This window comes from Mobula birostris, chromosome 3 (genome assembly GCF_030028105.1).
Source record: "Mobula birostris isolate sMobBir1 chromosome 3, sMobBir1.hap1, whole genome shotgun sequence".
Taxonomy (NCBI): Eukaryota; Metazoa; Chordata; class Chondrichthyes; order Myliobatiformes; family Myliobatidae; genus Mobula; species Mobula birostris.
The window spans coordinates 129,305,319-129,593,676 of NC_092372.1; the positions used below are offsets into that span (position 1 = coordinate 129,305,319).

Below are 288,358 nucleotides of genomic sequence, written 5' to 3' on the forward strand. Positions count from 1 at the left end.
AATGAGGCAACTTTAGAAGCTTAGAAAATTAAGAGGGGTGGGGTTAAGGCAGGCATCATAATCTGTTCACAGGGTTAAGAAGTTCAAATAAAGGGCTCATATACAAGAGTGGAGGGATTTAAGAGACCTGAGACATAACACACACCTGTATATAGGGGGGAGGGGGAGGGGGAGGGGGAGGGGGCGAGGGGGAGAGGGGGAGAGGGGGAGAGGGGGGTAGAGGGGGAAAACATGAGCCTGAAGTTAACTGCCAGCTGATGTGGACGAGGTGGGAACAATCATAACATTTCAGAGACACAGGTACATGGATGGAGGGGAGGGAGTGTTATGGGCTGAATGTGAGCAATTGTGATTAATAGAGAGGATGCTGTGGCTGGCATGGACCAGTCAGGCTGAAGGGCCTCTTTCCAGACTGTATTACTCCATTCACAACACGCTGGAGGAACTCAGCAGGTCGGGCAGCATCTGTGGAAAAGATCGGTCGACGTTTCAGGCTGGAACCCTTCGTCAGGACTGTAGAGGTCCTCCGCCCCTCCCCTCTACAGTCCTGACGAAAGGTTCCGGCAGGTACCTCCGTTTCATTGACCGCTGCTCCCGCCGGATTCTCCGCGCCACACTCGCTGCCATGTGGAGATACCTACGGGCCCTGTCCCTCTCTCCGCCACCACTCCGGGCCGCGCTCTCCACCGTCTGCCATGGACCTCTCCTACACTTCATTCTCCGCCAGATTCACGCCTCCAACCGCCATTTCTTCTCCTTCCTCGTGTCCAAGAAGGACCACAAGCTTGCCCGCCTGGAGCCCACGACGCCGACTGGCTCCAGCTCGGACCTCGACTTCTCAGGCCTTCGGCAGGCTGAAGACCCATCCGCCTCTGACTCTGAACCCAACTGGAACCACGGCCTCCCGGACATGGGCACCAGCCCCCGGCGGGCCATGGACTCACTCGCCTCCGACTCCGACCTCAGTTTTGGGGCCCTGCAGGCTACAGGCTCCGCCACCCCCAGCTCCAGATCCAGCTCGGACTAAGGTCCCGACCCTCTCCAGACCGGGGCCTCTGTTACTGCCACTAGGTCTTACCGCCCACCTTATTCTCCCACTACCCTCTTTCCTCCCCGCAACTCCCAACCTTCCCTCTACTCCTCATCACCCCTCCATTCCTCTGATCCCTCATCCTCCCCTAATCCCACTCTCCCTGAATATCCCAACCCCCTCTCCCTCCTGAGACCTCCCACTCTTTACCCTCCTCCGACCCCAGCCCCAACCCTTGCCGTGTCTTCACCATCCCCTCTGACCTTCCCCTCTCTGAGGCAGAATGTTCTGTCCTTAGCAAGGGCCTCACTTTTGTCCCCCTCAGTCCGCACCTCAGTGAGTTCCGTGCCCACCATGACGCTGAATTCTTCTTCCGTCGCCTACGTCTCCGAGCCTACTTCTTTGGCAAGGATTCCCCTCCCCCTACTGAGGACCCCTTCTCCCGACTTCACCCTCCTCCTCCTCCTGGAGACCTCGCCCGGGCCTTCTACCTGCACTCGATCTCTTCATCTCCAACTGTCGCTGAGACATCAACCGTCTCAACTTCACCACTCCTCTCTCCTGTTCCAACCTCACTCCCTCTGAACACACTGCACTCCACTCTCTCCGCACTAATCCCAAACTCACCATCAAACCCGATGACAAAGGTGGTGCCGTAGTAGTCTGGCGGATGGACCTCTACCTCACTGAGGCCAAACGGCAGCTCTCTGACACCTCCTCTTACTTACCCCTGGAACAGGACCCCACCAAAAAACATCAAACCATTGTCTCCCGTACCATCACCACCCTTATCAACTCTGGAGACCTTCCATCCTCAGCCACTAAACTCATAATTCCCACACCCTGTACCACTCAGTTTTACCTCCTCCCCAAGATCCACAGGCCTGACTGTCCCGGTAGACCCATAGTTTCTGTCTGCTCCTGTCCCACCAAACTTGTATCTGCCTACCTGGACTCCATTTTGTCACCCATAGTTCAGTCCCTCCCCACCTACATCCGCGATACATCCCATGCCCTCCACCTCTTCAATAACTTCCAGTTCCCCGGTCCCAACCACTTCATTTTCACTATGGATGTCCAATCCCTAAACACCTCCATTCCCCATCAGGAAGGCCTCAAAGCTCTCCGCTACTTTCTGGATAATAGACCTCACCAGTTCCCCACCACCACTACCCTCCTCCAGTTGGTGGAACTGGTTCTCACACTCAATAACTTCTCTTTTGGCTTTTCCCACTTTCTTCTGACTAAGGGTGTAGCTATGGGAACTTGCATGGGCCCTAGCTATGCCTGCCTCTTCGTTGGTTATGTGGAACAGTCTGTGCTCCAAACCTATTCTGGTACTACTCCCCAACTTTTCTAAAAATAGGGCTTCTGTCCCTTCCCTCTACAGTCCTGACGAAGGGTTCCGGCCGGAAACGTCGACCAATCTTTTCCACAGATGCTGCCGACCTGCTGAGTTCCTCCAGCGTGTTGTGAGTGTTGCTTTGACCCCAGCATCTGCAGCAGCAGACTGATCACACAACTCTGGGGACACTAGTGCTCAGCGTGATGGAGCTTGAGATGTTAACCAGCTGATAACTACAAGAGTTACTTTAAAGTCATGATGCTAATGCACATATTAATTCAGCTAGTTATCATATACACCGAGTACTCACCATTAAACCATGAGTACTGTTAAAGAAATACCTTTGCTGTCAATGATACAGCATTCTGCTACAAGTTGCATTATTCTTGCATTCAAGAACTGTTTCTACCCCAAAATACCAAGCTTTGAAATTTTAAATGCACTAAAGTAATACAACACTGCTAAACAAACTATATCGCCCAAGATGCAACATGAGTGATCGCAATTCTTCAAATAGCTATTCCTATATTATGAAATATTTTTAAACCAACTATTTAGCTTCTAAATCTCAAGCTTGGGTAAACTTTGTGTACAAACTAAATGCATGCCTGTTGACACTAATTATTCAGAGTAATTCATGCTTTAGCACAAACTCAAAGCAAAGGGTTAAATCCACTGACTGCAAACAAAATTATACCACCTAGAAATTATAACAAAACTAAACCAAACAGCTCTCGCCATATGGTTGGGTCAGCAAACGGCATTGACTGAAGTACTTCTAAGCCAAGTTCTAAAATTGACAGCATGTATCTCACAACGAATGTGAGGAGCCCAGGCTTTGGCTTGGTCGCTAATTTTACACCCAAAGTAGAGCTCATAGGCTTTCTTATTAAGAGGAGTCAAGACATTTCAGCCACTGACCCTGGACGAGCTGACAGGCTCCATCCGTTCCTTTGGGTCGGGTAAGACTCCCGGAAGCGACAGCTTACCGGCTGAGTTGTACTCGGCTCTGTGGAACTGGATGGGCCCAGACCTGCTGGAAGTGTACAACGCTATGCTTCTGGCGGGTAGCATGTCTGAGTCCATGAGGAAGGGCATCATCACCCTCATCTACAAGCAGAAGGGGGAAAGGGAGGACATTAGGAATTGGAGACCTATCTCTCTCCTGAATGTGGATTACAAGATCCTGTCCAAGGCTATTGCCAACAGGGTCAGGTCTGCTCTGGGACAGGTGATCCACCCGGACCAAACCTGTGCTGTACCGGGCAGGAAGATCTCAGACAGCCTCGTGCTGCTGAAGGACACCATCGCCTACGTGCAGGACAGGGGGGTGGACGCCTGCCTGGTCAGCTTGGACCAGGAGAAAGCCTTCGACAGGATATCGTACACGTACATGGCGGACGTGCTCTCCAAAATGGGATTTGGGGAGGGAATCCGGAATTGGATCAGACTGCTCTACGCAGACATCCGTAGTGCAGTCCAGGTCAACGGGTGGGAAACAGACAGCTTCCCCATCAGGTCTGGAGTCAGGCAGGGCTGTCCCCTCTCCCCTGTCCTGTTTGTCTGCTGTATAGAGCCCTTTGCCGAGGCCATCAGGAGGGATGAGGGCATAAGAGGGGTGACGCTGCCAGGCAGTGGAGGGACCCAAGTGAAAACCTCCCTGTACATGGACGACGTCACCGTCTTCTGCTCTGATCCGAGGTCAGTTCGCAGGTTGATCAGCATCTGCGAACAGTTCGAGCTAGCGACGGGGGCCAGGCTCAACCGCACGAAGAGCGAAGCCATGCTCTTCGGCAACTGGCCCGACCGATCCAGCGTCCCCTTCACCATCAGGTCTGACCACGTGAAGGTGTTGGGGATCTGGTTCGGTGGGGCTGAGGCGTGCAAGAAGAACTGGCAGGAGCGGACTGCCAAGGTGAAACAGAAACTGGGACTGTGGGGAGCGCGCTCCCTGTCGATAACGGGCAAGAACCTGGTCATCAGGTGTGAAGAGCTCTCAGGGCTGCTGTACTTGGCGCAGGTCTGGCCCGTCCCCCGCTCCTACAGCTCGGAAATCACCCGGGCTGTCTTCAGATTCGTCTGGGGATCCAAGATGGAGCGGGTGAGACGGACCGCCATGCACAAGTCCCTGGACAATGGGGGCAAGAACGTCCCCGATGTCGCCCTCACCCTGATAGCCAGCTTCGTGTGTGGCTGCATCAGGTTGTGCGTGGATCCCAGATACGTGGGGACAAAGTACTACTATGTGCCCAGGTTCTACCTGTCGCCCTAGCTACGAAGGATGGGTCTGGCCCCACTCCCGCGCAACGCCCCCGTCAGCTGGTCGTTGCCCCCTTACCTGTCCTTCGTAGAAAAATTCTTCAAGACCAACGCATTTGACCACAGGGCCATCAGGCAGTGGTCGGCACGTAGTGTCCTGCAGGCACTGCAGGAGAAGGTCGTGATGGACACAGTGGGGTGGTTCCCTGAGCAGACCGTCCAGTTCATCTGGCAAAATGCCTCATCGCCAGATCTCACCAACAGGCACAAAGACCTCGCCTGGCTGGCGGTGAGAGGGGCCCTCCCAGTCAGATCCCTCCTGTACGCCCGGAACAGTTCCTCCACACCCCACTGCCCACGGGAGGACTGTAATGGGGTGGAGTCGGTGGCTCACCTCTTTGCACACTGTGGGTTCGCAAAGAAGGTGTGGAAGAGAATGGAAGGGACAGTACTAAGATTCATGCCCAGCAGCTGCGTTACCGAGGACTCCGTGATCTACGGGCTGTTCCCGGGGATGCACACGGAGACCAACATCCGGTGCTGCTGGCAGATCATCAATTCGGTGAAAGACGCTCTTTGGTCGGCCCGAAACTTGATGGTCTGCCAGCTGACGGAGATGTCCGTGACTGAATGCTGCCGACTGGCACACTCTCGTCTGCAGGAGTACGTGCTGAGGGATGCACTCAAACTTGGTGCAGCCACCGCGAAGGCCCGGTGGGGAAGGACCACAGTTTAACGTTCATCACCCGTAGGAGGGGGAGAGGTTGGGTGGGGAGGAGACCTACCCTCACCAGCGGTGTGGACAGATAATCAACATGGTGCCCAAGGAGTGGGTGCAATTGTTAATTTGGGAAAGTATTAGTGCCATTGCCTGCCTTTATTGTTGAAAACTTTGATTGTTATTAAGTCTTAACTCTTGACCAAGGGTTGAGAGTAAACGCATGATTTACTTTAAACATCTTTCATTTATAAATGAACAGAGTCAACGCAAAATTTTATTGTTAATAACTATTGAATAAGGACTCACAGTCAACGAATGGTTTTCTTTTCCTGTATGTAATTATTTTTATTTTGTAATATTTCTGAATAAAGTATTTTTGGAAAAAAAAATTTAAGTGTATACGAGCCACAAATATAACAAAGTATCGCAGCGATTGCAACACCGGCGAGACATTTTGTTATTACACAAAAAAATCCTTAAAATACAGTTACTTTGTGAGCACACGCGTAGAGCATGCACATCAATGTGATTGCAAAACTATATACATATAAACGTTATGCATAGAACGTTGTGCGCGTGGTGCTGTCATAGTCTTTCCGAAACCTGCCCTGCCTCTGCATGCCTGGACATGATGGAGAACTTTTCAGCTTACTATCATTGTGGACAACATTTTAAATCGGCCGGAAATTATGATTTGAAATAGTAAATATAAGCGTTTTCAAAAAATATTGCGTGATAGGGAAAATTCTCGTTCACTTTATTAACTTTGCTTCCAATTTCACCCTGCCCTCAAGTTTACCTGGTCCGACACCTCCCTCCCCTTTCTAGATCTTTCTGTCTCTGTCTCTGGAGACAGATCCACTGACGTCTACTATAAGCCTACTGACTCTCACAGCTATCTGGACTATTCCTCTTCTCACCCTGTCTCTTGCAAAAATGCCATCCCCTTCTCGCAATTCCTCCGTCTCCGCCGCATCCGCTCTCAGGATGAGGCTTTTCATTCCAGGACGAGGGAGATGTCCTCCTTTTTTGAAGAAAGGGGCTTCCCTTCCTCCACCATCAACTCTGCTCTCAAAGACATCTCCCCCATTCAACGCATAGCTGCTCTCACTCCATCCTCCCGCCACCCCACTAGGAATAGGGTTCCCCTGGTCCTCACCTACCACCCCACCAGCCTCCGGGTCCAACATATTATTCTCCGTAACTTCCGCCACCTCCAATGGGATCTCACCACCGAGCACATCTTTTCCTCCCCCCCCCCAACTTCTGCTTTCCGCAGGGATCGCTCCCTACGCGACTCCCTTGTCCATTCGTCCCCCTCATCCCTCCCCACTGATCTCCCTCCTGGCACTTATCCTTGTAAACGGAACAAGTGCTACACATGCCCTTACACTTACTCCCTTACCACCATTCAGGGCCCCAAACAGTCCTTCCAGGTGAGGCAACACTTCACCTGTGAGTCGACTGGGGTGATATACTGCGTCCGGTGCTCCCGACGTGGCCTTCTATATATTGGCGAGATCTGACGCAGACTGGGAGACCGCTTTGCTGAAGACCTACGCTCTGTCCGCCAGAGAGAAAGCAGGATCTCCCAATCGCCACGCATTTTAATTCCACATCCCATTCCCATTCTGACATGTCTATCCACGGCCTCCTCTACTGTAAAGATAAAGCCACACTCAGGTTGGAGGAACAACACCTTATATTCCGCCTGGGTAGCCTCCAACCTGATGGCATGAACATTGACTTCTCTAACTTCCACTAATGCCCCACCTCCCCCTCGTACCCCATCCGTTATTTTTATACACACATTCTTTCTCTCTCCTTTTTCTCCCTGACTGTAACCCTTGCCCATCCTCTGGGCTCCCCCAACCCCCCGTCTTTCTCCCTTGGCCTCCCGTCCCATGATCCTCTCGTATCCCTTTTGCCAATCACCTGTCCAGCTCTTGGCTCCATCCCTCTCCCTACTGTCTTCTCCTATCATTTTGGATCTTCCCCTCCCCCCCACTTTCAAATCTCTAACTCTTCCTTCAGTTAGTCCTGACGAAGGGCCTCGGCCTGAAACGTCGACTGTACCTCTTCCTAGAGATGCTGCCTGCGTTCACCAGCAACTTTGATGTGTGTTGCTTGAATTTCCAGCATCTGCAGAATTCGTTGTTTGATTGTGATTTTCCTGATCAGCAGACCAAAATCCATTAAACACACACAAAAGTATTCAAGAAGCAGAATCTTTGTTGTCCAGTGTAAATTGCTAGTTATTAATACAGGTTTTGCTGTATGCAAAAATAGGTTTTAGTTTGTGGGATTTGGATGTTGTATGTTAAAGCCAACAAGCCAGTCTTGTATTGGGTCCAAGCTCAGAGCTGTGCTCGCCGTTTCTCCTCCCCACTAATTCAATATAGCGTCAACAAATCATTGCTGAGGAAGAATTAATGATAATCAGGTTTGCTTATACGACAGATGTACATTTTCATTTTTGGAGTCAATACAGACCCTGATGCCCATCACCTCTCTGGGCCTGATATTGGATAGATGCTACCCAAAGGCTGTGAATGAATTTAAACAACAGGAATTCTGCAGATGCTGGAAATTCAAGCAACACACATCAAAGTTGCTGGTGAACGCAGCAGGCCAGGCAGCATCTTTGATGTGTGTTGCTGTGAATGAATTTGCTAACTTTGGACACCAGACCTATTATTCACGTGGACTTTGCAGATGGGCTGAATGCAACTTAGGCATGTTTAAATTTGGCATCTTGTTCGATGTCAAGTTGCATATCTAGTGTTAATGTTTTTGATTGAAGACCAGGTGGTTTGTCAAGCTGTTTGAGCCTGTAACAGTCTGCGGTCACTAAGGTCACATCTGATAAGACACAAGACTATGTAATGTTATTACAATCCAATTGCTTTCCCGATCAATCATTAAATTTTAATGCCAATCAACTTTATTTATTTAGAGATACAGCGCAGAGCAAGCCCTTCTGGTCCAAAGAGCCACACCGTCCAGCAACCCCTCTATTTCACACTGGCTTACCGCATGACAATTTACAAAAATCAGTTAACCTATTAACCTGTACGTCCTTGCTCTGCAAGGAAACCGGAGCACCCGGAAGCCTAAGTACTCACAAGGAGAACATATAGACAATGTCCAATTTGAACTCGAATTCCTGAACACCACAAGCTTTAATAGCGCCATGCTAACCGCAGTGCTACTGTGGTGTCCAAGGTTAATATTAACCTTCAACCAGATAAATGACAACATGCAGCAGAATACCAGTTCAACCCATGAGATTTTGCTGGTCCAACATCGTTTCAAAACGGGCAGAAGAATTAAAGGTTCTCAGCCACTTTGTAAAAATTGCTGCAGGTTCTTTTAGATGGCTTAAAAATCTAGTATCTTTTATTAATAGAACAAACAATATTCATCTCAACAGAAATAACACCTTGAGTTTTATTTGAGTGAAGCCTGCGCTGAATTGAAGGCCACATCTGCTTTTAAGCACAAGGAAAACACTCCTCACTACATGGCCCTTGCCACTGTACAATTTAATAGAAATGACCAGGGAGAATATTTCCAATTAAAGCTTTTCTTCTGTTCTAATGCAACAATTTTTATCATCTACAACACAACATTCCATAATATTTTAAACAATTAATATTTACAAACTGTTGACAGGCTTTTAAATAACTCATTTTGACAAAAATACTGTAAACTTTAAGTTACAAAACTAGCAAAAACACAGCGGGTGCAACAGTCATAACTGGCAATCATTAAAAAAAGACAGCTTAAGTCGTTTAAAATTCATCCATAGGACGATTGACTCAAGTTTATGATCAGTAGCTAATAAGGCTGTATACTTCTATGGCATACACAAACAGCATATGAATACAAAGTAATGTTTGTTGTATGATCGCGTCCAAGTTTCTTCAACCTGCTCCAATTCATAACATCAATATCATGTCATACAATCAATTTAAATTTCAGATAATCCACAAATCATAATGTAGTGAAGCACAATTTATAAATATGCTATTATTGCAACTTCACAATTCATCTTACATTGGTTCTGTTGCTTTCAAGACACTGCATATATGAATGGTCCACTCCCTCTTTTCAACCAGATAAAACATCAGCACCAATATTTTCTGGTGCTTGACAGAATTACAGTAAGCATCGATTGTTTATAATTAATGCAATTTTGTTCCAAATTCACCATGATCAAATTATAATATGGTCTACTGAAGTACATGAAAAGCATAAATTCTGGGTTCAAAAGACCTTACCCAAACATTGTATTTGCTCTTTGGAGTTAAGTAGTTGATTTGCAACTTTAATGGGTACCATCATCACTACCTACAGTCGATGGAAAGCCTCTTACAAATTTGTTAATCACCAGCTAACGTGTCATTTTTTTGTCAAATCCAAGTTCAAAGAAATATCAGAACAGAAAACAATACACAACTAGAACTAAGATTGATCAACACATGAGACACTGTCCAGAAATGGGTTGAAAGATGAATTGGATTCATGTAGATTTCAGAAGTAAATTTTACTGTCAGCAGCAACTAGCATTATGAAATTTTAGTTGAAGGGCTATATGAAAATCAGCTACATGCCACTTAAAACCTTCACTGTAAAATACCATATGCAGCACATCAATTATAAGGACAGCAAGCTCCCAGCATATATATTCAAGATATAGAAATCAACCTTCCCTCTTATTTACCAGTTCTGATGTAGACAGAAAACCGGTTGCACAGCAGTACCAGGGAAACATATCCCAACTAGCTTTATAAAATTTAGCATTGCCTAAATTAAATAGCCTTGTATGGGGATCCTTGGACATTAAAACAGGATTTATTAATGCCCATAATTCTAATCCTCCAGGAATTTCTTCGACACTTCATAATTCATGGTTCAAACTATTTATTACCGTTCAATTTGTGCTGTAAAACACCAAGTTGTGGGTGCCATGATACCATACTCACCTTTGTCCAGATATTCAGATTTTACAAGTCATACAGTAATCACTCAATGCATATTCCATTATCTAACAGGTTGCCTTGGTCTCAGTGCCCATCCCATTCATAAACTTCATATTTTGTACAATATTACTGACAGAAAAATCATTTAGATGGATTTAATTGTTTAGTTTCAGCTCTGTGCTTGTACATTTTAAATGAATTTGCACTAATTTCTTTTTAATTTAGTTCAGATTTCATGTTATAAAATTAAGTTGCTATACCAATTCCAAATGTATCTGTTAGAACTAATTTCAAATTTGAAGTGAATAGCTCATTGTTAGCAGAGCAAACTCCTGTGGTTCCATTCCTGACTGTTCGCATTCCATTTTTAGCTCTCAGCATGAATGGCACGAAGTTCCAAAGTGAAGCAGAACAGTATGATGTAGACCAGTCTGCAATGTCTCATCATTCTCATCTCCAATAATCCTCCACTGTAAATAAAAACTCAAATGTACAGTTGGTACATTAGCTCCTGAATTAGAAATGAAGCCAAAGCTGACAAATCTGATAGCATCCTCCGAGTATATATTTCAAATCTTTACCCAGCAAACCCCAATGACTAAATACACAGTTTGTCTGTTGTTGCTGATCACATTCTGATATTCAACGTACTCAAAAAAGGCACTGAACATAAAATTTGGAAATATCATGTTGTGCTAGATACACTATCGTGACTCATTTCCAGGTCAACCACTCTTAGGACAGACATCACAAGTTGGCATCAAGTTCTGGGCATTATGGAGATACAGTATTTGCTTTTTTGGACTAAACTCTGAGTTGAAACTAGCTAAATTAACTTCACTTTGCACCATCTCAACCAGCATGGAGGAATATCAGTAGCTCCTGCCAAATTTATGGAAAGATTCCAAAGGGCAGGAGATATGATACACCCACTAAATCAACAACTTGTCGAATCCACTTAATGGTTAATGAACTAGAGAAATAGTTCCACTTGATTAATAATCAAGTATATACACCTTTCAATTAAGAAAGCAACTCAAGATTCTGTTCTCAATTTATGTGGTACCAAATTATGAAGACTCAGGAACAAGCATTTAAGTACTCTGCCATTGCCTTGAATTCTGCAATAACTTTGAAAACATGGAAACAAAAGCCCATGGGAGGAAGTGCTGGAAAATCATCCAGATGGTGCGGAATAGAAGTGGTAAGATAGATTGCTGAAACATGTTGGGACCGTATCATAGACCATGATATTATTCACATTTGTCTGTCCTTTCTTTCTAAACACATAAGATTCACTAAGTATAATTGTTTGAAAACAAGTAAGTTTTGTTTTTTGAAGATACAAAAAGGTATGTTAACTGTGATCCTTAAACAGTTTATGGTGTAATAGCAACTATTATAGTGCACATGTACACCACATTGGACTCAAGAAAACTGATATGGATAGCACAGAATATTTAATCTGTTCTGAAGGCTCAATTACTGAAACAAGATAATTATTCAGGACAGCCACTTGAAAGGCAAGATCAAATATATGTATCCAAAGTGATAATTGGGCTGGTTTCATTTTATACAAATAAAACTTTTAATTCTAAATATGCAAATTAAAGGTGTGTAGAATTAATAAATATTCTGTTGTGCATGCCAATAAAATACAAGCCTTCTACAACATTTACCACAAAGAATCATATAATTACATCAGTAAAGGCAAGGATTTTTTTTTAAAAAGCAGAGTCTGGAAAAACTCCTGGTATTCAGGAAATGAACAAATGCAACAAAGTCTTATTTATCTGTACAAAAACATTTTAAAACTCTAATAAATACTGTTTGGTGGGCATCAGCTTTTACAATCAACAAGCAGATAGCCACAGGTGTATTGGCTCACTTCGAGCGAGAAGGGCAAAACAGATCTAACAAGTTCATCTTCCCCACAAGAAGGAGAAAATTATTTAATGTGCACTGGTCTGTCATCTGACTTTAGCCGCTTTCGCCTAGGTTGAACAAAGTCATCATCTGAATCCTCACTTATACGAGTTTCTTCTTCATGATCAGAATCTGATTCCATTAGAGGTGTAAAGGTTCTGTCTGGATAAACTTCCTGTAGCTTTGTTTCAAAATAACTTTCAAGAGCCTTTCCAGCTTGAGCCACTTCGGAATCTACCTAGAAAGTGAAACAGACAAATTAGTTATTCTTACTAATACAACAGTTTCCCCATAAGGCTTTGTTTAAGGTGGGTTCATCAGAAGATAGATCAGTATAGCAAACACATTCTCAATATGGTCTAAGAATACTGCTCTCATTTGGGAGAGGGATTAAAATCTTAATTATGCTTCAGACTCTTTCAGTCTAAGTGAGCGAGAAATCAGTTAAGTTTAGGCTCAGCAGTCAAATGGTAACTGCTGGCAACTTTCCTTCTGTGGACTTCTGCAAGGATAGGATTACCTGTGAAGGCCTCCATGCTTTTAGGTTCACCTACGAGAACTCAATGCCTACAATCAAAATTTTCCACTTTAAGGGAGCAGGGAGCCACTAGCCCTCATTAGACTACACAGGCAAATCAACAGCTCCAAATAAGGAGTACATCCTGGTATGAATTTTGTGAAGCTTAGAATATGCATACAAAATCACCCCATATTTGAATTAGCTCTGAAAATATGTTTGGTGTATAAAATCTTCAAAATAAAGTGCACCCGGATTTAAACTTTTGTTTTTACATAATTTGCATTTGGAGACAATAGCCATACCCCATGTTAAGGAATATCTATAGATTTTAGAAGTCTCAAAATTAAGGAAAGATTTTCATCATTAACCTCTTATAAAAGAACTCCCGTAACCATATTTGTTAATGTGGCAAGTCCACTTACTGTACTAACATACTGACATAAGATGTTAACACGTCACATGGTCACTAAACATTTAGACAGTTGTACAAATTAGGCAAAACATTTTAAGAGGCAAGTTCTGCATTATTTACACTAAGACCATAGCACAAGTCAGAAATGCATCTAGGATGTAAACCACATCTCAAAAACAAATTACACTTAAATGGCCTTTCATTCAAGTGCATACCAATGCTTCCTATCCAGCTACTGAGATAATGACATTGCGAGTAAATGGAGTCAACATGCACATAAGGTTCTATTAACCAGGAGATGAATTCCCAGATTATGTTGTGAAATTGATTTTGGGATAAATGTTATTCAGGACAGTGCTTCTTTACTGAATAGTTATGGATACATATTTAGAATAAATAACTAGTAGAACTGCTGTCTCACTACAACAACCTCGATTCAAACCCAATCTTGGGTGCTGTGTGTAGTCTGAATATTCCCCCGTGATTGCATGGGTTTCCTCCCAGTGCTTTGGATTTCTCCCACATCCCAAAGGTGTGCTGGTTGGTAAATTAATTGGCAACTGTAAATAACCCCTTCATGTGTAGCTGAGTGCCAGACTCTGGGAGTTGATGAGAATGACAGAAAAATAAAAGGGATTAAGGGAAAATAAAATGTGAACTCAGTAGGCTCCATTTCTATACTGAATAGCTTTATAACTCCCCAATACTGTCATGAGATCTTGGGGGTCTACTGAAACAAGGACCCAGTGCTGAAAATTAACTTAGCACACCACCACTGCATTGTCACCTTAGACAAGATGATCAGTCTCTGGAGCAGAACTTAAATCTATAACTTTAGATGTAGTTACTACCGGCCAAAAATAACATTAAATGGCTAACTTTTATAGAAATACATAACAATAAAGATACAGATGCATATTTCTTTTCCCAAACTGCTTTTAACTTCGGGGAAATAATACTCTCAATGCCAGCAACGATATAAGTATTATAGTTAGGAGTTTGTATCAAGCAACGAATGGTCAGGATACATCCATGGAGGGAGTGGACTACCAATACTTCAGATTGAGACCTGGACTGAAAGAGTAGAGGGAAGATTTGGTCAAGATGGTGCCAAGCTACAACCTTCATTGACATTGTGGCTCAGTTTCAGGTTTTTTTTTTTTTTTTTTAAGTGTTCTATGGGTTGATGAGGATGTTTTTCAGAACAGAGAGGGGAGCAAGGGGTCAGGTTATGGTGTTAGGGACAGGAATGTGGGGGAATGAGAGGACAGGCCAGAGTCTCCGTTTCTGCTCTGCATTTGAAGTACAGCGATGCTGATGTCGGACATCTGCTGAGAAGGCAGGATGTCTAGCTGACAAACCAGTGTTGACAAAGACTGCTGGCTCCAAGGATCAGTGAGTTGCCAGTGGGTTCTGGAATCGAAGTTCTATGTGGGCAGAAGGGAGGAGGTCTAATGAACTCCTGGGTTCGTGAATCAGTGAGACCAGAGTTCGAGGCCCAGTCTTCAAGATCCCATTATCGGGGAGACTAGAATTTAACACCAACTGAAAAGTGATCAGCTTGTCCTGTGGTCAATGCTGAGGGTTGAATCTGAAGTCCTGGGTCTATAAATCTCTGAATTTGCTGGAGTAGCTGAAGGCCCACTGTCTGTGTCCAAATCACAGTCGACTGGAGGCTAAAAAATATAGAGTGTCCTGGTGTTAGGAGACTGTGTAGGTATGGAGATAGTAGGAAAGAACAGGGCTTGTTTTGCTGTTGGCTTTGTTGCTTGTTATTGTTCTGTGTTGTTCTGCTGAGCTTTGTGGGCATGTAATGTTGATGCCAGAATGTGCGGTAACACTTGCAGCTGCCCCCAGTACACGCTTGAGTGCATTGGTTGTAAACGCAAACGGCAAAATAAACTTGAATCTAGCCAGTATACAGGTGAGGGCGAGAAGTGGGGCAAGAGCTGGCAAGTGCTTCATGGATACAGGTGGGTTGTTGATTGGAGGGTGGAGTTAGCAACAGACACTAGGAGGTGATACGTGAAGAATGGTGCGCAGATGTGAACAGTGATAGGGCAGGGAAAAGGATATTTGAATGAGTGGATTGTTAATAAGAAACTGAGTTCAGTAAAATCTTCAGAACAACTGGCAGGTAATTTATTTTTCCCAAGTCTAGGAAGTAAATGTTGAAATATTCAAAGAACACAAAGCATTAACTTTCTGCTAAGCGGCTCTAACAGATATAGGAATTAAAAATTGGAAAAGGTTTGTTCCCTGTTCCATCATGTAAAAGAAATCTCTCCATGGGAAAACAGATGTTAATACTAATTACTCCAATTTCAAGGCTAAGGTACATAGTGATTTAATAATTGTTTCAGGTAAACTGAATGTTTTCCTTTGAAGACACCCAACAAAAACTAATTCCCGATCATGCAAAAAAGTACATGTGAACAGTGAAGCTTGCTTAACTCCCCAAATATACTTAAGATGAATGAACAAGCCAATACTATATCATAACGTTCAGTTTTTCATGCCATTCCAATGAGAATGCCAATTAATGCAAAAAATAGTCCAAGTCCATAGGTGTAAGGTGCAAAGAGGACACAAACCTTGACTTATTAGTCTTACGTGTGCTCCCTGAATCTGACTCAAAGTGAAAGCCTTGTGTTACACCACAGTGAATTTGATCCAATTCAAGTGCAGTGGCTATTGCTAGATTTTCAGCCATGCCTTAGTGAAGTACTCAGTCTATTTCTCATTATCATGTGTAATATTTTATATCAACAACAAAATTCAACTGATTACAGGCTGCAGAGAAAGGAACAGGTCGGTCAAAAGCAGGGGTTATGTTTTACCTTGGTTCTCATTTCCCTTTCTTTGGTCCCCATGAAGGCTTGAGGACCATTTTGAACCCCAGGTAATAGGGTAACCTTTATGAGACAACAAAATTCATAACATAAATTTGTTTTATGTTGCATGGATATAGATAAACATCAAAAAAGCTTCCTTAATATCTGTACCATTTACCCTGTTCTGTGCATACTGTATCTGCACCACAGAGAAAATGCATTTTTCAAAGGACCAAAAAGTTAAGAATATAAAATTGCCTGGTGTTTAACAATGGTCAATAACTGAATGTAGTTTAGCTCACTTTCTAAGCACTTAGCTTTGCAAGCAACCAAAATCAGAGTACCTGTAACATGTACAAAGGGGAGGGGGGAGAAAATTGTCTGTAGAGAATGGTAGTGGCAGTGGTGATTTTGTGGGCAGGGGATGATAGGAAAGAAAAATGCTGGGCAAGGGAAAAAAAGATCTTCACAGCTTATTGGATCTGTAAAACTGGTATCCATATTTGCAATATTCTACAGAAATCTTTGTAGATCATATATGGCACTATACCAAACCACCAGAAAATCTACCCATGGATATTAATCAGGCTACCTATCACATTTACAAACATCCCCTGCAAATGACTAATCTTGTCTCCATGGCTGTAGGTTACTAAGAATGAACAAAATCAGTATAAACTATCAACGAATACATGTGCACATAGCCGTAACAGTGACATGAATAAACGACTGCCTATCCAAGAGTACAATTGAGTAGGCATTAATTACTGACAAGATGCAATGACTAGGATACTATGGGAATCGGTATTTCACAACTCTTACCATATATAGTAACTGAGAAAAGGGCAAAGATTTGGTGCTAAGTTTGCTGGACCAAAGTATCCAAGAAAATGAGTCAAGAAGAGAACATATAGGGTCAAAAAGGTTATAAGCAGATTAGGTGAAAAGAAGATCTGGTGAATGGAGTATATTGCAGAAAATGTAACAATGCCCACTTTGGCAGTAAAAGTATTTATCTGAACGATGACTAAATGCAGAACTTGAACAGAATTATCTGGATGATTTCCACAATGCTTGTACTGCAGGTACCAGAAGGAATTAGAAAACCTAACAATGTTTTCATTACTTGTGGGAAAAATTAAATATATAGGGGACCAGTGAGATAGATAGATAGATATATATATATATATATATATATATATATATATATATATATATATACACACATACACACACACACACACACACACATATATACACATACACACACATATATATATACACACACACACACACACATTATATATATATATATATATATATATATATATATATATATATATATATATATATACTTTTTAAAATATTACATTGAGAGTTGCATGTGCATAAGCAAAGAGACCCTGAGCTTTGATCTGTCAAAATAATCACACTGTGGTCTTAAATAAACATGTACCCAAGCTCAAATAAATTTGGTGAGGCCTCTATCAAATCACATCTAATCAAGATAACTTAAAACCACAGGAGTACATCACTTCCGCTGCAAACACAAGACCTGATGTGGTTGAATTTACCACACAAAGCAAATAACCAGCAAATCTAACTTTAAAACTACTTCTGGAATAATTCCAGTTAAGTAATAAATTAAGTAGTTAATGCAGCACTGAGGCATCCCAGATTGTGGGAAGGAATTTAAATGCATTTTGCCAAAAGCATATCTTGGCATTGATCCTACAATGCCAATTTTAAAATTTCATTATACACTCTTGAACTTTTTATCACATGAAAAGCTTGGTTACCGCTATTTGTCTTATTTTAGATAAATAATGCACCTTATGAAAAGTTATTACTTCTAAGGTCAGCTGAATTGAAAGAACTTAGCCAAATTGAAAGAACAACCAAAAAAGGATGATAAAACAAAGTTTGCTGAAGTATTTTATGTCAGGACACAGGATACAAGTTTGTTTTGGAGCTGAAAGTTCATACACACAAAATTACCTGTAAAATTGTCACTATAAACTCAATAACTATACACCAACATAACACTCAATATCTCCTCTCCATATCTAATATCCTTTAATTCTTTTCAACTTCAGTAATTGTCTAGCTTTACCGAAATACAGGCGTTATTGGCTATAGTTACATAGCATGAGTTCCCCTGAGAACCTTGGTACTCTTGTTAATTAATTAATTAATCCAAATATATGGTTTTCAACTTCAATGAGTGATAAATATATTATAGTAGTATATATTACTGCTAATAGAACCCTCTCAATTTAGTTAGCATTCCTGAAAATTATTGAACCTCCCAGTGCTTCTATTTTTTTGTATCATGGACACCCAAATGCAGTCCAAACCCAGTTCTACTTTGCAAATTACAGGATTTCTACCCGTTTAATCCTTTGACTGCAGTGTATAAACACCAAGGCACATGATTTCTGCCTCTACAGAGGACAAAGACAACAGGCACAAGGATCACTACAATCTGCAAGGACTCTTTCAAGTTATATCATATTGACCTGTAAGAACAATTCATCCTTTAGTTCTGTGTCTAAATCTTGAAATTCTGTATCTAAAAGCACTGTGGAACTGTGTTCACCAGATAAACTACAAAGCTAGCAGTTGAACATCTTTCACCACACTCCCATGTTCTCAAGCGAAATTAGGGATGAACAATAAATGCTAACTTTGCCAGCAGAATCCTTAATACGTGAAATAATACACGAATTTTCCCACATTTTAGAAGGCCTCCATTTTTAAAAACTAAGTTGTACTCTTATTAAGTCTAGCAACTTTGCCAATTTCCTTTTTATTACATTACTGCTGTTTGCTTTGAATGAGGCTATGAAATTACCGATGAATGTCATTTAACACAGAACTTTTGCACATGCAAATGTCATTACCCTCAAATACCGTTATTTTTGCTGAAGTCTTCAATAATGTTGAAAATGCATCAAATTATACTAATGTTTTACATATTTTGTTTCCAAATGAAATTTGTTTTTACACAGTTTATCATAGCAACGGAACTCGGAAATGTTGGTGTGTTTCAAGAACTTACATGTGCAAATTCACAAGAAATACTTACTTCATTGAACTTTTCACAGTTTTTGAAAATGAGCCTTACATCAGCCACAAAGGTCTCTGGTGTTTGGTAATGCTGAGAGTGTTTTTTCTGCAATTTTGTTTTCACTCTGGATAAATCCATTGGATTTTTAATAATTCTGTAGTAATCAGGAACCTAGAGAGGCAAAGGAAGATTGATTTCTCTTCAACACACATTCAAAGCCTAAATAACATTTTGACAAAGTGGAATAAAATGTAGTTCTACAATAGACTCACTGATATAAAAGAGTGCTTTTCATTTGCATCGATTTTTAAAAATAATTGCTTCACGTCATTGTATCTCTAATTTTTAATAAATAAAAGCAGTGCATTTCAGAACATAAATGATGCTGAAGCAAAGCTGATTTCCGAAAGAAGAACAAAGCTTGATTTAAGTAAGTAGTGAAGCTTAAAGGGGATCATGGAGAAGGTGGTCATAACTTGATGTAGCTTAAGGGGAAAATATCAGAGCTCTGTCTTTAATCAACTTTGGTTGGAGTCAATGACATCCATCTTCCACAGTTCAGCTGGAGAAGATAACCCTTCATCCCAAAACAAGTTAGTTTTTAGGAACATTGAAAATGAATGTATCATAGGTGATAAAACAAAGGGATACTGAGCTCCACATCTGGAAATATTGTCACTATGAATAACAATTAAAGTTCTAAGGAAATCTTGGGCAAAAATTCAAATGCTAGAAGGCTGTGATCTAAATCTTTCTGCATAATCCAATAGGTACGAGTGGATCTTAGTGAAGGCAGTTGTACTGAGTTGACAATGAAAGATGTGTAGTCAATTAAGAGGAGGTAAGTATGAAGCATAAAAACTGCAATTTTTAAAAGTAGATACTGTAGTGTTGCATGGGAAAGGTAACAAACTGTGGGAGAACTGTTGTTACTTCCAAAACCACACACAAAGACTCAAGAACAAGAAGGTTGAATGTGGTGTGATAGTTCGCAGAGGTGGATGTTTAAGGGGATATGATGCTGCTGCTGTTTTAAAATAGCACCTGAACAACTTCAGCCAGCATGGAGGCAGAGGGAGAGGGAAAGGGAATAAGTCATGTGGTCATAATTTACTGGAAAGTGGGATAATAAGGAGTAGTGAACATCATGGATGCCACAAGCTCAGAAGGAGAACATGGGAAGATAAAAAACATTGGTACAAGTAGTGAATTGCTAGTTTCTACCCCTATTCATTATTTATTCTTGGCATTGCAGAACATTTAACACCAAGGCTGGTAATGGACTTAAAAAGCTGAGATCTGGTGTTGGGGGGGGCGGGGTTTGCGAATATTGGGGATCCTTCAGTTCCTTTCCTTTCTAGGTTTCTAGAGTTAATGCATACCATAACACCATATGGGGGACATGGAAACTTTAAGAGGTAATACATGCGCTAGTTGTGCACCAAAACTCTGAAATCTAGATATACTGGGTTTGTCAAAGGGCAAAGACGATGTCAGAGGATTCTGATTAGGTTGCAAAGTAGTCAATGTTTTGAGGGAAAAGAGCATCCAAGGTGAAAGAAGAGTAAATATACAAATGATTAAATAGCTGTAGGCTACGCAGCCTCTGCTCTACTTTCCCATTAAAGAAAATCATAGCAGATCCAATTAAAATTTCAACTCCAAAATTTTCATCTTCCAAATAACTTTTCACAAACCTTTATCAAGTATTTTACCTACCATTACCCTTAAAAATATAAAAACTTTTATAAAAAAGTCAGAAGGCATCTCTTCATCTTAATGACCTTCCTGGAAAGCACAAATTGTTGGGTAGGACTGATACAACTGGCAATGCAGCCTGTCAAATTTCCCCTAGTAGGCATGTGGAAAATGGCCACTTGAGGGTGAAATGACATGTACCAACGAGTAGTGAATGTTTCCTACAACAGGGTAGTAGGGTCATCACTGAAAGTGCATTGAAGCTGACTAAATTCTCAACTACAAGATTTACCATGCACACACTGTCCCGTTAATATTTTAGTACAACATGCAGTAGCTACTGCAGTGAGTACACATCTCAGTATTCAAACATTAAGGATAAATATGTAATTAAGTGTCACAAAATGGGCACTAAATTTGGAAGTAAAATGCGATCTATAAACCTACAGATCTGACGATGGAACTGCAAGCTGATCTCCAAATTTAGTCATGTGAAGGTCAATACACAAGACTCAATTCAGACATCTCAACTGAGAGAGAATGTGAATAGTGTCAAACCAGCCACTAAGAGTACTGTAGGAGCAATTCATTATTACTTTCAGTCAATGCACTTTGAGTGATGATCCTGCTACCCTGCCGGCATGCACTTGACAGTTGTTGGTAAAGTTACTTCATCCTCCAGTAACACACATCAAAGTTGCTGGTGAACGCAGCAGGTCAGGCAGCATCTCTAGGAAAAGGTACGGTCAACCTTTCGGGCCGAAACCCATCGTCAGGACTAACTGAAAGGAGAGCTAGTAAGAGATTTGAAAGTGGGAGGGGGAGGGGGAGATCCAAAATGATAGAAGACAGGAGGGGGAAGGATGGAGCAAGAGCTGGACAGGTGATTGGCAAAAAGAATACGAGAGGACCATGGGACAGGAGGCCCAGGGAGAAAGAAAAGTGGGGGGGGGGGGGGAGCCCAGAGGATGGGCAAGGGGTACAGTGAGAGGGACAGAGGGAGAAAAAGGAGAGAGGGAAAAAGAATGTGTGTATATAAATAAATAATGGATGGGGTACGAGGGGGAGGTGGGGCATTAGCGGAAGTTTGAGAAGTCAGTGTTCATGCCATCAGGTTGGAGGCTACTCAGACGGAATATAAGGTGTTATTCCTCCAACCTGAGTGTGGCTTCATCTTTACAGTAGAGGAGGCTGTGTATAGACATATCAGAATGGGAATGGGACATGGAATTAAAATATGTGGCCACTGGGAGATCCTGCTTTCTCTGGCGGACAGAGTGTAGATGTTCAGCAAAACGATCTCCCAGTCTGCGTCGGCTCTCGCCAATATATAGAAGGCCACATCGGGAGCACCAGACGCAGTATATCACCCCAGCCGACTCACAAGTGAAGTGTCGCCTCAACTGGAAGGACTGTCTGGGGCCCTGAATGGTGATGAGGGAGGAAGTCTAAGGGCAAGTGTAGCACTTGTTCCGCTTGCAAGGATAAGTGCCAGGGGGGATATCGGTGAGGAGGGATGGGGGGGACAAATGGACAAGGGAGTCGCGTAGGGAGCGATCCCTGCGGAAAGCAGAGAGAGTGGGGGAGGGAAAGATGTGCTTAGTGGTGGGATCCCGTTGGAGGTGGCGGAAGTTACGGAGAATAATATGTTGGACCCGGAGGCTGGTGGGGTGGTAGGTGAGGACAAGGGGAACCTTATTCCTAGTGGGGTGGCGGGAGGATGGAGTGAGAGCAAATGTGCGTGAAATGGGGGAGATGCGTTTGAGAGCAGAGTTGATGGTGGAGGAAGGGAAGCCCCTTTCTTTAAAAAAGGAGGACATCTCCCTCGTCCTGGAATGAAAAGCCTCATCCTGAGAGCAGATGCGGCGGAGACAGAGGAATTGCGAGAAGGGGATGGCATTTTTGCAAGAGACAGGGTGAGAAGAGGAATAGTCCAGATAGCTGTGAGAGTCATTAGGCTTATCGTAGACATCAGTAGATAAGCTGTCTCCAGAGACAGAGACAGAAAGATCTAGAAAGGGGAGGGAGGTGTCGGAAATGGACCAGGTAAACTTGAGGGCAGGGTGAAAGTTGCAGGCAAAGTTAATGAAGTCAACAAGCTCAGCATGCATGCAGGAAGCAGCGCCAATGCAGTCATTGATATAGCGAAGGAAAGGTGGGGGACAGATACCAGAATAGGTTTGGAACATAGATTGTTCCACAAAGCCAACAAAAAGGCAGGCATAGCTGGGACCTATACGGGTGCCCAAGGCTACACCTTTAGTTTGGAGGAAGTGGGAGGAGCCAAAGGAGAAATTATTAAGAGTAAGGACTAATTCCGCTAGATGGAGCAGAGTGGTGGTAGAGGGGAACTGGTTACGTCTGGAATCCAAAATGAAGCAGAGAGCTTTGAGACCTTCCTGTTGGGGATGGAAGTATATAGGGACTGGACGTCCATGGTGAAAATAAAGCGGTAGGGGCCAGGGAATTTAACATCAGCGAAAAGTTTGAGAGCGTGAAACCTCACCTGTGAGTCGGCTGGGTGATATACTGCGTCCGGTGCTCCTGATGTGGCCTGCTATATATTGGTGAGACCCGACACAGACAGGGAGATCATTTCGCTGAACATCTATGCTCAGAGAAAGCAGGATCTCCCAGTGGCCACACATTTTAATTCCACGTCCCATTCCCATTCTGATTATGTCAATCCATGGCCTCCTCTACTGTAAAGATGAGGCCACATTCAGGTTGGAGAAACACCGCCTTATATTCCGTCTGGGTAGCCTCCAACCTGATGGCATGAACATTGACTTCTCAAACTTCCGCTAATGCCCCACCTCCCCCTCGTTCCCCATCCGTTATTTCTTTATATACACACATTCTTTTTCTCTCTCTCCTTTTTCTCCCTCTGTCCCTCTCACTATACCCTTTGCCCATCCTCTGGGTTTCCCCCCCTCCCCCTTTTCTTTCTCCCTAGGCCTCCTGTCCCATGATCCTCTCATGTCCCTTTTGCCAATCAACTGTCCAGTTCTTGGCTCCATCCTTCCCCGTCCAGTCTTCTCCTATCATTTCGATTTCGCCCCCCCCCCACTTGCAAATCTCTTACTAGCTCTTCTTTCAGTTAGTCCTGACGAAGGGTCTCGGCCCGAAACGTCAACTGTACCTCCTCCTAGAGATGCTACCTGGCCTGCTGTGTTCACCAGCAACTTTTATGTGTGTTGCTTGAAATTGCAGCATCTGCAGATTTCCTCATGTTCACCCTCCAGTGGTCATTTTCTATGTGCTTACAAGCGGAAATTTGCCAGGAAATGTACAGTACTGTGCAAAAGTGCTAGGCACATATACAGTGCCTACAAAAAGTATTCAACCACCTCCCTCCCCTTGGAAGTTTTCGTGTTTTACAACAATGAATGACAGTGAATTTAATTTGGTTTTTTGACACTGATCAATAGAAAAAGACTCTTTTTCAAAGTGAAAGCAGATCTCAAAGTGAATTAAAATAATTACAAATATTTATATTTAATATTTCTGTTTATGATTTATAATTTAAATTTTTAATATTTACTAATTTTAACTATTGTAAATATTTAATATTTGTAATCCAGGGAGTATGAAGCGCAGAATCAAATACCGCTGTGATGATTGTACGTTCTAATACCAATTGTTTGGCGACAATAAAATATAAGGTAATTGATCATATAAGTATTCACTCCTTTAATATTAAACACTGGTGGAGCCAATTGGTTTTAGATGTTACATAATTAGTTAAATGGGGATCTGTTTTTGGAGACCTGTATGCAGTCAAGGTGTTTCAATTGACTGTAGTAAAAATACATCTGTATCTGGAAGGTTCAACTGCTGGTGAGTCAGCAACAATATGTCATGAAGGCAAAAGAACACTCCAAGTAGCTTTGCGAAAAGGTTATTGAAAAGCACAAGTCAAGAGATAGATACAATTTTCCAAGTCACTGAATATTCCTTGGAGTACAGTTAAGTCAATCATCAAGAAATGGAAAGAATATGGCACAGCTGTAAATCTGCCTAGAGCAGGCTGTCCTCAAAAACTGAGTGTCTGTGCAAGAAGGGGACTAATGAGGGAGGCCACCAAGAGACCTACGACAACTCTGGAGGAGTTACAAGCTTCAGTGGCTGAGATGGGAGAGACTGCACATACAACTATTGCCTGGGTGCTTCATCAGTCGTAGCTTTATGGGAGAGTGGCAAAGAGAAAGCCACTGTTGAAAAAAAAACTCACATGAAATCTTGGCTACAGTTTGCCAGAAGGCATGTGGGAGAATCTGAAGTCAGCTGGAAGAAGATCTCATGGGCTGATGAAACCAAAATTGAGCTATTTGGCCAGACTAAATGCTATGTTTTGCGTAAGCCAAACACCACACATCAAAAACACACAATCCATACCATGAGGCATGGTGGTGGCTGCATCATGCTGTGGGGATGTTTCACTGCAGCAGGCCCTGAAAGGCTTGTGAGGGTAGAGGGTAAAATGAATGCAGCAAAATACAAGGAAATCCTGGAGGAAAGCCTGATGCAGTCTCTGCAAGAGAACTGCTACTTGGGAGAAAATTTATTTTCCAGCAAGACACTGAGCTCAAGAATAAAGCCAAAGTGACACAGGAGTGGCTTGAAAACAACAAAGTTAATGTCCTGGAGTGGCTAAGTCAGAGTCCAGACATCAATCCAATTGAGAATTTGTGGCTGGACTTGAAAAAGGCTGTTCACTCATGATCTCCATGCATTCTGACAGTTTGAGCAGTTCTGTGAAGAATGGGGAAAAATTGCAGTGTCCAGATGTGCAAGCTGATAAGAGCCTATCCACACAGACTCAAGGCTGTAATTGCCGCTAAAGGTGCATCTACTAAATACTAACTTGAAAGGGGTGAACAGTTATGCAATCAGATATTTTATATTTGTATTTAATTCAGATTAATTTGTAGAAGTTTGTTTTCACTTTGACGAGTCTTTTCTGTTGGTAAGTATCAAAAAAAAAGCCAAATTAAATCCACTGTGATTCAATATTGTAAAGCAATAAAACACGAAATCTTCTGGGGTGGGGAGTAAATACCTTTTATAAGCACTGTATATAGCTAGGGTGCTTAAGACTTTTGCACAGTACTGTATTTGTCAACAGGGAGTGGAGAGCAAGTTTGTAAATCTGGCAGGAGCAAAGAATGTTGGAATTGGCAAGAATGGAAAACCACAGGAGGGGTGTGGGACAGGTGGCAGAGATTGAGTGCCAGGAGCAGTTGGTGGTGCAGGTGCAGACACACAACCCCAAGATGCCTGACAAAGACATTTGATTCCAAACGACTGGTTTATAGATCATTACAGAATGTAGCTCTGGTGCTTCCCGCTCCATTCCCTCTCTCTTTCTCCTTTTCCAACCATGATTCCCCTCTCCTTGCCCCATTCCTACTCTCAGTCCACAAATAAAGAGCCATATCAGAATCAGGTTTATCAGTCACATGTTATGAATTTTTTTTGCAGCCACAGTACAACTCAATACATGAAATAACTATATTACTGTGCAAAGGTTTTAGGTACCCTTGCTATCTATATGTCCATATCTATCTATATACTACTAAAACTCGCATGCTCTGTCTGCCTGTTTGTCTGTTTGTGACCTCCAATTAGCACAAACGGTGCATTACAGCGGTACTTTTTTTTGGCTAAATCAAATTAAAATGCGCTAACTTACAGAATGCAGGCAAAATTCAGGGTTATATATTCGTATAAAATTGCTCTTTCGCCAAAATAAACAGGCTCCCTTTTAACCCAAGACCTGATTGGCCATCATGGAAATCGGGACGCGACAGCCCGACACATACGCACAGCCAGTCTCAGCAGCAACACCCACCAGAGCAAAAGGGCAGGGCAGCTCTATTTCACAGGGTCACATTCTGCTAATCCCTACCATCAGCATGTGCAGGATTGGGACAGATCTAACTGCCACCTATCAATAAGAGATAATTAAATCTTATTGTAATGACATACTTTGAGGCACTCATAAGACCCTTTGCTGCAGTCAAAAGACAGCGGTGACTATATCACGTCCATTTAGGAGAGCGCCAACCACATCATCAAGAATAATCAGCATCCTTTGGTGTTACTGCTTCGTAACTTCTATCCAGCATTAGGGTAAAAAAAAGTCAGCCTAATTATGCCGCGTGGAAAGGGAAGGTGGACATTATGGTCAAGAGATGATGCCAAATGTCGTTGGGAAGCAGCAAGGAGAGAGAGAGAGAGAGAACAAGAATCGGATGAGGCCAGGGCCACACGACTCCAGGATCAAAGAGTTAGGACAAAAAAAGATGAGAGAAGAAGAGACAGAGGAGGAGAGGCATGCACATCTCCAGGATCAGAGACAAACAAATGGCAGAAGAGATGAACAGATGGGGGATGAAAGGACTGCACGTCTCCAGAATGACAACCAGAGGCACAAGGGTGGCAGATAAACCAGAAATGATGCCATCACAAGTGTCCTTCGTTAATTGAGGAGCAGCTATATTTGGTTTGCTACGCATCATTCTTCTTTAATAAACTGAGGATTTCTACTTCAGTTTCCAAAGCAAAGCGATACCAATAGCATTCAGGAAAATCTTATGTTCAGTCTGGTCACATCAGGCTGCACTACCCTTCTCTCAAAGGGTGCCTCAACAGGTCACCCCATTGTCTAGTTTATATATAAAGACTTTTGCACAGTATTGTAGTTATTACATTTATTCCAAATAAGTAATGTAGATTCTAACAAGAAATCATGTAAAATCTGTTCCACTCTCTCCATATGCTCCCTAACCTTTCAAGTTGTTTCCAAAATATTCTGTTGCTTTCTCGTGCTTTTATCTCAAACGCAGATGTGGCACAATGATGACTCTAAGTGACATTTAACATAAGAGTCCCAAAATGTGTAAACACTTCAGAAACTGAATAAAGCTCCAAAACAGATATACTTACAGATGAAGGAACAGGTTCTTGGAATGCAATGCTCATTTCATGACAGTACAGATATAACAAGAGGCGTTCTGATTTCTAAAATACAAGGGGAAAGCGGTATTGAAGCAATAAAAATCTGGTTTTGTATTGGTCTGTGCACCATGCGATACCATATTACAGTAATTGCAGACTTAGATTGCAATTGAATTTAATAAATATTACAAGCTGTTACTGCCCATTTCAATGGTAAATTTGAGAAACAAACTGAAACACAAGGACTAATACACTAGGTACCCTGAGCATGTTCTGCCAGTGAAATCATGAGTAATAGAGTCAGAGAGATACAACATACCCATCAAGTCTGCATTGACCATCAACCACAGAAATCCTAATTCTACATTAATCTCACCCTCCCTGCGTTTCATGAACTCTCCTCCACTCCTCTACACACTAAGGGGCAACTTAATGGTAAAGCAATCTAGCAACCCACATATCTTGAGATATGGCAATAAACTGGAGCACCCAGGGGGTCAAAGGGAGAATGTGCAAATTCCACACATACAGCACTAGATGTGAGAATAGAACCCAAATTACTGACACTATGAGGCAGTGGTTTTACCTGCTGCACAACTGTACCTTTTTCTCACAATTCCACTTGTCCCATTCTTTCTCTGTATCTATTAGTGTCCTTAAAATCCCATTTAACAGACTGAGATAACATGGGGTAGAGATCTGGGTGGAACAACATTTCCAAATCAATTAGCTGGCCAATTTACTTGTCTTCCAGAGTATGAACTAAAAAGCCATTAAGACTTGCTTTCCATATGATATAATTTTATATAATTTATAAACAATGAGGTTCAAGTTCCATCTACAATGTATTCCCTAAAGAGCCCAGATTCTCATGCCACTTCTGTGATATTATACCTTAAGTGCCCTCTCTTCCCCAAAGGCAATTGTTATCTGCCTAATTGTCTACTCATGATCCTGGTGGTCTTCATTTAGTTACCAATCACATGATATGAGGTTCCTTGAGGGAAAAAAAAACACTTAATGATCAAAGTTAATCCCACCTCCAGAAATCTTCGTCCACTCATCACAATTTTGCTGCAACAAGCCCTGGGTACAGAAAGGTAAAAGCAGAAGAAACAGAAAGACTTCATAATTAATTGAAACTCACCCTTTGGTCAACTGGGGACAAGCTTGGGCCAGATTTTCCCTTCTTAATGTGATGCAAATTGTCACAATCATACTCTACTTCTGGTTTTGACAGGTCACGACAAAATGTGCAGATCCACTCCCCGCTTAATAAAGGAAAAAAAAAATGGCATCAATTAGCAAGATCAATTTATTGGTAATTACAACAGATATTACTACTGTATCTTCCATCTCACTAAACAGCCTAACTTGTCAATGGGATCAAAATTAGGAGCCTTTGATCATAAAGGTGCCATGTCATTCAGTAAAATTACTTTTATTTCTCTCTGGTTTTAAAGCACTGTGTTTCTAGTTTGTTTTCATGAAGACATGTACTGCATGCTTTCCATTCTGTTTGCTCTTCTGATACTTACAAAAGAAAAAAGTTGAAGTCTGATTTTACTTTGTTTTACCCACATTTTGCTAAATTTTCTTCATATTTCCACCTGATTTAACACCCAAATTTCCTTACACTATAGAAAGGCAACACTGCTGCACATCATGTATAACAACAGTTTAACCCTATTTCCTACATTCCCAGCAACTACCCCCTCCCCAACTTGATTCTACCATTCAATCTCCACACTAGGACCGATTTACAGAGGCCAATTAACCTATCAATCCACATCTTTCAGGGACACGTGAGGAAACATGGTCACAGAAAGAAAATGCACACTCCATACACACAGCACTGAAGGTAGGGTTGAACCCAGGTCAGTGGAGATAAGGGGTAGCAGCTCTATTTGCTGTTTCATCATGCTACCTTACCCCTGTATTTAAAAAAAATTCTGCAGTTTGTAAAAGCACTAGAAACATATAGTATACACAGTAGCCTTATGTCTACAAAAAAATGTAGGCAAGTAAACCAATGCTCATATTGGTCTACAGCAGGGGTTCTCCACCCGAGGTCCACAAGCCCCTCTTAATGTAGGGGTCTATGGTATTAAAAAATGGCTGGAAACTCCTGCTCTCGGGTCAGTTATCTACCAGTTCAATAATTAGCAGAGTCTGTATAAAAATGGAGAAACATTTTGAACACTAGCTTAAGTAAATATTTTAACATTTTGAGAATAAGTGCATGCTTTCCTGTAGTAAATTAACAAATGTCATGAGCAATGGCAAAGTTTGTATATTTATGAAGTTTGATAGGAAGTTATTCAGTTAATGATACCTGAATCAGAGAGAAACAGGTGCGCATTAAATGTGGGAGCACAAGCTTTGCAATCAGTGTACTTCATCTGGTGCTCATTTAACTTCAGACAGGTTAATATCCGAATGGTTTCCAAGGTGTGAAAAAGATCGCATGGAATAAAACTAGGTTTGCACGAACACCAAAGAACTGCATTTTTCAGCCATCAATGTGACCTTCAAACACCCAGCTTTGTGGATCAAATACCACATTGATTTGGGATGTTTGCACCTAGCATGAAACAAATGCAATTTTGTTTTTGCAGACTTCGAATTCCTTAATGCATCTTCTGCCCGAGACTTCGAAACATTTACAATTCACTAATATCCACTATACCCACAACATCTTAGAACATCCTATAAGTTTTTTTTCCAAAAAAGGTGCGTCGGAAAAGAGAAAGTAGCAACAAGCCATCCAAATTCCATGTGATAATCTGTTGTTTCTGACGTAAGTGATCCGTTTCTCAGGTTCAGGAGAATCTAGCAATAAGGCCGATCTGATTCAGATCCTGCATCCCATTTGGTGACTCTTCTATGATAGCAACATTTGCAACTTGTACGCTACCATAGAATGTTGCTCTCCAGCTTCACATCATGTTCAAACAAAACATATTTGTCATGAGAATTATCAACGGCATGAATTTATTAAGGATTGAGCCAAGCCTGCCTATGCTCATAAATACTGCCACAGCACACTGACAAGACATGTATAAAATCTTCAATGTAACTGTAAAATAAGCAGATCAACTGCCTACAATATACTTTGAAGATTCAATATATACCTTATTCTTTAAGGATATTCAATTGCACAACCTGAAAAAAAATCAACCTTGAACGACTGTTTGCTATAATAGGAAGAATTGATTGACTCAGACTCACCTGGGAAAGTTGAGAAGCGTAGGTACATGACAAGCTAGATGGAAGACCTTTGGACACTTATCACAACACAACAAATCTCCTCCATTCTGACACACTGCACACCAATCTTCATTGGGGTCTTCCTCTTTATTGTTGTTGTTGTCACCTCCAACACGTGGTGAACGATGTGTAAAGTTGCGGATCGGAGACTTTCCATTAAAGGTATTACCCAATTGTCTGCAGCTTCCAGTCCTGTCTGAAGCCTCTACCTTAACGTGGTTTTCAATGTTTCGAAGCCCTTCTATATCAGTCTCACTCTCGGAATGCAGGTTGTTGGAAAGAGGTGGTGTCAAACTGCTTTCAGGACTGCTCATCTAAATTTGAACGAAGTTTGTACATGGATTAGTCCTTAATCAAATGCTATAAAACTTTTACGTCAAAATATATTCTATATCTCATGCCCAAGCTGAGTTATAAAGGCTTCACACATTCCACGAGAATGAAGGAAATGAACCTGATTCCAGGACTTCATTCGCCATTCTTGAGAAGCCCCAACTCTGACTGTGTCAGGCATGGTTATAAGCAGCACTACAGCCCCACAGGGGACAGTATTGGCTCCCTTCTTGTTTACCCTGTATACCTCAGACACGTCATCTACAGAAATTCTCTAATGACTCAGCAATAGTTGGGTGTATAAGCGGAGGAAAGGAGGATGAATCCAGGTCCCTAGTGGAGGACTTTGTCAAATGGTGCAAGCTGAATCATCTACAGCTCAACATTAGTAAGACAAAGGAAATGGTGATGAACTTTAGGAAGACTAAGCCTGCACTGCTCCATTACTGTTGATTGTGAGGACATACAAGTACCTAAGGGTGCACCTGGATGAGACTTTAGTGGAGCACCAGCGGCTGTGTACAAGAAGGGTCAGCCACTTCTACTTCCTAAGGAGACTGAGGTCCTATGGAGTATGCAAGCCTCTTCTTCACATGTTCTACCAGTCTGTTGTTGCCAGTTCAATCTTCTATGCGGTGGTGTAGTATCAACAGAGGTGATGCAAATAGGCTCAATAAACTGATTAGAAAGGCTGGCTCTGTTATAGAAGTCAAACTGGACACCCTGGAGGATGTTGTAGAACAAAGGACCCTATGGAAAATTCTAGCAATTCTGGACAAGGTTTCTCACTCTCCTGCATGCCACCTTGGCTGAACAAAGAACTTATAGTAATAGACAAAGACAACATCGCTGTTCCAAAGAGCGGCTATACGTGGTCATTCTTACCCTCAGCCATTAGGTTCTATAATGAGTCAACTTCTACCTGGGGAAGTGATGACCCCCCCTCCTGTTAGACTGTTTGAAGTAATTTTTTTTTATTCTTTCTCACTTCTCTTCTAATATTTGTATATCTGTGTACTTGTACTGCTATTGTGACACTGTAATTTCCTTTGGGATCTATAATGTATCTATCTAACACTTCTGAATCCCCTTCTTGGGGGAAGCACTTGGCCTCTTTGGTCAAAAGTTTATGATGGGAAAATTAACAAGTAATCTTTCTTAAATTTAAAAAATTCAACAAGATTTGATAAACAGTTATATCCAAGGTTTTGAAAATAATTTACTATCTTTAAGATAGTCGCAAATATAGTACTAAAGTGTATGAACACCTGCGATGTAAATAAGACAGTAAAACTGACCATATTCAAGAATCATCCAGCAAAGCAGAGCAAGTTGTGTGCAGTGACCAGGCCTCTCCGGAGACATACAATTAGATGTCACCTTAGCATCACCCCAATGACCTTCTTGACAGCTTATTGTACCATGGGTATCTGAACCTATTCCGCAATGTTCAAGGCAGTACAAGGGTCAGATGTGCTGGCATCTAACATCCAACTCATATCCAATGTCTGCATTCCACACATGAATATAAATTAGAGATAAACTGAATTAAGAACTGAAAAGCCAGTGGTAGTAGCTTATTAGAGAACTGTTGGCTAGGGGCAAGTATGATGTCTTTTGGTTTATTTGCAAAAGTTAAACTTCTGCTGGGTTTCTTCAAAACAAAACTACTTAGATTCTTAAAACACTTTTATTTAAAGTATCATGTGAAACACACTCAACAGTTTACTCAAAATAGCTTTAAACTGTCCCTGAAAAGAAAGAACAAGCACAAAGTATCATTCATAGTTTAAAGTCACCATTCAAGGCCACAGTTCTATTTTTCACTTTAAATCCATCTGTTTCAGTGGAAATTTATATCTTTCACACAGATCGGGAACCTACAATACATTGTTTTGCTTGGAAAATTTAAATACTTTTGGTAGAGGGCTGTCAAAGTGAAAATGAATAAATATAGTTCTGCATCGTGCACCCAAGCTGTTGAATTAATTACAAAGTACTTTAAATGATAAAATGTAATCCCAAAAATGTTGCACACACCCAAACCTGATTAGATTACTGTCTTACATTCATCTACTTTTGTATTTTTTAAAAAAGGGACAAGTCTTATTCAAAAGACCTAAGTAGTCAATTTGTTGGTTGTCTATTTTTCACCAAAACTGAATCAGGGAGACATGTGACAAAAGGAATCCCAGTAATATTCATGCATTGTGTATGTGCTTATGAATAAATGCAGTGCAAGTGAGACAGTAAGTTTGCTATTATATATCAGAATACATCCAGCTGCCTGAGAAAAATTCCAGGCACTCAATAACTCTTCTACAGAAGTAAAATTTCCAGCAAAATTCTATGTAGTAGGCTATCAAACTCAACAATTACCCTCTTCCCTGAGTAACCTAACCCTTTATGTCAATTTCCAGTTGCTTCTTACTTCTTAGACAGTCCCTCAGAATTAACAACAACTGGCTTCCAATTTCTTTTTTCGTGGGTAATGAAACCAATGCAAGACCATACTCTTCCACAGAAGATGCAGGGAGGTAGCTGACAGGACAGGTTCATGGTTAGTTAGAGATCTGCTGCCTACATAAGACTTCAGTGTATCTCCGATGCATGACCTCAAGATTCTTAACGATCTCCCTCTTTCAGCTGTCATGGGCCAGAGGTTCTGAATCAGTGAGAAAGTGGGGATGTTGCACATTGAATATTTTTCTCTGTATATCTGCTAATCTCCCCCCATAAATGAGCTTAAAATAGATCAGCTGTTTTGAGAGTCTGTTGTTGGGCATGTGAAGAACAGGATCAATTCAACAGATCAAGAGTAATTAGCGACTGAATGCCTGGAGAGGACACTGAATTTCATTTGCTTCCAGTAAACTGTGGCATTCTTTTTTCCCAATGCCTTGAGATGGCCCATGTCTCAGAAGCACATCAGAGGGTAGGGATCATTGCTGCCTAGTGGACTATGAGTTTTGTGACATATTTGAGGTTTTTCAAATTTTCATATACCCTTTTTTCTCCTCAATTAAACAACGGTGAACTGAATGTGGTGCCAAATTTCATTACATCTACCATTGCTAAAACACACCTCAAGGTATGAAATGTGATTCCCATTTCCTAAGGCCTTATTTAAGAATCATTATTGGAGGCAAGTGTGGTGCAGTGAAGGCAGGTTAGTAGGGCTAGGGCACACAACTCCTTGTATGCTTTAAGTCAATTATAGCTTAGAGCTCAGCCTCTAAGTGTGCACAAGTTCAAGCATCATCTGCACAAGGATATTGACCACTGAGGTTTAGTGACTGCTTCTGGAGTGTAATTGCCATAGCCTGTCACTAATTCTGAAGATTAGCTTCACTTCCCCAAGGAAGTTTGTTTGAAGATACATCTATTTTGATAATTCCACTTGGGGTAGAACAAATACTGTAAATGATAATATACTAAGTAGAGTCCAAATCTATTGTTCTCTAAAGTGGCAACCAAGCCGATAGGATGGCAATGGCAACACTGGCTTCATACAGATAACATACATGATGCTATATCCTAACTCTGGTTCAGCCACGCTTGAGAGTATTGTGCAGACTTCAGGTCACTTCGCAATAGAAGGATGTGATGGCATTGGGGAGAGCACAGAAGAGATTCACCAGGATACTGTCTGAATAAGAGAACTTTGGTTATTGGTAGAAGTTCGATAGCTTGGGCTGGTTATCTCAAAATGAGGCTCAGGCATATTATTGAGGCAGAGACAGAAAGTAAAAATCTTTTCCCCACGGAACGGGTAACAAAAAGGAGGACACAAATTTAAGGTGAGAGATGGAAATTTTTAAAGGGGATTCCAGAGGTGAAGCATATTTAATATCTGGAATGCATTACAAGAGATGGTAGTTGAATCTGATGCACTTAGAAACTTAAAAAATCGGCAAGGCATAGAAGAATATGATCGTAATGAAGCAAGAAGAATTAATACCAACAGGCAAAGAGGGCCTGCTGTATGACCATGACTAAGATGGCGAGAGGATTGGGGACAATGACATTGATCTTTACAGAGTTTGGTTCTGCAGAACATTGTTGGTTAGTACAATGACTGCCACAAGCTGAAGACAAAGCTGAGGATAGTCCACAATCCCTCCCAATGGAGTCAAAGCTTTCATGAGATAAGAAAGCCGTCGTGCACAACAGATGGCCATTCCCTGTATTCCACTGACCTGCACAGGGACCATATCCCTCCATACATCTCCCATCTATGTATCTGTCCAATTTATTCTTAAATGTTAAAAAAGAACCCGCATTTACCACCTCGTCTGGCAGCTCATTCCATACACCCACCACTCTCTGTGTGAAGAAGCCCCCCCCCCCAATGTTCCCTTTAAACCTTTCCCCCCTCACCCTTAACCCATGTCCTCTGGTTTTTTTCTCCCCTTGCCTCAGTGGAAAAAGCCTGCTTGTATTCACTCTATTTATACCCATGATAATTTTATATACCTCTATCAAATCTCCCCTCATTCTTCTACGCTCCAGGGAATAAAGTCCCAACCTATTCAACCTTTCTCCGTAACTGAGTTTCTCAAGTCCCGGCAACATCCTTGTAAACCTTCTCTGCACTCCTTCAACCTTATTAATATCCCTCCTGTAATTTGGTGACCAAAACTGTACACAATACTCTAGATTCGGCCTCACCAATGCCTTATACAACCTCATCATAACATTCCAGCTCTTAAACTCAATACTTTGATTAATAAAGGCCAATGTACCAAAAGCTCTCTTTACAACCCTAACTACCTGTGACGCCACTTTTAGGGAATTTTGTAACTGTATTCCCAGATCTCTCTGTTCTACTGCACTCCTCAGTGCCTTACCATTAACCCTGTATGCTCTACCTTGGTTTGTCCTTCCAACGTGCAATACCTCACGCTTGTCTGTATTAAACTCCATCTGCCATTTTTCAGCCCATTTTTCCAGCTGGTCCAAGTCCCTCTGCAAGCTTTGAAAACCTTCCTCACTGTCCACTACACCTCCAATCTTTGTATCAGCAGCAAATTTGCTGATCCAATTTACCACATTATCATCCAGATCATTGATATAGATGACAAGTAACAATGGACCCAGCACTGATCCCTATGGCACACCACTAGACACAGGCCTCCACTCTGAGAAGCAATTCTCTACTACCACTCTTTGGCTTCTTCCATTGAGCCAATATCTAATCCAATTTACCACCTCTCCATGTATACCTAGCAACTGAATTTTCCTAACTAACCTCCCATGCAAGACCTTACTGAAGTCCATGTAGACAACATCCATTGCCTTCCCTTCATCCACTTTCCTGGTAACCTCCTCGAAAAACTCCAATAGATTGGTCAAAAATGACCTACCACGCACAAAGCCATGTTGACTCTCCCTAATAAGTCCCTGTCTATCCAAATGCTTGTAGATTCTGTCCCTTAGTACTCCCTCCAATAACTTACCCACTACCGACATCAAACTTACCGGCCAACAATTTCCTGGATTACTTTTTGATCCTTTTTTAAACAACAGAACAACATGAGCCATTCTCCAATCCTCCAGCACCTCACCCGTCGACACCGACATTTTAAGTATATCTGCCAGGGCCCCTGCAATTTCAACACTAGTCTCCTTCAAGGTCCAAGGGAATACCCTGTCAGGTCCTGGGGATTTATCCACTTTAATTAGCCTCAAGATAGCAAGCACCTCCTCCTTTTCAATCTGTCGTTTTCATGATCTCACTACTTATTTCCCTTAATTCCATAGACTTCATGCCAGTTTCCTTAGTAAATACAGACGCAAAAAACCCATTTGAGATCTCCCCCATTTCTTTTGGTTCCGCACATAGCCGACCACTCTGACCTTCAAGAGGGCCAAATTTATCCCTTACAATCTTTTTACTCTTAATATACCTGTAAAAGCTCTTTGGAGTATCCTTCATTTTGACTGCCAAGGCAACCTCATGTCTTCTTTTAGCCCTCCTGATTTCCTCCTTAAGTATTTTCTTGCACTTTTTATACTCAAGCATCTTATTTACTCCGTTTCCTTTACATGTCATACAACTCTCTCTTCTTCTTTATCAGAGTTGCAATAACCCTTGAGATCCAAGGTTCCTTATTCCTATTCACTTTGCCTTTAATCCTGACAGGAACATACAAGCTCTGCACTCTCAAAATTTCTTCTTTGAAGGCTTCCCACTTACCGATCACATCCTTGCCAGAGAACAACCTGTCCCAATCCACGCTTTTTAGATCCTTTCTCATTTCTTCAAATTTGGCCTTCTTCAAGTTCAGAACCTCAACCCTAGGACCAGATCTACCCTTGTCCATGATCAAGTTGAAACTAATGGTGTTATGATCACTGGAACCAAACTGCACCCCTACACACACTTCCATCACTTGTCCTAACTCATTTCCTAACAGGAGATCCAAAATTGCATCCCCTCTAGTTGGTAACTCTATATATTGATTTAGAAAACTTTCCTGAACACATTTTACAAACTCTAAACCATCTAGACCCCTAACAGTATGGGAGTCTCAATCAATATGCGGAAAATTAAAATCCCCTACCACCACAACTTTATGTTTCCTGCAGTTGCCTGCTATCTCTCTGCAGATTTGCTCCTCCAATTCTCGCTGACTATCGGGTGGTCTATAATACAACCCCACTAATGTAATATATGAAAATACAAAAATAGTTTTGGTACTCTGGAAAAGCCAACAGCAAACCAGAACTTTTTATTTAATATTATAATATTTTTCAGTCGAATCCTCAAAGTTAATGATTTCTCAACATTGCCAACTTATTTAATGCTGCTGCCTTAACCTTCATCCTAATTATCAAGCAAATTCTTTTCACTATAAAAAGGTAAGATCTTGATTATATTATAATCATTTAATGTTTACCATGCAAGCGCTTCTCCGTCCATCTTCCAAATGCTCATGTTTTACAGAAGCACCAGTGAAACTACACACATCATCCTCAGTACCTGGCTCTTGTTTCACTTTGACCTGATCTGTTCGAAAGACTGAGATCCCTTTCTCTGTTCCGTGAGCTCTACCAGAAGAGCTGCAACTGTGAAGTATTAACAATCAGAAATTAATATTAACCACATCACAGTAACATAAATTGACAGATCTACAGTGCAAAGTATTCAGCCCCTAACCAGTTGTTCACATAGATGAGCATTACAACCAAAAATTTTGATCATTTTAACTGAGAGTTTTTATTTGTGAATCATATGCTTCACTTTTCCAGTGTAAAGCCCAAGAAAACAAGGAAAATTGATAAGCATGAAATAAAAAATTCAAAAACTGAAATGTCAGCAGTTCAAAAAAGTATTCATCCCCCTTTGCTCAGTACTTAGCTGAACCACCTGACAACTATTACAGTCAGCAGTCTTTTAGACAAGTTTCTATTAGTTTTGCACAATGTGATAGAGCAAGATTTGCCCATTCCTCTTTGCAAAATTGCTTAAACTGTGCCAAGTTAGTTGGGAAGCAGTGGTAGACAGCAATCTTGAGGTCTTGCTAGAAACATTCGATTGGGTTAAAGTCAGGGCTCTGACTGAGCCACTCAAGGACATCAACTTTCTTCATTTGAAGCACTCCACGGTTTTTCCAGCAGTATGCTTTGGGCCGAAGTAATGTTGAAAGATGAACCAGTTTAAGCTTACTAGCAAAGGCTAGCAGATTTTTATCCAGAATCTCTCTTTAGCAGGATTCATCTGCCCATCAATCATGATCAGTTTCCGGTCTCTGCTACTTAAAGCATTTCCACAGCACTTCATCATACTTCACAGAATAGATGGTGTTAGCTGGTTGATGCATAGTATTAAATTTACGCCACCTGTACCGTTTACTGTTGAGGCCGAAAAGTTCCACTTTAGTCACATCCAACCACAAAACCTCCTTCCACATCTTTACAGTATCTTCTAAGTGATGCTTTGCAAAGGATATGTGTTTTTTTAAAGCCAAGGCTTCTTCCTTGCCACTCTTTCATAAATATCCTTTTTGTGCAAGGCCTTTGAGATTGTGGACCCATGAACTTCATCTTCAGTTGCAACCACTGATTTCTGCAGTTCACTGAAAGTTGATGTCTGTTGGTGTCACAGTAGCCTCTCTTACAAGTGCCACTCTTCTCTGGCGGTTAAGTTTAGAGGGGTGGCCTGAAATTGGCAGTGTGGCTGTGGTTTCATATATTTTTCCACTTTTTCCATGGTGAACTGCACTGAGCTCCAAGGTATGTTCAACTGCTTTTGAGATTGTCTCATACCCTTCCCCAACTTCTCTATTATTACAAAGTAGTAATTACAAGGAAGATGAATACTTATTCATCATCACAATTTTGTTCTTTAATGTTTAGTAAATTGCTGACAGGGTTTGTAATTTTCTTTTGATTTGACACGATGCACAATGTTTTGTAAATTAGCTCAAAAAATCCTACTTTGATATATTTCAATTTTAGGAAATGACACAGTAAAATGTGAAATTAGTTGTGGCAGCTGAATACTTTGTCAAGGCACTACATAGGATGCATACTATGATATTAATAAGCTATGGTCTGTAATATTACAACTACCAATGAGCACTTCTCTGCAGTAACGGGAAATCAATGCCTCAACATAGATCTATTAAACACTTAAATCAAACCAATTCCAAGTCTGCCTTTGACAAAAACTAAAGTACTGCAAACAGGATAGAGGGAAATAAATTTGCCAAGAATTAATAGCAGAGAATGGATTTCAGTTTGGACAAACACATCATCAGTTCGGGACCCATAAGGATATAACGAAGCATATTGTATATGGTGAAAAGCTAGGACCAAAGAAACTTAAAGGTCCATGCACATGCATTCAATTGACAGGCAGATATGCAGAATAATTGACAGGTTAACATAATAATGTGCTATAAAAGTAGAATTCAACAGTGTAAATATACTGGCTCATTATGCAAATTTCTATATTTGATCACACCTTAGAATGATATACTGCCCTTGGAGAGAATGCTGAATATAAAGGGAGATATCCAATTATAAAGAGATTAAACAAACTTCTCAAATCTTCTGGTATTTACATTAAATGTGTATTTTAATAACGCTGAAATCTTTCTTTAGCAATTCAAACCAGAAAATATTTTAGTCTACTACTGAAGTTTTAGTCTACTTCAGTCTCCAAATAGACATTAGCCCTATAGCTGAAATAATTCTGTAATCCAATTTACACAGTACAATGACTGACCCTTTGGTTATTGACCAAAAAAATAATTTGCTTCTGTCACCATTGATATTGGCCTAACGCTTATTTATAGTCATATTTCATCTATTAACCTTACCCACACACTCCACTGTCTAGGGCCATTGTCTTAAAATTAAACCTGAACATTCATAAGTGAAAACAGAAAACAAAATTCACATGTGTAAGTTTGGAATAATTATTAATTTTAATTACAATTTTTGTCCATTGATGATTTTGTGAACATGGCAGTTAACTGGCATCGAGTCACAAATCTGCCAAGCTATGAACCAAGTCAAACGGGCATAAAAGATCACTTCCGTTTCTAGTTTCTTGAGCTAAATTGGTACTAAGCGCCCTAGATTTTGAAATTTTCTCTGCCTTAATCTGATCCAAATTTAAAACAAGGAGCAATACTGCCGTGTCTCAAGCTAATCCTTCATTGCCTTTACTTGTAACAAAGATTGCTCTAGAGGGCTAAAAAGCACTTCAGTTAATTTCAATACGCATGAGGCAATGATAAAATGTTGCTTTAGCTCATTTATACTGACAATTTTTATACCAGTAGTCATTTGATACATTATAGCAGTCTGGAAAAGTTAACACAATTCAAACCCTAAAACAGCATTGACAAGTTTGAAACCTTTAAAGCAATTACCTGCCTCTGCTACCAGTACTAGAGGTACTTGAAGGTCTGACTGGAGTATGGGAGTTAACCATCGCTAAGGCTGCAACTGAAAAAAAAATAAAACATTTTAAATATTAACAGAATTTAGTGAGTTGCAAATATTGCTAATCAAGAATCCGGGCGGCATGCACTCTGCACAGAAGGCCTTGAGATCGCTTTGCCAAAATGAATGGCAGAGCTGCAATAAAAGATTTCCTTTTGGCTGTGTTACATCAAGGTTGGGTAAATATAGGCCTTGATATTATCCAATGCTTTCCATCTTAGCTTTGCTGCTGATCACAAGTTGGTGGGACTTCGACCACAAACTATAAAGGACCCTTGATAATTCTTAACCATTCTTACAGGCCAAAAATAAAAATTAAAAGTTTCATATATTTGAAACTTTTATTAAAGTTACAGCATTCAAAGTGATCAGTACCATTAACTTAAAATGTTAAATTATGACCTCAGTTTGTTCTTTAATGGTCTATATTTCACTAACTCAACATTTAACTTAGTAACTGTTTTAGATCACCTCAGTCTCCAAATAAGACATTTGCCCTAAACAACAAATGGCTGAAACGATTCTGTAATCCAATTTATGTAGTACAATGACTGACCCTCTGATTACCAAAATTTAAACTGTTTTTAGATACACAATGAACGTCTAAGAGACAATTGAAGATAAAAAGGTGGAATTAAGTATACACCATACTGCCACCATAGGCAAAATCAAGCCGAGTCAAATTCAATGGCAAGGACAAAAAGGGACCTTCAGAACAATAGCAGTAAGATGTGCTGCTATGGTTTTAAACAGAAGTCAACCCCAATATTTGATAACCTTCCTTTTAACATCATATGCATAAATTGACACATGGTATAACTTCAAGTTTAAAAGGCTAATCTGAAGCTATACCATGTGTCAATACATGCAGACATCCCACCTCTCCCGGAAGTTCTGGGAGTCTCGTGCATATCGATAATGGCTCCCTGATGCCCGGAAATTATATACAATATCCCGGAAATAAATTTTTTTGAGAGGGACAGCGAGCATCCTGATTGGTCTCTCTTCATGCTATGAGTGGCCCCCAACCACCGGGCCGCGAGGGAACAATATAATTTGGCGATATGAAACACTATGAGTCAGCTGCGCCTTTCCTCATTCCCTGTCATGTGCACTGTTGAATTTTAACACGTGAGGTCATCAGTGACCCAAGATGCGCAAAGGAATGGGTCCGTGACCCATTTGCGAATGTCCCCAGTGAACCACCCATGTCAGTGCAGGAAAAAGATCAACTCCTCGAGCTTGCAAACGACGGTGGGCTGAAAAGTATGTTTGACATAACATCTCCGCCGGCATTCTGGATCAAAGTCAAGGCTGGATATCCTGAGATAGCCACGAAAGCACTGAAAATGTTGCTTCCATTTCCAACATATTTCTGCGAAGCAGAGTTTTCTCCAATGAAAACTACATTGCAGAATAGACTGGACATAAGGAACCCCATTCGAGTATCGCTGTCTCCCATCACCCCTCGATAGGACCGTGTTGTTGCAGGAAAACAAGCCCAGGGCTCCCACTGATTCAGCGATAATTGGTGTGTTGCAATGATTTTATATGTTCATACGGGGAAAATATGCGCTGTGTGTTTAATTCCAAACGTTACATAAAATGTTATGATGCTATTGACTTATAAGTGACTTATAATTCAGTGGTCCCCAACCTCTGGGCCGCGAAGAATACAGCGGTGGCCGGAACACACCCAGCACATCTTTTAAGAAAAAAGCCAAAATAAACAAGCTAATTAACTTGTAAATGTTGGCCCAGATCAGAGGCAATTGCCGATTGCGTCGTCTCTGATCTGGGCCGACGTTTACGTGCCGGGCAGCACCTAATCAATTAGCTCGTTTATTTCGGCTTTTTTCTTAAAAGATGTGCTGGGTGCGTTCTAGTTACCGCTGTATTCTTCGCGGCCCGGAGGTTTGGGACCACTGCTATAATTGATGCGAGGAAAGTATGCGCTGTGTGTTTAATATTAAATTCTTTAGATAAACCCCTTTAGAAACGAAATTGAGTGTATTAGCCACTTACAAGTGACTTATAGTTGACTTATCACCTATATTCCAGTCGTGCTTAACACCCCCCACCCCCCCCGGGTTGGCCGGTCCGCAAGAATATTGTCAATATTAAACCGGTTCGTGGTGCAAAAAAGGTTGGGGACTCCTGATTCAAACTAGCTGGCTACTAGCTGCCAAGGAGCTACGCTATTCATGTCCTACGTGATGAGGCCAAACTCCCTGTAGACTTGCTTAAAGTTGTAATAGAATAAGCATAATATAATATAAGTACATATTTTAATGTCACATTTGCTGCATATACCCAACTTGGTTTACAGATGAGACAAAATCACTAAACAAAGTATTACATACACCAGGTCGGCTGGGGGTTGCTACCTCCCTGAAATGGTGGGAGTTTTTGCAGGGTGGGATGTCTGTACATCCGTATGATATTAGAAAGGTTCGTATAGAATTAGCCACTCCGAGATACCACACTTTGCAAACTATGCTATATCAGTTTCAACATTCAGTACCAAAAGTCATATGCATAAAAAGCAAGCAGCTTTTAACGACAGCCAGAGTGGTGAATCTGTGGAATTCATTGCCAAGGCAGTCGTGGAGGTCAAGTCATTGGGCATATTTAAGGCACAGGATGACAGATTTTTGATTAGTCAGAGCATGAAGGGATACAGGGAGAAGGCAGAGTTTGGGACTGAGACAGAAATGGATCAACCTACTGAAATAGCAAAGCAGATGCAATGGGTCAAATGCCTAATTCTACTCCTATATCTTATGGTTTTATGATAAACAGGACTTTTTTGTATAAGAGCTCATGAAGAAGGTACTAAAATATTAAATGAAACAACAGATCAATATAATTAATATTGAAAAGAGCATGTTGTATGAAAATCCTATTGAACAGAAAACCACAATTTGTTTTCAATATACAGGGACTTAAAATGCTTACTTTAAACATTCTTTAACTATGAATGTCAGAAAATTATCTGCACCAAGTATTTTTAAAAGTTAAAAAAAAATGCATAATAACAGAATAGAATAGGCAGGAAAGTTCCTTATTTTTGAGACTTTTTGACTTCTTTATTGAACAGGCAACCCGGCTGGTGGCGTAGTGGCGTCAGTGCCGGACTTCAGGACGATAGGTCCCAAGTTCGAATCCAGGCCCTGCGCGCATCTGTGCTGGGTTATGAGCTGGTGATCTCTTAGGAAACTCACCCGTCAGAAGGCAATGGCAAACTACTGCTGTAACTTGCCTTGTACGCGGTTCCCCACTACGTCAGAGAGCCGTAGAGGGAAATCATCTGCTAACCGGAGAAACTCCGGATGCGACGTATCTTTCCTTTATTGAACAGGAAATTCCATTCCATTACAAAGCTGAGTATTGATTTAACCCCAAACTATAATTTTAGGGTTATACCAACAAAACCCCAAGAGAAATATGTATGAATGACAACATTTTAACTGTATTACAAACTTTAGGAACCAAACATGTTAGACATTACAGAATCAGACTATAACATTGAGCCTATCCATGCATTCCAGGCTTGCCAGTGGAACTACCCAACTAGTCCCAATCACTTTCTTCCCATATCCTAAAAACATAATTTTCAGTTCTCAAATTATTACCTAAATCTCTTCCATCACCATTTTTGTAGGCAGAATTTTCCAGTATAGATGCAAATTTGATAACAAAGTATTAAATAAGTACTCATTTCAATATATCCAAAATATTAAGTTGCACTCTATTATAAAAGTACAAAAATGGTTATTTCTTTTCACTATCAGAATACTTAGGGGGCCATTTCAAGCTTTCTGTTTACTTACTTGCTGGTCCAGGAGATGGTGCAGAAGGCCCAGGCGATGGATTTGAACTGGAGGAAGATGGAGGTGGTAATGGAGGATGGTGGTGACTCTCCGAGATAAATCTGCTCAAAAGATTATCCAAGGTACTAGAGCCTGCATCATCCAGCTGGGAACAGAATTACGAATGAAATAAGCAAAGGAGAAACATTTTTTTGCAATACAAATAGAACATAAATCAAGCTGCCTAGCTACAGGTGTTGTATTAAAAAGTGTGCATACATCAGCCAGTCTTTTTACTGAGATGGAATTAAACATTTCCAGTAACATTAGGATTTCTACTGACAACAATGGATGATTAGATTCTATAACCTTGTTAATAGATTAGATGATCAGTAGGTTCATCCATTTTAATTGTGGGCCTATATAGAGATTAATAAACATCAGGGATGAGTGAATAAATTCAAACTACTAGAATAGCCTTATTTATACTTAACTGGAAAAAGGGTGGAATTATGCTGTTATTCAAAACCATAATAGACCAGAAGACCAAATTCAGAATACTGTAAACTGTTCTAGGAACCTTTCTTTCCATACTAGCTTAAAGTGGATTGCTTCACTTTGATTAAATTTATCTTGATCACCTAATCTATAACGAGCAAAAAATAAGCTTAGAACAGTGGAACATTTACTGCATGACATCATGAATGAAAATAAATCTCAAACTGCACCTAACTTCAGGGATACCACCAGAAACATTTCATGTAAAGGAATCATAAGATCATAGGACAACTGGGAAAGTTCATCAAGAATAAATCTGAATTCTAGATAATCTAATTAGACACACGTCTTAACTGAAAACTCCATAACATTCTCAAACCGGACCTCAACGTACCGCCACTCTTCACATACAGCAGCCTAGCATTATAGGTTCACATCAAGGTGTCAAATGGATCTACGGCTATTACAATTGAAAATGTTTCTATTTGTCCTTAGCCCTCATCCCATCAGGGCCTTTCTCTTAAATACAAACAAAAACAGCCAGCAAATGGCTACATAGAATTTAATTACAGGTTGAGCAAAATTGTTACAGCTTTCCCAGTTTTACAGCTTAATAGGTTAAAGGCAAAATTAAGTGTATTCTAATGGAGCAAAGCCTTGGTGGGAAGTTAGGCAAGGGTGGCAAATAGAAGAGAAAATGACAACAAAAGGTTATGTGTATTTGATCAGTAGTATACAAACATAGAACACAGAATATTACAGCAAGGTACAGGCCCTTTGGTCCATATTGTGTTGACCTTTGAACCTACTCTAAGATCAATCTAACCCTTCCCTCTATTTTTCTATCATCCATGTGCCTATCTAATAGCTTCCTAAATGTCCTTATTATATCTGCCTGCCACCACTCCCGTAGGGTGTTCCACACACTATCACTCTGTAAAAATCCTATGTCTGACATCCACCCCCCACCTGGAAACATTCCTCCAGTCACCTTAAAATTATGCCTCCTCCCTGGGGAAAGAAGTTTCTGGCTATCCACTCAATCCATGTCTCTTATCTGGTACAACTCTATCAAGTTACCTCTCATCTTCCTTCGCTCCAAAAAGAAAAGCCCTAGCTCACTCAACCTATCCTCATAACATACTCTCTAACCCAGGCAACATCCGGGTTTGCATCCTCTCTAAAGATTCCATATCCCTCCTATAATGAGGCGACCAGAAATGAATGCAATATTCCAAGTATGGTCTAACCACAGTTTTATAGAGCTACAACATTACCCCGTGGCTCTTGAACGCAATCGCCTAACTAAATGAAGGTTCACACATCATACACCTTCATCATAATCCTATCAACTGAACAGCAACTTTGAGGGATCTATGGCATAGATCCCAAGATCCCTCCATTCCTCGATAATGTTAAGAATTCTCTTCATCGTCTTTAAATTCAACCTTCCAAAGTAAATTACTTCACACTTTCCAGCCCAGCTCTGCATCCTGTCAAATGCCCTGTTGGAACCTACGACAACTCTCCACACTATCCACAACTCCATTAACCTTTGTGTCATCAGCAAACTAACCCTAACTTACCAAACAGTAATTACTGATCACAACATTTCAAATGATAACCGAAGGAGCAGAAAAAGCCACCAATTTTAAAGAACCTCATATTACTGACCTGTATGGGTGGAATATCTGGAAGTGATGGAAGATTCTCCGGGTTTGTGACTGAAGGAATCAGCTCTATTGTGGCAACGGTGGGACTGGTGGGTCCACGATTTGCACCAGCCAGAGTAGCTGTTGTTGGACTGTTTGGATTTGGAATGCTGTTGTGCACAGAAGATGCAGAAAACTGCCCTGCCTGGCCAGGATTCGTATGCTGGCAAAAAATAAATAACCAATTATGTTACAAATATTCGCTGTTATCATTCACTTCGGTCCGCTAAAATTGTTAGCATGTTAATCACCAGTAAGGAATGACAGCAAGACAGAAAATTAAAATAAAATATGCACAACTTACACTTGAATATCTGTACAATACAATCTTATGATGTTTACACTGTCTTAGATATTTCAATTAACCTTTTGAATATTATTCAAAACATACACCCTAAGAGTACATAGCTTTGAATCGCTATGCATACTTCAGTTGTTTGGGTATCAACTGATTTCTAAATATGACTTCAAAAACACGGGAAGATGTGCTGATTTTGCTAATATGACCAGTATTATTAAATTGCAGATGGTTTGATCTCTTAGGCAATAAAATAACTCTAAATAGTGAATACAAAAGACGGAATGCAAGCATGCCGTTCAAAAGTATTCAGGATTATTCAATGAAAAAGCTCTCTGATCTGTTACAGTTTAATAGAAAGGACTGTACTGTCCTGGATCTACCATGCTGAACGTTAGCTGGGCAACTTACAGGCAAACACATTCTCATTTGATTGGCTATAAAAATCTAATGTAGATGCCATGACCCTGCTACCCTCAATGTTCTCCAGTTCAGAGCAAGGGCAAGGTCTGAATTTTGACTGGTTACAACAGGCAGCGCAGTCACTGTCTTTGAACCACACAACAGAAAGCAATGCTGAAACACTGCTTTTACTTCTACTAAAGCTGTCACTGATGTAATAAAAATAGTAAGACTTAAAATAAGGTTTAAAAATTGAACTTTTAGTATTATTTTCCAAAGCAATAAACAGCATGGACACTCAAATTAGGAACATTGAGCTATTACACACAAAATGGGAGTACGTCACCTGACCCCAAAAGCCTGCCCCACCATTCAAAATGGCCGTGGCTGATTTGCCCTTTCTGTGCCAGTTTCTCGTAGCCTTCAATTGGATGATTCTTCAGAACTGTGTGACCTCCAATTTAATTATCTTCAGTAATCTAGCCTGCACAACCCGAGAGGATAGAGTTCCAGAAATTCACCATCCCCCACAAAGAAATTCCTAAAGATGGTTGCAAAGTTAAATACTCAGGAAAGACAAGTGGTCATAGTTCTGAATCTTTGTAAGGACTTACATAGGAGTCCACAAGTGGAAGAGATTCAAACAAGGGGCAAGTGGGAATTTCCCCTTCTTGGAGACTCTCCTACTTGAGGGAACACTTCACCTTCTATGCTGCCATACCCTCCTTCAGATTTTCTGTTTCAAAAATATTAATGATATCGAACAGTATTCTCCCTTGCCTCCTATCTGCAAGTAGGGAATCCAAGGAAGTTCAGACATCTTCAGCAAGATCTGGTCATTTACTTTATCCATGCAATCACAGTACTTCAGTTTAAAGGGCATTTCATCTGTTCAAAACTGTCCATGTTATCAATAATTTTCCCAAAATATTCAGTGAGCTGAAATCTTTACTCCTGGTGAGGGTGCTAACTTTGTAGGCCACTTTTGACATCTTTACATTACCCATTTTGGAAAGCAAGCCCAACTCAATTGAAAGGATTATGCCCACTTTATGATTAACTGAATAAAAGGTCTTAAATTACATAATGTTAATTTGTTTCAATGTGTCAAAGTTAATCAAACAATTTTCTGTTGTTCGTATTGCTATGAATAGGAATAAAGGCAAATGGGATGCAAAGAAATAGGGCAATATACATTTACCCAAAAGAGTAAATCAAGTCTCATTAAAACCTCAGCTGAGAAATACCAACTCTATTTCCTTGATACCGCAGAGAACTATCAGCTCTGATTACATTTTTAGTTTCGAATGGGGCTTGATACTAAATACCTGAAAACCTAGAAAATGGGATTAATTTAAATACATCTTCAGTTGCTAATCTTTTAAAACGGTGGCTCTCACAATAACCAGTCTGACAAAATTGAAAATTGGCTGGCTGACAGAAAAACTACTGGGAAGACAAAGGATTGGGAAATTTTTAAAACCTTACAAAAAGAAACCAAGAAGGGCATCAAAGGTTATGGTGAGAAGGCGGGGCAGTGGGACTAAATAGGATAAAATGGATCAGCTCATGATAAAATGGCGGAGCAGACTCGATGGGCCAAATGGCCTACTTCTGCTCCTTTGTCTTATGGTCTAAAACAAAGAGTAGCGATTAACGGGTCCCTTTCGGAATGGCAGGCGGTGACCAGTGGGGTACCGCAGGGTTCAGTGCTGGGACCGCAGCTGTTTACAATATATGTTAATGATTTAGATGAGGGAATTGAAAGTAACATTAGCAAATTTGCTGATGACACAAAGCTGGGAGGCAGTGTGAAATGTGAGGAGGATGTTATGAGAATGCAGGGTGACTTGGACAGGCTGGGTGAGTGGGCAGATGCATGGCATATGCAGTTTAATGCGGATAAGTGTGAGGTTATCCACTTTGGTGGTAAGAACGGGAAGGCAGATTATTATCTAAATGGAGTCAAGTTAGGAAAAGGGGAAGCACAACGAGATCTAGGTGTTCTTGTACATCAGTCACTGAAAGCAAACAGGCAAGTACAGCAGGCAGTGAAAAAAGCTAATGGCATGCTGGCCTTCATAACAAGGGGAATTGAGTATAAGAGCAAAGAGATCCTTCTGCAGCTGTACAGGGCCCTGGTGAGACCACACCTGGAATACTATGTGCAGTTTTGGTCTCCAAATTTGAGGAAGGACATTCTTGCTATTGAGGGAGTGCAGCATAGGTTCACAAGGTTAATTCCTGGGATGGCGGGACTGTCATATGTCGAAAGATTGGAGCGACTGGGCTTGTATACACTGGAATTTAGAAGGCTGAGAGGGGATCTTATTGAAACATGTAAGATTATTAAGGGATTCGACACACTGCAGGCAGGAAGCATGTTCCCGCTGATGGGTGAGTCCAGAACCAGAGGCCACAGTTTAAGAATTAGGGGTAGGCCATTTAGAACGGAGTTGAGGAAAAACTTTTTCACCCAGAGAGTGGTGGATACATGGAATGCTCTGCCCCAGAAGGCTTTGGAGGCCAAGTCTCTGGATGCTTTCAAAAAAGAGATGGATAGAGCTCTTAGAGTTAGTGGAATCAAAGGTTATGAGGATAAGGCAGGAACTGGATACTGATAGTGGATGATCAGCCATGATCACAGTGAATGGCAGTGCTGACTCGAAGGGCCGAATGGCCTACTCCTGCACCTATTGTCAACTGTCTATTAAAACTTGCATTTTCATTGAGCAACACATTTTAAAACTGTAGCTTTCATTTAACAGTGTTAGCATGCTAATAACTATCACAAAAATCACAAGGGATAATTCAGTCATTAACAAATAAAGGTATATTTTAACATTATTGAAATAAACAAAGCTTATTATACCTGACGTGATATCTGAGGCATCATTTGGTACTGGTGGCCATTGTGTCGAGACATCCCAGCCATGCGAGCAGCATTTTGTGCCATTCTCATCTGATGGGCTTGATGAGCCTGGTGGGCTTGAAGTGCTGCACCATTCAAATTTCCCCTCTGCATGGTCTGCATGCTAATCAAACGTGGAGGCTGAAAGGATAATGCAGATCAGTCTACTCGGGATTTAAAACGTGTGCAAATCTCTCATTTTGATCTTCCATAGATAATTCCGTTGACCTGAATTAGTAGTAAAGATCAGCTTTGATGTCAAGTATGCGTGTGAGATTGGGAAATGAAACAAAAACTGTAATACACTTTTATGCCTGAAATATAATTACCTGGTACTTTACTAGGCTTGCATTATTTATATTTTGCTGCTGTGGGTTTAATGAAACCCTTAAATAGGAAGAGGCCTAAAAGTATAAATTCAAGGCACATTATGGTCAAATAGTATTAACATTATGATCTTTATTTTGTGTATTCAATGAATATCAAATAGCCTTTTCTCCCTCAGCAGAATTTTGTTTCACAACACTGGTCAATCAGATGAGTATTCTATGATTACATCATTGTGGATACACCAACAATAGACATCTTGTACAGCACCAAACTGCAATAATTCACATTTTTTGTTACAACCTTCAACGTTCACAAGTTTACCTTCTCCCTTTTATGAAGGAAGTTAGTTTTCAGTCATATAATAGCATACCTGCTGTTGCACCATCTGTGGTCCTGTAGTCCTGGGGTGCTGTCCTACCGGGTGGTTCATTCTCATCTGTTGCATCTGTTGCTGCTTCTGTGCAAATTGTTGCTGCATATGTTGGAGGCGTAGCTGTGCAAGGTTAATCTGGCCCTGAGGTTTTCCCCCAGCTGGTCCTTGAGCTTGGGAACTGTGCCCAATAACCACATTGGGAGTATAACCTGGAGGGTTTGGCTTGTTTTCAATCACAAGATTACCTAGTTTAGAAAATAAAAATAAACCCATGTGTTAAATTTTATTTGCAGTTGATAGCAGTGGATCATTAAAATTATAATGCATTGATTTCCCAAGACCCTTCAAACATATTTTGCATTGTGGTGCAACAACCATAACAAAAGTTGATTTTAAAACTTGGAGTGTAGCCTTTTCAATGGGCTACTACCTAGGAAAACAAAAGGGATGACAGGTTGTTTTATTAAGATCCTTCAATGTTAGAGATTTAAGCTTTTTTAATTAATTTTTTTTTGAGTTTCTACAACAAAAAAAAACAAAAAGGAGACTTAAGACAGTGCAAAACCAACGTGTCTGATGTACAATTCATAACAGTAAAGGAAAAGCACCCAAAATAAAATCATGTAGTTAGTTTCCTCCCTACCCACTACGCTACTCCAAGCCGACCATTACGATATATAACGAAAAGTTAATCAGACCTTTTGTCACCACAGAGCTGTGAATATAAAAAAAAGTGTACTGCCTACTACCTAAACTATAATGTATTTCACATCATAAAAAACTGTAAAAGTTAACCAGAAAAGAAAGCTGGATGTAAGGGATTAAAGTACTGAAAGAAAAAAGATAAACATTTAATCTAAAGAGGAGTTATGAAAATATTCAAGAAAAGGTCCCCATACCTTATCGAACTCTATGTCTGAATTAAGAAGTGAATAATGAATCTTTTCATGGTCTAAGCAGGACATAATGTCTCTAAGCCAATGAGCATGAGTGGGTGGGGCAACATCTCTCCACCTAAGAACTAAATGTCTAGCCAAAAGAGAGGCAAAAGACAATGTTCGTTTAGTCGGACTCAAACGCGTGTCAGCATCACCCAAAATGCCAAAAAGAGCGATCAAAGGGTTAGGTTCCAAGTGGCAATTAAGGATATGGGATAAAGTTAAAAAGACATCTCTCCAAAATTTCTCCAAACTAGGACAAGCCCAATACATATGGATAAGAGAAGTCTTGCCCACTTTACACTTGTCACAAAAGGGGCTAATATCAGAAATGAACCGCGATAATTTAGTTTCAGACATATGAGCCTTATGTACAACCTTGAACTGCAAGAGGCAGCGGCGAGCACATAGAGAGGTTGAGTTAACTAGCTTAAGAATTGAATCCCAAACCTCGTCCGACAGAGAAATATTTAAACCATGCTCCCAGGCAGATCAAATTTTATCAAAGGGGGCATACCTCAAGGTCGCTAACTTATCACAAATAGTACAAACCCCATTTCCAGAAAAGTTGGGATAGTTTCCAAAATGCAATAAAAACAAAAATCTGTGATATGTTAATTCATGTGAACCATTATTTAACTGACAAAAGTGCAAAGAAAAGATTTTCAATAGTTTTACTGACCAACTTAATTGTATTTTGTAAATATACACAAATTTAGAATTTGATGGCTGCAACACACTCAACAAAAGTTGGGACAGAGTTAAAATAAGATTGAAAAAGTGCACAGAATATTCAAGTAACACTGGTTTGGAAGACTCCACATTAAGCAGGCTAATTGGTAGCAGGTGAGGTATCATGACTGGGTATAAAAGTAGCGTCCATCAAAGGCTCAGTCTTCGCAAGCAAGGATGGGTCGTGGCTCACCCCTTTGTGCCAAAATTCGTGAGAGAATTGTTAGTCAGTTCAAAAGGAACATTTCTCAACGCAAGATCGGGAGTACTTCGAAAAACCATTGTCACTCAACACAGTCCGTCGCTGCATCCAGAAATGCAATTTGAAACTGTATTATGCAAGGAGGAAGCCATACATCAACTCTATGCAGAAACGCTGGCAAGTTCTCTGGGCCCGGGTTCATCTCAGATGGACTGAAAGACTGTGGAACTGTGTGCTGTGGTCAGATGAGTCCACATTTCAGCTAGTTTTCGGAAAAAAACATGCCTCAAGTTCTCCGAGCCAAAGATGAAAACAACCATCCAGATTGTTATCAGCGAAAGGTGCAAAAGCCACCATCTGTGATGGTATGGGGGTGCATCAGTGCCCACTGCATGGGTGAGTTGCATGTACGTGAAGGTACCATTGACTCTGAGGCGTATATTAGGATTTTAGAGAGACATATGTTGCCATCAAGGCGACGTCTCTTCCCGGGACGTCCATGCTTATTTCAGCAGGACAATGCCAGACCACATTCTGCACGGGCTACAACAGCGTGGCTTTGTAGACACAGAGTGCGTGTGCTTGACTGGCCTGCTGCCAGTCCAGATCTATCTCTTATTGAAAATGTATGGCGCATCATGAAGAGGAGAATCAGACAATGGAGACCGCAGACTGTTGAGCAGCTGAAGCCTTATATCAAGCAAGAATGGACAAAATTTCCAATTGCAAATCTACTACAATTAGTATCCTCAGTTCCAAAACGATTAAAAAGTGTTATTAAAAGGAAAGGTGATGTAACACAATGGTAAACATGCCTCTGTCCCAACTTTTGTTGAGTGTGTTGCAGCCATCAAATTCTAAATTTGTGTATGTTTCCAAATTAAAATAAGTTGGTCAGTAAAGCTATCGAAAATCTTTTCTTTGTACTTTTGTCAGTTCAATAAAGGTTCACGTGAATTAACATATCACAGATTTTTGTTTTTATTGCATTTTGGAAACTATCCCAACTTTTCTGGAAATGGGGTTTGTAGATATTAAACGGTGTTGGCAAATGGCCAAGTGGTTAAGGCATTCATCAAGTGATCTGAAGGTCACTAGTTCAAGCCTTTGCTGAGGCAGCTTGTTGTGTCCTTGAGCAAGGCACTTAACCACACATTACTCTGCGACAACACTGGTGCCAAGCTGTATTGGCCCTAGTGCCCTTCCTTTAGACAACATCGGTGGCATGGAGAGGGAAGACTTGCAGCATGGGTAACTGCTGGTCTTCCATACAAACTTGCCCAGGCCTGTGCCCTGGAAACCTTCCAAGGCGCAAATCCATGGTCTCATGAGACTAACGGATGCCTATAAAAGATATTAAACTTTTACCCAGTGGGTTTATACAAAGAAACAATCCACAACATTTTTTTCTGGGCATCTCAGGAAAATTTGGTATTAAAGGGTTAATAAAATGTCTAATTTGAAGATATCTAAAGAAATGAGTATTAGTAGATTAAACTTTGCATACAGTTGTTCAAAAGTTGCAAAACAATTGCCTATGAAAAGATCTTCAAAATGCCTGATGCCCTTTTCTGTACCAATTAGGAAATGTTAAGTCTTGCATAGAAGGTCGGAAAAAACCATGAAGACCATAATGTTTTCTGAACTGAGCCCATATTCTCAGAGTATGTCTAATGAGAGGATTAACAATTAGTTTAGGCAAATGACAAGGAAGTGCGGATCCAAGAAGTGCGGAAATGGAGAATCCTTATGAGAGTTCAACTCCATTGCCAACCATTTCGGGCAGTCAGACTGATTATGAAAGAAAGACCAAAAAGTAAGGCAACGTATACTGGCTGCCCAGTAATAAAAACGAAAATTGGGCAAGGCCATACCACCTCCCCTTTTAGGTTTTTGAAGGTGAACTTTATTAAGTCTGGGACATTTGCCTTTCCATAGATAGGACGAAATAATAGAATCTGACGAATCAAAAAAAGCTTTAGAAATAAAAATTGGTAAAGATCGGAATAAGTATAAAAATTTAGGAAGGATAAACATTTTAACAACACTAATTCGACCTACCAGAGACATGGACGGGGTGACCAATGTGCCAAACTCTGATTTATATGATTTAAAAGATTAGTAAAATTTTCTCAAAAAAGATGGCTTAAAGTTCCTTGTTACAGTAATACCGAGGTAAGTGAATTGATTATATACTACTTTAAAAGGGAGGTTTTGAAATTCTATTGGTCTGGGCATATAGTTGGTCTGTTGCTTTAATTTGAATAACCATATCTAACCGCTTTGTATGGGTCTTTTGAGTTTTACGCTTTTAGACTCATTTTAAAAGATTTACACTCTAATCTCTGAAAAGGATTACATGTTACACAAGCTGACATACATGTTTGAAGGGAAAAAAAAGTCAAGGAAAAGTGATCAACATTCTCAAAGCCAACAGTACATACAGTACCTAGATTCACCACATTTTTTGCCCAAAATGTAGGATCACAGTGAAAGCGCATGCCACCATTAGCAGCTGGAACCGGATCACAACGTGCTCGAAGAATATGGCGCAACTGAAAAGTAATCTGAAAAATAAAAATTGTAACAGTTTGCTATTTTCATTCCTTCTGGATTGGCTCACCTTACTCAGCAAATTCAGTCTTTCTTAACAGTCAAGCAAAACTGAAATTCTGCTTAAAAAATGTGTAATTTTAAATATTTCAAATGAAATTTCTTTCCCTTGATCCAAGTGAATAGGTGATCTATATGGCTTACTCAGAAATCACATTTATCATCTATTCTGGATCTACCCTGCTTGCTTTACGGATTAAGCCATTTCCAGAATGTATCATGCACAACGGGTAATAAAACCATAGATCATGTCTACACAAAGGTGGTGTACAGCTTAGCCAGGGCCAACCTGAGGCGGGGAATCTCTCAGGCTAAACACATATACAAACAGAGAATCGAGGAGCATTTCAACTCCTCGGACCCCCAGTGCATGTGGCATGGCATACAGGTCATTACAGACTTCAAACCACCTAGTACTGTGCCCCCTTCCAGCTCTGCTTCCCTCCCGGATGAGCTCAATTACTTCTACACTCACTTGACGGAGAGAACAAGGAGGTCACTCTCAAAGAGGATCCCCCACCTGGTGAACTGCCTCTCTCACTTTGCACCTCCTGAGCAGGGTGAATGTAGAGAAGGCAGCTGGTCAGGATGGAATACCTGGCCGTGTGCTCAGAGTCTGTGCAGGGCAGTTGGCCAGGGTCTTCATGGACATTTTTAATCTGACGCTAGCCCAGGCAGTTATCCTCACAAGCTTCAAGATCGCCACCATTGTGCCAGTGGCAAAGCATCCAACTGCCATGGGCTTGAATGACTTCCGTCCAGTTGCACTCACCCCCATCATTGCAAAGTGCTTTGAGAGACTGATTCTATCACATCTGAAATCCTGTCTGCCCACTACCCTGGACCCCCATCAATTTGCCTATCGCACCAACAGGTCAACAGAGGACACCATCTCCACAGCACTTCACTCTGTCCTGACCCACCTAGACAGCCCCAACTCTTGCATAAGAATGCTGTTCATTGACTTTAGTTCGGCATTCAATACCGTGATTCCCTCCAAGCTGATCGCCAAACTTCGCCAGCTTGGTATCAGCTCATCCCTCTGCAATTGGGCCTTGGACCTCCTGACTAAAAGACCCCAGTTATGTTAGACAACCTCTCCTCCTCCACTCTCACCCTGAACACCGGCATGCTTCAAAGCTGTGTGCTGAGCCCTCTTCTGTACTCCCTTTTCACCTATGACTGCGTTCTTGTACACAGCTCTAACTCTATAAACAAGTTCACAGGCCACACCACAGTGGTTGGCCTGATCAGCGGGGATGACGAGACGGCCTACAGGGACAAGGTCCAGCACCCGGCCGCGTGATGTGCCGACAACAACCTGGCCCTTAACACCCAGGGGGCCAAGGAGATCATTGTGGACTTCACAGTCATAGTCATACTTTATTGATGCCAGAGGGAAACTGGTTTTCATTACAGTTGCACCATAATAATTAGTTATAGAATGATAAATAGTTAAATAGTAATATGTAAATTATGCCAGTAAATTATGAAATAAATCCAGGACCAGCCTATCGGCTCAGGGTGTCTGACCCTCCAAGGGAGAAGTTGTAAAGTTTGATGGCCACAGGCAGGAATGACTTCCTATGACGCTCTGTGCTGCATCTCAGTGGAATGAGTCTCTGGCTGAATGTACTGCTGTGCCCAACCAGTACATTATGTAATGGATGGGAGACATTGACCAAGATGGCATGCAACTTAGAACAATTCAGGCATGGTAGGAGCCACACACACACACGTCCCCACCTACATCAACGGAGCTGTAGTGGAGCGTGTATTAAGCTTCAAATTCCTTGGTGTCCACATTTCCGAAGATCTTATCTGGTCCCTGAACTCCTCCACCCTGATCAAAGAGACTTATCCCAAAGAACTACTGGCTGTAATAGCTACAAGGCATGGTTCAACTAAGTACTGGGCAAAGGGGCAAGAATACTTTTGAACTGCTCACATTTCAGTTGTTGAATTTTTAGTTCTCCGTGATTTACAATTTTCCCTGTTTTTGGGCTGTACTCTTGGGGGAAAAAAAGGAACACGTGATTCACAAATAAAAATTCTCAGTTAAATTGATTAAAGTCCCTGGTTGTAATACTCACTTATGTGAGCAAAGGGTTGGATGCTGAATACTTTTTCAAGAAATTGTATCATTTAAAACACACTTGGGCAGGTACATGGAAGGGCAGGACTTGGAGAGACAAGAGCTAAAATTAGAAAATTCAATCGAGCTGGGTGGGAACCATGGTGAGCATGGACTTGTTTGGCCTTAATATACGCTGTATTGCTCCATTTCACTCTATGTACTGAGTTTTGTTTGAAGAAGCTCCTATAAAGTACCTTTGAATGTTTTACCATGTTGATGGCACCACATTAAATGTCTGAAAGAACTGCATTATGGCCAGTCTTGTTATGTGAAACTTGGTAAAAATCAGTTACTCTCTGGATTAATTAATTACGTCACCTGGAAGGGTTATCAATTTAATTTATGCCAGTTCCATAATGCCAAGAATAAATGACAAAGATTCAGCTCCCACAAGCCACTTGGGATGTTGAAGACTTTAGATAAGATACCAAACAAATCACGTACTTGCATGTGCCAGATGATCTGAGAACAAAACCCATCTAACACAGTTTCCACCTTAAAAGGATTGTCTCAATCTGGTATACAGCTCTGAATGTATCGCTCAAGCCAACACTCTACACACAAAACTGGAAATGGATCTACATCCCCTTTTGTTCCATGAAACTGTTGAAAATGATCTGTGAATATTATAAACAATCTTATCGCAATTGTTTTCCAAGATTTGGGGCAGGTGACACAGTAGTTTAATATATTAAAGTATCAAACAGTAATATGCAGATTTTACTATGGCAAATACAATATGACTATTCAATTACTTCACGCAAAATAAAGCAGCCCATAGATCTAAAACAAATTTCATTGTATGACCTCTTTTCAATTACCTTTCCATAAATAGTATAAAAATTAGTATGCGAGATAACAGTTCCTGATAGAAAGATCCTCTGTTGGGAGTTAATAAATTGTGCATATTTTAAAAAATATAGCGAACTGCTCTACAATAATGTAAATTATAAAAACATTGAATAAGAATGCTTGCAATGAAGTTGCAGGCTCATTTCTAAAATTTCATGCTTAAAAGGGTGGTTATAGAATAATAATCAAATTTTTAAATCATGAAGTGCATTGGAAGATCAAAAACATGGGTCAAGGTTAAGAAGGAACATAGCAAATATTGGTCTCATGTCTTCTCCTTGCCTGCCTATCACCTCCTCCTTCCTTTTCTCCTATAGTCCACTCTCCTCCCCTATCAGAATCCTTCTCCAGCCTTTGTCTTTTCCAATTATCACCTCCTAACTTCTTACTTTATTCCCTTCCCTACCCACCCACTTAGCTTCACCTATCTCCTTCTGTTCTTCTTGCCCTCTCCCCACCTTATTCTGGTATCTTCCCCCCTTCCCTTCCAGTCCTGATGAAGGGTCTTAGCCCAAAACATCGACTGTTGGTTCATTTCCACAGATGCTGCCTGACCTGCTGAGATCCTGCAGCATTTTGCTTATATTCCTCTGGATTTCCAACAAAATATTGTGTCAACATTTCCAAAAGTATAAAGGATGCAGAAGTGACATTTGGCAGGTAGAAGGGATATTAAAAAAAATCTTAGCGAGCAAAATTAAAGAAAATTCTAAGATACTTTATACATACAAGAGGCAATAGTGGCAGAAGGTAGATACTGTTAGAAAGGAAAACAGACTCCCAATCCAAATGAGTACTTAGTGATTAATTCTAACGTTAAAGTGAGAAAGGAAATGTAGCTCTTAAATGGGCAAAATTAGCACACTCTGATGATCAATACCCTAGCTACAGGTTTGGTGTGTGGGACTGTAAAACAGTTATTTGACAACTGTTGAAATTATAATAAAAGGATACACTTATTCCTTTCACAGGCACCCCATTAATCAGTCTGTGGCTGGCAAATTATTTTTTAAAAACGCAGCAACATACTTAAAGGGGAAAGTTAAACATGGACAATTAACGGGGACAAGGACAAGTTATGCTTAGAAAAATGGAATCTGATCAACCTGATTGCATTTTATGAAGAGGTAGCAAGAAGAGTAAATAATAATGGTATATTTGATGAAATATACACAGATATTAGCAAGGAATTCGGAAGATAGAAAAGTAAAAGCACATAAGATGCAAGGTAACATAACAAGCTGAAAGAAAACAGCAAATTGAGAAATCAAAAGCTAGTGATTAGAAATGCAGTTTCAGTGACCAGAAGATCGTATGCACTTGCAGTGAGATTCAGCATATCATCTTCGCTACTGGTTCTACCCTAACATCAAGGTCTGAACTTACAATCCCAAGTATATTTCTCAAGGTTGCACAAAAAATTCATACAGTTTTCTCAAAGTTCAAAGTAAATTTATTATCAAGGTACATTTATGTCACCATTTACAACCCTGTAATTCATTTTCTTGTGGGCATACTCAATAAATCTAAAGAATAATAATCGTAACAGAATCAATGAAAGACTGGCCAACTTGGGTGTTCAACTAGAGTGCAGAAGGAAAAAAACTGTGCAAGTACAAAAAGAAAGAAAGAAATGAGCATAAATATCAAGAATATGAAATGAAGAGTCCTTGAAAGTAAGTCCATTGGTTGTGGGCAAGTAAAGTTATCCCCTTTGATTCAAGAGCCCGATGATTGACGGGTAGTAACTACTCCAGAAGCTGGTGGTGTGAGTCCTGAGGCTCCTGTACCTACTTCCTGATGACAACAGTGAGAAGGGAGCATTTCCTGGGTGGTGAGTGGTGGGGAGGTCCCCTGATGATGGATGCTGCATTCCTGTGTCAGCATTTCATGTAAATGGGTTCAACAATTGGGAGGGCTTTACCTGTGATAGACAGGGCTGTATCCACTACTTTCTGTAGGATGTTCTGTTCAAGGGCATTGGTGTTTCCATATCCGGCTGCAATGCCAGTCAACATACTCTGCAGTACATATCTATTGAGGTTTGTCAGTTTTAAATGTCATTCTGAATCTCAGCAACTCCCAAGGAAGTAGAGGTGCTGCTGTGCTTTCTTCATAATTAGAGTTGGGTCCAAGACAAATCCTTCGAAATAACACAGAGGAATTTAAAGTTTGCTGACCCTCTCCACCTCCGATTAGAATTGGCTCATGGACCTCAGGTTTTCTTCTTCTGAAGTCAATAATCAGGTCGAGTAAGAGGTTATTGTTATGGCAACACTCAGCCAGATTTTCAATCTCCCTCCTATATGCTGATTCATCAGCACTATTGACAGTGGTGTCATCAGCAGACTTTAATGTGGCATTGGAGCTGTGTTTAGTCACACAGGCATAAGCGTAAAGCAAGTAGAGGAGGGGGATAAGCACACATCTTTGTAGTGCACCTGTACTGATGGAGATCGTAGAGGTGTTTTTGCTAATCCAAACTGACCGGGGTCTGCAGGTAAATGGTCCCATTGCACAAGGAGGCAGTTGAGACCAAGATTAACAGCAAATGTAGCAGGAATTTATCGCTTTCATTCTGTATCCCTCATGCACAACTGCACACAAAAAGCACAAACAGAAGATGCTAGAAATACTCAGCTAGTTGGGCTGCACTTATGGGAAGAGAAACTAAGTTATTGTTTCAGCTAGAGATCTTTCATCAGAAGATAAAGCCCTGGGGGAGAAAGGTGCTAGCTGCCCACTTTATCAATGCTTCTTATCTTACACAACTCCACTGAGTCACCTCTCATCCTCCTTCGCTCCAATGAGAAAAGCCCTAGCTCACTCAATCTTTCCTTGTAAGACATGTTCTCTAATGCAGGTTCAATGACCTGCTGAGCATTTCCAGCATTTTGTTTGTGTTTTAGATTTCCACAATCAGCTGATATTTTTTTTTTAAAAAAAGGATTTTCACTATGGTATATACTTGGTGAATCCTCAGCCAGTATACATCAGAAAAGGAGATCGAACTTAACTGATTCATTCAATTGCTATTGCACAACCATCACTCCACTGGTGGGGGAAAAAAGCATGGTGTGAGAGTTCTGAATAATCAAGATACTCTGATGCCATAATTACTTTCAAAGAGTAAAAATTGATCTAAAATATTTCTGATGAAACATTTTTACCTACCCCATGTGCTAATAATTCCATATTAGCATTCAGTCTTTACATAAGGTCACAATGACAGAGCACCTTTGTAAAGAATTTGAACGAGAATGTCAGTAGGACTTTAAAACTGATCTATGGTACAAAATGGACTGTCAATCATTTTCTATCCCTGGTCCTGTAGGTGGTGACAGTGAGATATTTTCTTGGAACTGCTGTGGATCTTCTTGTTGAAGTACTCCCCTAATGGCGAGCCAGGGATTCTCAGGAATTAAGTCTAGCAGCAAAGGAAATGCAATATGGTTCTAGGTCTGGGTGGTGAGAGACTTAGAGGACAACCTTCATATGATGGTGATATTTTAAGCTTTCCTCTTCTCTTTGACAAGAGTTCTGTGAAACAATTCTCTCACTGCTCACCCTCTGATTTCTACTGGTCTCCAGCTCTTCAACTTTTCTAATCTGGGTGACCCAAAACATGTGCTAAGCAAAGGGTAAGTGTTTAACATTTATTGCTGGCATTGAGTTATCTTTACCATTAAGTCCATACCCATATCTGATTGTAGTGTAATTTTTGCTACATGCTGGAATGGACTGTTTCATTTGAGAAATTTGTAGCACCATAATTAATAATCTCCACTTCTGCCCTCAATGAATGAAACAAGCAAAACCCTTCTGGGTGCACCTGCAACCATATCTGGGAATAGAAATGCTTGTCCTACAACCATAAGCACTTCTTTGTGAGGCAAGATTCCTGTAAATGGGTTTATCCCCCTCAATTAACACTAAATTCAACTTTACCAAAGTTCCTCAATGCCACACTCAAGTCAAGCACCATCATATGGGCAGTCGCTTTCAACTCACCTCTGTATGTCAAGCTTTTGTCCACATTTGCACCATGACTATGTCAGGTTATTTGTACCTCTGTTGCTTGAGAGAGCTGTTAACAACTTCCCCACCACAAGCACAAGATGCTGGAAATCCAGAGCAGCACACACAAAATGCTGGAGGAACTTTGTAAATCAGGCAGCATCTATAGAGATGAAGGGCAGATACCCTTCTTCAGGACTGAGAAGGAAGGGGGAAGACGTAATAATAAAAAGATGGAGGAAGCAGGCAGTGGCTAACTGGAAGGTAATGGGTGAAGCCAGGTGGGTGAGAAAGGTCAAGGCTGGAGAAGGAGGAATCTGATAGGAGACGAGAATGAACTGTGGGAGAAAGGGAAGACCCAGGGGAAGTGATAGTCAAGTGAGAAAAGGTAAAAGGTCAGACAGAGTGGGGAAATTTAGGGGGGGGGGGGGAGAGGAGAGGAGGAGAGATTTTTTTTAAACCAGAAGGAGAAATCAATATTCATGGAGACTGCAAAGATGGAAAACGAGGTGTTGCTCCTCCACCTCAAAGGTGGCCTCATCTTGGCATAAGAAGGGACCATGGACTGACATGTCGCACGGGAATCTAGATTAAAATGTTTGACTACTGGGAAGTTCCACTTCCGGCAGATGGAGCACAGGTGCTTGATGAAGCTGTACCCCAATCTATGACGAGTCTCAGCAACGTAGAGAAGGCTGCATCGGGAGCACCAGACACAATAAATGACCCCAGCAGATTCACACTTTGTTGATGATTTAATAGACTAATGGAGCAGAAGGAAGTTAATTGAGTTTGTCCTGCTTCCTGCAGAAGCCCTATCTGGGCAATGTTCCACACCGTTGGGTAGATGCCAATCTTGTAATTGTATTTCGACAGTTTGGCTAATTTTGGATTGCAAGTCTTCAGCATTGCAGCCAGCGTACTGCCTGGTCCCAATGTCCACATTATACAAATTGCTCACTGCCATTTTTTTTTAAAAAAAGTATGTACAGTGAATCAAATTAACTTAATTTTGGCCTCAATGAGATTCAGTAGGAAGCAGAAATTAACTGTTCACTAAGTTCTTCAGGCTGATCTATTTTCTCAGGCAATAACACAAGACCTGAAGCGCTTGTCTGCTGAAAAATGTTCAGAAATACCACAGGTGAATCAATTTTCCATTATATGACACACAGTGGTACTGCAAAAGTATTGCATTGCCTGTAAAGAACATTTTGCAGTGAAAGATGTCTAAAACTTTCATGATTTAATGGTGGTAAATTGAGTTGACAGAATGCTTCATAGACTAATCAATTAATTATTGTATCAATAGGACTCAATAATCTTATTTTCAAAAGTTTGCATCTCCTCTTATTGATTTGGCAAAGCAACCCCCATTTTCACCAAATTCTAAATTACATATGGAAACACTATAACCAAACTGCACTTCATTCTGTGAAATTAGGGAATGACATAATAGTAGATTTGTAAAAGGGAAGCTCCCACTGTGAACACCAATGATTAATAAAAAATACTGTGGGAGCTTACTCTTCAAAAGCTAGTATTTGCTTAGTATCTGCAGAGCTGTATGCATAATCTGCTAGACATCCCTTGCACAAAGTTAGTATTTAGCTGTTCTGCTCATTCAGATATTCATTGTTTAATCATCAGGTTGGCATAATTACTTGAACCACAGAATATAAAACTAGCACCAAAAATTTTGTGCACAATGTGAAGCATTGAATGTCTGCAGGTAAACAACTCAACAGAAATAGTGCTTTAAGTGTTACATAGAAACACAGAAAACCTACAGCACAATACAGGCCCTTCGGCCCACAAAGCTGTGCCGAACATGTCTTTACCTTAGAACTACATAGACTTTACCCATAGCCCTCTATTTTTCTAAGCTCCACGTAGCCATCCAGGAATCTCTTAAAAGATCCTATCATTTCCGCCCCCACCACCAGCAGCCTATTCTACGCACTCACCACTCTCTGTGTAAAAAAAATGACCCCTGACATCTCCTCTTTATCTACTTCCAAGCACCTTAAAACTATGCCCTCTCATGCTAGCCATTTCAGCCCAGGGAAAAGCCTCTGACTATCCACACGATCAATGCCTCTCATTATCTTGTACACCTCTATCAGGTCACCTCTCATCCTCTGTCGCTCCAAGGAGAAAAGGCCAAGTTCACTCAACCTATTCCCGTAAGGCATGCTCCCCAATCCAGGCAACATCCTTGTAAATTTCCTCTGCACCCTTTCCATGGTTTCCACATCCTTCCTCTAGTGGAGCAACCAGAACTGAGCACAGTACTCCAAGTGGGGTCCGACCAGGGTCCTATATAGCTGCAACATTACCTCTCAGCTCCTAAACTCAATCCCACGATTGATGAAGGTGAATACACCGTATGCCTTCTTAACCACAGAGTCAACCTGTGTAGCAGCTTTGAGTGTCCTATGGACTCGGACCCCAAGATCCCTCTGATCCTCCACACTGCCAACAGTCTTACCACTAGTGCTATATTCTGCCATTATATTTACTACTACTAACGTCGACTCAGGCCTAGGGGGCCAGCGTCGGGCACGATGACCTATTTGACCTACCAAAATGAACCACCTCACACTTATCTGGTTTGAACTCCATCTGCCACTTCTCAGCCCAGTTTTGCATCCTTTCAATGTCCCGCTGTGATCTCTGACAGCTGTCCACACTATCCACAACACCCCCAACCTTTGTGTCATCAGCAAATTTACCAACCCATCCCTCCACTTCCTCATCCAGATCATTTATAAAAATCATGCTGAGTAAGGGTCCCAGAACAGATCCCTGAGGCACACCACTGGTCTCCGACCTCCATGCGGAACGTAAAAATAAGTTCAAATGCAAAGGCAGAAGATGCTTGATATATGTGATTTTTGATGTCAAGTTAAAGAAATTATGGGGATGGAAAACAATGTTTAAAGCAATGCCAATACGCTTCAGACATATAGAACGGAAAAAGCAATTATAAGAACTAAACAAAGGTATTATGAGTTAGGTGAGAGAGCACATAAAATTCTTGCCTGGCAGTTGAAAACAGAACAAGCTTCCAAAACAATAAATGCAATTAGAACAAGAGCAAATAAAATATCTTATAAACCTCTTGAAATAAATGAAACCTTTAAAAATTTTTATTCTGAATTATATCAATCAGAATCCCAAAATGATGTTAATGAGATAGAAAGGTTTTTATCACAAGTTTCTCTTCCAAAATTGAATTTGGAAGAACAGAGGGGATTAGATATGCCTTTTACATTAAAGAAGTTGAAGAAGCTTTAGGATCACTCCAAAGTAATAAATCTCCAGCAGAAGATGGTTTTCCACCTGAATTTTATAAAAAATTTAAAGATTTATTATTTCCTCTTTTTATGGAACTAATATGTCAAGCAGAAAAAATACATAAACTTCCAGAATCTTTTTCAACAGCGATTGTAATAGTATTGCCAAAAAAGGACAGAGATCCTATGAAACCAACATCATACAAGCCTATTTCTTTATTGAATACGGATTATAAAATAATAGCAAAAATTTTATGGAATAGATTATCTAAATATTTACCAAAATTAATACATATGGATCAAACAGGATTTATTAAAATTAGACAATTGGCAGATAATGTAACTCGGCTACTCAGTATAATTCATTTGGCACAAAAAAGGGATGAGAAGAGTATAGTAGTAGCTTTGGATGCAGAAAAAGCATTTGATAGATTAGAATGGGATTTTTTATTTAAAGTATTAGAAAAATATGGGTTAGGAACATCTTTTATAAATTGGATTAAAACTTTAAATTCTAACCCTAAAGCTAAAGTAGTGACAAACTCTCAAATTTCAACACCATTCCAGTTAAAAAGGTCAACTAGACAAGGTTGTCCACTATCACCTGCTTTATTTGTATTGGCGATAGAGCCATTAGCAGAACTAATTAGAATTGATCCAGATATTATGGGTTTTAGAGTTAACCAAGAGGAATATAAAATTAATCTTTTTGCTGATGATGTTTTGATATATTTAACAAACCCACAACATTCGTTACATAAATTATCTTCTAGATTGGATGAATATGAGAAGGTATCAGGTTACAAAATAAACTGGGATAAAAGTGAAATTTTACCTCTTACTAAAGGAGACTATAGTCAATGTCGATTAGTAACCCAATTTAGATGGCCGGTAAATGGTATAAAGTATTTAGGTATAAGACTTGATAATGATGTAAAGAATTTATATAAATTTAATTATTTGCCACTGTTGAAAAAAAATTCAAGAAGATCTTGACAAATGGATGATACTACCAATAACATTAGTAGGTAGAGTCAATGTTGTAAAAGTGAATATATTTCCTAGATTACAGTATTTGTTTCAAACATTACCAATACAATTGCCACAGAAATTTTTTCAAGAGTTAAATAAACGTGTGAGAAAATTTCTTTGGAAAGGTAAAATGTCAAGAATATCATTGGAAAAACTGACATGTAAATTTGGGTTAGGAGGATTACAACTTCCAAACTTTAAAAATTACTATAAAGCAAACCAACTTAAGATTTATCGCATCTTTTTTCGATGATCAAAAACCAGCATGGATTAAAATAGAACTAGACAAGATAGGAGAAAATAAACCTGAAGATTTTATATATAAATGGGAATCTAAATGGATACGGGAAAAGAAAGAATCTCCTATATTAACACATTTGATTGATCTATGGAATAAGATAAATGTTGATAAGGAAACACAGAAATCTCTATTAGCAAGGAGACCCTTGTTCCAAAACAGACTTATTCCTTTTACAATGGATAATCAACTTTTATATAATTGGTACCAAAAAGGGATTAAATTTATAGGAGACTGTTTTGAGCGAGGTATATTGATGTCATTTGAACAATTAAGGGCTTACTTAATAGGTAAGCTGGGTCAAACAATGTTTTTGCCAAAGCCTAATGAAATTGAAATTTTAATTCAAAAAGGGAAAATTAAAAAATTTATTTCTTGTATGTATAATTTGATTCAAGAACAGACAATTAAACAAGGAATCCATAAGTCAAAGCAAAAATGGGAAACAGATCTGAATATTAATATTGATGAAACAAATTGGTCAAGACTTTGTCTTGACAGTATGACAAATACAATAAATGTTCGACTTAGATTAGTACAATATAATTTTTTACACCAATTATATATTACACCACAAAAAATAAATAGATTAAATTCAAATCTATCTGATAAATGTTTTCGGTGTAATCAAGAAATTGGTACTTTTTTACATTCTACTTGGTCTTGTTTTAAAATTCAATCCTTTTGGATAAATTTAAGAATCTTATTGGAACAAATTACTGGAATTCAATTTCCACAAAACCCTGTATTATTTCTATTAGGTGATATTGAAGGGATAAAACCGAAACTTAAATTGAATAAATATCAGAAAGAATTTATAAAAATTGCATTGGCAGTAGCCAAGAAGGCTATAGCAGTTACTTGGAAATCTGATTCGTATTTAAGTATGGATCGTTGGAATAATGAAATGGCTAGTTCTATTCCACTTGAAAAAATTACTCATAATTTAAGAGATAAATATGTAACATTTTTGAATATTTGGTACCCTTATTTACAAAAGATAGGATGGCATATTTAAGTGCTCCGATAAAGATTTTGGTTACTTGGGGAAAGTAACGAATAATTATACCAAATTTATTTTGAATCCCATGGAGCATGTGGAAACCTTCCAATAACCAGGCGGCTCTTTACTTTCTTTTTTTTCCTCTTTCTTTCTTTTTAAGTAGGACTATATATGGGGGGGGGTTAAGGGGAGGGGGGTGGGTAGATTTTATCTTTTCATGTATTCTTTTTGAAAATTTAATAAAAATTATATTTAAAAAAAAAAGCAATGCCACTTTTCTTGATAAATCCTTACTTGTGTGTGCCTGCTAGCAATTCAATAAGGCCACTGCAGCTTTTTTCAGTCAGGCAAAGCACAATGTTTTAGGTCCCCAAGAGAAGGGATAGGGTAACAAAGGGAACACCTTTGAACGGACAAGGCCAAATAAATTCATGCAGCTGACAGATTGATTACACCCTGTCTTTGTCATATTGCTAATAAAAGGACTATGGGACATGCCTAGCTGGTGAAACTAGATTAGAGGAGAAAAACAGAGGCAGAAGTTGCTAGTTCTGACAAACAGAAAGAGTAAGTTATGTAAATTATCAATTTAACATTGATTCTGTAAGGCTACAAAATGTCAGATGAAAGATGGTCTCAACCAGAGATATTCCCTTTGTTCTGCCCATCCTTCAATCTTTTCAGCCAAAATTCTAAGTAGGACTAGAAACAGAACTGGTCTGTATGAAATGAGACAGTGTGAGGGAAGATCACACAGAACATCTGGTTAATGTCTGTGTGGGAACAAAGTGAGACAGGTTTTCAGTTGAGATTGTTATCCATCCTCTTATCCCTGAATATAGTTAAAAAAAAATAGACAAGGATGATCTACTACTAAGAAACCCACTGAAAATTACACACTTTGTGGAAGTGTTTATGGAAGGTTGCTAGCAGGAATTTGAAGAAATTCAAGAAACCCACACTTGTGAAAAAACGAATTAACTCTTAGCTGTGCAATTGGTTGTAAATTCAAAGCATGCCTAGGAGGTACACAAAGGAATGTATAAAAAGGTGCCTCATAAGATGACCAATGGCAAAAACACACTGACTCAAAAAGCTATACTGGGAAACTGGGGAAAGAGCTCACAGTATCAAACCCCAGCCAGGTTCATCTAGAGCAGGTAATATCTGAATACATGTAGTGAGTTTTGGAATGTTATGAAACGAGTTAAAAACAAACAGCTTCTTCATAACAATGAAGAAACCCTGACTCTATCATTGCAGCCCAAGGCCATGGCCTAAGCACCTGTGTAACATAGTCTTTTAAACTGAGTTGGAAACAGACTTTAATAGAAGATCAAAATGGGGTTTCCTATTAGCTCTAAGTTTTGTTTCATTTTATCTATGGAGATACAGCACAGAATAGGCCCTTCCAGCCACACCACCCAGCAACCCATGATTTAACCCTATCATAATCACAAGACAATTTACAATGACCAATTAACCTAAAAAGTGGTACGTCTTTGGACTGTGGGAGGCACTCGAGCAACCAGAAGAAACCCACACGGTCACAGGGAGAACGTACAAACCCCTACAGGTAGCGGCAGGAAATGGAACCCAAGTCGCTGGAACTATAAAGCACTGTGCTAAGCCTTCTGGACAAAACATTGTTGATGGGCCTAATATTTTTCCTCTAACCTGATTGCAATCTCCAGTACATCTATTATCCAGACATGCAATCGTGACTCACACAGAATACGAATCTTAATTTCCAATCTTAAGGTTCCTCAGCAAGATGAGGCATCAAAACCTACACCCAAGACAGTAGACCTTATAAGAGGTGAGAAAAAACAGAGTGAGTATAGTGTGGTACGTTATATTTCTTGATCATTTCAGGAATTCTCTTAAAGGATCAAGTATTACTCAATTCAATTTATGACAATTCAAACCATGAACATCGTTTGTTACTTGAAATAATTTACTCCATGAGAAACTTTAATTTTATTCTGGTCCCAGGATTGCACAGAATTTTATAGAACAAAAAAATAAGACCCCTACAATTGGTCTAAGCCAGCATTTACTTTTTTCAAAATTGAAATTTGGTCTCTCCATTCCAAGAACGTTAAGTCCTTTGAGCCCAGATGCAATATTATACGATTTCAACTGCCTTACCAAACGCTTGCTGTAAAGTAGTGCTGTACTGCTTCCACTGGAGATAGCCCACTTTGCAAAATTCATTACATGTTCCACCTGTCTAGCAAGACTGGTAACATCTTGCTGCTGCTGCAGTAACTTTATCTGTCTTTCCTTTGTTACATTCTGTAGAAAAGAAAGACTAGTCAAAGTGAGCAATGGGTTAGAATCACAATATAAAGATCACCACAATACTCAAATATTTACATCTTACCTCTAATTGCTGCAGCAGGTTCTTGCCCTTCTTGTTTATCTCATTAATGAGAGTGAAGATAGCAACTTTAATATCGTGCTCAACTTTCTTATTCGTATCATTGACTTCATTTAACCTAAAAATATGGACAAGGTTAATTTTCAAAACATCAATTCAAAAGGAAACGAGAGGAATTCTGCAGATGCTGGAATTTCAAGCAACACACATCAAAGTTGCTGGTGAACGCAGCAGGCCAGGCAGCATCTCTAGGAAGAGGTACAGTCGACATTTCGGGCCGAGACCCTTCGTCAGGACTAACTGAAAGAAGAGCTAGTAAGAGATTTGCAAGTGGGAGGGGGAGGGGGAGGGGGAGATCCAAAATGATAGGAGAAGACAGGAGGGGGAGGGATGGAGTCAAGAGCTGGACAGATGATTGGCAAAGGGGATATGAGAGGATCATGGGACAGGAGGCTCAGGATGAAAGAAAAGGGGGGGGGGAGAGAACCCCAGAGGATGGGCAAGGGGTATAGTGAGAGGGACAGAGGGAGAAAAAGAATGTGTGTATATAAATAAATAATGGATGGGGTACAAGGGGGAGGTGGGGCATTAGCGGAAGTTTGAGAAGTCAGTGTTCATGCCATCAGGTTGGAGACTACCCAGATGGAATATAAGCTGGTGTTCCTCCAACCTGAGGGTGGCTTCATCCTTACAGTAGAGGAGGCCGTGGATAGACATATCAGAATGGAAATGGGACATGGAATTAAAATGTGTGGCCACTCGGTGATCCTGCTTTCTCTGGCGGACAGAGTGTAGGTGTTCAGCAAAACGATCTCCCAGTCTGCGTCGGGTCTCACCAATATATAGAAGGCCACATCAGGAGCACCGGGCGCAGTATATCACCCCAGCTGACTCACAGGTGACGTGTCGCCTCACCTGGAAGGACTATCTGAGGCCCTGAATGGTAGTAACGGAGGAAGTGTAAGGGCATGTGTAGCACTTGTTCTGCTTACAAGGATAAGTGCCAGGAGGGAGATCAGTGGGGAGGGATGGGGGGGACGGGGGGGACAAATGGACAAGGGAGTCGCGTAGGGAGCGATCCCTGCGGAAAGCGGGGGGGGGGCGGGGAGGGAAACGTACTTAGTGGTGGGATCCCGTTGGAGGTGGCGGAAGTTATGGAGAATAATATGTTGGACCCGGAGGCTGGTGGGGTGGTAGGTGAGAACAAGGGGAACCCTATTCCTAGTGGGGTGGCGGGAGGATGGAGTGAGAGCAGATGTGCGTGAAATGGGGGAGATGCATTTGACAGCAGAGTTGATGGCGGAGGAAGGGAAGCCCCTTTCTTTAAAACAGGAGGACATCTCCCTCGTCCTGGAATGAGAAGCCTCATTCTGAGAGCAGATGCGGCGGAGACGGAGGAATTGCGAGAAGGGGATGGTATTTTTGCAAGAGACAGGGTGAGAAGAGGAATAGTCCAGATAGCTGTGAGAGTCAGTAGGCTTACAGTAGACATCAGTAGATAATCTGTCTCCAGAGATAGAGACAGAAAGATCTAGAAAGGGGAGGGAGATGTCAGAAATGGACCAGGTAAACTTGAGAGCAGGCTGAAAGTTGGAGGCAAAGTTAATGAAGTCAACGAGCTCAGCATGCGTGCAGGAAGCAGCACCAATGCAGTCGTTGATGTAGCGAAGGAAAATTGGGGGACAGATACCAGAATAGGTTTGGAACATAGATTGTTCCACAAAGCCAACAAAAAGGCAGGCGTAGTTAGAACGCATACAGGTGCCCATAGCTGCACCTTTAGTTTGGAGGAAGTGGGAGGAGCCAAAGGAAAAATTAAGAGTAAGGATTCAAAAGGAATGTAAGATTCTGTTTTACCCTAGAATAGTTTAAACAATTGAGCTTACTGATAGAACTATTCATTAAGTGCAAAGAAAACAAGCAATAATTTGAAGTTGAAAGCTAATTGTCTAATTCTAGGAAGATCTAACAACAACTGCAAACTTGATTATGTTTGACAATCTTTTGGAGTTTTTCCAAAGAGGTAACAAAAAGGACAGAGGATATTGTCTGTATTAAGGCCATTAAGACTTTTGACAAAGCCCTGCCTGCAGGTTGATGTGGAATGTTAGGTCAAATGGGATTCAGGGGCAGCGAGTGAGGTGGATTCAAAATTGACTCAATGATGGGAACCAATAACTGGTTCCTATCATTGAAGGTTAAAGGTACATTCTGACTGGAGGCTGGTGAACATTAATTGTGAAACACTCATATTTATGAAACATTTTCTTATATTCCTTCATTCCATTCTTCATTAAGATATGTAAAAAGGATTTTCCCAGGGATGAAATGGTTGCCACAAGAGGACACAAGTTTAAGGTGCTGGGGAGTAGGTACAGAGGAGATGTCAGGGGTAAGTTTTTTTTTACTCAGAGAGTGGTGAGTGCATGGAATGGGCTGCTGGCAACGGTGGTGGAGGTGGATACGATAGGGTCTTTTAAGCGACTTTTGGATAGGTACAGGGAGCTTAGGAAAATAGAGGGCTATGGGTAAGCCTAGTAATTTCTAAGGTAGGGACATGTTTGGCACAACTTTGTGGGCTTAAGGGCCTGTACTGTGCTGTAGGTTTTCAGTTTCTATGTTTCTATATTTGATTCACTGTTTATCTAAATGTTTCAAGTCATTTAACTTGCATTTGTTCTACAGCATTTTGATTAATTCCACTTTCCTGCAAAATGACCAAATATTCCTCTCCTTCCAATATACCTTCAACATTAATTTGACAGCACCAATATCACTAGGCAAAGAAATTTTACCGCTAATTAAAATTTTTTTCCAAGAAAATTGTACAAGGTACAAAATGAGCTGATAATCTATAATCACCACTTAGCTTGACTTGACTTGGTCCAACCAAGCAGAGTCCACTGCCACAAAGGCCCACCAGCGCCCTTACTTCCTGAGAAAGCTAAAGAAATTTGGTCTGTCCCCTAAAACCCTCACTAATTTTTATAGATGCACTGCAGAAAGCATTCTTCTAGGGTGCATCACAACCTGGTATGGAAGTGGTCCTACCCAAGACCAGAAGAAGCTGCAGAAGATCGTGAACACAGCTCAGCACATCACACAAACCAGTCTTCCATCCTTGGACTCACTTTACACCGCACGCTGTCGGAGCAGTGCTGCCAGGATAATCAAGGACACGATCCACCCAGCCAGCACACTTTTCTTCCCTCTTCCCTCTGGGAGAAGGCTCAGGAGCTTGAAGACTCATACGGCCAGATTTGGGAACAGCTTCTTTCCAACTGTGGTAAGACTGCTGAACGGATCCTGAGCCTGATCTGGGCCATACCCTCCAAATATCCGGACCCGCCTCTTGGTTTTTTTGCACTACCTTACTTACCCTTTTCTATTTTCTATTTATGAATTATAATTTAAATTTTTAATATTTACTATCGATTTGTACTCAAGGGAGTGCAAAGCGCAGAATCAAAGATCGTTGTGATGATTGTACGCTCTAGTATCAATTGTTCGGTGACAATAAAGTAAAGCTCTATTTTCTTGTATAATCACCAAAGAGCCTGATCCATTAATCCCAAAGGTCTACTAGTCTTAGCTTCAAACATTATTATTTGAACATCCACAATGCTCTGATTTGGAAAATCCCAGAATTTTATAACCTCACAAAATAATTGTCACTTCAGTCCTAAATGAATCTTCATGCGCATTGTTCCCTATGCAGGAAAAAGCCTCACCATTTACGCGATTCCCTTCAAAACCTTATACCACTCAATGAAGTCACCTCGTTTCTACAAATATGAGTTCGATAGGTCAATCTTACTCAGTACCTTAAAATAAAATCACTATTTCTGGAATCAATTTAATAAAACTACGTTATACTGACCCCAAGTACAAGACCATAAGACACAGGAGTAGAATTAGGCCGTTGAGCCCATCAAGTCTGCCGCACCATTCCATCATGGCTGATCTATTATCCCCCTCAACCCCATTCTCCTGCCTTCTCCTCATAACCCTTGACACCCTGACTAATCAGAAGCCTATGAATCTCCACTTTAAATATACCCAATGACTTGGCCTTCACAGCTATCTGTGGCAATGAATTCCACAGATTCACCACCCTTTGGCTAAAGAATTTCCTCTTAATCTATGTTCTAAAGGAACATCCTTCTATTCTGAGGCAGTGCCCTCTACTCCTCGACTCCCCCACTACTGAAAACATCTCCATGTCCAGTCTATCTGGGCCTTTCAATATTCAATAGGTTACAATGAGATTTCTCCCTCATTCTTCTAAACTCAATGAGTACAGGCTTAGAGCATTCAAACATTGCAAATGAAACCTTTTCATTTCTGAGATTATTCTTGAACTTTTCCTGGAAACTCTCCAATGCCAGCATATCCTTTCTTAGGCAAGAAAAACATACAATGAAATGTATGCTTTCATGTAATATTTTAATTGTTTCAAATGTTATCGCCAAGACACAGATAGCATAGCATGCTCACCAGCAGTGAGCTGACAGAACTCAGATAATGGTGCTTGAGCACAAAAAGCAGGCCTGTACAACACTGACAGACTTTGGGCAGAAGACTCGCACTATTTATATATAAAAAAAACCAGACCTTGTATTTGAACATGAAAAGTTACAGACACCATGATGAAGCTGTATCGTTCATTCTGAACTACTGTAAGTTATCCCAAAAGCATCAAGCTCAAGAAGACTTCATTGAAATAAATAAAGCAGTAATTTATCAGGCACAATCATGACTGCAGTATTTGATAAGCTGAACATACCTGTTCTGAACTTGGCTAGCTGCATACTGCACATAATTCTTCTTTTCTTGAAGTTTGGCCATTAAAGTTTCAATAATAATTTTTTGGTTTTGAAATGCTTCTTCTAAAAATTGATATCTGTAAATAAAAAAAGGATATATTTATCAAAATCACTATAGGGAGATGAAATATTTCAAATTCTGACTTCAGGAGAGAAATGAAGATCAGTAAAACTGCTTTGAATTATTATGTCCTTGCCAAAGAAATAGGACAATATCTACTGAAAGCAGTTGTTTGAAAGGTTACCAATGTTTACACTGCAATTTTATAATCTTATGACCTTTTTGCCACAAAGTATCTTTAATCTAATGAATTAAGTTTGACAACCAGCTAGAATGCAAGAAAAATAATTTTCAGCGAATCAATTTCAGTGCGTTAGTAGAATAGCAAATGTTGGCCAGTATACTCGAATATTGCAAAGCAGCATTTAACATCGACCTTAAAGAGTGAGTGTGTGTGTGTGTGTGTGTGTGTGTGTGTGTGTGTGTCTATGGATGTGTATGTGTATGTATGTGTATGTGTGTGTGTATATATATATATATATATATATATATATATATGTATGTTCCTCATCTCACCCAGAAAATGGTACATCAGCACAAAGTACAAGAATACACTTGGTATAAGTCAGGATGATACATTCCTTCATTCTACTCAGTTGTCTCGTCCTGCACAATCAGAGATATTTCTTTTCCTCTACCCATCTCTCTCACCTTCCCTGCTGCTGAAAAGCAATGTTTTTCTCTTGGCAAACACGAGGAATTCTGCAGATGCTGGAAATTCAAGCAACACACATCAAAGTTGCTGGTGAACGCAGCAGGCCAGGCAGCACCTCTAGGAAGAGGTACAGTCGACGTTTCGGGCCAAGACCCTTCGTCGGGACTAACTGAAGGAAGAGGTAGTAAGAGATTTGAAAGTGGGGGGGGGGGGGGAGAGATCCAAAATCATAGGAGAAGACAGGAGGGGGAGGGATGGAGCCAAGAGCTGGACAGTTGATTGGCAAAAGGGATATGAGAAGATCATGGGACAGGAGGCCCAGGGAGAAGTGGGGGGGGGGGACCCAGAGGATGGGCAAGGGGTACAGTGAGAGGGACAGAGGGAGAAAAAGGAGAGAGAGAAAGAATGTGTGTATATAAACAAATAATGGATGGGGTACGAGGGGGAGGTGGGGCCTTAGCGGAAGTTTGAGAAGTCAATGTTCATGCCTTCAGGTTGGAGGCTACCCAGACGGAATATAAGGTGTTGTTCCTCCAACCTGAGTGTGGCTTCATCTTTACAGTAGAGGAGGCCGTGGATAGACATGTCAGAATGGAAATGGGACGTGGAATTAAAATGTGTGGCCACTGGGAGATCCTGCTTTCTCTGGCGGACAGAGCGTAGGTGTTCAGCAAAACGATCTCCCAGTCTGCGTCTAGTCTCGCCAATATGTAGAAGGCCACATCGGGAGCACCGGACGCAGTATATCACCCCAGCCAACTCACAGGTGAAGTGTCACCTCACCTGGAAGAACTGCCTGGGGCCCTGAATGGTGGTAAGGGAGGAAGTGTAAGGGTATGTATAGCACTCGTTCCGCTTACAAGGATAAGTGCCAGGAGGGAGATCAGTGGGGAGAGATGAGGGGGACGAATGGACAAGGGAGTCACATAGGGAGCGATCCCTGCAGAAAGCGGGAGGGGAGGGGGGGAAGATGTGCTTAGTGGTGGGATCCTGTTGGAGGTGGTGGAAGTCACGGAGGATAATATGTTGGACCCAGAGACTGGTGGGGTGGTAGGTGAGGGCCAGGGGAAACCTATTCCTAGTGGAGTGGCGGGAGGATGGAGTGAGAGCAGATGTGCGTGAAATGGGGGAGAAGTGTTTGAGAGTAGAGTGGATGGTGGAGGAAGGGAAGCCCCTTTCTTTAAAAATGGAGGACATCTCCCTCGTCCTGGAATGAAAAGCCTCATCCTGAGAGCAGATGTGGCGGAGACGGAGGAATTGCGAGAAGGGGATGGCATTTTTGCAAGAGACAGGGTGAGAAGAGGAATAGTCCAGATAGCTGTGAGAGTCAGTAGGCTTATAGTAGACATCAGTAGGTAAGCTGTCTCCAGAGATAGGGACAGAGAGATCAAGAAAGTGGAGGGAGGTGTCAGAAATGGACCAGGTAAACTTGAGGGCAGGGTGAAAGTTGGAGGCAAAGATAATGAAGTCAACGAGCTCAGCATGCGTGCAGGAAGCAGCGCCAATGCAGTCGTCGATGTAGCGAAGGAAAAGTGGGGGACAGATACCAGAATAGGTTTGGAACATAGATTGTTCCACAAAGCCAACAAAAAGGCAGGCATAGCTAGGCCCCATATGGGTGCCCATAGCTACATCTTTAGTTTGGAAGAAGTGGGAGGAGCCAAAGGAGAAATTATTAAGAGTAAGGACTAATTCCGCGAGATGGAGCAGTGCGGTGGTAGAGGGGAACTGATTAGGTCTGGAATCCAAAAAGAAGCGGAGAGCTTTGAGACCTTCCTGATGGGGGATGGAAGTATATAGGGACTGGACATGCATGGTGAAAGTAAAGTGGTGGGGACTTTATTTCTCTTTCCCAGATCTGATGAAGAGTCTATGAACTGAAACATTAACCAATGCTGCTTCCACAAATGTTACCTGATCTGCTGAATGTTTTTAGAATTTTTCATTTTAATTTCAGAAATTCCATCATCTATCTTTTGATGTTTACTTTCTGCTGGACTTGTCAAGCTTTTCATGAAGAGGGCAAACATGGACCAAATTGCACACTGTTGAGCACATACCAGTGTTGCAACTATACTGGAACATTCTGGCTGGAGACATGGATAGTCTTCTGTGCTGCAGCCAGGGTGATATCTAGTCTAATCCCTGGTTCTAAGCCTTATCCTGACACCATGTGGAGTGATTTGAATTGGCTTAAAACTGACGTGTTGGGTCTGTTAGATAGATCCAAGATGGATCCTCCAGTTGGTGTTTCTGGCTGAATATGGTTGTAACATCCATATGCTAACCAGTGTGTGCCGCAAGTATTGGTGTTAAATCCTTTCCTGTTTATCATACATGTTAAGGATTTGGAAGAGAATGTAGTTGGCATGATTACCAAGTTTGCAGTTGACACCAAAATTGGTGGTACAGTGAAGATTGTCTAAAGTTACAACAGGATTAAAACTGAGAAAGTGTGCAAGAGAATGGCAAATTGAATTTAACTCCTTAAGTGTGGTGGTGCATTTTGGGAAGCTAAACTTGGCAAGGGCATATACACACGGCCCTGAAATGAGAACACAGGTAGATGAGGTGATGAAAGTGCATGTGGTATTCTTGCTTCCATCATTTGGGGCGTGATTACAGGAATTGGGGATGTCATGTTATTTGTAAAAATCATTAATTAGGCTGCATTTAGAATATCGTGTGCAGAGCTAGTCAACATACTATAGGATGTGATTGTGCTAAAGCAGGTACAGAAAGGATTTACGGAAAGATTACCTATACTGGAGGATTTTAGTTACAAATGAGATCGGAAAGGCTGGAATTGTTTTCCCTGAGGAGGCTAAAGCGCAATGTCAGAAGTTTATAATAAATTCTGAGTGGTAAGAATTGGGTAGATAGTGACACTTTTTCTCAAGGTAGGGGAGTCTAGAGGACACGTTTAAGGTAAGAGGGGAAAGACTTAAAAGGGATCTAAAGGGCATGTAAAGGGGATCGAAAGGCGCCCAGTCCCAGAACCTGATTGCTTGGGATCTCTGACTGTCTCACAAGGCGCGCCCCCCTCCCTCAACTGTTGAGCTGATCAGAGAAGTACGAGAGGAGAAGAATGTGGAGACGCGGGAGGCCTCTGTCAGCAGGGTACAGTCCTCGGTAGTGCTCCCCTGCGTTGAAGTGACCACGGATAGCCTGCCCTGGGGAATGGTAGAGAAGACTGTGGCAGAGTTAAGAACTGAGATGTCCCAGTTGTTATCAATGTGTGCCCCTCCCCACCCCGTATGATGGAGCTGATAAGGAGGTGATCCCGCTAGGGGGATGGACTATGCAGAGGGCTGCTAGCAGCCGGGGTCCCGCAAGTAGGGGAGCAGTGGGTATTGTCTGTTATAACTGTGATGAAGAGGGACAACAGGCGGGAGTGTGAACGGCCGGAAACTCCTCGGAGAGTGAGACTCCGGGTACCTAAGCACAGAGACGGTCTGGCATATCGGGGAATGCATTCCCAGCAATATACCAAGGAACACCCTAGAGCAAAAACCCATATTCCTGAAGGCTCCAGTGTATCACTATAGATAGAGGGTATTCATACTAAAATCATACTTGACACAGGATCACAGGTCACTTTGGTGTACCGTTCATTTTACAATCAATATTTGACACATTTACCATTGATGCCACTCAGTGAACTTGAGATCTGGGGTCTTAGCGTGGGTGATTATCTGTATGATGGTTATTTGTTCGTGAAGCTGGAGTTTTTGGTGGCAGATCTGGGAGTGGCTGAGGTCCTTGATATATTAGCACTGGTTTGTCCAGACTCCACTGAGAAGGGCGGCATTTCAGTTCCTGTGGGGACCAACACTCTTATTCTAAGGAGGCTCATGGGATCCTGCAAGGAGAAAACTGGAGAGAACTTTCAGAGAACATTGTCCATTCACCCGGTGTTTCCAGCTGCTTTGAGGAAGTGTGTGGCTACATTGGGCCAGATAACGAGTTTAGACGAGGGACTGTGTACTTCATCCATTCCCAAGCCAAATGCATTACGGCCCAGGGAAGTAGTGAGAGTAATGGGAAACTCCAAATTTCCCGGAATGCCTGAGCCAGAGGCCCTCTTGGTGGATGCTCCAGAAGACCACAAAGGGGGAGTCTGGTGTGACTGCTGGGGTACTGGTAAGGTCCGAATTGCAGAAGTCCTTGGTTGCACGGGCGAACAGGATGGCAGTGATAGTCAGGAACATTACAAAGAAGGAGTTCACCTTCAAGCGGGATATGCCCCTGGTTCATCTCTTCCCAGTGACGGTAATGTCTAGCGTCCCTGTGAGAGAAGCAGGAGAGAAACTGTCTGAAGGGGGTGGGGGAGAAGAGAAGAAGGTGTCAGTTGATTCATTCAACTTTGGGGACTACCTGGTACCTGCAGGTTGAAAGAGGAGGTTGATAGAGAAGATGTTGAAGGTGGTAGGTGTCTTTTCCACTGATGAGTTTGATGTGGGTTGTTCCAAGGACACCCCGTTCAAAGAGGTCGCGGCCACTGGCTCCTGTAGTGGCAGCCTTTGTGTAAGTTGAAGGAAGCTGGAATCATCACCGAGTCCAGAAGCCCCTTTGTGTCCCCAATAGTAGTGGCCAGGAAGAAGAGTAGGAAGATATGGATGTGTGTGGACGAGAGGACTTGAAGGACTCTCAACAGGCGTACCATCCTCAACCAGTATACGGTCCAAAGGATCAAAGACGCGCTGGCCTGTCTGAGTGGTGCGAAGTGGTTCAGTATGCTGGACTTGAAGAGTGGATATTACCAGATCCCCATGAGTGAGGCTGACAAGGAGAAGACAGCATTTATATGTCCACTGGGATTCTTCCAGTTTGAAAGGATGCCCCAGGGCATATTGGGAGCCCCTGTGACCTTCCGGTGTGTCATGGAGAAAACGCAGAGGGATATAAACTTGCTTGTGGTATTACTGTATCTGGATGACCTTATGGTGTTTGGGTCCACCTTGGAGGTACTGAAGCTTGGAAGTGAAGCTACTGAAGGTGTTGGGCTGCCTGAAAGCTGAAGGGTTAAAACTTTCCCTGGAGAACTGCCAGTTCTGCAGGACGTTTGTCAGCTATGTTGGGCACATAGTCTCAAGGCATACAGCAGCTACAGATCCGTCTAAGAAACAGGCAGTGACCACATGGCCAAGGCCCCAGACTGTGAACACTTTGTGTTCATTCCTTGGGTTCTGTGGGTACTAACGGAGGTTTGTGAAGGGTTACGTGAAAGTGAGTCACCCTTTAAATCAGCTTTTGTGTGGTTACCCTCCCTTGGGGAAGAAAGGGAGGTGGACAAAAAAAAGGGTGGGGGGGATTTCTTAGCCCTTTGGAGCCTTTTGGACCAAAAAGTTAGTCTGTCCTGAGCCTTTTAGGCTCATCAGGCCGGTGCTTATGCTGGTTTCCATGGCCTGAAATGACTGAGGGTACGAGACTCCCCCTCTAGATAGGATGCCAGTCTATCACGAGGTTAACCCCCAGCATTTTACAGGTACCCATTTTCAGCTGGGTGTACAGGAGCATTGTGTGGTTAAGTGCCTTGCTCAAGGACACAACACGCTGCCTCAGCTGGGGCTCGACTCATGACCTTCAGATTGTTAGTCCAACGCCCTAACCACTTGACCACACGCCACACTTTTTGGACCAAGATGGGATGCAAGATGAGAAGAGGCCTTTCAGTCATTTAAGGAGCTGCGACACAGGTACCTTGCTAGCTTTTGCAGAACCCCAATTGCCATATGTACTGCATACGGATGCCAGCAGAGGGGGCTTAGGGGGTGTACTGTATCAGGATCAGGGCACCAGGTTGAAGCCTGTTGCATTTGTCAGCCAGAGTCTGTCGCCCTCTGAGAAAAATTATCACACGCACAGGTTGGAGTTTCTGGCATTGAAATGGGCTGTGGTGGGTAGTTGAGCGACTACCTCTATGGTGCCAAGTTTGAGGTGAGAACGGACAACAATCCCCCAACTTGTATTCCGACCTCGCCGAAATTGGATACCACAGGCCATCAGTGGTTGGCGGCATTGTCTGCCTATGATTTCAGCCTGAATTACCACCCGGGAAGTAGGAACACTGATGCTGATGCTTTGTCCCGACATGCACATGAAGGGCTGGACAGGAACAAGAGTGGGAGAGCGTTCCTGCCCCAGAAGTGAAAGCCATGTGCCAGTTTGCCATCATGGTGAAGGCAAAGGGGAGGCAAGGGCAGGATCAAGCAGGAGCCCAATTGGGAGCTTCTGATGACACCATTCCACAAGTTTACTGTTACCAGACTGCTCTGAAGACAAACCAGTTATTGGAATTGAGTCCTGGGCAATTGGCATCTGCTCAGCGAGATGACCCAGGCATCTGTACCATTTAGTCAGCGGTTGAAAAGGGAGACATGGCCCAGATTAGAGTTGAAGAACCGGATCCTATACCAGGTTATGTCGCCTTGACATTCTCAGCTGGCTCTGCCTGAGAAGTGTCGGAGGATTGTGTTGAAGTCACTTCATGATGATTCTGGACATTTGGGGGTTGAAAAGACCTATGAAATGCTCAGAGATTGGTTCTACTGGGCTCAAATGAAGCCAAAGGTTGAAGAATGCTACAAGTCGTGCATTCGATGCATACAGAGGAAGACGCTGCCTACGAGGGCCTCTCTGTTGTCCCACTTGCAGAGTATGGGGCCCCTTGACCTGGTGTGTCTGGATTTCCTGTCAATAGAGGCAGATGCCAGCAACATGGCAAATGTCATAGTCATCACAGCTCACTACACCAGATATGCACAAGCCTTCCCTACCAAGGATCAGAGGGCGGCCATGGTGGCCAAAGTCTTATGGGAGAAGTGTTTCATTTATTATGGCTTCCCCAGGGACGGGATTTCAAGAGCAGGCTCATACACGAGTTATTGGACATGCTTGGAGTTAAGAAGTCAAGGATTACGCCTCATCACCCACAGGGTAATCCCCAGCCCAAGAGAAATAACCAAACCTTGCTAGACATGCTCGCAACCTTGGAAATCAGCAAGAACAAGTGGAGTCGACATAATGGACATCTGGTCCACTGCTACAACGGTACAAGAAAATAAGCTATCAGATACTCGCCATATTACCTGATGCTTAGGCAAGAGGCAAGGTTGCCCATCAACCTTTGTTTTGTGACTGGCAAGGAAGACCTACCAAAGACTTCTCTGAAGTATGTGCCTGATATGAGAAGGGAGCTGAAGAAGGCTTATGAATTAGCTAAGGTTGCAGCTACAAAGCAGAATCAAGGAAATAAGAGGAGATACGATCAAAAGGTTACACATGCCAGGAGACTGTCCTCATAAGGAATTTGGGGCTACCAGAGAAGCACAAATTGGCTGATCGCTGGGCCAAATGTACCAGTTTTCTGGGTGAAACCTGAGGATTTGAATGGGCCGGTCAAGATTCTCCATCGGAACCACCTTCTGCCTCTGGGACAAGAGGTGCAGGTTGACCCAGAGCCTGACCTGGAACCTCCACCTGATTAGAGGGCTCTGCGGCGACGCGGGGCAAGTGAAGGACCAACAACAGGAGAGATTAGACCGGCCCCCGACCCTGAATGGGATACTGACTCGGAGGACGAGGAAATTGGGGTGTGGCATATGCTGCCTTTTGCTAGCTCCCCACTGATTGAGGAGAATCCCAACCCTTCTCACGCTGAGTCAGGTGAAATCGCGCGGGGGGGGGGGCTGGCAGTGACTACCTGTAGACAGACTGGGTTTCAATGGGACTCTGCAAGCGATGAAGCAGGGCTCAGCCTTTTACACCTGGGTTACACTTTGTGCTTTGTATGAAGGGTTGGCAAATTATCTCAATGTCATGAGGACATGACTAAGCTGGGGGGGGGGGGGGGAGTGTACCATCTTGGGAAAGGTTTCACTGCTAATGTAGAGGTCTTTCTGTAGAAGCAGTGTTTGGGTTATAGTTAGATAATGGGTGCTTTGGAATGTGAGCCGTCCATTGACAGGAGGGGGTTTTCGTGCCGTTTGCCTGACACCAGGGTGATCTGGGTCTTTTGTTCAGCGGGAGATGGGCCACGACCCGATGAAGGCGGGGGGGGGGGGGGCCAAAGGAGAATCAGCAAAACCGTGATCCCCAACTTGTTCACATTAGACTGTTTGATTAAAATGGGCCTTTTTCTTCACTAACCCTGTCGTCTAAAATTAAGAATTATAAAGATAAATCGGTTAATTGCATGCGGTGTACTGTTATTTTGTGGTACTGATTTGTAACAGGGTTAACAAATCGCGCAGAATCCACGGAGGGGTGGGGGGGGGGGTTCAGGGGCGAACTCACATCTCAATCTCACCCATTTGGCAAGGCCAGAGATAGTCTTCTCCAGACTTACGCAGCCGATGGAACCTGAGGGTTACAATGATAAATGCCGTACTGCAATTCTTTTCAGTTGAATTTCAACATGGAAGGTGCAACTTAAATCTTATGGAAGCATAAGTTACTGGACTAATAGCCACAAGAACTGGCAGAATGATCCAATGACAAATGCTGAACTCTTAAGACAAAATTTCTCAAGTAAAAGATAGACCGAAAGCTGTTGGTCATTAGCAGAAACCAAATGATTTCTGTATTCTGAAATGAATTTCTACAGAATAGTAGACATATTTCATGTGAATGTTTAAAGTATTTTCAAGTAGTACAGGAGAAACCCAACTGTAGGAAGCAATACTTTGCTTATTTAACATAGATTGCTATGACTTCGTACACAACCTAAATAACCAATGTCTAAATGATAGCTTCGCAAGACAACATAAAAAGATGGGTTTGGTCAATTGCACACTGAACCCAGTTCAATGAATATCATGTAAAAAGACCAAATTCATGACAAAAACTTAAGAATCAGGAATCGGGGACTTCCGGGTCATCAAGGGAATGGCGGCGTAAGGAAAAGGTCTCTCGACAAAAAAGAAGGTAAACTGCCCCATAATCGAATTTAGACAAATACTTAATATTGCATAACTATATTAATAAAAGGGGCAAGGATGATGTCTAAGAACAAGATTAAAAAGCCCGCTCCGAAGGCTGATAAACATAAAGAGACGCAGCAGGGCGACGGGCCTAGCTCCCCCACAGCAAGCCAGGACGGAGATAATGAGGGGGAATCGGTGACTCTGTCCTTGGTTCTTGGAGAGATTCGCGAGTTCCGACAAAATAACAGCAAACAGCTGGAAGATATTAAAGGAGAAATAGGAAAGACTAACTCGCGGATAGATGAAGCCGAAGCGAGGATTGTTGGAATTGAAGAGAAGCTACAAAATGCAGAAGAGATGATAGCAGAAATGCTGAAGCTGCAAGACCAGCTCCAGTGGAAACTAATAGATCAAGAAGGCCGCTCGAGAAGGGAAAATGTGAGGATTTACGGAGTTCCCGAAGGAACTGAAGGTAAACCCGGATTGATGATTCCCTTCGTGGAGAAGCTACTTAGACAGAACCTTGATATACCGGCCGCAAAAGACCTACAGATAGAAAGAGCTCACCGCGCGTTGGCACCACAGCCTCCAGCAGGCGCCCAGCCCAGATCGATTCTGGTCAGATTTCTCAGTTACAGAACGAAGGAAGAGGTGCTTAAACGGGCATGACAAAAGAAAGGTTTCATGTGGAACAACTGTAAAATCAGTTTAGACCACGACTACGCACCGGGGATTCTTGCCAGACGGAAGGAATATACGGAAACACGGAGAGTCCTGAAGGAAGATTCCAGACCCTGTATCCAGCTCGGCTGAGAGTCTTTTACGATGAAGGGACAAAAACTTACGCTACGGTGGAGGAGGCAACATTGGACCTGGCGGACCGGGGACTACCTATTAAAGTTATCACCCAACCGGAGTCGCTACTGGAGAGGATTCGGCAGAAGTCGTGGCAGTTAGTGGGGCGAAGATGCTCCACTTGAACCAGAGTGTCAAACTACAAGGAAAAGCTGCAAATATTCAGACGCGAATGTACAGAGAACACAGATTAATTAAGAGAAATGACTGAAAAAAGTAAATCGGACTTAAAGGTAAAATGAAAACTGGTAACTGAAAATAAACTAGACAGAATAACTTGAATGATAGCAATATGGTCGAGACATAAATAGGAGAAATTCTCTATGATTATTCAAACTGCTGAGGGCCCTCTAACACAGGGTGAAGATAGAGGTTATCCCTCTGAACTGAGGCGGGTCGGTGCTCAGGCCTCACTGTGGGAAGTCAGGAAAAATTTTCAAATGTTGCACGTCAAAAATGTCTAGGGTGTGGTTATATGTCTTGGTTTACTGTTGAGAAGGGATTGCTTACTGTTTGGTTAGAAAAGGAGTGTTTTTTTTTCTACTAGAGAAAAATGCAAACTGAATTGGTAAAAATTATTTCCTATAATGTTAATGGGGTTTTGAATCCAATTAAAAGAACTAAGATTATGTCGAAATTGAAAAAAGAGAGAGCACAAATAGCTTTCCTCCAGGAAACACATATGAGCCAACCTGAACATGGAAAATTAAAGAGAGTGGGCTTTAAGCATGTATTTTATTCATCATATAAATTGAGTCACAAAAGAGGGGTAGCTACTTTAATATCAAGTACTCTTAATTATGAACATATTTCAGAGACTAGAGACAAAGAAGGACGGTTCGTAAAAATCACAGGAAGAATAGAAGGTACAGAAATAACATTGCTGAATGTTTATGCTCCTCCAGGTTGTGAATGGTCATTTTATAGACACATTTTTGACCTAATGGTCAGTTCTCAAGGGGTAGTAATTTGTGGAGGGGATTTTAATATTAGATTAAATCCTATATTAGATTCTTCAAGAATAGTTACTCAGAATAAACCTCTGACTCAGAAAGTGAATTCATTGATGGAGGAGTTGGGAATTATAGATGTCTGGAGGGAATTACACCCTACTAGTAAAGATTATACATATTACTCTTTCCCTCATTCAGCCTATTCAAGGATAGACTATTTCTTTATCTTTAATACAGATAGACTCAGGATAAAAAACTGTAATATTGCAACAATTGATCTGTCGGATCATAGCCCAATCTCTATGTCTCTAATCCTGGAGAGGAAAATGAGGAAAACACTATGGAGGCTAAACTCACATATACTCAATAACCCGAAAGTAATGGAGAGATTAAGGGGAGAAATCAAAGAATATCTAGACCTTAATGACACGGGAGAAACATCACCAGTGATCTTATGGGATACACTGAAAGCCGTACTGAGAGGGAAAATTATTTCCATTACCACTCACATGAAAAAAATCAATGCACAAAAATTAGCAGACCTTCAAGGAAAATTAAAACAACTTCAAGTTGTAGATAGCAACAAAAGTAATTCAAATCGAAAACAGGAAATTAGGAAATTGCAAAGTGAAATTGACAATATTTATACGTTGGAAACTCAAAGAAATTTTCTTTACCTTAGACAAAAGAATTATGAAGTAGGAGGTAAATCAGCTAGATTATTAGCATATAAATTACGAAAACAACAAGCAGACAATATAATTCATAAAATAAAGAATCTAAAGACAAAGCTTGTGGAGAGTACAATAGGGAAAATTCAAGAGAGTTCTTAAACATATTATCCAGAGCTGTACTCCCAACCCCGGGCTCCCAATGAGCCCTATATAGACAGTGTATTGAATTTTTTAGATCTACCTAAATTTACAGATTTACAAAATGAAAGCTTATTAGAACCAGTAACTGTCAAAGAACTGAACGTGGCCATCTCTAGGTTAAAGGCTGGAAAGTCCCCGGGTTCTGATGGGTTTACCTCAGAGTGGTACAAGTCCCTGAAGACACAGTTAGCCCCATTACTACTTAACACCTTTAATTGGATCTTGCAGAGAGGAGAAACTCCACCTTCCTGGAGAGAAGCGATTATTTCAGTTATTCCTAAAGAGGGTAAAGATAAACTAGAATGTGGCAATTATCAGCCAATTAGTGTTCTTAATTTAGATTACAAACTATTTACATCTATATTAGCGCGCAGATTGGAAAAGCTTTTACCTGGCCTAATCCATTTAGACCAGACTGGATTTATTCAACAAGACAAACACAGGACAACATAAGGAGAACTCTGAACATATTAGAACAGGTTAATAAGAACGAGACAGAGACAATGGTAGTAGGATTGGACGCTGAGAAAGCTTTTGATTTGGTTAGTTGGGCATTCCTATACGGAGTGTTAGGAAGATTCGGCTTTCAAGAAAAGTTTATTAAAGTAATTCAGACTCTATATGACAGCCCTACAGCCCGAATTAAGATAAATGGGGACCTCTCTGACTCCTTCATCTTAGAGAGAGGCACTAGACAGGGATGCCCAATTTCTCCTCTCCTTTTTGCGCTATATATTGAACCGCTTGCCCAACTAATAAGACAGAGCGAAATCGTAAAAGGTATCAAGGTGGCAGGGATTGAACAGAAAGTGGCGTTATTCGCAGATGATGTTTTGGTCTATCTGAGTGAATCAGAAAAATCATTTATAGGATTGTTTACACTGTTGGATGACTTTGGGAAAATATCAGGTTATAAAATAAATGTAAAGAAAACGCAGGTTATGTCCCTAAATTATACACCACCCAAAAAATTGCAAGATACATATGATCTTAAGTGGGAAGCTAAATCATTAAAATATTTAGGAATAACCCTGTCGAAGGATCTTTCAACACTGTCACAGGTAAATTATGGGCCATTAATCTCAGAGATAAAAGCAGATATGCATAGATGGAATCTTATCCCCTTTTTAAGTTTAAATTCAAGGATAAATACTATAAAAATGAATATTCTTCCTCGGTTATTGTATCTTTTCCGTACTTTACCGGTGGAGGTGGATGATAATCAATTCAGGGAATGGGACAAATGGATTTCCCGCTTCATTTGGCAAGGAAAGAAACCTAGAATTCGATATAACACCTTACAGTTAGGGAAGGAAGGAGGGGATATGGTTCTTCCTTGCCTGAGAAATTATTTTTATGCCTCACAGATAACCCCTCTGTTATATTGGTGTAATAGAGAATATAAGGCTAGATGGAAGGAAATAGAATTTGGATTAGTTGACAGTTTTCCTCTTCAGGCCTCAATAGCTGACAAAGGATTGATGGCCCAGTTGGAAAAATTTAAAAACGCTTGGATAAATCTTACATTAAAAGTACGGCAGAAGGTGGTTAATTCATGTGGAATCAATAACATGTTAAAACTCTTTAGATGGTGTGCATATGATACCGAATTCCTTCCCAACAGAGGAGATAAAAGATTTGAGCTATGGATAAAGAAAGGTCTTACAACCTACCTCTCATTTATAGATAAAAGAGTATTACAAAGTTTCCAAATCCTGCAGGACAAACATGGCCTAGAACATAATGACTTTTTTAGGTACCTTCAAGTACGAAACTATGTTAACCAGAGTTGTAGATATACAGACTTATCAACAGTAGAATTAGAATTTTTCAAGATTCTGAATTCGGCTTGCAGTTCAATACTTAGTAAATCAGTTTCTCGATTATATAATGCACTCTCCCATGCTAAAAATGTAAATACACTGTATATTAAAGAGAAGTGGGAGAAAGAAGCGGGGTTGGTACTTTCAGAGGAGGCTTGGGGGAAAATCTGCAGCTTTCAATGGTCCTCAACTAATTCTTTGACTTGGAGAGAACATTGTTGGAAAAACATTATAAGATACTTCAAGACCCCATATCAGGAAAAATATAAAGATACAAATATGATGTGTTGGAGAAGGTGCGGCTCCAAGGAGGCAAATCATTTTCATATTTTTTGGGATTGCCCTAAATTAAGTCTATTTTGGGAAGGTATTCATAGAACACTAGTTAAGGTACTTAGGTCCCAGATACCTCTGAACTTTGAGACGCTCTATTTGGGGCATGTATTGTTTCTTGAACAGAAGGAAGATAAAAAGTTGCTGCAGGCCCTCTTAGCGGCAAGTAAGAAACCAATCACTAGAAAATGGCTAAATCCAATACCACCTACATTAGAAGATTGGTACGAAATTATCTTGGAAATATTTAAAATGGAAAAGTTGACTTACTCCCTGAGAACTCAAAAAGAAAAATTTTATCAAATCTGGAATAAATGGATTGAATATATAACTCCAATGCAAGCAGACTTCAGATGACTCTCCTAATAATTTATACTGCTCTTCTCATCAACACAGTAATATTGCTAACGTAAGCACCCCTAGTCTAAACGTTTGGTTTTTTTTTGTTTTCTTTTGGAAAATAGAGAATTAACACAAGTAAAGGGAAAGATTTGGGAAAGGGATAAAAAATGAAAAAATTAAGTAAATAAGTACATAGGGATTGGATAATTATGTCTGTGGGCAGGAGCAAGCATGAACAAATTAGGATATAAACACCTACAATGGTTGATACATAGGCTTATATACAACATTTTGGACCAGTGGAAATGGTCCAGAAGGGTTATATGGAAACTATTATTACCATTTTTCTTAACAACTAATTCCCTTACTTAGTCTAATAGGTTAGATTTACCACAGTACATAATTATCTATTTAAATGTTTATTTTCCTTTTATATCATCTCAATGTGTACTTAAGAATGTATAAATAATTGTAGTTTTATACATATAAAAAAATGGAAAAGGTTATATGTGTGAAAAAAGTACATGATATTTGTGAATTCCTTATCCAAATAAAAATAAAATTAAAAAAAAAAATCAGGAATCACTACTGGCACAAATCTTTAATAGGGTTAATTAGTTACAGTAAACTCAAAATAAAAACAGAGAATACTGGAAGCATTCAGTAGATGAGGTGCATTTGTGAAAAGAAAAGCTACATTAGTTTCAGATTGAGGACCTATCAAAGCTGAGAAGCAGAAATTGGTTTCAAATTGTAAAGTGGAGAGATGAATAGGATACAGGGAATTGCTGTATAAATGGTGTTTTGATCCTTCATATGCAGATTACCTCAGTTCAGACTCCAGATTTTGCTCATTCCTCAGCCATGGCATCACCTCTTACACACTGAAACTACGTGACTTGTGTCATTTTATTCTCAGGGCAACACAAGGAGGCAGATTGTTTTTGTTTTAGGTGTAAGGTAATGGACTGAGGAGGTGGTGGTAAGTAATAGTGAAGAAACAAAGCAAAGTATTAAAATGAAGGAGATGCAAAAGAGCACACCAAGACACATCCACCCCCAATTCACCTAGACTTTTTAAAAATTCTATCCCCATACTTCAATTCCAAAACTGACCTCGCCCTCCAAGCTCAGTACAGGCAAGAATCTTAATTTTATTAAACACTACATTGACAGCTGCATTCCTGCTGCTTCCTGCTATCTGATATCACTGACAATATATATTTTAAAAAATACAGGTGTGCATCGCTTAACGTCCATTCGGACAACTTCCGATCACATATACGTCTGTAGTCCCGATCAGAGAACGTAACCAATCTCATGTATCACGTCTCGAGTGTAGTAGCGTTATCTCTGTTTAATTTTCTTTTGAAAATATTACCGTAAAGTGCATCATGGCTTCCAAACACAGGTTATTCGACCTGAAACTCTTCCAGTAGAACACTATGAGGAAGTTGAGAACAGTAATGTGGATGATCCTAATCTTTGATAAATTGTGTGAGATACAGGCTAAGGAAGTGTTTACATATAAGCTTAAAAAGTGAAAAAAATTAAAAAGGTTAAAATGAAGTAAAAAATTATAGTGTATGTATTATAGTGTACAGTACACAGTTTTAGTGTAAGTTCTTGGCTATCTAATCAATACACGTACACTACAGTACTCCATATAGGTTTGCCAAGTATATAATATGGTGTTCGCACAACGTCCAAATCACGTAACGTCCGATTTCACAAAATGTATTGTGGATATTAAGCGATGCATACCTGTAAACCTACTGACTCAGTTATCTTTTGACTATACCTCATCCCACCTACAGGAATAGGAACACATATTCCCTTCTCCATCTCACTGCATCTGTTTTTTTCAACCACCAAAACTGTCCTCATGGACCATCTTCATTTCCTGTACATTTGCCCTCATCCCATCCTCCTGCTGTCACGACAAGGATAGGGTTCCCCTTATTCTTATCTACCAACCACCAGCCTCTGTATCCAGTATACAATTTTTTGTAACTTCCACTACCCCAACAGGGTCCTACCAGTAACCTCGTCTTTCCCTCCTCCCCTTTCTACAGGGATCACTCTCTACACAATTTCCTTGTTCAATCATCCTTCCCCATCGATCCCCCTCCTGGCACTTATCTCTTCAATCATGACGAGTGCTATACCTGGCCCCACACACCATCCCTTACTACTGATCAGAGCCCCAAACAGTCCTAAGACAAGTAATATTTCACCTGCAGGTCTGTTGGGATCATCTAGTATATCTGGTGCTCCTGGTGTACCCACCTCTACATCAGTGACATCCAACAGATTGAGCTGCTTTGTCAACCACCTTTACTCTGTCTACTACAAAAAGGATCTCATGGTGGCTACTCATTTCCATTTCACTTCCATTCGCATTCTGCCATGTTCTGTCCATGGCCTCCTCTGCTGCGATGATGAGGCCAAACTCAAGCTGGAAGAGCAACATGTTGGACTTCTGCCTGCTGCCTAATCGAGTGACACACAATTTGTGTGGCTGCGTTTACTTCTTCCTTTCCCCCAGTTTAAACTCTGAATTTTTAACTTTTATTTGTTGGATCTTAGAGGGGAATAGTTGTTATTATGTCACAATCTTTAAGAGGAAAGCAGCTCTCTGAATCCAGCAATGGAAAGGGAAAAACTTCGAAAGAAAAATCAGAGGATATGCCTGTTTGGGCTGAGCATTTAGAACATGCGTTGATGATTCTCAACAAGAAAATAGATAACACCACTTCTGAGATAAATCCGTATAGACAGAGTTTTCATTTCGTAGAGGAAATTATTATTTCCTTGAATTCTGAACTTAAAGAGTCGAAGCATCAGATAGTGGATATTTCAGCCTGCTTGGAACAGTCTCAACCAATGCAAGATTATCGATCTGGAAGCAAGATCTAGTCAGAATAACATTCGAATTGTTGGACTGAAGGAAGGATCTGAGAGTGGGGATTTATTGGACTATTTTGTTAATTTGCTTCAATCTGTTTCCGGATATTTTACCTCAGCCTCCCAATATTGAAGGAGCATACAGAATTTTCACTTCGAAACCTCAAGATCTGAATAAACCAAGGTCAGTTTTGGTCTGCTTTCTTCGTTTCAAAGTTAAAGACCAAATCATGAAGTATGCAAGGAAACAGTGTTTTTAAATCAAGGGTTCTGAGATTCATTTTTATGAAAATTATGCATGGGAAGTTATAGAACAGCGGTTTAAATTCATTCCAGCTATAAAGATAGCCTATGATAAGGGATTATTCCCATCACTTCGCTATCCAGCCCGATTAAAATTATTTCCTAAAGATTCGACTCCACGTGTTTTTTTGGATCCCAAAGTGGCATTGGACTATGTTAATTCTATTTTGGAGGTGGCCGAGGTTTGAATGGCATTAGGTCTGCTGAATAATTTTCTGAAAGAAAACAAGCTTTGAAGATTTCAGATATGTTGAAGATGTCCTTTGATCGATGGACCATTTAAAGAAGATGTGAACTTCTTGAATTGACTGATGAATGACTTTTCCAAAACCTGCTTGGTATACTGAGTAAATTAACACAGCGGACAGATTGTTAACTAGTTTGATTATTTGTTTTTATCCTTCCTTTTTTTCATTAAGTGATAGTTTTCATAGTTTATAAGGACTTTTTCTTTTATTTTTATATATATAGCGCGAGGAGTGCTTAGTAGATAGATAACTAGTTTTAATTTTTCCCTCTAAAAAGTTTTTTTTTAATTGGGCATGCAAGTCAAATGGATAATGGCGCCAATTTTACTTCATTAGAGATTACATAGGCATTTTTATTTTTATTTGATTTTATTGTTTTGACATCTTTGGAGATTGCTTTTGCATTCCTCAGTTTATTTTTAATGATTAAGTACAAACATTTTTTCCCCCCTCTGCAGGGCTTTCTTATTTTAGGGCCGTGTGTTATTTTTTGTAAATGGTGGGGGGAGAGAGAGAGAATTAAGGAAAACTTTTCAAATCACTATTATAAAATGGGCAGCTCGCAGAGCTCTGTTTTTTTCTTCTATTTCTATGGGGACGCATTCCGGCTTTTTCTTTTTCTTTGCCGGATTTCTGGCTTTTGAGGTGGTGGAGGATTGGGGTTAGTTTTAAGTTATAGGTTTCATTGTAGTGTTACATACCACGAGGGTATCTTGTGACCGTCTTATGACCAGGATGTAATTGACTGTCTTATGAATATGATGTAACTGTCTTGTGGAGGTCACATGATGTAATTTTCCCACCAGTGAGGTCACATGATGACCTGTTCTCAACAGGTATATAAAGGAAAACCCTGTTGTGACGCAGTTAGTTTCAGTTTAGCTTTGTGTTAGTTCATCATTTACTCCATTTGTCTCATGACGCAGTTTAGTTTTAAAACGGAATTTTCCTTTCTATTTTAAGATGCAAAGATTGGTGCTAGCAGTTTCGCCAATTGCTACCAGTTTTGTGTGTTGCACCTATAATTTTTTACTTTACAGTCCAGGATTGGAGAGTGAAAAAAAGAAATGAATAAAGTTGGAGTTGTTCGGTGGTTTTATAAAGGATTGGCTTTATTGAGTCTTCATTCAGAAATAGTGACATGCATCTGCGATAACTCCTGCAAGAGCAGGGAAGTTTGTGCAGTGTTCACTCGCCAGAAGGTGGTCAGTTCCTTTAAGCCATTTTATTTCCTTCATCGTGAATCCTTTGAAGAATCAGCAGTAACTTCACATCTTCGAAGAAATCTGTTTCCAGAGAAGTCTCTACGTATTGACTGTGTAAACCACTTGAACTGTTGAATTTACCACTTTAAGAACTGTTCCAGAGCTGCCGTATTGCAGTTAACTTCCAGTTAAGTTCGTCGTTCAAATATTTTTCCACTATTGTTGAGCAGAGTTTAATAAATGTTTATTTATAAAACCTGACTCAATTATATATTCATTGTTGCTGATTATGTAACAGTAGGATCAATTTTAGTTTTTTTTATTGTATTTTTTTCCCCATTAAAGAGTTCCAGAGCATGTATGTTTTGTATATGGTTATACTATCACCGCCATTTTTGATTAGTCCGCGTTGGTATGTGTGTATGTGTTAAAAAAAATATTTTATGGTAGCTAAGCAGATAAACTTTATTAGTTGGAACGTACATGGCTGGAATCATCCTATTAAGCGAAAGACGACTTCTAAAATTATTAATCATTCCAACTCGATATAATTTTCGCTTAAGAAACGCATGTCAGAACGGGCAATCAAAATAGATTTTTTAAAATATGGAAAGGCCTTCAATATCATGCTACTTGTCAAAATAAAACAAAGGGAGTATCTATTTTTATTAAATCTAATATTTTATTTATCAAGAAGACATTATGTCAGATACTAATAGAAGATTTTTAATTGTCAAAGGAACAACTTGTAATAGAAAAATTGCCCTGGTTAATCTATATGGACCTAACGTAGATGATCCTTTTTTTTTTTAAAAACATATTTGGTTATTGCCGGGTTTAAATGAATATATGTTGTTAATGGGTAGTGATTTTAACTGTTGTTTAAATCCTTTGATTGACAAGAGTTCAACCAATCAGAAAGAGTTGCTCAGTGTCACTTATCAACTCTTTTTTAATCGATTATGGCCTGGTTGAAATTTGAAGACATCTATATCCTAATGACAGAGATTATTCTTTTTATTCACATGTTCACAAAAAATATTTGAGAATCGATTATTTTATAGCTGATTTCCGATTTTTGTCCGAAGTCCAGAAATGTGAATATGATGCTATTGCTGTCTCAGATCATGCACCTTTAAGCTTAACTTTTGAATTGAATGATGTCAGCATTGCAAACTTGCCTTGGCATTTTCCAGAAAATTTATTACAAAGTTCAGACTTTGTTAAATTTATTGAGACTCAGATAAAAGATTTTTTTCTTTTTAACAATATGGGAGATGTGTTGAAATTGATTATATGGGATATATTTAAAGCATATTTACGCGGTCAGATAATCTCCTATTTAGCTAAGCTTAAAAAACAGACAAAAATAGAGTTAGATAAGATTTCAAAACAAATTAAAGACGTGGATAATATTTATGCAATCTCTCCTAACATTGATTTATTTAAACAAAGGGTTGAACTCCAATCACAATATAATTTACTATTAACTTACCCTATTGAAAGAAATTTGCTTAAGTTGAAAAGTCAATTTTATGTGTTTGGAGATAAAAATAATAATTTATTAGCATCTCAATTAAAAGCAGCTAGAACCAAAAGACAAATTTTAAACATAGTTTAGCTTGTAATTAAGACATTAATAAAATTTTTCAAGACTTTTAATTGAACTCTATAAATCTGTTTCCAGCTGATTCTTCTAAAATGAATGCCTTTTTACAAAAGATTGATTTTCCTAGAATATCTGTTGAAGATCAACAAACTCTTGATACTCCTATTACTAAAAACAAAATTCAGAAAGCTATTCTTTCAATGCAATCTGGTAAAGCTCCTGGATTGGATGGTTATTCTGTAGGATTTCATAAAAAATTTGAAAAATTGCTTTCTCCATATATGTTGGAAACACTTCAAGATTCTTTTTTGATAGGAGAGTTACCTTCCACATTTTATGAAACTTCTATTTCTTTAATTCTTAAGATAGATAAAGATCCTATTGACTGTGCTTCATATACCTATTTCATTATTAAATGTGGATGCTAAAATTCTTTTGAAAGTAATGGCTAATCGACTGGAGAATATTCTAGCTAAGATTATCTCTCAGGACCAAGCAGGTTTTGTAAAGGGCCGTTATTCCTTCTCTAATACTCGGAGACTGTTAAATGTTATATACTCATCCCTTTCTAAGACTCCCCAATGTGTTGTTTCTCTTGATGCTGAAAAGGCATTTGATAGAATTGAATGGAAATACTTATTTAACATTTTAGAGAAATTCAAATTTGGTATTAATTTTAATAAGTGGATTAGAATGATATATAAAAGCCCTATTGCTACTGTTATTACTAATAATTGCAGATCTCCTTTTTTTCAACTCTCGCAGGGTACGAGACAAGGGTGTCCGTTAAGTCGCCCTGTTATTTAATTTGGTGTTGGAACCCTTGGCCATTGCACTTTGTGAAGCTAAAGATATCCACGGAATTCCCATAAATGGGACTATTCATAAGATCTCCCTTCATGCTGATGATCTTTTAGTTTATGTTTCAAATCCTGAAGAATCTATTCCAAGCTTATTGAAATTATTAAATGAATTTCAGAAGTTTTTGGGATATAAACTAAACCTTCATAAAAGTGAATTATTTCCTCTAAGTGATTGTGCTTCTATATATGATGACATTCCTTTTAAAGTTACGGACTCTTTTAAATAATTAGATATTATCATCACTAAAAATCAGAGACCTTTATAGAGCTAATTTGGTTCCTTTAGTGGATTTTAATGAAGCAATTATTTTGTAGATGGAATCCACTTACACTTTCGGTAGCTGGCCGAATTCATGTAGTTAAAATGATGATTTTACCAATTTTTAAAATATGTATTTCAAAATATTCCTTTTTTTTAAAACAAAGAAGTTTTTTGATCAGATTGATTCTATTATTTCATCTTTTGTTTGGAATAATGAGAGACCAAGAATTGGAAAATATCATTTACAAAAATTAAGGATGGAGGTCTTGCCCTGCCTAATTTAAGAATGTACTACTGGGCTGTTAATATACGTTATGTGTTCTTGGTTATTGGGCTGATTTGGAATAGAAAACTGTCAAACAGTTTTACTTAACTTCATTATTAGGAGCTTCTTTACCTGTACAACTGGCCAAAATTTCTAATTTAAATTTATATCCTATGATTAAGCAGTCATTACGAATTTGGTACCAGTTTCGTAATTATTTTAATCTAAAAAAATTTAACCCTGTTAGTTTAATTTATCAAAATTATTTATTTAAACCTTCATTAAGTGGTCCTACCTTTGTTCTTTGGAGGAATAAAGGAGTCTATTCCTTCATGGATCGGTTCCAAGCAGGCCGATTGATGTCTTTTAAGAAATTAGTAACTAAATACTCTCTCATACTCATAGTCCTTGCAATATCTTCAGGTCAGACATTTCTTACAAGAATATTTAAGTAATTTTCCATATATACAGGATTCTCACCTGTTAGACATTATTTTAAAAATGAACCCTTTAGCGAAAGGTTTTATTGGGAAAATTTATAATTTACTGTTACAACAGTACAATTACCTTTCACTGAAGATTAAGCAAGATTGGGAAAGAGAGCTCAACATGACCTTGATAACAGAGGATTGGTTGCGAATTCTGAAGTTGGTTAACTCTTCTTCGATTTGTGCCAGTCACTCTTTAATTCAATTTAAAATTGTACTTTATTATTTGACAAAGGAGAGACTGTCTAAAATGTTTCCTAATGTTGATAGTCAGTGTGATAGATGTAAACCGAGACAGCTACATTGACACAGATGTCTTGGTCGTGTTTTGTATCGAAACATTTTTGGAAAACTATTTTCTCTACAATTTCTAAAGCTTTAAAAATTAATTTACAACCTAATAAATTGGCAGTTTTGTTCGGTACAATCCCTCAATTTAGTCATGGTATTTCTGTATCAGACCAATATGTAATTGCATTTGTTACATTATTGGCCAGAAGGGCTATTTTATTGAAGTGGAAAGATGCCTCTGCTTTGATACAGGTGATATTACGTCTTAGTTTGGAGATAATCAGAAGTCGAACTTTTGATCCTTGATTTGAGAAAAGGTGGGGTTCATTTGCCCGCTACTATCATCTGATTTGAGTTAATTAAGATGGTTTCCTTCTGATTCTTGTTTAAATGGATTTGAGTTGGTGAATATGTTTTTCTTTTATGGAAGCTTGTACGGCTTATAGCTCCAGGGTTGTGCTCCCAATGGTTTTTTTTGGTTTTTGTTTTTTTTTTGGTTAGGTTTTTTTTTTGTTTTAAGTTAGTAGGGGTTCTTTTTTTCCAAAAAAAATTAACACTTTATTTTTTCTTATTATTATTGATATTGTTTAGCTTTGTTAACCAGTTATTTGGTAATGTAATTCATCATTGTACATATTGACATGTTGACTTGATTACGTTAATGTATTTCTTTTGTTGATCTTCAATAATAATTAATAAAAAGGACTTTAAAAATGGACTAGCAACATGTCGTATTCTGGGTAGGTTCCAACCTGATGGCATGAACATCAATTCCTCCCGGTTGCACTCTTATCTCTTCTTCTCAACTGCCCATCACTTCCCTCCGATTCCTCTCCTCCTTCCCTTTCTTCCATGGTCCACTCCTAGTAGATTCCTTCTTCTACCCTCTACCTCTTCCAACCATCACCTAGCTTCTTACTTCATCCTTCTTCGCCTACCCATCCACCTTCTCCCTCACCTATGACCTGCTAGCTAGTACTCCTATCCCTTCTTCCACTACCTTATTCTGCCCCTTTCCTTTCTGGTACTAATGAAAGGCTTCAGCCCATATGTCAACTGTATTCCCTTCCCTAGGTGCTGCCTGACTTGGAGTTCCTGGTGTGTGGCTCAAGATTTCTCTTATAATCCTATTCATCTACCTGCTTGCCCCTAAGCTCCAGCTTCTTACACTTTACAATTTCACAACCAGAAAACAATATGTTTCAGCTAAGCAATTTCAGGATCCAAGCTGTTTGACAATGGGCGAATTGGTTGGTCGTTACATTTATGGCTAAAGTAGTGATTTGCAAAAGTCTGTAGTAGGGAACAGCTAAGAGCTGAGGCTCTAGAGTAGCTATCTAAAGAGGTGGTTGGGCACATATGGATTGAACAATACTGTAACTTCATTTGTGGTTAATGGGACAAAACATTTTACATTAAATACCAGAAAAATCTTAGCATTTTGCTGAGGAGTTCCCCAATCATAAGATTAATTGCTCAAACTCTGTCATCATGTATCTAATACAACAATAACCATCCCTCACATTACTGAGCACAGATATATCAGTCACTGAGTTGCCACAAAATGGTTCTGCATTCTTGAGGTGAAGCTTACAGTAGATGCAGAACACTTATAATTGTGAATCTGAATTTTCTTCATGTAATCATACAACTCCATTTATCATACTAGCTTAGGAAATCTTGATAGTGCTACTGTGAAGCTCCCTAACTTAGTCTTACTTCATTAGGACATTGTTCAATGTATTATTCTTTTTGTCTTTCTCTGTTACATTACTAATATTTTATCAACTGAATTGAGGTTGATAAAATATTAATGTAATAGAGAAAGATAAAAAGAACAATACATTATTCGAAGTCTTATGAAGCAACACCACACCAGGGAGCTTCACAGTAGCACTATCAAGCAAATAAAAATGACATCAAGCTAAGGACAACTAGATTAAACAGGTAAAACCTTGAAAACAGATGAGTTTCAAGGATTATTTTAAGAGGAAGAAACTGAACCCCAAAGAGATTTGATGGGATTTCAGAGCTTGTGCCCTCACAGATTGAAGGCAACATCAATAAACAGTGAAGTAATTAATGCAGGGTATTGATGTATATTTAATATTACAGTAATATTATATATATTTTCTTTCAACTAAACATCTGTTGATTACACAATTCATCCATCACGGGTTACACATAAAAGTGAATGGCATACATCATTACACCACCACATCATATGTGCATGCCTCACTAAAAGTTAAAAACTAAGTTTACACGCATCTCTCCAGCTCCCTTGTTTTTCTTTCATTAGTTTTGAATGTTGGGGTTACAAAACATAATCGCAATGAGGAAGTTTTAAATGAACCCAAGCTGACTACTAACCTGTTGAAGCACAGCGAGACATTTAAGTTTTTAAAAAACACGAAGCAAGAATTTTAAAAAGTGTGCGGCACATTTTCTTCTTCACAAAGGGAGAAAGGTGGTTGAGTGTTTTTTTTTAAAAGACAGAAAACTGATGAATTCATGGGTTCATAAACAATGAGTACCAGGTGATAATCATTGGAAAGACATGGGTACAATTGCGCAAAAGATAACTACCTAATGTATACTGAGCAAATGAGCAATATTCTAAAGCAAATGAAACAGCCAATGAGAGCAAGTGCTAGTTTTGCTGAATGCATCAGGTGGACAGCATACAATTTGATGAGAAGTTTAACTGATTTAACCAAACCAACCAAAATGAACTTTGCTGATATCATGAAAAAAAATGCAGGAACATTCAGAATCAAAAGAAAGGGGAGTCCATTTCAGTCTAAGTGGCTGAATTGAAGAGATTGTCTGAGCATTGTCAGTTCAGTGATCAGCTTAATAATGCACAGAGATCATTTAGTTTGTGGAATCTTACAAGAAAGCACTCAAAAACAGCTAACTGAAGCAGAACTAACATTTAAAAGAGCAACTGAAATCGCTGTATCAATGGAAATAGCAGAGATGTAATTGTATTGCAGTCAGGAATCAAAGTGACAGTGAACAAAATTGCAACATCTAAACAAAACCTAGCCAAACAAAATGTGTTACTGTGTGGCAGGGCCTCACATATACTAGATCAATGCAAGTTTAAAGGTGAAACTTCCAGAAAATGCAACAAGGTAGACACATGCAAACAGCATGTTAGGCAGATAAAAATAAATGACTGCATGGAGAGGAGAAAACGATAAAAAAAAAATCATGCTGCAGTTTCAAAAAGAGGACTAATTTGCATGCTGTTGATGAAAAATTCTAATAATGATGAGAGTGACACAGGACTGGGTAGCTTTGAGATTTACAATGTGATAGCAAACATGCGATATGGCTTACACAAGAAGTCAATGGTAAATTCATTAAAATGGAATTGAAAACTAGCTCGACTGCTTCAGTCATTCCACAAAATCAGTTTGAATGGCATTTCAAAAGATACTAAACTGAAAGCCTGAAGACATCCAACTAAAAATTTATACTAGAGAAAAGATAACTTCTGTGGGAATGACATTAACAGTGAAATATAACAACCAACAAGCCACATTGGGCTTATATGCTGTAAAAGCAGGAGGGCTAGCACTGTGGTGTTGTGATTGGTTGGGACAACTACAACTTGATTGGAGATCTATCCACCATTTGCTTACCACATCTCCTGCAAGAGTCGACTGAAACTGAATTATGGAAGGTACTGGATGATGCCACAGCAGTGTTCAAAGATGGCACTTGAAAACTCAAATATATCATGGGAAGGCGGGAGGAGAAGATGGCAGCGCGAAGCAGCGCGCACAGCTCTCCGGTGAAATGCCATGGACAATTCTGATTTGATAGAGACAGACGTGAAAGCACAGAGGAACATCTGGAGAAATGTCTGAGATGCCTGTTCGCTGCTGTTGCTACTGTGCGATTGAGAATCTCCGGAGGGAAGGCCCCAAAATCCCCGGCTTTTCCTGCTGCTGGCGACTGAGGCTGAGGTCGAAGCGTTCAGATAGAGATAGTGCTCGGTACTCGGTGTCGGAGGGCTGATTAGAGCTCGAAGTTTTCGGACGACTCAGAGTCGGACTGTGGTCGGGCATGGCAGGGAGAGTTTTCTTCCTTCTCCCGACTGCGTGAGATGTGGGACTTTCGAGAGACTTTGAATTTTTTTTTACTGTGCCACGGCTTGTTCTTCATCAAGTTATGGTATTGTTGCACTGTTGTAACTATATGTTATAATTATCAGTCTTGGTCTGTCCTGTGTTGCTGTGATATCACACCGGAGGAATATTGCATCATTTCTTAATGCATGCATTACTAAATGACAATAAAAGAGGACCGCGTGTCCTCATAATCTAATCTGAATAGACTTACAAAGCATGTCCAGTTCCTTATTCCATCCATGATAAAGTAGCCAGTGAGCTAGATCTCATGGAGGCTGAAGGAATTCTTTCTAAGGCTGTATGGAGCCCAAGGGCAACGCCAGTGGTCTTAGTAGCCAACTATGGTGATGATTTGAAGATCATCATCCACCCAGTACTGAAAGCAGATCAATATCCCCTGCACAGGATAGAGGGTATGTTTGCAAACCTTTCTGGAGGAAAGCACTTCAGCAAAGGAAAGCACTTAGCTGAAGCCTACCTACAGATAGAGACGGAAAAGTCCAAAGAATTTCTCATTATTATAAACACTCACAAAGGGCTTTATCGCTATATAGCCTTTATTTTTGGAGCATTTCCATTCTGGCAGAAGGATATGGACCAGGTGCTACTGCAAGGCTGCCCAGGCTTGTGTTACCAATGAGGATGACAAGGAACATTTCCAAAATCTCAAGACACTTAAAAAGATTAGAAGAGCATGAAACACCAAGTGTGAACTTTTTAAACAAAGCTTCACTTACTGTGGTCACACCAGTGACACACAAGACTTACACAAGTGTGTTGAGAAAATTCAAGCACTGGTGGACGATCCAAGGCCAAAAGACACATCATAGTTGTGGTCCTCTTTGAGGATTTGTCAATTATTCTTACAGGTTCCTTCCAAACCTGGTTACTTGAACTCATTATTACAGATCAGGAAGAAATGGCAATTGACAAAGCAGTGCAAGGTAGATTTCTAAAAGGAAAAGGAAATGGTGACATCAGACACTGTACTCATACATTCATGATCCACATCATCCAGTGAAGCTTGCCTGAGACACCTCGCCTTATGGTATAGGTGCAGTTATGTCACAACACTGATGGAAATGAATGACCCATAGGCTTTGCATCAGGTTCCTTTACCGCTGCAGAGAAAAACTATGTCAAATAGATGCCTTGATTCTGCTTTAGGGTGTAAAACATTTCAACCAGTACTTATATGGGAGAGAATTTATCCTTGTCACTGAGCATCAACCACTACTGTTCATTTTCAACCCACCAAAGGATGTGCCATCAAAATCAGCAGCATGAATGCAGAAATGGGCTCTGTTTCTTGGATGACACAACTACAAGTTCAAATTCAAGAGGATAGCTGATTATGGAGGTGATGGATTACCCCGTTTACACTTGGAAAAGGAAATACCTGAAAAACTTATAAGAGGACACTCCTGTTGACATATTCTCCCCAACGCAAATTGAAAGTCGCCCTATTATGGCAGAGATAATCCAAAGAGAAATCAAAAGAGACCCCAAATCATTTCAAGTGCACATGGCGACTCAAAATGGCAGGAATGTGCAGCAGAGACTCCAGTTCCCCCCTTTTTAGTAACACTGGGATGAACTTGCCCTGACAAGAGTTTGCCTTAAGCAGAGATTGAGTTGTACCATCCAAGTTGAGACCTGAAATGTTGGAGGAGCTACATTCAGGTCATCTTGGCATGGGCAGAATGAAAGTCTGGAGTTGAAGCTTTGGCTGGTGGCCTGGTATAGATCAGCAGATCGGGCAGCTTGGGATGCCAAAAGTAAGGTGTCCAGAGCTGTCAGAACCATTTCCTTCAGTACCAAAGTCAACTCCTACAACAACCAGAGGCGGCCCCAGAAACTGAGATTGTTTCACAGCCACAAGTCTCATCCGTCAAGCAATGATCCCCTGGCCCTTGTCAGGAAAGACGTTAGCCCACAAGAGTAAGAAATCCTCTACAATAATAAAATCTTTAGATCTGAATGTGACAATTAAAAATTTACTGTGCTGTGTACGTTCATATAGTAGTTGTATTCTATAGTATATTGTATTTAGATGAGATGCATTCTGGATTGAGTTTAGAGTCAAGTAGGGAGTGTTGCATATTTAATATTTCAGTAAATATATTGCTTAAGCATTTTGTTTAAATAGTTCACTACAGTTTACATGTAAAAGTACATATATGGCATACATCACACCATGTCATATGTGTGTGCCTTACTAAAAGTAAAATCAAAGTTCACATCTTTCAGGCTCCCTACTTTTTTTGTTTAGTTTTACGTTTTGGAGTTACAAAACATAAGTATGCGCGCTGCAGTAACGTAGCAGTTAGCACAATGTTATTACAGTTTGAGGTGGAGTTGAATTCCGGTGTCTCTGTATGTCCTTGTGTAATGTATGGGTTTTCCCCAGGTGCTCTAGTTTCCTCCCACAGTCCAAATGCTTAATGAATAGGTTAACTGGTCATTGTAAATTGTCCTATGAATAGGTTAGGGTGAAATCGGGGTTATCAGGGGTTGCTGGTGTGACTTGGCTCGAAGGGCCAGAAGGGCCTATTCCAGCACTATCCAAATAAAAAGTAGTAAGTGGCCAGTAGAAAGGCACTAATATTTCATGTTATACACAGAGAATAGGTTCCATGGACTTGGTGCATGGACTGATGGTACAAATGAGGATTGTACCACTAGTGTTTGTAAAGCCAAATAACAAGTCAGGTAGAAAAGACGTTTAGTAGATATAAATAATCTTAATGATGATGTAGATAGCAGGCCTGAAACACAACTTGACCTAGGTTGCAAGAATCTTGCCCATTGCTTAATTCCTCATTGTTCTGCTTATTAATGAGTATGTGTGTGGGCAGGACAGACAAGTTAATAAACCACACTGTATGAAATGTGACAAGAGAGAGGTACTCCATTTTTGAATGGGCCCAAGCCCAGCAAAATGAGCATTTTCTAATCAAATGCTCTTTACTGGCATCACTCAACTTCCATCATCCAAACATTTGAGCCTTATGTAAATGGACTGTTGAGGACCTTTTTGCGATGTCTTATAATAAACTACAATTAACTCAGAATGGGTCAAACACGTGTATTTATTTTACTTGCTGCAAGGGAAGACTATCACACAAGCTTCGAAAAAACAAACGGCACAGTCACTTCTTTATACACAAATGTTAAGTACCCTGTGCCAGTTCAAGGAGAGACTGCATCCTGTTAATCTGCCTAACCAGTGTATTTGGTATTCTTCCAGTAACTGAATCTGCTTGTCTTTCTATAATTTGCTATTTACTCAAGGTCCATCAGCATCATGTTGAACGAACACTATTAGCAAAGCACCCTGGTACAATACAGGTTCCATTTTGTTAGACAGAAATGCCATCTTGTCACTACTCATACATTTCCAAAGCCCTTACCCTCAAGGCCATCAATCAACCAAATTCCATTCCCTACACCAATATCCCGACCCAACATTCTACCCCAGCCCATCAAACTCAAGCTCAGCCTTTTTCAATAGCAAACATTTAACCTTTCTTCAGCATTAATATGACTCCCAATACCACCCCAATCCTAACTCTGGTCTCCCCCAGGGAGCTTTTCCTCCATGTTCTGCACTGGTGCAAGATTGCAAGATCATTCCTCATGTTACAGCCAATTCAGACACCCAGATCCTCAGCAATTCTGAATTTAAGCAGTAAATCACAAGATTAGAATGGTCATTAAGCACACCGTACATTGATTACCCAGTCTTTGAATTTGTAGAACTCTCACACTTACGAGTCCAAACTTAAATGTGATTAAAACAATCTTGTCTCTGTAACATTGCCAAGTAAAATAGCTTGTGTCTATTGAAACCTATGTTTACCAAGTTTCAAGATTCAGTTTTGCACTATAAAACAAATATGTAAAATAAATGAAAGGCAAAGTCTTTGTCCATCTGTAAGACAGAAAACAATACTTTAACATATTACTAATGATGAAAATGGCTACCTGTAGCTGAATATCTAATCTGTCAAATACATAAGTAATTAGGACTAAAACCTTACCACCCATGAACAAATTCAACCCTTTCGGATGAAGATCATAGAGCAAGAATGGGAAAAGAAGAAAATGTCTGTGCATTGCTCAGGCTACATCCCACTCATGAACGCTGGTATCTTAAAAGTTCAAAGGCCAGCATGCACCAAATCTAAGGAAACTGGCTGACCATGGAGAGCATCCAGAGGAGGTTCAAAAGAATTATCACAAAAATGAAAGTGTGACGTCTAGGAGTACTTGATTGTTCTGGTCATGCATTTGGAGTTCAGAAGGATGATGGGAGTCTCACTGAAACCTACTGGATACAGAAGGCTAAAGAACTGGATTGGGGTGGGGGGGGGGGGGCGGGGGGAGTCAGTCATGATTGAATGGCAGACCACATCCAATGGACCAAATTAACTCTGCTCCAATATTTTTATGTTTAATGAACTGGAGATTTTCATGAAAAAAATGAAGTTTGTCTAAAAGGCAATTAATTACAAGGACTTGTTTACATTGTTTTATGATTTTTCATCCCATCCCTCCTCCAAATGACAGAAGCCATTCTGACGTACATTCAGTGACTCAAAAAGGATGGTAGTGGAGGTAGAGATTCTGACTAATTACACAGATTTGCATCTTCTTCAAAAGTCCTTAAGAGTTTCTTGCTGGTAGTTTTCAAGGGGCTCTTCCCACTCAATTCATAATCCAACAGGGGAAACACAGAACTAGCAATTAGCTTAACACTATTACGGTGCCAATGACCCGGGTTCAATTCCAACACTGCCTGTAGAGTCTGTTCACTCCCCAGGGTTTCCTTCAGATGTTTTGGTTTCCTCCTACATTCCAAAGACGGCCAAGTTAGTACGTTAATTGGTCTCATGGTGCAATTGGGACGGAAAGGCCCGATACTGTGCTGTATCTCAAAAAAAATTACAGCATTGCCCACTCATTTAATACTGGGACTATTCCAGCCTTAAATGAAATCCCTGATGACGGATTAGTTATGAAAAAGCAATATTTAGATTTTGTGCACTTTACTGTATGGACTCTAATTTTGAGAACATTTCATATACAAATGAAATTACATTTCTTGACTTAAAACTCCTTCCACTGTCTTTGTTCTTGTCAATTACCTAACCAGAATTTCAGAAATAGCACCGAGTTGGTGAACTACTGAGTAACAGGAGTAAATACAAGTATACATGTAAAAATATATTTTACACTTTAAAACACGGTCACTTGCTGTATTACGCAAGTAGAAAAATGTCACAAGCCAATGATGTAATAACAAATAATTTAAAAATTTTTCCAGTGAAAACTGGATTGTTCCTGGGTAAAATCACAGATCTGTTCTATTTTTTTTTAAATCTTGGCCAAAGTAGCATTTAAAATTTGCCCAAATTTCCATTCCAATTAAACAGTGCAACAGGATAGGTACAGTTTCATTTTTGAGGGGGAAAACTCATGAGCAAGATCTGTGCAGGGAGAAAAAGGGTCAACATCTTTTTTGTTCCAATTTTTATGCACTTTCAAAAAAGTTGAAAAAAACAAATCATGTGTGCAATGTTCACTCTATATTGAATCTATTGCATTACAACTTGTGTCATCCAAACAGTGTTTAACATCAATCAGATTGATACTAGTGCCACTGCCTGATTTGCTTGCTGACATGGAGAAACACTGAAGAAAAAAATCCCTTCAGCACCAACCACTAACATCTTGCAGTTCTCAAAACACACATAAAATATTGGGAAAATTTATTGGAAGTCCCCATTAATTTGAAGAAAACTCCAAAGATCCTATCAATTTTCTGAATTGTGTCTCTACTATAGTCCAAAGAATAGTTTTAAATATCAAAATCTTAAAGAATTGTACTGAGGGCCTTCATAATTTCCTCAGTGAACCCTGGTCAGTGTGGCATCAATTTGGATGACTTTAACCTCAAGGCATTGCAACTGGCTTCATTACCAAAGGATAAGAGAGGGATACAAGGTAATCCTTGCATTCTTCTAATCAATGGCTTTTAATAAAAGATATGCATTTGACAATAGTTAAAGCCAATGCCAGGTTCCTAAGAAAAAGCACAGCATCCGTAGAATATACTTCTTAATTTTTGAAGCAATATTAGTTTTACAATTATATTGTCAACTTTGTGATTTCCAAGTTGCAGAAATATGAAATCAAAGAATTACTTTCAAGTCAGAGATAGTTAACTAACTGGAATTATGTAAATGGAAGTCAAGCAGGTCAAAGTGGTGGTGGAGGGAAATAAATTGAAAAACTTAGGCAGGGAAGGGAAAGTGATGTGGCAGTTGACAGAAACTACTTGGATTCATGGTAACCTCACATACAATAAATCCACAATACAAGAAATTTCAGCTCAGAATTGATGAGCTGCAGTTAGTCCTGACGAAGGGTCTCGGCCTGAAACGTCATCTGCACCTCTTCCTAGAGATGCTGCCTGGCCTGCTACGTTCACCAGCAACTTTTATGTGTGTTGCTAAAATCTGAAAGAAACTTGATTACAAAGTAACCGCGAAATATGCAATATATTTCATTTTTGAACAAAGTTAGGTAAAATGAAACAGAAAACAAGGTAGTCCTGATATTAAAGAATGGGATTAAAAAAAACAGTAGAAAGGATGGATCACAGCTCAAAAAATCAAGTAAAATCAGCTTGTTTGGAGCCAAGAAACAAAGGGCAGGAAACATTGGTAGGAATTTCTCCAATGATATAAAGCACTGTCAAAACCAAGAGTACTGTGTACAAATCTGGTCTCCCTACCCAAGATAGGATTTACCTTGTTACAGCGAGCTGAAAGCAAACAAAGAGGTCAATTTACTTTATCTGATCAGTTGTTGTTTTTGACAATGCCTCAAATGAGATAAGTCACGTCAGAGTGTCACATTCTGGATGCACTGTTGATATTAGTTAAGTGGTGTACTGACTAAAAGCTTATTCCGTCTTCCGGCTTTGTTCTATCTCCAGCCTTAGGGTCTCATCAGTGCTTCTAGGTGAGCAAACAATACTTGCAATAGAGGGAATGCAACAAAGGTTTACCAGACCGATATCTGGACGACATATCCGTTGTGCAAAATAGATTAAGCTACATCTGTACTCAAATTTAAAAGTAGTTGCACAGGAATAAACTGGCCCTTCAGTACAGACATGATGGGCTGACCACTGACCATCCATGCCAGCCTTTCTCAATCTTTTTGCCCTGGAGGAAACCTTGAAATAATTTTCAAGTCTTTGGGAATCCCAGCGTAACCATTATATCTACAGCTCTCTGTATGTCAGTGTGCTCAGTAATTTGTAGATATAATAATTCAAAAACTAATTGACAATGCTCTTTTGAACAGAAAATGAATTTTTGGCCAACCCTTCTCTAAAAAGGTAATTAAGCTTAGATTACCTTTCTTTAAATTAATCTTTCTTTTAAAAAAAAATTATGAAAGGAAAACTCACAAGGCAAACATAATAAATTTCTGTTAAATAACTGGTTTAAGCCAAAATAGGAATTAATTTTTCTGAAAGTAGGCTTGGCAGATTTAATTTAAATGAAGGTCAGAAATTGATTTTAATTAATGTTATTTACAACATGAAAATTTATTGACAATTTGAATAGTAACATTACTAAAAACCATAAACCAAAGCAATACGAATAAAAATATAGCCTAAAACAATCTTATACAAGACTTTGAATAGGCATTTTCTTACTAAGTGACATGATCAGGGTGAAATATAGGCCTAGCATGTGAAACCTGTGCTTGTTTTTTGTTGCACAAATACTCAATTTTGGGCTGAGATAAGCGCACACAGATTTCACCTTCAACTGAAAGGAGACAATTTCTATCCTTGCTCTTGATGCTTGTTAAACAAGATAAAGTTTGCTCCATGCATTTAAGCTGAAAACTGCAGCAAAATGTTCATTGCTTTCCCATAAATGGAATGATACTCTACTTTAACAGAAATCCACAATCTGTCCAAGGGCTGGTCAGTAAACCTCATCTTGAGTGCACGATCAGACTGCAGTTCTAAGTTCTTCCTCTTCTCTCAAAGTCAAGTTCTCAGGCTGAGCAGATGATTCAGAGAAAGGGTCCCTCATCCAGTCATACACTTATGTTGAAAGGAGGAAAAATACTGTTCAATTTCATTCTGCAGTTCTTCAAAGTGGTTTTCAATAAGACTCAAGACTGAGATATTCTTCCTCATTCAAGCCCAGGAAGCAGTGTAAACATTTCATGATTTCCTTTGCAACATGATTTTTCCAAAGGTTCAGTTTCCTTTTAAATCTAAGAATCTTGTCACTTGAAGTCTGAACATTTTCTTCAGGGCCTTGCAGGGATTTATTCAAATGGTTCATATGTTGAAAAATGTCTGCTAAAATTCTTCATCTTCAAAGTACTCACTAAAATCTGGCCTATTTTCTTGAAAATACTTTTGCAATTCACCTTTCAGCTCAATCATCCTGTTGAGAATTCTTTCTCTGGGAAGCCACCGAATTTCTGTATGCAGGATATTGGTATGCTCTTTATACAGCTTTTCACACCGCTTTTAAAACACTCTTGAGTGAACTGGTCTTTGTTAACCATAAAGTTAACCAGTTTTGTAGCATCATCTACAACTTTTTTTCATTTCATCTCCAAGAATTTTGAACATCAGCACCTCTGAAGAAAGGAGTGTGTTGTGACATCAGGGTTTTCTTCCTTTTTAAAGAGAAACAAAACCTCATGGAACCAACCATTGTCAGAACACCATCAGTACAGATGCCAACACAATTCCTCCAAAACAGACCTCGTAAGAGGAAGTTGGGGGAGGTAGTTGGCTGAAGTCACAACCCAAGTGAGGGAAGTCCATTCAATGCTCGTAAAACGCACTTCAGGCTGCTCATCAGCCTCCCTATCTTGGACCAAAAACTGAAAATGGACTCACCAAAATAAACACTGCCCTAATGGGCTAAGAGACCTCAAACGAGATGTTTATGAGGCTGCTCAGTCACTGGCCACCACTATGAGCAATTCACCTTTCATCACTGGTTGTACTAAGTTCAAAAAGCAGTGTTTATTTTTTTAAAATCATGATCTCTTGTGGAACCCCTAGCAACTTCTCATGGAACCTCAGCTGAGACACCGTAATCTATGATAATCCTCATTTACCTGTTTTAATTCCATATTCATTCTTGCTCATAGAAGAACTTGCCCAAATGCCTCTTAAATAGTAAACTGTCCCTGTTTCCACCATCACCTCTGGCTGCTCATTCAAGTTACCAGCAACTGGACTCCCTTTAAATATCCTACTTGGCAGCTAACGATGAGCATGACCTATGCCTCCTGGACCACCAGATGTGAACTCATTTAAGTGCGCATGCGCCGGTCGTGCATGCAGCCTGGTACAGCCGTTCCCATCTATTCTTTTACTTTCTTCTTCTTACTTTTTAATTTACGTTACCTTTTGTATTTTTTTTCCTCACAGTAACACATCGAAGCTGCACCCTCTCTAACATGCTGGTAGAGAGAGTTTTATTTGGGTTTTCTTTAGCACTGGAAATGGTTACATCCCGACACGCGGGACAGAAGCAAGGTCGCATTGTGTATTCCACGGACCAGCAAATTCCGGCCAGCTTAGCAAACAGAGCGGCGGACACCCCTGCTGAAATCCGGAGGGGAAAACAGAGGATGCAGAGGGGGAATCACAAAGCCGAGAAAAGAGGACTGGGTCGAGACAACAGAGACTTTTGGAGAAGAGGAGTTCGGTGGGTAATACCGTTCCGGCTGACCGGAAGTGCATCGGGAGCGGTAAGCGTAAAGGAGTTGGGTGCTTACTGATCTGGTTAACAACGGATGGTGCAATCCGGGGTATATTACGATCGAGGAACGTGTTTGCAGACTGGATATTGAACTTCTTACTGTTGGACTTCGGCCACATTCCACCATGATACAACACTTGGCGGCACGGGAGGGCGTTCCTGCCTGTGGCCATCGAACGTGCAGCTCCTCCCATGGAGAGTCAGACACCCTGAGCCAATAGACTGGTCCTGGACTTATTTTCCATCTGGCATAGTTTGCATTTTGTTGTTTGATTGTTGGGGTTTTTTGTATTGCTATATTTACGCTCTATTCTTGGTTGGTGCGGCTGTAACAAAACCAAACTTCCCTCGGGATTAATAAAGTATATCTATCCACTAAATTTACTTTGAGCTTTGAAAAGTACAGATGTGTCACCAAATAAAACCCTGAGATTTGTTTTGTGGACATATCCAAGAACCATGATAGAATCAGTGAAAGACTGCACCCAACAGGGCAAACAAAACAACCAATGTGCAAATACAAAGGTATAATAAATAATCATAATCAAACAATAAATAAAGAACATGAGATGAAAAGTCCTTAGAAGTGAGCCCATAGGTTGTGGGGACAGTTCAGTGATAGGACAAGTTTAATGAAATTATTCCCACTGAATTGACTTTACTTTTTTACATCCTTCACATACATGAGTAAAAATCTATATGTAAAGTCTCTGTCAAATGGGCAATCTTAGTAATTTATAATAAATAGAACAATGTAATATAGAGTATTCAAACCAGTGAGAGATAATCAGTCTGATGGCCTGGTGGAAGCAGCTGTCCTAGAGTCTGTTGGTCCTGGCTTTTATGCTGTGGTACCGTTTCCCCAGTGGTAGCAGCTGGAATAGATTGTGGTTGGGGTGACTCGGGTCCCCAATGATCCTACAAGCCCTTTTTACACACCTGTCCTTGTAAATGTCCTGAATCATGGTTAGTTTACAACTACAGATGCGCTGGGCTGTCTGCACCACTCTCTGCAGAGACCCTGATGGCCGAAGATTGGTTTAAACCAAATTCTTGAGGTTGATAAATTAGCTACAATGATCATGCTTCTCTTTTCGAAGCATCTAGACAATTGGCATTCACAACTGATAGAAAATGATTTTCCATCAAGCAAAAAGGGAAGGAGAGGAAATCATTACTCAAGAACACTACAGGAGCTCAGGCGCTGAGTATATGCAAGACAGTCTGACAGGTTTATTGGCATTGAGAGTACAAGAAAGATTTTACTGATTAACAGAGCAAGCATGAGGTCTGATTGGACTACTATCTCTGCTATTTTCTTATGAACAGCACAATCAAGACTCACTTAATTCTCTTCATCTTAGCACATTTGACGAGATAACTTGAATAGAACTATTGCATATGCAATTCTAGAATTAAAAGGTAAGAATAAAAAAGTGCTCAACATTTTTAAAGAAAATGGATGAAAAAATCAAATCTAAGCTACCTGAAGAAAGTGCAACTTGCTTCACCAAGTAATGGAAAGCAATTCAATTAGTCTTTTCTGGAATATATTCAGAAATATAAATTTTATAGCTTCCACTGTACAAAAGGACGCTTCCTAGATGTGGAAGTCAATCCTCAGCAACATTTTCTATCTTCAGACCTGTTATAAATGCAGTACTCAATAACGTGAACAGATACGTCATAATGAATGTAACATAGCTGCATCCTTTCTTTTTAAATCTTTTTATTAGCTTTTCAAAATTATAAACTCAGTAACAAGGTTGGTACAGAGATTGGAAAAATGTTCATCAGCATATACAAAATGAATTTTAAGTAACGTAGAAATAAAAGATTTCCAAACTCAATGAGATTAAACATTAACAAAGAAATAAAATAAACCCCAAAAGAAAAAGAGGGAAAAAAACCCAAAAAAAGGCAAAACAGGGCTAGACCAATAGCTTGTATCAGACACGATCAATAATGTCATTAACTCCACTCCTCTCATCATATAATTTTAGAAAAAAGATTCCGAAAGGTAAGCTGCATCCTTAATGTTCCTCTTGCAATATTTTACCCAGAACAAGCTTTGTGCTGGAGTGGAACAATCTGTTTAACTATCATTGTTCCACTCTAGAAACAAAATTACCAACAAGATCCACAACAATGCCAATAGGTCACTTTGCACATTATTGGAGCCAATCAGTATCGGCTGACATCCACGATCCAGATACTAGAGTAGTAAGCTTCAGAAATTTTCAATTCAAAAGGCAAAAAAAAAATCAAGACATTGATAAAGAAACGCATTGAAAGGCCTAGACTGAGCAAATGTTTTCAATAGTTGGAGAACCTAGCACCAGAGGGCACACCTTCAAAAGAATAATGTACTTTTAGAGCATAAGGAATTTCTTTAGTCAGAGGGTGGTGAATCTATAAAATCCATTGTCATAAATGGCTCTGCATGCCAAGTCACAAGGTATATTTAAAACAATGGTTTATATTCTTGATTAGTAAGGGGAGAAAACAGGAGAATAGGTTGAGAGGGAAAATAAATCAGCCATCATCAAATGGTGGAGCAGACTTGATGGGCCGAATGGCCCGATTCTGCTCCTCTCTCTATGGTCTTATCCCAGTTATTAAGAGATTGGGTAGGCTCATCAACTGAGGCAGCATATACTACCAATCCCCCCCAAAAAATCATAAGCAATAATTAAAATTAGTAACTTGCAAGTAAACATTAATGGTAGAAATTTCCATAGGGCAGCACAACGCTCTACAATACAGGTGACATGGGTTCAATTTTCATCTCTGCCTATAAGGAGTTTGTGCATTATCCCTATGCCTGTGTGGATTTCCTCCGGGTGCTCCGGTTTCATTCCACGTTTCAACGATGAAATGGTTGATTATTGTAAAATATCTGTATGATTAGGCTTGGGCTAAATCAGGGAGATTGCCAGGTAGTGTGGCTTGAAGGTCCGGAAGGGCCTATGCCGTGCTGTATCTCAAATACATACTTCAGCCAGTGCAAATTCCAATACTATAATCCAGAGGTAGAGGAGAAGAAAACGGCAGACATGTGGGTGTGTCAATTCTTAGGGCAAGTATACGGCTGAGAAGTCTCTAGATGGCAGCAAAGTTTTCACAACATTTTATGTGCAAACATGCAGGCTGAATGTCACTAAATCCAAACAATAACATAAAAGTAACATAAAACACTGGTAAGTGGAACAAGTCACTTTACCAAAATAGCAGTGAGAAATGCTAACATGTTTTATTATTTTCATTCAACAATTCAGCTTAAAATATACAAAACAGTAAAGGAACAATTTTAATGCACATGATATTCAATTTACTGAGATGCAAAACTTCTAATGAAATCCTACATTTAAACTTACTTTTGAGCAAATTTCATCTTTGAACTATCAAAGCTCTGTAAAAACAGCCTAGGCATATGCTAATTAATTTATATACTACTAAAACTCTCATGCCGTCTGTTTGTGACCTCCAATTAGAGCAAACAGTGCATTACTGCGGCACTTTTTCTGGCTAAATCGAATTAAAATGTACTAACTTACAGAATGCAGGCAAAGTTCAGGGTTATATATTCGTATTTGGCTCAGTTGCCAAAACTTAATAGGCTGCCTTTCACCCGAGACCCGATTGGCCATCATGGAAATTGGGACGCCACAGCCCGACCGCATGCGCACGACCAGCCTCAGCAGCTTGGAGGCTTTGGTGTTACTGCTTCCCATCTTCTATCAAGCATTAGGGTAAAAATATATGGATAGTCTAATTATGCCACATGGAAAGAGAAGGGGGACATTATTCTCAAGAGATGACGCCAAATATCGTCGGGAAACGGCAAGGAGAGGGGGAGAACAACAATCAGATGAGGCCAGGGCCGTACAACTCCAGGATCAAAGACTCAGGAGAAAAAAAGATGAGAGAAGACGAGACAGAGGAGGACAGCCATGCACATCTCCAAAATGACAACAGGCACAGATGGAGGAGAGAACAAGAATCCGATCAGGCTGCACAACTCCAGGATCAGAGAGAAAGAACAAATGGTAGAAGAGATGAAGAGACAAAGGACGAAAGGGCTGCGCGTCTCCAGAATGACAAAAACAGGCAGAGAAGGAGAGAGGAAGAGACAGGAGAAAAGGAAAGATCAACTCAAGAATATGCGGCACAGAGTAATTACTGCGAGAGTTGCTGAAAACAACAATGGCCGCTTTCGACGACAATACCTCGACAGAGAAAGAGCAAGGCAAAATGCACGACTCGCATGCCGTCACATTTCTGCTGATGTTAGTTCGATGACCATCAGACAATAAAATTGCCTCTTCCAAATGACATCCTTTGGTGCCAAAGAAGTTATTCCAACTAGGAATCGATGGAATCCTTCTGTGATTATTCCAGGCCAAATCCATCATTACATCGGACATTTAGTTCCAGACCCGACCCAGCAAGCCCGATTCCTTCAAATTTACCTCATGGATATTTAATGTTCATTCTTGTCACATATTTGTCTTGCTATGCATCTTTCTTCTTTAATAAGCTGAATTTTTCTTCTTTAATTTCCAACTCAAAGAGATAGCAATAGCATTCAGGAAAATTTAATGTTCATTCTGGTCACATCAGACTGCACTACCCTTCTCTCAAAGGATGCCCCAACGGGTCACCCAGTTGTCTAGTATACTCCTAAAATGTGCTGCAAGTAGCAATATTCAAAGATGATTATCCAATGGACAGCATTTCTGAAAACAATTCTGTTTGCAACAAACATATTGCACTGCAGAGTGTTCAGAACAATCTGGAATGTTCCCCCTAACTTTTTTTTATTGGTCCTCATGATTTTTTTTTGGGAAAGGTGTTTACAATTGTCAGTCAGATAGGAGTCTCCCAATTAAACTTAGCAGTTCCCTTTCAGTCTCTGCTTCAAACCACAGCACAGATTGCTACCACGAATTAACAATTTTGAAGTTTCAACTCTTCCACATCTTAAAACCTGGTGAATTTTAACTGTTGAATCCTTTATACAACAGTGCAGCAAAATGAAAGATTAGATCAACAAAATGAAATCAATGAAAAGAAAGGCACAAGTCAAAGTTGCTCTTTGGAAGATCTTTGCATTATGTTTGATAAAGCTTAAGGGAATGGGGAATTCTCAGATTCCTGTAAACAATGGGTTAAGTACCAACTGTCTGTGTATTTTGTGGGTGACTGCAGTGGGTTTGAATAATGTTTCATAGCTGCTTTCTTTGGAGCAAGATAAGGCTAAAAGTTCACCCAGATCCACATTAAGATGTCTCCTGGCTTTTCACACCTTTTGGTTTTGACAAACGGCAGTACCTGATGGAAGTTAGACAGGACATTCCTTTCTTAATTAAAGCATAAATTTGATCAACACACACAAAAAATGCTGGTGAACGCAGCAGGCCAGGCAGCATCTATAGGAAGAGGTACAGTCGACGTTTTGGGCCGAGACTCTTCGTCAGGACTAACTGAAAGAAGAGATAGTAAGAGATTTGGAAGTGGGAGGGGGAGATCCGAAATGATAGAAGACAGGAGGGGCAGGGATGGAGCTGAGAGCTGGAAAGTTGATTGGCAAAAGGAATACAAGGCTGGAGAAGAGAGAGGATCATAGGATGGGAAGATTAGGGAGAAAGAAAGGGGGAGGGGAGCCCAGAGGATGGCGAGCAGGCAAGAATTTATAGTGAGCGGGACAGAGGGAGAAAAAAGAGAGGGGGGGATAAATAAATAAATAAGGGATGGGGTACGAAGGGGAGGAGGGGCATTAACGGAAGTTAGAGAAGTCAATATTCATGCCATCAGGTTGGAGGCTACCTAGACGGAATATAAGGTGTTGCTCCAACCTGAGTGTGGCTTCATCTTGACAGTAGAGGAGGCCAAGGATAGACATATCAGAATGGGGATGGGACATGGAATTAAAATGTGTGGCCACTGGGAAATCCTGCTTTCTCTGGCGGACAAAGCGTAGGTGTTCAGCAAAACGGTCTCCCAGCCTGCGTTGGGCCTCGCCAATATATAGAAGGCCACACCGGGAGCACCAGACACAGTATATCACCCCAGCCAACTTACAGGTGACGTGTCGCCTTACCTAGAAGGACTGTCGGGGGCCCTGAATGGTGGTGAGGGAGGAAGTGTAAGGGCATGTGTAGCACTTGTTCCGCTTACAAGGATAAGTTCCGGGAGGGAGATCGGTGAGAAGGGATGGGGAGGATGAATGGACAAGGGAGTCCCGTAGGGAACAATCCCTGCGGAAAGCGGGGGGGGAGGAAAAGATGTGCTTGGTGGTGACATCCCGTTGGAGGTGGCAGAAGTTATGGAAAATTATATGTTGGACCCGGAGGCTGGTGGGGTGGTAGGTGAGGACAAGGGGAACCCTATTCCTAGTGGGGTGGGAGGAGGATGGGGTGAGAGAAGATGCGCATGAAATTTGATGGATGTTCTTATCTTTGTAATTAAGTTGTGGCTCCAACAAACCAGGTAGGACATTCCTTTCTTTAGTTAAGGTGGCTGGAGTGTCTATCAAATTGATTGTTCTTTTGTATCAATAGTCCATTGACTTGGATGGAATGGTTATCAAACTGATTGCTCTTTTGTATCGGTGGCCTTATAACTTCCAACAATTCTGACATCAGGTAGTGAACTTGTTGAACCACTGGAGAGATGAGAACACTTCTCTCCCTGATGTCGGAACCAAGTTCACTCACCGACTGTGCTCGAAGAAATAAACGGGTGAAAAGTAACGATCTTTTTGTGCTGTCGTTATTTGATCCAGCAAATTTACATTTACAGGTTAATAAAGAGCTCAGCTTTATACAGTAATGTAATGTAAAACTGATAGCAACCCTGGCACAAGAGATAGTCATACTCTACATGGAGCAATATTTGAAAACTGCCATAGGACCTTATGCAAGTCTACTTTTGAGTTGGCAAACTTTAAAATTAATCCACTGGGAGTAAATATAGATGATCATATCTTCGGCTTTTAGACTTTGTTTAAGGGTTTCAGAAGCGTACGTTAAAAAATATTTTTACCTTCTGAGCGGGAACAAAGCTAACAAGAATATGGTTCAACCCCAGACTGGTGAAAGTGGATTTTCATCTCAGAACCTGCTACAACACCAGAGGTGAACCATGCACAGCTGTCAATCGAGAGCTGTTTTCTTTCAAGTGCCACAAGATCTATTTTAAGTAGGACTTTGGTGAAATCTGAACTCTTAATTTAATAAGCTGGTTCAGAAACATAAGCAGTATATTTCTGAAGGAACACTCTTGCAAAAATTAAGCAGATTACTAATTTGCTAGTAAACATTAATGCTTAACCTACATGGTAGAAATTACCACAGGACATATTCACACAATAGGGACTTTGAGGGTTCCACCACGTTTTCGCTTCAATGATTTGCAGAAAAGTACGACTTTAATTTTGAAAGGGTACATCGCTTTAGGGCATATTTGCAAGATGGTTTGAGTGATGTATGATAGAAAAATGCGCGAGGCTAAGCAGTCAAGCATACTGTCGTTTTTCAAACCTTCCCCATCAGCCACAGCAGACGACGAACCTTGACCTTCAACATCGAGGCAGGCAGACATAGAAGAAAATGACCTGCCTACCCTGATGGAAACAGACGACGATGAGATGACACCCCAGTGTCCCACCACCCCAACCCCTGGGCCGCGGACCAATACATTGCCGCGGAGAATGCAGCGGTGGCCGGGACACACCAAGAATACCTTTAAGGAAAAAAGCCGAAATAAACAAGCTAATTAATTAGGTGCCGCCCAACACGTAAATATCAGCCCAGATCAGAGGCAATTGTCACCTCTGATCTGGGCTGACATTTACATGCCGGGCGGCACCTAGTTAATTAGCTTGTTTATTTCAGCTTTTTTGTTAAAGATGTGCTGGCCACCGCCTCACCCCTGCATGCTTCGCGGATCGGCATCGGTTCGCTGCCTGGAGGTTGGGGACTACTGCACCACCCCAACCTCCGACGACTCAGCCTAACACACCATCATCAGTGTACTCGGCGCTGACTTCTCGATTCCAGTAAGTGATACTACACTGTACATACATTATTTCTACTTCATATAGGCTGTATATTTTTATGCGTTATTTTGTATGATTTGGGAGCTTCACAGCTTAAAGGTTACTGGAAAGAGTCTTTCTGTCGAGAGCGCTTGCACCGTGTTTCTGCCGAGAGCGCTTACGTGAGATTTTCACTACGGAGAACAGTGCGGCAATGATTGTAGAAAAGTATTTCTACTTTATATAGGCTGTGTATTTATCATATCATTCCTGTTTTTACTACATGTTACTGTTATTTTAGGTTTTGTGTTATTTGGCATGATTTGGTAGGTTATTTTTTGGGTCTGCGAATGCTCACAAATTTTTCCCATATAAATAAATGGTAATTGCTTCTTCGCTTTATGACATTCCGGCTTATCAACCGTTTCATAGGAACGCTCTACCTTCAGATGGCGGAGGAAAACTGTACAAAAGAGTCTAAGTGGCAGAGCAGGCTTGGGGAAGGATATGGACTGACACTTGTTCATGAAAACCCAACAAAACAGAACAAAAAAAAAAGATACAGTAGATTGGAGCAACACTAGCAAAATCTGGAAAGCAGCTTGAAAATCCTTAAGTATTTTTGACTGGTTTTGAGAAAATATAGTGGAACCTTTCTGTACAGTAAAATCAAGGAGCATGTGAGAGTCGATCGTAAAGCAGAGAAAACAGACCTTTTGGCCTACGTTTATGCTGAGCATTATACCCTTTTCCCTTTTTTTTTTAAAACATCCCACTTACCCACATTAATTCCACATCTACACCTAGTTCATCCAAGTGCTTGTAAAGATTACCATACGACATTTGAGCAAAATTAGGTCATTTAGCCCAGGGGTCCCCAAACTTTTTTGCACTGCGGACTGGTATATTATTGACAATATTCTTGCGGACCAGCCAACCGGGGGGGGGGTAGGGTTGCCAACAGACAGGGGTAGCAGTCAAATAATGTTGTGTTTACCCCGAGAAAGACTACAATGACCATGAAGCTTTGCGCAGGCACCAGTGCACATGCATGTTCGTGCTGTTTTTTTTCTACAGATTGTTTTTGGCAATTCTGTTCCGGGGGGGGGGGTTATCACAGCCGGAATCTAGGTGATAAGTGGCAAATACACTCAATTTCATTTCTAAAAGGATTTATCTAACAAATTTAATATTAAACACACTGCGCATATTTTCCTCGCATGAATATAGTGATAAGTCAATTATCGGGGAGGACAGGGGAGTTTGAAGTAAGTGTTGAACGAATTTCCAGTAGAAGTGGCAGAGGCAGGTTCGATATTATCATTTAAAGAAAAATTGAATAGGTATATGGACAGGAAAGGAATGGAGGGTTATGAGCTGAGTGCAGGTCGGTGGGACTAGGTGAGGGTAGCATTCGGCACGGACTAGAAGGGCAGAGGTGGCCTGTTTCCATGCTGTAATTCTTATATGGTTATAAAAGTCACTTATAAGTCAATAGCATCATAACATTTTAAGTAATGTTTGGATATTAAACATAGTGCATATTTTCCCCGTATGAACATATAAAATCATTGCAACACACCAATATCCCTGAATCAGTGGGAGCCCTAGGCTTGTTTTCCTGCAACAACACGGTCCTATCGAGGGGTGAAGGGAGACCGCGATACTCGAAGGGGGTTCCTTATGTCCAGTCTATTCCGCAATTTAGTTTTCATTGCATTCATTGCAGAGATATGTTGGAAATGGAAGCAACATTTTCAGTGCTTTTGTGGCTATCTCAGGATATTTAGCCTTGACTTTGATCCAGAATGCCGGCAGAGATGTTATGTCAAACATACTTTTCAGCCCGCTGTCATTTGCAAGCTCAAGGGGTTGATCTCCTTCCCGCGCTGACATGGATGACGCATGCGTAATGACCTCAGGTGCGTTCAAGCGCAACAGTGCGTGACAGGAAATGAGGAAAGGTGCAGCTGACTCATATCGCCATCATACCGTTTCCTTGCGGCCCGGTAGCACATGCTTTGCGGCCCGGTGGTTGGGGACCGCTGATTTAGCCCATTGAATCTGCTCCGTCATTCAATCTGACATTGCTGGCATTGGCTGATTTATTATCCCTCTCAAACCCATTCTCCTGCCTTCTACCCATAACATTCAACATCCTTACTAATCAAGAATGAATCAACCTCCAGTTTAAATATACCCAATGACATGGCCTCTACAGCGATCTCTGGCAATGAATTCCAGCTTCAACATCTGGCTAAAGTACCTCCTCATCGCTGTTCTAAAGGTACATGGTTCTATTCTGAGGCTGTGCCCTCTGGTCCTAGACTCACTGTTGGAATCATCCTCTCCATGTCCACTCTGCAGATCTTTCAATATTCAATAGATTTCAATAAGATCCCCCCCCCCTCATTTTTCTAAGCTTCAGCAATAATCAGGCCCAGGGCCATCAAATCCTCCTTACATTAACCCGTTCATTCCCAAGATCATTCTTAAATCTCCTCTAGACCCCCTCCGATGCAGGCACATCCTTCTTTAGAAAAGGAGCCCAAAACCATTCACCATACTCCAAATGCAGCATGACCAATGCCTTATAAAGCCTCAGAATTACAGCTTGCTTTTATATTCTAGTCCTCTGAAAATGAATGCTAACATTAAATTTGCCTTTCTTACTTACGACTTAGCCAGCAAGATAATAATCTTTATGGAATCCTACACCACGACTCAACAATCCCCTTTGCACCTTCAATTTCTGAATTCACTTCCTGTTAGAAAATATTCTACTCTCAAAAATTATTGGACTCTGGTATGGTGCCAGAGGACTGGAAATTTGTAAATGTCACTCCACTCTTGAAGAAAGGAGGAAGGGAGCAGACAGGAAATTATAGACCAATTAGCCTGACCTCAGTGGTTGGGAAGATGTTGGAGTCAGTTGTTCAGGATCAGGTGATAAGACAAAACAGGACAAAGTCAGCAGTTTCCTTAAGGGAAAACTGTGCCTGATGAACCTGTTGGAATTCTTTGAAGAGATTACAAGTAGAATAATAAAGCAGATGCAGTGGATGCTGTATACTTGGGACTTTCAGGAGGCCTTTGACAAGGTGCCACACATGAGGCTGCTTACCAAATTAAGAGCTCATGATAACAGGAAAATTAATAACATAGTTAGAGCATTGGCTGATTAGTAAGTAGCAGCAAGTGGGAATAAAAGGGTCTTTTTCTGGTTGGCTGCCAGTGACTAGTAGTGTTCTGCAAGAGTCCGTGTTGGGACCATTTCTTTTTATGCTGTATATAAATGTTTTAGATGATGGAATAGATAGCTTTGCTGCCAGGTTTGCAGAAGATAGAAAGATTGGTGGAAGGGTAGGCAGTGGTGATGAAACAGGCAGGCTGCAGAAGGACTTAGATTAGGAGAATGGGCAAGAAAGTGGCAAATGAAATACAATGTTGGAAATGCATGGTCATGTACTTTGGAAGCAGAAATAAATGGGGAGAATATCTAAAAATTTGAGCTGCAAAGGGACTTGGGAGTCCTTGTGCAGAACACCCTAAAGTTTAACTTGCAGGTTGAGTCAGTGGTGAGGAAGGCAAAGACAATGTTAGCATTCATCTCAAGAGGTCTTGAATACCAGAGCAGGGATGATATGCTGATGCTTTCTAAGGCACTGTTGAGGCCTCACCTTGCGTATAATGAACAGTTTTGGTCTCCTTATCTAAGGAGAAATGTGCTGGCATAGGGGAGGGTCAAAGGATGATTCCGGGAATGAAAGGGTTATCATGCGAGGAAAGTTTGATGGCTCTGGTCTGTACTTGTTGAAATTCAGAAGTATGAGGAAGGATCTCATTGAAACCTTTCCAATGCTGAAAGGCCCAGACGGAGTAGATGTGGAAAGGATATTTCCCACAGTGGGGGACAGCTTTAGGATAGAAAGGCATCCATTAAAACAGATGTGGAGAAATTTTTTTTTTAGCTAGAGGGTGGTGAATTTGTTACCACAGACAGCTAAGGCCAGGTCATTGCATGTATTTAAGACAGAGCTTGTCAGGTTCTTGATTGGACACGTGGGGGAGGGGGAGGGGGAGGGGGAGGGGGAGGGGGAGGGGGAGGGGGAGGGGGAGGGGGAGGGGGAGGGGGAGGGGGAGGGGGAGGGGGAGGGGGAGGGGGAGGGGGAGGGGGAGGGGGGGGGGAGGGGGAGGGGGAGGGGGAGGGGGAGGGGGAGGGGGAGGGGGAGGGGGAGGGGGGAATCAGCCATGATTGAATGGCGAAGCAGACAACGGGCCAAATGACCTAATTCTGCTCCTGTGTCTTATGGCCTTTATTCCTTCTACAAACTGCACGACCATATACATCCCCTCACTGTATTCATCTGCCTTGTTTTTTATCTCCATACTCCTAATGTCAAGTCCTTCTGCAGATGACCCACCTTTAACAGATAACTCCAGATACCAAGTACTGCCTGAAATTTTTACCCCTTAGGTGCACTTTAAACTTGCCTTCTAATTGTAAGAAACCTCTATTCTGGAAAAAATACATTGAGCATCTATCCTGCCAGTGACTCTCAGAATTTTATCATGACAGCCATCAGCCTCCTTTGCTTCACAGAAAAAGGTTATAACCTATGCAATCTTTCTTCAAGGCCTCCAATCCAGGCAATGTCCTTATGGTTCTTTCCTGTGCCCCCTCAAGTTTAATCACATCCTTTCAATAGTGTGGAAGAGAGAGAGAAAAAAAATCACATTGAAACCTATTGAATGTTGAAAGGTCTCGACAGAGTGGATGTGTTGAAGGTGTTTCCTATGGTCAGGGTGTCAAAGACCAGAGAATGTAGCCTCAGAATAGAGGGATGTCCATTTAGAATGGAAATGAGCAGCAAATTCTGTAGCCAGAGTGGTAAATCTGTGGAATTGATTGCCACAGATAGCTGCAGAGACAAGTCATTGGGTATATATAAGGCAGAGGTTGATAAGATTCTTGATTTGTCAGGGCATGAAGGGATATGGGCAGAGCGCAGGAGATTGGGGTAAGGGGAAATGGATCAGCCATGATGAAATGGCAGTGCAGACATGATGGGCCAAATGGTCTAATTCTGCTCCTGTATCTGATTGTCTTAATCACAGTTGTACAAATCACTTTTCAATAAACATTCTAAATTGGTGTTTTTGAGCAAATTATATTGTTTCCTGGATGGAAAACAGCTTTAAATTAAATGGAGTTAAATTATAATGGAGTACAGTATAAAGTGATGGAGACATTCTTCCCCCAACTTAGCTGAGAAATAAGCATTTCAGAACACTGTTTTCAGCTTGTCACTAAAGGGAACAAGAAAAAAAAGAGCAGGCAGCACTGGCATTACAAATCTCAGTTTAGTTCCCAACTACGTAATTTTACTTGAAGAAAACTTTTTAAATTCATATTTAGATCTGTTCAAATAATTTAGCTCAAGTTATACACAGCATGTTACATGACTGTCTTCACACTGAATAAGGAGTTGATAAGACATTGAAACTGCAGTCAGTATTAACACCTACAAAACTGAAGGCATTAGGGTACTAGCTGCACAAAAAAAATACCTGTCATAAGTGAATAGTACTTACTTATGACCAATATTTGATGGAACTAGTGGTGTATTTGGAAATATCAATATAAGAATGCATGATGAGGCTTCAAATAATACTGAACAAAAACATTCAACTGAAGTTTATGTGATTCCACCAGCAAAACAGTAGTTAGGAAACATACTCACATTAAGTAGCAGGCAGTAAATGGGTAATTTAATAAATTCCAACTGCTTAATCAACTTGAAAGTGGATAAATTATTTCAGTAGGAGACAGTTAATTAGCAATAAATAGAGCAAGCATACCGACAGATCAATTAAAAGCAAACCAACAAATTAATAAGCTAATGGATGATCAGAAGCCTGTAATAAAGTACCAATGAACAAGTAGATCTGCTGATTTCCTTATGACATGGAAAAAAGCATCAGCCAGTTACATCATTCCTACTGTAAGGTATGGTGGAAGAAGCATTATGCTATGGAGATAGTTTTTCAGCAGTAAGGACTGGAAATCTGGTCAAGACTGATGTGAGTATGAATGCTGCTGACAGATCCACAATAAAAATCTGCTGACATCTGCCAGAAAGCTTAAACTGGACAGGAAGTTAGTCTTTCAGTAGGACAACAATTGAAAGCACACTTTCAGGGCAACCATGGAGTGGCTACAAATAAGATAGGACTGCAAGATATAGGAGCAGAATCGGGCCATTTGCACCATCAAGTCTACTCCACCATTTCATCATGGCTGATCTATTTCCCTCTCAGTTCCAGTTTCCAGCTTTCTCCCCGTATCCCATCAAGCCTGATCAAGAATCTATCAACCTCTGCCTTAAATATACATCTAGATCTGGCCTCCGTAGCCACCTGTGGCAACAAATTCCACAGATTTCGATGCTTTTAAATTCCCTGGGCCCCACCGCTTTATTTTCACCATGGATGTCCAATCCCTATTTACTTCCACCCCCCATCAGGAAGGCCTCAAAGCTCTCCGCTTCTTTTTGGATTCCAGACCTAACCAGTTCCCCTCTACCACCACTCTGCTCCATCTAGCAGAATTAGTCCTTACTCTTCATAATTTCTCCTTTGGCTCCTCCCACTTCCTCCAAACTAAAGGTGTAGCTATGGGCACCCATATGGGTCCTAGATATGCCTGCCTTTTTGTTGGCTTTGTGGAACAATCTATGTTCCAAACTTATTCTGGTATCTGTCCCCCACTTTTCCTTCACTACATCGACGACTGCATTGGCGCTGTTTCCTACACGCATGTTGAGCTCGTTGACTTCATTAACTTTGCCTCCAACTTTCACCCTGCCCTCAAGTTTACCTGGTCCATTTCTGACACCTCCCTCCCCTTTCTTGATCTTTCTGTCCCTATCTCTAGAGACAGCTTATCTACTGATGTATACTATAAGCCTACTGACTCACAGCTATCTGGACTATTCCTCTTCTCACCCTGTCTCTTGCAAAAATACCATCCCCTTCTCGCAATTCCTCCATCTCTGCTGCATCTGCTCTCATGATGAGGCTTTTCATTCCAGGATGAGGGAGATGTCCTCCTTTTTTAAAGAAAGGGGCTTCCCTTCCTCCACCATCAACTCTGCTCTCAAACACATCTCCCCCATTTCACGCACATCTGCTCTCACTCCATCCTCCTACCACCCCACTAGGAATAGGGTTCCCCTTGTCTTCACCTACCACCCCACCAGCCTCCGGGTCCAACATATAATTCTCTGTAACTTCCGCCACCTCTAACAGGATCCCACCACTAAGCACATCTTTCCCTCCCCCCCCCCCCCCGCTTTCCGCAGGGATCGCTCCCTACGCGATTCCCTTGTCCATTCATCGTCCCCCCCATCCCTCCCCACTCATCTCCCTCCTGGCACTTATCCTTGTAAGCGGAACAAGTGCTACACATGCCCTTACACTTCCTCCCTCACCACCATTCAGGGCCCCAGACAGTCCTTCCAGGTGAGGCGACACTTCACTTGTGAGTCGGCTGGGGTGATATACTGCGTCCGGTGCTCCTGATGTGGCCTTCTATATATTGGCGAGTCCCGACGCAGGCTGGGAGACAGTTTCGCTGAACACCTACACTCTGTCCGCCAGAGAAAGCAGGATCTCCCAGTGGCCACACATTTTAATTCCACGTCTCACTCCCATTCTGATATGTCTATCCATGGCCTCCTCTACTGTAAAGATGAAACCACATTCAGGTTGGAGGAACAACACCTTATATTCTGTCTGGGTAGCCTCCAACTTGATGGCATGAACATTGACTTCTCAAACGTCCGCTAATGCCCCACCTCCCCCTCGTACCCCATCCGTTATTTATTTATATACACACTCTTTTTCTCTCTCTCCTTTTTCTCCCTCTGTCCCTTTCACTATACCCCTTGCCCATCCTCTGGGCTTTTTCCCCACTTCCCCCTTTTCTTTCTCCCTAGGCCTCCTGGCCCATGATCGTCTCATATCACTTTTGCCAATCAACTGTCCAGCTCTTGGCTCCATCACTCCCCCTCCTGTCTTCTCCTATCATTTCAAATCTCCCCTCCCCCTCCCAAATCTCTTACTAGCTCTTCTTTCAGTTAGTCCTGATGAAGGGTCTCGGCCCGAAATGTCGACTGTACCTCTTCCTAGGATGCTGTCTCATTTGCTGCGTTCACTAGCAACTTTTATGTGTGTTGCTTGAAATTCCAGCATCTGCAGATTTCCTTGTGTTTGCGTCTTTAAATTCCACAGATTCACCATTCTCTGGCTAAAGAAATCCCTCATCTCCAGTCAAAATGGACATCTCTCTAATGTGAGGCTATGTCCTCTGGTCCTGAACTCTCCAACCAAAGGAAACATCCTCTCCACATCCACCCCATCGAGGCCAAAGGAAACCTAACATTCAATAGGTTTCAATGAGATCACCCCTCATTTGTCAGAAGTCTAGTGAGTACCAGCCCAAAGCTATCAAATGCTCCTCATATGATCAGCTTTTCAATCCCAACACCACTCCTTTGAACCCTTTCCAATGTCAGCACATTTTTCTTAGATAAGGGTCCAAAACTGCTTACAATATTCCAAGTGAAGTCTCAACATCACATTATAAAGCCTCAATATTACATCCTTGCTTTTAAATACTAGTCCTCTTAAAACAAGTGCTAACATTACATTTGTCTTCCTCACTGACTCAACCTGCAAATTAACCTTCAAGGAATCCTGCATGAGGATTCCCAAGTCACCCCAACCACTCTGTCTACCTGCTTCTCCTTTACATGCCAATCTGTAACGGTGCGACAATCTCATCTACCTTATTCCGTATACTGCGTGCATCAATATATCAAAGTCCCGTATTCATCATCCTTTTACATCGCAACTTGTCCTGACTGCAATTTTGTCCTGCCATCAGCCTTCCTTTGCTAGCAGTCTCACCACACACTGCCTGTCTGTTAGCCAACAACCCCATCCTCTGCCCAATCACTTCAGTTCCCATTGCCCTTCCAAGTTAATTTAAACCCTCCCAAACAGCTCTAGCAAACCTGCCCACAAGGATATTGGATACCCTCAGGTACAGGTCCATTTTGTACAGGTTGTACCTTCCTCAGAAGAGATTCCACTTCATTTTTAAAATCTTTTTATTGATGCATAATCTTCTACAGCTATAAAATGATACAAGACTTCAACAAATTGATATATATACAGTTAAAGCTGAAGAAAAAAAACTTAAAAATAATATAATAGAAAAAATTATTCTTTTATAAAGGAAAAAGAGAACCCCAATTAACTAAAAGAAAAAACCCACTAACTACAAGAGAAAGAAGAAAAGCAAAAAAAAAAATTCAGGAGATTCTGATGATTCACAAATCTGAGCCCCTGCCCTATGCACCAGTTCCTCAGCCATGTAGTTATCTGCCAAATCATCCTATCCTTATTCTCTCTGGTGGTTGGCATAGACAACAAGCCAGAGATTACTACCCTGGAGGTTCTGCTTTTCAGCTTTCTACCTTGTTCCCTAAAATCTCACTTCAGGACCTCAACTTTCCTACCCATGTAATTGGTGCCATATGTACAAAGACTTCTGGCTGCTCACCCTCCTCCCTTTAGAATGCCGTGGACCCAATCAGAGACATCCCTGACCCTGGCACCTGGGAGGCAACATACCAGCTGGGTGTCTCTATCGTATCCACATAAATTCATATCTATTCCTTCAACAATGGAATCTCCTATTACTACTGCAGTCCACTTCACCTCTCTTCTGAGCCACTACACCAATGAAGTCCTTGAATGGCCCAGTCAGAGTCCTGACCTTAATCCAAATAACATCTCAGGCAAGACCACTGTTCACCAACACTCTCCAACTAACCTGGCACAGCTTGAGCAACTTTGCATGGAGGAGTGGGCAAATCTTGCTCCATCATGTTGAGTAAAGCTAACAGAAACTTATCCAAAAAGACGACTGGTTGTAATAGCTGTGAGAGGTGGTACAATGAAGTACTGAGCAAAGGGGGATGAATATATTTGTGCTGACATTCCAGTTTCTAATTTTTTAGTTTTCATGCTTTACAGTTTTCCCTTTTTTTGGACTCTACTGTGAAAAATGCACAAGATTGACAAATACAAATTGTCAGTTAAATTGATCAAATTCCCAGATTGTAATACTCATTTATGTGAACAAAGGGTTGGGCTGAATACTTTTTCAAGGCATAGTCATAAAACTGAACACTTCAAAATTTATGCTTTTCAAAATTAGAAACATAGAAAACCTACAATACAGGCCCTTTCGCCCACAAAGGTGTGCTGAACATGTCCTTGCCTTAGAAATTAACTAGGGATACCCATAGCCTTCTATTTTTCTAAGCTCCATGTACCCATCCAGGAGCATCTTAAAAGACCCTATTGCATCCACCTCCACCACCATCGCCAGCAGCCCATTATGCGCACTCACCACTCTGTGTAAAAAAAAACTCACCCCTGACATCTGCTCTATACCTACTTCCAAGCACCTTACAACTATGCCCTCTAGTGCTAGCCATTTCAACGCTGGGAAAAAGCCTCTGATAATCCACACAATCAATGCCTCTCATCATCTCGTACACCTCGATCAGGTTACCTCTCATCCTTCGTCACGCCAAGGAGAAAAGACAGAGTTCACTCAGCCTATTCTCATAAGGCATGCTCCCCAATCCAGGCAACATCCTTGTAAATCTCCTCTGCACCCTTTCTATGGTTTTTCCACATCCTTCCTGTAGTGAGGCAACCAGAACTGAGCACAGTACTCCAAGTGGGGTCTGACCAGGATCCTATATAGCTGCAACATTACTTCTCAACTCCTAAACTCAATCCCATGATTGATGAAGACCAATGCACCATGTTTTCTTAACCACAGTCAACCTGCACAGCAGCTTTGAGTGTCCTATAGACTTTGACCCCAAGATCCCTCTGATCCTTCACACTGCCAAGAGTCTTACCATTAATACTATATTCTGCCATCATATTTGACCTACCAAAATGAACCACCTCACACTTATCTGGGTTGAACTCCACCTGCCACTTCTCAGCCCAGTTTTGCATTCTATCAATGTCCCTCTGTAACCTCTGATAGCCCTCCACACTATCCACAACACCCCCAACCTTTGTGTCATCAGCAAATTTACTAACCCATCCCTCCACTTCCTCATCCAGGTCATTTATAAAAATCTCGAAGAGTAGGGGTCCCAGAACAGATCCCCGAGGCACACCACCGGTCACCAACCTGCATGCAGAATATGACCCATCTGCAACCACACTTTCCTTTGTGGATCCAGAACTGGCTTGCCCACAGAAAGCAATGTCCCCTTGGATCCCATGCCTTCTTACTTTCTCAATAAGTCTTGCATGGGATACCTTGCTAAAATCCATATACACTACATCTGCTGCTCTACCTTCATCATTATGTTTAGTCACATCCTCAAAAAATTCAATCAGGCTCGTAAGGCACGACCTGCCTTTGACAAAGCGATGCTGACTATTCCTAATCATATTATGCCTCTCAGGACCTTCTCCATCAACTTAACAACAACTGAAATAAGACTCACTGGTCTATAATTTCCTGGGCTATCTCTACTCCCTTTCTTGAATAAGGGAACAACATCCGCAACCCTCCAATCCTCCAGAACCTCTCCCATCCTCATTGATGATGCAAAAATCATTGCCAGAGGCTCAGTAATCTCCTCCCTTGCTTCCCACAGTAGCCTGAGGTACATCTCATCTGATCCCAGTGACCTACCCAACTTGATGCTTTCCAAAAGCTCCAGTGCATCCTCTTACTTAATATCTACATGCTCAAGCTTTTCAGTCCACTGTAAGTCATCCCTACAATCGCCAAGATCCTTTTCTGTAGTGAATACTGAAGCAAAGTATTAAGTACCGCTGCTATATCCTCTGGTTCCATACTCACTTTTCCACTGTCATACTTGATTGGTCCTATTCTCTCACATCTTATCCTCTTGCTCCTCAGATACTTGTAGAATGCCTTGGGGTCTTCCTTAATCCTGTCTGCCAAGACCTCCTCATGGCCCCTTCTGGCTCTCCTATTTTCATTCTGAAGCTCCTTCCTGCTAGCCTTATAATCTTCTAGACCTCTATTATTACTTAGTTTTTTGGAACCTTTCATAAGCTCTTATTCTCTTCTTGACTAGATTTACAACAGCATTTGTACTTCAGCCTAGGTTCCTGTACCTTACCATCCTTTCTATCTCATTGGAATGTACCTATGCAGAACCCGTCGCAAATATCCCCTGAACATTTGCCACATTTCTTCTGTACATTTCCCTGAGAACATCTGCTTCCAATTTATGCTTCCAAGTTCCTGCCTGATAGCCTGATATTTCCCCTTACTCCAATTAAATGCTTTGTAACTTGTCTATTCCTATCTCTCTCCAATGTTATGGTAAAGGAGATAGAATTTTGATCACCATCTCCAAAATGCTCTTCCACTGAGAGATCTGACACCTTGAAAGGAGAATTAATGTTTTTAAACGTTATTTTGCCATTTCAGCCTAGGTCACTAAATTCTCGCCTTTTAATGGAGCTGGCAATGCAAATGAATATATTTACAATGACAACTAGAACAAACTCAAAGCATTACTGACCGATTCAGATCAGAAAAATCAAGTTTCAAAAATTAAGACTTCAGGGAAGTGCAACTAACCACTCATTACTGCATATAATGGCTCCTCTGTGGACAGAGTTAGGGAATCTCAAGTTTCTGGGAGAGCACATTATGGATTATCATATTTGATCCATCAAACCACTTCCTTAGTCAAGAAAGCACACCAGCATTTCCATTTCCTAAGGAGATTGAGGTGAGCAAGGTTTCCCCAACCACCAACACCCCACTCCACACAACCATTTTAAACAACTTTTACAGGAACATCATTGAGAGTATCCTGACCACTTGCAGCACTGTTTGGTATGGGAATTGCAAGGCATCTGGCCACAAGACCATACAAAGGATTCCAAAGACAGCTGAGAGGATCATCGGAGTCTCCCTTCCACCCAGATACTTATCAGGAGAGCTGTGTACACAGGGCCCTAAGCTTTTCAAGGACTCCTCCCATCCTTCCCACAACTTTTGAGCTCCTCCCCACCCCTACCATCATCAGGCATGAGATACTGTACTATTAGGACAAGAACTGTTAGGACTACTGAACTCCTGTCCAGTTCTCATCATGCATAAAGCACCAGTAGTGTTGTACTGTTTACGTTTTAAGCTTGTGTCATAAATGCACCTTAAGTATACATGTTTGGCAGTATACATATGGTTGAATGACAATAAATGAACTTGAGATTTACTGTATTTACAGAGCCAGTTATATACAGCTGTGTCAAATCTCCTTTGCCAAATCTTTGCTCCAGGAATAATCATCTGAGCTTTTCTAGTGTAAATCACAGCTGAGAACACTCATCACTAAAACCATTCTAATAAAAAAATTTCTACACCATTAGCAGGACCTCACATAACCTTCTGATGGTCAGGTGATCAAAGTGGATGTAATACTCCAAGTATGGCATCTTAGAAAAGCAGTATGTTCAGTCTGTATTTCAGATGCCTTTATGAATGTATATGCTTTAATTGCCACTCTCTGAATATCTCCAGAGTACTTTCAAAGGTCTACAAACATTCATACCAGGAATCCTTCATTTTAGCCCCCTTTCTCAACTGTGTCCACTTAGGTAGTGTCATTATCTCTACCACAATGTACTACTTCATAATTCTCTATCAGATTTCATCAACTCACTGATACCTGCTGGCATGTTAACAATATCTTTCACATTTTAGATTTCTTTCAAATTCTCACTGATTTTGTCCAACATTGGGCGCTATTCATTATGATTCCCCCCACCCCCCCAATGGAAGTATTCCATCATTTCCCTGTTATGTGGAATGGTACAGTGCTTCTGAATATAGAAGAGCGAAAACAGGAAATAAGTTTAAGAAATGGCCCTCCACAAATTATTTCTTTCTTCAATGATCATTCATTCTTCTTCCCACAGGGAATGTTAAATTCAAAATTTATGTACGCGGCTGGGCGCAGGTAGAGTAAGGGATGAGCAATGCATCCCAAGTTCATACAATGGTAATTGAAGATGTATCAGTCATTCAATAAAACCAATTGTAAACCAAACTTCTCTGACAGGAGCAATAACTAGCTCCTACACTATAAATGTTGAAACTTTTATTGACAATCTTAAATGCCAAAACTCTGAACCTTAGTCCGACTTGTATCATTTTAACCTAACAGCATGCATTTTGTTCCTATGAGGAACCACTGAGTATGGCTCTCCACTGATCAAGATCGACCATGGATGTTGTGTCCTAGCTACTTACCCTATTAGTGCAGCGCTGCCTGTGGCTGATGAGACCACTGTGAGAGTGGCAGTCTCTGTTGCAAAAGTCGCATCTAAGTGGTCTCAATTCTGCTGGAGATGGAGTGGTGATCCTTTCTGTTGGCCTGTTTATCTTCTGCTGCTTTCAGATAATTTTCCTCACCTGGCTCAAGGTGTTGTTCATCTGATGTGGTTGGCTGCAGTTCTTTGCAGGACTCAATGGTGATATCCAGCATCATGCCCTGTTTGCAGACATCCTTGTAGCGCAGTTATGGGCAGCTAATGGTTCTCTTGCCTGAAGTCAGCTCACTGTCGAGGATATCTTTTGGGATACAGCTGTCCTGCATTGGCGGACATGGCCAAGCCAGTGCAACCTATGTTGCCTGAACAGGCAGACTTGCACGAGAGAGAATGTCAACATTAGGTGCTCCCACTTCTCCAGCAGATGCCCAAGATGCTGGGAAGGCACATTAAGTGGAAGGTGTCAAGCCTTCACCTGCTTAGCATTGCTGTTCCAGTCTCACTGCTGTACCACAGCATCCTGGTGACAAGTGCTATACACTACCATCTTTATTTTGACTAAGGGTTTGCAGTCTCACAAGGAAGAGAGAAATAAAAAGCACAACTTGCTGTTTACAAACCTCCATATACACTAACCGCATATATACACTTGTTTTCCCAATATTAAGAATCTTACTTTTAAGTACAAAAAGGTGAGTAATACGACTGTAGGTTAAAGAAGTCCTGGTATCTAAATTCCATTCTAATCAAAATAATCTATTGCCATCATGCCTCTGATCATTACTTTTTACAGAAAGTCATTACAGATACGAGCAATTCAAATCTGGAACATACAACTCTGTATAAAACTTTGAAAAAACATTTTTTGGAAGATTTACAGATTTTAACCTACCTATGCTCCTTGTGCTCCAATAACTGACAGTCTCTACAGGTCAGTTTATCGCATGTTTCACAGAAAAGTTTCAGCTGCTCTTGCTTGTGGATGGGACAAAACACAGGACGCTGACTAGGTGCTCCTACAGCCTCTGCAATTCAAAGGAAATATTTAAAGTGAATATTTTAAACTACTGAATGCAGCTCTTAACAGAACTGAACAATTCCACCGCCCCGCCCCCCGACCACCAACTTAAAACATTTGCAGAAAGAATGTTGTCATGAGTGCAGGTTTTGTACGAAATTTTTATTTTCTCCACTAAATTTGAAAGCAGTGAGCACAGTGGATTCCCATGTCAAAAATCAGTAACATAAACATAACATAGAACAGTACAGCACAGTACAGGCCCTTCGGCCCACAATATTGTGCCAACCCTCAAACCCTGCCTCCCATATAAGCCCCCACCTTAAATTCCTCCATATAGCTGCCTAGTAGTCTCTTAAACTTCACTAGTGTATCTGCCTCCACCACTGACTCAGGCAGTGCATTCCACGCACCAACCACTCTCTGAGTAAAAAACTTTCCTCTAATATCCCCCTTGAACTTTCCACCCCTTACCTTAAAGCCATGTCCTCTTGTATTGAGCAGTGGTGCCCTGGGGAAGAGGCGCTGGCTATCCACTCTATCTATTCCTCTTATTATCTTGTACACCTCTATCATGTCTCCTCTCATCCTCCTTCTCTCCAAAGAGTAAAGCCCTAGCTCCCTTAATCTCTGATCATAATGCATACTCTCTAAACCAGGCAGCATCCTGATAAATCTCCTCTGTACCCTTTCCAGTGCTTCCACATCCTTCCTATAGTGAGGTGACCAGAACTGGACACAGTACTCCAAGTGTGGCCTAACCAGAGTTTTATAGAGCTACATCATTACATCGCGACTCTTAAACTCTATCCCTCGACTTATGAAAGCTAACACCCCATAAGCTTTCTTAACTACCCTATCCACCTGTGAGGCAACTTTCAGGGATCTGTCGACATGTACCCCGAGATCCCTCTGCTCCTCCACACTACCAAGTATCCTGCCATTTACTTTGTACTCTGCCTTGGAGTTTGTCCTTCCCAAGTGTACCACCTCACGCTTCTCCGGGTTGAACTCCATCTACCACTTCTCAGCCCACTTCTGCATCCTATCAATGTCTCTCTGCAATCTTTGATAATCCTCTATACTATCTACAACACCACCAAACTTTGTGTTGTCTGCAAACTTGCCAACCCACCCTTCTACCCCAACATCCAGGTCGAAAAAAATCACAAAAAGTAGAGGTCCCAAAACAGATCCTTGTGGGACAGCACTGATCACAATCCTCCAATCTGAATGTACTCCCTCCACCACCACCCTCTGCCTTCTGCAGGCAAACCAATTCTCAATCCACCTGGCCAAACTTCCCTGGATCCCATGCCTTCTAACTTTCTGAATAAGCCTACCGTGCGGAACCTTTTTGAATGCCTCACTAAAATCCATATAGATCACATCCACTGCACTACCCTCATCTATATGCCTGGTCACCTCCTCAAAGAACTCTATCAAGGCTTGTTAGACACGATCTGCCCTCCACAAAGCCATGCTGACTGTCCCTGATCAGACCATGATTCTCTATATGCCTATAGACCCAATCTCTAAGAATCTTTTCCAACAGCTTTCCCACCATAAGACTCACTGGTCTATAATTACCCGGACTATCCCTACTACCTTTTTTGAACTAGGGGACAACATTCGCCTCCCTCCAATCCCCCGGTAACATTCCCGTGGACAACGGGGACATAAAGATCCTAGCCAGAGGTTCAGCAGTCTCTTCTCTCGCCTCGTGGAGCAGCCTGGGGCATATTCCGTCAGGCCCCAGGGTCTTATCTGTCCTAATGTATTTTAACAACTCCAACACCTCCTCTCCCTTAATATCAACATGCTCCAGAACATCAACCTCACTCATATTGTCCGCACCATCATCAAGTTCCCTCTCATTGGTGAATACCAAAGAGAGGTATTCATTGAGGACCTCGCTCACTTCCACAGCCTCCAGGCACATCTTCCCACCTTTATCTCTAATCGGTCCTACCTTCACTCCTGTCATCCTTTTTTTCTTCACATAATTGAAGAATGCCTCCTACTCACCAAGGCCTTCTCATGCCCCCTTCCTGCTCTTCTCAGCCCCTTAAGCTCCTTTCTTGCTTCCCTATATTCCTCAGTAGACCCATCTGATCCTTGCTTCCTAAACCTCATGTATGCTGCCTTCTTCCACCTGACTAGATTTTCCACCTCACTTGTCAGCCAGGGTTCCTTCACCCTACCATTCTTTATCTTCCTCACCGGGACAAATTTATCCCTTACATCCCGCAAGAGATCTCTAAACATCGACCACATGTCCATAGTACATTTCCCTGCAAAAACATCATCCCAATTCACACCCGCAAGTTCTAGCCTTATAGCCTCATAATTTGCCTTTCCCCAATTAAAAATTTTCCTGTCCTCTCTGATTCTATCCTTTTCCATGATAATGCTAAAGGCCAGGGAGCGGTGATCACTGTCCCCCAGATGCTCACCCACTGAGAGATCTGTGACCTGACCCGGTTCATTACCTAGTACTAGATCTAGTATGGCATTTCCCCTGGTCGGCCTGTCCACATACTGTGACAGGAATCCATCCTGGACACACATAAACTCTGCCCCATCTAAACCCTTGGAACTAATCAGGTGCCAATCAATATTAGGGAAGTTAAAGTCACCCATGATAACAACCCTGTTATTTTTGCACCTTTCCAAAATCTGCCTCCCAATCTGCTCCTCTGTATCTCTGTTGCTACCAGGGGGCCTATAGAATACCCCCAATAGAGTAACTGCTCCCTTCCTGTTTCTGACTTCCACCCATATTGACTCAAAAGAGGATCCTGCTACATTACCCACTCTTTCTGTAGCTGTAATAGTATCCCTGACCAGTAATGCCACCCCTCCTCCCCTTTTCCCCCCTCTCTATCCCTTTTAAAGCACAGAAATCCAGGAATATTGAGAATCCATTCCTGCCCTGGTGCCAGCCAAGTCTCTGTTATGGCCACTACATCATAATTCCATGTACGTATCCAAGCTCTCAGTTCATCACCTTTGTTCCTGATGCTTCTTGCATTGTGGTACACACATTTCAGCCCTTCTACATTACTGTCTTTACACCGTTTATTCTGCTTCTCTTTCCTCAAAGCCTCTCTGTATGTTAGATCTGGCTTTACTCCATGCACTTCTTTCACTGCTCTATCGCTCTAGGTCCCATCCCCCTCGCAAATTAGTTTAAACCCTCCCGAACCATGCTAGCAAACGTACCTGCAAGGATATTGCTCCCCCTTGAGTTCCGGTGCAACCCATCCAATCTGTACAGGTCCCACCTTCCCCAGAAGAGATCCCAATGACCTAAAAATCTAAAACCCTGCTCCCTGCACCAACTCCTCAGCCACGCATTCAACTGCCATCTCCTCCAATTCTTACCATCACTGTCATGTAGCACTGGCAGCAATCCTGAGAACGCCACCCTTGAGGTCCTGTTCTTCAGCCTTCTGCCTAGTTCCTGAAACTCACACTTCAGGACCTCATCCCTCTTCCTGCCTATGTCGTTGGTCCCAACATGTATCACGACTTCTGGTTGCTTTCCCTCTCGTACCAGGATGTCGTGCGCCCGGTCAGAGACATCCCGGACCCTGGCACCCAGGAGGCAACAAACCATGCGGGTGTCCTTCTCACATCCACAAAAATCTCCTGTCTGCTCCCCTGACTATAGAGTCTCCAATGACAACAGCTCTCCTCTTCTCTGTCCCACCCTTCTGCACCACAGGGTCAGACTCAGTGCCGGAGGCCCTGCCACCGTGGCTCACACCTGGTCGGTCGTCCCCGCCAACAGTATCCAGGGCGGTAAATTTATTATTCAGGGGAATGGCTACAGTGGTGCTCTGCACTACCTGTCTGCTCACCTTCGCTTTCCCCCCTCTGACTGTCACCCAACGACCCGCTTCCGACAGCCTAGGTGTGACTACCTCCCTGCAGCTCTCATCTATGACTGCCTCATTCTCCCTTATGAGTCAAAGGTCATCCAGCTGCTGCTCTAGATTCCTTACACCGTCTTCCAGCTCGCCCAGCTGTATGCACTTCTGGCAGATGTGACTCTGCAGGAGAGGGGAGTTCCCCCAAGACTGCCACATCTGACATGAGGGGCACATCACCGTCTCAGGAGACATTGTAAAAACTAACTGCGAGCAAGCTTGTCCTCCGCCTCTTCTCCTTGAAGCCTCTCGAGTCAAAGCCTCAAAGCTCCACTTCTTCACTGGTCCACTCACTCACTGGCTGCTTTCAAAATTTATTTCAAGATCCAAGGCAAAAGTTGTCACATATGCAGACGATACATCATGTTGTAAACCCCAAAAAATCCCAATACTTCAAGTAAATGATTATTTTCTTGGACATCCCGAACAATGAAGACTGATTCAATCCTATTTCAACATTTTACTATAGTTCTTATGCAACTATAACTTGGTGCCCAGTACTTGAATGGGGTATAGATGTTTTATCATGAATAAAAAACTATTTATTGGAATTCATAATTATATATTTTAAAAGCTTTTAAGCCAACAAATCTTGGGGGAAATATGCAGAGACTTTTCAAGTTAGCACAGTTTTCATGCTATGTTTTACGGTGAGCTAACAATGAAGACATGTTTAACTTATAGATAAAAGATAACATTTTAACAGATTCACTTCGGATTTGTGAAAGCAAGATCCTTTGTGAGTGCTGGAACTATCGACTAGTGCAAGTCTCATTGGGGCAAGTTCCACTTCAGCTAATGAAAAGTGAGGTTTAAGCAGAATGGCCACTGTGCGAGTGGGACAGAGTTGGAATGGAACTGAGCCTTTGGTTCAAAAGGCTTCGACGAGAAGAAACAGAGACCAAGGTCTTAGGGGCCACTATGGAGTCGTCAATGCATGAGTGGGCCAGTGTACAAGTCCGAGTCTCTGGTTCGAGGCTACAGCAAAGAGGCAGGAAAGTTGGCAAGAACCAGACAAGTTGTTTTTTTAACAATAGTTAACTAAAATATGCCAAATTACAATTAAAATAAAGAAGGGATGCAAGATCATGTGAGGTGGGAGCTGGTAGACCCCATTGTGGTTCCTGATTACCACATCTGCAGAACTGTGGCTCATGGAACTCAGGCTCAAAGCTAATGACCTGGAATATGAGTTTAAGATACTGTGATCATCAGGAATGGGGAGAGTTATCTGGGCACCATTTTAGTAGGGAGTCACATCAATAAGGTTAATTACTTCAAAGTCAGTCTATGGCCAGGGATAAGACTTGGAGTGAGGCAGCCAAGGGGACACAAGAGATAGTACTAAGCCTCAGCCCAGTAGGTCAGAGATTGCTGCTCCATGCGAGGATAAAAGTGGCAGCTGTAGAAAGGATGAGCAGCTGAACAGTGGCACTGTGGCTCAGAGAGCCATTTAATGGGTGGGGGTGGGGGGGGAGAAGAGGAGAGAAATATGGTTGTAATTGGGGATAACAGTCAGGGAATAGACACCTTTGTCATAAGGTTCAAGTATCCCGATGGCTGTGTTTTCTGCCTGGTGCCTGGATTCAGGACATCTCATCTGACCTGCAGGGGAATTTGGAGTGGGAGGGGAAAAATCCAATTGTCATGGTCGATATGAGGAAAAAGGTTCTGCTGCAGGAATTTGAGCAGCTAGGGACTAAACTAAAACACAGAAACAGAGGTAAGAATGTCTGGATTGCTACCTGAGCCACAGGCAAATTTGCACATAAGATCAAAGAGTTAAAATGCACGGCTCAAAGATTGGTGTGGGAGAAGTGGGTTTGAATTTGTGGAACACTGGCACCAGTACTGGGAAAGCAGGGAGCTGTTCCAAAAGGTGAGGCTCCACCTGAGCCATGCTTGGACCATGCAGGTGAAACAGAGGAGGATGTGCTCAACAGCTTGGAAAAATACGGACAAATTAAATGTGAAGAAGAGTGCGGGAGAGGTTGCAAAAGTCTCCAGAATAAAGAGCAAGTTTAGAAAGGGATAAGAAATTAACTTCAGGCAACACAGAGAAGGCAGTGAACACAGGACTGAAGGTGTCATACCCGAATGAGCACAGTATACGCAAGGTAGACAATTTGAGGTGAAGATAAAAATTGGTAGGTATGATGTTGTCTGCATCAAAAAATCATGACTGAAAGACAATCACAATTGGGAGCTTAACATCTATGGGTACACATTGTATCAGAATGTGTACGGGGTGGATGCTTTTGGTAAAAAGTGAAATCAAATCTGCAGAAAATGATATAGGATCAACAGATCAGAAAATAAAAATGAGAACCTGTGAAAGTAAAAAGGCTCTGATGGGAATTATATACATTAGCCAGGATGTGAGGGAATAAATTACAGCAGGAGATAGAAAATATAAAAACAGCAATGCTAAAATGCTCAAGGGAGTTATCAAAAATGTAGATAAGAAAGAAAATACTAGGCAGGCGCTGGATCCCAAAGAAGGTATTTGTAGTCTTTACAGCAGCTTGTGGCTGAGCACATCAGGGAAAAGGCAACTGAGAACTGGGTTTTGTGCAATGAACCAAAAATTTGATTAAGGAGCTTAAGATCAAAGTTCATAGCTCAAAGTACAATATAAATGTATACTATATACAACCATGAGGTTTGTCTCCATACAGGGCACCACAAAGAAAGCCAACAGAATCCATTAAAAAAAGGTCATCAAACACCAATGTGCACAACATCATGCAAGCATAAAAAGTACACAAATAACATTCAGAACTTAAGTTTACAAAAGTCAGTTCATGGCCACGAGACCAGTCTTCACTGCAGCCAATCCAGGAGCTGATTAGTTGCCTCAGTTCAGTGCAAAGACAAGGAAACCTTGCCAAACAACGAGCTGAACACTGGCCCATCCCTTGCCTCTGGTCCCAACACCCTGACCTTTTCAATCTGGCCCAGCATTTAAACTGGCCAAACATTGGCTTGTTCCTCACTCACGGGCATGGGCCTTTAACACCTCAATTCAAGCCATACATGCCACACCGCAACCATCCTGCAAATTCAATACTTCAGTACACATCACAAAAATGGCAGGTCATACAGGTGGTTCAAAAGCTCCGAAAGGGAAGTTACAAGCTAACAATTGCAGTCATAATTTTCAAGAAAATATTTGTTTAATAAAGTAGTTATGGTTTTGGTTGCTATCAGTAAGGCATCACTATGTTTCACCAGTACTATCTTAAACCGAAAGATAAAGGAACCCTTCAGAGACAGTGACCATAATATGGTAGAATTCACCCTGCAGTTTGAAAGGGAGAAGCTAGAATCACATGTACCAGCATTACACTTAAGGGTAACTACAGAAGCACAAGCGAGAAGCTGGCTAAAGTCAATTCGAAGGGGACAATAGTTGGGATGACTGTACAGCAACACTGGCTAGAGTTTCTAAGAGCAAATTTGGTAGTTGCAGGATCAGTTCAACCCAAAGGAAAAACATTCTAAAGGGATAAGGCAACCATAGTTGATAAGTCAAAGGGAACATTAAAGCAAAAGAGAGGGTATACAAAATAGCAAGAATTAGTGGGGAGCTGGGAGGTTTGGAAAGCTTTTAAAACTAACAGAAGGCAACTAAAAATCAGCAAGGACAGAAAAGAAAATATGGAAGCAAGCTAGTCAATAATATTAAAAGAAAAACTCAAAAATTCCAGGTATACAAAGTAAAAGAATAGCAAGAGTTGTAACTGGATGTCTGGAAAATGATGTTGGAGAGATACTAACGGGAAACAAAGAAATAGTTGACAAACTGAACAAGCGTTTCGCGTTATTCTCCGTGGAAGTCACCAGCAGCGTGCAAGAAATTCGAGAGTGTCAAGAGGTAGAAGTGAGTGTAGTTGCCAGTACTAAGGAGAAAATGAAATATCAAAAGGTAGATAAATCACGCGGACCAGATGGACTACAGCCCGGGTTCTGAAAGAGATAGCTTAAGAGATTGTGGGGGCATTAGTGATCTGTCAAGAATCATTAGATTCTTCCATGTTTAGCAAGATGTTAAGAATGAGTTTCAGGGTATTTGGAATCATATGATAAAAACAGGCTAAAGTCAACATAGTTTAAGGGAAAAATCTTGCCTGATAGATCTGTTGGAATACTTTGAGGGAATACCAGGCAGGAAAGACAAAGGAGAGATAGTGGATGCAAACTTGGATTTTCAGAAGGAACTAGCATGCATAGAAGAGGCCTGTACTCACTGGAGTTTTGAAGAATGGGGATGGGGATTGGGGGGGGGGGAGGATCTCACTGAAATCTACCAAACATTGAAAGGACTAGATTGAATGGATGTGAAAAGGATGTTTCCAATAGTATGAGTCTAAGACAATCGCTTTGTAATAGAAATGAGATTAGTGAATCTGGAATTTGTTGCCACAGACAGCTGTGGAGGCCAAGTCACTGGGTATATTTTAAGTGGATGTTGAAAGGTTCTTGATTAGTAACAGCAAAGGCTAGAGCGCCAATGTCTGTTTACAGAGATAGAGGTTTCTTAAAATAAGTAGGCCTAGGTTTAAAATGAGAGAGAGAGACGAAGTGTAAAGGGCATCCAAGGAGTAAATTTTTCATCCAGTACTTGATATCTGGAATATGCTGTCAAAGATGGACATCTGCAGAAGCAAAGCAAGGATGTACTGATGATGCCTTACAAGGCACTGGTCAAGCCACTTTTGTAGTATAGCGATCAAGTGTGGGTTCCTTTTCTGAAAAAAAGGATGCGCTTGCATTGGAGATGGTCCAGAGGTGGTTTATGAGTATGATCTCGGAAATGAATTAAGGGCTCTGGGATTGTATTTGCTGAGTTTAGAAAAATGAGGGGGGGGGGGGTGAAATCTCATTAAAACCTTTTGAATATTGAAAGCACCAGGCAGGGTGGATATGGAGAAGATGATTCCAATAGAGTGAGACCCTAAGACCAGAAGAGACAGCCTCAAAATAAAAGCATGCTCTTTAGAACAAAGATAGGGAGAATTTTCTTTTAGCTAGGGGTGGTGAATCTTTGAAATTCATTGCCACAGACAGCTGTGGAGGCCAAGTCATTGCATATATTTAAAGAGGAGGTTGATAGCTTATTGATTAGTAAGGGTGTCAAAGCTTATAGGGAGAAAGCAGAAGAATGGGATTGAGATGAAAAATAACTCAGCCATGATTGGCGAAGCAGTCTTGAGTCGAGTAGTCTAATTCTGCTCGTATGTCTTGTGCCTATGGGGGAGGGCTGCTGGAGAATGGGGTTGAGGAGGATAATATATCAGCCATGATTGAATGGTGGAAGGAGCAGACTAAATGGGCTAAATTGCTTAATTCTGCTCCTATGTCTTAGGATCTTATAAAGCCAAAAGACCAAAGTGCAAAGCCATAGTTTCCAAAAGAAGGCTATTCTAACACAGGCTTAGTTCTGAAGAAACATGACAGCTTTAGAGGAAATGTTATTAAATTACTAACAAACGAATCATTTTGTCAGATATGGGATTATTAAAAACCTCCATGTGACTAACTACAAAAATATTCTAAAATACCTGAAGGGGGGGTGAAATTGGGCAAACACTAATTTGAGACCTTACTAAATTGCATAAATATCTACTTGCTAGATTTTGCCAAGCCTTTCCTATGATATCTTGTGGCACATACTGTATCAGGTATGACTGGCTGTGTGTAAATATGACAGGGAGATGGGGTGGATGAAGTGACTGCAGTTTTTTTTCCTAATAGTGAGCTTATTGCAAACTCTGACCCCTGGATGCATGCCCATGACTGCAGTTGGAACTAACTAAATGTCCTGTGTTCTACGACACATTTACTGCTGTCCAGTGTACCTCTACTTTCATGTTTAAATATAATGGTCACCATAAAATTTTTGACAACTTCCAGATGTTGGAAGTTCTTTATTCCTCTTATTACTCTCTGATCCATGACTTTGAAGCATAAGCTAAGACAACCTGATAAACCCCCAAATCAGAAATACGCATTTGATGCTCATCACAGTTTTATGTCTAATGCTTTGCTAAACTTCACCACCTCCACCTTTATTCTTTTACATGACTCTGGTAAAAACAATTTACAATTAGAAAGTTCATATCAAATTTGCAATATTAGAACTGCATTTGGCAAGTTATTCCCCAACCTGGTGAAACATCTTCCTTTCTTCTTATTGTATGATCCTTTGTGAATTTCACTCTCTGGTGGGCTTCTACACATGTTTTACAGAGCCATTCAAGACATTCCACACAAAATCCACTAGCCTCTGCATTATCTTCACAGCTTGTGCATACCTGTGGACCAAAAAATAAATCTGTAGGTACACTAAAAATCAAGGACATTTAAAAAAAAACCCTTAAATCAGTGCTAGCTTAGTCACTCCATAAATTGACATTGACCATAATGATGGGAAATATATACAGTTTTAGTTGATATTTTATTTTATAAAAAGCATTTCAGAATTTAGAACTTGAATTTAAGTAAATATTTATATATTTTCAGAAAGCAGTACAAACTTGGTACCTCACCCAAATGTTAAAAATCCAAACGGCACATGGAGCTCAATTAAAAGTGTAAATTACCTTCAAATATATGACTGAATTTAATAATCAAATCTACTTCAAATTTCAGCATCTCCAAGCATTTTGATATTTAAAAAAATGCACAGACCTGAAAAAAACTGAATCAAAAGGTTTCTGGTGTCCAAGACAAATTAGCCTGCATATTTCATTCTCCTAAAGAAAAAACTTGCACTTCTATTTTTGATTTGTTCATTATGTGCCATGTCGTATGACATGGGGGATCATGACCTTCCCATGACCATGAAAGTTTTTGGCAAAGTTTTCTACAGAACTGGTTTGCCATTGCCTTCTGGGTAGATTCTTTACAAGACAAGTGACCCCAGCCATTATCAATACTCTTCAGGTTGCCTGGCATCAGTGATTGCGTAATCTGGACTTGTGATATGCACCAGCCACTCATACGACCATCCACAACGTGCTCCCATGACCTCGTGTGATCCTGATCGGGGGGGGGGGGGGGCAGATAAGAAGGTGCAACACCTTGCCCAAGGGTGATCTGCAGGCTAGTGGAGGGAAGGAGTGCCTTACACCTCCTTTGGTAGAGATGTACCTCCACCCTGCCACCCAACTTTTGATTAATAGTATTTTTAAAAAATGCAGACAAAATAACAGGCAACTAAAAACGATAGCAATTGTTTCAATGCAAATGTTTCAACAACTTCAGGCAAAGGAAAGCATAGAGCTAAACACTGAATCAGTGTACTATTAACTTTGAAAATAACATCCTACTATCTAGCTAAACATTCAACAAAGTTGAAATAGTACAAGAGTGATTTATTCATATTTGCAAATACATAAGAGTACATTCAAGTAATCATTCATAGTACACCATTTTCAACAACAGCATACCTTCTATTCATTACTATCATCACAGAAATGACATAGGGCCCTGAAGATCCACACTCTAAATGATCCATGAATACTACCAAAATTTATTACTTTGCACTATTTTGTGTTGTAATTTATAGTGGTTTTATGTCTTTGCACACTCTACTGCTACAAAACAGATTTCACATCATAATAAGAATCAGGCGCATCAGCAATAATGCACCCGATCCTGATAGTGGCATGTTATTTCAACACCAGCGCCAAGAGACTTTGATAATCTACTCTGACAACAATCTAACAAGTTCCACAATTTCTCTTTCAAGCAGGACCTCGAGATCAGACAACAGGTTGATTGAGGTGTTGTCAAAAAGTGCTTGACACAATTTTCTAGAAGAGCAAGGTCATTCAATACAGTCCAACTGGAAGCAAGGCATTTCATGGCAACAAAACTTGGCTCCTTTTTCACAGCACTGGCCAACAGAACCACAGCACAGACTATGCAATCACAGACTAAGATAACCACCAGGATTCTGGCACACATTGGGTACATTTTTCACTTCATTTGGATCTAAAGATTGAAAGAATGTTCAGAGAGCCCCAATCTCCAGACATTTCAGGAGCTGGTATAGGCCACACCACATACAATACCAAGAATCTGCAGTTGATGGCCAGATTATTTTCTGCATTTGAGAGCAAATTTCTAAAACAATTTAATTTGCTGCTTCATTGTGGCTATATGCCAGTTCTTGTTGCAAATCCAGCTCCTCTGAATCCCATTCCCAGCACACGATCAGACCTGACAGTGAAGGCAACAAATTATCAGTTGTTACAGTTGCCAAAGATCATCAATCTGTGGAATGATAGTGGATTTGAACAAATAGTCTGTGTATATGGAGGCTTTAACATCAACACCCTCATTGGTTGAAATACTTACTTATTCCCACAGCCATCTGACGGACTGAGCAAAAGATTCAACTCGCACATTATCAAGAGAAGATGGCTAGCATTCCCAACTCCATAACCGATTGAGAAGCTTTACGTCTCCCAACCATTAATTAGGATAATGTCTAATCACCACACAAGTGCAACCATGAATAACTGCAGATTCCTTCCTCAATCCCCATTTGAGATAATTGCCATTACATATGTGATATTCTACCAAAGTCCATCTCCTGGCCTAATTTGACCAACTGTCAGCACCCCTCACCCACTATCCCCCTCATATGAAAACATTTTAGTACCTGGCTGTCAGAATTTTTCTGCTGCTACAGCATTAATATAACAGATGAATCACCAACATCAGAGCGCAGTTGACTTGAATAGTACCGACAGACAGAATCTAATTATCCACAATAATCAGAGGGCTCGATCAGCAATTTCTATTCTCTTTTTTCTGCTTGTAGAGAAGAGCGATGGTGTCCTTCCCCATGGACTCTGACATGCTTCCACCTTGAAGAATGCACTATATTCCCAGCAGGTCTGGACTAAATCAATTTTCACAGAGTCAAGTACAACTCAGGCAACAAACTATTGTTCCAGGTTGTTTTATTTATATCAAAGGACTCGACAGACCCCATCATTCACCCAGAAATAACCTTGTCATCTAAAACCTCAGAAATAGAGAGGATGTTCTGCAAAGCTGCATTAATTGCTACTTTTCAAATCATTCATGGGTGTAGAAAGACGTACAGATCATAATATCTGACTGAGGGGCACTAGTAAGGCCTGCTTTCTACTAAGGCTACTAATGAGATGTAACTGAATCTTTAGGAAGCAGCACAAGTTTATCTTCTCCTGCTCAAGGAATGATCACCTTGGACTAAAGGGGGAAAAATAATCAACTCAGTGATTCATTACACAAGTAGCCCCAAAACCTCTATGGGGTTACCAGCTCCCAGACCACATTCCCCAGCACCCTCTCTTTCCAGTCATTATATAAAAACTATAAATTTTGAATTGTAATATGCAAAGAAAATAGGGACTGCGATTTCAAAGCAGCCGCAAATAATTGCAAGAACTATTTGTCTATGTAAAGCGACAAAGTTATTGGGCTTGGTGCAGTAACATCAGCTTCTCAACATCAGGCTGAATGCCATTCAGGAGTCTCAGATCCTCCCTTCAGAAATTTGCAGTGTTTTGTTGCTTTGAAAGATGTTAGGTGACTGCACTGAAACCACACTCCACTAAGTATCATGTTGCAAAGGCAATAAAGAGCATCTTGATCTCCACCCCCCACCCCACAGTGCAGGATAGTGTTCAGAGACTTCTTCCTGCAACCGAAAATTTTGATAAGATTTTTTGGAACCTTGGCTTCAGCTCAAAGTTATTTTGTAGTGAGGTCAGTTCTTCCTCCATCCTTCTTGTTAATTCCTCATTACAAGCGTTCGAGAATGGATTTATTACCCAATCTAGAAATTTGGATCAGAGAAAATCCTGGAATCTTTGACATGCCTTTATGCAGCTCAGCCAGGTGGACACAGTATACTTGAAGAACATCTGGAATTCTTTCTTCCTCTTCCAACTCAGTGTCAAAAATTGGAAAAAGGTTAATGTTGCACTGAAATAGGAATAATTTGGACAAAAATGTGGAGACGACTGATTGGACTTTAAGATACACATCATTTCCTTGCAATTGTAAGAGCTGATACTGAATGAAGCATTCGAGTCTTCAAATAATTTTATCTCAGTTTCAAAAACTGCATTGTAGCATCTAAGGCAGTTTTCTTTTGAGAACCATTTGACGTGTGCAACAGCAAGTGTTCAAACTGTTCTTCATACTCAATACAAAGCTCTCGAAATAGTCAAGTATGGAGAGCAAAGGGCTTGATTTTATTTACCACTGTTGTCCTGGGGCCCCATCTTTTGCACAAGCAAGAACTTTGGTGAGCCTGATGCCCTTTGAAAAATTGCTCAAAACCCCGAAATATTGGGGGGGGGGGGGGGGGAGGGGTATTGTGTACAGTTGTGGGCTCCTCATCTTAGAAGAGATGTGCTGGCATTGTAGAGAGTCCAAAAGAGGCTCTCAAAGATTAAGGCTTGGGTCTGTACTCACAGGAATTTAGAAGGATGAGGAAGTCTTTCACTGAAATCTTTCGAATGTTGAAAGGCCAAGACAGCGTAGATGTAGAAAGGATGATGGGAGAGTCTAGAACAAGAGTGCACGCAGCCTCAGGATAGACATGCGTCCATTCTAAACAGATGTGGAGACATTTCTTTAGCCAGAGGGTGGTGAATTTGTGGAATTTTTGTTGTCACATGCAGCTGTGCAGGTCAGGTTGTTGGGTGTATTTAAGACAGAGATTGATAGGTTCTTGAATGGACATGGCATCAAAGGTTACAGGGAGAAGGCCAGAAAGTGGGGTTGAGGAGGCAAAGGATTAGCCATGATTCAAAGGCGGAGCAAAATCAATGGGCCAAATGGCCTAATTCTGCTAGTGTCTTATGGTCTAAAATTATTTCCCCCAAGGCATGAACACGTCTAACATTGAGGACAGCATTTTTGTACACTGAGTCTGCAATTAAGATATCGTCAATTTGATCAGTGATCAATGTCTGTCTGCAAAATACCCAAAATGGAGGAACGGCCTCCTGACAGGTCAGGTGAACACAGAGCACTATTATGACCACTGATAGTTGAGGTACAAGTCATATACCTGCGAAATCGTAGCTTGGTCTTCACCCTGGCACATTATGGAGTTCCCGTCCTTATGTACCACCCCTCATCGCAACAGACAGGATTTCATGGTGGCCAGCCATTTTAATTCCACTTCCTATTCCCACACCAACATCTGCCCAAGGCCACCACCACTACTCAGCTGAAGCTAAATGCAAATTTGAGGAACAGTACCGTTTCTTCCACTTGGAGTCTCCAGCTTGACAACGTGAGCATTGGTTCCTCTAGCTTCCAGTAGCCACTCCCCTCTGTCCTCCTTTACCCCACCACTTCTTGCAGCAGCCCTTCTTTCTACTCCCACACCCTCTATCTGGCCATCAACTCACTCGTTCCTCCCTTACCTCCTTCCCTGTAATCACAAGATATACTATCCTCTCCAATCAGATTCCATCTTCTTTAGCCCTTTGCCATTTCTAGCTATCACCTCCCAGGCTCTAACATCATTCCTAGTCTCACACTTCTGGTTATCACCCCTCACCTGGATCTACTAATCACTACCAGTTCTCACTCCACTCCCTCCCCACCTTTTTAAGATTACCTCCTCTTTCCAATCCTCACAAGAGTGACCTGAAACGATAACTGTTCACTTCCCTCCATAAATGCCTCCTGGCCTGTTGAGTCCCTCCAGCATTGTGTTGGTCTACATTTCCAGCATCTGAAGTCTCTCATCTTTTAAATACTGACTTTTAATGTACCTTTCCCTATATTAGCCATCTTTCCCAACCTCCCTGGTGAATATAGGCAAGTACTCATTTAGTACCTCAGCCACATCCCCAACTCCACCCATATTATCCCTTTGGTCTTTTAACCACTCTTTCACTGGCTACGCTCTGGTCCCTGATATTCTTAATTTCTCTGCTACACACAATGTTCCTTGATACTCACCCAATTACTCTCCCTGATCAGAAATGGAACTCCCATTCTTCTGTGCATCCTCAGTCACATCTATAACTGCTATACTCCCATGTACTGCATAAACCAAATTATATATAGTATTAGCAGTTCCCAATTAGTGTTCATATCCATTCAGCTGTTATGCGAAAAACAGTACATCACTTTAGCTGTATATTTTGGTAGACATCAAATCTCAGCCAAACAGCAGCTTGTAGATAAAGTTTAAGTTTAATTGTCAATAGTTCAACAGTTCCATTTAATATCAGAGAATGTATAAAATACACATGAATACAGTGAAAAGAAACAGCATTCATCCAGGGCCAAGGTGCAAAACAATACCAACAGTCTCAAAAAAAAATAAAGCTCAAGTCCCCATGTGGCATGGCTATAGAATGATGGTGCATGGGATGCTGCCAAGGCCACGCTATTTCAAGAACAAAAACTGAGCAGTTCCTCAACTTGCACTAATGCAGCTGCAGATGAATGCAATCCAGTTTGTCTTCCAACTCTGGAGAGCAGCACCGATGGAAGGAGACAGCCCCCACTCAGCAGAGATTCCAGCATGCTCACAGAGGCCTTGCTCTCTCCCACGTCGCCTCCTCCCTGGGCAACACCGTGGCATGACTTCCTGGTCTGTGTAACAACTGAGATAATGCAGCTCCCCCACCAGCCTCATCAATGAAGCAGTGAACCAATGAGCAGTATTCCACTTTACCAATGTTCAACGGGACCCTCCAATCACAATAAAAATGGTCAAGACAATCATTTGCACATTTGTTGGACCGCACACTGCCTCTGCACAACAACGGTACCCAAGTCCAGACAACAACATGACAAAAAACAAATCAGCTCCATCACTATGAAGCAACTCACTAGTGTGGTAGAGCTACAGTACATGGTGTTCTGAATATCAAGGCGTATCCAGTGATTGTAAAGAAAGACCAGAAGGACAAACAATTGCATCAGTGGTTGGAACCCAGAGAGGGGACACACACACACAAACACACAATGATCATTATTCACAGCAAATACAAAGAAACAGTAGAATCAATGAAAAACTGCACACAAAGACAAACAACCAATGCGCTAAAGACAATGTGTAAATACAAAAAAGAAAAAAAGAGCAAAATAATAAAAAAATAAGTAATAAATATTCAGAATGCGACTTGTAGAGTTCTTCAAAGTGAGTCCGTAGGCTGTAGAATCAGTTCAATGCTGGGGTGGGTGAAGTTACCCACTCTGGTTCAAGAGTAGTAACTGTTACTGAACCTGGTGATGTGGGACCCAATTGTTCTGAAACTCCTTCCTGATGGCAGCAGTGAGAAGAAAGCATGGTTTTGATAGTAGAGTCTTTGATGATGGATCCTGTTTTCCCTGTGACAGTGCTTCTTGTAGATGTGCTCAATGGTGAGGAGGGCTTTACCTGTTCTGGACTGGGCTGTATCCATTATTTTTTGTAGTTGTTTTCCATTCAAGGGTATTGGGTGTTTCCATACCAAGCCATGATGCAGCCAGTCAGTACACTGGCATCTACAGTACCTATAAAGAGTATTCACCACCCCCACCCTGGAAGTTTTCATGTTTTATTGTTTTACAACATTGAATCACAGTGATTTTAATTTGGCTTTTATGACACTGATCAACAGAAAAGGGCTCTTTTGTCTCAAAGTGATAATAGATCTCCACAAAGATCTAAATTAATTACAAATATAAAACAATATAACCAATTGCTTAAGTATTCATCTCCGTTAATTTGACTCACTAAATCATCACTTGTGCAGCCAACTGGTTTTAGAAGTCACAATTAGATAAATGGAGATCAACTATGTGCAGTCAATGTTTTTCAATTAATGGTAGTAAAAATACACTTGTATCTGGAAGGCCCAACTGCTGGTGACTCGGCATCCTGGCAAAAACTACACCAAGACAACAAAAGAACATTCCAAGCAACTCCACCAAAGGTTACTGAAAAGCACAAATCAGGAGGTGGATACAAGAAAATTTCCAAGTCAATGAATATCCCTTTGAGTACAGTTAAGTCAATCATCAAAAAAAAATGGGAAGAATATAGCACAGCTGTAAATCTGCCAAGAGCAGGCTGCCCTCAGAAACCGAGTGACCATGCAAGAAGGGGACTACTGAAGGCGCCCACCAAGAGACCCATGACAACTCTGGAGAAATTAAAAGCTTCAGTGGCTGAGATGGGAGAAACTGCGCATACAACAGTTGCTCAGGTGCTTCACCAGACACAGCTTTATGGGAGAGTGGCAAGGAGCACAGTTGAAAAAAAAGCGCTCACATGAAATCTCAGCCAGAGTTTGTCAGAAGTCAGCTAGGAGGTGGTTCTCTGGTCTGATGAAACCAAAATTGAGCTTTTTGGCCATCCAACTAAACGCTATTTTTGTTGTAAGCCAAAAATACAATCAAAAACACACCATCCCACCGTGAAACATGGTGGTGAGGCCATGCAAGGTTTGTGAAAGTAGAGGAAAAAATGAATACAGCAAGGTACAGAAAAATCCTGGAGGAAAATCTGATGTAGTCTGCAAGAAAACTGTGACTTAGTCTGTTTTCCAGCAAAACAATGATGCCTAGCATAAAGCCAAAGCTACACAGGAATGGCTTAAAAACAAAGTTAATATCCTGGGGTGGCCAAGTCAGAGCCCAGACCTCTATCCAATTGAGAAGTTGTGGCTGGACTTGAAAAGGACTGTTCACTCACAATGTCCATGCAATCTGACAGAGATTGATCGGTTTTGTAAAGAAGAATGAGGAAAAATTGCAGTGTCCAAATGTGCAAAGCTGATACAGACTTATCCACACAGACTCAAGGCTGTAATTGCTGCCAAAGATGCATCTACTTAATACTGACGGGGGGGGGGGGGGGGGGGGGTAATTATGCCATCAATTATTGAGTTTCATAGTTGTAATAAATTTAGACCAATTTGTTTTCACTTTGACACAAGAGTTTTCTGTTGATCAGAGTCAAAAAAAAGCCAACTTAAATCCACTGTGATTCAATGTTGGAAGAGAATAAAACATGAAAACTTCCAAGGGGTGTAAATACTTTTTATAGGTACGATTATCAGATGCATCTATAGAAGTTTAACATGTCAAATGTTGAGACTCCGCCTACAGGCATTGCATGGAGTAGATGTGTTTCTTGAACGGCTCCATGCTTTTTAAATTACTGAATCCATTCTGCTTTGAAAACTTACTCTTGGGAGTATTATGATGTCTCGTGCTAAAACTTCTTTAAAAAAAAGACCATCCTTCTGTGACTATGGAAGCTATTGCTGAACTAATTCGGAAAGCTCAGAGCAAAACGTCTGAACTACTTTCGGATGTGTGTTTAAAAGTTACCACAGAGCTTAAACGAATGGAGATTCTGCTGCAGACGGTTCAAAAAAAAACTTTATAGGAGCATACTACTCAGATTCAAGAACATGAAGATGCTTTAACAAGACTGGATACTAAGACGGATGAGTTGAAAGAAGTTCAGAGATAAACAATCGAAAATCGTTGAATCTTTAAGACAAAAGATTGTCGCCTTGGAGAATAGATCAAGAAGGAACAAGAAACGAATTTTGGGTCTTCCTGAATTGGTCGAAGGCAATCGACCTTCAGAACTTTTTTGCAAAGCTGTTGGCTCGTTTGTTTTCTGATGTTTTGGATACTCCACCAAGAATAGACCGGGCACACCGAGCCCCAGTGTTTAGATCCTCTTCTCAACAAAAACCTCAACTTGTGATAATTGCTTTTCATGACTTCTAAACAAAGGTTACTATAATTAGCCAATCTCATTGGTTAGGTATGATTAACTTTGAAGATTATAAAATAAGTCTGGTCAAAAGATTATTCACTCGAGGTATTAAATGAACGCTTTAGGTATAAAAAGGTCATGGCAGAGTTAATGTAACAAAGGCTATAAACCTTCATTAATTTACCCTGCTCATCTCAGGATCATTTCGAAAAATGGATCTCCTAAGTGTTTTCTTTCGATTGAGGAAGTGCACGATTTTCTTCAGGCCGAATCAAGTCCAGAAGATTAACTGTTTAATACTGTATCATATAAACTACGCTTCCTTAGCTTGACTGATTCTTAGTTATTGGAAGTTTACGGTCTAATGGTTTAGTCGTCTTTCTTTTGAACAATTCTCTCTTCTATTCTCGTATACTCTTATAATTAGTTTCTGTTCTTATCTTATTTTCTTTGCTGAGTTAATTATTTTCAACATGTTTTGAACTCTTCTTTAGCTCTTTTGAATAATATTTAGTCCATCAACTCCAGAAGTTTAACTGTTTATTTCTGCTTCATATAACCTTGTTCCCTCAGTGTGACTGATCAATTCGTTGCAATTGTGTAGTTTACTTCTTTCTTTGAACATTTTTTCAATACATTTTCATAAATAATCCTTTTTCTCATTTTTTATTTTTTCTGTTTAGAAAATTAATAGACTTAACTTCAGTAAGTTTTCTTTAATTGTTTTTTGCAAACATTATGTTTTGAATTTTTTTTTAGTTCTTTGGAAGGTTATTTAGTCTAGGTTGGAATTCATTCTGTACTAATCTTCTCTTCTCTTGGAGCTCTGCCAGTAGGATGTTGGGGGGTGGGATTTATCAGTAGATTAGCTTTCACCCTCTCCTGGGTGATTTTTTTCTTTGGGAGGGGGAATGGGCAGAAGTGGGCTGTTTTTTACTTTATTTTTTATCAGCTGTTTGGTTATCTCCACCTCATCTATTGCTTGGTAAAGTATTTTGAATTTTAAGGTTTGGATTTTTGGTATATTCCAGTGGTATGTATGTTTAATCTCTGTTTTAAACATATTTAAATGGTATACAATATTAAGTTTCTTAGATTAAATGGGAAAGATTTAAACCACCCTGTGAAACACAGTTAAGATTTTTACCTACGTTAAAAAATTGAATGCCACAATTTTTTTTTAACAAGAAACACATGTTCACACATCTGATTGTGGGTGTTTGTTCAAATGTTGGAGTGGTCTAGCTTTTCATTCTTCCTTTCAAGCCAAGGCCAGAGGTACTTCGATTTTGATTGACAATTCAGCTGCCTTTGTTCAACATGATGTAATGTCTGACCCCAATGGGCGGTTCATGATAGTCTCAGGGAAATTAGATAACAAACTAATGGTTTTTGCTAATCTCTATGCTCTGAATATAGATGATCCTGGCTTTTTTTGAACGTTTTTTTTTCTTTTTTTTAAACCAGACAAATTTGCACGCTTTAATCTTGGGAGGTGATTTTAATTGCTGTCTTGACCCTGTTTCAGATCGTTTGTCTTCGAAACGATTAAATATTATTATATCTGCCTCCTATATCCAATCTTTTCCAATGAGATGTGACATTATGGATGTTTGGCGTTTTTTTTCCCCACCCAACAAGTAGAGAATATTCCTTTTTTTTTTAAATCTATCATGTTCATCATACCTATTCCAGGATTGATTTTTTTTTGTTGATAGTCATTTGATATCCTCTGTTCGATCCTGTGAATATAAAGAAATTGCTGTTTCAGATCATGCTCCCGTCTTTTTATCTTCAAATCTTCCGGGTGTTTCTTGTCAAACACATTTTGGCATTTTAATCCGATTTTACTATCAGATAAGGCTTTTTTAAAAATTTTGAGAGAGTCAAATTACTTTTTTCTTTAAAGAGAATACGCTAGATGGCACTTCTAGCCTTATTATTTGGGATGCTTTCAAGGCTTATATTAGAGGCCAAGTTATTTCCTATACAGCAAGTATTAGGAAAAAAAGTTAATAAGGAGAGAACTGAGTTAGCCAATCAGCTGAAACATTTAGATCAAAAAAAAAATGCTTCTGATCCGGATCCTGTCTCACATAAGAGACGTGTTGAAATTAAAACTAAATATGATCTGTTCTTAACCTACCCTGTTGAAACTCAACTTTTAAAAGATAAAAGTCAATTTTATGTTTATGGTGATAAAACAGGCAAACCTTTGGCTAATCAACTTAAAACTTTAATAGTTAAACGTCAAATTAAGGAAATCTCCAAAGCGAATGATGATATAACTTCTGTTCAATTAGAAATAAATGATACTTTTAGAGAATTTTACTCTAAACTGTATAGCTCTGATTTCCCTAAAGCCAATTTTGTTATGAATAATTTTCTAGATCATTTAAACATTCCCTCACTTTCTGAGGTTAATCGAAAATGGTTAGATCAACCTTTTTCTTCTGAGGAAATTGCCCGGGTTGTCCATTCGCTGAGTTCGGGGAAGACTCCCGGTCCTGACGGATTTTCTGGAGAGTCCTATAAGGCTTTTGCTCATTTACTTGTTCCTCACTTACTTTCTTGTCCTTTCTGACTCTTAAATTAGGCAGGTTGCCACAATCTTTTTATGACACCTCTATTTCACATTCTGAAAAAGAATAAAGATCCAACTGATTGCTCTTCCTACAGACCTATTTCTTAATGTTGATGCTAAAATTTTATCTAAACTTTTGGCTCATAGGACGGAAAACATTCTGCCTTCTATTATCTTTGATGACCAGACCGGATTTATTAAAAATCGTTATTCTCATTTTAACATTCATCGTTTACTGAATACTATTTATTCTCCCTCTAAAGAAACTTCGGAATGAATGATTTCTTTAGATGCTGAGAAAGCCTTTGACCGGGTTGAATGGAATTATTTATTTAAAATATTAGAAAAATTTAACTTTGGGTCCAATTTTATTCAATGGATTAAATTACTTTATTCATCTCCCAGGGCACAGGTTCTTACTAACTCTCAGAGTTCTAAACCATTCAATCTCCAACGTGGTACCAGACAAGGATGTCCTTTGAGTCCTTTGCATTTTGATTTGGCTTTGCAGCCTTCAGCCATCGCGTTTCATGAATCCACTGACATCTCAGGTATTTTAAGGAGGGGTATCACTCATAAGTTGTCACTGATGACCTTTTGCTCTACATCTCTAATGTGGAATCCTCTCTACCCTCAGTACTCTCCTTACTTTCGGAGTTTAGTCAGCTCTCAGGATATAAACTTAATTTTCATTCGAGTGAACTTTTCCCTTTGAATAATTTGGTATCAGTCAACTCTGACCTTCCTTTTAAAATTGTAAGAAATCAACTTACTTATTCGGGTATAACAATTACTAGGAGTTATAAATTTATTTTTAAAGAAAATTTTATCACTCTTTTGGAGTATGTTAAGAAGGTACTGTCAAATTTGTCTCCCCTTACTTTATCGCTAATTGGACGTATCGATTCTATTAAAATGAATATTTTGCCTAAACTTTTATATTTATTTCAAGCCCTACCTGTTTTTATTCCTAAATCCTTTTTTGACTCTTTAGACTCGATTATATCTTCTTACTTACAGAAGAATAAAACCCCCCTATTAAACAAAGTTCATCCTCAGAAAACTAAAAAAAAAGGGGGAATTAGCCCTACCTAATTTTAGGTTTTACCACTGGGCAGTCAACATACGCTACCTTACATTTTGGTTATATTATTTTAATCGTGAAGACTGTCCAGTTTGGATTTCTTCAGAAGTTAATTCTGTTAATAAATTTTCTAACATTTCTCTTCTTGGTTCTTCAATTCCTCTATCTTTAAGAAATTTCACTGATAATTATGTAGTTAAACATTGAGGATTTGGTTACAATTTAGAAAATTCCTTGGGTTATTTGGTTCTTCTCATTTGATCAACTATTAAATATAATCTTCCTAAAACTCCCTTTTTTTAGATATTACAAATTACAGACTTCTTGCGTTCTCAACTTCATACATTTCCTAAATGTCCAGATAAGAATTTAATTGATACAATTTTTACTCTGAAACCTTCTCACAATGGATCTATTTCTAATATCTATAGTATGTTGTTGGCAATGAGAAACATGCCGTTAGACAAAATTAAAAACCTCTGGGAACAAGACCTACAGATTTCAACTGATGAGGATACCTGGAATGAAATTTTTTAACTTGTTCAACCTCTCCATTATGTGCATGTCAGCCTTTTACAATTTAAAGTGGTTCATACAGCCTACATAACTAAAGATAAGCTCTCTCATTTTTCCTCAGATTTTTCTCCATACTGTAATAGGTGTAATGTCAAAGAGGCCTCTTTAATTCATATGTTTTGGTCCTGCCCACAGCTTGATAAATTTTGGAAAGTATTATTTCAAACTTTTTCTCTGAGCTTTTTAAAGTAAACTTTAAACCCAACCCTCTGACTGCCTTGTTTGGCATTGTTGGAAGAAATGATTTTACTCTTAAGCCAAATAATTTGCATATTTTGGCCTTTATTTCCTTTTTAGCCAGAAGAGTTTTATTACTTAAATGGAAAGATGCTGCTCCGCCTGCTCATGCCAATTGGTTGATTGATGTTATGCCATGTTTAAATCTAGAGAAGATTAGGTGTTCTACTTCCATACATGGACAAGATTTTTTCACATTATAGGGATCTTTTTGGAACTACTTTCATAATCTTCGACTTGTTCAGCAATGATGATGGCTTTATGTTTGAATTTACGACTATACGTCCAAGATTTTTTCTTTCCTTTTAAAAAAAACTGTTTTTTTCCTTTTTTTTGTTATGGGGTTTTGATTTTGCTTTAGATTGGAATAAAATATACCTTTTCAATATTATGGTTAATTTACTATACATAGATATGAGGCATTTCAACCTTGTTTTTGTTTCCATAATATCAGAATGTATTTTGTATTCATCTTTGCAGGTAATTAATAAAAATATTGAAAAAGAACATGTAAAATGGTCACAAACTTCTAAGAAAGTAGAGGTGCTACCATGCTTTCTTCGTAATGGCACTCACATGATGGCCCAGGACTGATTCTCTGATATGATAATGTCAAAGGGTTTTAAAGTTGCCGACCCTCTCCATCTCTGATTCCTTAATTAGGACTGGCTCACAGACCTCCAGTTTCCACCTGGGTTGTAAACAATCAGCTCTTTGGTTTTGAAGTTGAATGAGAGGTGACTGTTGTGGTACTATTCAGCCAGATTTCAAATCTCCCTCCTAAATGCTGATTTGTCACCAGCTTCGATTCAGCCAATGACAGCTTAGTCTCACAGTCACAAGTATAAAGTGAGTAGAGCAAGGGGCTAAGCATATGGCCTTGTGATGCACCTGTGCTGATGGGGATTGTGGAGATGTTGTCGTCAATCTAAACTGACTAGGGTCTGCAAGTGAGGAAATAGAGGCTCCAGCTGCACAGGGTATTCAGCTTATTGATTAGCTTTGAGGAGGGCGATAGTGTTGAACATTGAGCTGCAGTCAATGGAGAGCATCCTGGTGTATGCAATTTCACTGTCCATTTCTTCCAGAGTTGAGTGAAGAGCATCTGCTGTGGACCTGTTGTGACGGTTGGCAAATTAGAGCAGGGCCAGGTCACTCCTCAGACAGAAGTTGATATGTTCCAACACCAACCTCTCAAAGCACTTCATCACTGTGGATGTAGGTGCTATCAGACAACAGTCACTGCAGCAGGTTACCACGTTCTTCTTTGGCACCAGTGTAATTGTAGGTGGGTACCTCAGACTGGTGAAGCAAGAGGTGACAGGTATCAGTGAATACTCCAGCCAGCTGATTACCACCGGGCTTCAGTACTCAGCCAGGTACACCATCTGAGCCAAATGCTTTCTGTGGGTTCACCCTCTTGAAGGATGCTCTCATGTCAACCTCAGCGACTGAAATCACACGGTCATTGGGGTGTGGAGGCTCATGAAGATGCCTCCATGTTTTTTGCAATCAAAATTAACATAAAAAGATATTGAGCTCCAAAATGGGAACTCAACAGCCTTCCGCAAGTTTTTAAACATTTACATTTGCCCATCTCTCATAATTGAGCAACATTATAAACACATAATATAGTTTTAAGCCAGATGATAACTTGGCAATGAAGGGCAGCAAAAGACTGTCTAGAACAATTACACAGTAACAGGTGCAGTAGCCAGAGTGACTAATAAGACAAATTTAATAACAAAATACAAGTGAGTTTCCCTCAAGGTCAAAATACAATCGAGAGGTTGGATTTTTAGTAGAACCTTAGTTAAGGTAGGGACAAAAACTGGTGTTAGTGTTAAAATGTTAAATTAAATAATGTTCATCCAGAAATAGACAAGTCACAAATAAATATACAGTGATGTAACTAATCAGCTACCCATGACAAAGCCGAGAGTATAGATGATGTCGAATGCAAGTGTGGTGAGAGCTACCACTTCAAACCAAACATGTAACACATTATGACCATGCCCATCTCTCTCCAGAGACAGATACCACATTATCAATTATAAGTTCAATTTAGGATTTCCTCCACAAATCCAGTTCCCCTTCCACTTTGAAAATGCCCTCGAAACATCCCAACATTCTTGGTAATGTATGCTAAGATCTCTTTACACAAAGCAGAGAAGACCTGGAATGTTTCTTGCATTCTGATAATTTCTTTCATGCATCTAACCCAACTATCATTCCCTGCTCACTTCATCCTTGGATCACAGCATTTTCTTTGGGTACACTAGTCTTGCTCCATGGAATTCAGGAAAATGTTTCCCCAAATACCTGACCTGTCAATCTTCCCCTTTTTAAATCTAAAAACTTTGATAAATCCTAACATGTAGATATCAATTTTGAGATGTTATATCATAGTGGAAACTCTCAAAAATACAAATTTTAGAAAATACAGATGATTTATCAGGAATTCCCATTGATCTTTGATAATCCCAAAAATACTGATTTTTGCTTCTCAGATTAGAAAACAAGCTACAATTTTGTTTCTTAAAAAACTGAATATTGTTTTGTTGCAATGTTCACCATTTAGCCCTGAAGTTTGAATTTAAGAGCCTGGTATAATATAATCCCTTGTAAGGATGAGGAAAAAGATGATTTTGAAAACAGAGGACAATTCATAACAGTTGTTCTATTCCTCAGAAGTTTGTTTTTAAAAAAGAAAGCTGAAAAGTTTCCAAAACATGATAATGAGATTAAATTCTGACCCATTTCAACCGGGTGTAGTATGGGATATACAGTTAAAGTAATATTCAGGACATGATAATTACAAGCAAAGCACCAAGCCTACAAATTCTTATGTAATACTTGTAATCTGAAGTTTGTAATTACAAAAATATAGACTCCCATCACCCAGGTCATGCATGCTCTGTTCTCATTGCTACTATCAGGGAGGTGATACAGGAGCCTAAACAATTCAGAAATAGCTTCTTCCCCTCTGCCATCCGATTTCTGAATGGACATTAAACCCACAAACACTATTTCACTACTTGTTTTATACAAGAGCAAACTGCAAGAAATAAATTCATTCACTATCCATGAGGAGATTCGGGATTTTAACCCAATTTTAAATCCTTCAGAATCTAATCATTCCTACCTGACATGACTTCACATCAGAATTGTTTACGCCTTCTGTGGAATCCTTCACAAAGTAGTTATCGACCAAGTCTATCTGTCTACATTCCTGTCGACACACGGGGCAGCGGATAACACCCACTGAAAGAGAGCAAAAAAAAAATTAATTTCAACCTTCTCTTTCAGTTTCTTCTAAAATTAAAAATGTAGTTATGCTTGCAATTTAAAAGGACAGTTTCTTGGCATCACAGAATTTTCTTCCAACTTAAGAGCATTTCACTGGAAGTATGACACGTCAGCAACGAATATCATCTATAGAAGATGGAAATTAAACCTCCAGTACAAGGCAAGACCAGTTTGACAAGCACATATTTTCTTTCTCTAGCTAATAGTATGTAGGTAATCTAGTAAAGCTGACACCAAATAAAGACTGTAATACACTGCAGATTCAAAGGATTAGTTAATACTTCATTTAAAATAATGCAGTTCCTTACAACAGTTGTCGAAGATCTAGTTCTCTAGACGATCAAGAAAAAGATCAGATATCAGGGCCTGGGAGCATGCCATATTTGGATCATAATCATTAACTCTGACGCCAGTTCTATTAAAAACTCAAATTTTTAACTCCTTGAGGTTTGAGGGCTGCAATGTGCTGCTACTCATGCTTATGGTGAACTTCACTGGAACAGTGGAAGAGATCAGAGATAAATAAGGTCAATATGGGAGTGGAGTGGAAAATAAAAGTGGCAGGCCACAGAAAACTCTGGCTTGCTTTTGCAGACTTTAAGTACTCAAAGTTCAGAGTAAATTTATTATCGAAGTTCACTCATGTCACCATACCCCGAGATTCATTTTCTTGCAGGCATTCATAGTAAATACAAAGAAACAATAGAATCAATAAAAACAGATGGAAAAACAATGTGCAAAAAAAACAAACTGCGCAAATACAAGAAACAAATAATAATAAATAAGCAATAAATATCAAGAACCTGAGTTGTAGAATCCTTGAAAGTGAGTCCATAGCTTGTGGAATCAGTCAGTACTGGGGTGAGTGAAGTTGAGCAAATTACCCTTACTAGTTCAAGAGCCTGATGCTTGATGGGTAATAACTGCTCCTGAACCTGGTTGTGTGGGGCCTGAGGCTCCACTAACTCCTCATTGACGGCAGCAGTGAAAAGAGACTATGTCATGCAAGGTGGGGATCCTTGAAGAAGGATGCTTTCCTGCAACAGCACTCTTCGTAGATGTACTCAATAGTAGGGAGGGCAAAGTCACCTAAACTGGGTTTGACTTCCCCACCCCCCCCCCCCCCAAAAAGGTAGAGGGTAGCACATCGTGAGCACCAAACACAATATACTAGATTGAAAACCTCAGTGAATTGCTGCTACACCTGTGTAACATCCTGGGAAAGGTTTCACTGCTAACCTTTCTGCAGAAGCAGTGTTTGGGTTATAGTTAGAGATTACGGGTGAGGCAGAGGAGAGACAAAGGCAAGATCGAGCAATAGATCATTTGGGAGCTTCTGATGGTGCCATTCCACAGGCTTACTGCAACCTGACTGCTCTGAAGTCAAAGCAGTTGTCGGAATGGAGTCCTAGGGAAGTGATAGCTACTCAGCAAGATGAACCATGCAAAGGCCCCATTTGGTCAGCAGTTGCAGAAGGGGACGTGGCCCAGATTGGAGATGAGGAACCAGATTGTATATCAGGTCACGTCACCTCCAGAAAGGCCTTCTATCCCTTCCCAGCCACTTCTGCCTGAGAGGTATTAGAGGATTGTGTTGAAGTAACTGTATGATTCCAGTCATTTGGGGGTTGACAAGACTCAGATCAGTTCTATTGGCCCTGAATGAAGCTGGAGGTCAAAGAGTACTGCAAGTCATGCAATCGATGTATACAGAAGACAACACTGCCTCTGAGGGTCACTCCATTATCCCACCTGCACGTGGATCTGGTGTGTATAGATTTCCTATCAATAGAGCCTGATGTCAGCAACATGGCAAATGCCTTGGTTATTCCAGCTCACTACACCAGATATGCACAAGCCTTTCCTACCAAGGATCAGTGGGTACCCACAGTGGCCAAAGTGTTATGGGAGAAGTATTTCATATATTATAGTCTCCCCAGGCAGATACATAGTGACCATTGTCAAGTTACTGAGCATGCTTGCAGTCCAGAAGTAGAGGACTATGCCTCATCACCCACAGGGTGATCCCCAGCCCACAAGGTTCAATTGGACATTTCTAGACATGCTCAGGACCTTGGGAGATCAGTAAAAAGAACAAGTGGAGTCAACATAGTGGACATCTGGTCCACTGCTACAACTATACACAGATTGAATCTACCAGATACTCGCAATATTATCAGATGTTTGGGCACAAAGCGAGGATGCCCATTAAGTTCTGTTTTGAGACAGGCAGGGAAGATCTACAACAGAAGTATTATCTTAAGTATGTGTCTGATATGAGAAGGGAGTAGTAAAAGACTTATGAACTCGCTGAGGTCTCAGCTACCAAGCAGAATCAAGGAAATAAGAGGAGGAAGGATCAAAAGGTTAGCTTCTCCCAACTAATGCCTCAAGAACAAGTCTTCAAAGAATCTGTGGCTACCTGGGAAGCACAAGTTGGCTGACCACTGAGCAGGGACAACCTCTGTAGTGGAGAGTCAGATGCCAAATGTACCAGTTTTCCGGGTGAAACCAGAGAATGGGAATGGTCCTGTCAAGATTCTCTATCGGAACCACCTTCTACCTCTGGGGCAAGAGGTATGTGTTGACCCAGTGCCTGTTCTGGACCCTACACCTGGGAAGAAGACTCTGTGGCAACGTAGGAGAACCGAAGGACTAGCAGTGGGAAGGATTAGACCCCAGCCCTCAATGTGATAGGGACTCAGAGGATGAGGAAATGGTGTGGTATATGCTGTGCTTCGCAAACTGCCCAATAATTGATGAGGCGATTCCCAACCCTTCTCATGCTGAGGCGGGTGAAATTGGGGGAACTTGCAGTGGACAGGCAGGTTTGCGGTAAGAAAATGACAAGAGGCTGAAGTAACTGGGCATGAAGGCAAGCTCAGCCAAGTGACGAGTGGACCTGAATCGTCGGTAGACACATGTAATGGACAGGGAGGGGCCTCCCAGGTAGACAGGAAAGAGCCCAGGGAATGCCTGAAGCTGAAGTAGTAGATGATTGAACAAGGAGGTCCCAAAGAGTCAGGGGATCCCCAGACAGATGGCCTATGTCACACCCCGGCAACAGTGTGGGTAGTTGGTTAGAATGGAAATGCTCAGGAAGGGAATCGTCCCTTCAGAATGCCAAGAGACCAAGAGAAACTGTACGTGTTGGGAAATTTCAAGATTGTGAATGTGGAGAATAACTCACCTACAGTGATGGAAAGCTATTGCTAATGAAATCTCTATGGAAAGTCTGAGTGAGGAACTGACAGAGTGGCCTGGTTTACTCACAATGAAGATGCTGGAGCAACTCAGTCAGTCAAGCAGAATCTGTGGATGCAAAAGGATAGTCAATGCATTGGGGAAAAAAAAAAATCAGTCCTACGTCAAGACCAATAGTCAATATAAAAATGAAGATGCAGACTATGGCTGGTACACATGCCGGATCCAAGTAGAGTAAGGAACAATGTGGGTTTGGGGAGGAGGTGCTTGGTAATGGTTGAATATTAGACAGGATATTGGAAACAAGAAAAGTTAGGCAGGTGGAGCAAGAGTAAAACGGTAGGCCTTTTACTCTCTCCTTTTTGTAGTAGGGAAGAGATAGTCCTCCCCTCACCATATTACAGAAATCACTTTCTCCACCTGGTTCTACATACGCATATATCCATTTGACTGAGTTTCTCCTTCCTTAGCTCACCCTTCTATCCCTTTCCATCTAGTTCTAGCTACCCCTTTGAAACATAGGTGAGGCCACACTTGGGAATATTGTGTGCAGTTATAAAATTAGAAGAGAACAGGAGAGTTTGGAGGTTACATGTCCTAGGACTTTATTCCCTAGAACATGAGATTGAGAAGTGACTTGATGGGAGGCATGCAAAATCATGACTGGCATAGAAAAGGTGAAAACACTCCTAGGTAGGGGGGTGCAGAATCAGAGGGCACAGATTTAAGATCAGATATGAGAGATCTAAAAGGAGCATTAGGGATTGCTTCTTCACTTATCAGTAGTGGGCATTTTAAATAAGCTGCCAAAAATTTGTTGAGACAGGCACATTAGCAACATTTCAAATCCATCTCGCTAAGTAAGTGGATTGAAGACGTACACAGCTATGGCCAAATGTGGGCAGATGGCATGAGATCAATGGCAACAGATGCCATGGACAAGACAGATAAAAATGGCGATTTCCATCTTGTACAGTCTACCCATTTATCACCTGTCTCTAAACTCTACATGTTTCTCTCCTCCCCTGGGATCACCTTATAGCTACCAGCCACCATCTCAGCCCTCCTTCAATTCTAGAATGACTCTCTCCCCCTTACTCGGTTTTGATCCAAGGTTGCAACTTGAATTTTCAACCTGAATTTGCCTTCACAGAATCTTCATGACCTGTGTTCTTCCAGTAGTGTTTTACATCTCCAACCCAGAGTGAAATATTGCAATACAGATTACATAAAGCCCAACTCCCTCAATACCCTAAAGATAGCACCTGGGTTCCTTCAATCATGTCCCCAGTGTATCAAGGTATCATTACAAGACAGCTGAAGTCTAAGATATTTACCCTCATAGGTGCTCATTTTAAATTTTAAACTACTGTCAAGATGGAAGATTTGACAAATGATCTAAGGTCAGCCATTGAGTATCTAGTACCTGCTACGTTTCTTGCAAAATACACCAATCTATACTAACAAAAAGAGTGTATGGGTGCCCAGGGAAAGGTGACACCTCTGGTGAAAGGGCTTGTCATATCCATTCTGGAGTAGCTCACTCAACTTTGGTCCCCACTGGACACTCAGCTCTCACCTGCGGCTCCAAGTAACTGTTTGCATACAACAGTGGCCATACCCCAGTACACCACACTCTGACAGGTGGGCTAAACCAGTTGAGGGCAGCCAGCAGCATCATACCCCATTGAGATAGAGACATGCCTGCCCTAGCATGTGAAGTCAGTTTCAACAGCTAGGAAGGTGGGTCTGCAACCCTCCATGGACATAACAGGGTACAGAAGACATCATGGTCATCTTTGTGACGTTTGTTTGTACCACTGGACTTGGACTTCTGAGTTTTTAGGGAGTGGCACTGCCCCAGTGCAACAGCTTTTCCACTTTAAAAACTCTTCCTACCGATTTCCATCACCTGACACGAAGGACAACCACAACATCAAAAAGGTGTCACCAACCTAAACTGGGGTATCCTCTAGTCTATATTCCATTTCAGTTTCTGCTCACACCAACATCCTAGAATCCTCTACAATAGGGTTTCAAACAGTTTTCAAACACCTTTCATTAAGTCTCTTTCAACTGCCACCATATGCCATCACCAACAACGATAGGATGGCTTAGAGAGGAGGTGGAAGAGCTCGAGGCCTGTTGCAAGGTAAATAACTTCTTCCTTCATGTCAACAAAACAAAGGAGATAGTACCGACTTCAGGAGAACTTAAACCCCTCTGAGTTGGGGGCTCAGCAGTGGAAACTACAGCAGTTTCAAACTAACTCCTGGAAGTGCACATTATACAACCCCTCATGGTCCCAAAGCACATCCTGCTCAGTGAAGAAAGGTCACCGACATCTCTGCTTTCTGAGGCTGAAGAGAGCTGAACTTTGCACATCCAGGCACGTCATTCTACAGATGTGCAGTAGAGAGCATCCCAACAAGCTGCATCACTGCTTAGTATGGAAATTGCAGCAGCGAGGAAGAATGCCTAATGCATCACTGACACCTGCCTAGGACATATCAAAGATCAAAGCATGTATACTATATACCACCTCGCAATTCATCTCCTTGAAGGCAGCCAGAAAACAAAGGAACCCAATAGAACCCATTAAAACAGTTGAATATGCAATATGCAGAAAAAAAAATTATAAAAATAAATAATACTTGGAACTGAAGATCATGAAAGCAGTCCACAGCCATGAAGCCAGTCACAGCCGATCAGGAAGCCTGTTAGTTGCAAGCCACAGCCTCAGTTAAGCACAGACAAGTAAACCTCACCGAGCAGCAAGCTGAACACTGCCCACCCTCGTCTACGACCTCAACACCCTGACTTTTATCAAGCGCTGGGCCAGATCTATCGGCCAAACCGAAGGCTGTTCCTCACTCTCGGACCCAGGACTTGCAGCTTCCATATGCTCTTGGCCCAAACCTGACATTTCCAATTTGGCCCAGCGCTTAAATTGATCAAACCTTGGCTGGTTCCTTACTCTCGGGCCTGGGCCCCACCGCTTCAACTCTGTCTTGCCTTGGTTCTGCCACTTCAAATCAACTTCAGTAGCCAAACTTTGGCTCGCTCCCCACTCTCGGGCCCAGCCACCTCAATTGGCCCATACGTGCATGTTGCAACCATCCAGCACCTTTGAGACTTCAGTTCACACCGCAAAAATGCCAGGTCATACAGGTGGTTCAAAAACATGACACCAAAAGGGAAGTTACAGGCTAATCGTTTGAGAAAAAGTGTGATTAATGAAGTAGTTAATAGATATTTTTGCAGCAATCAAGTCATACGCTTCAACAGCACCATCTTAAACTGAATATTGAAGGTGCCACAAAAAGCCCAGTTACATAACAAAGGATCCCACACACACTGCTCATGGAGCATTTTCCCCACTTCCATCAAGGAGGAGTGATGAAGTTTAAGGGAATGGGGGATTCTCAGATTCCTGTAAACAATAAATTAAGTACTGACTATGTCTGTGACTGTAGTGTGTTTGAATAATGTCTCACAGCTGCTTTCTTTGGAGCAAGGGTTAAAGTTCGCTTAGATCTACATAGATGTCTCTGGGCTTTTCACACCTTTTGATTTTGACAAAAGGCAGTACCTGATGGAAATTAGACAGAACATTCCTTTCTTAATTCAAGCATAAATTTGACGGATGTTCTTACCTTTGTCATTAAGTTGTGGCTCCAGCAAACCAGGTAGGACATTCTTTTCTTTAACTAAGGTGGCTGGAGTGTCTAACAAATTGATTGTACTATTTGTATCAACAGTCCATTGACTTGGCCAGAATAGTTATCAAACTGATTGTTCTCTGTATCAATAGTCCATTGACTTGACCAGAATAGTTATCAAACTGATTGTTCTCTGTATCAATAACCCATTGACTGGACTGGAATGGTTACCAAACTGACTGTTCTTTTGTATCGGTGGCCTTATAACTTCTGACAATTCTGACACCGGGCAGTGAACTTGTAGAACCGCCGGGGAGATGAGAAAGGTTCTCTCCCTGATGTCAGGTCCAAGTTTACTCGCCGTGTGAGTTTGAAGAAATAAACGGGTGAAAAGATATGTAACAATCTTTTTGTGCCGCCATTATTTGATCTAGCAAAGTTATGTTTACGGGGGGGGGGGGTTAACTTAAAACACAGGAATGCAAGAAGCTGTACAGAATAGTGGACTCTGTCCTATATATCACTTCCACCATTTGATTCTTAAACCAGCAGAGAACCTTAAAAACTAAATCTTAGTAAAACTACGACCACAGCATGAAAATTAATTTTGTTCCATTTTCTTTAAGAGTTTATCATTGTTTTGTTCTTCTTTTGAATACTGCTCATCTGATGCCACCTATGATGCTGCTGCAAGTAAGTTTCATTACACCCATGCATGTTAACCAAAGTTCAAAATAACATTAAGGATCAGGACAAAGCAGTAATTTCATCATGCATGGGGTATGATATCTTTACCTAACAGAATTGAAATAGGTCATTGAGGATACCCAAGACCAAAAAAAATAGATTAGATATTAATGGATCAGCATGTTGCAGAGCAGTTGGTGTTGATGCCTCAGATCCAGGGATGTGAATTCAGTGAAAACCTTGAGTTACTGCCTTTGGGCCACCTGTACATTTACCGCATAACAATGTGGATTTCCAACATGGATGCACCATTCGGTTATACTTACCAATTACTGATTCCTTGATCATCTGCATTAAGGGAAGATGAACAGGTGCAAGATTAAGCTGCAGGGGAATGGAAACAGACTAGATGGGCTGAATTGCCATCTTCTCTACTATAGCAAGTAGATGGGTTTAGTGAAAGCAAGTGGCTCTGAATAAAAGACCAGCCACAATTGTTGCCTGAGTTCAATAATTTGGCTTCACATCAGAGCAAACACTACAGCTAAATGCCATCATTTTCACAACTGTCCGCAGAAAAGATATTTGTGGTTATTTTGTAAACTTAATTTTGCTGGATCAAATAACGACAACACAAAAAGATCATTACTTATCTTTTCACCCTTATATTTCTTATATTACCTTATATTTCTTCGAGCTCAGCCGGCGAGTAAACTTGGACCTGACATCAGGGAGAGAACCTTTCTCATCTCCCCGGCGGTTCTACAAGTTCACTGCCCGATGTCAGAATTGTCAGAAGTTACATGGCCACCGATACAAACGAACAATCAGTTTGATAACCATTCCGGTCCAGTCAATGGACTATTGAGACAGAACAATCAGTTTGATAACTATTCCGGCCAAATCAATGGACTATTGACACAAAAGTACAACCAATTTTTTAGACACTCCAGCCACCTTAATTAAAGAATGTCCTACCTGGTTTGCTGGAGCCACAATTTAATTACAAAGAACATCCGTCAAATTTATGCTTGAATTAAGAAAGGAATGTTCTGTCTAATTTCCATCGGGTACTGCTTTTTGTGAAAATCAAAAGGTGTGAAAAGCCCACAGACATCTTATGTGGATCTGGGCAAACTTCAACCTTATCTTCCTCCAAAGAAAGCAGCTGTGAGACATTATTCAAACACACTACAGTCACAGACATAGTCAGCACTGAATCCATTGTTTACAGGAATCCAAGAATCCTCCATTCCCTTAAACTTTATCAATTTGCTACTAAAGCAGACTAGGTGGGAAACCATCTCCTTTAACAACCATCTTCTACTAAGTAGCATTTGCCAGAATAGATTGATAGATGCAGGGCAGTTTGATAGAAAACTGATTTCAGTTAAATACCAACAAACACAAGTTCCATTTACTAAGCTATTTAATTGAAATGGCTGACATACACCAATTAATATGCCTGTTCTATCCTAATGTGTGTGGGGTTCCAGGACCCCATTGTAAGAATTGAATTCAAAGGCCCTTAGAAAGCCAAGTACGATCCCACAAATGATAACTATATTCAAACCCACATACCCCCATAACCTACAATGAATGAGTGGTCAATTTAAGTCAATGTTTTCAAATTCTTCCATACTCTCATCTCTCACTAATACCTCAGAAAACAACATCCCACTAAAGCCTCAACTGCATCCAAAGCCTAGTGCCATACAACTAAGAACCACCTGGATACCACCCCCACTCCCCATACAAGTACTGGATATCCGCTCTCACTGTTCCCTCTCAATGTCAAGTAGCTTGTTAAACCCTGTAGCTAATGGTAAGTTTTGCTTAACCAATTTTCCTGCATTGTACTTTGTGTTCTGCTATGCCAAAGAAAGGAAATGTGTATGCTGGGCAGAGTGATGACATCATTCAGAGTTAAACAGCCACCTTATTACTTGCAAGCAGAACAAGTGCTACACCTGCCCCTATACCTCCTCCCTCACTACCATTCAGGGCCCCAAACAGTCCTTCTGAGCTCCCGGTGTGGCCTTTTGTATATTGGTAACACCCGACGTAGACTGGGAGACTACTTCACCGAGCATCTGTGCTCCCTCCACCAGAATAAGCAGGATCTTCCAGTGGCCATTCATTTTAATTCCACTTCCCATTTTAATATGTCCATCCATGGCCTCCTCCACTGTCGGGATAAGGCCACACTTAGGTTGGAGGAACACCACCTTATATTCCATTTAGGTAGCTTCCAACCTGATGGCATGAACATAGATTTCTCAAACTTCCATAATGTCTCTACCCTCCCTCACCATTTCCCATCCCCTTACCCCCCCTCACATTTTCTCCTCACCCGTCCATCACCTCCCTCTGGTGCTCCCCACCACCACACTGCCCCCATTTTTCTTTTTTCCATGGCCTTGTCTTTCACCAATCAATTTCATTGTTCTTTGATTCATCCCTCCTCCTCCAAATTTCACCTATCATCTGGCATTTCACTCTCCTCTCCCACTTCACATCTACTCCTCAGCCTTTTTTCTCCAGTCCTGCCAAAGGGTTTCAGCCCAAAACTGCACTTTTTCCCCCATTGATGCTGCCTGGCCTGAGTTCCTTCAGCATTAAGTGTGTGGTGCTCTGATTTCCAGCATCTGCAGCTTTTCTTTTGTTTGTCACATTATTACTTTTATACATTAGCAAAATAAGATTCTCAGACTGTCCACACAACAAAGGAACTTAAGACTGACTTATGAACAAGTTTACATATACACAACCTATCTAATGGAGAACCTGCAGTTTGAATTGTAGACGTTCATTAAGGTATCCCATGATCAATCAAAATACAAATAAAATATGATATTAAAATTCCTGTGCCAGAATTTCATTAGTCAAAATAATTCTGTATAATTCTGATTTATCTAAATGCTAAATAAGGATATTTTAGCCAGTTATTGTTTCAGCACCATAAACTTATTAGTTGGTCCTAGTTTATTAATCAGGTATATCAAATTGAGTCTTCCATATACATGTTGCTTTTTACTTGCTAAATTATAGGTCCATGAGTTACTATTGACATGTCCCGGATAATCGAACCAGACCATTTTCTTCTGGACCCAAGTTTTCTTTTCACAAGTCAGGTAAAGTAATTACAAGATATCTAAAGCAGTATACCACAATGCATCATTACGACTATTACCGAAAAGGTATAAGCAGAGACCCAATAGCCTACTTAATGAAATGTATGCCCGTTATGACTGCCAAATCCCACCCTCCCCCCCCGCACCATCAACATTGTGGGGATCACTAGTGACCAAAAACCAGAACGAGTCAGTGTTTTTTTTATCCTGCAGATTAACCAACCTATAACTCTGGCAGGGTCCGCAAGACATTACTTCCTACAAAGCAAAACTGAACGGCAGCAATGCTTCACTACCAGATGAACACACCTTCTATGCCCGCTTTGAAAGGGAGAACACAACTACAGCTGTGAAGATCCTTGCTGCACCTGATGACCCTGTGATCTCCATCTCAGAGACCGATGTTAGGCTGTCTTGAAAGACAGTGAACACTCGCAAGGCAGAAGGGCCCAATGGAGTACCTAGTAAGGCTCTAAAAACCTGTACCAACCAACTGGCGGGAGTATTCAAGGATATTTTCAACCTCTCACTGCTACAGTCCCTAGTTCCCACTTGCTTCAGAAAGACAACAATTATACCAGTGCCTAAGAAGAATAATGTGGGCTGCCTTAATCACTATCGCCCGGTAGCACTCACATCTACAGTGATGAAATGCTTTGAGAGGTTGGTCACGACTAGACTGAAGTTCTGCCTCAGCAAGGACCTGAACCCACCGCAATTTGCCTATTGCCACAATAAGTCAATGGCAGACGCAATCTCAATGGCTCTCCACATGGCTTGAGACCACTTGGACAATACAAACACCCATGTCAGGATGCTGTTCATCAACTATAGCTCAGCATTTAATACAGTCGGCCCCCCTTATCCACTGGGAATTCATTCCGGGGCCCCCCGCAGATACCAAAAAACACAGATGCTCAAGTTCCTTATTTAACCTGTCTCAATGTGGTGGACTTTGGAACCCAGCGGAGTCCCGGCCCTTATTTAACCTGTCTCAGTGCGGTGGACTTTAGGACCCAGCAGTGTTCCGAATACACAGTATTTCTGTTCACGAAAATAATCATGATCACGATTGAAAATAAAGTGGAAATAATAAAGCGATTGGAAAGAGGCGAAACACCATCGGTCAGTGGAAAAGCGTTAGGCTACAGTCGGTCAACAATCAGAATAATTTTCAAGGATAAAAGTGAGAAAGGCCCTGCCCCGGCGAAAGCTACAATTATTACTAAGCAATGCAGTGGTTTAATTATTGAAATACATAAATTTAAGTGTTTTATATGCATAGAAAGGTAAAATATATACGAGATACTAAGACAAACATTTGACTAACTGACACCAAATAATAACGGATATACCTGTTCTGACTTAGTAAGAGAACTTCAGGGTTTTTTTCCGATCTCGATCCACGGTAACCTACACACATCCTCCCATATACTTTAAATCATCTCTAGATTACATGTAATACCTAATACAATGTAAATGCTACGTAAATAGTTGTTATTCTGCATTGTTTAGGGAATAACAACAAGAAAAAAAGTCTGTACGTGCTCAAACAACAAGTGCTGGAAAGGGAACTTCCAGGTTTTCCTGATCCGCGGTTGGTTGAATCCACGCATGCGGAACCCGCGGATAAGGAGGGCAGACTGTACCATCATTCCCACAATCCTGATAGAGAAGTTACTGAACCTGGGCCTCTGTACCTCCCTCTGCAATTGGATCCTTAACTTCCTAACTGGAAGACCACAATCTGTGCGGATTGGTGATAGCATCTCCGCACTGACAATCAACATTGGCGCACCTCAGGGTTGTGTGCTTAGCCCACTGCTCTACTCTCTATATACACATGACTGTGTGGCTAGGCATAGCTCAAATACCATCTATAAATTTGCTGAAGATACAACCATTGTTGGTAGAAACTCAGGTGGTGACAAGAGGGTGTACAGGAGTAAGATATGCCAACTAGTGGAGTGGTGCCACAGCAACAACCTGGCACTCAACGTCAGTAAGACGGAAGAGCTGATTGTGGACTTCAGGAAGAGTAAGACAAAGGAACACATACCAATCCTCAGAGGGATCAGAAGTGGAGAGAGTGAGCAGCTTCAAGTTCCTGGGTGTCAAGATCTCTGAGGATCTAACCTGGTCCCAACATATCGATGTAGTTATAAAGGCAAGACAGCGGCTATACTTTATTAAGAGTTTGAAGAGATTTGGCATGTCAACAAATACACTCAAAAACTTCTATTGTACCGTGGAGAGCATTCTGACAGGCTGCATCACAGTCTGGAATGTGGGGGGGGAGGGGGCTACTGCACAGGACCGAAAGCTACAGAGGGTTGTAAATTTAGTCAGCTCCACCTTGGTAACTAGCTTACAAAGTACCCAGGACATCTTCAGGGAGCCATGTCTCAGAAAGGCAGCGTCCATTACTAAGGACCTCCAGCACCCAGGGCATGCCATTTTCTCACTGTTACTATCAGGTAGGAGGTACAGAAGCCTGAAGGCACATACTCAGTGATTCAAGAACAGCTTCTTCCCCTCTGCCATCCGATTCTTAAATGGACATTGAATCCTTGGACACTACCTCACTTTTTTTTTAAATATACAGCATTCTTTTCCACTTTTTTTAAACTATTCAGTACACATACTATAATTGATTTAATTTTTATTTTATTTATTATTTTTCTCTTCTAGATTATGTATTGTATCGAACTGCTGCTGCCAAGTTAACAAATTTCCAGTGATAATAAGCCTGATTCTAATTCTGAACCTGCTGAAATCACAATGCCAATCAAACATCTGAAAGTCAGTGTGATGAGTTGAGATCCAGCAACTCTCAAGCCCAGTACCATCTAGAACAAAACAACCTGCTTGACTACATCATCATCTACCAGCATAAACATTAATTCCTTACATCTTTGATACATTATCTGTAATATGCAGCATCTACAACATGCCAAAGCCATTCCCATGTAACTTGCCTAACCTGTGTCCTCCATGGCAAGAAAAGGATGGCACAGAGATCACCCATGATGCAGGAATGGAGCTGAGGGAATGTCTGGGCTAACATGGAAGTGATGAAAACAGCAAGGGTGGCTGTGCCATTACAGAGAGCGCAATGAACAGAGCATGCTGGTCACCAGCAAGTTCTCCTTCAAACTGGACTATTCCAACCTGAAACTACAATTTCCACGTCTTTATTGACACATTGTTTGATCACTCACAGTCCAGGCTGGATAAAGTATGTGAGCCCTGGTATTTAATAACTGCTAGAACGTCCTTTAGCAGTAATAACCACCACCAAATGTTTCCCGTACCATCAGCTTGCACAATGGCAAGGGGGAATTTTAGACCATTCCCCCATACAAAACTGTTTCAGTTCATCAATGTTTCTGGGATGCCTAGCATGAACAGCCCTCTTCAGGTCATGCCATAGCATCTCAATCAAGTCAAGGTCTGGACTCTGACTTGGCCGTTCCAAAACATAAATTTTCTTTTTAAACCATTCTGTTGTTGACTTACTCTTGTGTTTCAGATCATTGGCTTGTTGCATCATCCAGCTTCTATTAAGCTTCAGGTGACGGACCACTATCCTGAGATTCTTCGATGAAGTGTCTTGATACAATTTTGAATTCATTGTTCCCTCAATGACTGCAAGCTGTCCAGGCCCTGAGGCAGCAAAGCATGATGCTCATTCCACCATGCTTCACAGTTAGGATGAGGTTTTGGTGTTGGTGTGCAGTGCCCTTTTCCTCCAAACAGTGTGTATTTCTGCCAAAAGGTTCAACTTTTGTCTCATCTGTCCACAGAGCATCTCAAAAGCATTGTGGAACATCCAGGTGGTCATGTGCAAACTTAAGACATACAATTATTTTTTTGAAGAGCAGTGGTTTCTTCATGATGTTCCTCTATGAACAACATTCGTTTAGTTTTTCTTGTAGCGAACATAAGGAGAGACTTAAGTTCTAGAGATTTCTGTAGGTCTTGGTCTGATTTTTCCAGAACACTCACTCTTAGGGAGAGTAGCAACAGTACTGAATTTCCCCCATTTGTAGACAATTTCTCTTACTGTAGACTGATGAACACACAGGGCTTTAGAAATGCTATTGTAGCCTTTTCCAGCTTCATGCACCACTTTTTTTGCAGCTGTATGTTACTGTAACCATTAATGAATGGGACTAGACTTGGGTAACAGTACGTGCAATGCCTATCCTGCTGGTGACCTTCCAAATCCCGTTAACGGTACTCACTGGGCATGTGGCCGACAGGCATATCATTGGCTGCCAGGGGTAGAGTTCTAAAATGGGGTTTTTGGCCTGAACCAAAGCTACGGAGTGGTGTCTGTTATCTGGCCTATGCAGTACCATAGATGTACCACTTGCCTACTCTCTCTACATCCTACCGTGTGGGGCTGCCATCGAAGGACATTGGAAACTGAGTGTTTCTGGATTGTAGTATTCCTCTTCTGGGAACCCGCCAGACTGGCTCATGAAAGCATTAACATGGCCGCAACAATGCTGAAGAAATTGGCTAATGATACAGTGTTAGTGTTACATGATACTAGCCAGGCCATCAAAGACTTTATTGCTAAAATGCTGGCAAGCCACACCACGGTCCTTAAATCCACTAGCAATAGACTTTGTCTGAGAGGTGGTATTTGTGTATTAGCCAGTGAATGTTACATGTATGCCCGATATCAACAGTCAACTGTCAAGACTTTCAGAAACTCTACACTATTGAAATTCAGTAAGATTTATGTGGTTCTCTACAGGACAAAAAGGAGAGTGTTTGGAAGCAAGCCAAGGGTTAAAGACAATATCCAGGCAAGAGTAACTGCAGCAACATGTAGTCGAAACCAGACTAGGGAAATTTTTTTGAAGTGAGACCACCAGAGCCTAATTTGCTTACTGCTGATAGGTGAGAATGACTGGCCCTGCATAATCAATGTAGAAGAACATATCTTTGCACAGCATGTGCCAAAGACAGACAAAAGGATACAAAATGCATTCAATGACTAAGACACAATTGCATTATTAATTTCAGAGTAACAGCTTGTTTCTCTCGACTTTAATATCTCTTGTGAATGGTGATTGATCTTGCAAGTTAGAAAATTCAAAACATACTCAATTTACTAAATGGTCAGTATCCAAAACTAATAAATTAATTCTGCATAAAACTATCGGTTTTCTATTCAGACTTCAGAACAGTGCGGGTGTTAGGGGCCATGATGTTCTCCTTCTGCACAAGTAAAATACTATTATGACATTCTCATTTATCAGTGTGTTCTAGGCCAAACTATTTTAGTATCGGTGATGACAGCATGCTATTGCTTTTTTTTGCCAATCCAAAAGGTAGAGCTTGGATCATTAGTCAAATGCTTCATTTTGGATGGTGACAGGTTTCTTAAGTGAACTTGGCAATGTACAAGACAATATTCCATACTGACTTGTAGCCTTTGGGTAGTGGAAAAGTTTTGGTTGGTTACTTGCTGCACAACACCATGCCCTCTGACTTATTTTCATACTGTGTTATTTGAGGTGAAATTGAGTTTCTGATACACAACTTTCAGGATGTTTAATGGTAGGAGACTTGACAATAGTGATGCTTTGAATGCTACAGGTGCACTTAATTGAAGGTGCTTTTGTCTGACATTTGTCATTTAAATATGATACATTTCCAGCCCATGTTGGAATGTTGTTCAGGTCAGGCTGCATGCAGGCAGTGGCTGCTTCATTATCTATGATGTTGTGAATAGAATGGAGTACTGCAGCTATCAAAGTAAGGCTCAAAGATTCATTTATTATCAAAGCACGTATCCATACACAATTCTGAAATTCATGTTCTTTGCTATCTGGAGAAGACGAAAGGCATTCAGGGAAACATCAAACCCACACTCCCCCTCCCCCCCCCCGGCACACACAAAAAGAATGGTATCCTGATCATCAACCTCCAACAGCCCCCTTCCCATGCACAAAGTGGAACACTGAACCCCAAAAATCAACCACTCCCCACACAAAAAACTAAGCGCAACAGAACAACCCCTAAACACCCTACCTCTAACAAAAAGGAAAAGAAATGGGCGATTAAAAAATATAAAAACCATAAGTCTGAAAAAGTCCACAGTCTATAAACGTAACAGTCCTATCCATAATCGCAGAACCACGATACCACCAGCATTTGTCAAAAGAGCGGGACACAGCACGAGGCAGGTAGGCCTCTGCATGCCACAGCAAACCAGTGACGGTCTGCTCAGAGACTACATCTCAGCAGCAGTCAGTGCTGAACTCTCACTCGCCTTCCACATTCTCCTCGATGCCTTGATGTCTTAATCGTGCTCGACACTTTAATCAGTTATTAATGGACACTTTAACAGACAAAATGGAGTCAAACATTAGCTCGTGCCCTGTCTCAGCCATCCAATTACATGCTTGCTTCCCAGAATCTTCTCAGACAGCAAAGTGCGGGATCACTCAATTGATTGCCATACTGTAAAGTGCAAACTCTAATGGTCCCAGAAACAAATTTAAAGGTGAAAAATTACATAAAAGTAGTTTTAAAAAAAAGACATTTTCATGAGCTATCTGAAGATGTTGACCAAGGGAGCATTGCACGCTGGTGCCATGTTGACTGGAAGCCTGCTTCCTCTTTCAGTCTTGTGAAGAAAAGGTCAGTGCAGTGCTAATACGTTATCCCAAGACAATTCTGAGATACACCTGAAGTGGTTATGTAGTGCTGAGATAATAGACCATGAATGGGATAACTGCTGCTTTTAATGAGTTCTTCTTGATTCCCATTTCACTGAGGCTATGTCCACACTAGACCGGATAATTTTGAAAACGCCGATTTCGTGTAAAAATGATAGGCGTCCACACCAGGCATTTTTAGAAATATCTCCGTCCACATTAAAATGGGTATTTGGGCAAATCTCCTCCTACTGGGCATGCACAGGGCACATCTACAGAAAACAAGCGAAGAGGAAATGGTATACTATTCCTGTTTCCACAGCGGCGTTGTGCTATTTCCATTGGTCAAAAACTAGAGTACCTACAACAACAGCAAAAGAAAGTTTTCAACAATGTCTTCGAGGTATACAAAGAAAACCTGTGCTGGAAGCAGCAGACCGGACTCTTCGTTTAGACAGACGATCAAGTCGACCTGCTTCTGCCAGTTGCAAACGACTATAAAGTCAGCAAAGCAGTGGGGCTGGGAGTCGTGCCAAACCAAATACAACGACATCCTCGACCGCTGTAAAGAACGCTATATGCGTTCAAGAAAACAATGAAATGCTACGCTGCCACCACCATCTGTTACGGCACGTCATGACAGCGTTTTCAGAAAGCTCCGGTTACCCTGTACACACTACACTGTCCAACCGGCGTTTTCAGATTTACACACTCTGGAGAGCATCAGTGTGGATGGAGGGTCAAAACAAAGAGAAAAAGCCTCGGTTACAGATTTATCCAGTCTAGTGTGGACGTAGATTTATTCTGGCCTCAAGGTCACACTTGCTCATCTTCATTCATAACTTATCTGCGGGATTCGGTTAGTGTTCATGCTTCTTCTTGCACTATAGCTGTAGTAAAGACTGGAGCTCAGTAGTTATGGGTGGGTAACTATCACCTCCTTTCATCATTTGGCTGATTGAGAGTGAACAGGCCAATTAGAATTGTCCTTTCTGAGAATGGACCTTATAGGGGCTGTTAATTCTGTACTGCAGGTCTCCATTGCACTTAGGATGTTGTTTGGTGCCTTTTCCACTGTCAAAATCATTGGTTATTCAAGGAGGATAGGGGAACAGACTTCAGATAGCAATAAAATTCAGATACCATCAAGTAGCAGTGACTCAGAGTGGTCAACACTTCCATAGATATTGCAACTTCTATGTAGGTTTTCAATCCTGACTCAGTCTTTGGGCACACTGATTTTTCACCACTTTCCAGTACAGAATATCAAATGGACACAAGGCATTAAATTACAGTGCATTTGATGACAAACAGGATTCCCCAGACACCACAGGGGAGGGCTTTAGAATAATGGAACAGCACAGAGACAGTCATTTGGCTCATGTTGTGCCGAAATGATTAAACTATTATTTAAATGTCTAATTAAACTAATCCCTTCTCCCCACACAATGTCTATATCCCTACATTCTGTGCATATTCATGTGAATATCCAAGACCGTCTTAATTGCCTCTATTGCATTTATCTCCACTACCACTCCTGGCACCCATCACCTTTTATTTCCTGCTCAGCACATCTCCTTTGAACTTATTCCTCTAATTTAGGCTACGTCCACACTAGACAGGATAATTTTGAAAATGCCGACCGGCTTTGTGTAAAAAAAACTATAGGCGTTATTGAAAATACCTCCGTCCACTTTAAAACGGGTATTTGGGCAAATCTCCTCCTACTGGGCATGCACAGGACACATCTACAGAAAACAAGCGAAGAAGAAATGGTATACTATTTCTGTTTCCGCGGCAGCATTGTGCTATTGCCATTTGTCAAAAACTAGAGTACCTACAACAACAGTGAAAGAAAGTTTTCGACAACGTCTTCAAGGAATACAAAGAAAACCTCTGCTGGAAAAAGCAGACCGGACTTCTTCGTTTGGACAGACGATGAAGTCAAGCTGCTTCTGCGAGTTACAAAAATAGATAGCTGCCTGTACGTGGTGTTTAACTCCAAACAAGCTATTAATGTAAACAAAGTAAACAACACACGCATGAAGCCGTCTGCCATTGTTGTTGTGGCGTTGGAGGTTGTGTTCAAGAAAACAATGAAATGCCACCCTGCCACCATCTGCTCCAGCACATCATAACAGCGTTTTTAAAAACCTCCGGTTACCCTATAGACAGTACACTGCCCAACCGGCGTTTTCAGATTTACACACTCTGGTGAGTGTTTTAGAAAAGCTCCATTTTCAGGGGAGGAAAACGCATTTCAGTGTGGATGGAGGGTCAAAACGAAGAGAAAAGGCTTCGGTTATGGATTTATCTGGTCTAGTGTGGAAGTAGCCTTAAGTTCATGTCCTCTAATACTAGACATTTTGAACCTGCTGAAAAATGCACAAGCTCTCTACTCTTTGCCTCTCAATATTTTAAACTTCAGTTTGGTCTCTCCTCAGTCTTTGTCACTGAATGAGATAGTCCAAATGGGTCCAATCTCTCCTTTATGGCACATACCCTCTAATCCATGCAGCATTCTGGTAAACTTCTTGTGCACTTTCTCCAAAAGCATCCATCCAACCTGGACTGAATGCAATACCTCCAGATGTCGCTTAATCAAGTTTTATAAAGCTGCAACGCAACTTCCTGATTCTTGATCTCGGTGCCTGGATTAATAAAGGTAAGTGTGTGTTATGCCACCTTTAACACCTTTATCAAGCTGTGCAACTACATTCAGGTAACTGGAGGATATAGATCAGGGTTTGTCAACTGGGGTTCCACGAGAGGTCGGGATTTAAAAATTAAACATCATTTTTTGAACTTTACATTACGTGCAATGCTAGAGCTCACATTGATGGGCAGTGACCGAGCAGCCCCATTAGCAATCTTGTCGGCGGTCTCTGGGCCCATTACAGCAGTGCACAGTAGGACCGTGTTTATTTGGTTGAGTCCATTTTAAGTTTTTGACGTGATCTGGGGGAGCCAGTTGATAACTGGTTTGCTGTATTGCTCTGTGGAAGGACAGCAGGCTGATGGAGAGCATGAAGTACGTTTTCCAAACATTGAATGGATTCATCCAACTTGGGCTGTGACTTCAGCCTCCTTCCCCCCGCCGCCAAATTATCTTCTCCAACTTCCCTTTACATGCTGCCGACTGACTTATGGGAGTGAAAATTGGAGGGAAATTTTCATTCTAAAAGGAGGAATTTTTATGTGGGAAGATTGAGCTGTTGCCCTGCCACTTTGCTATTGTTGTAAATGTTGCAAAAGATGGATTGTGTAGGTTAGAAGTGAATTGCATTATGAAGATTTCATATTTGTTGCGGTTTCCTCATATAGTTATTTTGTTATGCCATTCTTACTATGTAACAACGGACACGAAAAAGAAAATCCAGCTTTACAATGAAAGCTACTTATCAATGGGTTTTACATTGACTGGTGACCCAAGTTGTCCTATTCCATTGTGCCTTGTCTGTGCCAAACAACTTACAAATGCAGCAACTGCTCCAGCAAAATTGAAAAAAAAACAGCCATATGACACATAAAAGTGCTGATTATTTTAAATGGCTACTGGAATCTCAAAACAAACAAAATAGAGCTTTTGTTAATAAAGGCAGTCAGTAAAAAGATTCAGGAAGCAAGCTATTGAGCAGAACTTATTACCCAGAAAAGGAAAAGTCAGTTGGGTGAGAAACTAATGAAACCAGCATATAAAACACTAGGACAGGATGCAGTATGAGAAATTACAAAGGTTTCACTCTCAAACAGTATGATAAATCGATGTATTGATGAGATATCACACGATGCCGAAGCAGTTTTGTGTGATAAATTGAAAAACAAGTTTCTCTATCCAGTTACAAAGAGAAAATCTGCAGATGCTGGAAATCCAAGCAACACACAATCTGCTGGAGGAACTCAGCTGATCAAGCAGCATCTAAGGAAAAGAGTACAGTCCACATTTCAGGCCAAAACCCTCTGGGAGGACTGGAGGAAAAAAAGCTGAGTAGATTTAAAAAGGCGGAGGGAGGGTCTCTCTCCCCTTCCCCCATCTTTTAAATCTACTCCTCAGCAGGAGCGAACAAATGGACAAGGGAGTCGCGTAGGGAGCAATCCCTGAGGAAAGCAGAAAGTGGGCTGGGGGAGGGAAGATATGCTTGGTGGTGGGATCCTGTTGGAGATGGCAGAAGTTACAGAGGGTTTTGTGCAGGGCACGGAGGGTGGTGGATGAGGACAAGAGGAACCCAATACCTGATGGGTTCAGGGCAGTGTTAATGAGAGGAAGGGAAGCACCTTTCTTTGAAGGAAGACGTCTCCTTAGTTCTGGAATGAAAAGCTTCATCCTGAGAACAGATGCAGTGGAGACAGAGGAATTGAGGAAAGGGATAGCATTTTTACAAGTAACAAGGTGGGAAGAGGTATAATCCAGGTAGCTATGAGAATCAGTGGGTTTATAAAATTTATCAGTAAATAAGCTGTCTCCAGAGATAGAGAGGTTGAGAAATGGGAGGGAGGTGTTGGACATGGACCAGGTAAATCTGAGGGCAGGGTGAAAGTTGGAAGGAAAATTGATGAAGTCGATGAGCTCCGCACAGGTGCAGGAAGCAGCACCAATGCAGTCGATATAGCGTAGGAAAAGTTGAGGAGTGATACCAGTATAGGCTTGGCCAATAGACTGTTCCATGTCACCAACAAAAAGGCAGGTATAACTGGGACTTCTGCGAGTGCCAAGGCTACACCTTTTGTTTGAAGGAATGGGAGGAACTGAAGGACAAATTATTAAGAGGGAGGACCAGCTCCAACCAGACGGAGAATGGTGGTGGAGAGGAACTAGTTGGGTTTGGTGCCCAGAAAGAAATGTTGAGCTTTGAGGCCTTCCTGATGGGGGACTACTGTATTCTTTGGCACTCTTCAGTATCTACAACATCACTATACTTTTTATTGTATGGAAACTTACTAAGCAATGCATTATGTTTTCACCCAAGTCACCATAAATATACAACAAATAGCAGAAGTCCCAGTATTAATCACCGTGGAATGCCAGTAGCCACTAGTCAAATTAAATCCCAATGACTACCCTGTCTTCTATGGACAAGTCAGTTTTGAATTCAAATGGCTACGTCATCATGATCCCATGCACTAAATCTTTTGGATGAGCTTACCATAAGGAAAATTATCAAATGCCTTACTTTAAGTCCACATAGTCCAGATGTAGAACATTCCTGTATTCATCAACACTTCTTGTAATATACCACTGACCTTCCAAGCACATAGATCTGTGGATGGTGGGGTAAGCATATCATCGGTATTTGCCATCCTTTGGCTTCATTGCTTTTTGATATTATAGAGCAATGTAGCTGGAAATTAGCAAACTAGTGAGATTTGAATTGTTGTACATAAATCTGGGCCTCTATTGCAAGACAAATGATGTAAAGTTCTCATTTGACCAAATACTGTTTGCAGTCTACAAGGATAGAAGTTAAAAGTCATCGGAGTAGCAGCTTTTCTTGAGTGATTGGGAAGAGATTAATGGGAGATGTATTCAGAAGTATGAAATGTTTTGACAAAATAGGAAGAAGCCTATACTTAGTATTCAGAGATTTTCTCTTTAAAGTAATTGTCAAAAGACGCAGAGGAAAATGAGAATTTGTGTATTGCAGCTTTATCTCCTGTAATTTACTAAAATAGTGAAGGAAATTGGGTTCAACAACAACTTTTATAAAGAAATTAGATACACATTTCTAAAGGAAAAACATGCAAGTAGTTGAGAAGCAAGAACAACAGAACAAAAGTGCTATTTATATGACAGCTGATCCAGTACAAGCATAGCGTGTGACAGAATTTGTAGGATTGACTATGCAGACCTTGCGGAGACAGTATCCCACATTAACACAATAGTTGTTGCACTTAGTATAATATGGCACTACAATTATACTGAATAGGATAGAATACAATAGATCTTGCAGCTCAACTAGTTCTCCATGAGGTGTTGTGGAGCATTAGCATTAAACGTATACAGTGGATTAGTTAATTGGGATGCTTCAGGACCATGGCTAAATTATGCAACTCCACAATTAGCCAAAGTTTCATGAAAATTTTTTTAAGTATAAAAAACAGAAACTATTTAACTGAGTAACAAATTATGTATTCAAATGAAATACAGAACAAATGAGAACACAACAGTACTATAAAACTGCATTAGCTCCTAATAGTTATCGTTGGGGAAATTAAGTGTAAGTTGCTGTGTTCTTTTGATAGACTATTAATGAACAGAACCCGTGCATACACCTAGTGCAGATAATTGACTGTCTTCACAGAATCCTTTTGACAATTGCATCCTCCAACTCTTTATTTTCATTGCATCAATCATCTTGAAAGTTACCTTCAAATTCACCATAACTCCTGACTTGAAGTCGTGAAATTGTTTCATTTTCATTCTCAGCCATTTCTGGCATCTCCAAGCGACACACATCAAAGTTGCTGGTGAACGCAGCAGGCCAGGCAGCATCTCTAGGAAGAGGTACAGTCGACATTTCGGGCTAAGACCCTTCGTCAGGACTAACTGAAGGAAGAGTTAGTAAGAGATTTGAAAGTGTGAGGGGGAGGGGGAGATCCAAAATGATAGGAGAAGACAGGAGGGGGAGGGATGGAGCCAAGAGCTGGACAGGTGATTGGCAAAAGGGATACGAGAGGATCATGGGACAGGAGGTCCGGGGAAAAAGACAAGTGTGGGGGGGGGAACCCAGAGGATGTGCAAGGAGTATAGTCAGAGAGACTGAGGGAGAAGGAGAGTGAGAGAAAGAATGTGTGTGTAAAAATAAATAACGGATGGGGTACGAGGGGGAGGTGGGGCATTAGCGGAAGTTAGAGAAGTCGATGTTCATGCCATCAGGTTGGAGGCTACTCAGACGGAATATAAGGTGTTGTTCCTCCAACCTGAGTGTGGCTTCATCTTTACAGTAGAGGAGGTCGTGGATAGACATGTCAGAATGGGAATGGGATGTGGAATTAAAATGTGTGGCCACTGGGAGTTCCTGCTTTCTCTGGCTGACAGAGCGTAGGTGTTCAGCAAAGCGGTCTCCCAGTCTGCGTCGGGTCTCGCCAATATATAGAAGGCCACATCGGGAGCACCAGACGCAGTATATCACACCAGCCGACTCACAGGTGAAGTGTCGCCTCACCTGGAAGGACTGTCTGGGGCCCTGAATGGTGGTAAGGGAGGAAGTGTAAGGGCATGTGTAGCACTTGTTCCGCTTACAAGGATAAGTGCCAGAAGGGAAATCAGTAGGGAGGGATTGGGGGGGGGAGAACAAATGGACAAGGGAGTCGCGTAGGGAGCGGTCCCTGCGGAAAGCAGGGGGGAGGGGGGAGGGAAAGATGTGCTTAGTGGTGGGATCCCGTTGGAGGTGGCGGAAGTTACGGAGAATAATATGTTGGACCCGGAGGCTGGTGGGGTGGTAGGTGAGGACCAGGGGGACCCTATTCCTAGTGGGGTGGTGGGAGGATGGAGTGAGAGCAAATGTACGTGAAATGGGGGAGATGCGTTTGAGAGCAGAGCTGATAGTGGAGGAAGGGAAGCCCCTTTCTTTAAAAAAGGAGGGCATCTCCCTCGTCCTGGAATGAAAAGCCTCATCCTGAGAGCAGATGCGGCAGAGACCAAGGAATTGCGAGAAGGGGATGGCATTTTTGCAAGAGACAGGGTGAGAAGAGGAATAGTCCAGATAGCTGTGAGAGTCAGTAGGCTTATAGTAGACATCAGTGGATAAGCTGTCTCCAGAGACAGAGACAGAAAGATCTAGAAAGGGGAGGGAGGTGTCGGAAATGGACCAGGTAAACTTCAGGGCAGGGTGAAAGTTGAAGGCAAAGTTAATAAAGTCAACGCTCTGTCCACCAGAGAAAGCAGGATCTCCCAGTGGCCACACATTTTAATTCCACATCCCATTCTGACATGTCTATCCACGGCCTCCTCTACTGTAAAGATGAAGCCACACTCAGGTTGGAGGAACACCTTGTATTCGATCTGGGTAGCCTCCCTCCAACCTGATGGCATGAACATCGACTTCTCTAACTTCCGCTAATGCTCCACCTCCCCCTCGTACCCCATCCGTTATTTATTTTTATATACATATTCTTTCTCTCACTCTCCTTCTCCCTCTGTCCCTCTGACTATACTCCTTGCCCATCCTCTGGGTTCCCCCCACCCCCCACCGTCATTCTCCCCGGACCTCCTGTCCCATGATCCTCTCATGTCCCTTTTGCCAATCACCTGTCCAGCTCTTGGCTCCATCCCTCCCCCTCCTGTCATCTCCTATCATTTTAGATCTCCCCCTCCCCCTTTCAAATCTCTTACTAACTCTTCCTTCAGTTAGTCCTGATGAAGGGTCTCGGCCTGAAATGTCGACTGTACCTCTTCCTAGAGATGCTGCCTGGCCTGCTGTGTTCACCAGCAACTTTGATGTGTGTTGGTTGAATTTCCAGCATCTGCAGAATTCCTGTTGTCTGGCATCTCCAAGCCTGAATGCTTGAAACCACACTGAGCAAAACAGTTCAGAATTGTCTTACTGTTTATTCCTTGCCAAATATCAACGACAAAAATCACTTTTTTTAATTCAAACACATGCAACTGATGCCATTTAAAAATTGTTCGCTCTAAACATAGTGTAGTGTCGAACAGCCACACACGTGTACATGTCTGACACTAGCTGGAATGTTTGGCAACAGTCCCCCACACTAATTAAGCAGTATAGGGTCTCAAATAAACGAAGGAAATCACAACTATTTTCTTAATTAGTTTTTATACTTTAAGAGTTGCCCCAAATAAGTGGCAGCCCCTTGTTGCCTCACTGAGCTCTCATTGTCATTAAAATTGAGTGAGCGATCAACTCTTGCTTAATGAGGAGTGCAGAAGGAAGTGCTGGAAATAGTAGCAACCAACCAACCAGTGAAGCAGTGACACTTACCTGCATGCCGAACATTAAATTCAGTGCAATACAGACTTAAGTGATCTAAATGATTGCAGTTTTACAGTCCTATATTCAACCACTTGTACTGGAAAATTAAACAACTAACTAATAATAAAAGTAATAGCGGGGAATTGAAACTACTTGCAAAAAAAATGGTGGCAACAGAAAAGCTCTCAGGCATTTAGGTACTTTTAAATTTGTGCCATAATGTACATGACTGAACAAGAAAATAGTACCTGTCCCTGCTCTTCAATATGATCATAGCTAATCCACCTTAGCCTCAAGTCCTTCTCCATTTTCCCATAACGCTCTGATCTTCAATCTCCAAGAGGCTTGGATCTGAGATACTAACTGTTTCTATTTTCATTGTTGCCTGATCTCAGCATTTACAGCATTTTTTATTATAGCTAGGATGTAACATAGCTAGGTTGAAACATCTTGTGGTGCCTGGTATCGACAAAGGGTCAAAACTACCCTACTTTGATTTTTTTGTGGTGCTAGAACTCATCTATTCTTGTCAAGGTTTTATATTCTTGTAAAATTATTTTCAATTGGTACTCTAGGGAAAGCATACCATTATTTTTCCTGCAGCAGAGCAGTATAAAATCAACATGGTAGAATCTGTGCTGCTCAACTGTTTAAATGGCCAAAATGGATGGCCATGCACTGACCTTCATTGAAATCCATTTGTTAAAGTCTTTGCCCATTTATTTAACATAGCTGATGTCGCTTGCAGTTTTATCTACACTGCTTGCAATGCTGACAGTTTGCCTCACCTGTGAAGTTGAACAAGATTTCTATTCCATCATTAGTTATTCGGAAGTATGTTTTTTTGTGCAGCACCCCATGACCCGTTTCTTTGTGCACGTGCTTTCCAAAGTAGGTCAACTCATTTAGTTTTTCAATTCCTGAGTATCAATGACCAAGTTGATTTTTGTGGGGATAGGACTGGGAAAACATCATGATGTTGCAAGGATTGTACCCAACAGATGATCTGGTGAACAGAGGCAAGAGTGGGTAACAACAATAAAATGAAAATATCTAGCCAGAGAAACATTAATCTTTGGCAACATCCCAGGTACAGTGAAGAGCTTTAAAATTGCTTTAACTTTTCAGTTAACATCTTCAATATTCTTGCCAGTTTTGTGTGAGGGATACAATTTTTACAAATAGGTATTATACTCTGATGTGACTATGCCCTGCCAATAGCCTCCAATTTGATTCTTGGCAGAAAGTTTGGCATGAAATAACCCTCCAAGACCAAACAATTGGGAAACCCTGAGATAGCCTATAAATTTACTGCATTTCTTTCCTCAGCTTTCTTGACGGCAGAAAACTGATTTTTTTAAAGCCAAATTCAAGATTCTCAAACTTAGTTCTTGTGCACATCCATTAGAATCTGGGATGACATTTTTGTCATTACTTCTATTTTCTTTGAGTAAACCATCCTCATGGTTGATATTCTCCCCTTCCTTCCTCCATTGCAAATCATACAAAGTAATCATACAATACGGCTGCAGTTGCCTTAACAACATACACAATTCACCATTGTTTATTTTTATGGACCTCCGTACATCTTCATTAAAACTTAAATGTAATTAACCTATTTATCTCGACTTTTGCTATCTTGAAATTTATATTTCCTTATAGCCTTGTCATCTTTTTAACTGCAACTTATCCTAGTTTGCAAAGCATGGAACTTTGTGTGCTTTTCTATGATTACCTCTTTTTGAGGCAGAGCTGCTGCACCACAGGAGTTTAGTGGTTCCATAACATCTAAAATTTCTGTAGGTACTACAAAATCATACTAAGAGCAGAGGCAATCTTCCATATGTTTCTCCATTGTTTAGTATATTTATCAATCTTCTGGAGCTATAGTCTTTTGTAGCAAGTAATTTAGAGTCATTTGAGGTACTAGATTAAAAATACTTCAACGCCCAAGTTAACTTGTGTCTTTCTTAAATATTCATAGTTAGTTGAGGTGACTATGTCTAGCAAAACACCCACAGCATTTGCTTTAATGAGCAGAATATTTAACTGAATTGTCTTATTGTTTACAAGATAGCACTGTAGAGTGGTGAGATTTTTGTGTGTATTTCTCAAGGGAATCTTAAACTATTCCCATTTAGGATTAGTACTGCAGAAATCTAGTTATAGTCATAAGTACTTCATTAAATAGCATTATTTGAAGATGTTTAAAAAAAACTAGTGATCTTCAAAACAGGCAAACTCTGGACTGCAGATCACTTTGGCAGTGAGCGCAGTTCCCCCTTTATCAAAGTGAGGCCAAATTGAAATGCAGCGCCCCACTCCCTACCATCCTCTTGTCTAATGTACAATCTCTGAAAAATAAAATTGAAACCTCAGCAAGATTGTAGTACCAGAGAGCCCTCAGGGACTGCTGTGTACTTAACTTCATAGAGACCTGGCTCACTCTCAGCATTCCAGACACAAGGGATTCATCTTCCAGCTCATGGACCAGACAGACGCATGGGGTAGGGTTTGGGGTAGAGATAGAGATAGAAATAGAAGTGTTTGCTTCATGATTAACTCATTGTAACTTTTTATGTATTACTCTGTTCTGCTACAGAAGAACAAATATGATGTATGTTAGTGATAATAAACTGATTGTTTCATTCATTTCATGCAGGTAATTAATGATTCTCTTATTTTGTCCATAAATAAGCAAATATTGAAGATAATTTGTTAATTCATTATTGAAGATATATGATCCAAATTCTGGTGATGTCTAGTTGATCATATGACAAACCAGAATCATTTGTTAGTCATAGTATTTAACAAACTTCATAACATTTGCACATAGAATTCATTAGTTTCATAGTAACCCTTTTTGAAAGATAATCTCTTCCCAGTTTGAAACAGCAACTGTCAACTTGAATGTACCTTGCAATCAAATAACAGTGCAGTTTGCATAAGAGCTTGTAATGGCAACTGCTTTTAATTTTTTCTGGTCTCTGTGTACATGGCAAAAATCAACATTTATTCATCTTTCATTGCTTCTGCTGCCTTCAAGCTCTGCAGTCCTCGTGAAGTATTTGTACAGTGCTTAGATAAGGAGTTCCAGAATTTGTGCCTGCAGCAATTAATGATATACAAGAAAAAGTTTATGAACCCTTTGCAATTATCTGCTTTTCTGTTTTAATTATTCATAAAATATGGACTGATCTTCACCCAAGTCACAATAACAGACACTCTGCCTAAACTAATGACATCTTGCACAGCACACACAGTCCGTTTTACCAAGTACACTTTATAGACATTACTAAGTCTATGAAACTAATACAAGTTCAATACAGAAAAGCAAGTAATGGGGGGGGGGGGGGGGGAAAGGCGCCAGACTTATCAAAGTTCAAGTTCTTCGTGCACAAGTTGGAGCTCAGAAATTTCTGGCGACCACCTGGACCCTGTCGACTCACGGCTCGGGACCACCCGGAGTGATCGATCTGAGCCTTTCCGCACATCCACTGTCCTCTCCGTCTCTCCTCCGACTCCCCCCCCAAAAACCCCGTTCCCAGTCATATGAGACAGCATTATCATCCCCAAGAAATGATAACATGAATACCCATTGGCTAATAGCACCCTATCTGTATTAACCCAAGCAAATGTCCAGCGAGAGACTTTCTCAGCATCTAACATAACATAGAAGCCATTTTAATCCACATACGCAGCAATTTGAAAGATTAACATAACCAAGAAGCCATTTTAAATTTAACATACAAAGAGACCCCGTACATACATTTACATCACCAACTACACCACTTGCAAATAGATGTTGGACTTCTAGCAAACAGATCTTAAGAGAGTCATGATACATAACCGCTCCTCCCTTCTTATCCTCAAAATCGGTGTCCCCCTCCCAAGACTCTGTGCTCAGCCCATTACTCGAAACTCTGTTCACACGTGACAATCACATCCTCACAAGCTCACTAATGACAAAACAGTGTGCGGCTCATCGCCAACAATGAGACAACCTACAGAGAGAAGGTGGAAGAGCTCACGGCCTGATGCCAGGCAAATAATCTCCTCCTTAATGTCGACAAGACAAAGGAGATGGTGATCAACTTCAGGAGAACTCACACCTCTCACAACCCCATTTACACTGGTGGCACAACATTGAAAACACATGACACACATCTCATGGTCCAGAACACATCCTATAGTCAAAAAAGCTCACCATCACCTCTACTTTCTGAAGAGGCTGAAGAGAGCTAAACTTTGCACATCTTCACTGTCATCTCACTGCTTGGTATGGAAATTGCAGAGCTTATCTGTTTGCCGCAGTGCAACGGGTAGTCAAAACTGCCCAATGCATCACTGGCACCAGCCTATCCACCATCAAGAACTTATCTAGAAAAGGTCAAGAAATGTGGTCAGCAACACTTGGAATGGACCTTCTCAGAGTATCTCCAGGTATTCTTTCATCGGTAGGCTCTCAACAGCACCCAATCTCATGGCTAGTAGGTGCGGCACTCTGCAGCCAGCACAATCTCCTTGGCTTTAAATACCAGTTCATGGAAAGCTTTAAGAGTTTATTTTGTGCTATACAATAATGTAACATGCTTTCACTCAAAATAGATTTCCATCAGTTTAAATTTAAAAAAGTAGGGCAACTGGCAAGCGAATGGAATGTCCCAAAACTACCTCATGTAGAGATAGGCCTTTTAAGCAGTTTGGCGTTCAGCACAATGTCGGGGGGCCAGTGGAAGTACCTCTGGACACTTTAGTTCTGTCTCTACATGCAGCTTAGCTAACCTGCATTTCAAGGCCCCATTTGTCTTTCAGCTGCCCTGTAAGATTGAGGATGGCAAGGGCAGGTGAAATTATGCTTGCACTACAAAACTTTTAACAATTTTACCCATAAAGTGAGGACTATTATCACTTGAGATTTTCTTGGGGATTTCAAACCCAGCAATAAATTCTTATAATAAGAAAATAAAGTTATGGTATTATCTGAGTTAGTTAAGTTTTTACCCATGGAGATAAACACAGTAACAAGAGCATAATCACAATCCAAATAGTTTTGTAACTGCATGAAGGCCATTTGGAGGTATACAAAAACCCTCTTGGGGGAAGGCCCAGAGGTGGCAGATACTGGCAATGTCTGTCAGGATTAGGTCCCTGGCAAATCATACAATTACTACTACCTTTCTTGCTATGGTCAACAATCTCTCATTTTTGAATATACACATTATCCTTCATCATTTGGCATATAATGTGCTAATGTGTTTCAGTCTATGAAGTCATTTCAGCCTTTATGAACTGAAACACATGGATTTCATAATTGTCCACTGTCATGCACTACTCAAGGCACAATGAGATTCAGTGTAAATATTTACAGAACCACCAGCTGCAATGATGTAAGCTTTAAAACAAAAAGGTTCAGTTGCTTGAGCAGAACGGGAGGGAAGGTAGTTGTGGCACCTCAGGTGTTAATTCTGACGTGCCCACACTGCATATTCACTAAACTGTTACCCAGCATCAAATCCAGAAAGCCAAAAAAAACTACATGTAGGCTTATATCAGGTGGTATTTTACAAAAGGATGAATTTAAAATCAGTAAGTTCTTAAATACAGTTCAGGAACAGATCATTTAAACCATAGTCTATGGTGCTGGTGGGAGCAGAAATTGATGCATATAAAGCAGATAATATTAAAACCAGAGTTGCCAGTGAAATTACAAGCAGAAGCATCTGGTAGCGATTAGCCAAACTTTGGTCACTGTCAATTTGGTTAAAATAGAAAATAAAAATGGCACCATTAAAATAACATTCAAATCCATTAGGACAGCTATCACAATACTTTTAAAGCAATGTACAATATTGCCTCGAGGTTATAATAAAGCAGTCCGGGAAGTCTCACAAATATTGTCCTCATTCCCATTAACAACTTTAATCAGCTTTTGGCAATACAGTAAAACACCTGCAGTTTTACTTAACTCTCCCATCTCACACAATTAACAGTTTTTTTTTCCCTTTAACATAAATTGCACCTTATTTACACCAACATTTATTAAGATTGGTGTCCTACTTCTAGAGTTAATCTGGAATACCTATGAAAATATTTTTGCATGCATTCTAATGTCATTGTCTTTTGTATATCACTATGCATTTCCCCTGCAATCTACTGTGAGGGAAACATTTTCTTACAGCTCCTACTAGATCAAATTAAGATCTATTTAAAATCAACATTTGGCTCATCCGCTCTGCACCCCTCCACCTCCTGTAGTGCTATTGGGAAACCCCATCCATGTCATGGCACTGACTAATGGCAAGCGCGCGCACGCGTGCGCACACACACACACACACACACACACACACACACACACACACACACACGCACGATGGTGGAGGAACTCAGCAGGCCAGGCAGCATCTATGAAAGAGTATAGTCGACGCTTCGGTATGAGACCTTTAAAGCTGTCTGATTCATGTACAAACATGCATGCTACCAGAGTTCTTCAGAGGTTTGGGACAGGGAACTTTCACACTACCTTTCTTGCACACAAGTCATTTTGGAATTCCTTTTCTTGGGCCTCAGCGGTGCCATGGCCCAGGTATCAGCGACGCACCACATCTGAAAAAGTAGAGATGTTGCCAGGCCTTCTTTGTAATATCAATTACGTGCTGGTCCCAAGACACATTCTATAACACAAGCCCATAAATGCACTTGTAGACAAATATTAGTAATATAGGAAAGCAGAGGGAACAGTGATTAGGAAGTCATGATTGGAAATGAGCAGACATTGAGCAGTAACAGCTGAAAGATAATACTTAATTGTTGAGAATGAAGGAATGGCGGATGTATTAAGTAAGCAATTTCCTGCAATTTTCACAAAGGAATTGATTATTTGAGAATATAGAACAGATTTAAATACTTAAAAGATAATCAAGTTGAAGCCAAGACAAATGTACACCTTTTTACAACTAAGGATACAGAAAAACTTCAAAAAGATTGCAGAGGATCTAGCTTGTTCAGTTAAATAAAATATTTTAAATATGTTGCAGTACAAATAGTTCTTTGTAGCTGAAGTTTACTTTAGTTCAAACTTTCCTTGAGATTATATTGAAGAAAGCTGCAAGTAAAACACCTTCTGTCAGAGCAAGACACCAGTGATAAGTTTAGTACTTCTGCATTTAACTACACATCTCCCTTCTCCAGAGTTCACTCTGCTATCAATAATGGCTGATTTTTGTTTAAACTCCCAATACCCTGCTTTCTTGCAGTAAGCCTTATATATCATACCAATCAAAAAACTAACTGCCTTAAATACACCCCTCAATTTGGTCTCCACAGCCATCTACAGCTATGAATTTTACTGATTTACCAAAGAAATTCTTCAGTTTTAAAGGTATGTCCCTTTATTCTGAAGCTGTGTCCCAAGATCCTGTACTCTTGACTAATGGAAACATCCTCATCACATCCACTTTATCAAATCTTTCAGTATCCAGGTTTCAGTGAGATTCTTCAGAAGTCCAAAACCAGGCTCATAGATATCAAACACTCCCCACAGGTTTAGCCTTTCAATCTGGGATTGCTCGTGAACCTTCTCTGGACCCTCTTAAGGAACATCACATCCCTCCTTCAATACAGTACTGAAAATTGCTCTCAATATTCCAAATGTGGTCTGACCATGTCATACAAAGCCTTCTTGCTTTTATATTCTCATCTAGCATGACTAAAGCAAAAAAAAAATTCAGATATCGTCCTTTACTCCAGCCAAAAAGGTTGACCCTGTAACTAATCAATTGAAGCATCTTCAGCATTAAGTTATCTATTCTCTTCAACCCATGATTGTGGGTCATAACCCACACACTGTAAATAAAGCATCGATGGAGGAGTCAGAGACAAGTCCTTCTGCCTAAGTGGTCCATGCAAACCACAGCATCCCCGAGCTTGTCTCAGTTGTTAACTAACGCTCAACCCATAACCAAAAACATTCCCCTCCATGTACTTATCCAAATGCCCCTTTAATGTTGCAATGCACCCACCTTGAGCACATCCTCTGGTAGTTTATTCTATTGTGTAAAAAGTTACCTCAGGTCTTTAAAATCTCCCTTATGTTGCATTTGTGCTTTCTAGATTTGGAAGTCTTTCCACTTTATCCATACCCTTCATGATCTTATAAACTTCTACAGTCACTCCTCATTCTTCTATGGTCCAAGGAAACAAGATCCAGCATCTTCCTCTCCCTACAACTCAGACCTAGACCAGTCAGCATCCTCCAATCTCTTCTGCACCCTGTCCAGCTTGACAGTATCTCTAGTGACAACAGTACACAATTTTCCATGTAGTCTCATCAACTTCCATATCAGTAACAATTCCCCTACTCCTAAAGGAATGCACTGACTGAATGCCAGCATGCTAAATATCTTCAACACCACCCAGTCTTGTGCAGCCAATTTCAAACACTGCACTTGCATTTCCAGATCCTTTTGTTCCACAACACTTGTACAGTGACTGGCAGGGCAGTGACAAATCCTAACCTGGTTCAAATGTCCAAATGCATCACCTCGTACTTAACCAAGTTGAAATCCATTTGCCATTTCCAAGCCTATGCCCTTAACCGATCAGGATCTCTTTGCAATACATTATAACCTGCTTTGCTATCACCAAGCACCCCTAATTTAGCATTATCAGCAAGCTTACTGATCATGCCAAAAAGATTCACACTGAAATCATATACATGCATAATAAATAAGAGGTCCCAACCTTGACTCCTGGGGCAGCCCAGTCAGAAAATCAAACTTCAACCATCACCCTCCGCTTCCAATTCTGAATCCACCTGTCTTGCTCCAAGTCATGTAACCTAACCTTTGAGGTCAGACTGCCATGCAGGACCTTGAAAATAGTCCACATAGTCAACATCCACTTCCCTACGATAATTTACTCTTTTAAAAAAAAAGCCAAAAGATTAGTCAGGCATGACCTCACATGTACAAAACCACACTAACTATTCCTGAACAGGTCTCGACTAACCAAGTAATGGTAGATCTATAGCTGGAATAGAGCACTTGAGGCAAACATGAAGACATTAAGATTTAACACACACCTATATTTTCATAGAACATTACAGCCTAGCACAGGCCCTACAGTTGACGTTCTGCCAACCTCTTAACATACTAAGATTACTCTAACCTTTCCCTCCTACACAGGGCTTCATTTTTTTTTTATCATTCTTATGTCTAAAAGTTTCTTAATCCCCTTAATGTATCTATCTTTACCATCACCTCTGGCAGCACATTCCAAACACCTGCCACTCTGCCTAAAATACTTACCTCTGACTGCCCCCCATAAAACACTTTCCTCCAATTAACTTAAAATTATACACCTTCATATTAGCCATTTCCATCCTGGGAAAGTCTCTGGCTATCTACTCAAATTGTCATCCTGTTTAATCCGTCAATTCACTTCTCATCCTCCTTTGCTCCAGCGAAAAGGACTATATTGCCCAAGACCTATCAGAAGACATGCTCTCTAAACCAGGCAACATCCTGGTAATTCTCCTCTGCACTTTCTCTGCATCCTTCCTATAATGTGACCAGAACTAACACAATATTCCAAGTGTGGGCTAACCAGTTTTACAGAGCTGCAACATTACCTCACGGTCTTGAACTCAATCTGTGGAAGTTGCAGTAAGGCAAGGGTTAAAGACAACATCCAGGCAGGGGGAGCCTGGACTAGTTGTGGTCAACCCCCCCTCCCCCCCCAAAAACAAGTGGGGCCTCTGAAGTGAGACCTCTAGAAAAGTACTTAAAGAACATAGCCTCGTTTTACACAGTAGGGGGTGCTAGAGACAGATGTGGTAGGAATACAAGAGAAGAAACAAAACACACCCAACAGCTAAGGGACAATTATTATACTAACTTAACTTATCACTGGTTGTCAGCTTGCAGTCTCCACTGACTTACCACCACTGTTGTGAATGTTAATTGATCGTGCAAGTAAAGAATTCAAACATACAGTTTACCAAATGACCAATATCCATTACTGAAGTTAATTTGGCATCAAGACACTTTTCTGTGCTGGCTTCAGAACAGCATGGTGATAAGAGCCTTATGCTCAAGTACAATAAAGTACGATTGAGGATTAAGTATGTGTATATTCTGAGTCCAGTTATCAGCAACAAATCCACTAACTAATGAAAGCCAACACTCCAACGCAGCCAGTCTTCTGCTTTGGAATTCAACGTTCCAAAGTGAATCACTTCATACTTTTCCCGGTTGAACTTCTCTATAACACAATGTCCCACTGTAACCTATGACAACCTTCTTCACAATCAGAACTCCACCAACCTTCATGTCATCTCCAAACTTACAAACGCACCCTTCCACTTCTTCAACCAAGCTACTTATAAAAATCACAAAGAGGTGTGCAAACAGATTCCTGCAGAACACTGCTTGTCACAAATCTCCAGAAAGACTATGCTCCATCTACAACCACCCTCTGCCTTCTATAGGTAAAACAATTCTGTATCCACACAGCCACGTTTCCTTGGATCCCATATCTCCTGAATTTATGAATGAGCCTACCATAGGGAGACTTATCAAACACCTTACTAAAATCCATATACACCTCATCCACAGCCCTACCTTTATCAGTGTGGTTTGTCACATTCTAAAAGAATTCAGACTTGAGAGACAAAGCCATGCTAATTATCCCTCATCAGACCATGCTTCTCCAATGCTCATAAATCCTCCAAGAATATTTTCCAATAATTTGCCCACCACTGAAGTAAAACTCACTGATCTATCACTCCCAGGGTTATCCCTATTCCCTTTCTTGAACAGAGGAATACCATCTGCCACCCACCAATCATCTGGACAACTCCTGTAGCCAGTGAGAATGGTAAGATAATTGCCAAAGGCACAATAATCGCTTCCCTCACTTAGTATAGTAATCCAGGGTTTGGTCCCAGGGACTTACCTATCCTAATGCTTTTCAAAAGCTCCAGCTCATCCTCTTTTTAAATATTGACATGTTCTAGCATATCAGCCTGCTTTACATGGTCCTCATAAATGTCAAGGTCTCTCTGACTAGTGAATACTGAAGCAAAGTATTCATTAAGGACTCTCCCCGTCCCCTTTGACTCCTGGCACATTTCCTGTTCTCTCCCACCCTCACTCATCATCCTATTCTTCACATACATGTAGAATATATTGGGCTATCTGTAATTCTACTCACCAAAGCTTTCTCATGCACCCGTCTAGCTCTTGTAAGCCTATTCTTCAGCTCCTCCCTGACTACCTTGCAACTCTAGAACCCTGTCTGACGTTTGCTTCCTAAACTTTCTTTCTTCCTCTTGACTAGGTATTCCACATCTCATCAACCATGGATCCTCCACTCTACCATCCTTCCCTGCTTCAATAGGACAAAGTTATCCAAAACCATCAGATGTAGAAAAACTGAATGAGATTGTGATGGATCACTGACAAGGTAATCAATGAGTTCTTTATCTTGCTCCAAACCAGAAGCTCATTTCCAATAAAATCTGAATATCCATCAATGTATTAATATCACTAGATAAAAAATTAAATGCTCCAACATGTATATTGTCATTTTGCTTAGCAGCACATAACTCAACAGGTCACAACAAGCAAAACAATCACGCAAATTTGGTCAACGCCTAGAGAAAACTCTGGGATCCCAGTTATACAAATAATACGACACCTACATCCCAATTTAACAAATTAATAGCTTTTTCAGCAACAGTAACAAATGAAACTGTAATAGAAATCAACCATAATCAATTGTGCTTCACTTATGGAGGTACACTTTATCAAGTAACATTTGTATTCAACTGCAGAGTACATTTACCTGATTAAGAGGTAGTCACTCAGGCCTATAGAAATACCTACAAATTATCATTTTGCCTTTCTAATGTCAAAGACTAATCTAAATAGCCAACCATGGTGGAACACTTTAAAAATTTAACTAAGACGTGTAAGTCACACCCTAATAAGATAACTCGGTGGCGAGATACCTTTTTGGATCATTGCAATAAGCTTTTTCTTAGTACACAGTTTCAGCATTTAGACACATTCATTTTCATAGCAAAAACATTTATGCAAATTGAATTGTGTGTCAACAGTGACAGCAAAAAGGCTAATGGATGCGGATGGTAAGACAACTGCTGTAATATTCTTAGATGCATGGCAGATGGAATGTAATATAGACAAGCGCAAGGTTTTGCACTTCAGTAGGACCAATCAGGATAGGTCTTACACAGTGAATGGTAGGATCCTGAGGGGTGTGGTAGAACAAAGATCTGGGAATAAAGGTACACAATTCATTTTTAAAAATGGCACCATGGGTAGATAGAGTCAAAGAAAGCTTTTAGCACATTAGTCTTCATAAATCAATGTATTGAATACAGAAGATGGGATGTTATGTTGAAGTTTTATAAGACCTAATCTGGAGTATTGTGTGCAGTTTTGGTCACCTACCTAAAGGAATGATGTAAACAAGGTTGAAAGAGTGCAGAGAAAATTTACAAGGAAATTGCCTGTCTGGAGGATCTGAGTTATAAAGACAGACTGGATAGGTTAGGACTGTATTCTTTAGAATGTTAAAGATTGAGAGGAGATTTGATTGAGGTGTACAAAATTATGAGGGGTATAAATAGGGTAAATGTAAGCAGGCTTTTCCCACCGAGGCTGGGTGGGACTACAACCAGAGGTCAGCAGTCATGGGTTAAGGGTGAAAAGGTGAGAAGTTTAAGGGGAACATGAGGAGAAACTTCTTCACTCAGAGGATCGTGAGAGTGTGGAATAAGCTGTCAGCACAAGTGGTACATGCGAGCTCAATTTCAACGTTTAAGACAAGTTTAGACAGGTAAATATTGTTACGCACCAGCAGCAATAGATATTAAATTGAGTCGAGTTTTTACAAATAAACAACACAATTTATTAACCTCTACTCAAAAACATAGAAAAGTAAATAAACGGCTAACTTAAACGGAAGTTAACAGTGTAATGCATCTTTAGTTATCAAACAGTTGAACTTAAAGATAATTCTTAACAGAGCTTAATCAAACACAGTCTTAAGGTGGTGGTTCAAAGAGTCCAAGTGATTTATGAAATAAGTGAGAGGAGAGACTTCCCGAACCAGCGATGAAGTAAGGACGAAACTGCTGATGCAAATCCCAGCCGAGAAAAGCCTTGTCCGAAGAGATCACAAAGAAAAAGATTTCTCACAGTAACTGACCTTTCGCCGGAGGTGGTCACCACACAACACCCGAGACCATGCAGGGGTTAACCAAAAGTGTGTGCCACAATACCCGTATGGACCATACCAAATGTCAATCACAGAATGCCATTGATTTCTTGGGTTCACATGAAGCTGGCTATTCTTCACTCTCTCTTTCCTTCCACGGTTACCTAACCACCAGCTGTGACTCTCCAACAAAAACAACTACGCAACAAACTGGTCTCCCCTTTTATACCGGTTAGAACATGCCATCACATCACCCCACCATCACAACACTTACATCATGCCAATATCATGAGATAATTACATCATGCTCACAAGATACTCACAGGACAAATAATATATAGTAAGGATCTGGAAGGCATGATCCCAGTGCAGGTCGTTGAGAGTAGGCTGTTTAAATGGTTTGTGGCATGAACTAGATGGGCTGAAGAGTCTGTTTCTGTACTGTACTTCTCAATGACCATGTCAGAGGTAAGGTAAAACTGACCAGTTAGAGATGGTCATTGGCTAACACAAGTACTACCTCATTAATCAGATACCTTTCACCACTTGGTGATGATTAATGAGTGTAATTAGCTTTATTTTTGTGTGGGGTCAGGAGTATATTCTGGTGTTGGAATTCTTCTGAAACAGTTTAAGAATCAAGCCAATTCTGGAGCACAAGTCTTTAGGACTACAAATGAGATCCTGCAAGCTCCTTTTTTAATGGCTTGTATTGTCATCTATTCCTTGAACTCATGAAAAATAAAACTAACTGGGCTAGGTTCTATGATTATTATATCAGATGGTTCAAGCAACTTGGTGACTTGTGTTTTAACTTTGTTATGCTGGATTGCACTATCATAGAGGACACACTCAAACTTTTCCACAGAGGAAGAGATGTGGTGGTAGGAGGTGGGAAGAGGATACAGGTGAAGAGTATGGCATTACAGCAGTCTGCTCGAAAGGGAGTTCAAAATTATCCCACCGATCCAGCTTTGGGAAAAAGATGTATGAAACAGCAAGACTGCAAACAGATTTAAATAAAATTGAAATTTATGTTTGAATTATTAGCCAATCATGTAGATATAGGTGGCAATAGCAAAACAAGATGGTTAAAGTTTTTCATTGAACTCAAATACAGTAGATTCTAGTCAGTTAAATGGGACAGCTGCTTATTTGGGACAACTTATAGAACAAAACTAATCAAGAAAATAGCCGGGATTCCCTCTGCTTATTTGTGACACCATACCGCTTAACTGAGATAGGAAACTGTTGCCAAGGTTTTAACTGGCATCAGCCACATGCCCTTGTGTGGCTGTTATGACACTACACTGTGCCTAGGGCAAACATTTTAAATAGCGCCAGTTGCATGTGTATGTATTTAAAAAAAAGTGACTTTTATCACTACAGTTGGTGAGAAATAATCAGCAAGACAATTCAGAACTGTTTTGCTTACAAAGGTTTCAAGCGTTCAGGCCTGGTAATGCGAGACACAGCTGGGAAAATGAAACTATTTCACGACTTCAAGTTAGGACTACAAGAATTAAGGTATCGACAATCATCTTGAACATTACAACTAAGATTTAAGAGGGTGCAATCGCTGAAAACATTGAAGGCAGTCCATTACGTACATTAGGTGTCTGTGCCGATTTTGTTCCTTATGCAGTGGATCAATTCCTCCATTGATAACAATTAGGAAACAATAGTTTTATAGTACTGTAGTAGTATTGATAGTGTTCTCATTTTTTCCATATTTTATTTAAATACACAATTTGTTACTCAGTTAAACAATAGTTGGCCTTTTTTAAAATACCTTTTCAGCTGTTTCATTAAACTTTGGCTAATTGGAGTAGCCACTTAATTGGGCCAAAATACACTGATCCTGATGTACAGGTTTCCCCCGCCATCCGAAGGTAGAGCGTTCCTATGAAACAGTTCGTTAGCCAGAAGGTCGTACAGCGAAGACGCAATTACCATTTACTTATATGGGAAAAATTTGTGAGCGTTCGCAGACCCAAAAATAACGCACCAAATCATGCCAAGTAACATATTAAACTTAAAATAACAGTAACATATAGTAAAAGCAGGAATGATATTGTAGCGATGTGCTACACAGAGAGCTAGAAATAACGACACGCAGTCTGTAAGTCGCACTCGAGACTCGTTTATTCAAACTTCGCGGCACTGGCTTTTAAGCAGTTCCCTTCCAGCCGTCTCCGGGCGGAAATGATGTCAGAGGTGCATTACAAAAGTCTCTCCCCATGCGCGGGCTATTTTGTGAGCTGGTTCACTTGTGTAGAAAGTGGGTCGCCACAATATGATAAATACACAGCCTATATAAAGTAGAAATACTTTTCCACGATTGCCTGCACTGTTCTCCATAGCGAAAATCTCACGCAAGCGCTCTGCAGTAACCTTTAAGCTATGAAGCTGCCAAATCATACCAAATAACACCTAAAAATACACAGCCAATATAAAGTAGAAATAATGTATGTACAGTGTAGTATCACTTACAGGAATCCGGAAGACATTGAGCACACTGATGATGGTGTGTTAGGCTGAGTCGTCGGATGTTGGGGTGGTGCAGTGGCCCCGACCCTCCGGGTAGCCGACCGATACTGATCCGCAAAGAATGCAGTGGTAGCCGGGACGCACCTAGCACATTTTTAAGAAAAAAGCTGAAATAAACAAGCTAATTAATTAGGTGCCGCCCGGCAAGTAAATGTCAGCCAAAATCAGAGGCGATTGCATCCCTTCTGATCTGGGCCGACAATTACGTGCCAGGGGACACCTAATTAATTAGCTTGTTTATTTCGGCTTTTTTCTTAAGGATGTGTCAGGTGCCTCCCTGCTACCGCTGCATTCTCCGCGAATTGATATCTGTCCACGGCCCAGGGGTTGGGGTGGTGGGACACTGGGGTGTCATCTCATCATTGATCAGGGCAGGCAGGTCATCTTCTCCTATGACTGCCTGCCTCGATGTCAAAGGTTCGTCGTCTGCTGTGGCTGATTGGAAGGTTTGCTTGACTGCTTAGCCTCGCGCATTTTTCTACCATACAGTTCTTCGTAAGCACTCAAACCATCTTGCAAATATGCCCTAAACCGAAGTACCCTTTCAAAATTAAAGTCGTACTTTATCATTGCAGTGAAAATCTCACGCAGTTGCTTCACTTTCAGTTCCTGGACGACCTCACTTTCGGTCCGTTTGCTACTACATTCAGTTTTGATTGTTATCCTCTCCTCTTCCAATTGCATCAGCTCTTCATCTATCAGTTCTTGGTCATGGGATGCCAAACCTCTTCAACATCATCTTTGTCAACTTTCAGAAGCCAAACTCACTTTGTCCTTACTTTGTTCACCATGATTGAAACGCTTAATTATGTCTAGTTTTACGCTAAGTGTAACACCCTTACGAGCTCTTTTAGGCTTTTCCAATACCTTAGAACTCATCTTGCTAACGGTTGCTCACAGGCATGTGTTTAAGCAATGCCGGCGAGAATGCAGATCTGAATCCGGGGGAGAGCTGCTGCTCGGGGTGCATGCTGCCTTTTTATTGCACGCTTTTTTCATAACATTGAAAGCACCTTCTGCTAGTGAAAACAGGGAACTAATGTAGGTCTTTCGTAGCAGTGAGGTTTCGTAAGCGAACGTTCGAAAAGCGACACCTGTATCCCAATCACTGAAAAAAGGAGAATGCTACAGGATCAAATCAGAAGAGCAATGAGCAGGTTTAGACATGGAAAAGACATAACAGCTATCCCACAGCAGACAGTCAAATGACCAGTTTTGTATAAAAGGGGTGGGGTCAGAATTAAAGATGAAGATCAAATGCAAGTCTCTTTTCAATAAGAACATGGTTTAACTTCTACATTAATCTCACTCTTCTCCATAGAACCCTTGCATAAACTCTTGCTTTCCTAAAATAAAATTTGTCAGTTTTAATAGTTTATGGACATCTGTTGTTTTTTATAGGCATCTGCTCCCTCTGAACTGAAAAGTTCAAAGGTTCCAAAGATCTGTAAGAACTACAAAACAATGGAGAAAATTGGCAAGATCAGTACAGTTAGAGAAAATTATGAAAGATTATAAGCACTGGTAGTAAGAATAAAAAGTACATACACACTAATATTGGTATTCTTGTATGCCAGTTGAGAAGCAAAGTAAACATGAAGGCAAATATCTTCATGACCACTATTGCAAAACCACTAATACCCTCCCCAAAACGATACTAACACATTGTCACACCATCGTGTCTAACAGGATTTCCTCATTCTCCTCAACTAAAACACATTGCTCTTCAATTAATTCTGTGGATTTATGATTTTTTTTTTTAAGAACCACTTTGGTACTTTAGCACGGCAGAAAGTATGAAGAGCTCCGCTAAAGTTGCCTATAAACATCAAGGGTTGTAATTCTAAATATCAAGATGGCCATCAGGTTTTTGTTGATCTGACAACTTAAGTCCATAAGGATCAAAAGTAAGTTTATTTTCAAAGTATATAGATGCCATCGTATACAACCAAGATTTTCTACAGAGATATTCAATAAATCCCTAATAAAATAATGAGACTAAAAATAATAATAGAATCAATGAACAATTGCAGCAACTTGGCCATTCAACCTGTGTGCAAAAGAAAAAAAATTCAAATACAAAAGAAATAATAATAAACAAACTAGAAATATCAAGAACATGAGATGAATAGTCCTTGAAAGCAAGTCCATTGGTTGTGGGAACATTTCCGTGAAGGAGCACCTGAAGTTGAGTGAAGTTATCTTTGTTTCAAGAGTCTAATGGTTAAGGGATAATAACTGTTCCTAAACCTGATGGTGTGGGTCCTTGAGGCTCCTGTAACTCCTTTCTGATGGCAGCAGCAAGATGACCCCTACAGTGGGAGGCCCTGATGATAGATGCTGCATTCATATAAGAATGCTTCGTGTAGATGTGTTCTATGGTGGGGAGTGTACTTTATCCAGGCTGTGTCCACTACTTTTTGTAAGATTTTCTATTCAAGGACCTTGGTCTTTCCATACCAGGCTGTGATGCAGTCAGTCAATATACTGTCCACTACACATCTATACAATTTTGTCAAAGTTTTAAATATCATGCCAAGTTTTCTCAAACTCCAAAGTAAAGGTAGTGCCGTGCTTTCTTTGTAATTGCACTTATGTGCTGGGCCCTGGACAGGTCCTCTGAAATCATAACACCTAGGAATTTAAAGTTACTGACCCCCTCCACCTCAATGAGAACTGGCTCATGGACCTCTGGTTTTCTTCTCCTGAAGTCAATAGTCAGCTCCTTGGTCTTGCTGAGATTAAGAGGTTATTGTTATGGAACCACTCAACCAGATTTTCAATCTCCCTCCAATATGCTGATTCATCACCACCCTTGATTCAGCCTATGACAATCCATACACATGTACCAAGGGAAAAAATTCCCAATGCAGGTTCACTGCAGTAGCGCAATGCTTTCTTTACAGTACAGGCAACTTGGGTTCAATTCCCACCACTGCCTGCAAGGAATTTGCACATTCTCCCTGTGACTGCATGAGTTTCCTCCAGGTCCTCTGATTTCCTCCCACAGTTCAAAGACGTACTGGTTGGTAGGTTAATTTGTCATTACAAACTGTTCCATGATTAGGCTAGGATTAAACCAGGGAATTGCTGGGTGGTGTGGCTTCAAGGGCCTATTCTGTGCTGTATCTCAATAAATAAGTTTTCAAATCTGCATATTAGCTCAACTACCAGGAATCTTAGCTAAATTTCACGTAACCTCTATCCACTTCTCAGTACAAAATTTGCTACAAAAACTTTAAAATGTACATTGCATGAATTATGGGACAACTAAATGGCAAACCTTACAGGGAGCAATCTTAAAAATTCAAGGAGCAAGTAACTGTTTATTCCACCAGAACAATTTATACACTAGGATCAAGAAACTTAAATCACTAATATTAAGAAAGCAATCTTATGGTAGAAACAAATACTCCAATATTAATTAAACAGCAGCTGTTAGTCTGATCAAAGAACTTAACGAAAGGACTACAAGTCAGAACAAAACAGGCAACCACAAGCATGAATTTCAATGAATAGTGACTACATTTCTTGGTTGTTGTCTTTACTTTGCAATGGACAAACCTCTCCGAAATTAAATTCTGCAAGTTTTAAATCATACCTGTTTTATGGAGCAGACTAATTGATTTCAAGACAACGATATAGTTTGCCCTAAGAGCACAAATTAAGTTTTTAGACATGCTTTAGGATTTAGAAAAATCTCAAACGCACGAAGTCACTTAAATTCTTTCAATACAACAAAACTGATCATTCACAAATGTTGTGTGAATTAAATCACCAGAAAGTGTGTTACTGGTAGATACAAAGCAGCTTCTTTATTCGACAAAACTAGGTACAGCAGGCATCATCATACCGAGACACTTTCCGTAGAAAGGTCTGCTGGCCCAGTGTGGGGCTCAATATTTATTTGCTAAACACAAAAGGGCAATCCATATTTACAAAGTATAGAGAATGCTCTCTTTTGAGGCTACATACAAACTTCACACCTTCTGATTACATCATCCCACCAACGCCAGCAGCGTCTGGACTGGTACTCACAGCTTTTAGGAAATGCATTGTTACAAACTACAATCCACAGTACATTGTCAAGGAACAGAAGACTGGTGGCCAAAGCCATTTGCTAAGTGTAAATGACCTAAACCCAAAAATTATACTAACACAGTACACTTGGGATTCTTATAATGCCAAATTGGTAGATGTCTGGATGTTATTAAAACTCCAAAATAGACTTTTAATTCACATTAAAATGGCACACATTCCTATCACAAGTTTACCATCAAACAAGGCAAGCTTGAAAAGAATTCACAGAAACCAGGGGCCAGGAGAGTGGAAAGGGAGCTTGGCAAACATGTGGTGCAAAGTCATTGGGATTTCTGAACATTTGCAATTTTACTACAATAAATAATTGCTATAGAGCCAAAAATCAGTTTTCTATCGACTTTGTTGCAATTACAAATGTGGACGATATTCAACGTCATGAACAAAGCAGCTATAGATTCCACAGCCAATTATAACCTAACACAAACACTTCTCATAGCAATGCTTCAACATATTTTATAGAAAATATCAATGGATTCTGCAAATGAGCACAAAGCCATCATCTGAGAATGCTACATGGCTTATAAGGGTCTTTTGCTGTAAATAACAGAACAACCAGTTAACACATTTACAGAATTCTACATTTCATACAGCAATACAAGACCAACTCAAAATATGGCCAACATTCTTTCTGCTGCCACCAGCCTCAAGCCACCTACCCATCCTTCCAAGTTCTAACAAGCATATTGCTCAGAACAAGCAATAACAGGGGTGGTAGCAAGTGGTGACAGCACCACATTCCCAAAGACAATCCGAGTTGAAAAGTTCATTGCATTGGTGCTAGATGAAATAGCATTGTAAAGACTTGATAAATAATGACCCTGATTTCATGTCACTGGTCTGCAATCACTCACTTTCCTACAAATACTATCTAGAAGCCCCATCCTGCTTACTTGAAGCACTCCCTCACCTCCATTTGAGCAACAGCAGGGAGTGACAAGGAATGGACAAATAAACTCCTCCTAGAGAATTCATGAATCACTTAACCTCAACCAAAGCCCTGCAACCAAACAGCTTTAGTGACCATCTGAACAGTCAGGATTTTAAAAACCTTCCAAATTACTACACATCTTAATTTTAAAGATCTAAATCAGACAAATAACAATAACAATCCAACTTTGTATTTTCTCTATAGATCTATCACTGCTAAAATTAAGAACCTGCATCAGGTTAATCTGAAGTTGCATTCCTCCAGCACTATTAACACTATACACGAGGCCTAACACTGCCACATTGCAAAGCACTAGAAATTCTGAGCAGGACATCGATATTTCACAGGAAAATTCAAGAGTTTTGCATCTCAATGCCTAGTTACATTTTATTTGTAATACAACTGTCATGTGTGACGCCAAGCAGAGCTACCAGACAGATGATGCTAATGAGAGAGAGAACGGAAGACAATGGAGAAACATTCAAAATGCTAATGAGAGAGAAGGGAAAGAAATACAATTTATATATTGACAGGCCGGTTGCTTTGAACCTGAACTGTTTGAAGTTTGATGGACAGGTGATACCCCAGCAGGGGGATAAAAAGAACAAGTTTGCTAAGGCACCAGACACACCACGAGACCCTGGAAAGAGCAGTGTGCCCCCACAAGTTGGTGGGAGTTTGGAGGACCGGTTCGCTGGAACCCATCAGAGGCTCACAAAGTGTAAAGGTACGATCGGTGGGAACCTGGGGTATGTGTCCGCCCTTGCCTGGGTGCCGGGTTCACCGCAGAAGAACAATCATATCCGGAATGGAGGGGTCACAGTCCGTGACCACAGCGAGATTAGAAGACATCAAAAGGTCTGCCGGAAACCAACTGCATCTCTCACTCTCTCCAACAGTACAACAAGAGCGACTACTTCGAACTGCACTAAACTGAACTGAACTCTGCTTCACTTAAGACTGATCATCTTACCCCTAGACTGCGATAGAGCTTGGTTGATTCCTATTACCCTAGTTCTGAGTATATGTGTGTATTATCATTGCTAACCTGTTACATTTATATCCTTACGATTAGTGTACTATATTACTTATTTCTTTAATAAAACTTTATTAGTTCCTAGTAATCGCAGACTCCAACGAGCATTCCATTTCTGCTGGTTTGGCAACCCAGTTACAGGGTACGTATCACAAGGTTCACTGTCTTACAAGATGCAAGAGCAATAACCATACATCCTGTCAAAGGCATTCAATTTTCCTGGTGCCATTGGAAGAGGAACGCAAGTTGTAGGGCTTATGGTAGCTGTTTCTTGCGTGTGGTGCTTGGCTTAGTGCCTGAATCATTAAGATAATTGTTGATAGGAAATAAACCTAGTGCAGTAAAGATTAATGCAATTCTCTAAACTATATAATCAATGCTCTTACACTAAATTTACCTTTAATGCCCACTCAAAAGCAGAATATTTAGAAACTACTTTAATCGCCAATTTTAATGCAATAACTACCACAAAGCAGTTTGAAGTATTTTACCAAATTAATGCTGATACTGTTTCAGCACACTCCTGCTTTGTGCCCCATGAAAATATTCATCAATAGCTCAAGCTGCAGCTTCATAACATTTGTCTCCTGTGAGTTGATTTGCCTCGATGATCCTGGCACAGAGCGCATAGCAAACTGCTGGAAGAACAGTGCGACAAGCAGCAACAGTGGAGGCAAAGAGCGTCAACATTTCGGGTTGATGCACTGCACAGGACAGAGTAGGCAGTTTAAAGCTGAGGGGGCAAGGAAGTAGCTGGGATGCAGTAGATGGAGCCAAATAAAGATTGATGGGCAAATGGAGCTAGGTTTTGGGACAGAAGGGTGAAGTTACTGACAGAGTGGGGAAGGTAGTAAGTGGAGATAACAGGGCTGTAGATAACGTGTTAAGGAAGGCAAGCAGTGCAACCAAAGGAAAGATGGTGGGGCAGGGGGGAAAAGAGGTTAGAGCATCTTGTGGATATGAGCGATTAGCAGATGAAACCAGTGGGGGAGGGGGGAAATGAGAGGACCTGCATGGATCAAACAAGAGCAATGGTATGCAGATTACCAGTGATTAAGTAATGGTATGAACAATAAATTACCTGTGGTAATCCACATCCCAGACTTTCCCCCTTCTGATCTATCCTCTGACATGGCTCCTCCTTTACAACCAGCAGCCCCACCCACCCCTGCCCCTGGTAACCCTGTTCTTTTACCTCTCCCATGTGATTCCATCTGCCTACACAACCAATAGGTCCCCTATTATCCTCCTGATGCTCACAGTTGTACACCACCCTACCATCTTCCAGTCTCAGATTCCACGATCTATAGCTTTTTCCCCCCGTCTCCACTTATCAGCCTCTGTTGCTGTCTCTGTTTGCCCAGCAACCCCTCTTTACCTGGACCAACATACTGTTTGCACAGTTACACATTCCGTCAGCAATTTAAAATTAAATCCTATTAGTAAGATAATGACTACAAATATTACAGAAATTTGTACCTCAACGTAACTATTTTCTCTTCAGTTACTGACTTATAATTCCAAGTTGGATTTCCTACACAGCAATCTTTGTTGAAAAACAAAATTAAACTGGTTACAAACTACCAGGCGAATATTTTTCAACGACATCGATTCTCCTTCAATTATTGTTGACAAAATTACCATTGTGTTCAAAGCAATAAAAATCACACCAGATCTAAATAGCATAATGTAATTCGATAACTTGATGCCCATTTAGTTCTCCATGAATAAACGATTCCATCAAATCTTTACTTAAAACTGAAAATATTGTCTTAATAGAATACACAATTCTTACCTGCACCCTGTCAAGTGAATCTTCTATACCCATTTCTGCATTATTGTAAATGGTCCTGCAATGTTCTTTGAGATGATTATGTACAATATATAGAGAGAGAGAGAGATATATATATATATATATATATATATAGACATCATATGTACATCATATGATATATATATATATATATATATATATATATAGAGAGAGAGAGAGAGAGAGAGAGAGAGAGATAGATACACACACACAAATTCTATAAGGACCCCTACAAGTTCATGAAAAGCATTTTCACAAAGCTGAAGAATGGAATTCCTAAGATGTCAAAGGAAGAGTTGGAAAATCATCTGAAGCTGACATACTCAGACAGCCTGAGAGCCAAACATATCTTAATTCCTTCAGATATGCCACTGATTCACCCACTACATTAGCAGTTTGACATCAGTCCCCCCAGATACAGTGAGACAATAAAAGTAGTAAAGCGGGCGAGGGCTGCTTCGGTGCCAGAGCCAAATGGAGCTCTGTGCAAACTCTAATAAAAAAAAAATGCACCAAGAGTCCTGAACTTCTTATGGAAACAGATGAAGGTGGTCTGGAAGTATAAACTTATTCCTAGAGCAAGTAGGCGAACAGGAGGAATTCCAAATCCTAAAGGAAGAGATTCCTTAGAAATTGGACAGTTTCGGCAAATAAATCTAAATACTGAAAAGAAAATATTTTTCAGTGTCGTAGCACAACAGCTGTCTACTCACTTGGAGAAAAACAACAACCTCATCAAAACACATGTGCAGAAGGCAGGAATGCCCGGATTCCTCTGGACGCTTGAAACACACAAGTATAATTTGGCATCAAATACAAACTGCGAAAAGGGAAATGTCTTGTTCTTGGACCTAGCCAATGCCTTTGGATCGGACTCACATAACCTCCTTCATTTGAATTCTTCTGTATACCAGAATGTGTTACAACCCTGGTCAAAGCCTACTTTCAAGATCTCCAGTTCTCATTGATAACCGCGGAGTACAACAGCCTGGCGGCCTGTGGAGACAGGCATAATGGCAGGTTGCACCATCTTTCCACTGGCCTTTACCATGGCAATGGAAGCATGATTAGAGCTTCTAAATGGGTAGTAGAAGGAGAACGACTGAAGTCAGGACTATGCCTACCACCAATCGGGTATTTATGAATAATTTAGCCATCCTGACATCTACCACCCCATGGAACAAATGGTGCTTGAGATGCTCCATTCAAACATCAAATGGGCCCGAATGACAATTAAAACAAAATAGTCTAGGAGCATTCCTACAGTCAAGGAAGGCTGGTCGACTACAAGTTTCATGCAATCTGCAAGAAAGGGTCTTGGTACAGGATCAAATAAGCCCATCTGGCAAAAGGTGACAACACAAAAGCAAAGGCGAGCTATGTTGGTGGAGGAAGTACAGCAAAAGGAGGAGATGAGCTAAGCAAGAGCAGTGTCTCAGGAAAAACAGGGACCGTGGACAAGGTGGGAAAACATTCAGAAAAGAAAATTCAGCTGGAAATACTTATGGGAAAAGGAAGGAAGAAAGATTAGATTCCTTATAAGAGCAGTTTATGATGTTCTCCCAGTGGCTCAGTGAAGAGTCAGCTTGTCCACTCTGTCAAAGAAGAAGGGCAAACCTCAAGCACGTCCTCTCATCTTGCAAAGTAAGCCTCACTCAAGGAAGATGCACATGGAGACACACCAGGACCTCCGATGTTTGAGGAGCAAAGGCTGAATAACAACTCCAAGCCCCATATGTCTGGGAAAACCACCACCCACTTTGTCCAGCAAGAACAGACAATGCCACCTCAGTAACACGATTGGTGTCAAGCATACTGGAGCCTGCTGGTGATTGGAACACAGCTGTCGACCTTGACAAAATGCTAATATTTCCCCAAGATGGCCACTACCGACCTCAGACCAGACTTGGTCTGGTGGTCCAGCAATCTGAAGGCTGTAGTAATCTCAGAGATCACAGCCTGGGAAAATGTAACTTGCAAGGCGTAGGAGTGGAAGCATGTAAAATACGCTGAGTTGGCCACAGATGCTAAGCAGCGTGAATGGAAGGTGCCGATTTTCCAATTACAGGTTGGCTGCAGAGCATTTGTGGTTACTTCCATGGTCAGATCGCTGAAGTGATTGGGAGTCTGAGGCCAAGGACAGTGGTAAGCTACAAAAGAACTCAGAGGCAGCCAAGTGAAACAGCCACTGGTTGATGTAGTGGGCTTAAACTGATGAAACATCTAAGAAGGGGGTGTGCACCTGATGACCCCTGGGAAACATCTGCCACCCACCAAGCCCCACCTCAAGACCTCTATGCTATGACCCAAGTTAGGTTCTGCTTATCAAAGGGAGAAACATAGTTCTATGAGCTTGAATGAATATATACACATCATAAATTTACCTTTTTCCAAAGTTAAATCACAATACAAATATTTGGAGAACACTATAAAGCTATTATTCACTTTCCCTTCCACTCTTACCCCATTACCTTGTCTCAATGCCCCAGCATCCTTTGCCTCAATTATCAGTTAGGTGATATTCAGTATTCCTTAAAGAATTGAAAAGACAACATGCAACTAATGACTTGTATGCTGACAGTTTCAGTAACAATTTCCTATAATAAAGCCCAAATGCCATTTACCAGTTCGAGAACAGCTGGCTAAGTACTGCACTTCAATTTGATCTCCTTCCCCTTTTGTTTAATAGATGAACTGTAGGCGTAACTTACAAAAATGCACAGAACTTGATTAAGGTGTGCAAAATATACCCAAATCCATCTATGCAACCCCAGAGTAAGAATTTTGTGGTACCCATTGTCAGAAACAGTTATGAATATTTTCTTTCTCTGCCAGACCAGTTTCTGTCAGTTACAATACACAAATCATAAGAAGTTTAGTACACAGCTAATAAAGCATTCCATTTACAATTTTCTACTTCATTATCACTATTGGGTATTGCAGCCTTTTCGATCTTTGAAATTAAATCATTCCCAAATCAAATTCTCCCTACATTTATTTCATCATACTTTTATGCAGAACTATTGTTGAGAAAATACTATGTCAAATTTTATGCTGATGGAATAAAGTATGGTCATGCATTTTTGTAGAAGGAATAAACACAGACTATTTTCTAAACGGGAAGAAGCTTCAGAAATTGGATGTGCAAAGGCACTAGGGAGTCCCAGTGCAAGATTCCCTAAAGATTAACTTGCAGGTTGAGTCGATAGGAAGGAAGGCAAATACAATGTTAGCATTCATTTCTAGATGACTAGAATACAAAAGCAAGGATGTAATGCTGAGGCTTTATGAGGAATTGGACAGACTGTATTTGGAGTATAGAAAGCAGTTTCAGGCCCCACACCCAAGAAGGGATATGCTGACATTAGAGAGTATCCAGAGAAGGTTATAATCGCAAGAGATTCTGAAAATTGCGGAAATCCAGATTAACATTCAAAATTCTGGAGAAACTCAGGTCAGGCAGCACCTATGGAGAGGAATAAAAGAGCCCATGTTTCAGGCCAAGACCCTTCATCTGGTGAGTATTGATGAAGGTTTTCAACCCAAAATATTAGCTCTTTATTCCTCTCCAGATGCTGCCTGACTGCTGAGCTCCTCTAGAATTTTGTACATGTTATTCCAGAGAAGTCTTACAAGGAGGATTAGGGAATGAAATGATTAATATAAGAGGAACATTTGATGGCAGTGGGCCTATATTCATTGGAGTCTAGAAGAATGAGGGGAGAACTCACTGAAACCTACCACATAATGAAAGACCTAGAAAGTGTGGATATGGAATAGATGTTTTCAATAGTGAGAGTCTAGGACCAGCGGACAGACCCTCAAAAGAAGTACGTTCCTTTAGAATAGACAAGAGGAGTAATTTCTTTAGACAGTGGGTGGTGAATCTGTGGAATTTATTGCCACAGTTGTAGAGGCCAAGGCCTTGGGTATATCAAAAGCAGAGGTTGACTGGTTCTTGATTAATAAAGGGTTGTCTAAAGTATCAGTGAGAAGGCAGGAGAATGGGGTTGAGGGGGATAATAAATCAACTATGATTTAATGGTGGAGAAAACTTGGAATGTTATGTCATTCATGGGGGGTTGCAGGGCAGGGGAAAGAAAAGGAAGTGGGCTGGAAAAAAATAAGAATGCAATGAATGTCCCCACACACCACAACTCAGCCATTAAAGAAATTCACTTGGCTTCATCATGACAGGAATCAAATGCCAATTACTTGTTTTCTTTCCAATTACCAAGCTACACAGTCTAAATGCTTCTCAAACCTACAATCACAAACAAGAGAAAGTCTACAAATGCTGGAAATCCAAGCAACACACAAAATGCTGGAGGAACCCAGCAGGCCAGGCAGCATCTATGGAAAAAGAGTACAATCATTGTCTCAGGCTGAGACCCTTCATCAGAACTGGAGAAAAAAGATGAGAAGTCAGATTAAGAAGTGGGAGAGGAGAAGAAATATAGGACAGTAGGTGATAGTTGAAACCAGGAGCAGGTGAACTAAAAAGCTGGGAAGTCAATTGGTGGAAGAGGTAACGGCTGGAGAAGGGGGAATCTGATAGGAGAACACAGAATGCCATGGAAGGGAAGGGCGGAGGAGCACCAGATGGAGGTGATGGGCAGGTAAGGACATAGGGTGAGAGGGGGAAATGGGAATGCGGAATGGAGGGGGTGGGCATTACAGGAAGTCAGAATGCTGGTTTACAACAAGAGAAACTAGCAGCATATGCACCTATTGAAATACAGTTTTGAAAAAAAACACATTTTCTGTTTTTTTTGAGGGGGAGACGCATTGGCAAGTGTAACAGCTAATTGCTTTCCATTTTTTCATGGTGGATTTTGAAATAAGCCATTCTTGATTTCAATCTCAATGGAGATAAATTAGCACCAGATATTATTACAATTTCAACAACATTGTAGATTTTTAAAAACTTTAAATATATTTTCCAAGCTATTGTCAGAACATGTAGAGATTCTAAAAATATGATTAAACAGCACCTTTACAGGACTTCATACAATTACTGTGTGTTTAAAATATGTCTTTTTACTCCTGCTTTGGGTCGTTAAACTTGTCATAATAATGTGACTCTACCATATTCCATCAGTTCAAGCCACGGCAGTAGAGCTTGAACTTAAATTTGAACAAATATAAATTCTAATCAATAATTCAAACATTTCAAGCAATGGTTTCCATTTCTTCAGTATAAAGGGCAGCCCAAATCCCAAATTCTTTCAAAAACACAAATTTGAACTAAACACCAAAAAAATGAAATGAAAAAGTTGTTTTCAATATGTCCGATTATGTCCCCTAAGAACACAAGCTTTAAATCTTGATTATTTCAAAACTGAAACAAGAGCTTTCCCAACAATCAACATGAAATTTCAAATGGGTAAAAGAGATGGAGAATAATTCAAGGCTAGTTAATCTGAAAGTCTTTCAACTTCAAACAACTCGTTAGGACATACAGGTTTAGATGCACCCTTTATTATTTCATGCAAATTTGTTTGCCTTAACACACGTTGAACAGCGCTATTATGGACACTTCTCAATATTTGCTACACACAGTGAAATCAGTTTCAAAAAAGCTTCAGAAAATCTTGACGATACGGTTATGTTAATAGGGGCAGACGTTCACAACATGAAAGTTTAAGTAAAGTCCGCAGTGTACGGGTGGATCCCCTGCAGTTAGTCTGCTGAGTGGTACTTACCCTGCTGAATAGCTGGCGATTCCCCGTTATTTCCTGCAGTATTGTTGCCCCCGGCGGGAATGGGAATACTCAGCTGCCGCTCGGGTTCCGGCAAGCAACGTTTGCAGAAGGAATGAAGGCATGGGAGCAGCTTGGGTTCCTTTCCCTGCAGAGTATCTCGGCACACGGCGCACTCGTCCAATAGGTTGAGGTTCACCTCCAAGGAGGCGGACGTCGCCGCCGCTACTGCTTTTTCTGGGCCCGCTCCCGGACTAGGTCCTGGCGCCGGACTCGGTCCGGAGCCCGGGCTCGGTCCTGGTCCAGGACTCGGACCCGGAGGGGGAGCGGATGTAGCAGAGATCGGTGCCTGGATCGGCACCGAGCTGAGGCACGCCCCCGGGCTGAGAACCGGACTGGCTCCAGGCCCCGGCACCTCGAAGACGGTGACCGGCGCGGCCGTTGGCGATGGTGTCGTCGTCGTCGGTGTCGTCACCGCTGCTGTCGGCGTTGATGTCGTTACTGTCACTACGGCCGCCAGAATCGCACCTGCCTCCAGCTCCGGCTTCTCCCGGCTCTCCCCGTCTTTGTCGGGCGGGCCGCTCTTTTCCTCACTGACGCCGTTTGCCTCGATATTAGTTCCACCTTTGTTTTCCGCCATCTTTCCCCTTCCTCTCTCCCTCGGACAGCGCACGCTCACATTCAAAACCCTCTCGGGCTCTCCGAGACCCAGCGGCCGCGTGAAACGGCGGCGCCCATTGGCCAGGCGCCTCGCCGCCTCTGCGCCTCATCTAAACCTGTTGGCGATTGGCTGCCGAGAGGCAGGAGGAACAAGGTCATCAAAGCCACAGGAAGCCGAGGCCACCTTCTATTGGTTGGCTGACTCCATGGTTTAACGCTCCTATGGGTTGCAAATGGCGGTCACGCGCGGGATTCGAATCACGTGGATGGATGTTGCGCTTACTTTCATTAAAAATATTGGCACTGGGCCTCTTCGTTTCACTGCGATTAATCTCATGAATGCACAATATATCCACTAGTTCACACGTCTGCTTAAGGTAATCGGCAATCGTATAAGTAAAGCCCCGTACTTATGTTTTTTTCCCCTCCAAATCTAGTTATTGGCAGATGTTTTACAGTATCGGTGACGTAGGGAATGATGTGTCCAGCTTGTTGCCACACACAAAAAACAGCATCATGATGATATTATTTTCATTGCACACGCATATTGTATGCAATGAAATATGTAATATGTGCCATTATACTCGACTTGGGTTTTGTTGACCAAATTATGTGATAAAATATTGGCCAATGTGGAACAGTATGCAAAACAAGCTTTTCACTCTGTCTGAATACCTGTGACAATAGTAAACCAATTTCAATTGCCCTCTCTGCGTGTGGATAGAAAACGTATATTTTTCAAGCCATAAATCACTTTGCATGCCAACAGTTCACCAATAGATGGTAGCACAGTGGTGCAGCTGGTAAAGTTGCTGCCTCAGACACGGATTCAATCATGGCCTCTAGTGCTGTATGTGTGGAACTTGCATTTCTTCTTCTGAACACATGGGTTTCCTCAGAGATTCCATTTTCCTTTCATTTCCCCGAAATGTTACTGTGACAATGACCAGGTTATTTTCTTTATGGGACAAATTTGAGCAAGGCAGGATACTATGGATAATTGATCTTCAAAATAGTGTAAGAATTTTTCAGTTCATTTTAGAGGACAGAGAATAGCCACGCTTTAGCAATTCAAAACACCTTGTGTGGTAAGGTGGAGAGCAAGCCTAGATTTTTGTGCTTATGTTGATAATCAAAGTCTTCAACCAGTAATGTTGCCCATTTTTCTTTCAACAAACATTACTTGAACTGCTGAGTATTTTCAGCATTTTCTGTTTCATTTCAGATTTTCGACATATGAGATTGCTTTTCTTCTTTTAAAAAATGACTAACTGATTTACTTGGACAAAACTACTGCTGTTTGACCACAGGTTGCTGCAAAGACATTGAATTTTATTAAATTGGGTCACTGCATTTTCTAAGCCAAATTCAGGGGCACAGAGAAAATATTTTTTAATATATAATTTTTTAAATCTCATTGAAACCTTTTGAATATTGAAAGGCCTTGATGGAGTGATAAGGTGGGTGAGTCTAAGACCTGAGGACACAGCCTCACAATAAAAGGACAGAGATGAAGAGGAATTTCTTTAGCCAGAGAGTGGTGAACCTATGGAATTCATTGCCAAGGCAGCTGTGGAGGCCAAGTCATTGGGTATATTTAGGCAGCGGTTGGTAGATTTATTGATTAGTCTGTGCATGAAGAGATATGGGGAGAAGGCAGGAGATTGTAGCTGAGAGGGAATTGGATCAGCCCTGGTGAAATGTCAGAGCAAACTCAATGGGCCAGATGGCCTAATTCTGCTCCTATATCATATGGTCTTATTTGCACATTGTGGAGACATAAAAAATGAAAATGCTTTAGAAGTGCGTGTAATTTTGCATCAGGTTTTGTGCTCCACACTTTGGGAAAATGTCAATATTTTAGCAAGGGTGCAGAAGGGATGTTAATAGTCCAGGAACATTAGTTATGTGGATGGGCTTAGGGGTCTGGGTAATTCCCCTTGGAACAAAGGAGGTTGTTAGGAATCTGAGGTTGTTAGAGGTGTTTAAGATCTTGAAGGATGTAGACAGTTGATAAAAAGTGACACTTCCCATTGGCAGAATAGTCAGGAATTGAGGCTTGTGGATTTAACCTGATTAGAAAATGAACTAAAAATGGCATGAAGAAACCCCCTTTCATTCTTCTCTTTTTTGACCACCCCCCAACACATAAATATACACACACACACACATACTGCATAAATACATACACACAGACACACACATACATAAATACATACATATTGTATACAAACACACACATATACAGGTACATACACTATGTAACTACATACATACACACACTATTAGATCAGATTAGATTATGAGGACAATCAGTCCTCGTTTATTGTCATTTAGAAATGCATGCATTAAGAAATGATACAATGTTCCTCCAGTATGATATCACAGAAACACAGGACAGACCAAGACTAAAATTGACAAAAACCACATAATTATAACATATAGTTACAACAGTGCAAAGCAATACCATAATTTGATAAAGAGCAGACCGTGGGCACAGTAAAAAAGAGTCTTAAAGTCCCGATAGCCCATCATCTCACGCAGACGGTAGAAGGAAGAAACTCTCCCTGCCATGAACCTCCAGTACCGCAAGCTTGCCGATGCAGCACCCTGGAAGCACCCGACCACAGCCGACTCTGAGTCCGTCTGAAAACTTTGAGCCTCCGATTAGCCCTCCGACACCGAGCACTGAGCACCATCTCTGCCAAGCACTTCGACCCTGCCCCGGCCGCCAAGCAACAAGCAAAGCTTCCTCCCTCCGCCAGCCCGCAGGTCACCCTTAGGCAAGGTGTAGCACCCACTTGATATCCCGATCAGAGTCGCATGAAGCCATGGGAGCAGGTGGTGGGTGGTCGTACGAGCAGCTGGTGCAGATCACAAGTCCTGGTTATGCGACCACTGACACCAGGCAGTTGACCTATGAAGAATATTGATAATGACTCGGGTCGCCCGTCTTGTAAAGACGCTGTCCAGAAGAAGGCAATGGCAAACCACTTTTGTCGAAATATTTGCCAGGAACCATCATGGTCATGGAAAAACCATGATTGCCCATGTCATATGACACGGTACACAACGAACAAATGATCATTTCACCTAACGAGCAACTTACTTTGGTCAGTTATCCTACCAACGTGCATATCTGGGTTGTGGAAGGAAACAGAAGCAACAAGACCACGGAAGAAGCCCACGTGGTCACAGGGAGAACAGCAAACTCCGCCCGCACATACACAGCACCAGAGCTCAGGTTTGAATCCTGCTTGCTCTACCTAAGGCAGACGAGCAACTCTACTAGTTGCTGCCTTCAGAGTAGCTGCACTCATGCTACCTAAGTGCTCCGGAGTATATCCAACTTGTAAAAATATATGCTCTATAAACTCCTTACAAATCCTTTTGGATGGGTGGCTTTCCAGAACATCTTCAAAGCATTTCTGAAATTAGCAATAAAAAGCCAAAGAACTGATGACGCTGGAAATTGAAAGCTAGCAATATTTGCCATCCTTCAAGCTGAATGTCTATGGTCAAAATTCAGTCAACACTGGCAAGGGATAACTTAGTAACAGGAGAAAACTGGGCATTCAGCTTAATTTAACCATATAACATTTACGGCATGGAAGCAGGCCATCTCGGCCCTTCTAGACCGTGCCGAACTCTTACCCTATCCTCGTCCCACTGACCTGCACTCAGCCCATAACCCTCCATTCCTTTGTGTCCATATATCTATCCAATTTAACTTTAAGCGACAACATTGAACCTGCCTCAACCACTTCTGCTGGAAGCTTGTTCCACACAGCTACCACTCTCTGCGAAGAAGTTCCCCCTCATGTTACCCCTAAACTTTTGCCCTTTAACTCTCAACTCATGTCCTCTTGTTTGAATCTCCCCCATTCTCAATGGAAAAAGCCTATCCACGTGAACACTATCTATCCCCCTCATAATTTTAAACACCTCTATCAAGTCCCCCCTCAACCTTCTACGCTCCAATGAATAAAGACCCAACTAGTTCCATCTTAGATCTCAGATGACATGTACCAACATCTCTGATACCTTGTCATTAATATTGATAGGTGACAGAAATCTATCAATCAGATTGTTTGCCATTTCATGTGTCTTAATTATATTGTTTTTGGTTGACAGAGTTCCAACATTCCAGATTGTTCCTATCTTTTGTAGCATGCCTATTGTAGGATCTATATCAGCTGTAAATTAGTCTGAGTTTCTCTAATCTATTTCAGAGGACTGTAAAGATTAGAAAATGCAAAACATTCTAGGGACTTATTCCATACTTGTTCCTTATTTTTTTTAAGAATAATGGTGAAATAGTTCACAAATTCATTGCCATTTACTTTATCTCATACTGGACATAATGTTTGTGGCTTTGGAATACAAGTTTGATTTGAGCCCTCCAAACAAGTCAGGAGCATTTTAGCTTTTGTGTAATGTTATCCCTATATAGTGATCTTCACATTACTGTTTTGGGGGCTTTTTATTTTATTTATTTTTGAAACCTCATTATCCAGCACTTTCAGCTTGTCTTTTGTTGTCCTGAAGAAGAATTGGATTGCTGCAGGTGCAGACACATCCCGCCCTGAGATGTCAGGCAAGGTCATTTGATTACAAACAATTGGTTTATTAGTCATTACAGAATGTCTCTCTGGTACTTCCCACTCCTTCCCCCTTTTCCCAACCACGATTCCCCTCTCCCTGCCCTTTTCCCACTCTCAGTCCACAACTGAGACCCCTATCAGAATCAGGTTTATCGTCATTTACATATGTCATGAAATTTGTTTTTTTTTGTGACAGCAGTGCAGTTCAATACATAAAATTTTGTCAATACTGTGCAAATGTCTTATGCAGCTAGCTATATGTATGTGCCTAAGACTTTTGCACAGTACTGTACTCATTTTGCACAGTGAAGTAGGCAGTTGAGGGACTTTGATGTAGTGACAATGAGAAGACTGCCTTTATACTCCCTGTGTAAGCCAAGAAGTTCATGCTGCAAGTCTCCCCATCCCAACTCCCACCACAATTCGGATAGCAACACATGTTGCAAATTTATGTATTTTCAACCAATTAAATTAAATTAAAAGTAAATTTAACTAAATTTTAAAAAAATCTGGGAGAACATCTTAATGAAGATATTCACCAGAATTGCACTATAAATGTCAGAACAGTGAACCTCAGAGGTCATGAATGAAAGCCACTCTTCTGTTCTGCAGTCCAGAGCTTTTACATTGATTTTGATCCAGTTCCTGCTGAGCATTGTTGTATTCTGCAGGACTGACAGCTGAAAGGGAAAGATAGGACATGAATACTGAAAGATAGTGTAACGTGCTGTAAGGTTTCACTGCTAATGTAATGGTTTTTTTTGTAGCAGCAATGTTTGGGTTATGGCTGGAGACAACAGGACAGTGGATACATGTTAGCCAATCAGGATTTTGTTGCCCTGTCTTGTGATTCTGGAAGCAGTTGATTTCGCGGGCTTTTGCGAGAGGGAGAGAGAGAGATGGAGAGAGAGAGATGAAGAGAGAAGATGCGAATGGAGAGATTTAGTAGACCGCTGGACAGGGTGGACTCAGAGCGAGGGTCCGAAGGGCAGCGACGATCGAAGGAGGATCGGCGAAGGGGAAACCATGAGCTCCAACCTTGTGCACAGACTGTTTAATAAGATTTGGGCCCTTTTTCTTTTATATTTTGTTTCTCTACCAACCGTATCGTCAAAGTAAGAGTTTTAAAGCTTAATCGTTTAAACGCATATTGTGTACTGTTTGTTATTTCAGGGTACTGATTTGTAACAGGGGACACATCGTGCAGCTTCCACCCAAATGAGATTTCTTAAGTTTGGCCAGCAGGGGGTTATCACCTCCTATATTAAGCCGCTAGGCAAAGCGAGTGTTACAATAGTATTTGAGCACTTTTGAAAGAAAAGCTGACATGAAATTCAGTGTAGACCAGTTCATAATGGTTTATGTAACCATCTTCTCCCCACAAAGTCTCTCCCCCCTAACCTATCAATAAAATTTGCAAAAATATGGACTAGGTCTCTCTCTAAAGCAGGGGTTCCCATCCTGGGTCCCCAGACCCCCTTGCTTAATGGTGTTGATACATGGCATAAAAAAGGCAGGGAACCTCTGCTCTGAAGAAATAAAAAGAATGCATGGAAAAAATGCTAATATTTTTGCACTTATATGCACGTGCTACGGTCTCCTTTTGTTACCTGAAAACCTGAGCATGAGCGTTTGAGAAATCTGACCATTGCAATGCTCACCACCAGGAGATGCCATTGCTTTGCAAGATTACAAATAATAAACCAGATATGGATTAGGAAGCCCATTCAGCCCCACTAATCAATAATAAAAATAAATTGCATATACTACCCAAGACCACCATCCAACTGTATCTTGAACAGTGACAGAATTTCTGCTTCTGCTACCCTCTGCACTATCATTTATCAACATCAGTAGAAAACATTCATTAGCCAATATTTCATGTTCCAGTTCAAATTTCTTCAATGATTTAACAAAATGTGAGAGTCAGGATTTAACTTCCTAACAATATGGTGAGGCAAATCTTTTGGCAGGACACAGCAGTGACCCAGGGATTTCGTTTTGGTCCTCACCCCATGACTTTGCACTTTCTCCCCATGGACCAAACATGAAGAAATCTGCAGATGCTGGAATTTCAAGCAACACACATAAAAGTTGCTGGTGAACGCAGCAGGCCAGGCAGCATCTCTAGGAAGAGGTACAGTCGACGTTTTGGGCCGAGACCCTTCATCAGGACTAATTGAAAGAAGAGCTAGTAATCAACTGTCCAGCTCTTGGCTCCATCCCTCCCCCTCCTGTCTTCTCCTATCATTTCAGATCTCCCCCTCCCCCTCCCACTTTCAAATCTCTTACTGGCTCTTTTTTCACTTAGTCCTGATGAAGTGTCTCGGCCCGAAACGTCGACTGTACCTCTTCCTAGAGTTGCTGCCTGGCCTGGTGCGTTCACCAGCAACTTTTATGTGTGTTGTTCCCCATGGACCATGTGGGTTTCTGCCAGGTGCTCCAATTTCCTCTCACGTGTGCTGGTAGATTAATAGGCTTGCACAAGTTAACCCACTAAAGTAGATGCCAAATGAACCAAATGACAGTTGTTGGGTATGTGAGAGCAAACAGGTTGCAATGGATTGGGACTGAGCTGACATGGACTCAATGAGCTGGAAGAACTTCTCTGTTGTAATGAATAATATACCACTGCTTCTCCTGGGACCCACCATTGGTGAGTCTGGAGTCAGATAAGCAATTAAGGACTAGAAATGTCCTTCCCTGAAGGCAGAAGTGAACAAATGTGTTGCTTTAAAAACAATGCAATGGGTGTAGAGGGCGTACTTTGTATCTGTCCTCAGAGTTCAGCCTATATGTGCCTAGTCCGTCCATTTGTGTGTGAGGGGCCTGAAAATCAGGACTAATTTTGAGACTTCCCACTGTTGACTGTTTATCAAAAAGGATTTCAAAGTTCAAAGTAAATTTTATTATCAAAGTATAAATATTGTATGTTAGTGCATACAGTCCCATGATTCATTTTCTTGCGGGCATACTCAGCAAACCTATGGAATAGTGACTACAACAGGATCAAGGAAAGATCAGCCTGCGTGCAGAAAACACTTACATACAAATATATAAATCTGAAGCCACATAGCTCCTGAAGCCTATTCAAACATTCAATAAAATCTTGGCTGATCATATTGTAACCTCAATTTATCAATCTGTAACCTCAACCATTTGTTTAGAATCATTTATTTCTTTATTGAAATTCAGTGTGGAGGCCTTTTGGCCCTTTGAGCCATGCTGTCCAGCAATCCCCAGCCTTATCAGGCAGACAGATAGACAGACATACTTTATTGATCCCGAGGGAATTTGGGTATTCACAGAACAATATACAATGACCAATTCACCTACCAACCTGTAGGTCTTCGGACTGTGGGAGGAAACCAGAGCACCTGGAGGAAACCCACGCGGTCACGGGGAGAATGCACAAACTCCTTACAGGCAGTGGCAGGAACTGAACTCGGGCCTCCTGTACTGTAAAGCGTTGTGCTAACCACTACGCCTTTGTGCTGCCCATTTCTCCTGTGAGTGTAAGTGTTCCCATCCCATCAATTTCCTGATACTTTTTGGATGTTACTTTTACATTGAAAAAAGAAGACAGGAGCAAAATACTTGTTTCATTTACCTGACAGTTTCTTACTTTCCATTGCTAATTTCCCAGACTCATGTTGTTTAAAATCAATGATCCCTTTCTCCTTAAAATTTCTATACAAAATCTTACTGTGCATTTTCATGGTTCTGGTTAGCTTTGTGTTAGACAAATTCTTTAGTCCTTTTTTCATTTTTGTTGTACTTTTTATTCTTCAAAGGTTCAGAGGCCCAATTTAATGTCAGAGAAATGTATACAATATACATCCTGAAATGCTTTTTCTTCTCAAACATCCACGAAAACAGAGGAGTGCCCCAAAGAATGAATGACAGTTAAATGTTAGAACCCCAAAGTTTGCCCCACCAGCTCCCCTCCCTCCTGCATGTAAGCGGCAGCAAGCAACAATCCCGCCCCCCACCGGCCAAAAGAAGCATCAGCGTCCACCACTGAGCACTCAGGTGTGAGCAAAGCAATGGCAAAGACACAGACTTGCAGTTACCCCAAAGGCTCTGCGTTTCACCCAGTATATGACATATCACAGGCTCTCTCTCTCTCCCTAATAAGGGAGAAGGAGGTGTCTCCATTTTACCAGCGAGCGGGGAGACATAACCAACAGCTCGCTGGTTTGCAAAGTTAAAAGTCCATTATGTTGCTTTTTTTCAAGCTCTGTGCCCAAAGATCGCAAAGATCTCGGGTCTCTGGGCACACAGCCGTAGATATTCTGACTCCCCTGACGACACACGGGTCTCCTGCCATGACACCGGCCCTCGATCCTCCCGTCTCCGGAGCCCCAAGATTCTAGGCTTCCAAATCCAAGCCAGACGCTTAGGCCGAGCCCTTGGAGTGCTGAACAACAACAGCCAGTTATGGAACCCCGAGAACCCCATTCCTGCAAGGAACCGTAGTCAGCGTGTAATTCCAGGTCGGGGTCTTCAAAAGAACCCTGAAAGGAAAAAATAAAGATATTAAAGATGGAAATAGAGCTGTTTCCGAAGATGCAAGCAAAGGAGTCGCCATTTAGTGCCGTCATTACTCCGCTTTGCCTCAATCTTCTGCCTTCTGCTCAATTTTCTGACTTACCTCCTGTCTAGGCATAATTATACATCCTTTACTTTAAATTTGATCTGTGTTTGGCTTACAAATTTGTGCTTGCAGAACATAAGAAACTCTTACTGTTTCTGATACCACATATTCGGATTCAAGGGAGGGGTCATTTGACAAATATAGAAGAGAAGTTTGCAGTGATTTGGAGAAAGGGGGAACAATTGAATTGGCATTGGTATTGGTATTGTATTGGTTTATTGTCACACTTACCAGATATAGTGATTATTTTACAGAAGAGATGACACAAACAAAGAATTGAATGGCCTGCTTTCTGCCATGATATTTTGAATCTACAATTCTGTGAGGAACAAAAACTATCATTTAATTTATAATTTTATTATATTTTAGATTACTTACTGTTTGGAATCCACTATTTAGCTTGATAAGTCATTCTCGTTGTTCCTTTATTCTTAAAGCTCATTATCTATTCATTGTCCCAGCAATATGTTTGGTTCATATCTGAACACATTTAGGAAGCAACAAAATCATTCTAAGACAGATTTTTAGTTTTAGTATCTGAGAAACAGACCAATTTTAATAGTTTGGTTTTTTATATATATTTTCATCAAATTAGTGAAATAATTTCAGTTGCAAGAAATAATGCATAAAGCACAATGCTTTACAGTACAGGAGGCCAGAGTTTAGTTCCCACTATTGCCCGTAAGGAGGTTGTACATCCTCCCCTGTCACTTAAACTCTGAGTCTTAAGTGAATGTGGGGAAGAAAAACGCCTTAGTGCCAATGCAGAGTGTCCATTAGAACTGAACAAATTTTGTATTGAAAAGTGAAAGCACACAACCCCCTCAATGTACTCAGTAAACACTTCAGCACATTGAAAAGTGAGGTCAACTTTAAATCTCTATTAGAGAATGTCTCTGCTCTAATGCCTATTATACCGCTGGCAGTTAGAGCAGCAATGAAGGTCCACTAGCTCTGGCGGTATTCAGGGCTTCCTTCATCGTGTCAGTAGCTCGGTTTTCACTACTGTCAATCACGCAAGTCCCGGAGGAGAATACAGTCACACCAGATTCTTCATTGATGTTTCCATAACTGTTTTGCTTTGCCAGTCAGGGTTGTTGGCCCTGAGCTGAACCCTCGATCCTGGAGGTACAGTGGACCACTCTTAGTCTGGCCTCTACCCTTTCACTGGCTTGGTATCGGTGACCCTACCAAGAACCAAAGTATAAAGCCCTGACTCCAGCCAACATAGCTCTCCAGGTCATGGAGGTATGCAAGCCTCCAAACCCCATAAGAAGATTATGGTCCTCTTAGAGGTTTGGAGAATGTAATGAGACAGAAATGGTCTGAGTGATGAATGCTCGGGATATCTTAATGAAAAGCAAAGTACGATGAATAACTACACCTAATGTGGCTGTCACAGCAATAACTCTGTAACCTTCTCACTAGAAACCTCTCCTGGAGTCCTGGGTCCTTCTTACAACAGAATCAGTTATTATCTTGTGCTGATAAACAAGGGGTGTTGTTTGTGCACAGCACTTCTTCCAGGTAATCTGTTCTTTTAAATGTTGGAACTTGCATGGGCTTCCTTTTAAGCTCTTGCCAGATGTAAACCCTGAAGCATCTGGTTCTTTGCTCTTGAACAGCAGAGATTTTGATGACAGATGGTATTCATAGTGGTGGTCACCTTGATTGCTGCAAGTAACACTGATGCTCAAAATTCAAACAAGGGCAATGAGTAATGGGATAATAGGTGCTGCATTTGTATGGTACAACTTGAAAAACTTAGCCTCAGTTTCTGTTTTGAAATACATTATTTTGCTTCCATCTTGTGATGTTCTTGCTTTAATTCATATCACTTTAATATATTCTGTATTGCATTATGTCAGACCATGGTCTCATCTACTGTGATGATGAAGCCACACTCAGGTTGGAGGAGCAATACTTTATATTCAGTCTGGGTAGTGTCCAACCTGATGGCATGACATTGATTTCTCAAACTTCTGGTAATTATTCTCCCCTTCATCATTCTAATTTCCTGTTTCCCTCTATCACCTTACCTCCTTACCTGTTCATCACCTCCCTCTGGTGCTCCTCCTCCTTCCCTTTCTTCCATAGTCTTCTACCCTCTTCTATCAGATTCCCCCTTCTCCAACCCCTTATCTCTTTCACCAATCAGCTTCCGAGCTCTTTACTCACCCATCTTCCCCCCTCCCGGTTTGGCCTATCACCCTCCATCTTGTACTTCTTCCTCCCCCCACCTTCTTACTCTGACTTCTCCTCTTTTTTTCGAGTCCCGATGAAGGGTCTCAACCCTAAACATCGGCTGTTTACTCTTTTCCACTGATGTTGTCTGGTCTGCTGAGTTCCTCCAGAATTTTGTGCGTGTTGCTTTGGATTTCCAGTATCTGCAGATTTTCTTGTGTTTGCATTATGCCGCAGTGTCACCATCATCACTGTTATGCACCATGTCATATGATGTGGGCGATCATGACCACAATTGTTCTTGGCAAATTTTTCTACAGAAGTAGTTTGCCATTGCCTTCTTCTAGGCAGTATCTTTACAAGATGAGTGACCCCCTGCATTATCAATACTCCTCAGAGATTGTCTGCCTGGTGTCAGTGGTCACATAACCAGGACTTGTGATGTGCACCAGCTGCTCATACGACCATCCACCACCTGCACCTTGCCCAGAGGTGACCTACAGTGTAGAGGAGGGAAGGAGCACTTTACACTTTGTTTTGTAGAGACATATCTCCATCCAGCCACGCAAAATACAGGATGAGCGTTCCAGTGAGTGTTACCCTGTTACAAAGCAGGCACATTACATGATTCTATCATCAAACAGAATCATAGTGTGTTCACAAACATAGATACACAGAGTACAAAGTGTCCTTGCATACAGATAAGCTCGGGTTGCTGTATGCTTGGAAACACATCATTTGCAAATGAACAGACTTAAGTACTCTGATTATACTTCTGTCCTGACTGATAATATTTACTTCATCATTGCTCTCAGAAAGTAGACAAAGTGATCAATCACCCTATTAGTGATTGTGAAATATACAAAATGTAATTTTGGAACAGCATCTAGCAACTTATTTTTATTTCCACACATTGGGTCACAAATGGTGGAGACGCAATCCCTGTTAGCCATGAACATGGAACATAGAATGGTACAGCACAGTACAGGGCCCTTCTGTCCGCCATGTTGTACCGACCTTTTAACCTACTCTAAGAACAATCTCGCCCTTCCCTCCACTTCCTTTCATCCATCTGCCTGTCCAGGAGTCTCTTAAATGTCCCCAATGTATCTGTTGCTGCCACTGCACCTGGTAGCACAGTGTGTAGAAGAAAACGTTACCGCCGACACCTGAACAAGAGCAACACAGACAAAATGCCGGAGGAACTCAGCAGGCCAAGCAACATCAGTGGAAAACTCAGCGGCAGGACTGCAGAAAAGAAGCTGAGGAGTAGATTTGAAAGGTGGGGTAGGGAAGAGAGAAACACCAGGTGATAGGTGAAACTTGGAGGGGGAGGGACGAAGTAAAGAGCTGGGAAATTGATTGCTGAGAGACAGAAGCCCATGGAAGAAAGAAAAAGGTGGAGGAGCTCCGGAGGGAGGCCATGGGCAGGCAAGGAGATAAGGTGAGGGAGGGAAACGGTGAAGTGGCGGGGGGGGGGGGGGGAGCGAATCTGGAAACTGAAATCTTGTGGCATAAGCTGGCAATGAAGACATGTTCCCAGAAAGGATATATGGCTGTAGCAGCAGATCTGGGTAAGCACGAGGTCAAAGAGGTGGAGAGCGGCAGGGATCACAGTGGGGGAGCCATGAGAGAGAGTTCACTGAACTCCCATTTAAGGGAAGATTTAAACTTCCGCAGGGTAGGGCTCCCCCCCCCCCTTCACCATTTCCCATCCCCTTTTCCCTCCCTGACCTTATCTCCTTGCCTGCCCATGGCCTCCCTCTGGAGCTCCTCCCTCCTTTTTCTTTCTTCCATGGCCTTCTGTCTCTCACTAATCAATTTCCTAGCTCTTTACTTCATCCCTCCCCCTCCCGGTTCACCTATCACCTGGTGTTTCTCTCTCCCCTCCGCCACCTTTTAAGTCTACTCGCCAGCTTTTTTTTCCAGTCCTGCCGAAGGGTTTCAGCCGAAATGGTGACTGTACTCTTTTGCGTAGATGCTGCCTGGCCTGCTGAGTTCCCCCAGCATTTTGTGTGTGTACCTCTGACATCCCTCTGTACTTTCACCTATCACCTTAAGATTATGCCCCCTATTATTAGCCATTTCTGCCCTGGGAAGAAGTCTGTAGCTGTCCATTCTCTATGCCTCTTATCATCTTGTACACCCCTATCAAGTCACTTCTCATCCTCCCCCATTCCAAAGAGAAAAAGCCCTCGTTTGGTGAACTTGGCAACTTTACTTTGTGGTACTCACTAACAGTATGATACACATGTGAGCATTGCTAGTGGCACTAGCAGTTGCTAATGGCACCAGTGTGTACTAGTGAGGTAAGCAGCCTGAATGACCTATTTTTCCACCTCTTATTTGAGCAGCAACATGTGATCTATAACAGCCTAAAATTCTGACAATTGATGAACTTCATCCCTTTATCTTTGAAGGAGATACTGTACTTTCAAGCAGTTCCCTTTTCCCTCAGTAGGATCATGTGAGCAGCAGTGCCAGCAAATACTTTGCCCTTCCTTAACCCAGAGAAATTAAACCTCTCGCAGCTGTGATCTCTGACAGTACTCTTGCACCTGAGTCAGAATGTCATGGGTTCAATTCTCACTCTAGAGACTTGAACACAAATTTAGGATGATACTCCAGCACAGTACTGAAGAAAGCACTGACTTTCAAAACCTTAGATGGCTCTAATGAAAAAGGAATAGAGAATAAATGCAAATGCTTCTGCTGGTGCAAGTGGGGGGAGGAGAGGGGGAGGGGCAATGCTTCTACCACTTGTGTGATGGGAGGGGGAGGGGAAGGGGCTTTGGGTTCTGATGTGGCTATCATTCATTAGTTGGTGTTTCTTGTTTCGTGGATGTGTGCAAAGAGTAAGAATTTCGGTTTGCATACTGTATCCATTCTCTGATATGAAATTGGACCATTCAAATTTAGTTTATTGTCCGAAGTAGTCTGTGTCATGCTGGGCTTGAGAGGCAGATAGTATAAATGAAAATATTGCCTTTTATCCAGCTGCTCAGATGAGCTAACATATTACAAACCAGACTCCATGTCAAGCCTTTGTGGCTCATTTTGTAAGCCTACCGATTCACAGTTATATTGACTATACCTCCTCTCACCCCGCCTCCTGTAAAAAATGCTCTTCCCCATTTTTCACTTCCTTCACCTCCATCACATCTGTTCCCAGGATGAGGCTTTCCTTTCAAGACATCAGAATTGTCCTCCTTCTTCAAAGAATGGGTATCCCTCCCTCCACCATTGATGCTACCCTCACCCCCTCGCCTCCATTTCCCATACAGCTGCACTCTCTCCATCTTCCCACCACCTTAACAGTGATAGAGTTCATCTTGTCCTTACCTACCACCCCGTGAGCTCCCATATCCAACCCACCATCCTCTGCAATTTCCGCCATGTCCAAAGGGATCCTACCACTAAGTATATCTTCACCTCTTCCCCCCCCCCACTCTCCACAGCAATCACTTCCTCCATGATTCCCTTGTCCACTCATCCCTCCCCACTAATCTCTCTCCCGGGAAATCCCTGTAAGCAGCCCAAGTGCTACACCTACCCATTCACCTCCTCCCTCCCCTCCATTCAGGACCCCAAACAGTCCTTCCAGATGAGGCAGCACTTTAGCTGTGAGTCTGCTGAGTGCTGGAATTGTCTGTTGTGTCCGGTGCTCCTGTTGCGACCTCCTCTACATTGGTGAGACTCGTAAATTAGGGCACAGCTTCACCCAGCACCTCTGCTCCATCTGCCAAAAGTGGAACTTCCCATTGGCCAGACATGTTAACTCCCTTTCCCATTCCTGTTCTGACAGGTTGGTTCATGGTCTCCACTTGTGCCAAGATGAGATCACCCACCCTCAGGGTGGAGGACCCACACCTTACATTCAGTCTGGGTGGCCTCCAACCTAATGACATGAATATGGATCTCTTCTACCAGTAAGTTTTTCCCTCCCCCTCCCCTCTTCTTCTATTCCCCACTTTGGCCTCTTACCTCATCATACCTGTCTATCACCTCCCACTAGATTACCCTCCTCCTTCCCTTTCTCCTATGGTCCACTCTCCTCTCCTATCAGATCCTTTCCTTTCCAGCCCTTGACCTTTCCCACCCACCTTGTTTCACCTATCATTTTCCAGCTATCCTCCTTCCCCAGCTTTTTATTCTGGCATCTTTCCTGTCCTGGAGAAGGGTCTCAGCTTGAAACTTCAACAGTGTATTTATTCTTTTCCATTGAGGCTGCCTGACTTGCTGAGTTCCTCCAGCATTCTGTGTGTGTTGCAACTGTTCATTTGCTAGTTATAAGGGGAACAATTTCAGCTAACTACTTCCTGTTACTTTTGCCTCCAGCCAGCAGAACACTGGTACAGTTAACACCTTCCCCTTCGTGCGGGCCTGCTTGCCTCACTTTCACACAGGTAGTGTGCAACTGTCGGCGTGTTTGACTTAGGCAGCTCCTCTTACTTCATGCGGCTGCCCCATTTCTCAGATTGCTTTCAGGAAGCTCAGTACAACATTTTGTGCATTCCCACCCTTTAGCTTTTTATAAAGGCAAAGACTGTTGAATTGGGAAATGTCGGTTCACTCTATTCCTATAAAAACAGAAAATGTTGGAGCAACTCTGGTCAGCTGACCAGAGCTGACCAACTAACCTGAACCTGCCAAGTTTTTCTAGCATGTTCAGTTTTTTATTTTTTTTAGATTTCCAAATCTCTTACTTTATTTTTCTCTCCTTTTCTTCTTATTGGGTGTTAATGTGCTAGAGAGAATCCGCATTTATCAACATTGAAGTGATTATTTGTGTTCTCCTACTATAGATCAAAGTTAAAGTCTGTCCCAAGCCTTTGTAGCCCATCAGGCTGGTGCTTATGCTGGTTCCTGTGGTGAGAAGCAACTGAGAGTACGAGACTCCCCCCCCGGATAGGATGCCAGTCTATCGCGAGGTTAACCCTCAGCATTTTGCAGGTACCCATTTTCAGCTGGGGGGACTGGAGCAGTGTGTGGTTAAGTGCCTTGCTCAAGGACATAACACACTGCCTAGGCTGAGACTCAAACCCACGACCTTCAGATCATGAGCCCAACGCTCTAACCACTTGGCCTCACGCCACACTTCCTACTAGAGATGGTGTCTGCTTAATGTTTTACCTGTTTTTCAGTAATTATTACAAAAAAATGCCCGTTATTAAGCACCTCTCTTACCTCTAGCACAATCAAACCTGCCTCTGTTATAGTATGTGTTCCTCTAAGCTTCCTTTCCTTGTTTCTTCTGGAGTCCAGATGATTTTCCTCTCCAAAACAGATATAAACTTGCACTCCACAGCTTTTCTGGGTAAAACTACATTGTCAGGGGAGCTTTCAGATAAAATTTTTAACTGAGGCAAGGTGTGAGATACGCTAGCTTAGGGGTAGTGATTTAAATGACTATCATTTTATCATTTTTGTCAAACGGTCTGAAAACCTAAACCACGACGAATGGCCAAAGCAGGCTACTGCCGAAATTGACTAATTCTGTATGTTCTGTTAGATAGTCTGTATTTTCTTCTTCCATTTTGTTAGTTTTTATTGTGAGGGGGATTGGGGGGGGGATGTCAATGTTCTTGTTGCATTTTCTTCCTTTTTTGTGCGGGGGGGGTTTGGGGGTGATTGATGATCGTGTTGATGTTCTTTTTTGTGCAGGGGTGGGATGGATTTACTGTTCCTCTTTGAAATTACTGCCATGGTTTTCTTTGTTTCATCGCTATCTGGAGAAGATGAATCTCACAGTTGTATATTGCATGCGTACGTTGATAATAACTGAACCTTCGAAATAGCCAAGTTGGGAAAAAGCTTCTAAGATGTGCAGATCTTTTTTGAGAACTTATATTTGTCTCAAAAGAATTACAAGTGTAGCTGACCCAGCAGAATCAAGATGAATAAATTGACATTATGCTCTTGGTGTGATGTCACTGCTGTAGAGAGTCAAGAGAATGACAGTAAGCAGAAACCCCTGAGATAATTATCATTAAGTACCTGCCAGAAACTAAAATCCTTACCACAATGTACATGAACCCTACAACTTGAGTGAAATACATTTATTAATGCAAGACATGGTCTGCAATGGATGACATTTGTCAACTTTATCAAAGAGTTCTTTTCTCCACACTATAATATGCAGAGGAAAGATGCAAAAGCGTTTTACTTCTATTCACTTTGTGTGGAAATCCAGCCACAATGGCCCTAATTTTAACAGCATTTCCACAAAGATCTGCCAGCATTCTTAGCTCAAGTACTGATAAGTTTCATGACTTCCACACATTTTTTTTGGCATAAAAGTCCATGGCTGAGTTCCATAGGTGATTTCTGAGACCAGAGGAGCAGAGGCCTTTTGAGCTGGGACATCAGTTTCTGAGACCCGATGCAGGGTCTGAGAGCCCATTCATCTGACTGGGAATTGTAAGGCCATGGAGAAAATATAATTAAAAATAAATTTACATTTTAAAGCTATTTATAGTTTATTTGGTGTTTTTAGTTTATGCATAAATTTTTAAGTTGAAAAATGCTATTTAAGGTTTAATTGTTTTTAAATATTTTTGAGTTAAGAGACATTCAAAAAAATAGAAAACCTTTAAATGCTCTGAACGTCAGTAAAGTGGAGGATAGGGCATTCATGACTGGATTCTAGAGGGGTTTTGTGGGCAGAGTTTATTACTGATTAAATCCCTCAAGGCCCTGTCTTTGAGCGATGAGTCTTTGTCACTCAATCCTAGGATTCTTTGGGCCAGCAATTCAGCCTTTCAAAAACTGAGAAGGAAAGGGAAAGGAGATTGCAGGTAGTGGGTGTTAAGACTGTTCAAAGTCACTGGAGAGACACTGAAGCTGGTGATATCGAAGTCTATTCATCACAACAAGAAGCAGGTATTCTCATGGAGACACTTAATAGACTCACAAATCCAAAAATACATCACATTTTTATACTTTTAAGATCAAAGGTAACAGTAGCTGATACAATACAATTTCTTCAATACCTTGGGTCGACAATGCTGCCTTAGAATTGTATATCTACAGTGGGAAACACCTCTGAATCACAAACACGATAATATCTGCAGATGATGGAAATCCAAAGCAACACACACAAAATGCTGGAGGAACTCAGCAGGCCAGGCAGCATCTATGGAAAGGAGTGAACAGTCGACGTTTCGGGCTGAGACCAACATAGATTGTTTACTCCTTTCCATTTTGTGTGCAACACCTCTGAATGTTCAAATATCTTGGCTGGGACACTTCCGTGAACTTATTTACATTTACAATGGACAATGGTGCAAATTCTTAAGCCCATAGTTGATGCAAGGCAATTAACACAACCCATAACATTTGGTGGATGAGTATGCAAACTTTCACTCTGTGAACTAGCTTGTGCCTCTAACTTCAATTTACTGATTGCAATTTATAATAAAACTTGAAGACTGGTTCTTGTTTGAATGAATATCTGCTATATTGACATTAATCTGTTTCTGATCACAGCCGTCTCTATCTGTCTGACAGTTTGGATATAGTGACTTACGGCCTGGATTCAGACTGGAAAGGATTATTATTATTTAAATATTTCATAAGTTTAAAAGCCATCGATGGAGATGAATTAACATGGAGCCCTTTAGGTCAATAACAGGCTGCCTGATTATGTTGACTTTCTCTTCTGTCTGCTTTTCAGTGCTTCCCATAGATTTATCTATTACTGTAGATGTTTGCAAGCAAATCAGAAACCGTACCCAGGTTCCTAAGGAAGTCTGGGAGTACTTGATCAGAACAGACATTCTTATACACCCTTTGTGTTTTCCTTCCAGTGGAAAAGGGGTGGAGAAAAGGAAAGGAGATTGGCACAGTGGTTAGCACAACGTTTTACAGTACCAGTGACCTGAGTTTAATTCCCGCCGCTGCCTGTAAGGAGTTTGTAAGCTCTCCCCGTGACCGCATGGGTTTCCTCCCACAGTCCAGAGATTGGTCAATGTAAGTTGTCCCGTGATTAGACTAGGTTTAATCAGGGATTGCTGGACTGTACGGCTCAAAGGACCAGGAGGGCCTATTCCACACTGTATCCCAATATAAATAAACACTAAACTGCTGCTGCTTTAGTGAATTAGCTGCCCATGTGCTTTGACCATGGGTATGTTAAATAAGCAACGGTACAGATATGGCGGAGTTGGGTGCCAAGCTAGCTGGCAAGTAGCCGAGGTGCCAAGAGATTCATACAACTTCCAAAAGTGTCAACTGGACATTGTGATATTAAGGTCATGACCTTTGCCTCACTGAATTCAACAAATTTAGAAGAACTGCTATAGTTTGCTTTAGTTTAGATCGTCTGGGTACAGTTTGAAACCATCCACTACTGTTCTGTTGAACATTGTAGGCATGCTGTGTTGGCGCCAGAATGTGTGGCGGCACTTGTAGGCTGCCCCCAGCACATCCTTTTACCTTCTTTTTTTAAAATAATAATAAAATGGATTATGATACTAAATTACTTAGTCTTAATGTGAAAGGATTAAATCATCCTTTGAAACAAAATAAGATTTTTGCCTATATTAAAAAATTTAAGGTCCCAATTATTTTCTTACATGAAGCACATGTTTGTAATTCTGATAATGCACGCCTTTTTTGCCAATAGAGAGGTTGCACTTTCACTCAAGTTTCCAAGCCAAAGCTAGAGGTGTCTCGAATTTTATAGAAAATACAGTTCCTTTTGTTCAACACAAGGTTGTTTCTGATACTAATGGATGATTTGTTATAGTTTCAGGGAAATTAGAGAATAAATTATTGGTATTTGCCGATGTTTATGCCCCAAATATAGATGATCCAGGATTCTTTGAGCGATTTTTTTTTCTTTTTTGCCTGATCTGAGTGTGAATTCATTGGTGATGGCAGGAGACTTTAATTGCTGGTTAGACCCAGTTTTAGATCGGTCCTCCTCCAAACAAGTGACACTTAATAAATCAGCTTCGTTTATCTATTCATTTTTAACGAAATGTGGTATTGTTGATATATATGACGATTCTTATATCCGACGGATAGAGAATACTCGTTTTTCTCTCATGTTCATCATACATATTCCAGAATTGACTATTTTTTATTGATAAATGATTCCATTAGTTTGATCTTGTGAATATAAAGAGATTGTTATCTCTGACCATGCGCCTGTGCTTTTATCCATGAACCTTCCTGGTTTTCCTCAGACAAATAGATTCTGGCATTTTAATTTAACTCTGTTATCCGACAAGGATTTCTTAAAGTTCTTGGAGAGGCAAATCACTCTTTTTTTTTTGAAGAGAATACCGTAGAGGAGAATTCTAGCCGTGTCATATGGGATGCCTTCAAAGCATATATCAGAGGACAAATTATTTCTTATACTGCAAGTGTTGAGAAAAATGCGAATAAAGAGAGAATTAATTTAGCCAATTAGCTGAAACAATTAGATGAAGAATATGCTTTGACCTCAGATCCTGTTGTATATAAAAGACGGGTTGAAACTAAAGCTAAATATGATTTTTATTAACATACCCTATTGAAACTCAACTCCTAAAGGATAAAAGTCAATTTTATATCCGTGGTAATAAAACAGGTAAATTATTGGCTAACCAAATTAAAACTTGTAGTACTAAACGGCAGATTAAAGAAATTTGTAAAGCTAATGGTATGAGGACAACTGATCATTTAGAAATAAATGATACTTCTAGAGAATATTATTCTAAACTTTATAGCTCTGATCTTCTTAGAGGTAATACTGTCATGGATAACTTTTTAGACCAAATAAATATCCCTATGCTTTCTGTTGATGCCCGAAAACAGTTGGATCAATGTATTTCTCATGAAGAAATAGCCGAGGCTGTATCTTCGTTGCCTTCAGGGAAAGCTCCAGGTCCTGACGGATTTTCTGGAAAATTTTATAACGCTTTTTCTTCTTTGCTCATACCCCACTTATGCTCAGGTTTTTCAGATTCTTTTAAGTCAGGTAGGTTACCGCAATCCTTTTACGAAGCCTCTATTTCGCTTATCCTTAAAAAGAATAAGAATCCAATTGAATGTTCTTCATATAGACCAATTTCTTTACTTAATGTTGATGCTAAAATTTTATCTAAAGTTCTGGCCCATAGGATGGAAATTATCTTACCATCTATCATTTCTGATGATCAGACTGGTTTTATTAAAAATCGATATTCTCATTTTAATATTCATTGATTATTAAATGTTATTTATTCTTCTTCTAAGGAGATATCAGAGTGTGTGATATCCTTAGACGCTGAGAAGGCTTTTGATCAGGTTGAATGGCATTATTTAAATTTTAGAAAAATTTAATTTTGGGTCCAACTTTATTCAATGGATTAAACTACTGTATTTATCCCCTTTTGCTCGGTTTCTTACTAATTCTCAGAATTCTAAACCATTTAAACTTCAACATGGAACCAGACAAGTTTGCCCTTTGAGTCCTTTGCTCTTTGACCTGGCTTTAGAACCTTTAGCTATTGCTTTTTGAGAATCTAACAGTATCACTGGTATTTTACGGAAGGGTACTATCTACAATGTTTCACTTTATATGGATGATTTATTGCTTTACATTTCTAATGTTGAAACTTCATTACCTTCTGTGCTTTCTTTACTATCTTGTTTTAGTCGATTTTCTGGATATAAACTGAACCTACACAAGAGTGAACTTTTTTCTTTGAATAATTTTCCATTAATTGATATTAATCATCCTTTTTAAATTGTAAGAAACCAATTCACATATTTGGTTGTAACAATTACTAAGAATTATAAATACTTATTAAATTATATAAAAAGTACATTATCAAATTGGTCGCCCCTTTTGTTATCATTGATTGGCCGAATTTAATTCTATTAAAATGAATGTTTTACCTAAATTTATATACCTCTTTCAGGCATTACCCGTTTTTATTCCTAAACCCTTTTTTGACTCTCTGGACTCTATTTTATCCTCCTACATATGGAAGAATAAATGTCCTCGACTGAATAAAGTCCATCTCTAGAAAGTTAAAAAGAATGGAGGTTTAGCTTTACCAAATTTTAGGTTTTATTACTGGGAAGCTAATATACGGAATCTCACATTTTGGTTATACTATATTAACAATGAGGACTGTCCTGGGTGGGTTTCTTTCGAAGCTAACTCGATTAATAGATTTTCTATTATCTCCCTATTGGGATCTTCACTTCCTTTATCCTTAAGTAAGATAACTGAAAATGTGGTAATACTTCAAGGATTTGGATACAATTTAGAAAACACTTTGGTTTATTGAGATTCTCCCTTTCTAGTCCCATTAAAAAAAAATTTTAAGCCTTCTATGGCTGATGTAGTCTTAAGCAATGGGAAGGATTGGGCATCACATGCTTCTGGTATCTGTTCGTGGGAGGAAGTCTTTCTTTGTTTGAACAATTGTCAACTAAAAACAGTTTACCAAAAACCCATTTTCTTCGGGACTTACAAATTAGAGATTTTCTGTGATCTCAGTTATATACATTTCCTTACAGAACTGATAAGAACGTATTAGATGAAATTCTTAATATGAAACCATTCTATAATGGTTTAATATCCAATATTTATGATATGTTGTTGGGAATGAGAAACAATTTTTTAGACAAAATTAAAAATCTTTGGGAATGAGATTTACAGACCTCAATTTCTGAAGAAACTTGGAATGAGATTTTCAAGTTGGTTAATACTTCATCGCTATGTGTTCATCATTCCCTCCTACAATTTAAAGTGGTTCATAGGGCTTATATGACCAAGGATAAATTATCTTGTTTTTATAGGGATATATCTTCCCTACTGTGATAGGTGTAACAATGGAGAAGCTTCACTTATTCATATGTTTTGGACGTGCCCAAGTCTTGAAAAATATTCGAAGGAAGTATTCCAAACTTTTTCTGTACTCTTTAAAGTAAATTTTAAGCCTAGTTCTTTGATTGCCCTATTTGGTATTGTTGGAAGGAAAGATATCATTTGGAAGACATCTGATCTGCGCATTCTGGCTTTTATCTCTCCTATGGCTAGAAGGGCACTTTTGTTTAAATGGAAGGATGCTGTTCCGCCTAATCATGCTCAGTGGTTACGGGATGTTATGGCATGCCTAAATTTAGAAAAGATTCGTTGTTCAATTTCTGAATCTAACCAAGATTTTCAAAGTTTGTGGGGGCCGTTTTTAAATTATTTACATAATCTTTGACTTCTTGTTAAAGTACAGAAGTTGGTTAATAGTATATCTTATTATCTGGTAAGTTTCTTTTTTTCTTTTTTTTTCCCAAATAGCTTCGACTTTGCTAGTGGATGTAGATATTTTTTCTCAATAAAATTGTTTATATTCTAATATATGAATTAATCTAATCCATACGAGTATAGAGTAAGGAGTTTGTTAATGTGATTCAATATACTGTATCTGGTATTATATTTTGTCTTTTGTTTTATAATATGTATTCTCTTGAACTCTGTATTCTTCTATATAGAAATCAATAAAAATATTGATAAAGAAAGGGATTCATACAACTTCCAAAAGTGTCAACTAGACATTGTGATATTAAGGTCATGACCTTTGCCTCACTGAATTCAGCAACTTTTGAAGAACTGTTGCTATAGTTTGCTTTAGTTTAGATAGTCTGGGTACAGTTTAAACTATCCACTACTGTTCTATTGAACATTGTAGGCATGCTGTGTTGGCACCAGAATGTGTGGCAACACTTGTAGGCTGTTCCCAGCGCATCCTCAGGTTGTGTTGGTCGTTAATGTAAATGATACATTTCACTGGATGTTTCAATGTACATGTGATGAATAAATGAATTTGTATCTGAATCAATAATGTCAGTATCTGATAAGCAACTCTGTGTACCTCCTTTTAGAAGCTGCACAATCTTACCAGTCCAACAAAATAGCTGTGGCTTGAGACCAAAGGTTGATTGTGACTGACATTTGAGTCAATATGTGCAGCGGGAGGGAGCTGCAACAAAGAGTTTTTATGTAGCCAGCTGTTCAAGGGCAAAGGTCAAGGATGTGACTGATGCTTGACTCAGTGTGTGCTGCAAAACCAGCGCAGTGCTGAAAGTTCCAGAAACTTCTCAACCTCTCAAACTCATGACAATTGGCTCAGAAATTCATTAAGTATGCAGGAGCTACAGAAGACGTGGGTCCCATCAGGTCCCTGAATTGGCATGGATCACTTCACTGAATTGATTCCATAACCGACAGACTCACTTTCAAGCACACTTTATAACTCATGTTCTCAGCCGTATTTTTATTTGCAGAGTTTCTCTTATTTTGCACTTGGTGTTTCTCAGTCTTGGCCTGTTTATGTACAGTCTTTCATAAAATCCCATTTGTTTTTCATGAATGCTTGCAAGGAAATGAATCTCAAGGCAATATACAGTAACATATATGCACCTTCTTAATAAATTTACTTTGATCTTTTGCACTTTAACTTTGAACTTCCCTTCAATCATTTGGTTTTTGAACCTGCTGTCAAAGCATTGCTATGACCACTTCGATCACTTTGCACAAAAATCAAATTACACTTTTTCTCCTGTGAATGCTACGTATAAGATATTATGTCCATGGTGCTGCTGCAAGCAAGTACTTGTGCATATGATAATCAACTCATCTTGATCTACTAAGGCCTCGAAAAATTGGGCATTAGGGTATTGGCTGACATTTTGCTGGCTGCCGTACACAGGGTTAACATTTCCTGATCTTTTCTCCGAGGTTCAGCGTGAGTGTGAGATTAGCAGGCGGTGCCCACCTGCCTGATTGGGAACTCTGTATTTCACTCCTTGCCCCATATCTCATCCTCATGTATGTTAATTTGTGTCCATTTTCTCACCAAGACCGTGGACCATCATAAGAATGACAGGCGCACCAGATTCAATCTCCATCAACTCATAACTCCCCAACATCTCAATATTTCTTGTATGTCCTAGAATCCCATTGTGTAATTGTATCGAAACTAAGCCCTGGAATTCCTTCTTCAAATCTCAGCCCCATTAAATCTTCCCCACTCCTTCTTTAAAACATTCCTTCAAACCTAACCAACCTTTGCGTTTTGCCTTTCATGACCTTGAATTGTACTGGAAATGTTTAAGTACTTGGGAAATACTTTATGTAATATCAAAGATACATTTTGTTTCTATTAGTTGCAGATATTGTACAGTCTGTGACCACTTTATTAGATACACCTCTACATCTGCTCATTACTGCAAATTATCTAACCAGCCAATCACATGGCAGCAACTTAATGCATAAAAACATGTAGACGTGGTCAAGGGGTTCAGTTGTTGTTCAAACCAAACATTAGAATAGGGAAGAAATATGATCTGAGTGACTTTGACTGTGGAATGATTGTTGGTGTCAGGTGAGGTAGTTTGAGTATCTCAGAAACTGCTGATCTCCTGGGGATTTTACGCACAATAGTCTCTAGAGTTTTCAGAGAACAATACGCAAAACAGCAGACATCCAGTGAGCAGTAGTTCTGTGGGCGAAAACACCTTGTTAATGAGAGCAGTCAGAGGAGAATGACCAGACTGGTTCAAGCTGACAGGAAAGCAACAGTAACTCAAGCAACTATGTGTTACAACTGTGATGTGCAGAAGTGCATCTCTGAATGCACAACACATCGCACCTTGAAGTGGATGAACTTCAGCAGCAGAAGAACATGAACATACAGAAGGTACCGAATAAAATGGCCACCGAATGTATGTTGACTACTAGTCAATCACATTTGTTGTTGGTAGTGATGCGACTGGATAACCTCAAGTGTTAGACTCATCAGTGAAATTAATAACTAGGAATTTCAAGCCTTTAAGTTGACATAGAAATACAGTTACTTGTGGTTTGCTTATGATACACAGCACCAATTAATGTTCACTGGTCAGAAGCTATAGAAGGTTGCAAATCTAGTCAGCTCCATCTTGGGCACTAGCTTACAAAGTACCCAGGACATATTTAGGGAGCGGTGTCTCAGAAAGGCAGAGTCTATTATTAAAGACCTCCAGCACCCAGGGCATATCCTTTTCTCACTGTTACCATCAGGTAGGAGATACAGAGGCCTGAAGGCACACACTCAGCGATTCAGGAGCAGCTTCTTCCCCTCTGCCATCCGATTCCTGAATGGATGTTGAAGCTTTGGACACTACCTCACTTTTTTAATATACAGTACTCCTGTTTTTGCTTATTTTTAAATAATCTATTCAATATGTGTAATTTACTTGTTTATTTATTATTATGTTTAATTTTATTTATTATTACTTTTTTCTGTCTCTGCTAGATTATGTATTGCATTGAACTGCTGCTGCTAAGTTAACAAATTTCACGTCACATGCCGGTGGTAATAAACCTGATTCGGATTCTAATTCATGCTCCCCCTCTCTCTCTATCTTCTATTTTCATCCATCGCACTTGTACTTTTGCATCTGTGTAGATAAGAAGAATAAGTCTGAAACTTATTAATAGTAAAATGTATGATCTTTGATCAGTAGCACAGACACCTTTGGGCATAGGTCCTCCACTTCCACCTGCTGCAGCATTAACTGGCTGAGACCCTTTGATTTACTTTGCCTTCTCCTGTTGCTCTCCCATCTTTTTCTGAAGCGATTTTTTTTCTTTCTCTACATTACAAAGGAATGCTTTCAGTTGTCAGCGCCTGATGTTTTCAAAGAAAAAAATCCCAAAGTGCTTTGTAGTCAGTGACATACCCCCGAAAGACAGGCAGCTTCGTGTCACAGTAAAGGCAATAGTCATTTTCCGCACAAGGTGTTAGATACACCAACAGGATTATGTCCAGATGGTTAACTAAAAACAAATAAACAAACATTTCCCAACCTGGAGTTCACGGACTCCTCAGCTAATGATTAGGCACAATGGCATAAAAAAGTTTGGGAACCCCTGCACTAGAGAAACATAGGGGTCAGGCAACACCTGTAGAGGAAATGAACATATGTTTCTGATGAAGGTCCTTCATTTGGACTGAAAGTAAAAGAGGAGACAGCCTCTATAAAGAGGTTGAGAGAAACAGGTGGAGCAAGAGCTGGCAAGTGATATGTGGATCCAGGTGAGGAGGGCTGATTGGCAGATGGAGGAGGGAAGAGTGGAAACGGGGACAAGGGCTGGGAAGAAACAGGTGGAAGCAACAAAGTGTCTCTAATGATGGAATATGATAGGAAAAGAAGGTGAAGCGTAGAAACAGATCAGAGAGATGTGTTGAGCAGTGGGGAGGAGACACAGTGGGAGGAGTGTGCAGGTGATGGGAAGATAGAGTAGGTGGAGAAGGCAAAGAAACATGATGTTAGGGGATGTTTGGTGTAAGGTGGGGTGGATATCAGAGGAATTGGATACATAAGACTAAAAATTCAGCTGTGTAGCACCAGTGAGTTCTATTCCAGTCCATTGAAGATCTACACTTCCAAGAATTAATGCAATGAGAACTATTCCCAGATTAGAATTACTCCCGAAATTTTATCAGGTTCTTTCCATCAGGTGATGCTACCCTCTGAAGATACCAGGAACATTGGGCAACACTGGGCTGGGAACCAAGAGTGATTAATATTGATTATACACACAAAAAGCTGGAAGAACTCAACAGCCAGGCAGCATCAATTGAAATGAACATTCAACGTTTTGGGCCAAGACCCTTCATTAGGAATTATTTCAATATTATCTCATGTAACTCTCTCACCGTAGGCTTGTAATGAGTCAGCTGTGAATGCAAGTTAACAGTAACATAACTCTACAATGCATGGGAAATAATGATGAAAAAGCCATTTCCAGTAAATAAACACTTCCAAGGTAAATATGATTCTGGTAGACACAAACACATAAAAGGTTGAAATGTTTCTTTAGAGGAAAGTAGGACTTTTACTTGTGAGAACACTGACACACTCATGCAAATTTACTGTTTGCCAGGAAACAATAATTTAACTCACACGAGTATAAAGTTAAATCAAAATTGTATTGACAAAATATTTTAAACTAAAACAAACAAAATAAAGAAACAGGATGATTACACATATATTAATAAGACTATAGTGTGCACATAATCATTGGAGCCCTTTGTTGGCATAATCAATTTGGTTTGCTTCACTTCATTTACCCATGGTACCGAACAATTCTGCATGAAAGCACAGTTCAAGTGAAACAAATAGGTATCCATGCCAATTCCAAAGACAAGGTTTAAGCATTCTCCAAGGTCATGTGATAACTAGCTAGTTAAAAGTCAACTGTGCATACTATTGTCTACGTGAGGATTTTCCAACAGTGGTATCTGTCCTTCCAAATGGTTTCTGTGAGCGTTTCACCATGTTCTTCATTCATGTTTGTCATCCATCTCCATTTCCTCCTCCTCCTCCTCCCCTTCCCCTTCCTGCTTCCTCCTCCCTCCTTGGCAGCGGCATTCCTCTGCTTTGTGATTTCCACAGGTGGGTTGGGTTTTCCAGTGGACATGTCACATTTAGCTGCAATATTAGCAGACATCAACCAAGTCATCTCAACCCAAACGTATTTCACCTCATTTCTCAAAAGCTCTATTTCTGTGGTATCAGGGGTCACTTTAGCAACAGAGGCTACCGCTGAAGACATTACTTGGCTTTTGAAAACATTTCACTCCTCAATTATATTTTCCTCCTCTCTAACTTCTCAGAGTAACTCAGTAAAAGATGGGGGATCACACATCTTATTGGTCATTCGAATATGTAGAGCGACCATATCTTTTGACAGTGAACCCTTCACGACTTGTTTCACCCTTAAGCAATTTCTCTCAGACGGTTGAATGCCCCTTGGCGGTACAAACAAAGCTGTTTCTCTAAACAGTGGAAAGCAGCCAATGAAGGATTGGAGCTTTGAGAGATTGACTCGAGAGATCCTGGCAGTTTTGGCATTTGGATTGTGCAATCAAGTCAATCAAGGTTTGAACAGCTCTGCAGAAAGCAGTTGATTAGACAATCAAAATTGGAATAGCTCAGACTCAGCAGAAAGCAGCTGATTGGGCAATCGAGGTCAGGGGACCAAGCAGCTTGAAAAGCTTAAACAAATAAATAGAGGGGTAGCTTAAGCGGAGTGGCCAGTGATTGAGTGGGCCAGTGAAGGAGGTGAAGCTTTGAGGCTTTGGCTGAAGAGATTCTGGCAGTTTTGGCAGTTGGACTGTGCAATCAAGTCAATCAAGATTTGAATAGCTCAGACTCAGCAGAAAGCAGCTGATTGGGCAATCGAGGTCAGGTGACCAAGCAGTTTGAAAAGCTCAAACAAATAAAAAGAGAGGTAGCTCAAATGGAGCGGCCAGTGAGTGAGTGGGCCTGTGAAGGAGTGGAGCTTTGAGGCTTTGACTCGAGAGGCTTTGACGAGAAGAGGTGGAGGATGAGCTTGCTCCCAGTTAGGCTTTATAATGCCTCCAGAGATGGTGATGTGCCTCTCATGTGAGATGTGGCAGTCTTGGGGGAACTCCCCTCTCCCGCAGAGTCACATCTGCCAGAAGTGCATGTGGCTGGGCAATATGGAAAACCGTGTAAGGAGTCTGGAGCAGCAGCTGGATGACCTTTGACTCATAAGGGAGAATGAGGCAGTCATAGATGAGAGCTAAAGGGAGGTAGCCACACCTAGGCTGCCGGAAGCAGGTCGTTGGGTGACAGTCAGAGAGGGGAAAGTGAAGGTACTGCAGGTACTGCAGAGCATCCCTGTAGCCATTCCCCTGAATAATAAGTTTACCATCCTGGATACTGTTGGCGGGGATGACCGACCAGGTGTGAGCCACGGTGGCAGGGCCTCCGGCACTGAGTCTGACCCAGTGGTGCAGAAGGGTGGGACGGAGAAGAGGACAGCTGTCATCACTGGGGACTCTACATGGGAGCAGACAGGAGGTTTTGTGGACGTGAGAAGGACACCCACATGGTTTGTTGCCTTCCAGGTGCCAGGGTCCGGGATGTCTCTGACCAGGTGCACGACATCCTGGTACAAGAGGGAAAGTAACCAGAAGTCGTGATACATTTTGGCACCAACGACATAGGCAAGAAGAGGAATGAGGTCCTGAAGTGTGAGTTTCGGAAACTAGACAGAAGGCTGAAGAGCAGGACCTCCAGGGTGGCGTTCTCAGGATTGCTGCCAGTGCGACGTGACAGTGATGGTAAGAATTGGAGGAGATGGCAGTTGAATGCGTGGCTGAGGAGTTGGTGCAGGGGACAGGGTTTTAGATTTTTGGGTCATTGGGATCTCCTCTGGGGAAGGTGGGACCTGTACAGATTGGATGGGTTGCACCTGAACTTAAGGCGGAGCAATATCCTTGCAGGTACGTTTGCTAGCATGGTTCGGAAGGGTTTAAACTAATTTGCAAGGGGGATGGGACCCGGAGCAATAGAGCAGTGGAAGAAATGCATGGAGTAAAGCCAGATATAATATATAAAGAGGCTTTAAGGAAAGAGAGGCAGAATAAAGGGTGTAAAGGTAGTAAGGTAGAAGGGCTAAAGTGTGTGTACTTCAATGCAAGAAGCATCAGGAACAAAGGTGATGAACTGAGAGCTTGGATACATACATGGAAATATGATGTAGTGGCCATTACAGAGACTTGGCAGGCACCAGGGCAGGAATGGATTCTCAATATTCCTGGATTTCAGTGCTTTAAGAGGGATAGAGAGGGGAGAAAAAGGGGAGGAGAGTTGGCATTACTGGTCAGGGATACTATTACAACTACAGAAAGGGTGGGTAATGTAGCAGGATCCTCCTTTGAGTCAGTATGGGTGGAAGTCAGGAACAGGAAGGGAACAGTTACTCTATTGGGGGTATTCTATAGGTGCCCTGGTAGCAGCAGAGATACCGAGGAGCAGATTGAGAGGCAGATTTTAGAAAGGTGCAAAAATAACAGGGTTGTTATCATGGGTGACTTTAACTTCCCTAATATTGATTGGCACCTGATTAGTTCCAATGGTTTAGACGGAGCAGAATTTATTAAGTGTGTCTAGGATGGATTCCTGTCACAGTATGTGGACAGGCCGACTAGGGGGAATGCCATACTAGATCTAGTATTAGGTAATGAACCGGGTCAGGTCACAGATCTCTCAGTGGGTGAACACCTGGGGGACAGTGAGCACCGCTCCCTGGCCTTTAATATTATCATGGAAAAGGATAGAATCAGAGAGGACAGGAAAACTTTTAATTGGAGAAGGGAGAATTATGAGGCTATAAGGCTAGAACTTGCGGGTGTGAATTGGGATGATGTTTTTACAGGGAAATGTACTAAGGACATGTGGTCGATGTTTAGGGATCTCTTGCAGGATATTAGGGATAAATTTGTCCCTGTGAAGAAGATAAAGAATGGTAGGGTGAAGGAACCATGGGTGACAAGAGAGGTGGAAAATGTAGTCAGGTGGAAGAAGGCAGCATACATGAGGCTTAGGAAGCAAGGATCAGATGGGTCTATTGAGGAATATAGGGAAGCAAGAAAGGAGCTTAAGAAGGGGCTGAGGAGAGCAAGAAGGGGGCATGAGGAGGCCTTGGCAAGAAGGGTAAAGGAAAAGCCCAAGGCATTCTTCAATTACGTGAAGAACAAAAGGATGACAGGACTGAAGGTAGGATCGATTAGAGATAAAGGTAGGAAGATGTGCCTGGATGCTGTGGAAGTGAGAGAGGTTCTCAATGACTACTTCTCTTCGGTATTCACCAATGAGAGGGAATTGATGATGGTGAGGACAATATGAGTGAGGTTGATGTTCTGGAGCATGTTGATATTAAGGGAGAGGAGGTGTTGGAGTTGTTAAAATACATTAGGACCGATAAGTCCCTGGGGCCTCATGGAATATTCCCCAGGCTGCTTCTCGAGGTGAGGAAAGAGATTGCTGAGCCTCTGGCTAGGATCTTTATGTCCTCGTTGTCCAATGGAATGATACCGGTGGATTGGAGGGAGGCGATGTTGTCTCCTTGTTCAAAAAAGGTAGTAGGGATAGTCCGGGTAATTATAGACCAGTGAGCCTTACGTCTGTGGTGGGAAAGCTGTTGGAAAAGATTCTTAGAGATAGGATCTCTGGGCATTTAGAGAATCATGCTCTGATCAGGGACAGTCAGCATGGCTTTGTGAAGAGCAGATTGTGTCTAACAAGCCTGATAGAGTTCTTTGAGAAGGTGACCAGGCATATAGATGAGGGTAGTGCAGTGGATGTGATCTACATGGATTTTAGTAAGGCATTTGACAAGGTTCCACATGGTAAGCTTATTCAGAACGTCAGAAGGCATAGGATCCAGGGAGGTTTGGCTGGGTGGATTGAGAATTGGCTTGCCTGCAGAAAGCAGAGGGTCGTGGTGGAGGGAGTATATTAGGATTGGAGGATTGTGACTAGTGGTTTCCCACAAGGATCGGTTCTGGGACCTCTACTTTTCGTGATTTTTATTAACGACCTGGATGTGGGGGTAGAAGGGTAGGTTGGCAAGTTTGCAGACAACACAAAGGTTGGTGGTGTTGTGGGTAGTGTAGAGGATTGTCGAAGATTGCAGGGAGACAGTGATAGGATGCAGAAGAGGGCTGAGAAGTGGCAGATGGAATTCAACCCGGAGAAGTGTGATGTTGTACACTTTGGAAGAACAAATTCCAAGTCAGAGTACAAAGTAAATGGCAGGATACTTGGTAGCGTGGATGAGCAGAGGGATCTGGGGGTACATGTCCACAGATCCCTGAAAGTTGCCTCACAGGTGGATAGGGTAGTTAAGAAAGCCTATGGGGTGTTAGCTTTCATAAGTCGAGGGATAGAGTTTAAGAGCCGCGAGGTAAGGATGCAGCTTTATAAAACTCTGGTTAGGCCACACTTGGAGTACTGTGTCCAGTTCTGGTCACCTCACTGTAGGAAGGATGTGGAAGCACTGGAAAGGGTACAGAGGAGATTTACCTGGATGCTGCCTGGTTTAGAAAGTATTCATTATGATCAGAGATTAAGGGAGCTAGGGCTTTACTCCTTGGAGAGAAAGAGGATGAGAGGAGACATGATCGAGGTTTACAAGGTATTAAGAGGGATAGATAGAGTGGACAGCCAGCGCCCCTTCCCTGGGGCACCACTGCTCAGTAAAAGAGGACATGGCTTTAAGGTAAGGGGTGGGAAGTTCAAGGGGGAATTTGAGGAAGGTTTTTCACTCAGAGAGTGGTTGGTCTGTAGAATGCACTGCCTGAGTCAGTGGTGGAGGCAGATACAATAGTGAAATTTAAGAGACTCCTAGACAGGTATATGGAGGAATTTAAAGTGGGGGGGTTATATGGGAGACAGGGTTTGAGGGTCGGCACAACATTGTGGCTGAAGGGCCTGTGCTGTGCTGTACTATTCTATGTTCTATGTTTAAAGTGAAACTGTAGGCAGAGAGCTTCTTTCCTTCCTCGTGGAATGTCTGCCTGAACTTCACCATGAGATCAGCTAAACTTTCAGTTGTGCCAAAAGCATTTTCCAGAGCCTGCATATATTTAGCTCATGTGACTAAAGGATATTCTGCTTTTAGGAACTTCTCTACGTCAGCAGCAGTTTTCATTAAACTCTCTACAAGTTTCTGTTTCTTCATTTTGTCTGAACTCTGCCATTCATCTAGTAAATGAGATGTATGCTCACCCCAAGATACTTTTCTTCACCACTGGGTGTGGGCTTGACTCCAGGGATCATTCTCAGCTTATGATAACCTTGGATCTCAGCAGGTGCTTTTTGGCATTTATTGACCAGTGATGTAATAGCAGAAACCAACTCAGAATTTAGAGCTGAAGGACTTAGTAGATTTCTAACACCAGTCAGAGATTTCCCTTCATTTCTTCAAAAAGAGCAACTTGAACTGAAAATCTTCACCCTCAGCAGCATCTGGAGTCCTATTCTGTGCAACTCTAAACACATGAACTGGCCATGGCCCTGCCTCTCCAGGTATTCCTCTCACATCAGGCAAAGTGAGTTCAATCACACCACTGGAGATCTGGACTAGCACAAAATATTTGCCAACTGATTCGTTCAAATGCCAATACCTCAGTATAACATTTCCCAGAACCTCCTCCCAGCCCCCCCACCGAGCAAATGGCTACCCCCAATCCCTCTAGCATCTTATTGGCCACATGTTAACAAGACAAATCCTATTGGTTAATTCAACAAGCCTAACTTAACAATCAGCTGAAATACTGAACTGTATAACGTAAGTAAAGGAACACATTGCATTTTGAGAAATTCTGCAGAATATAAAATACCCAACAACATAACTGTATTAATAAAAATAAAGCCTGGTCTTAAACCAGGTGTATTACTCTTAATATTGCCAAAGATGCCATGCATGACTCCTCTACAAATAATTTTTGTGACCTATTTGGGGAGCTGGTTTAACATGAAATTGAACAGATGGTACCTCCAACAGACCAACATTTCTTCAAAACCATGCTGGAAGTTTGGAATGGATTATGTGTTCACATCTGGAGTTTGGATTCAGGCAAATTTCCAACTATTTGCATATTCTCGACAACTAAATTGTGGAATTACCTAGCCAAGCGCATTTTTTTTTGTTTTGAGTAGAGTCCCAGTCAAATTCTCATCTCCAAAAAAGAAGGTGATTATCATATGTAAATCAAAACTCTGCAGGTGTTGAAGTTCTGAAGCAAAAAACAGAAAATACTGGAGGCTGTTAGCAGCTCCAGGAAGAATCTATTGAATGACAAACAGAGTTATTGTTTCTTTCCACAGATGCCGCCTGGCCTGCTGATCCTTTCCAGTATTTTCAATTTTTGATTCTGATCCTCAGCATCTACAATGTCTTTGTTTAAATCAGATCAATCAACAGAGATCGGGGCCCAGGTAAGATACCGCTGAATGGAAAGTTGCACTTAATACAGAACAGAAATCCTGAATGGGTTTAACACTGACTTAAAGTGATAGCTGGCTATAAAACAGTCACATATCTGAGATGCCAGAAACAAGCTCACTATCAAGTGATTAAAGAGGTGATGATAATTTGAATAAACAATTGGCAAAAGGAATGGAAAAAGAGTAGTAGTGAATAGAGTGCTTTTCAGACTTTAGTAAAGTATGAAGTAGTGTCCTCACATGTTAGAAAAGGTGATTTTCTTGTGGTATATACAGTACTGTGCAAAAGTCTTAGGCACATATATATGGCTAAGGTGCCTAGTACTTTTCCACAGTACTGTATTTGTCAATGGGGCACGGAGAGCAAGGTTGTAAATTTGGCGGGAGCAAAGGATGTTGAGAATGGTGAGGGTGGAACATGGTGGGAGGGGTGTGGGACAGGTGGCAGAGAAGGAGTGCCAGGTCAGGGGGTGGTGCCGGTGCAGACAAATCCAGCCCTGAGGCACCAGGCAAGGTCATTTGATTCCAAACAATTGGTGTATTGATCATTACAGAATACCTCTCCAGTGCCTTCCCTCTCCCTTCTCCTTTTCCCAACCATGATTCCCCTCTCCCTGTCCCCTTCCCACTCTCAGTCCACAACAGAGACCCATATCAGAAGCAGGTCTATCATCACTCACATACGTTATGAAATTTGTTTTTTTTTGCAGTAGCAGCAGCAGCAGTACAGTACGTTACATAAAATTAATACAGTACTATGCAAAAGTCTTAGGCACCTCAGCTATGTATATACAGGTATGTGACTTTAGTACAGTACTGTAAGTGATCTGCACCTAAGCTTAAAGAGCATAATTTCAACCAGTAAAGAGGCAGGAAGCAGGCCTTAAGTGGATGTAAATGGACTAAAGAAATGGTAATTTACATTAGAGATTCAGTTTAGTTAGGAGCAACGACATACATAAATGAACATTTCATTTAAATTGGGCTACTCTGATTGGTGTGAGATCTGAGGGACTTGAGCGTACACATTCACAAGTCTCTGAAGGTTACACAGCACATTAATATGGCAGATATGGTAAGTACTCGATACAAAGTGTTTGGTTTTGTAGATGTTGGCAATGAAGACAAAAATAAGGAAATCATGCTTGACCGAAAGTAGGTAGCTAGAATATTCAATAGTATTTTAGGTAGGACAAACTGGGAAGATGTTGGGTTTTTTTTAGAAGGGGTATAGAGGAGGAATACTAGGACGTTATTTGGAATGAAGGATAATATATCTGAAAGGAATGGGGAAGCTGGGATTGTGTTTTGAAGAAACAAGGGATTAAAGTAATTAATGAAAAACAGTCTATTCTCTTGCAATTGGATAATTAACCAGAAATCATTCACTTAAGATAACCAGCAGAAGTGATAGCATTTGAACAATACATTATTAGATGCAAAGGCTATTGAGATCTGAACTGAATTGCCTGATAGGAAGGTGAAATCAGATTTGAAAGGGAATATGATTTTGAAAAGAACTAATTTTAAGGACTTTGGGGGAAATGGGTAGTATGTGGAATAAATTGAGTAATTCTTCCAAATGCCAGTACCATCAAGACAGATCAAATGATTCTCTTCTTCAATATAATATTCTATTATCTGAGATGAGGCAAACTAAAAAAAATTACTTAAGCATTGATCCACATATCCTGCTAGTCTGTACAGTATAAATAAATGTGACAGTACTTACAGTATTGTTACTTCAAATAAAAGGACATGTCACAAAAACTTACACTGTCACTTCTCCCCCGCCCCCGCCCCCACCACCACCACCATAACCACCAGCAGCTTTTTCAATAATAACTGGGTTAGCTCTTTGGAGTATAAAGTCACCTTGGAAAATATAGCAAAGTGTGCAAGTGTAAATATAACATTCCTTGACCTGCTGAGTTCCTCCAGTATTTTATGTGTGTGGCTCCAGGTATCCAGCATCTTGTACATCAGTTTTTTAATCTATATTAATTTTTGGGGCCTGGATGTGATGTCATGTCAAGGCCAGTAATAATTCTCCATCCATAATTGCCCTTGAGAAGGTAGTGATTTGTGAACTATGGCAGTGTTTTCAGTGAAGTTATTCCCTCTGTACTGTTGTCCATGGAATTCAATGCTTTCAACCCAGCAATGATGAAGGACCAGCAATATACTGTATATCTGAGTCAGAATGGTGTACGACTCAGAGAGGAGTTTACTGCATATGGTGGCGTCCCTGGTATCAGTTGTACTTGTCCGTCTCGAAGGTAATGGTGACAGATTTGGGAGGCGCTGTCAGAGTCAGTGAGTGGAGTAGCCTGGTGAATAGGTCTGACTGAATGGCGTTAAGGGCATTACCACTGGAGACACTGACCAGGGAGAAGACGCTGCAATGCAATCTTTGCATCACCCTACTGTACTTATCAGCAAATGTAGAGGAGTCTTGGCCCAAACGCAGAGTAGCAGACATAATTCGTTGGTGGATAATAACTTTCATGAGAAACTGCAGAATACCAAGCCACAAGGGTCCACAAACAAGAGACAACAGATACTGAGCAAGACTGGTTAACAAGGTACCTGAAGGCTAGGAACAATTAGTTGAGGCTGGCTGTTTCAATGGGTGAACAAGGACTGTGGGTGAGATGAGAGCTGGGTTTAAATAGGCTGCAGGTGATGAGCTGGAAATGAGTGGCAGATGACTCCTCTTAGCTGGGTGGAGACTGGCAGATGCCTGCTTGTACATGCCTGAAAGCCGCCCCCCCATCCTATGGCCCAGGATGCTGCGGATGGGTTCAGTGGAATTTCTCGATGAGTGATGGATCCATGACGAAACAGGACTGCACCCCAAGACCTCTCCACCAGGCCGTACCCTTCCCAGTCAACCAGATTCTATACACCCCGTCCACAACAATGTGAATCCATTAAATAGCGAGCTGTGTATACTGGACCACCTTCCACCACCTTAGGCTTGGGAGGTGCAGGGCCAGCTGTGGTGAGTCGACCGTGGACAGTGGGCTCAGGGCAGGACACGTGGAAAGTAAGTGTGATCCTAAGTGATGAATTGATGTGGTGGGTTATCTTGAATGGTCCAGTGAACTGGGACAAGAGCTTGTGTGAATCAGTGTTCATGGTGGACAGCCAGACATGGTTGCCAGGCCAGAGTACTCTGGCTGGGCACTGCTGGCAGTTGGCCTGGCAGCAGTAGGCATGGTTGGCAGCTAGGATGGCTCTCCATGCCCTCCTCCGAGCATTTCATCAGAGCCAAACCAGGGCCCTGGTGGATGGGACCTCCACTGTTGGCTTCTCCGTGGGGAACAACAGGCACTGGTAGCCATCAAGTACTTCAAAGGGTGACATACCAGTGGCAAAGGAGGTGTGTAGACTGTGGGACAGTTCGACCCAGAGCTGATACTTTTTCCATGTGGAAGGGTGGCAAAGCATCATAGAATCTCCACTTGTTGATTTCCTCTTCCTGACTGACCATTGGTCTACAGATGATAGCCAGGGGACAAACTCACTGAGGTGCGGAGGAGGGAGCAGAAGGCTCGGCAGAACCAGGAGCTGAATTACTGGGTCCCAGTCTGGCACGCTGTCCTGAGGGGACCTGTGGGGGCAACTATATGTTGGATAACTAGGTTCACTAGTCTCAGTGGCTGATGGAAGTTTGGGGAGGGCATTGATCATGTGATCTTGTCATTTTAGATGCACTCCAGTTGTCAGTATAGAATTCTATGGAATCACTTATGTACATTGATAACATGGATGTAAACTATATAATTGTAACTGTTGGAACAGTTTTTAATCACTGCTGTTTTCTTCATGTTTACAGATTATAACTTCTCAATGTAGTAAGGAGATTCTTCTGTAAGGTCCTCACAGGAGACTCTTCCAATATGTATTCTCTGTGCATCTGTTTGTTGTTCCAAATAGAGAGCATTACATCTACCGTTCCAATTTCCCTGTGTTTCATTTAAAGTCACAACAATGACTGTTCTCAATCTACCTTGTCATTCTTTCTGTGCACTATAGTGGGCTGACATTACATCCATACTAGCTGTGAGATTCATAAAGGGCATCTGAACAGCCTCCATATTGCAATCCAATCCCCTTTTAAAGCCTCCAACTCAAACTTCAGAAGTTCAAAGTAAATTTATTATTAAAGCATGTATATGCAACCATATACTACCCTGAGATCCAATTTTGCAGGCACTCAGAGTAGAACAAAGAATCAAAAATACACGCAAACAAGGATGGACAAACAACTGATGTGTAAAAGAATGCAAACTGTGCAGATACAGGTATACATACATAAATAACACCGAGAACATGAGCTGTAGGGTCCCTGAAAGTGAGTCCACAGATTGTGGAATCAGTTCAGTGCTGGGGTGAGTGAAGTTATCTCCTCTGGTTCAGGAGCTTGATGGTTGGCGGGTAATAACTGTTACTGAACCTGGTGGTGTGGGACCTAAAGTCCCTGTATCTCCTTCCTATGGCAGCAGTGGGAAGGGAGCATGGCCTGGATGGTGGGGGTCCTTAATGATGGATGCTGCTTTCTTATGCCAATGCTCCTTGTAGGTGTGCTCAGTGGTGGGGAGGGCTTTTTGCTGTGATAGACCTAGCTCTTCCATTCTTGGGTGTTAGTGTTTCCATACCAAGCCATGATGCAACCAGTCAGGATACTCTCACTGTGCAGGTTTGTCGTAGTTTTAGATGATGAACTGAATCTGTGCAAACTTCTAAGAAAGTAGAGGCACCACCATGCCTTCTTTGTAATGGTGTTTATGTGCTGGTCCCAGGACAGATGAGGGGTTGTTGTTAACCAGATTTATAATCTCCCTCCTATATGCAGATTCATCACCACCTTAGATTTAGCCAACCTCTGTGGTGTCGTCAGCAATCTTAAATACGGCATTGGAGCTGTACTTAGCCTCACAGTCATAAGTACAAACTGAGTAGAGCTGGAGGCTAGGCGCACAGTGCTTTTGTTGATGGTGATTGTGAAGATTGTGTTCTCAGTCTGGACTTGATTCAGTCCAATCAGTAATTCTGTAAATAGCAGAAATATTGTAGATATTCTCATTCCCAAAATTCACACAATTCCAACTTTCCTGTTAGTATCAGCAGAGAATTTTGCCTAACGCAGACACCCGTTGATCCTTTCCCTTCACAGCTTGCTTGTGAATCTCTGCAGTGATGTTGCCATTGTTCAAAAATTTCTATGGATCTGCTGCTATTGTGATCCAGAGGTTCTATGGAAGTCAAGAATGAGGTATAAAACCTGGTAGTTATAGGGTCGAGCCACGCAGGTGCGATGCAAAGTCAAAGCATGGCAAGTTTGAGGAGAAACTAGGTCGAGGTATGGTTGAGATGGTGTCGGAGTCAGGGCAAATCAGTATGGAGTCGATGTGTCGGAGTCAGAGCAAATCAATATGGAGTTGGCGTGGAGGAGTTTCAGAGCAAATCAGTATGGAGTCGATGTGGAGGAGTTTCAGAGCCCATCAAGCTAAACTGGGAGCAAGGTTGGATCTATCTCAGCACCAAGTCACTTTGGAAAGATCAAGAGCAGCCTCAGACTGGGCAGCAGGGCCCAGGCCCGAAGTGTATAGCTGCAGCAGTAGACTGAAAAGGCAAGGTGCCAGAACAGAGGTGAGGGTCAGGACGATTCCGCTTGCTCTACCTTGACATTTACTCCTCTCTCCATGGTGCTGAGGCTGTGACACTGCTCCAGCTGCCATACACTTTGTTTTCTGTCAGCTTCACAGTGATTTGCCCCGCTGTTTGATGATTCAGCTTGCACCATTTGACCTCCACCAGGGCCTGCATTCATCCTCCCATCCTCCCTTTATACACCCAACTGTTGCTGACTAATATAATTATTAAGTCATTGTTGAAGTGATAACTTTGACTCTGGCTGCTCATTTTTGAATGTCTCCCCCTAAGCAGCTTGTTAATCTGTTTGCTAGTTTGCTTCTCAATTCATGGCTGTCTCCACTGGCCCTCCTGTAACCAAGAACTTCTCTCCTATACCTTGCCATCAATGTAAAGCAGTATCTATACCTCTTTTCCTAGACTCCCCCACAATGGGAAGCATCCTATCCACATCTACTCCGTCTAGGCCTTTCAACATTTGAAAGGTTTCAATGAGATCCCCCCCCTCATCCTTCTAACTTCCAGTGAGTACACCCAGAGCCATCAAACGTTCCTCATATTATAACCGTTTCATTCCTGGAATCATTATTGTGAACCTCCTCTGGAACCTCTCCAATGCCAGCACATCCTTTCTAAGATAAGGGGCCCAAAACTGTTCACAATACTCAAGGCGAGATCTCACCAGTGCCTTATAAATCCCTCACATCACATCCTTTCTCTTATATTCAAAACCTCTTGAAATGAATGTAAACATTGCATTTGCCTTCCTCATCACCGACTCATCCTGCAAGTTAACCTTTAGGGGGTTCTGCACAAGGACTCCCAAGTCTCTTTGTGTCTCAGATTTTTTTGGGATTTTCTCCCCATTTAGAAAATAGTCTGCACATTTATTAAGTGCATGATTATGCATTTTCCGACATTGTATTTAATTTGCCACTTTCTTGCCGGTTCTCCTAATCTGTTTAAGTACTTCTGCAGTTTACCTGTTTCCACAACACTACCTGCCCCTCCACTAACCTTTGTACAATCTGCAAACTTGGCAACAAAGCCATCTATTCCATCATCTAAGTCACTTATATACAGCACTAAAAGGAACAGCTCCAACACTGACCCCTGTGGAACACCACAGGCTGCCAACCAGACAAGGATACTTTTATTCCCACTTGCTGTCTTCTGCTAATCAGCCTATGCTCTAACCACACCAGAAATTTTCCTGTAATACCATGGGCTCTTTACTTGGTAAGCAGCCTCATGTGTGGCACCTTGTCAAAGGCCTACTAAAAGTCCAATTATACAACATCCATTGCATCCCCTTTACCTATCCTACTTGTAATCTCCCCAAAGAATTCCAACAGGTTTGTCAGGCACAGTTTTCCCTTAAGGAAATCATGCTGACTTGGTCCTATCTTATTGCTGTTCTTCGACTACAGTTCAGCATTCAACACCATAATTCCATACAGGCTCGACCGGAAGCTCAGAGACCTTGGCCTTGAACCTGCCTTGTGCAGCTGGATCCTGGACCTCCTGTCAGATTGCCAGCAGGTGGTAAAAGGAGATTCCCTCACCTCCACCCCTCTGACTCTCAACACAGGAGCCCCTCAGGGCTGCATACTAAGTCTCCTCCCTTACTCCCTGTATACACATAACTGTGTCGCCATCCACAGCTCTAATCTGCTAATTAAATTTGCCGACTACACTACATTGATTGGCCTAATCTCAAACAATAACAAAATAGCCTACAGGGAAGAAGTCATCTCTCTGACACAGTGGTGTCAAGAAAACAACCTCTCCCTCAATGTTGCAAAAACAAAGGAGCTGGTTGTGGATTACAGGAGGAGTGGAGACAGGCTAACCCCTATTGACATCAATGGATCTGGGGTTAAGGGGGTAAACAGCTTTAAATTCCTCAGCATCCACATCACTGAGGACCTCACGTGGTCTGTACACACCAGCTGTGTGGTGAAAAAGGCACAACAGCGCCTCTTTCACCTCAGACAGTTGAGGAAGTTTGGTATGGGCCCCCAAATCCTCAGAACTTTTTACAGGGGCACAATTGAGAGCATCCTGACTGGCTGCATCACTGCCTGGTATGGGAACTGTACCTCCCTCAATCGCAGGACTCTGCAGAGAGTGGTGCAGACAGCCCAGCGCATCTGTAGTTATGAACTTCCCGTGATTCAGGACATTTACAAAGACAGGTGTGAAAAAAGGGCCCAGAGGATTATTGGGAACCCGAGTCACCCTAACTACAATCTATTCCAGCTGTTACCATCTGGGAAATGGTATCGCAGCATACCAGGACCAACAGGCTCCAGGACAGCTTCTTCCACCAGACCATCAGGCTGGTTAATTCATGCTGAATTGAGCATGACTGTTCTATTTATTATATATTATTATAAATTACTATGATTAAACCTTGCACAAATAGATGGAGATGCAATGTAAATTTACTCCTCATGTATATGAAGGATGTAAAAAATAAAGTCAGTTCAAGTACTCCATTACCTCATCCTTAACAGTTCACTCCAACATCTTCCCAACCCTTGAGGTCAGGCTAACTGGTCTATAATTTCCTTTCTGCTGCCTTCCTCCTTTCTTAAAGAGTGGAATGACATTTGCAATTTTCCAGTGCTCTGGCACCATGCCAAAGTTCAATGATTTTTTTTTAAAGATCATTCCTAGATATGATGTGAGCTATGATATGAGCTGAGAGAGTGGATCAGCACTTGGACCCATGATGTTGTGGCCATTTCAGAGACTTGGATGGTGCAGGGGCAGGAATGGCTACTTCAAGTGCCAGGCTTTAGATGTTTCAGAAAGGACAGGGAGGGAGGCAAAAGAGGTGGGGATGTGGGACTGTTGATCAGAGATAGTGTCATGGCTGCAGAAAAGGTAGAAGTCATGGAGGGGTTGTCTATGGAGTCTCTATGGGTGGAGAGATGGGTTAGTAAATTTCCTGATGACACAAAGGTTGGGGGTGTTGTGGATCGTGTGGAGGGCTGTCAGAGGTTATAGTGGGACATTGATAGGATGCAAAACTGGACTGACAAGTGGCAGATGGAGTTCAACCCAAATAAGTGTGAGGAGGTTCATTTTGGTAGGTCAAATATGATGGCAAAATATAGTATTAATGGTAAGACTCTTGGCAGTGTGGAAGATCAGGGGGATCTTGGGGTCTGAGTCCATAGGACACTCAAAGCTGCTGCGCAGGTTGACTCTGTAATTAAGAAAGCATACAGTGCATTGGCCTTCATCAATCATGGGATTGAGTTTAGAAGCTGAGAGGTAATGTTGCAGCTATATAGGACCCTGGTCAGACCCCACTTGGAGTACTGAGCTCAGTTCTGGTCACTCCACTAGAGGAAGGATGGGGAAACCATAGAAAGGGTGCAGAGGAGATTTACAACTATGTTGCCTGGATTGGGGAGCATGCTTTATGAGAATAGGTTGAGTGAACTCGGTCTTTTTTCCTTGGAGCGACGGAGGATGAGAGGTGACCTGATAAGGGTATATGAGATGATGAGAGACATTGATTGTGTGGATAGTCAGAGGTCTTTTCCCAGGGCTGAAATGGCTAGCACGAGAGAGCATAGTTTGAAGGTGCTTGGAAGTAGGTACAGAGGAGATGTCAAGGGTAATTTTTTACGCAGTGTGGTGAGTGCGCGGAATGGGCTGCCGGCAGCGGTGGTGGAGGCAGAAACGATAGGGTCTTTTAAGAGACTCCTAGACAGGTATATGGAGCTCAGAAAAAATAGAAGGCTATGGGTAACCTTAGGTAATTTCTCAAGTAAAGACATGTTCGGCACAGCGTTGTGGGCCGAAGGGCCTGTGTTGTCCAGTAGGTTTTCTTTGTTTCTATGTTTCTAACGCCTCCACAATCTCTATTGCTATCTCTTTTCGAAACCAGGGTGCTGTTCCTCTGATCCATGTGACTTATGCACTCTTAGGTCTTCCAGCTTTTTGAGCACCTTATCCCTTGTAATAGTAACTGTACTCATTTCTCTTCTCTCACACCCTTCAACATCTGCCACACTGCTAGTGTCTTCCACTGTGAAGCCTAATGCAAAACACTCATTCAGTTCATCTGCCATTTCCTTATCCCCTGTTATTATTTCTCCTGCCTCATTTTTTAGAGGTCCTATTTCCACTCTCATCTCTCTTTTACTTTGCATGAGTGTGTATGAACATACAACTGGACTGTGTGTCTGTGTAAGGACACACATCAACTGGACTCTGTGTGTGTGTGTGTGTGTGTGTGAACACACATCAACTGGGCTCTGTGTGTGTGTGTGAACACACATCAACTGGACTCTGTGTGTGTGTGTGAACACACATCAACTGGGCTCTGTGTGTGTGTGTGTGTGTGTGAACACACATCAACTGGACTACATATGTGTATATGAACACTTCACCAGTTTAGTCATTTTGTTTCAACTTAATGATTTCCCTTCTGTATATATTTCCAGTATTGTTTTGTTCTTCCTCACTAGAAAATGGTTGTGGTTTTTCAGATAAAGCTCCTGACCAACAACGGACAAACTTACCACCATACCTATGGGCATTTTTATAATTGTTTCTTCAAGCAACAAGATTCACTTTTCCCATGTGTGCAATGGATACCATCAAACATATCTGTGTCCAACTTAATCATCTGATTCTATTGTGTACAAGGAGTCTGTGTGTGACTATTCCATTATATTGTCTGAGCTGCAAAGTGATAACTATTTATTACCGGCTGTTTTGTCCTTAGAAGATTTGTCTCTGCATGCAGCAAGCTCTGTACCATAATTCTGTGTCTCTTTGAATATTTGTGGGAAAGTTAATTTTATTCACAAGTCTATGTATGCACAGGTGACTTGCAGCAGCATCACGGGCACTTGGTTCAGATAAGCTGCGTTCACAAACAACATTAATTAAACCTATAGACAAATTTTCAAGAAAAAAACACAGTCCGAGCAGAAATAAAGCCCATTGTAGCACAAAGTGAACTAGGCGGACAAAATATTGTAGCACAGTAGTGTAGTGGTTCACGCAATGCTTTCCAGTTCCAGTGACACGGGTTCAATTCCCTCTGCTGCCTCTAAGAAGTTTCTACGTTCTCCCCTGACCGCCTGGGTTTCCACCGGGTGCTTCGATTTCCTCCCACAGTCCAAAGGTGTGTAGGTTAGTTGGTCATTGTAAATTATCCTACGGTTAGGCTGGGATCAAATCGGAGGATTGCTTGATGGCGCAGCTTGAAGGGCCGGAAGGCCCTGTTCCGGGTTGAATCTCAATAAATATAAATAAATAAATAAATGTTTCTACACCAGGGTCCTGATTAAATTTATATTGGGTGGTTCGGGTACCGACTGGTCGAGTGGAAGTTACTGTTCCTGAAGCTAATGGTGTGGGACTTCAGGATCCATACCTTCTGCAAGAAGATGGCACAGCCCAGGTGATGGGGATCTTTGGTCATGGATGTTGCCTTTCTGAGGCAGTGTTTCATGTAGATACTGTCAACAGTAGGGAGGGATGTGCCCTTGAATGCACTACTCTCTGAAGCTTGTTATATTCCTGCACATTCAAATTGCCATACCAGATCCTGATGCAACCAGTCGGGATACTTTCAACAGTACACCTGTAGAAGTTTATTAGAGGGGTCAGTGACAAGGCAAACCTTTACCTTCTATGAAAGGTGCCAGTGTGGTTTCCTTGTGATTGCATTTATGTGCAGGGCCCAAGTCAGGTCATCCAATATGTTAACACCTAGGGATTTAAAGTTGCCAATACTTTCTGCAGCCAATCCCCTAATGTAGACTCTCCTTCCTCTTCCTGAATCCAATAAACAGTTCTTTAGATTTACTGATGTTGAGCAAGAGGTTGTTATTGTGGCTCCAGTCAACCAAATGTCCTATTTTGTTCCAGTGAGTTGACTCATTACCACCAGTGAATTTGTTCATGACGTTGGAGCTATGCTTAGCCACACAGTCATATCTGCATAGGGTGCAAAGCAGCAGCCAGTATCTATGTGTATGTGTTATGTCTGTATGCCAGTTTGCCAGTGTATGTCTCAGCATATGTCCACACTGTGCTTATGTATTCATACCTGTAAGTGTAACTCCCTTCTGCTTCTGACAAAACCATCATCTTAAAATAAAGAAATATAAAGTGAAGACTTTCAAAACTATCCCTCACAGATGAAGAGCATTAGTTAGGTGAAAGGGAACTGACATCACATTGGGATCAGCAATTCTTTGGGAACTAACTCATCTGCCTTCCTGAATAGTTTCTTTCCAATGGCTGGACAATTTGGAAACTCCCAGATACCGACAGTTGTCTCAGTAACAGGCTCCACTTATCATGAGGAGTTTGAACTTTGACAGAGCCTGTGAAATCTTTTTAATTTTTCTATTTTTGCTTTTTTCTCTCTCTCTCTCTCCTCCTCCACTCTCTCTTTCTCTCTCTTTCTCTCCTTCTTCCTCTCTCCTCTCTCCCCTCTCCTGTTCTTGGTCTGTGAAATCTTTCATTGCAATTTTTTAAAAGTTAAAGCAGTGCTGTATGTCTCCTAATACTGTTTTAAAAAAGGCCCTAAAATTATTGTAATGTTTTGCAGTAAGGTTAAAAAAGGCCCCTGGTGTAATATCATACCATTTCTATTAAACATCATTTTCAAAAGGTCTTAGCAGCTGCTGGCAATTACACACACACACACACACACACACACACACACACACACACACACACACACACACACACACAGATTTGATAATGCCCATGGTAAGTCTATCATTCATAATTCAGAAAGCTTCATTTATTGAATAGCTTCCACCTGTTTCGGAGGAGAGAATTCTACTGAATGGCCATGCTATCAGCAGAGATGCTTAGGATGACACCTCGGAAAGTAAAATCGGCGATTAAATAAGGGGAGGAGGTAGAAGAGTGCTAAGTGAGTATTTTTATTCAAAAACATATTGAAGAATTGCTTCATACATAAATGAAAGGATAGATTGTGAGCCAAGTATATCTGGAAAAGCTTGGTCGAATCTCAGCTGACTAGTTAGCAGATACGATTCACTTGCTGATCCCAGATTAGGGAATGGGCAGGAGGGTTTCTGTGAGTGCTGCACGTATATTGAAGGTCATTCACAAAGCAACGTCTTTTAGAATTTTCTCAGCAGTAGGATCCTAATGGGAAAAAAAAACACGTTAGCCTGCTCAGTTTGAGATTATGTTCCCTTTAAGCAACACACGTAAAATGCTGGGGGAACTCAGCAGGTCAGGCAGCATCTATGGAAAAGAGTACAATCAATATTTCGGGCTGAGACCCTTCATCAGGACTGGAGAAAAGACATCTCCATTTTATGTGTGTTGCTTGGATTTCCAGCATCTGCAGGTTTTCTCTTGTTTGTGATTGGATTACATTCCCTTTACTTCTTTGGGAAATGCACTGGGGTGCGCTCCAAATCAAACTTCATATTGCGATTGCTGCATTCTACTTAACGTGCCCTTCCTGAGGGTCGGCATCAGGTGGTGAAGGAAAGGGACAAACCTGATAAAGCAAGTTTCATATCACTGGCATACAGTATCTCATGAAATTTATTGTTTTGTGGCAGCAGTGCAGTACAATAAATAAAAATACAACTATAATTTTATCTATGTACTGTACAAGCTATGTGGGAGGGAGGGATTGACCTTGTAGTAGGTTGAAAGACTGGTACAACATTGTTGGCAGAAGGGTCTGTACTGTATTCTGCTGTTCTGCTTCCTTCTGGGGTTTCCCGATTTAGGAAGGACAGCACACTGAGCTTATAAGTAACTGAGAGATGACATGATGGGGATATTCAGGCTTCTTTTTGTCACAATCACCCATGATGCCTCTCAATAGAAGGTCAGCATTTATTGTTGATCTCCATGTGAGACTGAAGGTGGGAAGAAGGATCCCGAGCAGCCAGCTCTGCTTGTGGTGACAACTCTAATGAAGTGAGCAGCACACACAGAATGCTGCAGGAATCCCGAGTTAAACTTCATATCGTGACTCATAAACAACAACTCAGTGTTGCTCGGATTTCCAGCAGCTGCAGACTTCCTCTTCTTTCTAATAAAGTGAGTAAGTGAGCACACAAGGAAGAGAACCTATGCTTCCAAAGAGGCTGTTTGATGGCTTGTGATCCACCTTGGTGACGCCGGACTAGCTAAATGATGGCTACCTTGACTTGAGAGCTACCACAAGTTGAAGGTTCTCCTTTAGATTGGGAGCTTGTTTTTCTGTTGCTTCTGCCATCCATTTGGTACAGGGCGCCAGAGCTCCTCCAATATTTTGTGTGTGTTGCTCTAAATTAAATACAGTTGAATTAGGACGATCATTTGAAGGATGGTAAAGTGGCGCAGCAGCTAGTGTAACGCTATTGCAGTACCAGTGACCTGGGTAAAATTCTGCTGTTGTCTGTAAGCAATTTGCGCGTTCTCCTCCTGACCTTGTGAGTTTCCCCCATGTGCTCTGCTTTCCTCACAAGTTCCAAACAAATGTGGGTTAATAGATTAATTGGGTGTAATTGAGCAACGCAGGCTCATTGCCGGGAAGGGCCTGTTATTATGCTGTATCTCTGAATAATAAAATGAATTTGTGTCTACTGGAATCACTGCAGGTAATATATTAATTTTCATATTAAACTCCTGTTTATAATGACATCAGCAGTCATGCTGTGCTAATTGTTAATGAGCTTATTGCATTAGCAGTAGGGCTGTTTTCCTGAGGAGCATACATTACGGTAAGCTGCACTCATGAACATTCACATTAAATTGTAGGATAAAGAGAAATGGCTGCTCTGGAGTTGGTGCACAATGGTATAAAGAAACAGGAGTTCAAAGGTTCATTTATTATACTGCTCTGAAATTCTTCAGTTCACCAGGTAGCAACGAAACCGAGAAAGGAACGAAAGGCAGCAAGGTCATTAACCCTGCCAAATCCCACCTCCCTGCAAAACAAAACAAACAAAAACGGATCAGGCACTTTAACCCTACTCCAGTACAAAAAACCAAGCAAAATGGATCAGACCTCCAAATCCCTACTCCAGCACAAAAACCGAGCAAAGTGGATCCAGGCACATTGACCCCCAAATCCCTACTCCAGCACAAAAACCGAGCGAAACAGATCAGGCACATTGACCCCCAAGTCCCTACTCCAGCACAAAAACCGAGCGAAACAGATCAGGCACATTGACCCCCAAGTCCCTACTCCAGCACAAAAACCGAGCGAAACAGATCAGGCACATTGACCCCCAAGTCCCTACTCCAGCACGAAAACCGAGCGAAACAGATCAGGCACATTGACCCCCAAGTCCCTACTCCAGCACAAAAACCGAGCAAAGTGGATCCAGGCACATTGACCCCCAAGTCCCTACTCCAGCACAAAAACCGAGCGAAACAGATCAGGCACATTGACCCCCAAGTCCCTACTCCAGCACGAAAACCGAGCGAAACAGATCAGGCACATTGACCCCCAAGTCCCTACTCCAGCACAAAAACCGAGCAAAGTGGATCCAGGCACATTGACCCCCAAGTCCCTACTCCAGCACAAAAACCGAGCGAAACAGATCAGGCACATTAGGGTTCCCTGCATTAGGACAGTTCAAATAACAGATAACAGCTACTTGCCCTAATAAAATTCACAAGTCACTATAAAAATCTGGGTTAAGGAATAAGAATTTGTCCTTATGAAATTTATCTGAAAAAAATGAATCAATAAACATTTTTAACATGTATTTCTTGACGCAGGCGTATATTACGAGTTACGCAACATCATAACATGCAAGACCTAGGAACACCGAGCTACGATCACCGTTACTAACAATATAGAGGTAGAGAACCGTAGGACAGTTCCCTGTGACTGAAATGAAGTTTCTTGTCATATGTGGAAATACGGTGAGGTACAGGTAAAATGTAAAGCTTGCTTGCAGCAGCGTCGCAGGAGCTTAGGTTCAGACAACACACAGAGCATAAATTATATATAAATTACACCAGACGGGGAAGACAGACTCTATGAAAAACAAGACATCAGGGAAAAAAGCACACAGTCTGAAACAGCTATCCATCAGCTATAGGTTAATTGGTCACATGGGTGAAATTGAGCTCACTGTGCCAGCGGGGCCTGTTACTTTGCTGTATCTCGAAATAATAACAGTGGTTGTCCATCGTGTCTGATGATGACAGGAAATCTATACAGGAGAGTTTTTAATGTGGAAAAACTGTTGCACTGGGGCAGTTCCACTCTCTCGATCTCAGCAGTCCAGGTCCAGCCATACGAACAAGTATCTCAAACTGGGGCTTTCTTTGGTTGCAGTGGGTGGCCATGACGTCTTCTGTGTCTTATCATGCCCTTCGCTCTCCACGGAGTGTTGCAGAACCGCCTTCCTGGCCTTTGGATATCACTGTAGAACTCATCCGCCCAGTCCGCTGGAGCTGACCTCACATGCTGGGACGGGCAAGTCCATGTCTCATCAGGGTATGAAGCCACTGGCTACCCTCACCTGGTTGAACCCATCGGTCGAAGCGGTGTACCGGGGTGTGGCTGCTGTCGCTTGCAGACAGCTACTTGCAGCCACGGGTGAGAGCTGAGTGTCCGGGCGGGGGGGGGGGGGCGGGAACCAAAGGTGAGTGAGCTGCCCCAGAATGGACACGACAAGCCCCTTCATCAGAGGTGCTACCCCTCCAAGGACACCCCGTACACCCCAAATAATAATAATAATAAAACAAAATAGAGCTGAGAACCAAGCCCTGGATGGACAATTTAATCATCAAAGCAGTGCAGCACAAGGACCAAAGAGAATGTAGACAATAAATGTGTAAAATCCAACAAACCAAAGTAACCATTGATCTCCATACTCATTGTAAATCATGAATGATTTGTGCAATTAGACAAGAAATACAAATACAGTGGACTCCAGTTAATTGGGCCATCAGTTAACAGAGCAGCCACTTATTTGGGACAACTCTTAGAAAACAAAAGCTAATTAAGAAAATAAGCTGGGATCCACTTTTTTGTTTATTTGGGACACTATACCACTTAATTGGGACAGGAGACTGTTACTGAACAGTTTCCAACTAGACACAAGACAACCTGCAGATGCTGGAAATCGAAAACGACACAAACAAAATGCAGGAGGAACTCAGCAGGCCAGGCAGCATCTATGGAAAAGAGTAAACAGTTGACATTTCTAACTAGCATCAGTCATGTGCACAGCATCTGGTTATTACATACTGCACCATACCTAGAGTAAACTGGACTGCGCGCGCGTGTGTGTGTGAGAATGCACATCAACTGGACTGCGTGTGTGTAAGAATGCTCAGAGTGAACAGATTTTAATAGTGTCAGTTGCATGTGTGTGTTTAAAAAGCTGTGATTTTTGTCACTGATAGTTGGCGAGTAATGAGCAGTAAGACAATTCAGAACAGTTTTGCTCACCACGGTTTCAAGTATTCAGGCTTAGAGATGCCAAAAACAGCTGGGGATGAAAGTGAAATGATTCCACTTCTTTAACAAGTTAGGGACTATGAAGAATCTGATGGTATCAACAATACCTTGAATGTTACAATGAAAATGAAGATTTGGGCTAATTGGTACAGCCACTTAATTGGGCCAAAATTCACCGTTCTCGATGTGTCCCAATTAACTGGAATCCACAGTATTAGGATAACTCGGGAACTTTTGCGTCCATGCTGCCAAAGATTATAGATCGGACAAGCTGCTGTGAAGCAACATGCCTCTTCTCAATGCGTTGACCATTTGGTTATGTGCTGGGTCACGAGCGGAAGTCAACTCCAATGCATTGTGAATTATGGATGCAGCAGACATTGTTTAGGTTCATTAAACAATGGAAAAGGAACTCACCAGTTTCCCTAGAAACACCCACACAGGATCTGGGACACCTATGAGAAATGGGAAATAATTACTTCATGGTCCAAGTTACAAACCTGTGCCCCTTAAAGGGGAGGTAATTCGTAATTGCAACAGGTGTAGACACATCAATCAAACATATTGTTGTCTACACACCCGCACAATTCCCTCTTCCTGATGGAACAGTTGGTACCTGTGTTATCATTGTCACTTGTACTGAGGTACAGTGACTGCCATCCATAAATAGGTTCACTGAGGTAGTACAAAAAGGGAAAACAAAATGCAAAATATAGTGTTTCAGTTACAGAGAAAGTTACCGTGCAGGTAGACAAATAATGTGCAAGTGCCATGGTGAGTTCATCTTTAGCAAATGATGTCCATTCAAGACCCTGATAATGGTGTGCTGAATGTGTTTTCTTGACTTTGTACTTTCTGCCCAATGGGAGGGGACAGAAGAGGGAATGACTGGGTTAGGAAAAGTCCTTGATATTACTGGTGGCTTTTCCATGGCAGCAAGAAGTGTAGATAGAGTCAATGAAGGGAAAGCTGGTTTGTGTGATTGTCCGGGCTGCATTCACAACTCTGCAATTTTGACCAGTCCTGGGCAGAGTAGTTACCATATCGAGCTGCAATACATCCAGGCAAGATGCTCTGCCATTCCATCATGGCTGATTTATTATCGCTCTCCGAGCCATTCTCCTGCCATCCGTGAAGATTGGTGAGAGTCGTCAGGATCATGCCAAATTTCCTTAGCCTTCTGAGGAAGTAAAGGAGAAGCTGGCACACAAAAAGATGGCAAAGCAGACAGTAACTAGGAGAAAAGAAGACCAAATATTAAAGTTTACAGTGTCAGGGATAATATACTGGCATGGACAGAGGGTTGATTAACAAACAGAAAACAGTGGGAAGCTGTGACTTGGCTTTGAATGTTAATTTCAGCATCACTTTTAGTTTAACATTGTGGTCAAGAGGTCATTGTGATGGTCAGCAACAGAGTGAAGGTGAAATACTAAATGTGCGTGAATGGGACACAAGAGACTGCAGATGCTGGAATCTGGAGCAGCACACAATCTACTGGTTGAACCCAATGGGCTGAGCAGCATCTGTGAGACATATGGAATTGTCAACATTTCGGGTAGAATCCCAATGAACTCAGGGTGTTGGCAATTTCTTTCCTCCCACAGATGGTGCTTAAAGCACCGTTGTTCGTCCAACAGATTGATTTTTGTTTTTCACTGAAACTGGAGTTATCTCACACAATATGCTCTTCAGAAACATAGATGCATTTTTGTTGTTCCTCACTAAGGTTCAGGTAAAAGAAATCCCCCTTCCCTTTCCTCTTAAGCAGCCATGGGAAACTATGCTTCCCTCTTCCTTTTCCCTTTTTGAACAACTTAGCTTACTCTACGTGGCCTCCGCTCATGGTGTAATCTTAGCTGACTAAATGTCCTTACACCTGGAAGTAATTAGATACTGGAAAAGCGGTGAAGTTGAAACAAACACTTGTCAGCTTTTTCCTCATGTTGTCCAACACCAAGTACTAGTATGATCTGATGAGCAGCTGCAAAGCTGGACTGTCCAGAATTCCCTCTCCTGTGGTCTGTTTTTTATCCTCTTCCTGACCTCCCAACTTCTCATCATCCTCCCCCTCATCTGTTCACTTTGTAGCTCCAGTGAACCCACAACATTGTGAGGTGGCTCAGTATTTGGTGGACGACCAAGAATTTTGAGACCATTCTTTTAGATACTGCAAGACGCCTCCAAAGAGACACAGACATTGAAATTATTATCTGTATTGGAAATAATCTGTTGTGGTGTTGGTCTTGAGATGCTGAAGGAACATTGTAAATAGAAACTAATACCCGCTTTCTCAAACAAAATAACTCATACCTTTTCTCTTTTGTGAGACAACTACACCTTGACAGACAAGAAGCTAGTTTACAAAGAGGTAGAATTTTTCCTTCTCCCCAAACACTGTTGTATATATGCAGAAATCATACGGCTATATGCCACAATTTTTAAAGTGATACTCTTCCTATGGTATGTAATCTATGAACAGTACTGTGCAAAAGTCTTAGGCACATATCTATATAGCTCAGGTGCTCAGTACTGTAGGACATTTTTATATCTTTTCCTGTGTGAGTTAATTTTGATTTGATTTGAAATGCATGGTGGAAAGACATCCATCACTGTCCACTCTTTATTTACCTTTGAAACAAAAATATCTGTGAGTCTTAAGTTTTTGTTAATATTGGTAAACTTTTAGTAGATATAGTATTGTGCAAAAGGCTTAGGCACCATCATTTTATATAGAAAATGTATGTACCTCAGACCTCTGCACAGTGCTCTATGTTACAAGACAGAGGGCACATGTGGCCCTTATGTTGGCGGTTTCCTCATTTCCGTCAGGAGCTGCGTTGTTAATGGACAGCTCTTATTGCTCAGTGATCTGCTTGCTGCCAAGGCTCCAGTATAAGTGGTACAGCTGATTGCCACAGGGTGAAGGCATCACATCTGCAGCCAGCTGGGCACCGAGGAAGGAAATCCAAAGGGAGACTAAAGATTATCTTTACTTGTCACATACAACGAAATGCATCATTTGTGTCAATGACTAACGCAGTCTGAGGATGTGCTGGGGGCATCTGAAAGTGTCACCATGCTTCCAGCACCAACATAGCATGCCCTCAACTTACTAACCCTAACCCTAAAGTACATCTGTGCAATGTGGAGGAAACCCACATGGCCACAGGAGAACGTACAAACTCCTTACCCACAGCAGCAGGGATTGAACCTCTAATCATCTGATCACTGACACCATAAAACCCTTACACTAACTACTATGCTACCATGCTGCTCCTCTCCCTGGACCAGTTCTCCGAGCTGATCTGTAGAGTCCATAAAGTAATGTGCAAGGACTAGATGGCACTCAGAACCACCAACGAAGATGCTTGCTCATCTTGCCTATGCTATGCAAAGCAGATGATGCAACTTCAGCTCCTTTCAAGTAACGAACATCCATGTCCTCCTTCATGCAAGTCTGGGAAAAACACTTGGGTATATTGGAAACGCTTCCAGCTCCAGCCTGGAAGGAACTTAATGTGTAAAAGTGCCACAAACACTGAAGAACCAGTGCTTGCACTTCACAGAGACTGGAGCTGCGACTGCAGGATGTGATGGATCTCACAGACTATGCTCTTCAGAAACATAGATACATCCTGTGTTGTCCCTCACTGGAGTTCGGGTGGAATAAGATGCACTTGGCACTTATCTTTGACCACTAGGTGAAGTTGCTCTCCCCTCTTCCTCCTCCATCTTTATGTAGTTTATCCCACTTTACACACCCTCTGATCGTTCTCCCATCACATTGCAATCCAAGATGTGTGACTAGTAAAGCCTGATTATTGTAAAAACCTTAAATTCAAAGCAAATTCCACCAGCTCCTGCTGCACCACTTTCTGTAGAACTTAAATGTGCTAAATGCTGGTGTAACCAAAACATTACTCAAAAGAAAACCATCAGCGACTAAGCTCCAGTTAGCTGGAAATGTCTTTAAATAGAACTGGTACAGTGTGGGATTGGGTGGCGGGGTGGAGATTTGTCTCTACCAAAGGAGGTGTAAGGTGCTCCTTCCCTCCACTAGCTGCAGTCACCCTTGGGCAAGGTGTAGCACCTGTTTAACCCCTGGATCAAGATATGTGAAGCCATGGGAGCTGGTGGTGGATGGTTGTATGAGCAGCTGGTGCATGTCACAAGACCTGGTTATGCGACCACTGACGCCAGGCAGACAACCTCTGAAGAGTATTGATAATGGCTGGAGTCACCTGTTTTGTAAAGACACTGCCCAGAAGAAGGCAATGGCAAACGACTTCTGTAGAAAAATTTGTCAAGAAAAATCATAGCCATGAAGAGACCACAATCTCCTATGTCATACAACATAGCACATGATGATGATGTCAGCATGGGATAGATTGATCTTGCTGCTGGCTGCAAGTTCAGCAATCTTAATTTTACCATGCTGTGTGTTAATTGTACTGTTGTCGTTAAACTTCACAGCGCTGGTATTAAATCAGGATGCATGGTGTTTGATGTCATGGTTTACTTAAACTTTGCATATTTCCAGTAGGCATTGTGTGTGTGTGTGTGTGTGTGTGTGTGTGTGTGCGTGTGTGTGTGCGTGTGTGTGTGCGTGTGTGTGTGTATAGTTTCCTCCAAAATGGAAACTATCGGCATTTATTATTTATTTCTCCCAAACAGAGCTGAATTTTGTTGCAAGATGCTTCTCTTTAACTCATCCTCACTGGACTTGCATCAGTTCAAAAGCAAAGGTTCAGATATCCCTCTGATCATGTATTTTTTCCCAAAGTTCTGTCAATTCACTCTGCTGATAAATTGCTGGGGGCAACTGCAAGTTATTCTGTGGAGGGTCCACTGATTAATGTTATTCACACAGCATTGTATGCAGCTGTTTCATATCCAGCCCAGCAAGGACTATGCTTCAGAAACACTTCATTGTCTGTAAGTGCTTTGAGAAACCCTGAGGTTGAAAAGGTGTATCTTAATTCATGACCTTTCTGTTCACTCCCCCACAACCTTTCTTAAAAGTCCTTTATTTTCTCCTACTGCATTCCCTTATGCCTAACATCTTCATTGTTTTCATCATTTAATCTTTCCCGCTTTCCTCCCTTTTGTTCCACCCACCCCTCACCTTCCCAGTTTATCTGTAACTTATTTCTAACATTTTCCACATCTGATTGAAGATTATTGACTATTTTGCCCTTTGTAAGTGCTACCGGACTTTCCAGTGGTTTCTGTTTTTTGTTTCTATAATCTTTTTAATGGAGTGGCAGAGCATCACTGAGCAGCCAACACAGAAACAGGGTATTCTGCCATGGCTTTTCAAGTGTTCATCTAAATACCTAAGAAATGTGAGAATACTTGTCTCAGGCAGTTAATTTCAGATTCCAATCACGCTCTGGGTAGAAAATCCTTTCTCAGGACCTGTCTAAGTTCCTAGTCCTACCATTAACCTATGCCCTCTGGCTATAGACACCTCTACCAGGGAGAAAGGTTCTTGCCCTAATTATGCCCTTAATAATATTTATACAAAATTCTCTCCTCATTCTTAATAACTCTGTGGTCTGTGGGCTGAGTTACCATAGCCCACAGAATGGTAAATTCTCACTGGTAATGGTTGTTGGTGCTGAGGCGCCAATCTCAGGTGGGACTGTGGTGGTGTGCGTGTTTCCAGCAATAACTACTGATCCCCCTGTGCCCATTCCAGGGAGTTCAGTGTAGAGGCTTAGCATTTAATTGGCTCCAAAACAGCCTTAGAATGCCACCTCTGTTTAACCAAGCATGTTCTTTGTGGGGTTAATTGTTTTTCTTTCGTGTAAAAATTGTGTATGATTTTAGTTTAATTTATATTTTCTGGAGAGTGCGTCTGTGATGCTGCTGCATGTAAGTTTTTAATGCCCCTGTGTATAAGTGTACTTGGGCAATACAGGATGATAATCATTCGACTTGGACTTTGACTTTTCCTCTAGACACATCTCCTAGAAACTCCTGTAAAATGCATTTAAGAAAAGAGCAATGTGCTGTTTGGAAATACATAAGCAACCAGGAGCATGAAATGGTCAATTCTCACTGGTATCTATTGTCAGTGCTGAGGCACCCCACCTCAGGTACAATAGAGGCTTGACAGACATGACAAAGTTGGGGTGCGAGTTTCCAGCAATAACTTCTGCCTGTGTTGTTGAACCTCTTGTTCTGTTCCAGGGAGTTTTGTGTGGAGGATTTAAATTTCATTGAAATAAATTTTATAAGAAAGGAAGTTTTATAAGAAAGATGCGTTTAATATTGGAGTTCGTGTTCTGATATTTGTTCTTCTGATTTATGACACTTCTGTATTTCTGTATTAACATGAGTTAAATTAGTTAATAGGCTTGGGATAGGAGCATCTGATAATTGTCCTGATACCAAGTGACACTGAAAACAATAACATTTGTAAGCCTAGATGTAATTATATGCACATTTTTGGGCACTTGCACTGCATCCACTTGCAGGTCTTCAATCCCACATGGTTCACCCCTCCCCAACACGTCTCTCTACTAAGGGGCTGTACCTGCTCTAAAATAGAACCATAGAGTTAACTTCAGAATCGAAAGCAGGTTTAATATCACTGGCACAGGTGGTGACATTTGTTGTTATGAGGCAGCAGTACATTGCAATACATAATAATAAAAACTGTAAATTACAGTAAAAATTTATATACAGTATATGTAAAATTAAATACGTAGTGCAAAAAGAGGGAAAAAAGTGATGAGATAGTGTTCATGGGTTCATTATTCATTCAGAAATCTGACGGTGGAGGGGAAGAAACTGCTCCTGAATCATTGAGCGTGTGCCTTCAGGCTTCTGTACCTCCTTCCTGATGGTAGCAACGAGAAGAGGGCATGTCCTGGGGGTGGGGGTCCTCAATGATGGATGCAGCCTTTCGTGAGGCATCACTCCATGAAGGTGCCCTCCATGCTGGGGAGGCTCGTGCCCATGATGGAGCTGGCTGAGCTTGCAACTTCCGGCAATGATTTCTAATCATGTGCAGTGCCCCCCCACCCCACCCCGCCACCATGCCAGACAGCGACGCAGCCCGATAGAATGCTCGCCATGGTACATCTGTAGGCATTTGCAAGTGTTACAAATGACTGCATTGCTTAATATCAGAGCATCGAAGTGGTTCACGGAAAAAATAATAACCTTTTCACTGCAAGACTACAGTATACACATCATCTTTTGTTATTAAGCTACAAGGAAACGAGAAATCATAGAATCCAAGTTCCCATGTCATATGGAGACGCTATCAACGGAGGGAGAAAGTTTGGCACTGACAGGGCAGAAGAATATCTGTGACATTCAGAAATTCATAAATAATCAGAAGTTATCCCATCTATAAAACATTGTAAAAATAAAACAATTTAATCAACTTGAAAACAATTGCAAACATTTAGTTAGACCAATGAAAATGTGTTAAAATTTACCTTTGTCCCTCACACTCATTTGGATGCTGCATGCAGATGCTGTTTTTCATCAGTTTAACTACTGCAGTGTAACATAGAAGCAGGTCACGGGTTTGTTGAGTGGGACAGAAAACACTGATGATGGAGTAACCATATTAATCATTTATTTAAAAACAGTAAAAGATTCAACCAAACATCAAAGTCCACCACACCCCTCCCGCCCAGGTTACACCAACTGCAAAACTAATTATTTCAACAACCAGATACTGAGCGAAAAGTGCGCAAGGGCCTTCTAAGTCCGGAGCATTCTTTCCCAATGGTTCCTCAGCACTGGTGGCGATCTCAGTATGAAGCGTGCCCTAGGAACAAGGAAAGAGACCAAACCTTCTGCATGTGTTATTCTTACACCCCTGAGGTGCCAGGAACAGGACACTGATGTCGTGGAACACACAACAGCCTTCAAACTGCCTAATCAACGGAAGTGGCTTTCGTCCGGCAAGTAAGCTACACCCCCTTGCACCCACATAACATGCATGCTTTACTGGAGGATTTCCTGCCAGGAAATTGCAGTGAGAAAGCTCTTGTTTTGTACACTTATCTTGGATGAGTAAAGTCAGAAGTTATGGAATGAATTCCAGAAACTAGGAACATGAGCAAGACATTTTAGTCCCTCCAGCCTGTTCTGCTGTTCCATGTGATCAAGGTTCATCTACAAATTTGTTCCAAACCCTATTTCTTCCCATGTTCCTCAATCTCTAGGTTAACAAAGACCTATCAGTCACATATGCAAGGTTAACATTCCATTGTCATTGCCTTTTTTGAGTGACAGTCTAAACTCCCCCACGCACCCATTGTGTGGAGAACTGTTCTGACTGCCTAAACTCCCCCCAACCCACCCATTGTGTGGAGAAGTGTTCTGACTGCCTAAACTCCCCCCAACCCACCCATTGTGTGGAGAAGTGTTCTGACTGCCTAAACTCCCCCCAACCCACCCATTGTGTGGAGAAGTGTTCTGACTGCCTAAACTCCCCCCAACCCACCCATTGTGTGGAGAAGTGTTGTGTCAGTCTAAACTCCCCCCCAACCCACCCATTGTATGGAGAAGTGTTCTGACTGCCTAAACTCCCCCCCAACCCACCCATTGTGTGGAGAAGTGTTCTGACTGCCTAAACTCCCCCCAACCCACCCATTGTGTGGAGAAGTGTTGTGTCAGTCTAAACTCCCCCCCAACCCACCCATTGTATGGAGAAGTGTTCTGACTGCCTAAACTCCCCCCCAACCCACCCATTGTGTGGAGAAGTGTTGTGTCAGTCTAAACTCCCCACCAACCCACCCATTGTGTGGAGAAGCGTTCTGACTGCCTAAACTCCCCCCCAACCCACCCATTGTGTGGAGAAGTGTTCTGACTGCCTAAACTCCCCCCAACCCACCCATTGTGTGGAGAAGTGTTCTGACTGCCTAAACTCCCCACCAACCCACCCATTGTGTGGAGAAGTGTTGTGTCAGTCTAAACTCCCCCCAACCCACCCATTGTGTGGAGAAGTGTTCTGACTGCCTAAACTCCCCCCAACCCACCCATTGTGTGGAGAAGTGTTGTGTCAGTCTAAACTCCCCCCAACCCACCCATTGTGTGGAGAAGTGTTCTGACTGCCTAAACTCCCCCCCAACCCACCCATTGTGTGGAGAAGTATTGTGTCAGTCTAAACTCCCCCCAACCCACCCATTGTGTGGAGAAGTGTTGTGTCAGTCTAAACTCCCCCCAACCCACCCATTGTGTGGAGAAGTGTTCTGACTGCCTAAACTCCCCCCAACCCACCCATTGTGTGGAGAAGTGTTGTGTCAGTCTAAACTCCCCCCAACCCACCCATTGTGTGGAGAAGTGTTGTGTCAGTCTAAACTCCCCCCAACCCACCCATTGTGTGGAGAAGTGTTGTGTCAGTCTAAACTCCCCCCCAACCCACCCATTGTGTGGAGAAGTGTTCTGACTGCCTAAACTCCCCACCAACCCACCCATTGTGTGGAGAAGTGTTCTGACTGCCTAAACTCCCCCCAACCCACCCATTGTGTGGAGAAGTGTTGTGTCAGTCTAAACTCCCCCCAACCCACCCATTGTGTGGAGAAGTGTTGTGTCAGTCTAAACTCCCCCCATTGTGTGGAGAAGTGTTCTGACTGCCTAAACTCCCCCCAACCCATCCATTGTGTGGAGAAGTGTTCTGACTGCCTAAACTCCCCCCCAACCCACCCATTGTGTGGAGAACTGTTCTGACTGCCTAAACTCCCCCCAACCCACCCATTGTGTGGAGAAGTATTGTGTCAGTCTAAACTCCCCCCAACCCATCCATTGTGTGGAGAAGTGTTCTGACTGCCTAAACTCCCCCCAACCCACCCATTGTGTGGAGAAGTATTGTGTCAGTCTAAACTCCCCCCAACCCACCCATTGTGTGGAGAAGTGTTCTGACTGCCTAAACTCCCCCCAACCCACCCATTGTGTGGAGAAGTGTTGTGTCAGTCTAAACTCCCCCCAACCCACCCATTGTGTGGAGAAGTGTTCTGACTGCCTAAACTCCCCCCCAACCCACCCATTGTGTGGAGAAGTATTGTGTCAGTCTAAACTCCCACCAACCCACCCATTGTGTGGAGAAGTGTTGTGTCAGTCTAAACTCCCCCCAACCCATCCATTGTGTGGAGAACTGTTCTGACTGCCTAAACTCCCCCCAACCCACCCATTGTGTGGAGAACTGTTCTGACTGCTTAAACTCCCCCCAACCCACCCATTGTGTGGAGAAGTGTTGTGTCAGTCTAAACTCCCCCCAACCCACCCATTGTGTGGAGAAGTGTTCTGACTGCCTAAACTCCCCCCAACCCACCCATTGTGTGGAGAACTGTTCTGACTGCCTAAACTCCCACACCCACCCATTGTGTGGAGAACTCTTCTGACTGCTTAAACTACCCCCCCAACCCACCCATTGTGTGGAGAAGTGTTCTGACTGCCTAAACTCCCACACCCACCCATTGTGTGGAGAACTGTTCTGACTGCCTAAACTCCCCCTCAACCCACCCACTGTGTGGAGAAGTGTTGTGTTAGTCTAAACTCCCCCCAACCCACCCATTGTGTGGAGAAGTGTTCTGATTGCCTAAAGTCCCCCCAACCCACCCATTGTGTGGAGAAGTGTTGTGTCAGTCTAAACTCCCACACCCACCCATTGTGTGGAGAAGTGTTAAGGCCATAAGATGATAAGACATAGGAGCAAAATTAGGCCATTCAGCCCATCAAGTCTGCTGTGCCATTCCATCATGGCTAATGCCGGATCCCACTCAACCCCATACGCCTGCCTTCTCACCATATCCTTTGATGCTCCAACCGATCAGGAAATGATCTACTTCTGCCTTAAGTTTATCTATGGAACTGGCCTCCACCACAGTCTGTGGCAGAGGATTCCGGATTTACTACTCTCTGAGCGATAACGAAATTCCTCCTTACCTCTGATCTAAAGGGTTGCCCCTTAGTTTTGAGGTTGTGCACTCTGGTTCTGGATACCCGCAGCGTAGGAAACATCCTCTCCACATCCACCCTGTCTAGTCGCTTCAACATTCGGTAGGTTTCAATGAGATTCCAAATTCCTCTGAGTACTGGCCCAAAGCTGCCAAGCGTTCTCATATGTTAATACCCATTCATTCCCAGGATCATCCTTATGAACCTCCTCTGGACTGTCTCCATGACAACACATCCTTTCTGAGATATGGGGCCCAAAACTGTCGACAGTACTCTAAGTGCAGCCTGACTAATATCTTATAAAGGCTCAGCATTATCTCCTTGTCTTTACATTCTATTCCCCTTGAAATAAATGCCAACATTGCATTTGCCTTCTTTACCACAGACTCAGCCTGTAAATTAACCTTCTGGGAGTCCTGCACAAGGACTCCCAAGTCCCTCTGCACCTCTGATGTTTGAACCTTCTCCCCATTTAGATAATAGTCCGCACTATTGTTCCTTTTCCCAAAATGCATTCATACATTTCCCAACACTGTATTCCATCTGCCACTTTTTTGCCCATTCTTCCAACTTGTCTAAGTCCTGCTGCAATCGCATTGTTTCCTCAGCACTACCTACCCCTCCACCTATCTTCGTATCATCCACAAACTCTGCCACAAAGCCATTAATTCCAGTATCTAAATCATTGACAAACAATGTGAAAAGTAGCAGTCCCAATACTGACCCCTGAGGAACACCACCAGTCACCGGCAGCCAATCAGAGGAGGCCCCTTTTATTCCCATTTGCTGCCTTCTTTCTGTCAGCCATTCTGCCAGTATCTTTCCTGTAACACCATAGGAGTTTATCTCATTAAGCAGCCTCATGTGTGGCACCTTATCAAATGCCTTCTGAAAACCCAAGTAAATGACATCCACTGACTCTCCTTTGTCCACCCTGCTTGTTACTTCCTCAAAGAACTCTAACAGTTCAGGCAAGATTTCCCTTCACAGAAACCGTACTGACTTTGACTTATTTTATCATTTGTCTCCAAGTAACTCGAAACCTCATCCTTAATAATAGACTCCAACACTTTCCCAACCACAGAGGTTAGGTTAACCAGCCTATAATTCCCTTTCTTTTGCCTTCCTCCCTTCTTAAAGAGTGGAGAGACATTTGCAGTCTTGTAGTCCTCTGGGACTATGCCAGAATCAAGTGATTCTTGAAAGATCATGACCAATGCATTTGTAATCTCTTCAGCAACCTCCCTCAGGGCTCTGGGATGCAGTCCGTCTGATCCAGGTGATATATCCACCTGAAGACCTTTGAGTTTGCCTAGCACTGTTTGCTTAGAAATAGCAATGGCACTCACTCCTGCTCCCAGACTTTCACAAACATCTGGCACACTGCTTGTGCCTTCCAGAGTGAAGACAGATGTAAAGTACCCATTAAGTTCATCTGCCATTTCATCCCCCATTACTACCTCACCAGCATCATTTTCCAGTGACCCAATATCAAATCTCACCTCCCTTTTACTTTTTATATAACTGTAAAAAACTTCTGGTATCTTGCTTTATGTTATTGGCTAGTCTACCCTCATATTTCATCTTTTCTCTTCATATAGCTTTGTTAGTTGCCGTTTGTTGGATTTTAAAAGCTTCCCAGTCATCCAACTTCCCACTCACTTTTGCTGCCTTATATGCCCTTTCCTTGGCTTTTGTGCAGTCCTTAACTTCCTTTGTCAGCCATGGTTGCCTACCCCTGCCATTTGAGAACTTCTTCCTCTGTTGGACATATCTAGCTTGTGCTTTGTGAACTATTCCCAGAAACTTCAGCCATCTCTGCTCTGCCGTCATCCTCGCCAGTATCCCATTCCAATCCACCTGAGCAAGCTCCTCTCTCATGCCTCTGTAATTCCCTTTATTCCACTGCGATGTGAGTTATGCTTCTCTCTCTTAAGTTACAGTATAAATTCAATCATAATATGATCAATATCTTCTAAGAGTTCCTTTACGTTAAGCTCCCTAATAAGATTTGGGTTATTACACCACACCCAGTCTAAAATAGCCTTTCCCTGAGTAGGCTCAAGTACAAGCTGTTCTAAAAAGCCATTTTGTAGGCATTCAACAAATTCCCTCTCTTGCGATCCAACACCAACCTGATTTTTCCAATCCCCTTGCATTTTTTGAAGACCCCATTATAATTGTGTCATTGCCCTTATTACATGCCTTTTCCAGTTCTCTTTGCAATCTTAAACCCACATCTTGGCTACTCTTTGGAGGCCTATATATGATTCCCATAATGTCTTTTTAACCCTTGAAATTTCTTTACTCCACCCACAAAAATTCTTTTTTTGGCATGTGTGTGCATCTGTATGCGTCTGCGTGTGCGTGCCTGTGCGATATTGGTAGGACGATGTCTTTTTTTTCATGCCTTTACAAGGTGTGGAGCGAGCGAGAAACTGTGTGGCACGCCACCCATCACACAGACATTTCGCAGTATTTTTCCCTTTATTTACGAGGTCGAGTTGCGATCTCGACACTCAACCCGACACGGATGAAAAGTGTACTCGGGAGTGTCCCAGACTGGGTTTGAACCCAGGAACCTTTGTTCCAAAGTCCGGCGCTGATGTCATTGCGCCACCAGCCGGCCCCACCCACAAAGATTCAACTTTCTCTGACCCTATGTCACCTTTTTCTAAAGATGTAATTCCATCTCTTACCAACAGAGCCACACCACCACCTGTGCCTTCCTGCCTGTCTCTTTGATACAAATTAGATCCTTTGATGTTAAGCTCCCAGCTATGGCCTTCTTTCAGCCACAACTCGGTGATGCCCACAATGTCATACTGACCAATCTCTAATTACGAAATGAGTTCGTCCACCTTATTCTGAATGCTACGCACATTTAAATACAGCACCTTCAGTCGTGCATTCTGTGCCCTTTTGAATTTCGCCTCTGTGGTGCAATTTAACTCTTTGTTCTGTCTGCATTTGTACTCAATCATTGGCTTGTCCTTCCTTACATTCATGTTATACCCATCATCTACTTGAAAACCTGCTGGCTTATCCTCAGCTCTGTCATACTCGTTCCCACCCCACTGCCACATGAGGTTAAACCACTCCCAACAGTTTTAGTAAATCTACCTGCAAGAATAATGGTCCCCCTCAGGACCAAGTGTTGTAACAGTCTAAACTCCCCCACCCCACCCATTGTGTGGAGAAGTGTTGTGTCAGTCTAAACTCCCCCCACACCAAACATTGTGTAGAGTAGTGTTCTCTATTCTTCCACCTGAGAAGTCTGGCTCTCTTCCCTCATCCTGCAGAAGAAGAGAAAGAGAGAGAAATTGCCTTTAAACTCACGAGAGAGCATAGGCCATCAACTTTTTTGCTGTTGATGTTTCTGTAGCAGGCAATTTCTTTTTTACGAGGTCAAGCTGCTAGCTTGATGCTCAACCCAGGATGGAAAGCGTGCCAGGGATCCGGCTGGGTTCGAACTCGGGAGCCTTCACTTCGAAGTCCGGCGCTGATGCCACTGCGCCACCAGCCAGCTGTCCTGCAGAACAACTGGTAGAAATTGTTCCCACTACCAACATTGTTAATTTTGCTTAGTGTAAAACCTTCCCTCAAATCTCTCCAAATTGTCTCCTCTACCAACCTTGTTAATTTCCCTTCGTGTGAAACTTCCATTCAAGTCTCTCCAAGTTCTTCCTACTACTGACTTTGTTAAATCCCCTGAGTGTAAAACCTTTACTCAAATCTCCCCGAAGCCTATCAGAGAAATCTAGATGTGGTCTATCTAGGTTTTGGGTGACTGTAGCTTCCCTTCTGTGTTCCAGTATGCAATCCTTCTGATCTAAAAGCCAGAATTGTTAGCCATTTGGATTATTTTCTGTATTGATCTGTTGCACTTTAACGATCTACAGTATATGCGTTTGCCATTGACTCTCTTCTGTGTTCCGTTTTTCAAGCTTTTCACCTTTCAACTTGTGGGAGGATCTCGAATGACAGGACATGATTACAAGATTAAGAAGGACTGCCATTTAAAACTGAGATAACTAGGTACAATTTCTGGAAGAAAGTGGTGAATCACTGAGATTAACTAACCTGGAAAAGTGTGAGCGAGTGATTGAAGGAAATACTTTGGTGCAATTCCCACCTGTAAGGAGTTTATACGTTCTCGCCATGACCACATGGATTTTCTCCGGGTGCGTCAGTTTCCTACCCACAATCCAAAGGCATTCCGGTTGGTAGGTTAGTTGGTCATTGTAATTCGTCCTGTCATCAGACTAGGATTAAATCAGGGGATTGCTGGGTGGCACCGCTCGAAGGGCCGGAGGGGCCTGTTCCAGGCTGTATCTCAATTAGAGCTTTGAAAGATTTGGGAACTAAGGAGGATAGAAAACTGGTGCAGAAGAAACACATCCTGGTCATATTGAATGGCAGGATAGCCTTGAAGAGCCAAGTGGCCTACCTGGTCTCTTAGGAGGTACTCAGTTTGTCTATTCACAGTTCAAAGTGCCTTCACTGGTCCAGGCTTTGAGTTTAAGAGTGAGGAAGTCGTGCTG

At 41.3% G+C, this 288,358-nt stretch overlaps 1 protein-coding gene across 2 annotated transcripts; it reads right to left on the bottom strand.

The window, feature by feature from the left end:
* Positions 1-8,252: 8,252 nt before the first annotated feature.
* trim33 (tripartite motif containing 33) lies at positions 8,253-220,595 on the bottom strand. Of its 2 annotated transcripts, XM_072253354.1 has the most exons (20): positions 219,884-220,595; positions 164,042-164,160; positions 146,822-146,969; positions 136,592-136,724; positions 75,955-76,071; positions 71,172-71,286; positions 70,937-71,083; positions 55,984-56,101; positions 51,660-51,907; positions 50,921-51,100; positions 47,311-47,511; positions 45,160-45,304; positions 41,254-41,329; positions 38,269-38,437; positions 30,995-31,347; positions 28,911-29,034; positions 27,752-27,826; positions 19,121-19,273; positions 16,039-16,113; positions 8,253-12,504 (listed from the first exon to the last, which is right to left on the bottom strand). In XM_072253354.1, the coding sequence occupies exons 1-20, from the start codon at positions 220,518-220,520 to the stop codon at positions 12,289-12,291; spliced, it is 3,549 nt and encodes a 1,182-aa protein (XP_072109455.1). In that variant the 5' UTR covers positions 220,521-220,595; the 3' UTR covers positions 8,253-12,288. The 2 variants fall into 2 exon arrangements, with proteins under 2 accessions (XP_072109455.1, XP_072109456.1); XM_072253355.1 differs by lacking the exon at positions 16,039-16,113 and having other exon boundaries at positions 8,255-12,504; positions 219,884-220,594.
* Between the last annotated feature and the right edge of the window lie 67,763 nt (positions 220,596-288,358).

Excerpts from the sequence above, each read along its gene's own strand:
- trim33 (XM_072253354.1), bottom strand. The coding sequence starts at position 220,520 with ATGGCGGAAAACAAAGGTGGAACTAATATCGAGGCAAACGGCGTCAGT. Across the intron at positions 45,305-47,310 it reads CAGATATTCCACCCATACAG|CTGGATGATGCAGGCTCTAG; the intron begins GTCAGTAATATG and ends TTCTGTTCCCAG. Across the intron at positions 38,438-41,253 it reads AGTACTGGTAGCAGAGGCAG|TTGCAGCTCTTCTGGTAGAG; the intron begins GTAATTGCTTTA and ends AATACTTCACAG.